The sequence below is a fragment of the Misgurnus anguillicaudatus genome, chromosome 14 (genome assembly GCF_027580225.2).
Source record: "Misgurnus anguillicaudatus chromosome 14, ASM2758022v2, whole genome shotgun sequence".
Lineage (NCBI taxonomy): Eukaryota > Metazoa > Chordata > Actinopteri > Cypriniformes > Cobitidae > Misgurnus > Misgurnus anguillicaudatus.
Genome location: NC_073350.2, coordinates 18,170,287 through 18,382,965, shown reverse-complemented (window position 1 = coordinate 18,382,965; position 212,679 = coordinate 18,170,287). Strand labels below are relative to the sequence as shown.

Genomic DNA, 212,679 nt, shown 5'->3' with positions numbered 1-212,679 from the left:
AAATAGGAAAAATATCAAAACTCTTTAGTTATTTTTAGCGCGATGCTAATGGTCTAATTAGATTCAATGGATTATGCTAAGCTATGCTAAAAGTGCTAGTGCCAGACCCGGAGATCAGCTGAATGGATTTCAAAACGCTAAAAACCAAATGTTTAACTCTGGGGGAGCTGCCAAATTAGCATATTTTCAAAAAAAGTGGAGTGTCCCTTTAATCTAAAATTTAGATTTCAAAAATAAAAAATTATTTAGCTGTGTATCCAGATTTCAATCAAGGGAATTGAACTTAAACACACTAGACTACCATAAAGCACTTGAATCTTTATTAGCCCATTACTTTGTTAGGAATTTTAGTAATGGCATATTGTTAGTAGCCTGGCATGACTTTATTAAAGCTCAGAGATTGAGTTTGGTCCCGAAACACTGTAATCCTCCTAAAGACCATGACTTGATAAAAATGAGCTGTTTAAAAGTGACGGCTTTGATAAAGCTCTTGGGGGGATAGTTCACCCAAAGATGAATGTTTTGTCATCATTGACCTTGTGTTGTTGCAAACCTGTATAAACACAAAGGAAGATTAAGATTTTAAGCAACGTTTGTATCCAAACAGTTTTTGAGCACTACCATAGTAGTTTGTCCTACTATGGAAGTCAGTAGTGCTATTGCTCTCTGCTTGATAACAAATATCTTTCTTTGTGTTCAGTAGAAATTTATCCAGGTTTGCAACTTGATGGTGAATAAATGACATAATTTTCATTTTTGGGTGAACTATCCCTTTAAATGTAATATGTAGGCACAAACTCAGTCTTGGGTATGTTAAGATCTTCATTTAATGAAGCTCTTAGCACATGCAAAAAAATGTCTGCAGAACAAAATGAGGCGACAGGTGACGTTTCACTTCCAATTACTGATTGTAGCACTGATGAAGCTTTTGCTGAATCTTAATGCATGGTGTGTTCAGTTTATGCTCGGAAAGGCTTGTGGCTACGGTTCATGTTGAGCCATAGACCGACATTACAGAGGCACGGACACTTCTATCATCTCAGCAATGGCACTCAATACTGTGAGACACATACAGATAATCATTTAGTATGTGCTGTAGTCTGGCCATCACCACATTAACCACTAACATATACTGGGACTGAACGTTCCCATCATGCATTGCTCCTACACGTTTTGTTTTTCCAAGACCTTAGAGGTCAGTAGCTGGACATTTTGCAAATAATGATATTTTCACTATGGGCCTGTCAGCTTTAAAAGGCAATAGATCCTGTAAGAGTATTGGAGTTGTCAAGTTGGGGCTTCTCTATAAAACTCCTGTAAATCCTGAACTTCACTGATGTCAGTCAGCGCTTACTGCTGAGAGGTAAAGCATGATGAGTTTTTCTCCTTTTTTTGTATTTCTTCAGCTTTTTCGTACACAAAAAAATTGAACTGAATTCAAATATTGAAGTATCCCTATTTCAGAATACATATTTTGTTAAAGAATTGTACATAATGAGATGTATTTTTGCACAGGCATTTTCTTAAACAATTTTGGTACAATTGAAATCCTTATTTATTTAGTCAATGATAGAAGTGGTTCACTGCCAAGCTGATAATGCAATACGCCACTATCACTATCAAACCCCAGCTTCTTGTTAATCACACGACGAGTTATCTAGGCCAGAAGTGGAAAATCATCCGCCATGTACATTTTCAGGTGTTCGAGCTTTTATGTGCCGCCTCCCCATCTCAAACCCCCAGTGGTCAATGTGATCATAGTGGCCTGTTCATGTGTGCTAAAGATGTCTGGTTGTATGATGTATTTTGTAGGACTTTTCTAAATGGGAGAGGGACACTGGATTTTGTTCGAAGGATCGTGCGGTGCACCACTGTTGCCAAACATTGCAATTGGATGCTTTTAATTATTTCATTACTAATTTGCTTATTTCAACACAACAAAAAGTGCCTGAATTAGTTTCTCATCGACTGTTTCTGTTTTTTTTTTTAAGGTGACGCTTTTATTTCACAGTACTTGAATGTTATATAAAGGGTTGCTTTTAAACCTGCCTAGGAATCTCATATCTTGCTCTTTAACCCTTGAGTAGAGCCGTAATTCTGCTACGTAATTATTGTGCTACAGGCCGGTCTATGAAATGCATGGCAGAGGAGGAACTCTTGACAATACGATGAAAGCTTCCTGTCTCCCCCTTGTATTCTTGTATGACTTTGACTACTTTTGATATTAGAGATTTTCAAAGTCAGAGGGATAGATATTTTTGTGAAAAACAGATGGTTTTAGGCAGATAAATGTACTGTTTACCTTGAAATTGTAACTCCACTGTTTTCATACGATGAAAGCTTCATGTTGATGATGTTTGATACAAACACCACAGATTTGGAATGTGAATCGAAGATATATAAACAGTTTGCTTTTTGGGGAAGAAGCCGCTACATTTAAACATGTACAAGTGTGTATATTTTGATTTTTTTTTTTTTTTTTTTTTGGTCTTTTGTAAACATATTCAAAATCATTTGATCAGCTGGACTTTTGTGTGTTGGCTGCTATGTAATTCATGAACAAACAGTAGGGTAGATTTACTTAATATTTAAAGAAAAAGATTGTATAGTATATTTGTTTTGTAACAAGTTTCTGTAAATACGAGAAATAATTTATACAGTTATTTATAAGAAAAACTACGTGTCAGACTGTTCTTTTCAATCTCTCCATTGATGAAGCAAAAAACATGGTTTTCTTCAATTCAGTTTTATTATATACTGTACATAAAACAAAAAGTCAAGTTGCTCTCAAGAAAAGATACTGGGATTGAACAAATGCCAGCACATGCATAGTTCATCACATGTTGATCACTCGAGACAGCTTCTGCACTCTGTTAAGCAGGAGATCTCCCTTCTTTATGGTTTCCTGGTACTGCCAGTTCTTACTATCAGGTCTGAAAGCAAGACGATAGAGGAGGTCAGATTACCACGAATGTAGTGCACGATTAAATAGCTTAGAAGACATGAACATATAAACAGTCACCTGTTGGTCTCCACGATCTCATTGACTTTGTCGATCTTGCAATGTAAACGGCCTGCAGCGATGAATCGTGACAGTTCCCTTCAGAGGAAAAAACACCAAACATGAGCATATAAATACTACGGTATACACATAAGCCAATTCAGACAGTAATAATTTTTCAGTGATAAAACTCTGAATCAGATCAAGATAAATTTACGGCACAAAAATCAAATGATTACATATAGTGGTCGACTGATAAGGCTTTTTTATGGCCAAAGCTGATATTAAAGTGGACATATCTTGAAAATTTGACTTTTTCCATGTTTAAGTGCTATGATTGGGGCCCCAGTGCTATTATCAACCTAGACAATGTGAATAAGATCAACCCAGTAACTTAGTTTTGGTAAACCATTCTCTGCAAGCACTTGAAAAATTAGGTTGTTGAAATTCGTCTCCCCTTATGATGTCATAAGTGGATCTTATTATAATAATACCGCCCCTTAATCTGCACTATCCAACCACGGCACTGCCATTTAGCACAGAGAGAAAGCGAGAAAAAATATCGATAGCATAATTGAGTTTTAGTTTCAACAAACCATCATCATTGTGATCAGTGTTTGCATTTCATCAGCCCATTTGCATTTTGAAGACGACACCCAAAAACGCCACATTTTTGCTCCCACCTACAAAGTGGCAATTTTAACATGCTATAATAATAAATGATCTATATGGTAGTTTGTGCTAAACTCACATACGTACTCTGGGGACACCAAAGATTTATTTGACATCTTTAAAAAATTATTGTGAAATGGCCCCTTTAAGAAAGCTGTATGGCCGATATGATGCCGATATAACACAAATGTTATTACAGTAAATTAGAGACAAACAGAAAAGTAAAAATACATTTGTTATGGATAACATTTATAAAAATGCCCTTTTAAAGTATTTGAAACATATTTACAAGACATAATGTGGATCTGACATCTTACGGTACTGTTTGAATAAGTGTGTTAAACTAGTGTGGTGTTGTGTGTGACACAACATAACGTCATGTTAAAAAAGTCCTTCCAGAAAAACGCATAGTTTTTTTGTTATTGTTATATGTTTTCTTAAAAAATGCGATGGAATATGCGGGATATTTATGCAATAAAATTGCGTGAACTTGCCAAAACTGCTTTTCATCGATGTTCACGTCGCGTAATTACGTCACTTCATAACATTCCCATGACAACAGGGGACATGCCTTTATAAGTAACAGAGATATTTACTGTCCGGCTGAAAAAAAAATTATCGGCCGATAATGAAAAATTCCAAAATATCGGCCGATATATTGGCCTCTGCAATATATTGTCATATCACTAATTGCTAGGCCTGGCAAATTCTATTCCTTTTAGGGATCCGGGTTATTGTGAGTCACTCACTAAAGTGATCCGGGTTGTGTGAGTCAGTATTGCTAAATCGCCAAGGAAACTCAGAACAGACCCACTTGTAACCGGCTGATCTCTTGCATGTTTAATAAATCTGGGAACGTACTGGTCGATGAATTCTGTGCTGACTCCAAACGCCTCTGCCATATATCCCAGTGTGAGGGATCGGTAGGATTCCAGCAGCTGGCTGTAGGCCAGGATTCGCATCTCACGAACATAGTAACGGTAGTGAGGGGCAAACAACCAGTCTTGCTTCATCTCCTGTTCCACTCGAGCTATAAGAGAGAAGCCAAGAATACGATTTTTAACAGTGACAGAAGGACAGACTTTGAAGTTTAAATCCCTTTGGAATAAGATATTGGAGAAATAAGTTAAAGGGACACTTTTTTTGAAAATATGGTCATTTTCCAGCTCCCCTAGAGTTAACATTTGATTTTCACCATTTTGGAATCCATCCATATGCTAGACAATTGCAACTTAATTTTCCGTCAGTCTAAGTACATGATGTAACTACAGGAGAGTCAAGTTTTAAATAGGAAAAATAAAGAAACTCTTTGGGTTTTTTTTAGCGCAATGCTAATGGTCTAATCAGATTCAATGGATTATGCTAATCTATGCTAAAAGTGTTAGCGCCAGACCCGGAGATCAGCGGAATGGATTCCAAAACAGTAAAAATCAGAAGAGCTGGAGAATGAGCACATTTTAAAAAAAAAAGTGGAATGTCCCTTTAAGCAATATAACGCGAATAAATTTGTTAATGTTAATCATAAGTTATAATAAGACATTAGTCTGCTTCCCTATTACTTTACTTACCCAGCGATTGAAAGAATACAGAATAACGGCACTCATACAGAGAGAAGAGATACTGACGGACGGAAGGTAAACTGTGCAGCACCTCCAGGATCTCAGCACCTTTAATCACCTAACAGATCAGATTGCAAATTTTACAAATTAAACAAGGAATTTGAAAACAGCAAATATGTATAACGTATGGTTACTAAACCGCAATATCTATTTCACAACGTACCTTCTCTCTCAGGTCTGGCCTCTTCAGTGCTATCATACACACATACACAGTGTATGTGACAAAAGTCTTGTAGTCCATAAGCTCATAAGAAGTGAATGTGGAGACGGTGTCCAGAAAGAGCTCTGCTGCCTGCTTGAAATCACGAATGGCCACACAGTATAGGCCCTGATACACCTTCAGACGATTCCTCCTGTCCCAGTCACCACCTTCTTCGATCAGACTAAAATCAAAACGAGAAATGATCAATACACCCAGTTAATACGTCAGATCCAACAATTATGTGTGTGCCACACTGGATAATACCTTTTGGCTTTCTCAGTGTTGCGTGTGATAAGGTCATTGTCCATATAAAACAGACCGATCCTTAGCAGATAGAAAACAATATCCAAGCGATGGCCGAGGGCAACAGTCTTATCATAAGTCTTTCTGAAGGCGGTCAGAGCTCCTTCCTAATGGATAGAGAAATACGAACAGTGGAAAACGTGGGTGAAAGTGTCTTTTGTATGCCTAAATACAAATGTAAAAATCCTGATTCATCCATCTAATGTTTTGTCTAATTCTTACCTTATCACCGATGCGTATGAGGTATTCAGCTTTGGCCATCATAGCATCTCTGATCTCGCTTTCTCCCAGGTTCTTCTCAGCATCTTCCAAAACATCATCCAGCCGTTTCAGTTCCTCCTCATTTGCTTTCTTCATCTTACTTAGCAGATCCGTGTCAGCCTGCCATTTCAGCTCTTTACACAGGGCTTCATAATATGGGGCCATATCTACAAAACAGAAAACCATCAGTCTGCGATTCAAAATCTTGCTCGGGGGCATTGCACATTTTAGGTATTTAAACTAGTATGTGAGACAGATTGATCATAAAACACAGTGATGGGGTGAAAAATGACATAGGAGAGATTTCTGATAGGTGATCTGATCCATATGTGTACTGCTACAACAACAAGCAAGACAAATACAACATGGGCAACACAACTCTCACCTTGTATAGTACTAGTAAAAGCAGTAAATACGAGGAAAGTAGTACCACATGATCCCGGATGAAAGATAATGTAGTATAATGTAGCATTTACTATAGTAAAATTAAATTATTATATTATAGTAATCACAACACTTCGTTAATGTGTACTATAGTATTTTATAGTAATAACTATAGTGATCTAAGTAAAACGCTACTAAATTTGAACACAAATAACATCTATCTGCAGCTTAGCAGCTAATAAGCTAACATGCTACTTGGCTTAGCCCATCAGCTAACTAAACCGGCTAATAATAACAGCGAAACTACACGGCCTGCACTTTAAATTAAATATAATATTAATTATAAATTAAATGATAAATAAGCATTATGTGTAACGTGAAGCACTCACTGTTGAGTTTGATGGCATCCATCAGCTCGCTCTTGACTTTAGCATCCTGCCTGTGATCATCCAGAGTCAGTAAAAATTTTAGCTGAGCTATCCTAAGGTTTGGGTTTTTAGGTAAACCCTCTTCCTCCAGGTTCTCCAAAGGCATATCTGCGCAGTTAAAAGAGATCTAGTGATGGACAAGTGTATGCGTTATGGCTGGAAAGGATAATGGTAAACTGAAGGCAACGATGACTAGGGAAATCTAAACAACAAAAAATGTGTACATTCACTTCCTCCACCTCCAGACAACGATACAAGAGAAAGAGCGTTTATGAAGCATGAAAAATACGTGTAGTGCCCCCATCTGGTTATATTTTATATCGCAACACATTCGGGCGCTGCGCAGACCGATCGGATGTGACGTCACGTACCGCGAGAACTGATATTTCGACTCGCTCTCGCGATATTTTGATGTCGTACGATTAACGGTCTACGCCATAGATATCGTCTATGGTCTACGCAGCGGCTTTAAAAACATGAAGAATTTATAACATCTTTCATATGTTCACGTAAAATAATTTGTTTATATTCATTTTAGGAAACCTAATTTTTGTTTGTTTATTTATTATACATTTTAACTTTAATTAGTAAAATAATGGCATTACTTGGCAGGTGGGACAAATGTTTGTACAAATTAGAAGTTTAAGATAACTGTTGTAAATTGTGTTTAAATTATTAAAAAATCATAATAAGATACTTTGGCATTATTTTTTGTTAAAAAAAATTCTATAAACAAATTTTTGGGATTTTGGATAACTAAAAAACCGTTGTTCTCAAATGTCAATGTAATACAAACGCAATCATGGGCCTTTTATTATGAAATTAACCATAAACAGTAAACATGATATCACATCATCCAGTGAGCCTAGGAATCGAACCCATGACCTTTTTTACACTGCTAATGCAATGCTCTACTACAGGAACATTTGACGCCTAAATAAACACCTCAAATGATTAAATTGTGTTTACATTTTTAAATAATTAAAATAAGATACTTTAGCATTATTGTATGTTCGAAACATTTTCTATAAATAAACAAATTGTTGTTGGGATTTTAGAATAACTGAAAAACTGTTGTTTTCAAATGTCAAGGTAATACAAACGCAATAATGGGCCTTTTATTATGAAATTAACCCATGACCTTTTTTACACTGCTAATGCAAAGCTCTACTACAGGAACATCCCTAAAGTTTGACAAACCTCAGTTTGGAAACCCTGGGGTATACAAAACCACCCCATCAAGCACCACATTCAGTTGTCATAAATACAACTGGACAACATAAGTCATGATGACTCATGTTTAAGAACAAAAAAATTAGAAAAATATTTGCCATCTAAAATAAAATGCTTACTCACTTAGAGACAAAGTCTGCATATTCACTGCAATGTCAAAAATTAATCAAAATCCTTTAAATGCTTAACAGACATCACATTGCATTCGCAGAGCAGCACGGGTGCTACATGGACATACACCAAGCAGATAAATATGAAGAGAATGTTAAAAGAATTGGTAGGAACATCTTTATTTATACTTTTGTACATCAGACCTTTCAAAATCTCATTTATTCTCTATGTTTCTTAGTTCTTATTTCCATCTAAATAAGTCATTGCATTGTGTTATATGTTGATGTTATATAGTGAACACATTGGGTATCATTTCAGGTTGGTGGGAAAGCTCTTGTCCTCATCATTGTGCTGGGCTTGGGTGGATCATTTCAGATTGGATATCATCTCACAGTGATCAGCTCTCCGTCTCCAGTGTGCACTCACTTTCCTTTCAGTTCTTTACCTGCTTTATATTCAAATGCCGCAATTTACTCTGTAGGCCATTTTGTATCATCTCTGTTTCCAGTCATTACATTCCAGCCTAAAATCTGCATGTCTTCTTGTCCACAGTACATTCAGACCTTTATCAACAGTACCTGGATATATCGCTATGGGGGAAATCCAGGAGAGGAGACAGTCACCCTTATCTGGTCTGCTGTGGTTTCTCTCTTTGCTGTAGGAGGTCTTGTGGGCTCCATGACTGTCAGATGTGTAACCAGTCACCTAGGAAGGTTAATGTTTCCTCCATTCTGTAATTTTGACTTGTCAACCAATAGCAATATTAAGTATTTTTGATTGTTATCTTATAACCTGACTAGAATGAGCCTATGTAACAACAAATATGGGCTTGCATTTATGTTTTTAGAAAGACAGCCACTCTCTTCAACAGTGTGTTAACAGTTGTGGCCACGGTACTTATGTACATTAGCAAACCCACACATTCATTTGAACTTCTCATGTTATCACGCTTCCTAGTCGGATTTACATCAGGTATATACAGACATCCTATGTATTACGTATATTGTATTGTATTGTTAATATTCATTTAAAAAAAACAGAACAGAATCTGCTTGTTTCATTGTTTAAAACATTTGCTGTTGTTTCTGATGAAGGCTTAGGTGGAAATGTTCATATGCTTTATCTTGGTGAGAGTTCACCCAAAAAAATTCGAGGCATGGTGACACTCACAACTGCTACTTCTTTAGCCATGGGTAAACTATCAGGACAGTTTACTGGTTTAAGGTAATGTTTAACTATGATTTCCAAAAATGTTTGCTCCTGGCAATTTCTCTGAACTTGTGTTGCACATATAAATAATATAAATAATCATAATACAGTTCGAATGGCTCTCATTAAGTTGCATATTTTACTCAGGGAAATTCTTGGCCGTGAGGAATGGTGGAACATTCTGCTTTGTGTCCCAACATGTTTCTCTGTGACTCAGTTGCTAATCCTGCCGTTTTTACCTGACGCACCACGATATATTCTGATAGAGAAAGGCAACATGGAAGAGTGCAAAAAAGGTGATTTAGTTTCATCAAAATGTAATTTAGATCTTATACTGTTGATGTTGAGGCTGCAAGATAGATCCATTTCAAAAGTCTTAGGGGTGCACCTGATATTCTGAATCGCACAGCTGATATTATTCACAGCTATTTCATGTACTACGGCTTTTGATCAGCAAGTCCTTATCGATCTGAAATCACTGTTAGTCTGAGTCGTGCATAACATGCATTTGAAAAAGCAACACTCGTCAAACATAATCATTATACATATTCTTTATTATCATGAAAATACCCGAAAAGGTTTGAAGAACAGCAGTATATCACAAATATTTCCTGGAGCTCCGTGTGTATGGTTCTTCGTCTGCAGCGCATATTGAGTTTCTGCACGAGAGCGCCCTCTGGCTTTTCGGATGTAGCGGCATTCACCGTATTTCATTGAGAAGCATAGCAAGAATCATCTGCCGATATATCTGTGCACCCCTAAAAAGTCTTATTAAGGAGCTGATTTTATGGAGTGGTTTCCCAGGCAGAGCTTAAGTATAGTCTTTCTTTAATAAAGTAAACATGTAAAAAAAAAGTATATTTGAAAAACATTTGTCAGACCTTGGCACACATTTTCTTATTGATGTGTGTTTTTATTGGCAGCACTGCAGTTTCTATGGGGACCGGGTGATTATAAGATGGAGATAGATGAGATGTTAGCAGAACAGGCAGTCATTCGAGGGGAAAACAATAAGACTCTGCTGGATATGCTGCGGGTCAAGCACCTGCGCTGGCAGATTCTTTCTCTTCTGGTCATATGTGTTGGCATCCAGTTTAGCGGCATCCCTGCTGTAAATCTTTAAGCCTACATTTAATCAATAGTGTTCTGGTTCTGAATCAAACACAGATGTATGTGATGCACATTGTTGTGATCATTCTGTCTTCTGGTTTCTCACAGATCAGTGTTTTCTCTTTCAACATCTTTTTGGAAGCTGGCATTCCAGAAGATAAGATCCGGCATGTCACATTGGGCATAGGTGCTTCAGCAGTTCTCACATCCTTAATTTGTGTAAGTTGCAATGTGAAAACAGGTTGAGATTACCTTTTGTATATTCACTTAGGGCTGGCCAAACATGATAATATACTGTATATATTACATGTGTAATGTATATAATCACTATTATCTTATCTCTGTTTGTAGGGTCTGCTCATTGAAAGTATGGGGAGGAGGGTTTTGTTGTGGGGTGGTTTTGCTGGTATGTCGGTCATTATGGCATTAGTCACTGTTAGCCTTTACCTGAAGGTAAGACTTTATCTCATTAACATTTACATTTATGCATTTGCAAACACTTTCATCCAAAGAAACTTGACAAAGTATACATTTAATCAGTATTTATTGTAAACCCATAATCTTTTGTTAACCCAATGCTCTACCAGCTAAGCTACAGGAACACTAACACCACATCTCTTTCTTATTTGCAGGACTATAGCTCTGTATTTCCATACATCACTGTTTTCCTAATTTTCCTCTTTAACGTTTTCTTTTCGGGTGGGCCAGGTAAACCATTAAAAATGTATTTAATTTGCCTTAGTGATTTTACAGCGATTAGTCAATGAATAAATCTTTAACTAATCTGATTCACAGCTGGAGTAATCCAATCCATCACCAATGAGATCTTTATCCAGTCATATCGTCCGGCTGCATGTATGTTTACCGGGATCTTGCGCTGGCTGGGACTCGCCATGCTTGGATTCATATTTCCCTTCCTAATTGTAAGTTCTTAACAATGCCAAGGCCACAAAATATAATTGACCAGGAATCCAATAGATTTAAACCATGTACCCACAGGCCACCATTAAGCCTTAAGTCGACACCAAACCAGAAATATTTGGTTTGTCTGGTTTCTTTATTATGTTATATCATATTATATAGCTGAATGGAAGAGGACAAAAATATGTAAGTCGATTCAATTTGTTATATTAGAGTCATAATCATATTTCTCAATTTTCTTTGGTTTGTAAAAAATGTCTGTAAACCAACCAAAATTGAAATCTTTCCAGGTTCACATAGGTCTAACCTGCCTACATTATGTATTCTACACTTGTTTAAGAAACTACATCAGCACATACAGTCTGTGGACCATAAAAATTTATATTCAGTTATATAGATCACCCAAAAATAAAATTCTGTCATTTTCTCATCCTCATGTTGACCTAAACCTGTATGATTATTTATTTTTTGGATGAACACAAAATATATTTTGATAAATGCAGAGGCGGACACTACTTGAGTATTTTAAGTAAATTTTCCAAGCATCTGTGTTTTATCAGAGTGTTTGAAAAAAATTTACTTTACTAAAAAATGTTCACTACATTCTAAAGGATAGAATCATACTGTGTTTCTCTTTAATATTGCATATTAAAATTTATTTATTACCTAATTACATACAAAAGTACTTTTTACTTAAATAAAAGTAAAAAAAAAATACTAGATGTTTAATGTATTTAAATATAAACCAAAGATTTGAAATTATGAAATGAAGTAAAAATTCTGATAATATGCTTTGGAATGTATGTTTTCCAAAGAAAAACACTGATAAAATACAAATACTTAAAAATGTACTTTTATGTCGAAAGTAAAAATACTTAAGTAGTGTCCGCCTCTGGATAAATGATGGTAAGCACACAGCTGACTGTACCCATTAAATTCCATCATATTTGTTTTTCCTACTATGGAAGTCAATGGTTACAATCAAGCAACATACCAACATATAATTTATCACATTTATCAGAAATATCTTCTTTTGAGGTTGAAAAATGATGACTGAATTTTCATTTTTGGGTGAACTATCACTTTAAATACATAGTAACACTACAATAAGGTTGAATTTGTTACCATTAGTTAGTTACCAATGCATTAGCTAACAATTACTGTAAAATGAACTTCTACAGCATTTATTTGGTCTTAGTTCATGTTAAATTCAGCACATAACACATTTTTAAAATAAAAAAATTGTAACTGTTAACATCAGTTAAAGGGATAGTTCACCCAAAAATGAAAATTCTGTTATCATTTACTCACCTCATGTATTAGACCAGTACAGTATGAATTTCTTTGTTCTGATGATGAGATGATATTTTGATAAATGATGGTAAACACACAGCTGATTTGAACCATTGACTTCCATAGTAGGAAAAACAAATATTATGGAATTCAATGTGTGTACCGTTCAACTGTGCTTATCACTGAAAAAAAATATTCATTGAATTTAATCAATTTTTTTAAGGTAAGTGGTTGCAATCAATTTATTTAAGCTACATTTAAACAAAAAACAATTAGTAAAGTAAAATAAATTATAAAACTTTAGTTTAAATGTAGCTTAAATAAATTGATTGGAACCACTTACCTTAAAAAATAATTAAATTCAATGAATCATTTTTTCAGTGTACCATCATTTATTAAAATATCTTCATCATCATTTATCACAATATTATTTACCAAAATATCTTCTTCATCATTTATCACAATATTTCCAAAATATGTGTTTTCGTACTATGGAAGTCAAAGCTTACAATCAGCTGTGTGCTTACCATCATCTATCAAAATATCTTCTTTTGTGTTCATCAAAAAATAAAAGAAATTCATACAGGTTTAGAACAATATGAGGATGAGAAAATAATGACAGAATTTTCATTTTTGGGTGAACTATCCATGTAATGCATGAACTAATATGAACAACTAACATTAACCCAGATTAATAAATGCTAAAAACTTGTTGCTCATTGTTAGTTTATGTTAGCTAATGCATTTACTAATGGTAACAAATACACCCTTATTGTAAAGTCTTACTAATGTAATATCTGGTAAGGCATGTGTGTGCTTTAGCTCCTCGCAGTGCTTATAACTGAAGCATCAGTAAATGTCATTACCGTATATTATTATGCTTCATTAATGTTTAATGTAATAAGAAGCTTTCACCATCATCTACTGTATAGAGCCGGTGATTATGACTTTATTGTGATGTCAGAGTTTCTTTCTGTTTGAAAGAGCAATGCATTCACTCAAACACAGAAAGATCCTTTTATACGAGTCTTATTATATGGTCTTTTACTGAACAATGTGTAATGTCAGGTTCTCAGCTTTCAGCTGCTCCTATTAATCTGTTGTACAGAATATAAAAAAATCTCTCTGTGTTCTGCAGGGCGCCCTGAAATCCCTCAGCTTTATTTTCTTCTCCTGCATTTGTCTGATAGCTGCTCTCTTCATCTTCTTCATCCTTCCTGAAACAAAAGGCAAAACGCTTCTAGAGATTTCCCAAGAGTTTAAGAACATACGAGTCTGCGGATCTTCCAAAAATAAGACGGTCTTAGAGATAAAGCTGTGAAGCTCAGGATATCTTGGTGTATCTTTGAATTGATGTGATCACCTGAATAAATATTAATTACAGGAAATATACATGGGAAAATGTATACAATAACCTATGTGTGTTATTCTGCATGTTACACATCTGCTTACCCAATAAAATAAATAATAGGAAATATATCAATTTGAGTTAAAATATTTGAATATGTAAGACAACAGAGAGCACTGAGATTAGCACAGCTGTGAAAACTGTCTTGGACATTGACTTCCTACTATGGAAGTTAATGTTTACATCAACTGTTTGCATGTAACATTTACCTTACATTTAGGCATTTAGCAGACGCTTTTGCCCAAAGCGACTTACAAAGATTAGGAAACAATAAAGTAATGTGTCACATGGTGGCATTAATACAAAAGGTGCTTATAACAAGATACAAATTTTTACTATTTCTAAACAATACCTGTTTGAGAGAAAAAGAAAAGGTGTTTTTTACTGAAAAGGGAGAAGCGAAAGAAATGCGGTCAATATCTATGTCGAGTATTTTTGCAAAAGATGTGGCTGACCGGATTGCAATTATCAAAATATCTTCTTTTGTGTACAATAGAATAATGAAACTCATATAGCAATTTACATTTAAATCCTATCAAGCTAAGCACATAAGGATTATAATAGCTGTATTTCTACCCATTCCTTTGAATCTGTGTGCTGATAGTTAAATGGGGTTAAGCCCACCAAATCAGCCCGCCTATTTTATTGTGCACTGACTTTGAGTCTCTTAAACTCCTCTCAGGTTCAGCATAAGAAATTTCTTATCAATGTCTGACAGGCATTATGGGACTTCCCAGCCTCATTAGTATTTTAATAGACAGTGTGTTCACATCATAGAGCGATAATGATTGACATCTTCATGCCAGTAAGTAAGATTTATCACCACCTCAGATGTCTGCTGCTTCACAGGATTAACTTTGGGATTTATTTAACAGATTATATCATTGCTTATTGGCATGCCCAGCACATTATATTATATGAAAACTTCACAAACACATTTTCTAATGGGAATAACCTATTTTAGTTATTGCCCAAGGTTCATTATTTTAAACAGTGTTAACAGACTGGATTTTTGATGGTACATTATGGTACAGTACCAGTAGTGATACAATATGCAGTATTTTCAATCTGCCAAAGGATGGAGCTGTTTATTCATTGCAGAGTTGCAGTAAACCACACACTGCAGTGTGCACAATCTTATATAAGAGTCTAAAAGTGCAGATGTGTGTATACAGTTATAACATGACTGCATACATTATCCTTTATTATCAGCTAGGGTTTTTGGGTTCTTAAAGGTGCAGTGTGTAAATTTTAGGATGATCTATTGACAGAAATGCAATATAATATAAATAACTATGTTTTCAGTGGTATATAAAGACCTTACAAAATGAACCGTTAAGTTTTTATTACCTTAGAATGAGCCATTTTATCTACATACATATTTTTTGCCGCCATGTATCTACAGTAGCCCTAAATGGACAAACACATTTCGTCAGTGTCTCAGACGATGAGATGTTTGTCCTGTGGCAGCTACCATAGCTTCACTGTGTGTTTCGAAAGGGAGGGATGAGCGGTGGATTATGCAATTAGATACCACTAAAATCTACACACTGCACCTTTAAAGAACAACTTTAGTCAGATTCCTGTTTTACATTTCCTTTGGTGTGTGAGTGTGTATTAGTATGTTAACGCAAAAAGTACAAACCCCAAAGTAAACAATGATGCAAGTTATCATTTCCAACGTAAATCTCTTTTTTTGGACTACAACAAACACACAGATTCTAGGCAACAGTTTACTTCCTGGGATTGGTCATGTAGACAAGACCAACATTATCATAATTCCTCCCGCTTTGGACTCACAGCCTGTAAACTATTGTTAGCATTGCATTGTGAGCAAATCTTTCAAACATGGTAAGGAGCATCGCATTTCCGGCTGACGACAGAGGTATTCAAGCCAATCACAACCTACAGATTAGCTGGCCAATCAGGGACACAGAGCTTTTCAAATCAATGAGTTTTGTACAAAATCAACGCGTTTGAGGAAGGCAGGATATTTGGAGCTACAAAAAATGTACGGTATGTGGAAAATAATGTGTTTTTTTAACCATAAACCACGCAAACACATTGTATTATACAAAATACACAAACTAACATTGTTTTAAGCAATGAAATAGGTGCTCTTTAAATCCCCCTTATTAACCATCAACGTAAGTAAATATAGTTGTGATAAATGTTTCCTTTTAAATGTATTTGACTGATACTGGTTACTTTAACATTCAGTTTGTTATATAAATCTATACTGTGAAATAGTGCAACTAACTACAAAAGCAATATGTACACAAAGGTATGGCTAGTTGCCAATTATGAAAAGTAAGACAAATTCTTGTAATAAAAACCGTTTCTGTCATGCTAAAATAAAACTGCAATTCGAATTTGTTCACATTAAGTGGAGAATATACAATAGGTTAAAATTAAGGCCAAATAACAACTAAAAATGTCCCGTTCTTTAAAGCAATAAACACCAAGAAGCAGTGGGTTACCAGTGCATTTTATAACAGCTAAGGGGCGTTGTTAGGCACGACGCGAAGCGGAGTACAAATAAGTTGTAATTATATAAGTACAAATATTACTCTTCCGCCAAACAAAGTAGTTCCTCAGAATCAAGTGTGATTGAAACAGAGCATAGTTCCCAACCAACACAGACGCAGCAAAGACACAATGAAAATATAATTTAAGACTGTGGTGTTTATTTTATAAATCACCATTCATCTAATTTATACATTAAAATTTATATCGTGCAACTGTTGAAGTGATGATCAAATATGCTTGGAAGCATGTTTAACTCTTTCCCCATCAGCAGTTTTTTTTTTTAAAGTTGCCACCCAGTTTTAGTTTAATGCCTTGCAGAAAAATTATCTTCTTTAAATAAACATAAAATATATCAAATGAAAGAACAGACCATCCGCTTTCAAAAAAAAAAAAAAAAAAAAAAAACCGTTTCATCCTACCATCATTTGTTCTCTTATCACCTCTCAAATTTTTTAGCTAAAAGCGGAGATAATTCAATTTTTGTGAAGAACTTTTGTAAGAGATCAGATTCAGAGCCTGATGAAAACACGCTGTTTTCAGTGTTGAGTGAATGCGTCAGTGTTTAAATTGGGTAATAGCGGACGTATAAATTTGAGTTATAAACTCCTCAGACAACGTTTTCTCTTTATCGACGAGATGACTCAACAATATTTATTGACATTTATCTGGATATCGCCATTAATTGTGCAATTGTAGACAAATTAAAAATATGATTAAAGACTCTGGTGTTTATTTTTATAAATCAGTACACAGCAACAGTGGCGCAGTGATACTAATGTAATGTGGTCTGAACCGTGAGGTTACCGGTGTATTTTTTCACGGCTTAGAACGTGTTTCAACCAATCAGAATGAAGAACCAGAACTGCCCATTTTATAATCTGTGTTTTTGAGGCTTTGATTGTGTTTACAGTGTGCAATATAACACGTGTTCATGTTTCAGGTGTAAAAAAACACGGTACTTTTCACACAATTTACTTATCTGTATAGTCACTGTCCTGAAAATGTGCTGATGTCTTCCTTGTTCTATGAAGTCCCTCCTTCAGAAATACGTATTGAGTTCTGAATGTGTAGCTTGTTTAATGTGTTGTGATTCGATAGCAGCTTAGCTTGCTGTTAGCTTAGCTAGCGACTGACGAGCGGAGTTTAGTCAAAAACTGTTCTACTGACGTCATTAAAACAGGAAGTAGAGGGCTGTAGTCCAAATCGTCTGTTCGCTGTAGGCTTTGAAAGGGGAATTCTGTTAAAGAAAATATATCGCCTATCAGTGAACTTTGAGCTTTATCATTTTACAGGTATTATTTATGCTATTATAGCAACATTACACACTAACTAGAGTTAAAAAAAAATGGGATCAGGAAGAATGTGACCTGCTACATATTTGTGTTGGAAATATGGGAATCTGTATTAAACAAATTTGTATGTAAGTGGTATTAACGTACTCAAACTTTGAAATTGTGACTTTTTATCTAAAGACACACTACTTCCAATGACAACTATTTATAATGCTAAACAACACCTATGTCAAGATCTCAAGCAAAACACATTCACTATCGTCATCTACAAATTGGATATTTTGAAAAGATCTGTGTGCATATTGATTTGATTCAGTCTGGATGTCCTTGACTTCTTAAGTGGTGGACAATTCTGCAATGCATTAAGAGCTGAGCAAACTAATAATAGCTGACCAGCATACTGACAGGACATTGAGTACTGAGACGCACGCTGTAATTTCTTCCCTTGTCATATGCAAGTGTATATGCTGCAAATGACACATTGGTATGTATCTGTTAGGGATTGTCAGACAATCAAATTAGCTTCATTAACATTCCTGTAGCTCCATCATGATGTCCAGTTGCTGACCTGACAAGTGCATGACTAAAATTGCTCATTAATCTTGCGTCGGCGTAAATGTGCAAGGAGATCATTTGTCTTTGACATCGCAAGGTCAATGCGCAACATAAGCATCTTTCTTGCCCTGAAGCTCACACTTGCACTTGATATAATAAACCTGAAACGCCCAAACGATGTATAATTTAAACCAAAGAGCATTAGCAACAACCTGGAACAGTAAAACAAAGACAGATTTAGTATAAAAGTAGTATATGTTATGTATCTCTATGTGTAAGTGCACAGATGGGCATGTTTTAATAAGGTTATTAATGTCTACAGAATGATTCGGTCTACAGCTGGAAAGGATGAGCCTTTTGGCACCGTTGGATTATCTCTTATGTGTGAGTGAGAAAGTCTCTATGAATGTTAAGCAGTCCCGAGACCTCATGATCTGAGGATTATGAGCTCTAAAAAGCTCCACATAGCCATGAGTGCATCGCAATTTAGATGCATGTTGATCATTTGTGTGCTGTCATTATGGATAAATAACACAGGTTGTTGCTGAACAGTGGCAGCTCGTGACAGCTCATCCGAGGGGTGCAAATTCAAAATATGTGTTCGGAGTGTCAAGTGTGTTGCTTTGTTTTCAAAATATGTGTTTGTTACGTCATGTGAACCATGTGCATCACGTGTTTTGTAAAAATAAGTGCCTGCTGCACACGCGTCAAAACAGTTTATGATAAAAGAGACGCTCACGTTCACAAAATACATGCAAGACACTCCATTAACAGTAAACTCTGATTACGCATGAGATTATGTGAGTATCTGGCAATCGCGAGCGTCTCTTTTATCATAAACCCTTTAGACGCGTCTGCAGCAGGCACTTATTTTGACAAAACACGTGATGGTTCACTCGACACGCAGAACACATATTTTGAAATAAGGAACACACATGACGGGCTACATACATGTTGTCATGAACTTCGCATCAAGCGCCCTCGAAAAAATAAGTCACCGGCTGCCACTGTTGCTGAATGGAAACAAAATGAGCTCAATGGATTGAATTTATGTTATAAGAAGTGTTGTCATGCGCTACACCCATTATGCTCACGGTCTAATCTATAGGTTTTGGCATAATTGAAGAACATTGACTGACCGCCAACGATTTTGATGTTGAAAAAATTGTCAAAATATGTCCCCCAAACTGTTAATGGAGCAGTACCCTTTAAAAAGGTCTTAATATGCACCATTGGGTACAAGATATGTATACATATGTACCTTTGAGATACTTATATATGTATTTTTGAGGTATTAATGAGCTCTCTGTGGTACCAGTATACTGTAGCTCTTTAGGTGCAATGCTATACTTGTTAATAGGGTACAGCCCAAGTCACAGCTAGGGTAGATATTTTGACAATTTTTGTGTTGATTTTGGCACGTGTGTCATCCAGCAAGTGGGAATAAAATGAAATGTGAAACACCTTTTGTTGATTTACTTACTGTCTACCATAAGATCACCTGAAAGAGCAATCAATTTGGAACCTTGTATAAGATATGCACACTGTTGTGTGACCAGCTGTACCACAAACCAAAACCTAACTATTAAATGAAAAAATCCCTAAAAACTGATCTTAGGTCTTTCATTTTCTGACCATCTAGTAATTGAATACACATGATGAGAATAAGTCTGAGGGATTTAAAGACATTATTATTAAAGAACATTATGTGGATGTGCAACACACTAAAGCACTTGTGAATAACTGAACCTGGCGATTTTAGACTTTAAGTCATAATAAAGAAATTATTTTAGTTATCAATTGTCTACATGCACTGGTACACTGTTCTTGCTTCTTTATATCACATCATGTTGGTTATATAAAGTCATTGATACCACAGGTCTGTTGAATGCTGTATTTTGGTTGGTTGAGAAATGTTCCACGGGTATGCATTATTTTTCGATAACCGCACACCTAACTTTTAAAATGTCTTAAAAGTAGGCAAAAGAGCAATGTTTGTGGTAACCGTGGTATAAGCGGATTACCACTCCGCTTCACGTCGTGCCACATTACCACCTTGGGTGTGCATTATGTTTTTATAATTCAGTGGCCAGTTGTCAATTATTCCTTACAAAGAAAGCTAGCAAACTATATATGAAGAGTTTGGTTCCAAAACGGGCCATTTAAAAAAATACGTTACAGCCAAAATCAGTATTGTATCAGGTCAGTATTAAAAATAAATTCTTCATTTTACGCAAAATCCGATATCTGGCGTGTTATTCTGTCATCTTTTATTGCTTTTTTCCCAAAACGCAATAAACGGCACTCCTTCTCTGCAGAATGCAATAAATCCGCTCAACAAATCGCACCATTCCATGCATTGTAAACAATAATGGCGGCGCTAAGCGCTTTAAACACACACAGAATCTTAGTTTTCCTCATCTACTTTTTACTTCGTGATCAACAAACAAACAAAAACAAAATAATAATTTTGATGGCATTGATAAACCTGTGGTGGTTTTCTGTGACGGGGAAGAAACGTAAGCCATCAAAATCTAATAATTTACGCAAAGCACTCGGGAGCCGGAAAAATGCCGGCTGTTGCTTGTTCTCACCCGACAGCATCAAGCTTCTGTCATGCTAACACATTGACCCCAGAGGATCTTATGAAAAATTTCCTTTATTTTACTCAAAGTCAATGAAAATCGAGCAGGACCAAAACATTTTACAGCTGATCGATGTCAAAAAAGTTAAGCGATGTCCCAAGGATGACAGCAGCAATGACAGTGTTCTTAATATGACAAAGTAAGTGTTTTGATTAATGCCATTAATGTTTTTTTTTTTAATCAGTGTACACCACTAGTCAACTAAATGAATATAACATGGCAAATATTAATGCACATTTATATATTGACTCAATAGATTTATAGCATTTTGAAAAAAATTACTTGTCATGGATTTATTGGATTTTGCAGAAAAAATTATCCGTTTTTATAATAAATCTTTGAAAATCAATTATGGATTTGAATTTTTAATTTTATTATAACCTAAAGATGCTATGTGAAAGTTTGTAACAGAAAATTGTTATTTTTATCTTGTCACTTTCTTGGTATAGAATGCTACAGGAACTAACACAAAAAAATCGAATAGTTTTGAGGCTTTAGCCATTGAATACACTGCTTTGATTCTGAATGGCTTTAGTGAAGTCAAGTCAACAAATAATGAATGCAGTGGTCATGTCACTTATCACTGCAAATGCTTTCTGCATTACTCACCTCTGACATAAATGCCTTAACAGCGTAAAGTAAAACCACAAATTGCTGAACTGTCATGTCATTCCCACAATAGATGGACAGGCTATAAACTCCCATATTACATATATTTTTAATGGCTTTAAGTAAAAAACCTGCTCCCAGCTCTGGCTCATAGATTAATGCAGTCTTGATTCCCACAGATTAATACAGAGATGAACGTAACGAAGTGACTTTCTGGTTTTATGAGGCATTACTTCAGCAGAAGCGAGTAGTTTTAATTCACTTGAGAGGACTCAAAATATAATTCATAATTTAAAAAATAATTTTGGAAATTATTCCTAATATCTTACTAAGATCTTGCCCTGCATGTCCTACACTGTCAAGAAAAAAGGTACAAGAAGGTGTAAAAGTTGTCACTGTGGCAGTACCTATTGGTACCTCAAACTGGTACATTAGAGGTACATACTGGTACCTCAAAGTAACATATCTGTATCAAAATGGTACATATTAGGATCTTTTTAAAAGGTACCGTCCCAGTGCCAACGTTTGTACATTTTCTTTCTAAAAGTGTGCATTTAACACAAACAGCATCAGTTTTTATTGCTTAACTTGAGTAATCATTCAAGCCAACAGGATGGCAGGAACACTGTTCCATTTGCAATGATTTAAAACCATCAGGGAACATTAGCCACTGGTCTAAACAACAGAAAGATTTGATGCATTTCATTATGACTATAAGTCACGCTTGAGCCGGTTTGCTTTGTCTACAGTAACAGACCTCTGTAGTCCTCTGGGTGCTATTGCCACAAAACTGTATTATGCAATCTGATCTATTTTTCTGTACTTTTCAAAATATAAAAACGGCTTTGTTCGCTCTTCCAGTAAAACTCGATAAATGGTGTAATATTATTCAGATCACGGGCACAGCACAATTACATAGTGAACCGTTATTTCACATAACAGCTGTTACTTTATTGTACTGGAAGACTGAATTGACCAATCAACATCTAAATCCCAAACTAGCCATTACATTTTTATTTCGCAAAATCTTTATACAAAAAGATTGAGAAATGAAGAAAATGAAGTAATTTGTCAAACAATAGCTATAATATCCTTGCTATCACACTGCCAAGTTCCAAAACACAATAGTGAAGACGGCAGAGAGAAAGATTCATAGATGAAACAAACTTTTGGGCTTCTAGCCTGTAGAAAGTCTTTCTTGTGCTGGACTAAGCATTTCATTTCTTTTATCAATAACTTACTTGGACTGTTGGGGTAAAAGGAAAAAAGTTAAAGGGACCGAATTACTGAAAGAAACGCTCCTTGTCACCTGGCCAAAAGTCTAATGTAGATCACATGTTTATGCAGCTGGTTCTGTCATAACACCGCCAACTCAACAAACTCTCAACCTCCCGTGCACCACTAAATACATACGAGGACAAACATTCCTGACAGTAGCGCAAAGCCTCTAATGTTTCTGGCTTGTCAGGGTCATTAATACAGGGCCACTTCCAAACAGGTCTACACTTCAGATAGATTTTCAAACTCATGGGAGTGTGATAATGGCTTGGAGATAAAAACCTGAAAACCACATAAGTATTACTTAGCAGTTATAATAGCATTTGGTGTTGGTATGTTATGTGATATCTGAACGTTTTCGCTTCGCTTTTGCCTTTACGGAGCGGAATGCACTAATACATAGGCCAGATGTACAGAAGCCTTTCCTTTGTGCTATGCTTTAAGTGCAAAACTGATAATAACACAAGTGTTAGGTTATACAATAGACAGTTTCAGTCCTGGATGCTGATCGGTCAATACGGATAAATAGGGGACAAGTACACTTAAAAATATAGAATTTTTACAGTTTAATCAACTTGAATTATAATTAGTTAAAACTTTTTCATCATGTCAAAATATGTGCCTGCTACACATGCGTCAAGAGATTATGATAAAAGACACGTTCACAAAATACTCGCAAGACAACTTAACAATATACTCCAGTGTTTCCCACAGGATTTTGAGAGACTGTGGTGGTGATGACGTCACCCGCTAATTAGCATATATTTGACGTCATCATGCCGTGTTTGCGTTTGATCTAGTGTTGGCACCTGAAATATGTTTCACTTCTACTCTTTGATCTGTATCTGTATTTGATCTGTATTATATATCAAATTACATTTTAAGCCGAATTAAGCTGTTTAAAATAGTGAAATAAAAATGTAAATGGGAATCATGAAAATTCTATTTGTGGGGGCCAGTGTTGATTCTGTGGTGGGCCAGCACAAATAAATCAATGTATGGGAAACACTCTGATTACACATGAGATTATGCAAGTATCTGGCATGAGTGTCTCTTTTATCATTAACCCCTTCGAAGCGTGTGCAGCAGGCAGATATGTTGACATGATGTGTGATGCACATAGGTTGACATGACAAGCCACATATAATAATGCCGGGCTAAATACAAAAAAAAGAAGTCACCGGTCGCCACTGGTGGTAATCGTCCATTACGCCTAATAATGCCCTTTTTGAACTGCATCTTAAACCAGCGGTATCATCATATTGTTGAATATATTATATCTTGAGCTTACACACTCTAAAAAATGTTAAGTTGTTTTAACCCACACTTTCAGAAAAGCAGTGGTACCCTCAAAGGTTAATTTTTGTACCTTTATGGCTATACAAAACATTGAAATGTTGTACCTTATAGGGTACTATATTATACCCCAAGGACCTATTGTGTACCTTAAAGCAGTGGTTCTCAAACTTTTTCAGCGTGCAGTCCGCACTTGTGTACGGTTTATCCCTTCGTGCCCCAAAAAATTATGACATAAAACATTCCAAAACTTAAAATTTGAATTAAACAAAACATATTCAATTATACAATGTAGTGCTGTTGGTAAGTAGCATTATTTATTTAATTACACAAAACTTGAATTTATTTTATAAAATGTCAAAAAACCGGGCCCCCCCTGGCACCATCTCAGGGCCCCCAGTTTGAGAACCACTGCCTTAAGGAACATTTTTGTAAATTAACAGTTAACTGTATCTTTAAGGTACACAACAGGTCCTTAAGATACAGCAATGTACACAATAAGGTACATCATCATTGTATTAAGTTTTGTATACCGATAAAGAGTACCACCCCAGCGACAGAAAAGGTACAATTTTTCTGACAGTGCATAGTTGAGTCAAATATGGACAAACCCAACAGTTGGGTTATTTGAACCTATAGTTGAGTAACAACAAGCCATCATAGGAGCATAGGGGCTTGTTAAAGGGGTGGTTCAATTGTATTTCATGCATTCTGACTTATTAACACAGTTTAAGAGTAGTTTCTTCATGCTAAATGTAGGCAAAGTGTCAAAAAATTTTCTGTACCGAATGCACTTCGCCAGGGTTCCTACAAGTTTCGGAAAGTTTTTTTAGAATACGGGTCCAGCTGACGTTTCAGGGGTTTCTATACATATCACTTCTTTTTATGGGCACTTCCCCCAGAAAACCCCGCCCACCCGTCACACTAGAGCCCACAAACATCACATCACGCGACACAGCTTTGTTTAATTTCAAACTCAACAATGGCACGAAAGAAGAAGTGTGTTTTTGGACGTAAGGAGAAGAAAGCCAGCCTCATGAAAACAATGGATATAGTTTATTATACGGGGTAGCAGCGGAGTTGCGTGTGTGTTTGATGCTCTGGATTTTCCCAACCGGTTCATGAGTTGCATGCGGTAAGTAAGACTTCTGTCTTATGTTGGAAATAGGCACGTGCATATTATAAAATTACACGAACATGTAGTGAATCATAAGTTAAACAGTGTTGTATAGTGTTGCATGACTCGTACTCGCTCCTCCCGCGGTATAACTCCTCCTTTTTCATTTTTTCGTACGTTATCAGAAAGATTAAAGCTAATCTTTCTTTTATAAATCTGATTAAACTAAAGACTCTTCGGAGATATAAAGGATGTAATACTACTCTATTGGTTACTTCATATTAACATAAAAAATGCAAAAACAGCATGTGTTACGTGAGCTTTAATAACCCAACAGTTGGGTTTGTCCATATTTGAGCCAACTATGGATTTATACAACCTAGCATTTTTTGTTTTTTAAATTAAAACTTGATGGTAGTTTAAAATAAATCAAAGATTTTTTCATAAGCACTGTCATTAATCAAGTGTATGTGTAACTGAGACCAGACATTTGGATTCTTTATTGCGCCGTGGTCTTCTGCATTTATGCATCGAGCAGATGGCAAGTGCATTTGCATCTTATCTGAGTCAGAGATCACAGAACGGCCCGATAATGAGAAATCAAAGGCTGTCGATCAAATCTCTCACAGAAATACTCTTTAATTTTCAATACAGGACAAAAATCAGCAAATGAATGCGCATGCCTTTACTATTTTCTCTACATAATGCTTAGTACATAAATGATTCTATTGATACAAAATATAAAAATATGTAGTACATCATTTACAGATAATTTACATTACATCCTTAACTTAGTGAATTTCTTCATTCGATTGCGTATATACATCTTATTACTGACTAGAATTGCGTATTCAGCCCGAAAAGGAAAACATAAGAATAATCGGAACCATACAAAATAAAGAAGTCACTGTGCCTGAATGGATTACATAAACAATTGCACGTAAGCTGTAACAAATGCTGCGGTGTGAAATAAAACGTAACATCCAGAATATTTGGGAAATATCACATGCATATGCAAATCTGAGGTGCGAACAAATTAAATTACTGCGTATTATTCACTGATGGCCTCACGACACTGAAAAGCCTCTTAAACATTTGCTATAAGGACGGATTAAATCTTGTTGTGCAAGACCGTGTAGGACGCAGTAGGCGCGACGTTCAGGAGATAATGCAGTTCTTGCTTTTCCTACGTTTGCGGGTGTGCAACTGTCCGCGGCTCTCAAACTGACCGGACGCGCCCAGACCTGAGGAGTTATATTTGCGTAACAGGTCCTCGCTGGTCATGTACCTCAGCTGGACCGGTCTAGGAATAGGCTCACCCAGAAAATACCCCTCATCTTCTGACTCTGAAGACGAGGAACAGGTCGAGCACCAGTCGTCGTCGTAATCGTATTGGTCCCACGAATACGGCCCCTGGTGCCGGTGTACGGCGGGGTTTTGAAGCGTGAGGTCGGAAGTCGTCCGAGGGCAAGGTCTAAACGGTTGCTGCCTCAGTCTGCTAGCACTACCGCTGCTTTGAAGGCCCCGGTACCCACGAGAAGGAGGAAACTGGTCGTAATCTTCATGTAGGTGAAGTTGAGATCGTCTGGGGGGCGGGCAGCGCTCCGCAGCGAGGTTAAGTGCGTTTTCCGAACGTGAGCGGCGGGAGCGGCGAGATCGGTGGTGGTGGTGACGTCGCCGTGGCTCATCCTGGTTGATGGTTCGACGGCGAGTTCGGTCGCTCATGGGCGGCAGACGGGCGTTGTTGGCGCTATTGACCAAACTTATGCGATCCTCCTCCTGATAGGTGAACCCAGAGGGCAAAGCATTAATTCCAAGACGTTCATGGGAATACTGCCTGGGGAATTTCACCTGCACTGGAACTTCGAGCTCCAGGTAGGGCTGTGCCGAGTTCAGGCTGCGTAGAGATTCAGAGCTATGAAACTGCACGGATGAGTTCAGGGTGCCCATGTTGCTCTTCTCAGAAACATTCATGCCTGAATCTTTGCTCAAATCTGGCATTGAAAAGCGAGACAAGTGCTCCTGACGTTTATTCCCGCCTTCTACAGAGGTACCTGCGGACAAAGTACACATCATTAGCAAACTATATCGTGATGATAGTTTTATTACCAAGCAATATCTTGACAAATACCTGTAGCGTTAGACAAAGCCAGCGACTCCATTGAGCCATGTGGAGTTTGGTCCTGTGCCACGAGCTGTTCGCTAAAGCTAAGTGCACTGATAGGGTTCCTGCTACGGCCCATCTGCTGACCCGCCTCCTTCTCCCTCTGGAACACGTGCAAGCTTACGGAGCGCTTATCTACGAAGCTATTATGTGGAACCTCTTGAAAGCTCATCTGTGTCCTCAGATTGGGTGGGTAATAGTCCTCTGGTCCTGGCTGGAACCAGTTTTCATTCAAAGACTTTCCTTTTAGAGCAGATATTGGGGGTCTTTTGGAAGCCGCGGGCTTTGGATCCGTCGGGTGACCGGGAGACGGATTCGGAGAATAGCAAGTCCGGATGTTGCACTGACTGAGCAGATGAAGAGGGTTGGAAAGTTCATTATGGCTCTCGTGCCCATACACGTCTGCCTGCGGGTTCCAGGATGGAGAGTCTCGGGTCAGGCTAGGGCTTTGACTGGAAAGACTAAGCAAATCCATCTGCATGGACAGTGGATCAACCTCACCGGAGTAACGTCCATCTCCTCCCTGGCTCGTCTCTCCTCCGGCACCAGCAGTGTTCCTGTTGGATTTGGAGCTGCTCCGTCTGGCCTCGCGAGAACGGGCGCTCTGAAAAGCAGAATCTGCCGAATCCGATCCATTCTGGTCTTCGCCGATGCTGCACGCCCGAGAGCAGAAGATCTGACCCTGCTTAGGTAGAAAGGGGCGGCCGAGCAAGGACTTCTTACAGCGGGCGCAGCTGAAACAATCTTCGGTGGCATGCCAGTGTTGGCCATCGTATGTCATCTGGCCTTGATCAATACCTGTAATGCAATCAGAAAATGAGGATTACACGCAGGACAACCCAACATCTGTGAAAAGATTTCAATTGTTTTTATAGAAAACTTGAGTGCAGGATATAAAATAAACATAACCGAAAATACCCGTGGCTTCTTCTCATGAGGTGTACACTTGTTTACTATAAACTGATTATACGGCATGCCGCATACCTCGGAAATACATTATATTTAAATCACAGGTCTTTAAGGAGGTCATAATGGAGACCATCTGTTTCCAAAACCTTCACTAATGCTTCCTGTTTATAATCAGTTTCACAAAATTACTTTCTGCGGTCCTGTGTGGAAAGTAAATTCCACATGGATTGAATTTCAATTAAACGGGCGGCCAGATCTTGGCTGTAAGTTTAAGGCAGACTATCTATAAACTTGCGATCTGGGCTGTGTTTTGTGTTTATGGTGACAGAAATCAGGTCAGTCGTCCCCGAAGCAGGATGCAGCAGATGTTTGTGTTCTGCCGGGGCGACAGGTCAGTGTTGCGTGGATGTTGAGTCAGACGTTGATGGACGGGCTCTTACCGATGTGTTCCCCACAGGAGTCGCAGTACTCCGCGTACAGGGACTCGAAGCAGGTGCAGCAGTACGGCCGACCTTCTTTCATGATGTAACGCTGGCCACCCAGAACGGTCTCGCATTCGAAACAGCAGAAATGCTTCATGTGCCAGTGCCTGCCCTCTGCCTCTGTGCACTCATCTGCAAAGATGATCTGAGAGACAGAAAAGGAGAGTAAGACCGTTTTTCTGCAGAGGCTAGAAGTGACAGAAGCAACAGACTCAGTGAGCTGCAGCACAGCAGTAAATCTATTATCACTATAGAGATGAAGTGCTGTAACCATGGTAATTGTGCAGTGCGATTGTGTCAGCATCCTTTATATAAAATGTGAAGCAGAGAAAGCAGGCTCACTGTGTGCCATCTTAACTAAATGTAAAAAAGACTTTTTCAGCATTTGAACATTTAAAAAATATATATATTGCACTATTTGGGAAAGTAAAAATGTTGAATGTAATAAATGTGAAATGCTTCTATCATAGCACACACCTGTCGATATTTATACTGTTTTGGTAGATATTTGCAGATTTTTATCCTGCGTACATACCAAAAGCTAAGCATTGCGTTCCTTGCTCTAGATTACACGCATGATTTATTTTCGTGTCACGTGAATTTGCATCTATTCGCATCTTTGCATGTAATCTACTTGCGCAAATAGTTAAATTCGCTTCTGGTGTGTACGCAGCATTATACTCTACATACAGCGTTGCAAACGGGTGGAAAGTTTCAGAAACTTTCGATGAGAACTTTAAGGAATAGTCTATCCTTTTTCCATATTAAACTATGCTATTACCTTAACTAAGAAGAGTTGATACATATCTCTATCATCTTATGCACTTCATCGCTGTGGTGCGCGGCGACACTTTGATAGCATTTAGCTTAGCCCCATCCATTCAATGGCACCACCCAGAGACAAAGCCAGAAGCGACCAAACACATCAACGTTTTTCCTATTTAAGACGAGTAGTTATACGAGCAAGTATGGTGGCACAAAATAAAACGTAGCGCTTTTCTAAGCGGATTTAAAAGAGTAACTATATTGTATGGTGGAATAGCACTGATAGCTAAATGCTATCAAAGTGTTGCCGCGCGCCACAGCGCTTACGTGCACGCACTAAGATGATAGAGGGATGTATCAACTCTTCTTAGTTAAGGTAATAACATAGTTTAATATGGAAAAAGGATAGACTATTCCTTAAAAGGCGGGGTGCATGATCTTTAAAAGCCAATGTTGATATTTGAAATCACCTAAACAAACACGCCCCTACCCCAATAGAATCTGGACCTTTTCTTGATAGACCCGCCCCACGCATACGCAACCCAGATAACGATGTCGGTTAGTCGGTTAGTTTCCAAATTGGAAACTTAACAGAAATTTATGGGAATTTACGGGAAATATTTGGAAAAAGTTAGAAATTGTAATATATATATATATTTAATTGTAAGGAAAACTTTAATTGATTATTTCAAATGAGTAACAAAAAAGCATAATAAACACTTATGTTTAATTATTTTTCGTTCTTTATGTTATTTTAAGTTCCCTGTTATTGGCAACTCTGCAATTTTTTCAAATTCCCAGTTTCAAACTCCAATTCACATTAATTCCCATATATTCCTGTTAATTCCCATTGAAAGTTTCCAGCCTTGAAAATTCCCGTCATTTTGCAACCCTATCTACGTAGCAAACAATTTTGGGGATTATCTGCTCACTGACCAGTAATAGGGCTGGGATAAACGACTATTTTTTAAACGATTAATCTAGCGATTATTTTTTCGATACATCGATTAATCTAACGATTCATTTTATCAGTCCGATTCGACTTCGATTCGATTCTCGATTATCTCCCCATTAATTAACTAATAGCAATTTAAAAATGTTGATTTACATATTTGAATGTAAATATTTCAATATATGTTCATTGCTCTTAAAATTTCAAAATAAAAAAAGACTATACAAGTGCAAAATACTGCATTCATAGTCAGAGGTAGCATTCAGTAAAGCGTTTGCAGCTCATACTGTGCAGTTTAGTAACAGTATAAAAATCTCAAGTTCAAATTACTTCATATTACATGCATTTATGAGCAAAACCTCTTCAATGTGCCTTTTGATGGTCAGTGTAACTTTTATAACTTGATTTGTTTAATCCACATTGTTTTCGTGCTGTTCTAGTCCATTTAATGACAGATATAAACACAATTATAGACTTAAGAAGCACATATATTATTAAATCTCTTTCTCTTAAGTTTGTTAAGATATATTAGGACTCATTTACTGCTGGACAGAGAGTGAATGAAAGCGCAGTCTTCTGGCAACAGTGACATATTTCTTTGCTTTCTGTTAAATTGCTCAAAGTCATGACTGTTTAAAACACACTTCACATTCGTGATTTTAAGGTAAAATGACACTTTTTCGAGTCAATCCACGAGCATTTAAACCATAAACAAAGCACTTTCACTTTAATTGAGCATGAGCAGCGCAGCAGAACCGACGCAGAAACGATTGCAGCACTGTTGCTACAGAGCCGCGAGCTCGCGCTGCTCATGCGGCGGGGTGCATGCTTGTTAACATGGGCACTGAAAAAAACACGCGCCGCACGTACTGCTCACACTTGCTGTGTGAAACCGGCTTGGACTGAAGCCACTCGCATTGCTACTATTCTACGGCGCCACCTTTTTGGGTCTGACGTATTCTACGGCGCCGCCTTTTTGGGTCTGACGAATCGACGCGTATATTTTGCGTCGACGTATTTTTTGCGTCGACGTTGTCGACGCGTTGTCCCAGCCCTAACCAGTAATAAAGGAAAGTGCTTAGTAAACCTTTTAAAACTTCAATTCAGTTTGGTTTGGTGATGCTAGTGGTACACGAGTGATGATGTTTCCTTGCAACATAACAGGAAACATTTAAGTGCCCTTTAACAGCAGGGTGCGAGTGGCTGACCTCATCACATGCTGAACAGCGGGGTTTGAGTCTCTCTGCGTGATGGCGCCCACAGAAGATCTTTCCATCCTGATAAAAGTAGATAAGATCCACCAGGAGCTCGTCGCACATGCTGCACACAAAGCATTGTGGGTGCCAGCACAACCCGTGTCCAGCCCGTGATGCAAAGACGGCAATGTCACCTCCGTTTATTTGTCCTCCACACTGAACATAAAAGAAATGAAAGGAGGGAGAGAGAGATAGAGAGAGAGATATATAGGTCATTTAGCAGCAGGGTGAAGGATTAAATCACTAACATGGTGTTAATATTTTATGCAATGGTTCTGGTATACATATATGGGTGATTCTCGCGAAATTAGACTTATGAGGTGTCATGAAACATTTAAAAAAAAAGTAAAGCAAAGTAAGAGTATCAAAATAAAAGCATATAGTTACAAACATCTCTTCATGTAGTATTTTGCACATAAAGTCAAATGACATCATACAAACCAATTTTGTTGTTTTTTCCACATTTAAGGGGGAAATTTTCATTACCACAACGTGTCGGTAATGACTGGATTTTGGTTTTTGACATGGAAATATTTATAATTAAAAAAATCTAAAAAATAAAAAGCTTTAGTGCATGTTATACTATAAACATTTACAGTAAAGAAACATGATTTAGTGATCATTGGTAAATTTAGAGACAATAATAAGGAATAGAAATGTATCCAAGAAAAATGTTCTCATCCTCCGCAACAATTTTCAATCATTGTTTAAGCCCTCAAGGAACTAACATTAAAAAAAAAGGGACATAATTGACTGTGACACTCAAGATGGCTATCAGGTAAGCAGTTCTTATTTTTTCTCTCCAGATAAAAGTTGAAATTTAGTTTTTCATAATACCTAGACAACTTTTTAGTTCTCATTACCGAAACATGAGTTTGTAAATGCATATATTTAATGTAATATGTTGCGGTAATTATAATTTTTTATAATGATAATCTAAAAAATGTAAATTATTTTATATGTTTTAAATCCTCTAAAAAGAATGGTTATAGTAAGTTCAGACCTTAATCTTATATGTGCAAAAAAAATTGGCTTTTTTTAAATTCTGATGCTGAACACGGATTTCATAGAAATGGACACTGGATTTCATGAGAATCACCCATATTCATTATAAGTGTATAAGTATGTAGATATACACACACATCAACACACTGGCAAGACCCATCTGACACTTATAATGAATAACTTGCATAAGTATTTACAGTCTGCACACATGGGATCATCTGAATGGATAATAAGTGGCCACTTTATTCCTTCTGAAAACAGAACATAGCTGACCTTAGCAGATCGCAGTGCCGGTTTCTTCATTAAAGGTCTTATTTAGCATTTTCAAAATCTCACCCCATGCAGAAACTCAGCAAATATTTAATGAGACAGACAGATGTGTGTATCTGTCCACAAACACACACACATACACTTTCATGTCAGCTACCTTCATATTTACTCAAAGACTGCATCTTTTAAACGGCACTGGAGGGGGATAAATGGGTGTTTTGTATCTTTAACTGTGGCAAGGCTGTGGATAAATTTAAATCATGCTAAAAAGCCAAACTGTGTCAGTGTGACATCTGTTCCTGAGAAGTAACAGAAGGAGAGAGAAACCAGGCAGGTGGTCACAGACATGGATATCCAGCTTAGACTCAGCTTACTGGCACTAACATGTCGTCCCAGGTGGGCAAACACGCATACACACACACGCCATAACCGAGAAAATCAAAAATCGACAATAAAAATATGTGACTAGGAACAAAACAACCCTTTTGACTGAAGATGGTATCTTCCTGCAGCTAACCCACCCACATCCTCTCTGAGGACATCCAAATGTCAACATAACATCTCTCTCACTTCCATCCACACATACAAACGAACGCTCACACGCACCTGTTCACAGATGGCTCCAGTCATGGTCACAGGAAAGGGCCTGACGTTACCGCGGCCCAGATTCTCTCTCTTCCTCTGGTTACTGAAGAGCTTCAGCTCTCTCTTCTCCTCATCGTCCAAACCATTACAGTATCGCACCTGCGCAAAGAGAGCATGCGTCAGTGAAATCGCACACATTCAAACTCCTGTAAGCGTCTGCTGAATTTGTAGCTTATTAAGCGAGACACGTGATGTTCTTACCTCATTGTCGTGTGGGGGCAGCTGGTGCAGGAGCTGCTTGATACGATGTTTCTCTCCTGGACTGTTGACGTATGGCACTTTCTCCTCTGGTAAAGAGCTGTAATACTGGTGCACCTGAAACCATAAGTCCAAAGATTAAATCTATACAAGTACTATCTTACCAATTTACACATACAGTACTAAATAACTCCAAGTTCAATCAATCAATCAATCTCCATCCATCCGTCCATCCATCTAGTATCTATCAATCTCTTTCTCTCTATCTCTCCATCCATCCGTCCATCTAGTATCTATCCGTCTGTTGAGCCACCTACCCATCCATCCATCCATCTGTCTGTCCATCTGTCCATCCATCTATCTATTCTGTCTCTCTCTCTATCCTTCCGTCCATCCATCTCTCTCTATCCATCCATCCATCCTATATCTCTCTAGTATCTATCAATCTCTCTCTCTATTCTCTATCACTCTCTATCTGTCCATACATCCGTCCATCTAGTATCTATTCATCCATCTATTCATCTAGTATCTATCCATCCGTCCGTCCATCTCTCTCTCTTCATCTATGAGCTTTCTATCTAATATCTATCCATCCGACCATCCAGCCATCATCTATCTCTCTAGTATCTCTCTCTCTCTCTCTATCAATCTATCCATTTAGAATCTATACATCCATCTATTCATCTAGTATGTATTTGTCTGTCGATCTGTCTATCCATCAACCCATCTCTCTCTATCCATCCATCCATCCACCATCCATCCTCTATTTCTCTAGTATGCATCAATCTCTCTCTCTATTATCTCTCCATCTATCTGTCCATCCATCTGTCCATCTAGTATCTATTCAACCATCTATTCATCTAGTATCTATCCATCTGTCGATCTGTCTATCCATCCGTCCGTCCATCTCTCTCTCTACATCTTTGAGCTTTCTATCTATCTATCTATCTATCTATCTATCTATCTATCTATCTATCTCTCTAGTATCTCTCTATCTATCTATCCATTTAGTATCTATTCATCCATCTATTCATCTAGTAAGTCGATCTGTCTATCCATCCATCCAGCCATCCATCCATCCATCCATCTCTCTCTCTCTCTCTCTCTCTCTCTCTATCTGTCTATCTATCCATCCATCAGTCCATCTAGTATCTATTCATCCATCTATTCATCTAGTATCTATCTGTCTGTTAATCCATCCATTTATCCATCTGTCCATCCATCCATCAATCCCTCTCTCTATCCATCCATCCATGTATCTTTATCTATCTATCTATCTATCTATCTATCTATCTATCTATCTATCTATCTATCTATCTATCTATCTATCTATCTATCTATCTATCTATCTATCTATCTGTCTATCTATCCGTCTATCTATCCATTTGTCCATCCATTCATCTCTTTATCTAACCATCTATGTATCTTTAACTATCTATCTATCTGTCTGTCTGTCTGTCTGTCTGTCTGTCTGTCTGTCTGTCTATTCATCCGTCCATCTATCAATCTATCTCTCTTTCTGTCCATTCATCCATCCATCTAGTATCTATTTATCCATCTAGTATCTATACGTCTGTCGATCTGTCTATCCATCCATCTGTCCATCCATCCATCTCTCTCGCTCTCTATCCATCTGTCCATCAATCCATCTTTACTCATTCATTTATCTAGTATCTATCTTTCTGTTTCTCTATCCATCTGTCCATCCAACCATCATCTATCTATCTAGTATCTATCTATCCGTCCATCCAGCCATCATCTTTCTCTCTCTCCCTCTCTCTGTCTCTCTTCTATCTATCTATCCATTTAGTATCTATTCATCTAGTATGTACTTGTCTGTCGATCTGTTCATCTATCTATCCAACCTTCCATCCATCTCTCTAGTATCTATCTATCCATCCTTCTATCCATCTCTCTAGTATCTATCTATCTATCTGTCTATCCATTCATCCATCCATCTATCTATCTATAAATTGAATTGACAAAAATGTTTAATTTTGGATTGAATTCACAAACTTCCAAGCATTATCGTACATCACATTATTTAGCAGTTTAAAGCATAACACATTTTCTTTAATATTGTGCAGCCCTATTATGAATTATAAAATTATAAACACATTTTTGGGTGAACCATTCCTTAAATTGAATCTGGTGTGCTTATAAGGAAGATAATGTGATTATTTTCCAGCGCTCAACTTAACCATATAAGCTTCCCATTTTTAAAGCCAAATGACTCAAACATTATCCCAGTTGTCTCATCTAATTAAAAAATTGAATTTAATTACAACACACCTTTCATTTTAAAGTGGTGAAATCATGAGAATATGAGTCTGCATTCGGTAATCGTACAATAACTGTTGACAATTACAAAATAAACTAGTGGCTAGAGTATTTCCTTAGAAAGCATACAGACCAGTGAGCTTTAGCAAAACCTATAATACGGTTCAGCATCCTCAGCCCACCCATCCAAACCTATTACATGGATTTAGTGGGCTAATGGCTTAATCTGATATAGGACGGGGGCCCATCTGCCTCGGTCTCAATGCCACAGAAACAGCAAGGAACAAATCTCATAAAACAACAGCTGAACAGCTTTTGAGAGATAGATTGTTACAAAAAAATGAAGCTCCACACAAGTGGCATTGTTAACCTTTCAGTTGAAGTGTAGAAAAAATATGAATAGAATACAGATAAAATACATTTCCTCTCAGTCCCATGAAATTCTTATTTTGGTTTTCTTTAAACGGGGACCAGGAAACATTAACGAAATGCTCCATATCAAAATCATCAGCTGCTTTTGTCAGATGTGGGAGTATTTCCAAAACTCTGTCCATGTCCGGTGCTTAATGCACCTCTCCCTAATAAGAAACTGTCTTTTTAAATATGAGCTGATGCTTCTTTCATTGCTTATGTTGGCTGATGCAGCGTCAGCGAGGGGTTTCTGAAGGACCGGTGCAGAGGTTCTTGAGGGATAGCTGAAAATTTCACAAAACACCAACTGCGGTCTGGCTCTAGTAAATTACAGTACAGTCATCCAATAACAACACCCTCCCCTCAATAAGAAGCTCTCTGGGCCAGCAAACGAACTGTTGTGATACAGTGATCAGAGAACATGGACCCTGAGCTTTCACACAGAGGAACAGCTTGTGGAAATAACTATAATCAGCAGGAAGAGATCTGGCAACCCGCCCCAGTGTCAAGGGATCTGGCAACTGCATGTTGTGTTATATGGAGAAGGGGTGAAGAAACGGCTAGAGCTCTTGATGTGAGGGTGAACTAAACCGAGCCCAAACAGCTGGTTTTCATTGAATAAATAAAGGCAACATCCGAGAAAAATGAGAAGTAGTGTATGCTGAATGATACGGTAAGCACCATAATGCATCGATATAAGATCATGAGACAAAAATATGACAAAACACAGAGGACTCTCACATGAGAATGTAAATTCTTTGCATGCATAGGACTCTGCAAAATGAATTAAGCTTATTTCAGTTCTTCCTGCTTTAGGTTTTAATGGACATATTAAGGTCTATAAATGTTTTTCCATTTCCTTTTCCATGGTTCGAAGCCAGCCAAGTTGGGCCAATCGACATTGAGTAAACGCAGACACATCCACAAACACAGCACAGAGAGATCCACCAATACTAAAGGCTCATTAATACTTCTGCATCGGACCTGCTACACATCAATTTTTATTAATACTTCTGCAATAGCGTTTAATTACACATCTAGTGGCACAAGTAGTGTCCACGGGTATGTTAGTGCTGTAACCCACAGTATTAAGGCAAAAGCCAAAGAAGAAGCAGCTTGTTGTGTACACTGTTGGAGAACCATCAGCATTGATGGTGGTAAATAGACAACGACTTTTGTTGCAGCTTAAGTTAAATATCACTTCTTAACTTGGTTGCAGGTGGGCATGCATGAGTAAATGCACAGATTGCTATTCTGTAGTTACTGCTAAGGTCTGAAGTATAAATCAGGCTTAACCTGACTATAGTCTCTTAATATATACAAATATATACCAATAAACAATACCTTTCTTACTTTTCTTAACTGGTTTATTACATTCAGGGTAAGGAGAAAGCTACAGGGATTAGATGACTCAAAATAATGGGCCATCCTAACTGGATTACTTTAATTCTACTCATGTGAGCATTTGGGAGTGTATGTGAGATTTATAGGACTTTTGGGTACAAACATGCATTGTTGATTGCAAAGACCAGCTTGTCTTGGTTTGGTGGATGTCTTCGCCAAATGATTTACACGTTCAAGAGAATCTGGTACAAAACTAGAAATCGGTTTATCAAATATGTTAAAAAATCTATCAATGAAGTTAACATGATAATTTCCGAAAAGCATGCTACCAAAACTTTATAAAATGCTGAAATGCAGAGCAGATCTTGCCGTATTACGAATGCAAATTTCCTACATTTCCACTCCAAGGCAAAAGAAAGCTAATTCGTCATGGTTTGAGGTAATCACTGTCTCTGGGTGAAATTGCAGACACCAGCTTTCAAAGCACAGAGAAAGGCATAATTAATGGCTTGCTAATAACATGCATGGACACCGAGTTCTTGTATCCCAGCAACTTCTTCCTATCCATCTGCTCTAACACTGCGAAACTGTGTTCGTATTGACCTAAACCAAAGTGTCTACAAACAGACAGCTCTTGGAATGTAGCCTTGAGAATCATTCATTGCTATATAAAGAGGAATTATAATTGTAAACTCTATTGGCAACAGTAATGTATCTACAATGTATAGATATAGCATATTAAAGTAGTCAAATATAAGCCATATAGCTAAAAAAATGTGCCATTCCTAAAGTTATAGGCTAATTTCGGCAGTCAAACGTGAAATAATAATAATATGTATCTGATCTGACGCACATTGACCTCCAGAGACCCACAATGGCGGACAGCCATTGCAGAGGGTGGAGGTGCTTTATTGCTTATTGACCCGTTTGCTGTTTTTTAACAAGAGTTTCTTCAGTTCATCAGCAAATGAAACTCGCATCAATAAATGATTTCACTGGCCAATAAAGAGCTCTGTACACACCGTTGCCTTATAAACCTGAACCATCTGAAGCCAAGCATTGCTATAGTAACAAAAAATCAGTACAGCGGGAATGAGGTGTTATAAAGAGACATTCATCTCAAGGGTCTTTGAAACATATAAAACCTCGCCTACATCTCATGCAGCCGGCCTCACTGTTTCTTTAAACATGGCAATAAAAGGAAAAATTGAAATGCTCAGGTTATGTGCTATAAAGAAAGACTTTCAAAAGGTAACAATCTTATTTCTTTATCTATCTACTCCAGTACCCCCAAAAATATGCATCTTTAAGCCATACATAAATGGATATGTCTTGGCATTATGTAACAAAAAACAATGGGTTTTAAATGAAAAAAGATACCATGTTTCACAAAGACATTTCACAAAAAGTAGTTGGCTGGGTTTCAAATGATAAACCAAGAGATTTAGAGGCGGTTTCCCATACAGGGTTTAGATTAAGCCAGGACTAGGCCTATTAGGATATTCAAGTAGCTCCTACAAATATACCTTACAATAAACATTACTGAAACAAAACTATGGCACTGAAATATTTTAAAATATGTCAGTGCAAGTGGTTTTCATTTAAGACACCCTAAATATATATTTTAGTCTGGAACTAGGCTTACCTTATGCTCCATACTGTTTAAAACTAAGAGCATTTAGACAATTTCTGGGCATTAAATGTAACCCTGTCAATAAAATCCAAGATAAAATCTCAATCTAATTATGAGATTTAAAGCATCGGAGTTTGATTTCAGTCATTGATTTAAATCTTTCACATGATCTTACTCAATCAATATTAAAGATATCAAGGTTATATTTTCACAGAATGTTCTTTAAACTACGTAGGATGTTTTTATGTATAAACCAGTAAGCGTACAGTAATCTTGTGTTACCTGTTCAGGTTTTAGTCCAGGTGGAACCCAGGCATATTCCTCCAGCGCACAGCCCGAGTCATCATCAGATGTAGAGTTCCTCTGGAAGTCGTACATCAGCTTGGTCACCGTCTTCTCCATCTCCAGGGGCATGACTGTCACAACATGGTCCTCACGAGAGCACTTACAATGGAGACAGATCTTCCTAAAGCACAAATATAAACTGTCAAAACGAGCTTCTGGAATCAACTTTTGTGCTTGGAAAGTGTCTTTGGCGAATAGATACAAGCATCTTTCAAATAAACATGAACACAATACAAAAAACAAGCCTGAGCACTGAGATCATTTCATCTTGGTTGATCTAAACCTGCTCATTGTCCACAAAATCATTTATTTCAGAGAACACTGTCAGATTTTTTTTAAAATAAAATTGGCTCAAGTTGTCACTGGGTCCACCTAAAGACTTCATAATACAAAAAGTATACATATCTTTATGTATCCTTATGTATTTACTTATTTATCCATTAATTTCCAATCTCTTTCCACCCCTGTACTAGGTGTATTTGTTTTTATTATTTAGATAATGTGTCTGATGTAATTAAAATGTAATTATTGTCAAGGCTGTTGGAATAGGATAAACCGACATGTTAAAAACTAACAGTATACTGTACTGTATGTTGTTTTGTGATTCAAAATTTAAAAAAAGTTCAAAAGTATATCTATACCAAATTGTACATATTAGGATATTAGGAACTTTTTAAAGAGTACTGCCCAAGTCACAGCTAGGGACCATGTATTTTTTGACAGTGTTAGAGTAACACTATATCCCTACATCTTTTTAACCCAGCCAGGACTTGGCGATAAAGATCTGTGAGGGCATAAAAGAGATCCAGGCTTTTTCCTGTCACATAAATATTTGTTGCTAGAAAAGCAATGTATTGTACTTTATGGCAGGGCCAGCGGAAATGGTAGCAGGGCAAGTTCACCTGAACTACAACCTTTAAAAATCTGCTGAGCCCTGTTAACGTTCACTTAAACCAGGCTGAAAACTTCACCCATTAAACCTACACATTTACTAAAAAATACATTGCATAAAGCACACTCAATATTCTTCAACAACTAAATGTCACATTTTTCTACATATTCTTCCATTATGTCCATCAACAAGGCCACATTTGGTTCTAACCCCATAGAGTCCAACAAAAACCCTCAACACGTCCAATGATTCATGCCATGATGAAACACACACTCCACCGGTCAAACATGCTGCGTCTGGTTAGTGTCCAGACAAGTAGACACAGGCGTCACGCTCTGCCAAAACCACACGTACTGAGTAGGCCAGCCAGTTGGTCAGATTAACTAACCTCTTAGACCAGAGAAAGAGAAAACAAGCCGCCCACTTAAGGGCCAATCCCATTAGCTCCTCAGATGCCTGACAGGCTGTAAGGTGTCAAAGACAGAGTCTGGTCACTAACACCATGATTCACTGTTTCACATTGACCAGATGGCCAAACTGTGGGCATGTTTAATCTACAGAGTCATCTACATAAAGAAACTTTAGATACTAAGGTAGTTTGAAAAAAGCAGTTTAGCACAATTCTGTTGGTTAGACTAAGCCTGGGGCTCAAGGATCTGTTTGCCACGAGTCCGGTTGGGGCAGTAGTTCAGGTTTTTACTTGCCTTGCATTTATACTGGCCTCAAAACAAATATAATAAATAACAACAGAAAAAAGGCATTCATAAATTTCACTAGTAAACACATTCAAATGTTTTCTTTACCAAAAAGCTAACTCAATGATAGCTATAGCATATGTTTAATGTTTCAATGACAGAAATAACAATTTTACACAAAAAAGACAAAAACCCCTAAAAAAGTTAGATAATGTTCCTATGGTTATATTTATACTGTGAACAATAATTAAAGAGCTTAAATGCAAAACCCTCTAAGTGCGTCTGATGTTTCCTTTTTATTGTATCAGATTCTTAATGGATTATGCCAACAAAGTGATATTTCTGAATGGCCTGAAGGTGGGATTAAGCGGATTTAAAGCAAAAGTATTTTTGATATATTTGACGTGTAAGTATTTGTTTATATCATTATCTCATTTTTGACAGCTGTGGCATTTAGCAGCTTTTGCACAAGCTCCTTAATTTTAAATGCATAACAAATATGCAAACGTTTAAGTTTGCAAGGCATGAAAACACACGACCAACAAAAAAATTCACTGAAATGCAAAAACATAAGCACTTGGCTGAGAAAGCACCTATACTGACCCAAAATTCATCATTCATGAGATTTATAGTGGCTTTATATTGTTAAGCCCTGAGCCATCAGTAAACCTGCATCAGGGCTCTGCAGGCTAAAGGATGTAGGATATAAAGAGTGACTCATGATATTTCAGCTACAAGTTTGTTATTGTCCTGTAAAACACAATGGTTTACTTATAAATATTTAAGACGTAGAAAACAAAGACTGCCTAGAAAAGGATGAAGTCCTTTAAACCTGCATGAGCTGAACTCTATGTGGTTTAAAAGCAGCACTTTATATCAAAAGGAGCACTCTAAATTCTGCTGGGTTATTTTTAACCCAATGCTGCTAGGTAAATATTGGACTGAACACAAGTTGGGTTATTAAATAAACCTATGCTGGGTTGTCGTTAACTCAACCATGAGTCAAAAACAACCAAGCATTGCGTTGAAAGAACCCAGCATAGGTTTATTTTAGGGATCAACCGATATGGATTTTTTTTTGGATTTTGGTTTCATCAGCCTTAGCCGATGACCGATACAGGCTGCCGATTTTCTTGAGCCGACATTTGGAGCCGATACTGCTTTTGCTCACTCAATTTACATCATAAAAATGACACAATGATGCCAAATGTTACAAGTCTCAATTTAAAAAAGTAACATTTATTGAAAAAAAAAAACTATATTTAACAAATAGTAAAAACAGGTGAGGGTGCTATGGAACCATGAACTGTACTCTCCACAATGACGAGGAACTATCAGCAAAGGATATTGATTTCTAGCACTTTACTACTACAAATATATATAGAGATGAGAAATTAAAACCCGCTTTGTCCAGCTATGATCAACTGTTAGGCCGAGCTTTCGATGTTGTCATGGAAAGGTTGGTTGTTTTTAGTCACATGATCTGCAATCGCTTGAGGCTTCCAGCACTCTGTATGTAAATAATGCAAAAAAATAAAAATAAAACCCGGCGAACACCGATGCCGATACACATAAACCTCGCAAAAACCGGCCCGATATATTTTATATATATAGACATACAGGCCATGCAGTTCGTCTCTGCAGTTTCAACACCATTGAGCAAGGACAATTCACGTGCATTACTTGACAGGGTGGCAACTTCTGAACTTGCATTATTATAAAAACACACACAGCAACATAAAGCTCTTTAAAACCCTATTTGTGAATACAGAATGTTGTTGATCAAGTCTTTCTTGGTGTGTGTTCTTTCTGTACAGCAAATAAAGCACAAAATATAAATGGTGGAAAACCCATTGTAATCCCTACAGAGAATTTTGGTACATTCTTGACAGATATGTAACTTTTTTTTAAATAGACTTATCGAAAGTTGGCCCTGAATGAAAAGCCAGTTTACAAATCCTCTGGATAACTAGGCTGGTTCTGGGGCCACCTGACCCTTAAGGAGGCACTAACATAAAAACTTAAGCAAAATTATAATAGAACAAATCAGGCTATCAATTTATTCAGACCCATAGCATTTGGAAAAGGTGAACCAATTTGGCTGCATTCACGTTGTTGGAAGGTGGTCCACAGAGATGATAGCTGGTCCAGATGAACTGGACAAAAATCAGGTCACTGTGGCTGATCTACATCCCTCTTAACCACACAGGATGGACTGAGTGAAACTCTAAGAGTTTCCATGTTTTATCGTGCTTCGCACATGACTGAAAATTCCAGGCTCAACACCCCTCCACGGTCCATTGATATTGTTCACTCACAATCATCCAAATGTGATCTGAATTAAAAAGGATGCCAGACTGCAGTTAAGCACTCTGATTTCATTACAAATGCCATACTAAGACCCGGCCAATGCGAATTACAAGACTTATGCAGTGAAAAGAAAGAAATTGTCTTACAAATATGGAAGACTGGGAATGTAATCTAGAGATGACACAAAAGGCTGTTATACCCCTAAGGCATCCAAGCAAAACACGGTCCGTGTGATTTATGATCTGATCGGACAATTGCTCATTGTGGGTTAATCATTGCATTTTTAAATTGTTCAGACAACAACAGATGTGGACTTATTGTTAGCTGTAGGGAAACATCTCCTAAACCAGGCCTGTGCCACCACCAGACCCTCTCATCTAATTCTCTTTAACAATAACCCCTGGTTAGAGATAAAGGCATTGTTATTTTCAATATGAATGCCACATTTACCAAAAGGAATAACAGCTTCTATGTGGCTTTTAAAAAAATTAATCTGAGAAATTCCTCTTTCCCTGATGCGGCTCCCAGGCTTTTCCATGGCATCATTCCGAATGAATTAAACCCTTTAAAGGGCAACATACAGTGGAGAAGCTGGTCACAGCTGGATGCTAGTGAGAGCCAGTTCTTCTTCATTTACTTCTATTTATTCACTTATCTTGTGTACTTTGAACTGAATATGCTTCTCCCATGTCAAAATAATGAGAAACAATAACAGAATACAGCAAAAACAGGAGAGAGAGAGAGAGAGAGAGAGAGAGAGAGAGAGAGAGAGAGAGAGAGAGAGAGAGAGAGAATTTAAATCACCTTTCATATAGGCACATGTTATTATAACTTTATTGTGATTATCACATTATTATTTGAGCTTTAGCTTCATGCTGACTAACTTTAAGCTTGAAAAACACAAAATAAAACTGTGCTTTAACCATTACGTCACATTTTCAAGACATGTCTTAAAGGCTGCATGAAAAACAATATAGGCTAACGTAACGTTAAACACAAACCCAGATTAATTGAAACAACGCAACATTCATTCTGTACGGATGATCTGCATCTATATCAACTTTGACGGATGAATAAATCAATGAGTCCAACAGAAAGAAATCAGTTTAATGGAGATGGCTTCAAAGAGATGGGGGTGATGGAAGAAACGATATCGATTTAATCGAAATAATGCAGTAAAATAAGATTGATATGGACGCATCCACAACGCAAAAAAAAAAAAAAAACTAAAAGACGAAACGCTCTCATTATAATGAACCAAGCGCGAGCGCAGACGTGTGAACGAGAAACCTCGCAAAGGCTTTCTGTTCCTTTCCTGCGCATAAATCGTCACTTTGTTCCTTCACATGTTAATCTCAAGTCAAAACAAAACCAAACAAAGACTTAATCAGACTAACCGACAGACCAGCTAGAGTTTGGTGGTTAACATAACTATGGTGAGAAAGTTGCATACAATCCGGAGTTTCGCAGTCATCGGGGCACGACTAACGTTATGTGAAATGAGGTAAAATTTAAAAGCGCCATCAAACATTGCTTTTTTAAAAAACACTGTTTAATTGCAGTTAAAACTGTATGTAGGTTTGAATTATAAGATGAAGTTTGATGAATAGGAAACATGCAAATGCAAACGGCTGACCCATTTTAAGTATCAGAGAACGAGGAAAGACTCGAGCACTCACCTTTCACCGTGAACGACGATGAGAAAGCTTGATGTTGCCCAATGTGAAAAGATTTAAGCAGGATATATTCATTTCCAGTTTTTCCGTTAAAAAGACGAACGCGTGCACTTCCAGTTCTCCGCAAACAAGCTCGACTCAATGCGCGCTACCGTGAACGAATCCTCCGTCCAGCCTGAGCTCGCGCAAAGGTATCGTCCGAGAAAGACATGCCTCAATCTCTCTCTCTTTAATAATTCGTGTAAGATAAACGGATCGCGCTTGATTCTCCGAGATAGATCCGCCAGCAAAATTTAGGACAACATTACACAACGACACGGCGTCAAGCCATTACCAGACTGCGGATCCCGTCAATAAACACACTGTGTGAGAGCTCAGTGAACCGTGGCGTGGACTCGCACTGCCCACTCGAGCTCGTGAATGGTAATGAGCGTCCGTGATGTCAGCAAGTCAACGTAGCTACATTAGTTTAATTAAAGACATGAATAGCTACTGCTGTTGGAATCATTTATATGCAAATCACCCACTTTCTCTCTAACTGACTCCCACTTGAAAAAATACTGTTGTATACTTTAACACTTACTATAGTAAACTTAGCCTTACCATGGTAAACATTAAAGTATAGCTACTACAGTATTTGCTACAGTTTATCTATTTACTATAGTTAGGCTAATATTACATAATATTACACATACATTGTAAAACTTAGTAGGCCTAATTATTACTATAGTATACCACACTTTATTACTGTTTACTATAGTATTATAACAGGGGTCTCCAGCCTTTTTGTGAGCAAGGGCTACCACAATGGATAAAACAATCTGAAGGGCTTCTTTTTGATAGTCTATTCAAAACTTTTTTGTTTTACTTGTTTATTTTATTTTATTTACTTGTTAAAATGTTTTATCATTGTTAAAAATGTTAAAAGAAGCCAAGGTCATATATATATATATATATATATATATATATATATATATATATATATATATATATATTTAATAAATGAAGAGTTTCGTTGCAAAACGAGATAAATCCATTTTTTAACATTTTTGTCAAAACATGTTTATTATTATGTTTTCATTTTATTATTTTTTTTTATGGTGCTAGTTAGCTGTATTTTTTAATTTATGTAGGTTTAAATCAAAACAAACCAACTGCAGTTGAATTGAAATTAATTGGAATGCACAACCAAAAAACAAGATTTCTGAACAATTAAAAAAACGGTGGTTATCTCGTTTTGCAACGAAACTCTTCAAATAAATCTTAAAATTAAGGCTATTAATAGAATGTGTTTTGGCGGGCTACTTACAGACTCCGTGCGGGCAACCTGGTGCACGCGGGCACCACGTTGGAGACCACTGGTATATAGGTTAAATAAATATTATGTTTATTTCAACAATAAGCTGTAGTTTTCCATACAGGGTTTAGATTCAGGACTAGACCTTAGTTATATTAGGACATTTAAGTCGTTTTTACAAACAAACCTTGCAAAAACAATACTGGTGTGCATCTCGAGACAAATCATTGGCATTGATATATGTTCAGATATGTCAGTGTTTTTAAATTAAAGTATTAGTCCATTTTCTTAAAAAAAATCCAGCTAATTTACTCACCACCATGTCATCCAAAATAATGATGTCTTTCTTTGTTCAGTCGAGAAGAAATTATGTTTTTTTGAGGAAAACATTCCAGGATTTTTCTCATTTTAATGGACTTTAATGGACACCAACACGTAACAGTTTTAATGCAGTTCCAACAGAGTTTCAAAGGACTCTAAACAATCCCAAACGAGGCATAAGGGTCTTATCTAGCGAAACTATTGTCATTTTTGGCAAGAAAAATAAAAAAATGCACTTTTAAACCACAACTTCTCATCTATCTCCGGTCATGCGACGCGCCAGCGCGACCTCACGCAATACGTCATCACGTCAAGAGGTCACGGTTGACGTATGTGAAACTACGCCCCAGTGTTTACAAGTGTGGAGAAAGAGGACCGTTCTGATGTTGTTGTATGTGCAATGATACTAATTAATGTCTTTGTGTCAGTTTATTGTTTAAAATCGTCATATGTGTAACATGTGACCTATCCACGGCATTACGCAATTACGTGAGGTCGCGCTGGTGCGTCACAGGACCGGAGATAAACGAGAAGTTGTCGTTTAAAAGTGCATATTTTTTATTTTTCTTGTAAAAACTGACAATCGTTTCGCTAGATCAGTGGTTCTCAAACTTTTTCAGCGTGCGGCCCCCCTTGTATATGGTGCATTCCTTCGCGGCCCCCCAAATTTGTTCTAAAACGTAACATTTTAATAAGACAAAACATATTAAAGTATGCAAAGTAGTGCTGTTGGTTAGTAGCCTTATTTTTTTTTTAGGTTTAATTACACAGAATTCATGATAAATTAATGTATTTTATGAAATGTCATAAAACTGCCCCAGTTTGAGAACCACTGCGCTAGATAAGACCCTTATGCCTCATTTGGGAGTCCCTTGAAACTGCAATTTTAAACTACACTAAAACTGCTAAGTGTTGGGGTCCACCAAAGTCCATTAAAACGAGAAAAATCCTGGAATGCTTTCCTCAAAAAACACAACCTCTTCTCGACCGAACAAAGAAAGACATCAACATCCCGGATGACACGGTGGCGAGCAAATTATCTGGATTTTTTTTTAAATGGACTAATCCTTTAAGGCAGCTCAAACATGCATTATAATCTGAAACTAAGATAATTTGTGTGTTAGTTATTAACGATTTACTATGAGACAAAATTAATAAGCAGCCCTTAATAACCAATTCTTCATGTAGCTTAACTGGCGGAACATTCTGTTAACAACAAAAAGGTCATGGGTTCGAATCCCAGGAAACATGTCACTGAATTAATGCACTGGTGAGTCGAGTGTACCAAATGCATAAATGTAAATGAAATGTAAAAAAGACTAGTCCTTTACAAATTCCTCAACGACAAAGAATCATTCACAGATGATGCAAAGTATGGTTAAAGCCCAGTTCAGTAAATCAATACTTGTGTTTACTCAAATCAAAAGCATTCGCTCAGTTGGTTCTTATAACGTCAATTCAGAACAAAAGAAGGACGACAGAAAGAAAACAACAGTGGTTAAATTACTTAATAAAACCCCCATAAATCTATTTAAATGCAGCCAGCTCTTTCACTTCCAGGTGGCTTAGGTTAAGACACGAAGACGCTCTGTCTCTCTGAAAAGAGGGTATCTCATATTAGACTGTGCTTCCCATTTACAGGCCTGTCTGAGCCAAAGCCCTACACACAGAGTAGTATCAATTACCCCCGTCCTAGTGCTTTAGGCCTACTGAATAACACACACTGACAGCAACTTCATTCCCCCATAGCCACAAGCTCACTGACATGCCTGGCCACAAGCCTACACTGCAAAACCACTGCTCTTCGAATCACGTGACTGACTGCCGTCTTTATCCGATTACACTTATGGATGCGTAATATCACGATACAATACAAAACAGTATTATACAAAGTTGTGTTTATCCAAAAGGGACAAAGTCTAGATGTATTACTTTCAAAGCATGCTAATTTAAGGAATTTTAAACCCTCAAGCAGTCACGGAATCATGCTTGATTTTCATAAATAATGGGAAAGTAATGAGAAATGTGAATGTACACTAAAAATGGATGTGAAATTAATTCCTGCATGCTTTACGAAAATACCACCTCCTAAGAAAAATGCTGATGACTATCGTTGGAAGTCAACACCAGGGCAGCTGTATCTAAGCTCAACAGCTGATTGCTGAGGAATGCATCTCTTTTTCTGGTGCGACCTCAGGATGAGATAACCAAATTCCATCTGGGGAATGGGCTCTAAGCCATCAAGGTAAAGCAAAACTCCTCCTCCCCTTTCCCTTCTTGGTCTATTCAAGTGCAATAATGTACAAACACCTTATTTCCAATTTACGTTACATATACATCAATTTGATTCTCTAAAGAGATGAAATGTACCTGGTAACAGATTTGCTTAAAATTCATTTAGCTTTGGTTAACTATTTACAGTCTGTAAAGGCAAAGAGAGAAAGAAGGCAACCTGCGTAATACATTAAGCTGTCCTGAGCCTCACTGACCTTGTAGCTGTTACCGTCCAAATTCTTTTTACTTTAAAAATGCTTTCCACTGTATGGAAGTGTATGCATCAATGCATCAACTTAAACAGAGACAGCAGTTGTGGAGAAGTACTTTGAAAAGGTACAATCCAGATCATTTTTAATCTACCTAGAAGTGGGGTACACCAGTAAGGAACTGGAGATAACATGTCACATGTATAGCTGTATGATAGATTTAATGTAGCGCTTGGCTCGTTCAGGAAAGAACAATAAAGTGTCTCTAAAAATACACAAAGCATTAGCTTGGACAGCTTTGATGATTCATCTATTCGAAACATTGCACTCTCTCGCGCGCGCATAGCAATCATATGCACCAATATAAACCAGCACTTTCTGTCAGAACAATGTGGGGGCTGGTTCTGTGGCTCTCAAAGGGCATTACATCACATTCCAGAGCCCATTTTACTGACTGAACATCCATTCATTCACTGCTAGAAGAGATCCACTCAAAGATGGCTGTAGGTGTCAAATCCCACAGCACATCATTTCTACAAATACACAGGAGAAGGGCTCGTTGTTGGTTTTGGTGAAAAGCCGAGAACAATATTCACCCAAATTGGCATTTGTGTAACCAGAAAGCTACTGCAATCTTTAAAGGAAAACAACACAGTTTTTCAATATTTTACTATGTACCTCAACTCAGATGAATTAATACATACCTATCTTTTTTCAATGTGTGCACTTAATCCTTGTACAGCGCGTTGTGAATGTGTTAGCATTTTGCCTAGCCCCATTCATTCCTTGGAACAGGAATGAATTTAGAAGCCAACAAACACTTCCATGTTTTCCCTATTTTATTTTATGAGTAGTTACACGAGTAACTGTATTGCATTGCGGAAAAGCACTTAGTTTGAAGCACTTCGACATTGGGCGCAATAATATTGACGAAAGTTTGAGCAAGAGGGGGAGTAGTCAGGAGGAGTGATGATGTTACTGCGCGCCAAGGTCGAAGTGCTGCAAACTAAGTGCTCTTCCGCCATACAATATCGGTCTCATTTTTTACGTTTTATTTTGTGCCACCATACTTAACTCGTGTAACTACTCATGTAACAGTCTTAAAATAGGGAAAACATGGAAGTGTTTGGTGGCTTCTAAATTCATCCCTGTTTGGATCCTAAGGAATGAAAGGGGCTAGGCTAAATGCTAACACGTTCACGACATGCTATACAAAGATTAGTGCATGCATTGAAAAAAGATTGAGGTAAGAACATAGTAAAATATTGAAAACGGTGGTGTTTTCCTTTAAGGTTTTGAGTACATCTATGAATTTATATTGTTTAGATAAACCAACGAAACTGAATGTCAATGTGTTTTGTACCTATTGGGTTCATTTCTATTCACAAAGAACTGACATAAAACTTATTATTAATAAAATGACTTTTTCTTACAGTTACATACTCTAAAGCTAGGAAACTCTCTAGCGCTCTAGCTACACCTTAGCGATTTTCAATGGTTTTAAATCAGCAAGTTAAACTTTAAGTTAAATAAATGGTGCACAAGTATGCCCTGTTTAAATATTTAGTTTGGGGAGACTTCAGCAGTAAGTGAACAGCCACTCATACAGAGCCGAGACTGTGATAGATCTGACTTGTCAGAGACGGAGAAACAGAAATATAAATGTACCTGATATTTAAATCGCATCTCTTCTGACAAAAACAGAAACTACAGCTTCCAGTCATAACCCACTAATGACTCATTACTTTATCACAACTTCAATGTAAATGTAGCACTATACCCATGCATCGTAAGAAATAGTTCACCAAAAACTGAAAATTCTGTCATCATTTACTCACTCTAATGTTGTTTCAAACCTGTATAAATTGATTTGTTCTGATAAACACGAAGAAATATTTTTTAGGGATTTTGCAACCAAACGATCAGAAGCCCCATTGACTTCCACAGTATTCTTTAATCCGACTATCAATAAGATAAGTCAATGGAGCTTCTGACTGGTTCGGTATACCTTTAATGTGTTTAAACTGTGTTTAGTCTTTAGTTTGAATCTTTATCAATCCTTTATTCTTATTGCTTGCAAATTCCACTTTATTTGTTGCTTTATTTGTTACCCAATGCAATGTAATTCATAATTTTATGCATGTCTAAATACTTTTGCAGTCATAGTGCATTGCATGTTTAACAGACAAGACTGCAGTAAATGCACTCAGTATATACTAAACCTCTCTTCCATACCTAAATAAGCAACTTTGTACTTATAGTTATCAACCATCTGGTAAATGTATTACCCGAGAGATGTGACCCGCCAAACCAAAATGCTCTACATACACTAGCTTTTAAGGACAATCAATGTCATAAAACACTTTCAATTTTTCATCTTTGAGACCATATATTCCCTCTCGAGTAGATGGTTAGAAAATAGGGTCAAAAAATAGTTTCTAGCTGTCACCTAAAGAGTTTTTATTAGTACCACAGACGTGCATATATTTGTACCTCATATTGGTACCAAATGTATACTAATTTGTACCTACTGGTACATATTAGGACCCTTTTAAAAGGTTCTGCCCCAGTGACAGCTTGGGACCATTTCTGACCTTCTTTTTCTGCTCATGACACCTTATGACGCTTTTCCATTGCATAGTACCCCACGGTTTGGTTTGGGTCAGGTCGGGTCAGCTCACCCCACTTTGGCTAGTTAGCTTTTCCATCAAGTTTAGTAGGACTTTGGAGTGGGAGGGATTATAGGCGTATCGTTATATTTGTGCTGCCTACTGCTGTGACATCATACAAGTGAGAGCGTCGTTGTACATTCCCATATATTAATTTATTTCTCAGTCTGCCACAAAATTAAAATTGACCACCACAAATAGATGTTTGCACATCACGTTTATCACTACCTCTGTCTTACATGACAGTTTCAGTACAATAACAGTGGTGTTAGTCGACGCGCTCCGCTGAGCCTCATTTAAATAATTTAAGCATATATGATGACGTGCGCACCGCGAATGTGCCGCCACAAACTGCAAGTCTGGAAAAAATCTGGTATGATGTTTCCTGATTCTCAACCTGTGGATGTTTTTCATCGCTAAAAGGGAGTGTGGGAACTTATAGAAGAGCACAGATTACAACATGTTTACTTGCGACAGCGCATGCTATAGCATGAAGGGAAAGCTAATCTTTACATTATAGCGATGATGCTGATAGTGACGATTCTCTCAGACCAATCATACAGTGTTTTCGCTGCATTTTTTGGTATCAGCTCGGGTCACTTGGAACCCCAACCGAGGTGGTATTAAAAAAAGTATTGGGTACTATGTACTGCACCCAGTGGAAAAGCCCCCAAAAGTAAGCTGACCCGACCCAAACCAAACCGTGGGATACTATGCAATGGCAAAGCATCATTACATGATACCTCTATATCACGAACAGTGTAAAATTAAATAAGAATACTAGTATCTGTAATAGTTTGAATTTACCGAGAAAAGGAGACATTGTACTGGACAAGAGGGCTGCTATGGAAACAAGAGAGATAAAATGAAAATCCAAAAGGACATTCCATGAATAACTGCAACAATAAGGAGGGATGTTTTATCTAAACTATTCATTATGGCTATTAAGAGCTTACCAATGGCAGATGGTTAAAGATGGAATGGAATTCATTTGTGTTATTGCTACAAGGCAGAAATTAGTCATTTTTTTCCTAAACCACAAGACAGAAGAACATGCTTTCAACCAGGTAAGACATGTCGGAAAATGAACTAATTAAATTATAGATGCTGAAAGATTAGAAAACGTAGAAAATAGGATATCGAACAGGCGCTCAATCCCGGATCTTAACTTTCTCTACACAAGACTGAAAGCGGTGGAGGCTATAAAGATACACATTTAAACAACAGCATTTTAGTTCAATCTGATATTAACCCATGCCAAACATAAGCCAGAGGCTCAGAGATAAATGAGCGAGAACGGAAGATGGCCTTTTAAGGGCTGCCTTGTCTGATGTCTGTTGTTTATGCATAATGTTCAGTCTTGAGACTCGCATTCTTCCAAGGTAGAAGTTAAAGTACCGAAACACAAGAGATAAAGGAGAGTATGTGTGATAAATCTAGAAATGAGAGACTTCATTTACCACAGTTTCATAAATTCCCTTTGCACAACAGTCCTCATCTCTTTAAATCTCGCCCTGTGGTCTCTGCTTATTTACATTTCCCTCTTATGAATTCAAGAGGGACGTTACACCCTACAAGGCATTAATGGCCCAGGCAGGCATCGAGCAAAAAGGAGGGCACACACACATACACACGCACGCAACTAACATTCTGGTGTGTTTATTTAAACTGCAAATGATGGGGGATGGAGTGTTTGTGTGGGACACTGGATATGGTCAAGGTTTGGTGTTAAACTGTAGGTCTTGGTCCATTTCACACATATCCACACTCTTAGTAGGCTTTTCACAGTATGCTTGTTTCTCACAGACTCTTTTGGCTTCATACACAGATGCTTCTCTGTACGGGACGTCCCGGAGACGGATCAGAGCGCAGGGCTACAGAGAACCACACACATGAACGCACGAAGCGTAAGATGCATTCCTAAATCTAAACGCTTCTTTGTCTTCACTAATTTTCCGTACTCGCTAGGTAGGGAAAAAGACACAATGCCAAACACTGTGGGAATTGTCAGCCTAAATCTGATCCACATATGGAAAACAGCCCTTATGCCACCCAATGGCAACGTCTGGAGCTGCTCCAAATCTCCACAGTCTCTTGAAGCAAGCTGCCAGTGATTAAATATGGAGATTATTCGGGATGTCTGTTAGATCCAGGACAACTATGCTCAGACTTTTGATACGAACTCATTGGCAAATGTAGAGAACACAAACCTACTAAACCCCCAAACACACACACACACACACACACACACACACACACACACACACACACACACGTATCGACGTGGCACACCTGGCTTTCTAAGCTATTTTCTATCTGTTAATTGCTGGGTGAAACTTGTTGAAATCCCAAATAACACATTTTCCTTCAAGGATGCCTGATAGAGAAGGTAGGCTGTAATTCAACATTGCCAAATCAGAGCTGTTTCTTAAACCCCTCAGCGTGTGGGTGTAGAGTGGCCATAAATAGCACTAGAAATGCTTTAACTTGGAAAAAAGACCTGTTTATGACACTGAAATCTAATAGGCAAATTTAAAGGAACATTGTAAGAAACATTTAGATGATATTGAGTGTGATGAAGCGTTTATGTGACTGAGCTTTATTGGTCGTGGTGGTGGAGGGGTTCATCTGAAGAACCATAGCAATTTGATGATATGATGATTCTGTTTCAGATGCAAAAGACGCTAAATGCCACTTCTGTCAAAGATGAGATAATGATATTAACCGAATGCTCTCGGCACGTATTCATAAAAATCATATATTAAGCAAATGAGCAGCAATATAATTTACCATAATAAAATATTCAATCTCATTTGTCTGCCTCCCAACGGCCCTTGACTTGATGTTAATTACAGATTAAAATGTTAAAACCGTTTTGCTTGTGGCTGGAATATGAAATCTACATTATCATTCACATTCACGCCTGGTGGAATGAGACCGATGCGCTGCATCTGTCATCCCTTGCGGTATTTCATCTTCAAAAACGACTGAACCACTTTGCTTCTGGGCATAACAAATCAGAGGATATGACATCATTATCTAATTTAAATATTTTAAAGCGTCTGTTTGATGCACTAGCTACTGTATCATGCCCTGAATGTGAACCCATAAAAATAATGAAAAGATACTAAAAGCGTACACTCACCTAAAGGATTATTAGGAACACCTTTTCAATTTCTCATTAATGCAATGGTGTAATGGTGTGGGGATGTTTTCTTGGCACACTTCAGGTCCCTTAGTGCAAATTGGAGCGTTGTTTAAATGCCACGGCCTACCTGAGCATTGTTTCTGACCATGTCCATCCCTTTATGTCCACCATGTACCCATCCTCTGATGGCTACTTCCAGCAGGATAATGCACCATGTCACAAAGCTCGAATCATTTCAAATTGGTTTCTTGAACATGATAATGATTTCACTGTATTAAAATGACCCCCACAGTCACCAGATCTCAACCCAATAGAGCATCTTTGGGATGTGGTGGAACGGGAGCTTCGTGCCCTGGATGTGTATCCCACAAATCTCCATCAACTGCAAGATGCTATCCTATCAATTGTTCACTTTTAGAAATAAAGGTACAAAAGCTGTCACTGGGATGGTACCCTTTAAAAATGTCCTAATATGCACGCTTTAGGTACAAGGTATAATTTTTGAAAGGGTTTTTGAGAGTGTTGGAGCCAATGGTATAATGGGCAGAGCTCTGACATGTCGCGCAGACACGCTTTCGGCCATCAGAGTTTGATTCCCGGCTCAAGGTCCTTTGCCGGTCTCGTACCCTCTCGCTACCCTGTAGCTACTACTTTCCTGTCATCTCCTCCTAACTAATAAAAATAACTTTAAAAAGAGTACCGGGCAGTCAGGGCTTTAAAGTGATATGTTAAGTGCTTGAGAAAAAGGCCCTGTGTCTGGTTGCTTCATGCTTGCCATGCAAAAACCAGCCTAAGGACAGACACAGAGGTCACTAATTCGGCAACTAGCACTTAGGTGACTTTGTATGTGTTTGTAAGGGGTTGTTCAATGCCTTAAAGAGCCACACAGATCCAAAATCGAAAATGACCTGTATTGCAGTGTGTCATAAGTTTGGTCCAACCAGACTCTCGTACATTAATTTTATTTGTACAAAGAGTCTGGCCACGCTCCATTGCAAAGCGTTACTTCCGTTAAGGAGGGTCCTCTGTTGAAGTTTAAAACTATTGGATCTGCCCAGAGTCACTCTGGATCTGCCATAGGCGATCGCTAACATGTGGTCGTGACGTATATCATGCGCTGAAACCGGCCGGAAACAACAAGTCCGAATAATCAGACCAAAACTAAGCAAACCTGGATCTTATTCCGGCTTTAACTTCTGTATATTCGGCAGTTTTGCAACAACGAACCGAATAGCTTTTCTCACGTCTTTCTCTGCTGCCATTACTGAACTACAACTCAAACTGACGCACAACCTCAACGTCATCGTTCTTAGTCACCCCCCTCTGTTCGCTGATTGGACCTGCAGATTTTTGCAGGAGAAAACGAAACTCTACACAGCAGTCCCAGACGTAGTACTGAAGCACGTAGGAGAGCCGAGCCAGGCTAGTGTGTCATGTAGCTCTCCATCAATGTAAATAATGTGCAAAGTAGTTGAACAAAATAGTGCACGATTGATAAAGTTATTGGCTTTTAAAGTAGGGAGTCGACTCTGAATCGATAAAACGAGACATCATATGGATTGAATCTCCTGCCTGACTTTATTCACGTAATACCAACATTTTGCATAATAATCTCCGCCTACAGCCTTGCCTGTGGAAGAAACGAAAACTATGAACTGCCCACAGCTAGTTAGTGTGTAAACATCATATCACGCTGTGTTTTCAGTTTGTGTTGTTTTCCCTACCAAAGGATGAAGATATAATAAAGAATCTGTGGTTAAAATTACTTTTTCAAGGAGGGATTTACTATACGTTTGGCTGTGAAGAATCAGTGGTTAAAATTACTTTTTCACGGAGGGATTTACTAGACGTTTGGCTGTAAAGAATCAGTGGTTAAATTGCTTTTTCACTGAGGGATTTACTAAACGTTTGGCTATGAAGAATCAGTGGTTAAAATTACTTTTTCATGGAGGGATTTACTAGACGTGTGGCTGTGAAGAATCAGTGGTTAATATTACTTTTTCATGGAGGGATTTACAAGACGTTTGGCAATGAAAGATGGTTCAGTGCCCACTTTATTTGGAACAACATGCGTCTCCTAACCACAACCTGTAAGTATAATTATAGCTACATACTTGCTTAAATGAGTGTAAAAATGTTAATGTCGTTTTTATAACCTGGACTAATGATGAATGATGTGTATTGATGTTGTTAATATATTGTCAGAGAGTCACATTAGCAAGCTGCTAATGCATGCTTACTTACGGTTTTGCTATGACCCGGTTAGCTTACATAAATGCTTAAATGAGTGTAAAAGCGTTGTTTTTATTGCTTGGAGTAGGCTACTGAAAGGTGGGGTTAAGGCAGACTGAGTCATTGAACTGAGAAATGGGGTAATTTTAAATTTATATTTTAAGAAAATTACAGTGTTTTTTGACCTTGCATGCATTTAAACCTATTGTCCGGGACTTATAAACAGTGATATGATGCTTAAAATTGGTGTCTTACTGGCTCTTTAACACAAGCTGTGACCCATTTAGCTCAATTTGCATTACATGCCATTTTATTAGATATGACTCGCTTATACGTACAGTATAACACATTAGTCTAAACATGCTATAGTCATTGCTGTGGAGACATCAACAGACCCACAGCTGTTCTTGATCATATTATTGATCTGTTTATACTATTATTTAGCCGAGTCACTGCTTTTCTAGTAAGTCCCCTGGGACAGTAACCTGACAAATATGTAGTGCTTAATCTAACCACAGATAAAACACACTGACAGACACTAGTATAACAAAGCACATTGTTGTGGAATTAGATATATCTGCATATGCGATGTGTTACAAGTTCTGGTTATGAAACGTAATCAAATAAATTTTGAGCTTGTCAAACAAACCAACCAATCACAAAATCGCATAATGTGAACCAAATGTATGGTCATACGTGCATCTACACAGGCCTCTTAAGTATGCATATGATGCGCGGCACAGAGGCAAGGAAAAGAAATAATAAATATGTAACTCTCACAGATTTCAAATGATGCTAGTAAGCAGTTTCTCTTCCTCACAAGATTATATGTGTGGGAGTGCGAACAATGTATGAACTCCACCATCTGGTCCATTTTACAGCCTCTGTGTGCAAATCCTCGCTAGCATCAAGTTTTTATTTATCCACCTTTATTTTCCCCTCAAGATTCATCTTTTTATCTCTAAGTAGACAAACACGCTGTCTAGAGATAGACCGAGATAAGAACAGAGGGAGTTCATGGGAAGACAGTCGCATGGGAGTCTCCAACCCAGAGATGTCTTTTAGAGGCCACTTGAGGAATTCGACACACCGAAGCCGGTGACCTTGGTAAACTTTGGAGATCCTGTGTCGGCCACAAAAACACACAAACTTGCGCAAATAAAAACAGCTCTTCAACTTGAAAACCCATTAAATGGTCCACACAAATACGCAAACTAGAAGTTGCTCCTCAAGAGAGAAATAGCTAAGATGCCTCTCTATGCTGTTCCTTCATAACAAATATGGAAATTATTTTAACATATGTCTCCGAAAGGAAACTGCACAATTTTTTTAAATTGTAGACTTCAGCCCCCAATGACCATGCAGAGGACATACTGGTTTGGATGACTGATGGAGATATTCAAAAATAAACAAGATTTGAAAATTAAGGTAATTATAAAATTCAGTCAGATCATTTAACTAAAATAGTGGCTTTAGAAGTCCAAAATGTTATGTTTTATACAGCAGGTTTGTAACTTAAGAACACTTCCCGCATGAATGATTGCTTATTTCTGTCTTATTTTATAATTAAAGGCAGGGTGCATGATCTCTGAAAGCCAATGTTGACATTTAAAATCACCTAAACAAACACGCCCCTACCCTAATAGAATCTAAACCTTCTTTTGATAGACACATCCCACACTTACACAACCCAGGCAACGATGTCGGTTAGTAGACACGCCCCTTACTGCTGATTGGCTACAAGTGTGTTTTGGTACTTGGCCGGACTCTGTTTCCAAAGTGTTTTCAGAGATTATGCACCCCACCATTAATTAACTATGATAAATTAACTCTCAATGGTAAATTGAGAGACCTAATAAAGAAAACAAATGTATGAATATTTTTCAGAGCACCGGAAACTGAATTCAGAGTCAGATACACAAAAAAGACAAAATGGAAATCATTTGCATTAGCTTTACACGTGCTTAATGGAGGAAACAATCAAACCATGATTCATTTTATGTCCTTTACATTTTGTCTGCGAGTTTTGTAAATCTGCCTCTAATTGCCTAGAGATGACATTAATACTGACAAAATGACTCACTGTGGGTCTCTCAACCCTCCCTCCCTCCCTCCCGCTGATCTGATACCAGCTTTCCGAAACCGTCTTTGTGGCCATCTACAATGTACGATCTTAAAATTGTTTTAAATGGGAAATTGTGCCAACATCCAATGAATAAGACTCTTGCCGCTTTGTCTAACATTCAATTGCAGAGATGAAAAATGAGAGGAGCCCACTTGATGACAAACATCACTATGATGAGCAGAGCTTCATACGTTCTGTAAGGGGAGGAGAGAATAAGTCAATTTTCTTAAAAAAATTCTGGATAATTTACTCACCACCATGTCATCCAAAATGTTGATGTCTTTCTTTGTTTAGTTGAAAAGAAATTAAGTTTTTTGAGGAAAACATTCCAGGATTTTTCTCATTTTAATTGACTTTAATGGACCCCAACACTTAACAGTTTTAATGCAGTTTAAAATTGCAGTTTTAAAGGACTCTAAACGATCTCAAACGAGGCATAAGGGTCTTATCTAGCGAAACGATCGTCATTTTTGGCGAGATAAATTCTCACCTTCCTCTGGTCCTGTGACGCGCCAGCACGACCTCACGTAATACATCATCACGTCAAGAGGTCACGGATGATGTATCGAAACTACGCCCCAATGTTGTCTTTGTGTCAGTTTATTGTTTAAAATGGTTTGCAAATGTGCGTTTCAAATATGTAACACGTGACCTTTCGACGTCATTACGCAATTACGTGATGTCACGCTAGCGCGTCACAGGACCGGAGGAAGAAGAGAAGTTGTGGTTTAAAAGTGTATATTTTTTATTTATCTTGCCAAAAATGACCATAGTTTCGCTAGTAAAGACCCTTATTCCTCGTTTGGGATCGTTTAGAGTCCTATGAAGCTCTGTTGAAACTGCAATTTTAAACTGCATTAAACGGTTAAGTGTTGGTGTCCATTTAAGTCCATTAAAATGAGAAAATCATGGAATTTTTCTTTAAAAAACATAATTTCTTCTCGACTAAACAAAGAAAGACATCAACATTTTGAATGACATGGTGGTGAGTAGATATCTGGATTTTTTTAAGAAAATTGACTAATCCTTTAAATAAATGATAAAAAATAAAAAGCAGTGCACAAAAATTCCATTGTATTATCATCTTCATGTTGTTGCAAATATGTATGATCTTATTTCATGTTTTAAAGAAATATAGTTGTTACAATAGTTATTACAGATTAAAGCGAGAGATAGTCCTCCAAGTTTCTCCTTATTTCCGTTGTAGAAAAAAATCTAATAGAATTGGGATGACACAACAAGGGAATTAAAAGATGACCAATTTTTTGGATGAACTAACCCTGTAATACTGTATCTGTAATGCAGCCAGTTCAAATTATGTGCCTCTGAGAGGAAAAGATGTATCAGAGTTTAATGAGAATATGTGACAGAATCAGGTTAGGTGTTACAGAGAAGTGTTCATGTGTATAAGATGTGTGTACGAAGAAGAAACGATTACTCAAAATGACGAAAGCAGGGACATCGATTCCAGAAAACTGTCAACGTGGCCTTCGCACGTTCTCTTTCATTACCAAAAAACAACCCCTCATCGAGCCCCAGGGTGTGTGTATGTGTGTGTGTGTGTGTTGCTTGCAATGAGCCCAATAAAAGAGCATAACTGTTTTCAAATGCTTTAGTCAAGCTAAGAAAAAACCTACAAGTCTAAATGCAATCATGGCAGTAAATGTTCAACATACATCATGCTAAGTACAAACCAAACACAGACACACATGGAGAAAATCTTACACATCAGCTGTCTAGTTTATTTACCGAAGCATACTCAATGGATGGAGTTTATTACAATTCTTCTCTTGGTAGGGTTTAGCTGGATCATGTTGTGCCAATCATTTATTTAGCTTTGGATTTAAGGCTTGTAGAAATCTGAGTGGGGTTAATGGTTTCATATCTTGCTTGTCTCTGTGCTGAGGAGATCTTCCATAAAATGCTGCATGTGGTTGAAACTAGATTCAAAAGGTCCACAAAACCCTGAAATTCTGAACTAGGATCAGTTTATGTTGAAGAAACTGCTAATTTTTTTTTTTAATATTTCAACACTATTTTTTTCACCAAATGTTATTTGAACACACTGGGGTAAAACGCCTTTTATGAGGGTCATTGTCCCTCTTCAAAGAGAAGTTGCCAGCATTTCTTTGGCCCAAATATCAGACAACACGGTTGATAGGTTTCTAGCAGTGCTACTTCACTTTTCAATAATAGATGAATAGAGAATGAAAAAAAAAGGAAAAAGCAAAAGAAACGTTTGCCCTCTCACGGCTGCATTGACATAGCAAACACAAGTCTTTCTTTTGCCATTCTCAAGAAAGTAAAAACCTTTTCACAAATGCTTGGGGTCAAAACAAACACTATCGACTGACTCTGGAACAGCTTGCAGTGAAATTGTATTTTTCATTGGTACTTTTGGGCAGAAATTTCATTATTTGGTCATTTTATTTATTTTTTTCATAAATTTGTATTTACTTTTTGTCTGTGGATTCTGCAAAAACCTTGTAACTTCACTGGATCCTTCAATTGTCTTTAAAACTGACTCCACCCCACTTCTATTGTGAATAAAGTGCTGCACACATTTTTGACCATTGCTGCTTGCTTGCAAAGGATAAATAAAGAATTGTTTGAATATGCAAAGTGCTTTCTTTACAAGCGCGGCTGTTGTAATGTTGGCAAAGACGTATGTCGACATTCATGCTTCATTTGAGCATGATTTTGGTAAAAAGCAAATAATATAACGATATATGCAAGTGTCTGACCATATGTAAAGTCACGACACTGTGTTTAATTACTTAAAAAGTAAAACTTTTCCCATTGAGGTTTCTAAATATAACCTATGGTTCAAGTGACAATAGTGTTTATTTATAGGACAGTGTAAAAAAGTATCAATGATTCATTTTTAAATCACTTGATACTAACTCCTAAATAAGATCAACTTAAATAGTCTCAAGTAATATGATTCGTCATACAACTATAAAAGTATACAACTTCAATTAGGGTGGTCCTTATTTTTTTAAATTCATGCTCTCACCCCACCAATATGTTTGAATAAATAATAAAAATTTTCCCCAATATTAATTAATATTTAGAGGTTGCTCAAGACCTTTAAAGTTGAACACATTCGCGTATTAGGTGATACTTTGTGCTAGCATGTATAATTGTTTAATAATATATAGTTATGGCAGCAATGGACTTATTTGACCATGCAATTAAAAATCCTGTTTTAGTTGTGATGTGTCTTTCAAAGCAAGTAAGCTTCAATGTGAATAAAGCACAATAAAGCAATAAGCCCCAAGAAGCAGTGGGTTACAAGTGCATTTTATAACAGCTAAGGGGCGTTATTAGGGACGACGCGAAGTGGAGTGCCTAAAACCCCCTTAGCTGTTATAAAAGCACTCTAACACCACTGCTTCACGGGGCTTATTGCGTTTATAAAACGGTTACTTCATATGCATAACGTTAGCAGAATTTCATAAAATTAAACACACATAAGTTGTAATTATATTAGTACAAATATTACTCTTCCGCCAAAAAAAGTAGTTCCTCAGAATCAAGTGTGGTTGAAACAGAGCGTAGTTCCCAACCAACACAGATGCAGCAAAGACACAATGAAAATGATTTAAGACTGTGGTGTTTATTTTATAAATCATCTAATTTATACATTAACATTTATATCGTGCAACTGTTGAAGTGATGATCAAATATGCTTGGAAGCATGCTTAACTCTTTCCCCGTCAGCGTTTTTTTTAAATTTGCCACCAGTTTTAGTTTAGAACCTTACAGAAAAATTATCTTCTTTATCCTATCACATTTAGGGGTGAGAGTTAAACATTTCAAAAAAAATTTTGACCCATTATAAGGACCACCCTAACCTCGATGCAATATGCAATCTTTTGTTGGATAGTCTTTTATGTGTGCACAAGTGATAAAGACTGTGGAGCAGCCCCTTGTGTTTGTAAGGGAGGAATAAAGCCTAAGGGAGGCTTAATAGGTGGTCTGTGTAATTTTAAAACATAGAGGTTGAAAACCAGAACCTGTGCCAGCAATATACTGAGGGAGGTTTGCCTTCTGGAGTTACACACATAAAAAATATGGCACAAACTATACACCTCAAATGTATTCAAGCATGAAATCTTATGGCCAGTAATGTTAGTAAGACCCACTTTATTAATGCATAGAGGTCCTTAGTACGGAAAGGCTAAAGTGTGTTACATTGTTGACATCAGTACAAGCCTCTTCACACTTAGCACAGCTTTCACCGACTTAATGAGAAAAGCAAGACCCGAAAATGCAATACTTCTGGACCAGATGAGGCCATGAAAAACCGCACACACACATAGATTTCCTTATACGCGGTGCGAAACTGCAACCTCAATGATATTTAACAACTAATACAGTTCTGCTGCGTATGTTCGATACAGACGATACTACATGGGAAGACTGCTATAGGGCTGGGACTTTTGGCAGTTCTGCCATTGTTTCATTTATGCACATTTGTTTGTGTGTGTGGTGCGTGTTTAGCATCTCTGGTTGCAATTATAGCAAAGACCTTTTTGATTTGCTGAATACATAAAATTTGCCATGCCTTCTTTTAAGAGGAAAGTTAAACTCAACTTATCATTAGCAGTGTTGTCGCATGAGTTCACATTTTTTAAACTTTCCCCTAGGCCCAACTTATACGCAATTCTTTTGCACCCCCCTTTCCTATCCACCGCTGCACTATTCTGGTCTCGTCTCCTTTCTACTCCCTGCTGGATTTGGAAAATCAATTTCGAGCAATTGTGCATTTTTACTTATTCAAACTTAAATGATCTTGTGTCCCTGTGGTAAACGAAAGAGGAAATGGAGAAATGGATTTAAAGCAAGATGGAAAAAAGGAGGGGCAAACACACAAAGTGTGATTTTTTTGTCAAGACCGCCAGGTTGGGGGAGTGAATGAGAGCATGCCAGGCATGGACAGATCTGGTATTTGCATATTGCTGTGGATATGGCCAACAATAGCTTGATCGGTAATCAGATGAATTTGCTCAGTGATGTCTTTGCTGGCAAAGCTCTGCCCAGCACTGTGAATTTAATCTCTACTGTATGCTATAAAGACACATGATCAGGACTTGAGCTGGCTGGATCAGTTTTGAAATTGGTTACAAATGAGCAAAAAGAAACATTAAGATTGATTATGTTTGGGATTTGTGTATTATAGCGCTCTATAATTTAGGCTATTAATACTTTTACTAAGTGGATTGAGTTTGATTTCTGTTTACACTACAGATGCAATGCGGTCGCATGCATGTATCTCCGAATGTGGTTTGTGTGATCAGATCACGACATGTTTTGGACTGTTCACTTTGAATCAAATCACCCATGATGGATCCTAAAACCAGATGTAAACAGGGTCATAAATCAGCAAAAATCTGAAGTCTGTTTGGAACAGCTCTCGTTTTGGGAGCACGCCTATGATTTCTAAACATGTTGCGTGGGTTGGCAGGTCTCATGGTGATAGAACAGAACTTAAGAGCTTAAGTATAATCAAACGATTTCCTTGCTTAACAAACCTAAGGTTGTTAACTTAATCGTCCAGACTAGCAAAGCTGGTAAATCTGGTATTTTTTGGGCAAATTTACAGGTAAACAAACTGGAAGACTTATAAGATTAATAAACTATACCAGCTTGGTCAAGCATCCTAAACCAGCTAAGACCAGCAAACCACGTCATGCTGGTTTCAGCTGTTAATTTTCTTAGTTGCATCTCTCTTTCTCTCTTTCTCAGTTTTCCTCTTCATATGTGTTTTTCATTTTCCTCTCAAGGACTCTCAGAGGGCGTTAGCAGTACTTGGAAGCATGTTGCTCACACACACACAAACACATAATTTCTCTCATTCACTTGGACAACAGCCTCCAGTTGTGACAGCAATATGAAGACATCATGCGCAGCAAATTGGTGGAAAAAGTCCCCATTTGTCACTCAGCAGACACAGGGAACGCTGTTGTGGAGATTTCTCCTGTTGTCTGGCAAAACACGCAGTTATCTCAAGCATGTTCAGTATCCTTTTTCACGTGTAGGGAATTTGAAAAGCTTTAGAGGTAAGTACACAAAGATCAATGGCGTCTCCATTACAAAGCCAGAACACACTTCAATATGATTTTCGTTTGATATTGCTTTTTATGCTCCTCAAGTTTTGTTCGTGACCCGCAAACCTGTCACAGTCTGACAAACACGTACGCACCCTTTCAAACAAATCATTGTCCTTTTCATCGAACATTATTTCAAGTTATCGTATCAAGAGCACACTGTAAAGTTCACACCTGTCATAAGCAAGACTTGTTGGAAAAACAACCTCAGGGGCCATTTTGTGCTGCATGTGTGTATAGATGAGGTCCGTTGATTGTGCGTGGCGTGACGTGATGGAGTAGCATGTTAGCTGCCAAGGCTGTGGTTTTCAATAGCTAGCAAAAGAGAAATGGCCAAAGATAGTGTGGGAGAGAAAGAGAGAGAAAAGGAAGAAGAAAGAAGAGGGGGGGGCGGATACTTCATTATAGACTCATTTATCATCTCAGGAACCTTCTTTATTCCCTTGAACTGTTTAGACATTCCCCCTTTTCCTCCTCAGACCTTCTGACTCAAACTCTCCATCTTAATCTTTTTAAACTCCATCCATGTGTCATCTTTACTTTTCCTGTCTCTTGTTTCTTGCGTTTGCTTTACGAACTGCATCCCCAGATATACCCCCAGCCTATTAGCTATCGGTACCTTTTTTAAAAGTTGTAATATGTACTATTTATGTACAGATATGTAAACATTAAGTACCAACATGCACTCTTTGGAACCAATGTGAACCTCTGAGGTACTATTAGGAACTTTTTAGGTACAAGTGTGTACTTTTTGAAAGGGTACCACCCCAGTGACAGCTAGGGAGCATTTTTTGACCTTTTTTCTGATGGTGTAGATATGCATGGATATATTACTTTTCTCCATTATTTGATCAATCAATGCTTTCAAGTTCCACACATATATATATATACAGCACTGTATATTGGGTTGTTTCAACACATGTTTGGTTCAAACATAGGCAAACCCAACTTTTAGGTTTAAATGAACCTATGATGGGTTGTTTCAGCCCAACATACTGAATTGTTTTAGCTTGGGGTCACAGAAATTATGTCTTTCTTTGTGTTACTTTAAAAAATTTGAATTATTTTATTGGTTTGTAGTCCAAATCATATTCATTAAATTAATGAAATTAAAAAGTCTAATATTAATACAATTATACAAAGGGCATCCAAAAATAAAGGCAAACCCAACTTTTAGGTTTAAATGAACCTATGATGGATTATTTCAGCCCAAAATGCTGCATTGTTTTAGCTCGGGGTGTACAGAAATGTTGTTTTTCTATATATTACTTTTCTCCATTATTCGATCAATCAATGCTTTCAAGTCCAACATACATACAGCACTGTATATTGGGTTGTTTCAACACATGTTTGGTTCAAATATAGGCAAACCCAACTTTTATGTTTATATGAACCTATGATGGGTTGTTACAGCCCAAAATGCTGCATTGTTTCAGCTCGGGATGCACAGAAAATTCGTCTTTCTTAAAAAAATGCAATTATTTTATTGGTTTGTAGTTATTGGTTTGTAGTCCAACTCATATTCATTAAAATAATGAAATTAAAAAGTCTAATATTAATACAATTATACAAAGTGCATCTAAAAATATAGACAAACCCAACTTTTAGGTTTAAATGAACCAATGATGGGTCCACTCTAAAAATGGTTGGGTTATTTTTGACCCATAATGGGTAAATATTGGACAGAACACGTGCTGGGTTAAAAATTGACCCAATGCTGGGTTATTTTAACCCAACTGCTGGGTTGTTAAACCCCATGGTTGCATAACAACAACCCAACATTGGGTCATTTTTAAACCAGCACGTGTTTTGTCCAATATTTAGCCATTATGGGTCAAAAATAACCCAGCCATTTTGTGTGTGTTTTAGTTTCAGCCCAAAATGCTGCATTGTTTTAGCTTGGGGTGTACAGAATTTTTTTCTTTCTTTGTGTTACTTTAAAAAATGTAATTATTTTATTGGTTTGTAGTTATTCATTTGTAGTCCAACTCATATTCATTAAATTAATTAAATTAAAAAGTCTAATATTAATACAATTAGACAAAGTGCATCCAAAAATTATCCGTTTTGTAGTTTAATTTTGGTGTTTCATTAGTTTTAACCCATGGTTAGGTCAATATGATGATATGGACATTTTCTAGGTTAATTTAACCCAGTTTCTGGATATTTTACCCAACTTAACATAACATCCAAGCATATAGAGTGACATAGAAAGAAGCCTATGTTTATGTCGACATTATACAAGCACAAACAGCTCCAGGTTAAACTGGAACGTAGGCGGTTAGTGAATATCATGGGTTTTGCACTAAAATATCATCTATAGTTCTTACGTCTTTGGTTTTTATTCCAACTGAGTCATCATAGCCTTGCCTGTTGTATTCTGAGATCAAATCAATCAAATTCATAAACACACAAGAGGGCAACATGACTCACCATATACATACTGTACCATTTATTATTATTATCAGTAACAAAAAGACCCAATTGGTTTTATAAGTCAGCAAACTTTGTTTTTTTTATAAAAATCATTGCAACTAAGCATGTTGCACATAGTCTCTCTCCATTAAATCTGTAGTTTGTCATGCAAGCCAGTCTTTTCAACATCTCATGGTCTGTCTGTCTTAGCGGTACCACGTTCATTCATCACCAGCAGCAATGAGCTTTAACTTCTTTAAAACAAATCCTGCAGACACACATTGTTCCAATGATTTTGATGATCAGGTTCGCCAAGCACCCAAAAGAACCTGAAGCCTACAGATTTGAGAGACAGCTGATCATAGTTGTACCCTTACAAAATTCAGCTGTTGCGAATGCATGCGCATCTGTCCCAGGATAATGCGTAAGAGCGAGCGCATGTATGACAAATCAGCCACCACAAACGCACATGCCTTTGGGGTTAACTCACTTTAACTTGACACATGACATATGACATCAGGCATTATCATGTGACCTTTGGCAGCCTAGCGTTTGACATTAGTGGTCATGTCAGTGTCTGGAAGATGATCTACGATGCCAATTAGTCTGTGTCATCAATAATCACAGACGGCTCCATGCAAAGTGATTACAACCACAATGCTTCCAAGAGCCCCAGTTTTAACCATATATGTCCTGCCTGGAGCAGCCTTTAAAGTTTCCATGAGGCACAATCTCGACATTAAACACTCTGCCAACACATGTGCTTGTGGGTCTATTCCCCAGAATCCTCAACCTTCTGTCCCATTCTGAACATCAAGGAGTGTGGACAAGTAAGAGACTACAGTAAATGCACATTAATCCTATAACTCATTTTGGCATGACACCATTTAATTAAGTCAAGCAGCTCAGATTCATGCTCCTCTAATGTTAAAAAAGAGCTTTTTATGGTTCATGAATCTGTAATACAAGCATCCAGGCCCAAAAGCCCCTTTGTTTGGAGACATGTAGCTTCACTTTGATGACTAATTGCTTCTCATGAAAAAGGTGTAATTGGGCTTGCTTAAATCTAATGGAAATTTAATGTCTATCGTAAAAGAAAAATAAAGCGTGCACCGCCTATTCAAACAATGTTCACTAGAATGGGTGAGATTCATTTTAGTCAATAGTTTGTGTCGTAAGTGCAAATGTGTAAAAGTAAAACATGAAATCATCAACATTGTAGAGACCAGCTAATAGTCCCCTTGAGGAAAACAACTCAATAAACAATATCTTAATAAGCCACAAGGGGTTATGCATTATACTAGTGTTTTTAAAGCGTCCATAACACACGCTGTTTCTACGTATCTGATGTTAATCTGGAGTACCTATAGAGGAGTATTACATCCTTCATATCTCCAAAGAGTCTTTAGTTTCATCAGATTTATAAAAGACAAATTATCTTTACCGGATCTTTCTGATAACGCACAAAAAAAATTGGAAGGAGGAGTTACTAGCTGCGGGAGGAGCGAGTCGGAGTCAGCACTTTACAACATTGACTGGATAACGTATGATTCACTACATGTTCGTGTCGTTTATATAATATGCACTTACCTGCCTATTTCCAACAAAAGACAAAAGTCTTACATACCGCATGCAACTCATGACCCGGTTGGGACTTTTCAATGAAATCCAGCGTTAAACAAACACACACGCAAAAGTCCGCTGCTACCCTGAATAAACAAACTATATCCATTGTTTCCGTAATGCTGGCTTTCTTCCCCTTACATCCAAAAACACGCTTCAGCTTTACAGAACACGTTTTCAACTAAAAAGGTAAAAAACAATAAAAGTTATTATTTTTCATGATGTTCATTTACACAGTGTTTTGGAGAGCTGGAATCTGAAACTTTTGAAAACATGTTTCGAAGTGCAACTTTTAAAAACTATACCGTTTTTATCTTAGTGTAAACTACAACACTGGAAATCTGTGAAAATGGTGACATAATGCACATGTGTATTGTGTTGAGACACCTTGCGACATCTCCAACTACTGGCCTGACATGCATAATACAGCATTTTAAAAAAGAGGCAACCTTCCAGTCTCTCGTAAAGCCAACACGGATGTAACTTAAAGCAATACTCCAGCCAAATATCAAAATCATCCCATAATTTACTCACTCTCAAGCAATCCAAGATACATATGTCCATCATCTTTCACACCAACACATTTGAAGTTATTTTAGTAAATGTCCTTGCTTTTTCAAGCTTATAACAGTAGAAAACAGGGGTCAGGGAACAAATGACTTTGAAGCCCAAAATAAGTGCATCCATCATTCACAGACATAATCCACACGGCTTAAAGAGGTTAATAGTGGTCTTTTTGCTGGGAAGGAATGCAATTTTGTTTGCAAACCTTTTAAACTATAATAACTAGCTTCCGGTAACGACACCATCTTGGACTGCCTGAAAATATTCCCCTTGGTTACTTTCAATAGCAGGGGACTATTTTCAGGCGCTGCGTAATATCATTGTGCCTGTCCTTGATTATTACGCCAAAATGGGAGTATAGTCCTAGCCACATCGGTCTTAGTAGATGATATAACTACAGAAGAGTTGAGTTTTAAATAGGAAAAAATATCGAAACTCTTTGGTTATTTTTTTAGCGCGATGCTAATGGTCTAATCAGATTGAATGAATTATGCTAAGTTATGCTAAAAATGGTATCGCCAGACCCGGAGATCAGCTGAATGGATTCCAAAACGGTAAAAATCAAATGTTTAACTCTAGGGGAGCTGGAAAATTAGCATATTTTCAAAAAAGTGCCATGTCCCTTTACCATCGAGCTAGGCGGACGTGGTTTCAGCAACCAGGCACCTCAGCTACACTCACGTTCCACCTTTTTGCCTATTTTCGGTTATCTATGAGTGATGTGTGGTGATGCGCTGCCTAGATGTTGATGGCAAGCTTTGCCAACTTTGAGATAAAAAAATGCTCTTCAGAAACCTACGGTTGACGTCACGGACACTACGTCCATGTTTTATACAGCCTATGTATGGTTTCAAGTTGTTTTTACATTTCCGTGTGAATGGGGATCATTCAAGAACATTGTCATCTGTACAAGATAAACTCAAAAGGAAAACTTTTTTATTTTTAGTACATCATTGTCGAGTAAATATACCCTAAAACCCCCTTACCTGTGGTAAAAGCACTCTAATGCACAACATTGTGTGGTTTATTGCTTTTTATAACTAGGTGGCAACAGCAAATTTGGGGGTTTTGTGTGAAGGTAACTTATACGGTAGAGCTTTTCGGAAACAAACTATTAATAGCTTAGTATAGTTTAGTATAATAGCAATGAAAGCCATTGGAAAGTCCACACCATGAAACAAATGTGTTAGTGTGTTGCCAGCACAGCGGTATAAAGTTAAATTCAGAATGAAAAAACAGCCGATAACAGACAACCAAATGACTAAATTTAGCCATTACGGTGGGCTGATAAAAGAACAAAGCTTTCACTTCCAAAAGCTCTCTCTCATTGTTTCCTTTTCTTTTTCCATCTTTTCCATTCTTTCCTTTTTCCTTCCTTTCTTGTCATCACCTTTTCCCACTCTACCTCTTAATCTCATCCTCCGTGCCTCTGCCTCCCAATCTCTCCCTGGCATTTGCGCTCTATCTTTTTCCCACTCTCTCGGCAGATGGACAGAAGCACTTGTGTTTGACGGACAGCTCCTTAGAATAGCAGCTCTGAGGCCAGGAGGCGTTAGGAGGCAAGAGTATGGAGTGCTGAGTAGCAGTCTGGTTTGTTTGGCTCCCTGCTTCACTCTTACAGGGCGGGGGAAGGGGGGTGTCACAACGTGTCGCAATCTGATATCGGTGACACCCTAGACAATAGAGGACGACGCGATTCCAATTTGTTCCTTTTAAATAACACCTCGGCGCTGCCTGAGGAAGCATCTTGTGCTTTTGCGTCACTGAACAGAAAACATGATGAGCAATCTTTTTTCACTCGCTATAAATAATTTTGCCACTGCAAACAAAGACATTGATTCATGTTATACAATCAAGAAGAACAATATAGAGGATGCATATGTAGAAGAAAAATACTGCAGCAATGTATACAATTTTTATTCATAGCTGTTGTGAGCAAAACTTTGTACAAATACTATCTCCGTTATCCTTTTAACAATTACTTTTGAAGTCTCTAGCGAATTTTTTTTTTATTTGAAATTACACATGCCCCCTTTAAAAGTGCGATTTTAATACCACATATAAAATGTTGCTACTACCTGACTAACCCGTCTATGTGACAGCGCTAAGCTATTTAAACCCAAAACAATCTCAATTTTAAGAAGTGGCTAATTCGTATGTATTTGTATGATCCCATTCATGAGGCTGTTTACACTTGGCATTAACATGTGTTTTCGTCGATCGGATCACAAGTGGACGACGTTAATGCCAGGTGTAAACGGTGTTCAAAACGTTTTGAGCTTGTCCGCTTTCGACCACTTTCAACCACATCCAGAGGTGGTCGAAACCACTTTCGATCGGATCGCTTTGGAGCTGCGGAACGCACATGTGGTTGAATGCGTTCGAACAGCCACACACGACCGCCTTCTCTCCGCCCATTTATCTAATCTGAGGTATTAAACACAAGTTTTACGTCTTTTTTGACTTCTGGCGTGAACATTCGGTGAACAGCGCTATTTTTAGCCTTTCATTGATAAAACTAAGCGGCTGATCTCCGTAGTTTCGTTTTGAAAGCGTGTGAAAGTTGCGCGATCATATTTCATCAATTGCGCTGAAAATTCAAAGAAAGCTCTTACATACTCATGTACAAAACACTGTGCAGCATGTTTACTTGCTAAACAAGCAATGCACTCCAACATAATATTAGTTTGCTTCCATATAAGCTCATAATTACTCCCGCTCGGGTTTGAATGACAGCAGAGAGACTCGCCCACCGTCTCACAGACCACCCCCTCATAGTATTCAGCACAGAAGCGGTCGAAAGTGGACAAAAGAGACGGATTTAAATACCAGGTGTAAATGTAATGTGTCTTTCTCGTCCACTTGTGATCCGATCGATGAAAACACATCTTAATACCAAGTGTAAACAGCCCCCATAAGTTTATTCACCCCAGTGACAATGGGTTTAGGGGCGGGGCTTCATTATTGCTTTTCTAATATTTTTACGTTTGTGTTTTCACATTTTACAAACTTAGCGTATTTTTCAGTCTATAAGCCGCGTTTTTTTTCATAACTTGGCTGGTGCTGCGTCTTATAGTCAGGTGCGCCTTGTAAGTCAGTATGAATTAATTTTGACATATATGAGGCAGGAGACAACCTTACCGTCTACAGCCGCGAGAGTCCACCATACGCTGCTTCTGTATTTATGTAATTCAATGAATTCAGTGATGTGGAATGACGAGTATGCAAACTTCACGCTAGTTGGCTTGTTTGGTTAATTTAGCCTATTCAACCTTCCAGGTAAGTTCTGTATGCTATGGTTTATCGTTTAAATAACTGATAATATTACTTTAACGTACAGACATCTATTCAGCCTGCTGTTCTGTCTGCTATTGCTTAGTTGAATAACTTGCCTTTCCAGATTAAATGTCTGTTCTTCGGCTTGGATTTTGTGAAATAATTTTCTAAATAAACGCGACGTATAGTCCACTGTGACTTATGTTATTTTGTCTTAATGGTGCATTTTTGAATGATGTGGCTTATACTCCTGAAAGTACGGTATACGAATTAGTCACCTCCTAAAATAATACGAATTCCCTTCAGATCAGTCTGGTACTCCAAAAAAAGCATCCGCTTCCTAATTTTGCGTAGTCGAAAAAGTGAATGAAGTGATCTCTGCCTGTGAATCATCATGATGGCATCACTGCTGACGTTGGTTTCATTGGCGGATGGGGTTTTGTGAAGAGTAACGGCTGAAATCACTTACAGGACCTTTAACATGCATGGATTTCTTATTTTAAGCGAGCCAGGTTCGTGACCCTTTGTTTAACGAGGGTTTAATAAAGTGTGTGTTTATATATGTATGAAGCACTAAAGAGGGCTATTATGAATCATTGGTCCATGTCTAGAATACCGTCTGGGTGACCAACTCGGATCTCCGGGAGCCCTGCACTCTCAGTTTTGATTTGCCGTGACTGTGAAAGCAGGAAACAGAGCTAGCAGCAAGAGAAGGGAAAGACTGTGGATGTGTGATGTTAAGGGGCACCAGCCCCCCCCCAAAAAAAAAAAATCAATGGTGACATTCACAGCTTCCCATGTCCACGAAAGTAGACTAAGGGTTCTGTTCCTATTCCTCCACCTCTCAACATGCCTTTCCTATCTACACGTTCACCCCATAATCACTGTGCCCTGCGTATGGCTGGACACTTAGACTGACAACTGGTGTTAAGAGAATTAGTGAACACAATGTGGACTAAAGATAAACACAGAAGAGAGGAAGAAAGAGATAAAGATAAGAATGTGTGGGAGACACTTAGAGGAAAACTTTATTGGTCTTTCAGATGCCTTAATGATGTTCTTTGTCATGTTTAAGCATTAACAGATGTTTTGAATTAAAATTGCTTAGGGAAAATAAAATGACGAAATAATGCTGAAAATGAATGTGTATAGGACAGCTCAGGCATCTTAGTTTTATAACTCTGACATTACAATATTGGCAAATCTAAACACAGCTTGGGACATTGTTGAGAAACAATATCTAACACGCATATGAGATTAATTGAGTTTTTTTTTTTTTAGGAAAAGCTGGAGACTTAAGCAAATTTGCTTTGCATTTAATTTGATGGCTGGCATTGCAATCTCATTGAGATCTCATTTGTGATTTTTCTATATTATCTGTATGTGTGGGAATATTGTGGGTGGTACAGTCAGAATAAATTATCTGTCTATGATGCTTTGATTCGTGTGTGCGCACATATTACAGGAAAAGCCACATATAGGGCGTGTGCAGGATACCATAGGGCATCACATAAAATCTAAGTGCAGGATGGGCCACAATCCTTTACACACGAGCACCATAAATAAAGACGTCTACAAGTCCTTGTGGAATGCACTGTCACGATTTACAGTCCAATCCAGATGTACAACACAGATAAATAGTTTCAACACGAGACCAAAACAAAATATACTGCATATATCCTGTCTTTGAACACAGAATTACAGCAACAAGGATGGTAACCCTGAACTTTAAAGAAAGAAATATACAGAAACACCACATACTATGCTAACCACTATATGATGGCTTGGCCCACCACTATACTATAGACAACAGCATAGGTTAAAAATAAAGCAGGAGGCATGTCGCACAGCTGTGAGATACTTTGAGATGTGTGTGCTGTCAGTCTGTTTTAATCTTAACAGCTGAGATGACAGGCTGTGGATGCCTTTAGCTCTAACCTTTTGCGTGTCGCTTCCCTCTCTGTATATCATATGGGCTACATACGAGATACATTATAACCACAACAAAAAGATCTCCTAACCAAACTGAAATGTGTCTGGCAATTACAAAGATGAAAAGCAGCTGAAAACTGAGAGAACTTGGAAGGCAAAATTCAACACGTGTATGTTAGGTAGGCTGCGTTGACATGCATATAACACACAAAACCACAATCCAGAGAGAGTATGTTAAAAAGTACTTACTTTACCACTTCTCTTCTGGCGCTAGCTGTCTCGGAAAAGTTTAAGAGTCTCACACCTGCATAAAATAAATGCTTATAGATGACAGGTCTGAGTACAACCTTCCAGATCCTCCTTAAATGAAAATGTGTAGGAAATTTAAGAACAAAAAGAAGCCAAAATGAAAAGTTAAATGTGAGGAGCTGATAGTGACCCCTAAGAGGGATTTTACTTTTTCGCTCCACAGACTGTGGAAGTTTAAATCAAGATTTGATGGAATAAGTAAAGGAGAAAAAGGAAAGAGAGATTAAAACCAATACGTGCAGACCGGTGCTGGAAGTACTGAGAGACAAATCTACTTTCTCAGACTAAAATTGCCTCCCAGCACCCTCCACTCCCATCATGAGTCATCAATCTCTCTGCCAATCACAGCTCAGCAATCCAGCTGATTAAAAATCACCTCTCAGCTGAAATAAAGGGGCACGACTTTTACCAACTAAGTGCATTTTTTAAATGTGAATTGGAAGCATGGGACAATTTCACATGCACTGTGAAATGTTAAACCCAATCCAAAATTTAACTGATGCCCTTATTTTAAGCAAAAAATAATAATAATTTAAGAAATAATCTACAGTACTGTGCAAAAGTCTTAGCCAACCACCACCAGACTTGTTGTTTTAGAAGTTGTAATGTCCATCCATATTTATTTTTCAATCTATTTTATTAAGAAACAGAAAATACAGGAAAAATGTACAAATAAAATTTAAAATTAAAATTTCAGGATTAAATGTCTTCTTTAGGCAAAGTCAGTGTTTAGTGTGACCTCTCTTGGCACTAAACACATCTTGAGTGTTTTAGAGCAGAATAAAGCAAAAAGACTAATTTCTTTAAAATTAGAAATTAGGCTTTAATTTTATTTAGGTTTAAGAGATCATGCAGTTTCCTGCTATTGCTCAAGTGGAAGGGGAGTTTACCCTTAAAAACTTGACCCAACATTTTTATAAAATTTTTAATACTATATACACATTTCCTGTATTTTCTGGATGTATTAAACAGACTGAGAAACATTTATATATGATCACTATAACATTGCAAACACAACAAATCTAATTGTGGCATGGTGGCCTTACCGTGGGTTCACACCAGCCGCGTTTGAGGCGTCAAATTTGTGTCTACCGCGTCTAGTTTGCCGTTTGAACATTTTGAGTTTACTCGCTTCATTCGCACGCGAAAGCCACGCGTGAAATTCTAGACATCGAGACATTCACGTGGAAATTCAAGTCATGGGAGGGGCTTCTGCTACGTCAATGCGTCTTTACATTGACTTAACATTGAAATCACTCGCGCTTGACGCCTCTACCGCGGCTGGTCTGAAAGCAGCATAATGCTACGTACACACCAAACGCGGGGCATTGCGTTACTCGCTCTAGATCAGTGGTTCCCAAACTTTTTCAGCGTGCGGCCCCCCTTGTGTACGGTGCATTCCTTCGCGGCCCCCCAAGGAAAATTTGTGACAAAAAACTGTTCTAAAACTCAACATTTTAATAAAAAAAAAATTATTATACAAAAAAGTAGTGCTTTTGGTTAGTAGCCTTAGGTTTAATTACACAGAATTCATGATAAATGAATGTATTTCATAAAATGTCATAAAACTGTGGCCCCCCTGCCACCATCTCGCGGCCCCCAGTTTGAAAACCACTGCTCTACATTACTCACAGGATTTAACTTCGTGTCATGCAAATTTTTCGCTGGAGTTCAATATTTCAACTTGGGCGAAGACGCGCTTGAGGCGACCTTTCTTGGCACTAGAGAAATCATAACTCGTGTTATCGTGGCAAACGCGCTGCCCATATCGCTTCATTCGCAGTTCCCCACACGAGGACGCGTCTGATCGCGTCTTTGCTTTGACTTCGTATGTAATCTACTCGCGCAAAACTCTGAACTCGCGTCTGGTATGAACCAACAGTAAGACTTTAAATAGCTAAAAATCGTGTAGATTACAAGGTAATGGGTGTAAATAAAGATGCTTACTTTTGCACTAAAGATAAATTCCCTGTATGTCTTACACTTACACTGTGTGAAAAAAAACTTACATTTGTCCTATTTGACAACCCATAATCCCTCATTGCTATTAAAAAGCCTGCCACTGTTACCACAAACCTGTTCTCAACACTAAATCCACAAGCACTCATATATGACCCTGCAGGCAGCATTTAGTTCAACATTGCCTCTAAAAGATAGAGACTATTTCAATGGTAAAAATTCCACAGCTGCTCGCACTACCCTTCAACGTAATTATACGTTAGCTCGGCACCAGGCAACCTGTTATCAAAGCATCCATCAGGACAAGATTTTCATGTGCATTTTAAGCCTGGCTGGTCATGTGATGTGAGATGGAGCACCTCAATAATCAGCTCTTTCTTCTTAATTGTGCATAATGTTTGGGACTTGTTTTATTTAACTGTCTATGGGAAAAGCATTTCAATGCCTTCCTCTACTTTTTGAAAATCATTATATTTAATTATTTAATCATATTACTTTAAAATCAGACTTCATAGGGATGAAATTCACTCTGTAGAACAGTGTGTCCATTTAGGGCTACTGACGAAACATGGCGGCGACTTCCATGTAAGGCGACCCGTGATGTATGTGGATAAAACAGGTCATTCTAAGGTAATAAACAATACAGTTTATTATTTAGGGTATTTATACACCACTGATAATATAGGTATGTATATATACACTCAACTAAAGGACATTATAAAACGGTTAGTTCCAATCCTTGATTCTGATTGGTCAATAGGTGTGCTTTATTCACAATAAAACACTGCTATGACCGCTTCACCCAACGGTTCTATTTAATATCACTGCGCCCTTAGCAACACCCTTAGCAACACAAACATATAATGAGACAAAGTCTGAGAACAGTTTGTTGTTTTTATTTGAGCTTTCATGTTGTTGTTTGCATTCAGGGACTATTTTTTCTAGCGGAAGGAATGCTTTTATTGATTTAACTTCATGAAAGTTGCACTAATATTTTTTTTACTTTAATGTTGTGTGGTAACCGTTTTATAAAAGCAATAAGGTACTCGAGGCAAGTGCTGTATCGTGAATAAGTAACGGCTGAAGGGGTTGCAGGCACTCCGCTTCGCGTCGTGCCTAACAACGCCCTTCAGCCGTTACTTATTCACGATACAGCACAGCCTCTCGTACCTTATTGCTTAAATAAGAAACACCTGTTCAATTTCTCATGAATGCAATTTTCTAATCAACCGATCAAATGGCAGTTGCTTCAATGCATTTAGGGGTGTGGTCCTGGTTAAAACAATCTCCTGAACTCCAAACTGAATGTCAGAATGGGAAAGAAAGGTGATAAGCAATTATGAGCGTGGCATGATTGTTGGTGCCAGATGGGCCAGTCTGAGTATTTCACAATCTGCTCAGTTACTAGGATTTTCACGCACAACCATTTCTAGGGTTTACAAAGAATGGTGTGGAAAGTAAAAATCATCCAGTATGCGGCAGTCCTGTGGGCGAAAATGACTTGTTGATGCTAAAGGTCAGAGGAGAATGGGCCGACTGATTCAAGCTGATAGAAGAGCAACTTATTTGACTGAAATAACCACTCGTTACAACTGAGGTATGCAGCAAAGCATTTGTGAAGCCACAACACGCACAACCTTGAGGCGGATGGGCTACAACATCAGAAGACCCCACCGGGTACCACTTCATCTCCACTACAAATAGGAAAAAGAGGCTACAATTTGCACAAGCTCACCAAAATTGGACAGTTGAAGACTGGAAAAATGTTGCCTGGTCTGATGAGTCTCGATTTCTGTTGAGACATTCAGATGGTAGAGTCAGAATTTGGCGTAAACAGAATGAGAACATGGATCCATCATGCCTTGTTACCACTGTGCAGGCTGCTGGTGGTGGTGTAATGGTGTGGGGGATGTTTTCTTGGCACACTTTAGGCCCCTTAGTGCCAATTGGGCATTGTTTAAATGCCACGGCCTACCTGAGCATTGTTTCTGACCATGTCCATCCCTTTATGACCACTATGTACCCATCCTCTGATGGCTACTTCAAGCAGGATTGCACCATGTCACAAAGTTCAAATCATGTTGATTCAATGCCACATAGAATTTAGGCAGTTCCGAAGGCAAAAGGGGGTCAAAGACAGTATTAGTATTGTGTTCCTAATAATCCTTTAGGTAAGTGTATACAGTAATTGCATTTCTGTCAAGAGATTCAACACATTCCACCTTTAAATGCTCTGATTACTTGACAAAATTTTTTTAGCCATGCATGTAAAATGGCAGCTTTAAGGCCATGCAGAAATCTCTGCCAACTAACTGTGATACTGTAAGCTAGCACCCACTTAACCGTTTTTCATTATCCAAATGAAAACTACTGGTTGCATCATCTATTTAATATATTTCATTAATATATCATTAATATTCATGTATCATGAATAATAATTCATATCACAGAAGTGTAGTTAAGTAGTCTGTGCTTTTGATGATTCAACATTTAGTCTGCTTTAAAAAATAAGAAAATAAGAGAAAGTCTTACTCAAGGCACACCATCACTAGTTGAAGTTATCAATCAAGAAGACTATCCCAAGAGAGGAGAAATCTGAGGATTCAAGAGCCACAGTGAGAAAAAAACAGAGCGAGAACTGTTTTCACACTTAATGAATGAAACAGCTTGACCCAGAAGTTTACAAAGGTACTTTTTGGTATAAGTTGGAAAAAATATGTGACCCACATACAGACATTTCTAACCCCCCCCCCCCACAGTTTCTAAGAAAGAAAGAGTGCTATTAGAAGGCATTAGAAATGGATAGAAATGAGAGAGCAAGACGGTAAAGTAATCAGTGGCTGAACCTTTTTGGATGGTGAAAGGGTACAGGACGCCTAAACACTCATGTATCAAAATCTGTTGGCCTCTTAAATCAATAGACTCACTCTCATTTAGAGGAGAGCGAGAGACGAAAAGAGAAAAACAGGAGAGAAGCGGAATATGATATAAAATGGTTCCATCACGGTATAAAGTCATTTCTTTTACGAATATTTAATGGGCTTTGACATCACATAATAAAACCTCATTTATATTTAACTGATGAATATAAAGGAAATTCTAGTAATACCAGCCTCAATGAGCATAAACAAATAGCCCATATATCAATTCAATTACAACTTAGATAGGTGTTTAATGGTATCATATACAAAACATTTTCCTGTTTATTCTCAAGGTTTTTTTATTGCTTAAAAGGTTTAACAGCTTAAAGTGATTTGATGATCTTAGGTGGACATCAAGCTGGTTTGGTCTGCGGGTTTTAAAGGCTTATCGGACACCTGTAAGTGGATGAGTCTGGGAGACCAGCAAAACCATATGAACACAAGAGACTGTCCTCCAAAAAATGACCCCATATGTCGCATCTGTAAGCAGCTTATTACGACCTATGCTTACGTTTCAAGGTCGTTTGCCTTATGCATCAGATCAAGAAGCATTTATTCTTTCCATTTATAAAACTAGAAATGATTTTATAAACATTTATCTTTATAAAAAGATATTTCTGAGTACCTAACCCTAAACACTTCTCAATCATATAAAACACATTACGCCATTAAAAGTCGCAGTCACGTGTATTTTGCATCTGTTCCTCATATAAATCTTGGAATATATATACTTTTTTTATTTGCATGCTGTGTTTTATATTAATAAATAAGTTACGTTATTAGCTCAAAATGCATAAATCTAATCTAATGTGTCATATAAATACAGTTAATCCTGGTGGTTTAAATTGAAAATCCTTTCCCAATAGATGTCATCATTGCATTTCATCTTTTTATGATTACCATAGGCGAAAGTTTCACCTACTGCCAGTAGAGACGGTAACTTAATGCTTATGTAGGTCATATTTGGGGGAATGGACCTAAACAGTCACATCATGGCTTGGAGAGGATAGGTTGGAACACAGAAATTACCAGCCTAGAAGACCAGCTTAAACCAGCTAAGACCAGCAGGGTTTGCTTCTGTCAGTATTTTCACTCTCTTGTGGGATAATAAGACCACCTCTCACGACATGATGAGCAATACCAGGCGCGTACAGACTGGTGTCGGGGGAGACATCTTTCTGTGATGGGTGAAATGGAGGAATTATAGCGATGGTTTGGTTTCATTTCAGGGTGTTATTAGAGATCACAGTTTCCTCCTATGAACTGAAGAGAAAAACAACCTATAAAGTTGATGTTGAAGAAATGCCATTTCTGTTTTCACAAACACTAAGACATACAAAATATTTACATCTAATAAATGACATTGACCATAATATTGATGATGATAAAAACGTAAGAATTATGTTTTTGTTTGCAAAAAATGACGCCTTCATGACAGCTGTTTCTGATATTTCTCTTCATGGTGACAGCAAAAACCATCACATTCCTGAATAAAACAAGCAAGCAGTGTTCAGCATCACTCATCCATTCCATTGAGCTTCAGCACCTCATCACTGCCTCATCATCCCAGCGTGATCTGCTCTCAGTCCTCAATTCAACAAACTCACTGTGCCATAACCTCACCAACAAAACTTCACCCAAAATCTGCCCCACTACCTCTATTATCTCTTACTTATATAATAAACTCTCCACAGCCTCCATTCTGACATTTAATTCCAGCATTGCGAGTGACTCACAGCAATTGTTTACTGTTGCAGAATAAACCAGCACATTATGTTTATATGTTGACATTTATTTGGAAATATAAAAGCCACATTGTGTAAGACTGCATTAAATCTGGTCCTGGGGAGACATTCTAAAGATTGCTGCTTAAAATTGTCCAAGAAATGTTATTACTGTTCAAGAAAAATGCACACTGTGCATTGTCCCAGATCTGGCCTTAAGTTTAGCTTTGCATTCTGCTAGGGCTGCACGATTATGACAAAAATCATAATTGCAGATTATGCACCTTGATATTGTAATTGCGGTTATTCTTGTCGATTACCAAATTTTCCGGACTATAAGTCACTCCGGAGTTTAAGTCCCATCAGTCAAAAATGTGTTTGAAGAGGAAAAAACAAGTTGCACTGGACTATAAGTCGCGTTTATTTAGAAAATCTAGATTCAAGCACTTTCAATGACCTGTATATTTTCAAAAACTTCCCAGGGCCTTGAATATTTTCCCCTAGATTCACAAACTTTAAGGATTTTAAGAACCCGTGGGAACCCTGCATTTAGGCTTTTGGCGATTATGTAATTGTTTCACCTGTAATTGTAATCCCGATTAGTTCTCCGATTAATTGTGCAGCCCATATATTCTGCTGTTCTTATAAACTGCGCTTTGAAATTCATAGCAATAACTTTATCTTATGCACAGTTAAGCGATGAAATGGTATGAACGTTTTACATCACGGTTATATTGACCAAAATCACCACAGTTATCAATATAATCATGGTTTTGCGAACAATTTCTAGAAACGTAAAAAGTACCGATGCAAACCAAATTTAAAATTGATTTTACATGTAAGTGCTCTTTTGTTCGCATAAGCATCAAATAAATAACATTAATCATGGCACATTTGGGGTCGTGAGATAAATGTTCATCTAGTTCAGATGAAACACAAGTGAGTGAATCAGATTTTCATATAAACAGGACAAATCAGCAAGTCATCTGTCTGTGTATGTGTGTGTACTGTATGTCGGGTGTACTTTATGACCCAGGAGTAAGCTGCACGACGTAAGCTGCTCACAGCAATCGTGGAGAAACAATCAAAGTAGAAAGGAGATTTAAACTCATCAGATCACATCATTAAATGATAAATGAATAGAAAAGATGGATCTGTCTAAAGAAATATCAAGTAAACATGTTAGATTTTCCTAAATGTGAATTTTTTTGGGATTTAAATTCAGTAAGTGAAGCACTGTCATCACAAACACATGGGAGTAGACATGAATAAAGGGTTTTTTGAGCCGTGACACTAGCCTGGTTAAATGGTAATTAAAAAAATTACGTGGTAATACTAACCGTTTATCACGGTGTATCATTAAACCACTAATCATTACATCTCTATACACAGTAGGGTTGCATAACGATAAATCGCGATTAATCCATTGCAGAATAAAGGTTTTTGTTTTATATATTATTCAAATATCATATATTTGTGTGAACTGTGAATAATAATTATGTATATATAAATATGCACACATGCATGTATAATTTTAAGAAAAAAAAATATATTTATATATTAAGTATTTATATTTATATATAATATAAATTATACATAAATATACAAATGTATATACACATGTAAACATTTCGTAAATATATACATGCATGTGTGTGCATTTATTTATACAAAGTTATTATACACAGTACACACACATATATAATGTAAACAAAAACCTTTATTCTGCAATAGATTAATCACGATTAATCGTTATGCAACCCTAATACACAGTAATATACGTTTCCACCATTGATGCTGGGTTAAGGGGTGTGGCTTTAATATTGCATTTTTCTAATAATCCATCCTGATCTACTGTAAGGTGAATTTGTACATATTTTACGAGTTGGCTTAATCGTATGAATTCGTACAAAGTGAATCATACAAAAACGTATGATTATTAGGGAAAAAACAATAATGATACCCCCACATGATAGTGACCTTTAAGAATTCCAATGCAAAGACCGCCATAACACTGTTTAACTCACCCATCAAAGAAACTCCCTCTTGGTCCCAAAGGGAACATTACAAGACACAAACATTGACAAGGTTTATTTAGTTATCTACTTGAGCTGCCAATCAAATGAACTAAGCAGATCATTTAACCACTGAAAACGCAACATGCGCGTTACTGACAGCAGACAGCCTAAGGCAACATATGTACTGGAGAAGATGGGAGCTCCCTTAAGGTTTTGATTAAACTGGGAGAGCAGATGAGACAACGAGAAACAGTTAGAGGTTGTGACCTTTATCCTATCTGTCTCTGAAAAGAGATTGACGAGCTCTTTTCATACTCCATTTCCTATTCCTTCACTTTCTCACACAAGACTGCACATATAAAATTAGGTTTCCAAGTGCGTGCTCTGCCTAAACCACCAGGAGAGATATCGGACAAAGGTCAGTGAAGATGTGACTCAATACCTCTCCCACAAAGCATGCTGTATCAGCATGCTGAGAACACCGCTTTGTCCAGCTGACACTTTTTAGTACAGAAAAATGTACAGCTGGATGAAAACAGTTTCTGGAATGCGGACCAAAAGACAAATCTTCTGCCTTGAAAAATGTAAAAAGTACAAATTGGGTCACATTTTACATTAGGTGTCTTTAATATGTACTAACACACATGTATACAATGTAATGATTGTGTACACAACTTGTTTTATATACTTAAGATTTAAAGCCCGTAGTATAGTCTGTTGTTTACGTGTACACGAACATATGTGCACGGCACGGTTCAATGCACAGCTTTGCAAAGCATACATTTTCTTACTCATACGTGTACACAGACAGTGCATGCGTACTGCGACAAAATGCAATGCATTTCTGTGGCTACATTCTACATTCTCCTGTAGACGCATACTTGCGTCTTTTTTGGGTCTCAAAAATCTGGCAGTGCGCGCACTGAAGGAGGACCATACAGATAAAAAATTTACCATACTTCGTCCTTAACGTATCTTCATGTAAAGACACTTTTGACCTTAACCCTAAACCTACCCTGAACAACATGCATGTACACCAAAAGTACAAAGTATTGAATGTTCTTTTTGTTAACACTTTACTTGAAGGGGTGTTCATAAGACTGACATGACACCTTCATAATCATGACATGACACGTGCCATGACCATAAAGGAGATTTTATGCAGGTTTATGACAACTGTCATTAAGTGTCATAATGTTCAATTATGTCATTTTTAATGCTAAGATGACAACTTGACATAAACTAATACAACATAACTTGTCATAAATCTGTCATACACATGACATAATATAATAATTATCAAACTTAAGAAACTACCTAGCTTATGGGTTAACATTACATTAAACTGGCAATGTAAATGTCATTAAGTGTTAATACTCTGTCAAATAGTTTTATAACAGCATCATGAATATTTTTCTTGACCTCAACTACAGTGGTACAAATTGAACTTATCATTAAAATGTCAATAAGTGTTAATACAGACACGTCCAAATGTAATACCTAAGTTTATGTATGTGTACAATGAAAAAGAATAAAAACTAACAAAACATTTAATTAATTTAAATAATTAATTAAATGTAATTAACTGTTTTTGCAGTGATATGGATCCAACGCTGCATGGCTTAACCCATTATTGTACTGTTTTCATTTAATTTTAGGTTAATCGGTCTCCAAATGCCATAAAATATAATTTTAATAATAATAATTATTGGATGATTGATTTTTTTCTCTAACACCTGGAGTAAACTTAAAAAAAAAAAACATTTTGAACTGAAGAATATTCATGACACTGTTATAAAACTATTTGACAGAGTATTAACACTTAATAACATGCCCGAGTTGAAAAATTTGAACTTTGGTGGAATTTCGCACCGCGTTAACAAATCAGGAGCCTGCTTGCCGCTGTGGTGGCAGCCCCGCCTGGAGTCACTCATTCAACCAACGCACCGGAGCTATATGACACAAGTTTTTATTTCTATAGAGGAGACAGGAATAAAAAGGACCTCGCTTGGAAGAGTGTCAGTGAGGACTTTGGGCAACCTGGTACGTTGTTATACACATTTCACTTTTAAATCACGTGACGTTTATCGACCCGCATTGTTTATTTCCCCCCTATAAGGTTACCAAATACAAACTGGTAACTCTCTCGATAAATGCACAATCAAAATCATTCATCTTGCAAACAGACAACCGCATAGCACTTGCCCCTCCCACAAGAAACGGAGTTTGCCTCTGACGCGCGTCAAATGCTTGCTTTTTCCACGTGTCTACTCCGTTCAACACGCACGAATGCATTCAAAGTGTTCAAGTGGCAAACTAGGCGCGGTAGACGCGATTTTGACGCCCAAAACGTGGTTGGTGTAAACTCAGCATTATTTTTCTTATGCAATGTTTAACTTTTGCCCCTCTATCGCCATCTCTGTTTGAAACCTAATATTGCAGTCTTTTTGTGGATTCATTCACAGTACGTGCATTGTGCTACGCCCCGTTTCTCTGTGCGAATGAATCAGATTGTATGTTTATAATGGCGCAAATACCAGTAAATTGACAAGCGCAAAACCTTAGTAAATCACGTTGCGTGAATCTTTTAAATAATCTCCTCCCATAAATGTTGCGTCTAAAAGGAAAACTCCTATGCATTTGCAATAATGTCACGCATTTTCAGCACTCAATTTTTACTGCGTGTCTTTAGTAAATCCTGACAGGCAAAGCTTTTATTCTGTAATGCATCCTGAAAATTACTTTGCCTAACTGCTACATTAACTTATTACTTATCTCTTTATATCTTTATGGTATTCATGGCATACTCATACTGCTAAAATAACCTCAAATATTAAGAAACACATGTCTAACATGCTGATCATATAAAAGTTTAAGTTACAGCAGGGTTTAGAGACAGACAAATAAACAAAGAGATAAACCCAGACCACATCAGTACCACCATATGTTGAAAGGGGCTCCAATTTTAGAACCTAGGAATATTATGGCTGATATGGAAAGTCTGCCATTCAAGCTTCCTTGTTTTTTTAACTCCATTCTTCGGTTTGTAAACCATTCTTTGGCTAGTAGGTATAAATAAACAGAGCGTGTTTATCTTATCAGCACGGCCATTTGTAGAACAGCCAAACAATAGCCTATTAAACCATCTCCAATGATACAAAACAGGTTTCCTGCTGTAATTAAAGACCTGTCGCCTTGAAAGCAACCCAAACAATAGCCAAGTCAAATAATCCTGACCGCAGAATTGAGTAGGTGTGGTAAATTCTTTTCAGCACCTATTGTGGCTGGCAGGGTTCCCTGCTGCGGACCTCTCGGATGTGACACACGATGCTCCCGCACACAGTATCCGCTCAGAGTTACCTCATCCTGTGAAGCGGCTACAAAATTAATCAGCAAATATTACCTCTATTGACCGGCAGCAGCTGAGGGCACGCTCTGTTGGTCAACACATTAACTTACACTCGCCCGCGCACACACACACACACACACACACACACAGATCAATGATCCAACCAATGTAGCAAAACAGCCTGTACTCCCTCTGGGAAGACATGGTGTGGTGGCCTAATAAATATTTCAGTTAGGTGATATTGCTTCTTATGCATAAAACAGTAAGATAAAAGGGAAAATAATCTAATCATAGAATTTATTGTTTTACATTAAATATTGCTAAGCATACATAAATATGCAAGGAAAACGAGTATATAAATAATAATTATTATTATAAATAGCAAGAACAATGTCACTTCTGAGGGTGTAGATTAAATCTAAAATTGGCTGTGACAGATGCTCTTTGATCGATCTTCTGCTTTTCGTTACCCATCAGGACAGCTTACCGTTTACGCTACATAAGGTCACATGTATTTTTGATAACCTCTGTATGTGGTTTTCAGGATGCAGCCACAATTTTTTATACATATACATATATATATGTCACTATTTACTGTCATGCCAAATCATTCTCATTTTTTAACCACTCCATTCCGTGACAATCCGGCCTAGCCGGTACGGATGTGGTTAAATGTTCCACTTTGGGGATGATAACAGAGCTTTTGGAATGCAACACAAATGATGCAAACGTTTACAGACGCTATGAGATGTAAATAACATTTTTCTAAAATGAACTTGTGTTTACTTCGCTCAAATAGTGCGCTTGTCCAGCTACAAGGAGAAACTGACAAAAGACAAGTTGCAGATCCTGAATGGAGATGCCATTCGTATAAACTAATGCGCATGGATATATATGATGTGAACTTAACGAAAACCCATGATTCCTTGAAAAAAGCAATAATAAAGCCACACCTCCAAACGCAACGTCACCGGGGCAAAAATGTAGCATTCAAATTACTATACGAGTTAGCCAACTCGTAAAATATTTATGTTTTGCAACGAGATTGGTTAGCCAACCATGCTAAGAGTTTTGGACTGAGAACGGGTTTTAATCATCAGACGCACGTGCGGTGATGCGATACCCGTCTGGTCTGGTACTTTCGGTTTCAGATTTTTTTTAATGGTCTGATTAGTTGCTAAAGTGAACTCTTGAACAAATACATCGTCGAAAATAGCAAATGTTTTGGTTTCCTAGGTAATCTTCATGTTGTTTATAATACACTACATTTAAAGTACTTTGTTGTTATTTATTCTTAGCGGAGTTTACCGGAAGGTACGCATTGACCACGACAGCCGCTTGTTTATGTTGTTACTGCTGAAACCGTCGATAGACTAATGCTACATACACATCAAACGCGGGGCATCGCGTTACTGAATATTTTCAACTTAAAACGCGTTTGGGGGGAATTGCGTGTGTTTTCGTGGCAAACGCGTCACCCATATCGCGTCATTCGCATCGCCCCAAGCGAGGACGCGTCTGATCGCGTCTTTCCATTGACTTTGTATGTAATCTACTCACGCAAATTGTTGAACTCGCATCTGGTGTGAACCCACAGTAAGACCAAAATATGCGTTGATGATGTCATTTAGAGCAAGAATCTGCACTGTAGTAATTGTGATGTTGAGTCGTGGTATCAAGGCCCCGCCCATTTTTCCATTTGACTCAATCACAAACAAATCAAGTCGTAACACCCGTTTAATACCTAACTTAAACCAAACTTATTAGAAAAACGAACACTTAAAAGTACATCAACATAAGAAATAGCTAAAATAACAGAAACGTTCGTTGGGAAACAAACATTTAAAAAAAAAAGTTGGGCTCACGGCGCATTCGTTCACATGGAGAGGGCGAGGTTTACGACCTATACTGCTGCCAGCCATCTGGGGGCGATCAAAACTTTTGGCCTAAAAAACGCATTTCATGACATGTGACAGACCTGGTTTTAATGTCATGCTGAACCAAAGTCAAGTGAAAATATAACTGTGACCTCCTCTTACTGTTCTTAGAACAGTTCAGTACGATGGAGGAAAAGTGACTAATACAGAATTATTTATAGTACATTTGATTTTTCAGTATGAATGACCTATTGTCATCACACATATCGCATTGGTTAATTTCCAGAAACATTACATAATAACACACCAACAAAAATTTACATTTAAAGGCGGAGTCCACGATGTTTGAAAGCCAATGTTGATATTTGAAATCAGCTAAACAAACAAGCCCCTACCCCAATAGAATCTGGACCTTCTGTTGATAGACCCGCCCCACACATACGCAACCCGGCAAGGATGTCGGTTAGTAGACACGCCCCTACTTCTGATTGGCTATAAGTGTGTTTTGGTAGTCGGCCCGTCTCCTTTTCCAAAGCGTTTTTCAAACATCGTGGACTCCGCCTTTAATATATAATAAGAAATATGAACAATTTATTTCCCAGCATGCTTTAAGTCATCCCAATTTAAACGTATCATCCTGTGAGGGCAGTTCAGTTCAAACTGTAACTCGTGAATTATAAGGGAACAAATTTGTACGTTTTAAACTGAACTGAAGTCAGTAAGTCTAACTCCCATGTGGAAATACGAGATCCATTTACTGACAGCAAAGTGTGAAGTTCACAGCGCTTGTGTCAGCCCATCTGCTGGTTACGCATCACAGAATTTTCGAAACCATAGAGACCACTTTCTCTAGATCTGCACTGTATTTCTTTCTGTTATTATGTCTTTCAGTCTTAAATTTTTTTGTATCTCTCTTTACTTTGCTGGACATCGCCTGTTTTCTATTTCACTTTCTTACTTCTATACAACAGGAACAAGGCAAAGATAAAATATAGGAGATGTTTGACCGCCTGCCACAAGGGACCCACTGAAATCCAATTTCCCATAAACAGATGTCATATATCAAAGAGATTGAGTGAGAGAGAGAGATCTTGCAATAAGAGCCAACTGGTCTTCTGTCTGCCCAGAGAACAAAGACTCATCATCACCCGGTCTGGAAGACAAACTCTTCCTCTTTTGTTTTCTTTTGTATTCTGAAGTGTGGATCGCATCGCTCACTCCCCCGAGCTGCATGTGTCTGATGTGTGTCCGTGTATCTGTGTCGTAAGCTTGGGAATGATTTAATCATAAGGAACAGCAGGAAGAGCCAGAGAGACGCAGGAACGCTGAAACGCGACTCCTTTTAAACTTCTCCCCACAAACAATGACCGACTGGAAGCCCCTCCTTCTCCAGTGCACTAATGAAAAACAATGGAGAAAGCAATTTGCAATGAATGCAATCATTTCTTCATTGAAAGGCTATTAAAATTGACTCCTTCGCCTCGGAAGAATTTATAGAAATGGTGCACAATGCCAGTCTGTCAAACATGGTGCTATTATTGGCTCCAAATGAGGTACTCGTGCTGATTTCAAAGTGAAACGTATTATTATTTGAAACAATCGCAGAATAAAACTTTACAGCTTTTCTCTCTGTGGAAGTTGCTGTGGGGGGCTGCCATACAAGTTAATGCTAATGAGCTGCATCCTGGCGAGAAGACCAAAAATTCGGAATGACGTAAATCAACAAATGCGATACAAATTTTGGGTTCCGAAAGCGAAAACACTTTCCTATTTGATTCTGTTCCTCTCTGGCCTTTATATCTGTGATGAATGTGTCTAGCTGAACGTGGGTTGCATTTATAAGCCTACATAAATAGACAATGTGGGTGACAATGTGTGTTAGAGTGACAATGTGATAATAATTCACTTCCTCAATGCCACACTCGCTCCATCTCATTTTATCTTTACATTAGCGCTTTGCTAGCGTTACTGATTCCCCCAGTGGCCACATCACTGACAGCTTAAATACAGAACCTGTAGTCTTATTACAAACAATGAGCCACAATATTCAGAGGATCAACATTAAAAATCGAATTGAACGATCTGTGATGAAGACAGCAGTAATATCATATTCTTAGCATTAATGTCCATCGGTTGGCCACGGAGATGCACTTACTAGAATTTTGCACTTACTATTTTTTATTTTTGATATTATCCGAGGGCTGTAATACATTATTGCAATGCAATATAAATTGCAAACAGCACTGAGTTTTGTGAACAAATCACATTTTATTTAGGGCTGGGAAAAGATTAATCGCTATTAATCGCATACAAAATAAAAGTGATTTTTTGCATAAAAATTGCAAACAGCACTGAGTTTTGTGAATAAATCACATTTTATTTAGGGCTGGGAAAAGATTAATTGCGATTAATTGCATACAAAATAAAAGTGATTTTTTTGCCTATAAATTGCAAACATCACTGAGTTTTGTGAATAAATCACGTTTTATTTAGGGCTGGGAAAAGATTAATGCAAAAAATAACTTTTATTTTGTATGCGAATAATCGCGATTAATCTTTTCCCAGCCCTAATTTTATTATTAAAAGAAGCATGTTGGTACTAAAATGAATGACAATGACCCAATGGATTGCTGGACGGTTGGTGAATAAGCTTTTTGTGCCCCAAACTGAGTAAAAACAATCTCTTGACATCACTCCATCATTCTAAAATCTTAATCAGACCTAAACAAAGCACAGACCATACGTAACGTAGTCACAACAAGACAGATGATAGATACCCAAGTGAGATTACGGGATTTTCCCATTTGTACTCCCTCAAAAAGACAAGATAATTTGAAAGCAGAGCAAATAAACACTTAACGTGAATTTGTCCTGAATCACTCCGAATCGCCCAATGTGTGAAACAGATGTGCATTGAGAAAGAGATTTCTGACCGTAATCATTATCAGCTGAGTGTGAGCTCGCACATATTCAATGAATACAAGATGGTTTTGGAGCGCGAGCTGTCAGGCGGATATTTATGAAGAACATGCAGCAAATTCGAACTTTGCAGAGGTCAGAGAACAACAGAGGCGATTGTAGGGTTAGAGCTTTAGGGGTGCTGAGCACCCAATGAGCTCCGCTGCCACCACGCACTCTTTTTTCCTACAGAAACCAATAATGTCTATTGTAAAATAACTATCATTTTAACATTGGTTCAACTAACTCCAAAATCCAGATTTTTTTGGAGACCGTTCAGGCATGAAAACGGGTCAGGGGTGAAAGAGAGGAGAAGGAAATTAACCCCTCTAGGGTCTGGGAGCATGCTCCCCCTTAGAATTTTTTTTAAAATTACATATTTTAAAGCATCAATCTGATGAGTTTTTAGATGCATTTTTTGCCAACCTTTTTATTTCTAATTAGTGGTGAGCTAGCACTTTTTTGCCATTAATGCCATATTAAAGTATCAGGACAAAAGGTGGGCTACAGCAGCAGTATGGGTATGGTTTTATGTGTATATACAGTGTGTCGTTTTAAGCCTTTGTCAAAATGACAAATCTCCTAATTTATAACTTTTATGCCTACAACATATGGTAGGTTTATTAATAGTTTGTTAATTTGCAGCTTTTCTTTTAACAGTCCTTTAATTGAACCATTACCTTTACTATATGTCTAAAACAAAACACTTGTGGCTCCTGCACTAAGGGTTAAAAACGTTATCCCCTTCATATTAATCTACATGTGACAAACTAAAAAAATATTTATTGTCTAGTTTGATAGTCAGACAGTTAGTGATTTCACACATAACTTACCGGTACTGGTGGTATACAGTGATTTGTAGTTTGTTTTCACTCTGTTCCAAACGCCATGTTTTCATAACGACTGACCAGAAAAGACGCACTTGACGTCATGTTTACATGACTCCCGATTGTTAAAATAAGTCTCAAATTAACGATAAATCATGCAATAAACTTTAACAACGGAGACACACGTATGCAACGTTACCCACTGAGACGCACATAACTGCATGCGTCTTGCGGAAGAACATTGTAACCGGCGCTACTTCTCTCCATTTAAGTCTATGGACGAGTCACCCAGGTACTGTACTACTCCGCAGCCCGCGGGTACCCGCCGGACTAAAATAATCCGAAAATAAACACTTTTAATTTGTGTACAATGGTGATTCAGTAATAGACAAAAACAGGCTTGAAAGATTGATTCGTGATGTACTCGCTCATTATAAACATAACGTAAACATTTTGTAAGATTTGAAAAAAAGTTTCATCACAACACTATAACGGATTCTCACTCTGCGTGTGTTTCGCGCTCGGGCTAAGCGATGCAGGTACAGAGAAGTAAAAGAGGATGACACCATTTGCTAAGCAGGGAGGTTTTCTTTTTCATCCTTAACATATACATTTTAAACCACAAACTACGGAGTATGTTTTGTATAATATTTAACCTTGTCAAAGACGAACAAAATTTTAAAATAAAACAAAATTTCTTACTCCAAGTTTTAGGGGTGCTGAGCTCTTTTTTAGGGGTGCTGAAGCACCCCTAAAAAGAGGCTAGCCTCGCCCATGGAGAACAATATCAAAGCAAACTCGAGGGGAACATCGGTAACACTTTATTTTACGACCCGCAAAGTACCGCGTAATTAAACCGAATTTACAGCGTACCTATTTGTAACAACAGAGTACCTCTACAGTACGTACTTTGTAGTTATAAGGGAACAATATTTTAAGTTTGGGGTAATAAGGGGGTAAGAATATATGGAAAAATATTCTCTAAGTATTTCATAACTACAGGGTACCTATTGTAATATTACGTGGTATGTATGACTTACGTCTATGGGTAATATGGTCTATGTGTAATATGTTTTTTTTTTCTTCATATTTGCTACTTACCTGATGAAGTGTTTTGTATAGCCTACAGTTGATGTCTACAAGCCACGTCGGCAAATAAAATATAACACACAATAAAAATAATAGCAACTTGTACCTCTTTGATCTGTATATGTATACATGAGTTACGAGGTAACGCTTATATTTGCGGGCTGTAAATTAAAGTGGGGCTTATTCCCCGCTTGTTCTGTGTATGAACCAAGTAACTCTTATATTTGCGGGCTGTAAACTAAAGTTGGGCTTATTCCCCGCTTGTTCTGTGTATGTACTAGGTAACTCACATATTTGCGGGCTGTAAACTAAAGTGGTGCTTTGTTCACCTCTTGTTATAAATGTTATAGGGTAAATACCATAAACATACAGAATATTGTTATTTTTATTTTAAAACAACTTATTTCAAAACATCTTTAAAACACTATAATTAAGCCAACACTTAATGTTTATTATCACATAACTTTTATTTCAAATAAAAAGTCATGACAATATTTCATTGTTTTTGCGGCTTGGCTTCCTCTATTGGTGTTCTTGTCCACTCGGATGATGAGTTGATGTCGTCTCACAAATGCTGTTCTGCATTACATATAAAAAACATAAATGAAAGCCTTCAGTAAATGTTTCTTCACTGTGCCTTGACAGAAACAGAGTTTTCTGAGCCAGTTACGTTAATAACTTTAACCTAACTTATGTGCTAGCTATCCTGCTGCTACTGTTAGCTGGCAACTGTCTTGAAAAAACATTGTTTGAAATGCATGAGTCATGTAACAAAACCAGTCACCTTATCCAGCATGTGGATCCTGCTAACATCACTCGCAGCCGTACTCCACAGTGTAGAACGTTTTTAAAACCTCTTAAAGAAATTTCACCTCAGGATCGCGTTCCATCAAACCTCCTGCAGACGGCCGCGCGTTCTACACCTGCGCAGTAGCCTACGCATGTAGTCGTCTTTTGCTTTGGGAGCTGATATCTGCTGTTGTTTCATTATGGTTTGCCATTGCATAAATTATATTTGGCTAAAATACTTGTGTTTACAGTAAATAAATTGCAAAGCACCACTTCAAATATGTCCGCAAATGTAGGAGTATCCTGGTAAATAGGGAATAAGTTGCTATTTTTATTGTACTTACCTTAAAAAAAAGATAACCACATTAAATCAGCTGGACTTTTGTTATTAAAAGCAAGTAATATAGGCTACTAAAATAAAAGTGCTGTGCTGTTATATTTATTTGCCGATGTGGCTCGTAGACATCGACTGTATACAACATTCAGTAGTCAATATGAAAAATTCACAATAAAAAAAATAAAACATAATTTCCCTATAGACTTGACTAAGTCATACATACCACGTAATATTACAATAGGTACCCTGTTGTTATAAAATACTTAGAGTATAAATAATTTACAATTCTTCATATTCTTACCCCCTTATTACCCCAAACTTAAAATATTATTACCTTATACCTACAAGTACGTACTGTAGAGGTATCCTGTTATTACAAATAGGTACGCTGTAAATTCGGTTTAATTACGCAGTACTTTGCGGGTCGTAAAATAAAGTGTTACCGGAACATCTGTGATTATAAATGTGAGGATAAGGAGGTGAATATGAGCTCATGCCAACTTAGGGTTGTGTCTGTTGTAAATCACACTGGTAATGTTTTTCATGATTTTTATTCTCTCTCTCTCTCTCTCTATCATCCACAAAATTTTCTCTATATCTCACATCACTACAGCAAAGTTAAATGCGTTTGTAAAATGTGCCACCAACCATGGCAAACTTCTCCTGAGGAGGAATGGTTCACTGACACAAATATTCATGGCACCGGATCAGAGCTCATTAAAGTGAAGTAAAACTTGATTCGTTTTTGCACTACAAAGACTGAAATCATACAGATGCAAATAAATGCAAGTGTGAGATAAAAGAAAGTAGTTACTTCAAAGAAAGATGCATGTATGTGTGTGCGCGTGCAGATAATCATTCCCTCTGGTGCTTAGGCAACAGGTTATCCCAAAATCCTCTCCCTGAGCTCTTGGCCTCATTGTCAGCAATTACACTGCTAATTCACACCACTTGGAAAAAGAACTTGCTGACGCTCACACACACACACACATACACATGTTCCTGTGATTCCTCATACAAAAATAGTTCATGAACATGGTCACAGACCCCCTTTTTGGTGAAACGAACTACCATTAAGGTGAAGACATAAGGACCACCAACCATTAAAACAGACAAACGTGATTTGGTTTGGGTAAAATTAAATCGATTCCACTTTAAAGAGATCATCAGATGAGCATTGTAGAAGAAGGTGAGGACGCCACGGTGGTCTAATAAGATGTGACGTTTATTAAAGTTTGGCTTAAAGCTCGGAGTCTGAGACTATACCATCTGCCTCCAACTTACAGACCAAACATTTATATCTCCTCTCCTGGATAACGTGCCTAAACAAGCTGTCTCCACTTAAAATGTAGAAGTCTACAGAGGGAGTGATCGGAGGGGAGAATTAATGGGTAGCAGATCGAGTAGCCAAAAAAAGGAAAAGCAGAAACATGTTAATCCACAATTTTTTTCAAAAGCATTACATGCATGTCATTCGCAGCAAAAACAGTTTTCGTTGGTGACGCAATAACGTTTCAGGAGAAGAGAAAATATAGAAAAATTCTGGCATCGTCTGCTGTACCATATGGGAGATGTGTCAAGCTCAACACAAATCACAAGTGCTTCAGTAGAAACTGCCAAGCGCTTGGATGATCCTTGTTTCAGGGATCTGTGCTCATGTTTAAGAAAGGAGATTTCCAGTCCTGGTGGGACTGTGATCCACAGTTAGATTTAATTAGATTTTTATAAACATTAAACTGGAATCGAGACATTAGACTGGTAATGACTTTCAATTCATTATTATTTCAGTGCAAATTTGAATGTCAGACATCGGAAAATCAGAGACAAAAAACACAGTTTGGCTTTTATGCTTATGCATTGTGCTAAATTATTTTACAAGGGTCTTGTAAGGACCCCTCATGAAGAAAGGGGGTAAAAGTGGAAGATATTGAATGAGAGAAATGAAATGATAGCATAGGAAACTAGAGAGAGAAATAATAATAATAATAATAAATAAAAATGTAAACAGGCCACACAGTTCGCTTGGGTTCACTTAATGGCCAGGGAAATAAACTAAAACTACCCTCACATTTTTTATTATGGAGACAATATAAAAGCAACTATCAAACTGCCACTGCCAGGGCAGGACATTTTTATTAAAAAGTGAAATTCTTGCAGCTTTTAGTGATTAAACATTCAAAATAGATACAAAAAATAAAATAAAAATAAGAGTTATACATACAGTTTATAATATTCAGAATAAACGTCATACATACAAATACATAGGAAGAGCAATGCAAAACATCTGACATATTTTCTTGAAAGGAGCATTTTTTTTATCAGGCTCTTATGTTTAGGTTCATGTTAGGTTCACTTTAATGGTAATTAATAAATTGTAGTCATTAATTTAAATGCCTTATTTTCACAAATGTAATTTTAGTCATTTCATTGGTATTTAACAAATGTGACTCTCTTTCGCTGCAAAATCCTCTACGTACATGCAAAAAAGTCTAGTCACACTTAAAAGGGTGATTCTCATGAAATTAGACTTATGAGGTGTCATGAAACATTTTGATAAAAAAGTAAATGCAAAGTAAGAGTATCAAAATAAGAAGCATACAAACATCTCTTCATGTACTATTTTTCACATGATTTCAAAACGCATTTTGTTGTTTTTTTCCACATTTAAGGGGAAAATTTTCATTACCGCAATGTGTCCATATCTAGATTTTGGTTCTTTGACATGGAAATATTTATAATAAAAAAATCTAAAAAATAAAAAGTAAATGTTATACTATACACATTTACAGTAAAGAAACATGTGGTATTTGGTGATCATTGGTAAATGTAGAGACAATAATAAGGAATAGAAATGTGTCCAAGAAAAATTTTCTCATCCTCCGCATCAATTCTCAATCATTGTTAAAGCCCTCAAGGAAATAACATTTTAAAAAAAAATAGTTGGAAGGGACATAATTGACTTTGACACTCAAGATGGCTACCAGGTAAGCAGTTCTTATTTTTCTCTCCAGATAAAAGTTTAAGTTTTGTTTGCCATAGTACCTAGACAACTTTTTAGTTCACATTACCGAAACATGAGTTGTAAATGCATATATTTAATGTAATAACATATTGCGGTAATGATAATTTTGATAATGATAATCTAAAAAATGCAAATAATTCTATAGGAAATATTTTTTAAATCCTCTAAAAATAATGGTTATAGTAAGTTCAGACCTTAATCTTATATGTGCAAAAAAAATTGGCTTCAATGGCTTTTAAAAAAAATCTAATACTGGACACCTTTTAAGTCAGGATTTCGTGAGAATCACCCAAATGTGCTTTCTATATAAAGGTGTCTCAAAAATGCAGTCAATATCCTAATATATTCAGTAAACCTCCTTTACCCAGGTAAAAAACTTGAAGCTCAACAATTAAAAAATTTTATCCAATTCATCAAAATTGTTGTAGCATTTAACAAATTCTACCAAAAAAGGTTTTCCCATTGGCCTGATGCCAGGAATGGGAGGATTTGAAGCAAAAGTATTCAATGATGTCATCTCATTTTTGACGAAGGTAGCGTTTAGCGGCTTTTGCATCTGAGCTCATACACACATATATGTATATACACAGGGCAAGGACAAAATACACAGTCATGCTGAGGAAAACGATTTAACCTTTTCTTGTATATAGATAAAAGCTGGACATGACTCATATCTCGTGCTTAAAAAGAGAATATGATTTGATAATGTGATCTGATTGAATAAAGCAAATCAAGTCATCATGCATGAAAGGAATTGAAATGAATAGGTAGAGCAATCAGCGGCCCTTCCTGCAGGTCTATCATAAGGCTGTCAGCTTCACTGAAGTTCAGCATGACCTTCGCTGCTAGCTTACATTCACTGCCATGGTAACACAAGCAAGCAGGTAAAATTACATGCCGCCTTTGACCTATAATAAACCGGTTACATAAAAAACAAAAGACTGTAAGTGTAAATACACTTTCATGCCCTCTTAATAGTCTACATACTAATCTCAGGACATTTGAGATTTATCAACATAAAAAATTGGAGACCCGTCTGTCTCCTTATGTATAATTACGAATACTTAACACACTTATGCATTGCTGTCATCATCACTAGCTTACTAATCAACAGCACAATCAAATAATAATAACTAATGAAGATGTAAATCATGTCTCCTTGTTCAATTAGCAGCTTTCCATGCTGATAAATATACGGTATGAAGATCATATACACGTATATTACTCGGCATCACTTGTGAGACATTGATAGTGAGCAGGTCTTTGAAGATGTTCGATGATGCGCTTCTGTTTCTGAAAATAGCTGAACGCTCTGGCGTCAGAGACAGCGTGATCTGAAGCATTTTTAGGCTGGAGGAGCCATCAAAGCTCAGATTCGCACAAACACAAGCATATACACAAACACACTTAGCTTTGATCACTGAGAACCAGCTCGCTCTGACAAGAGGAGGATATTTCAAAAGATAATCGTAACAACTATTCACATTTACAAACATCCAGCCGAGATTTATCTCGAGTGTAAAATTTTCATTTATGACTGGATGAAATAGCAGCACCATTAGAATTTTATCAGGAGGTTGTTATGGAGCTTGGCATTATCTTTTATAGATACTTTGCGACTATGAACGTCCAAACGGCGCCTGCCAGAGAGCGATATATGGGATTTTTGATGACACGACGATCGAGAGACGTAGCCGGAGGTCTCAGCGTTTTCTTGTAACAGACCCTGGAAAACACATTATATCTTAAAATCTATTTCCGCTTTAGAAATGGAACGATATTCATTTATTTTATGTCCCCAAAGATAGTTTTACCATATGGTATGTCTCTTACTGGTTCTCAAGTGGAACTCTATAAAGATTCACTCTAGTGGACAATCCAGGCCTCTCTGCATATGTGTGTGTGTGTGTGTCTCCACATGGCAACCCTATTGTATTTGCACAGTAAGGCTCATAAGCTCTACAGTCAATTGTCTCCTGCCATTAATCAAGTCAGACAGTTCATTGCCTCTGGCTAATATATGCACTGGATCCCGGTAGCTAACAGTCACCGAATTACAAAGACTTGGGCTTATGGGAGAATCGACAAAAATCCCCCTATGAACTCACCTCCTAATAATTTTAACCTTACACTGAACCTCACTAACTGTAGTAATGTCTGACTGTAAAAAGGAAATTAACTTTGTACAGGGAGTGCAGGGGGACATTTTGTCTCATTTGGTCGGTCAACGCAAGTGTGCCAGCGAAAGATTTTGTAGAGGAAGAATGTGAGCCAGTCTAAAGTCTGTGAAAACCCAACTCAAGTGATTTTCTACATAAAATCATCCTATATAATGTAAAGAACATTGTGTAAATATAACATTGAGATCTTTAATATTGACCGAGTAAGAGGGCGCCAGATCAAAAAAATAACAATAACGCAAATTAATGACGCTCTGAAGCAGCGTGGAATGATGGGATTTGTTGTCTTTAACTCAAACGCTGATGGCCATCAATCAGACGGGAAAGAGAAATCATGTTAACACATGATGTAAAGTAATCAAGTTTTATAAATGTTGTGTTTGATGACATAGTTTTATTTCATTAAGCTTTCATGTAATGTTAAAAACGCAATTGTTAGTCATATGTTGCAGTATTAGTCCCATATAGGGATGCAAGATATATCGGCCGACATATCGTTATCGGCCAATAACGGCTTATTTTTAATATTATCGGTCTGATAGTAAAATTAGACCGATAAATGAAAGCCGATAAATGATGGATTATTTTGGTTTGTTGAACCACTTCACTTGCTCATTGTTGGCCATGTGGAGTTTTGATTGGTGCTTTCTGTGACATAGCACGAAGATGACACATGTTGCGGGCTTAAGAAGAGTATGCTATTCTAGCGCAAAGACAAGATGTCCGCGGTCTGGGAGTTTTTCATTGTGAAATTAATATGAATATTTATCAGCCTATATATATATCGGTTATCGCCCCCCAAATATAAAGAGTTATCGGTTATCGGCCAAAATTTCCATATCGGTGCATCCCTAGTCCCATACGATGGCACAGAATTAAGTGTTCAGATTAACAAACTTACCATAAACAAGCGAGTGGCCCGACAGACGCTATCACTTTCGCATTTGTCCACGACACTGTTGTCATGTGGTTTCTACATCAGTAAAGGTCAAGTAGTTGAAAACATTAGAGATATTGTTAGCAATCAGCTGGACAAAATATATAACATTGGACTAGTGGTTTTTGGATATTTGACTGCAAATATCTTACAAATTGTATCTTTAACGCAAAAGGTTCATACCCTAAAGTAAACAATGACTGAAACAATGAGTTATCGTTTCCAACATAAATCTCTTTTCTTGGACTACAACAAACACACGGATTGTAGGCAACAGTTTACTTCCTGGGATTGGTGATGTAGACAAGACCGACATTATCATAATTCCTCCCGGTTGGACTCACAGCCTGTAAGTTAACTCCTGTTAGCATTGCATTGTGAGCGAATCTTTCACACATGGTAAGGAGCGTCAAATTTTTGTCTGACGTCAGAGGTATTCAGGCTAATCACAACGTATAGATTAGCTGGCCAATCAGGAACACAGCGCCTTTCAGATCGATGAGTTTTGTACAAAATCAATGCATTTGAGGAAGGCAGGATATCTGGGGCTACAAACATTTACAGTATGTAAAAAAAAAATTGTTTTTTAAACCATAAACCACGCAAAAATATTGTATTTTAGCAAATACACAAAACAACATTGTTTTTGCAATCAAATAGGCGCACTTTAATAGCAGGTGTCTCTTTTAAATTGTACTTACCTCTGTTTTAAATGCAGTGGCTATTTACGCTAAGTGCAAATAGCGTTAAATCCGATTTACATTTCTTAGTGATATGCTATTTACAATCGGTGAAAATAGCTATATAGTCTATCTACACCATGTAAAAGTAGCAGTTCTTTGCACTGCTACAAAAAAAGCAACACTTTTTTCCACTTTTCGAACATTTTCTTTATTTTCATCGAAAATAAATGCAATACATGATAGATAAAGGGAGAATGTTGAGGTCGTCAAAAGGCAGATTCAAAACCGAGAAATCATGTTTTTATGAGCCTACTGCCGACGCTAAAAGACATTAGATTGTGTGTCTTTTTTAAACTTTAGCGGTTGGTGGGGGGAGCTAAGTGAGAATAGCATTTGCCAACTGAGTGTAAATTTGCACTTATTGCAAAGTATTTGCACTTAGTGTAAATAGACACGTCATTTAAATAATCACAAAAATCTGTAAAAAACTAAATCTCTTGGGAAAAAGCTTTAGGATTAGAATTAACTTAATATCTATAATTTAGGGATGACGTGTGGTCTGAATTTGATATTCTAAGGATTCAGATTGACTTACACATACACATAAAACATGTGTTCTTGTAAACACAATACACAGGATTGGTCACACTATTGTTGTGTTAACTTTTAGTACATGTACAACACATCAAATATTCTACTTGCTGTGTATATCCATTATTCATAAAGGGCGCACAGCTTGCAAGTGTGCTAGCATTTACAATTCAAACAGGATATTGGGAGGGTCTGTTGTCAAGGTGAAACTGCACTCTATAGTAACCCAACAGTAAAAGAAAGCGAGAGAGATCATTTTTTTTGAAGAAAAGTCTAGTCCTAGGTGTCCTAGGTCACGCCCATATCACAGTTGTTATCTGGATGTTATGAAAACTTAATTTTATGACTTTATTTACTTGGGAAGGATGTATTTTTATTACTTTGTCTGCTAAACGATTAACAACAAAGTACACAACATATAACAGTGCGGTTTTCAACAACTTGCTTTTATTGATAATGAAATAACAATAACATGTTGCCTACCTGACTAAAGGCTATATCAGCCAACAGACTATGTACAACATGACTGGATAATCGTCATGACTGAACTTCTGGTTTACCATTCGGCACACTTTTAAGCGAACACACAAGGGCCACATACAGTACTACTACACACATGCAGACTACACCCAAAATCACCAGCATGACTACACCCGCACACACAAACACAAAACACATGCTTCACACGGTGTATGAGCTACAGTATCACTGAGAGCTGCAAGGCATGATCACCCAGCATCTGTTGAATTTATCCCTTTACGCACATTAGGGACAAGTTATGTGTGATGCGCTCGAATATCACTGTAAAAAGTTGATTCAATGTAAAAAATCACATCAATTGGTAACGCCTAAAAAGTTTTTTCAACAAAATAATTTTTAAAAGTTTTCTCACTTTACATTTTTCACATGAAGTGAAAACATTTAAGTTTGGTGTAACCAATTAAAGTAAGTGTAAGTATAGCATCCTTCACTTTTGTATATTACATTGCATTTCTGTCAAATTACAAGTTTTAGTTACTTCTTATTCACCTAATTTAAAGCCGTGTTAAATAAATTTGGGGGGGGGGCTTGGCGTGAATGGGTGTCCCATTACTTTGCCACACTGAAAGTTGCAACCTTATGTTATGTCTCTCTGACTCCATAACTCATATCTACTCACTGTGTTTTGTGTGTGTGTAAGAGAGCAAGACAGACACGTGCACACAAGGGAAGAGGATTAAGTGGCATAGATCCTCCTTCAAGTGCCAAATGAAGAAAATAAAGCACCTCTCCAAATATCTCAAGGCCGTCTAGAGTCTCGCTCAACATGTTGGAGCATGACAATGACTTATGATTCAACAGTAAACTCAACTTTGGCCAAATGGGTTCATCATTATAAGATGTTGGATGGAATCCATGAGTACAGTAACAGTGATACAGGTTTACTTAATCTGTATTTTTGTCTTAAAAAATATATCCAACCACCCCTTAACTACATAAATTTACTTGAAAAGCAAACATTGTTATCAGACATTAAAGGGTGGGTTCAACGGTATTTCATGCATTCTGACTTATTAACACAGTTTTTAAGAGTTGGTTTCCTCATGCTAAACAAAAGCAAAGTGTCAAAAAAGCAGTTGGACGTGTTACAGAGTATTTCTGTTTCAAATGCACTTCGCCAGGTTTCATAGAAATTTCGGAAAGGTTTTTTCGAATACAGGTCCAGCTGATGTTTCAGGGGTAAGCCATACGTATCAAACACGCCCACACGTCAATCAGCGGCAGAGCGAAATCCGAGGACACCAAGTCACAGGCATCACTTCATGCAAAAGCTTTGTTTGTATATAGTGTATAGGAGTTTTGCGTGTGTGTTTGTTTAACGCTTCATTTCATTGAAAAGTCCCAACCGGATCATAAGTTGCATGCGGTAAGTAAGACTTTTGTGTTATGTTGAATAATAGGCACGTAAGTTCATATTCTATAAACGACACAAACATGTAGTGAATCATAAGTTATCCATTCAGTGTAATCAAAGTGTTGCATGACTCGTGACTTGCTCCTCTAGCAGCTCGTTATCGAAAAGAATCGGTAAAGCTGATCTGTCGTTTATAAATCTGAGAAAAGTAAAGACTCTTCGCAGATATGAAGGATGTAATCGACCCCTTAAAATGACTATCGGGTGCGCGCGCAGCATGGGGTCAAACTGTTCATACCATCCAGGCTTTATAATTTTATCTAACAGGGCTGAAAAATGATGACTTACCTCAAATGTAGTGAGCACTACAAACACAAGCCTTTTTGATATTTGCATTGTCCCAGTCTGCACGTTAATTTCTTGCAGCCGCAGATGTTGTTTTTTTTGTTTTTGAGATTCTGCATGAATCGCGAAAACTTAACGGAAGACCTGGTGCGATTTTCACAGTCCAAGGCATAAGTAGGCATTTTTGACGATACCGAATAATACGCAACTCAATCTGCTGTAATGAGTTTTCTGACCCTGACATGCGCAGTGGGAACCGCCTGTGACGTGAACCGTGAAGGGGTCCATACTACTCTATAGGTACTCAAGATTAACATCAGCAGTAAGAAAACAGCAATAAAAATATGAAGAGCTCAGATGCAGAAGCCACTAAATGCCACCTCCATCAAAAATGAGATAATGATATTAACCTAATGCTCCCATACGTATTACACGTTCATCAAATACCTTTGCTTCAAACCACTTAATCCCGACCTCAGGACAACGAGAAATACTGCTTTGTTGTTGGTAGAATTCACGTTGATTTTTTTTAAGTGCACAGAAAATTTATTTGAAATGACTGTGGATCACATTCAATCTTGTGTCCCTTGTGAGTACTTGGACCTGAATACACCTGAATGTTGCAGTGACATCACAGCGCCCTCTAATGTGCAGTGCAGTTTTTTTAGTTGCATCTTGCAACTTTTTACTATGTTTTGGAGTTTTGCAGGCAAAAAAACTTGCATGCACATAGAGGGTTTTGCAGCGAAAGACAATTAAATGACTTAAAAACTAATAAAATGACTAAAGTAACCTTTGTGAAAATAAGGCATTTCAGATACTGACTAATGACCTTTTTATTGCCATTAAAGTAAAATTACTAAACCTAAACATAAAAGCCTGATAACAAAATGCTTATTTACAAAAAAACATGTCAGACGCACTTAAAGTGTTTTGCACTCCTCATATATTCTTTCGAATCAAGTAAATGCTAGATATTTCATTTTTAGACAAAGCATATGGTCCTGTAGGCAGCCATCTAAATGGGAAGGTACATAGTCATGACATTTTTGGTGAGAACACAAAGTTTTCTCAGGTGAAACAGCTTTGTTGTTTCATTATTAGTATACCCATCTGTCCCCAGAGGGAGGTTCTGCCAGATTTAGCTAACTTCTGGGGACAATTTTATCCCTAAAGTACACCCCCCCAAACACACACACATTTATCCAATAAACACAGCCAAGACTGGATTTTAAAACATGTTATTAGAGAAACAAACACTTTTTAGCCCTGATTAGATACAGATGCACTCATGAAATAAGCGTTATTTTAATCTTTTCCATATAAAAGAGGCAGCGATAAAATCTATACAGGCAAGTGAGAATGATGTCATCATATACCTCCACTCCCACCACCTCTTCCCTATCTCAATGTCTTCTTTCTCTTTTGGACTATCTAAACCTTCTCAGTCTTCCTAAACAATTTCTTTTTGATGGCAGGTAATCATATACATCTGGCGTAATCTACAGACACATTAAGGAAATCAGAGAGGGTCTGATTTGCATCAAAGAGTGTCAGGAAGGTAAATAAATATATAAAATAAAACGTGAGGCCTGCGCTCATTAGACTCAGTTGATGATTAAATTTCAAGTGAAGAGAGCTGAAAAATGAAGGGAGGCTTTAATCTTGGTGCTAAGCGAATATGAGTTACTCAATCACCACACAAAACAGAACCGGTGCAGTGAAGTCTTACAGCACAGCGGAGGGTAACCGTGAATCATCCAGCTTTGCCTTCACAGAGCACAGACGAGCAAAACGCTTTATTAATGTGGGGGTGTGTGTCATATTTGCAAAGATTTCTCACACCAACACTTCAAAGACATGAAACTTTAGGTCTCTAATGTATTTACATAATAGCAAGAGCCATCCATTCTTACAGTGTAATGATTTGAATTACACAATTTAAAATCCAGAACGCTGACTCTTTGCATTGTACTGTGCAGTGCGTAGTTCTGTGATTATATTTAAGTATTTTCTTCAAAGCAAAGGAAACAAGTACCAGTGATCTTGTTATAAATGGGTGGAAAACATGTGGATCTTAAATCTTCTGTATCGAATGCAGTTTTCTGCAGTTGGATGGATAAACCATGCAGTTACGCTTAGTGCAAATTTGACTTATCAAGTTTACACGCTGCTGGTGTCTTCGCCTCTCTCTATGTTGTGATATGTTTTATTATATGTCTTACTGTGCCTGACAACACTTAACCATTTAAAACCTTTACCCTTATTTACTCACCCTCATGTCTTTTGAACCCCCATTGCTTGCGTTGTTCTGCAGAACCCAAATGCAGTGTTGTTTGGGGTTTTCTGGTTACCACCTTGGTCACCATTCACTCCCATAGTAACCAGAAAACCCTAAAAGCTTCAAAATGACCCAAGAGTGTTAAATAAATAACTTCACTCAATACGTGCCATATATTTTAAGTATCCTGAAGACATTTAGTCCTCTAGTTTCTTGTGTTGTTGATATCGTTGGTGTTTCAGTTGTTACACATTATTTACATGTAAACATCCTAAAACTGCATAAACAACATTCAGACACAGAAAATGTGCTTTGAAAGAGAGACAACCCTTTTTGGTAACATTTTACTTGAAGGGGTGTTCATAAGACTGACATGACACCTTCATAATCATGAAGATAAAGGAGATTTTATGCCCATTTATGACAACTGTCATTAAGTGGCATTTGATCAATTATGTAATTTTTAATGCAAAATGACATTGTTTGAGTTGTCTTTGTTATGACAACTTGACATTAAACAATATGTTATAGCTTCAAATAGATCTGTCATAAACATGACATAGCAGAATAATGATCAAACTTATGAAACTACCTAGCTTCATGGGTTAACATTACATTAAAGTGTCATTTAAATATCAATAAGTGTTAATACTATGTCAAATAATATTGAATACCGTAACAAAATCCAAGAGACATGTCAAAAGACTATACTTAACTTTATGTATGTGCAAAATACATAAATCTGACAACTAATAAAACTTGTTCTTCCTCACACAGAGGGTTCTGAAATTTCTGACATAGAAGAAAAAACTAATAAAACATTTCATTGATTTAATACTTTTAATTAAATTTAATTAACTGTTTTTCTAGAGATATTGACCCAAAGGCTGCATGGTTTAACCCATTATTGTACTGTTTTCATTTATTTTTAGATGAATCGGTCTCCAAATGCAATAAAATATAATTTTATCAATTTTAATTAGTATTAATTTTATTATTAAATTATTTTATTTCTCTAACACCTGGAGGAAACTTAAAAAAAACATTATTTCCTAAATAATATTCATGACGTTGTTATAAAACTATTTGACAGAGTATTAACACTTAATGACATTTTAATGACAAATTATATTTGTACCACTGTAGTTGAGGTCAAGAATGACAAATTCAATTTGTTTATGTTGTCTTTGTAATGTCAAGTTGTCATGACGAATTATGATGTATTGGTTTATGTCAAGTTGTCATAATAAAGACATCTTAAACAATGTCATCTTTGCATTAAAAATGACATAATTTAATGAATGACACTTATTGACAGTTGTAATAAACATCCATAAAATCTCCTTCATGATACATGTCATGATTATGAACACCCCTTTAAGTTAAGTGTTACCTACTTTTTTTAAATGTTTCAATTCGGGTTCTGAAGAACAAATAAAGACAATGGGGGTTCAAAAACATGACGATGATCCCTTTAACAGATTAGTTTGTGATTAAATAAAATTCTGACATTTTAATTTCAAAACTGTGTGGTAGCATTTGGTGTCTTCATGGTATGGACAATTTTTATCATACATTTATAATGATTACTTAGTGAGTCTTTTTGGAGGGGCTTGACAACTGTCACTAGTCATTGTGAAAAAAAGAAATGTGAAATTATTCAAAAATTCTCATTTAGTGTTCTACTTAAAAAGCACAACATAGGGGTTTGAAAAACAAACAAACTAGTGAGCAAATAAGTTTGATTCATTTCCGATTTGCGGTAAAGTATTCTTTTAACTTTAAAAATCACAATAACCTATCACTGTAAATAAAGATTTGTTGGTTCAACTACCTGGTTGCCTTAAAATAGTCAACTCATAAAAGTTAAAATATTGTGTCAAACTAATATTTTTAAGTTAAATGTACTTAAATTTTAAGGCAACCAACTTACTTTTTTTAAGCTGAACCAAGATTTTTTTTTGACAGTTTAAGGGTCTCGTGGCGTATTGCTTTAACATTACCTGTAACGTCATTGCCAAGATGGTATTAACATCACAAGACCAGTCAAAATAAATTTAAATGCGTTCGGGTTCAAAGTCAGTGACAGAAATATTCTTTTTACTGGATTTACAAGGTTATTAAACTACAAAAACGAATACCTTTACTCTGGTTTCATATTTTTGGGGCACATGCTCACAAAGCTGCCAAGCCTGAGACTTACCTTGGGTCACCAAGTGTAGGTTATACTTTTCTACTTTTTACTAAAACTCTTTTGAGATTAAGTTCACACACATAATGTTACATTAAAATCAAACACTTCTTGTAAAAATGCCATGTCTGGTATTGATTTTACACTCTTTATGCATATCTGGGTGGGGACCTCAGAGCTCAACAGTTAGGGACAAAGCGAAAACAAGGAAGGAACGACAGATTATTCAGGTTAAACTTTATATTGTCCGATTGTTCTGATGTATAAATAATTATTTTGGATATTTAACAAAAGAACCGTCACATATCGTATGAATGCTATTTTTTCAATCAAAAAACAGCTGCAGAGATCTCTCAAAAACTGACAGATGACATTCAAGGAGAAATCCACACTCCTCCACCAAATGTGCTTGTCTACGCCTGTGAAGTTTTGCGTTCATGCGTGTGTGAGAATGTCTTGTACCAATCAGGGGGTGTTGTGTTTGATTTTTGACCAATCTCACCTCATTCGTCTGCCTTCTTTCGTGGTTGTCACGGCACCAAAGGAGTGTGAACAGTACCATCACCCTGGAAACCAGCGCCTACAAACACATCTCTTTATATGACTCACTGAGCAAAGGCATTTTTAATGAGAGCCTTTTCTTCCATTTGCCTTTATGTTTGTGGCTTTCTTATAAAACCAATGTGAAACAGTGCACCTATATCACTGATTCTGACTATTTTTTATAGCTACTGTGGGACAATTTTATATGCTACATTGACAACTGACTCTGCTTTAAATTTCACAACTGTACACTTGTGTTGTCCATGTAATTTTATTTCATAATTAATCATTTTTCTGTTTTGGCAAATGTGCATGTATATATGTGAGAGCGAGTTAGCCTGCCCTTTGATCACAGGAAATTAGACCTGCTTCAGCTCCCCTATAAAGAGCCATTTCCTGACTTTTACTTTTAGATGAAATGATAGGCAGAATCACAAGAGCATGACTGTTTCCTTTTCACCCGCAAAACACTGAGCATTGCAATTCATGCACATACGCACACCTACAGGTATGCACTCGCATAAGGACACACACACACAAATATGTGCACTTTTTCTTAATAACACATTCTTTACAGTTTTGAAGCTCAGCTGTATCTTTTATCATACACAGGTCCTTGTTCAGATATATCTCAGTACTGCTGCCTTTCTTAGCCCTAGAAACCATATTTGTGTTTTCTAATTTTGAATATCCAAACCAAGAAGCAACCCACTGTTGGAACAACCTGCTAAACACATACAACAGTGCCCTCTGTTGCCAAGAACAGCTATAGCAGCAATCATCTGTTTATGAACTTTATTGTACAAAATAAAAATTGTACATAACACAATATATATATCTACACACAATAAAGAGTTTAAGAGTGTTTCAACGAGTGTTCAATCGCATGCATTTGTTTAAAGGTCATCCTTACAGTTAGCATATAAATAGAGCTGAGTAAATGACAGTCTGTCATTTCCACCACTCCGACTGAATTTAATCCGATTGAAGGTTACGACAACACAGTTTACATGCCCCGTAAACATTGCAATCTGATTAAAATGTTCGCTTACATGTACTATATAATCTATATAATCCAAACATCTGCGCAAGCGCACAGACAGGGTTGCCAGATTTGCGTATCATAACCATCGCAATGGACATTCAAAACTAGCCCAAAAGCATCCCAATGACTACTCACAGTTCAAAAACCAATAACTAATAAACAAAATCATTTCATCTTTAACTACATAGAAAAAAACAACTGGCCTAAACTAAAAAAAAGCAGATGACTTGGCAACATCCACACTGTGCACAGCATCTCTCATTGAGTTCAGGCTTTATTTCTGGATAAAAGTCAAAACTGAGTTTGAGAAAGTTGTTTTAAGAAGTTCTCAGATATAGGCAATGAAAACACAATTTTCTAAAGGCACAACGCTATTTTATTGCTTTATGTAGCTTAATGTTATAAAAGTACATATGAACATGTGATCCCATTACCTTAATAATGCGTGTTGCCATTGCTAGTATTGCATGTTTCTGTGTCGATACTTAAATAAGAGGTAAATATAAGAAGTGAACTTGAACACATTTGTTCTGCGCATGTGCAAAAGGTATTTTTGCAAAATACTACGATTCAGACGTTTACATCAGGGTTCCCACACCTTAGTTAACTTCAAATTCAAGGACCTTTCAAGGACTTTCCAGGTCTAATACCTTCAAATTCAAGGACTTAATGTGTCCCCACATTTCAAGTGAGAGCAAGGTTACATTGTGTTACCTTTTAAGATACATTGTTACAGTTCCCTTTCGAGGGAACTCGCGCTGCGTCACTGCGGTGACACTTTGGGGACGCCTCCAGGGGTAAGTGCGTCTGAATGTGTATATCAAATTCAACCAATGGTGAGGCAAAAAGACAGGGTGACACGGGAGCCAGGAAGTATATCGCTATCTGGAATATTGCCAAAAACGGCGTTATAGGGATGCAGGAAGTATGGCAAGGGAGACGCAGCGTCTCGTTCCCTTCTCAGTGAACAACAGTTACATACGTAACCCGAGACGTTTTCACGTGTCCAACACAACTATGCAAAAAAGTATTTTGGTATGAATCAACATTCGCATACAGAAAATATAAGAATTCAGTTCAGCACGTGTTCTTAAAACGCTAGAAATGTTATGATATTATCCTACACTACACATAGAATAATATGGATTATTTTCCAGAAAACTTCTTGCATAAAGTAGATTCAAGCACTTCCCAGGGCCTTGAATTTTTTCCCCAGATTCACAAACTTTCAAGGATTTCAAGGACCCGTGGGAACCCCGTTACATGCATACTTTTCTCCTATCTGTGGCATCTCCATCTGAGGAGAGCCTAAATAAGCAGCCAAAATCTAAAAGTACACAGTATTATTACTTTATGAATATTAATAAACATACATGTATTTTTTTTCAGTTGAACTTGACAACCAGTGACTGCTTAAATTATATATGATCTTACTTCTATGGCTTTCCACTGCAGAAATCATGCAAATTTGGAGAGATGTGAAGGTGGGTAGGTGACGAACAAACGCATTAGCAAATGCAAAGGATCTGAGAAAGTGTGAATAGATGTCTGATACAGTTTACTGTATATCCATGCGTGTGATTTCAGCCACAGCAAAAACTGTATTTGAAATTGGAACTGAATGCAACAGACCAATAATAACTTAATAATCCAAGATATAAGTCCATAAAGTCAGAGGGAATGGGTCTGAACCTCTTTTTGTTTAGAAAGGTGGACTGCTCATGCTGCAATGGGCGAACTGCTGATTTCGGTTCAGTTCAGGGGCATTAGGGGAAAGTACGTTTAAAGAAAGCTTTCAGGACAAGGGTTTTAGTGCCAGCTGCAAGAGATGAAGTACAAGATATGAACTAAGTGCATTTTTAATGCAGCATTTGATACGCATGTTTTCCACGCATGTATTCTGTCACTTAACCGAGTGTGTGATTCCAGTGGCAGCCTTGTGTTTCACAAGTAATTAGCCGGGGCGATAAAGACACAAACTGGGTGTTTAGCAGCTGCAGTTGATCTGGTGTTTCAATGCGAGCTCAAATTTACACCAGACAACTGACCTTGAGCTTAGGGAGTGAGAGAAAATGTCTATACCTTCACATACACACAACACACACACTCCCTCTGATCTCTTCAACCAACCGCTCTGATGCCCCTGTTTGCACACATCACTAGTTTTTCAGTAGACCGGCTCATGTCATCCATTTCATGCCACACTGGTTACTCATCTCTTCGTTAGGGCTGTCGTCTGCTTGTAAGGACAAGAATAAGCAAAGTAAAATATGGGTAATATGGGTACTGAGTGCCTGAGAGCTGCTTTTGTGCCACCATCCATGGGGCACGGGTACTGATCTAGATGAAAACTAACGCTTAGTTACACGACAATGAAGAATGCGGCAGCTGTGCATATGGGAGGATTTAGCACACTAGTGACGTTGGCAATGGAAATGCCAATGGAGTGCAAACTGAAATGCACATAAAAAAAATAAAATACAACCTCACAATCACGTTTACACACTGCCTCCGAAACTTTCGTCAAGCATAAACATTTTTTTTCCTTTTTCGCATCCGTAGTAAGCATTTTGAGAGGTTTTGACAATTCAGAGCAACCGCACAAGCCAACGACAAAATCTAGAATAGGGTCTGACAAGTTGATCCACTTCGTCTCGCAGCACAAAGCACTGTATGACAAACAAAGTGAGGAATACAAAGAAAAGGAATTTAAAGATAGACTATGGCAGATGATTGCAGAACAGCTTGGAAAACAGGATGCTAGGTACTGATTTCAAAACAAAGGGTGTATGAAAAAGTATTGTGCTCATGTTAGCTAAACAATAGCTTGCAATGTGCAAGGTTTCTGTGCGTGACACATTTTTTGGATGACGAATACACACACAAAAAAAAACCATGTACATAACTTTCAGACTTTAGTGTGCAATGATATCAACTATACAATTTTCTCAAATTTAACGTTTTTAACATTGTCTTACAACTTTGTCAACCTGTCAATCAATCAATCAAAAAATGTGATGCCTTCACTGTAACAATTTCTTGTTGCCCTTACATTTTTAAGTTTAATCAACTTAAATTAATTTAATTAATTAATTTTAACTTTCTTGACTAGTGAGGAGTTGCTGCAATTATAAAAAAATTAAGTTGAAATAACTTAAGCTAATTCAACTACACTCACCTAAAGGATTATTAGGAACACCTGTTCAATTTCTCATTAATGCAATTATCTAATCAACCAATCACCTGGCAGTTGCTTTAATGCATTTAGGGGTGTGGTCCTGGTCAAGACAATCTCCTGAACTCTAAACTGAATGTCAAAATGGGAAAGAAAGGTATTTTAACTCTTTCACCGCCAGCGGTGTTAAAAAAAGTTGCCAGCCAGCGCCAGCGTTTTTCATGATTTTCACCAAAGAGTTTAATGCCTTCCAGAAAATGTTCTTCTTTAAATATATAAACATACAATATACCAAATGAAGGAACAGACCCTCTGCTTTCAAACAAAAAAAAACAGTTTCATCCTACCTTCAGTGGTTCTTTTGTAATCAGCTTTTGAATATGGGTAGGTTTCTGTAAAAACACCACATTTTGAGCAAAAAGCAGAGATAATTAAATTTTTGTGACTGACTTTTCATAGAGATCCCATTCAGAGCGATCTTTAAAACAGACACAGACATGCAGCCACTTGCCATAGGGCAATACTTCCGGGTTTAAAAAGTTGCGGAAGGGATAATAGGATAATAGCGGTATTGCGGAAAGACGGAAAATCTCGTCATTGGCGGGGAAGCTTTTGGCGGTGAAAGAGTTAAGCAATTTTGACCATGGCATGGTTGTTGGTGCGAGACGGGCCGGTCTGAGTATTTCACAATCTGCTAAATTACTGGGATTTTCACACACAACCATTTCTAGGGTTTACAAAGAATGGTGTGAAAAGGGAAAAACATCCAGTATGCTGCAGTCCTGTGGGCAAGAATGCCTTGTTGATGCTAGAGGTCAGAGGAGAATGGGCCGACTGATTCAAGCTGATATAAGAGCAACTTTGACTGAAATAAGCACTCGTTACAACCGAGGTATGCAGCAAAGCATTTGTGAAGCCACAACACGCACAACCTTGAGGCGGATGGGCTACAACAGCAGAAGACAGAATTTGGCATAAACAGAATGAGAACATGGATCCATCATGCCTTGTTACCACTGTGCATGCTGGTGGTGGTGGTGTAACGGTGTATGGGATGTTTTTTTTTTTGCCACACTTAGCCCCTTAGTGCCAATTGGGCATCGTTTAAATGCCACAGCCTACCTGAGCATTGTTTCTGACCATGTCCATCCCTTTATGACTCTGATGGCTACTTCCAGCAGGATAATGCATCATGTCACAAAGCTCAAATCATTTCAAATTGGTTTCTTGAACATGACAATGAGTTCACTGTACTAGAAGGGCCCCCAGTGTCACCAGATCTCAACCCAATAGAGCATCTTTGGGATGTGGTGGAACGGGAGCTTTGTGCCCTGGATGTGTATCCCACAAATCTCCATCAACTGCAAGATGCTATCCTATCAATATGGGCCAACATTTCTAAAGAATGCTTTCAGCACCTTGTTGAATCAATGCCATGTAGAATTAAGGCAGTTCTGAAGGCGAAACATTGAGTATTAGTATGGTGTTCCCAATTATCCTTTAGGTGAGTCAGTGTACATTATTATAGTTTATAGAAACTCCTAACTAGTCAAGAAAGTCGAAATTAATTGTAAATTTAATAATGCATAAATTTAATAAACTTAAAAATTTAAGTGCAACAAGGATTTTTTTTACAGTATACTATGCCACAGATCCGATGGAGATCATGTGATATGCACACATTTAAATTTGAGTGTATACTGTTGATTACCTAAAAAAACATTGAATGTGCATTTGGCTGAAAACAACACATTTGTAGTGAGAATGCTGTCAAATTCTAATATAGTTGGTAGCAAATTTGTGCTTTTGACTTTTTTAGGCATTGGCAGTAAAACACTGACAAAGTAAGTGATGCATGCAGTCATAAAATAAGAGACCCTACTCCCCCAGAAACCCAATTAAACCCAATCACAAGTACCCACAAGAGACACATTTGAGACAAGTTAATAGCAACAGGGTGACAACAATGTACATTGAGGTGACAAAATATGTTGCAGAATCCTGACTACTATTTCATTGGTTCAAAGTAATACTTGAATTATGTCAATGGAAAAAAACAGCAACCAAATAATGATCCAAGACTGAAATGTGGCTTTCAGTGATAAGAGCATATCATATATAACAAGATATCACTGATTCTCCAGATCTGATCAGAGACATGACAGAGAGAGATTAAACTTATAAATCTTCGATTAAGAAGCAAACGCAAGTCAAAAAGTCTTGGAAAAAGTTGGATGACATGAGTCATCATTTTTATTCAGTATGACTCAACACTTTATTCAAGCTTTGTGCCCTTTTGATTTACAATGGCAACAAATAACAGTCATCAGAAATACATCATTCATAAAGTTCAACAGCATTTTGTTGAGTTTGCCAAGGTTTTGCTGGGTGCCATTTGATTCTGAGTCATCTGTCAGAGAATATTTTTTTCCTGTTTTGTTGCGTATGATGTAAAATAAATTCACAGTGCGTAATTTAGCACTGACGTTACATCAGAAGCAGTGGTGTTAATTTAATAAGCCAGCACATTAACATACTTTAATACTTGCCTATATGATGGCATGCCTACAGTAAAATGGAGCTCTCTGTTGATTGGTTAGAAAAGAGCTGATGACATAATGAGGACAAAGTGACACAGTATTAAAACTCAACATTGTTGGCTATCCTGTTTGTTGAGTCTGTTTGTTAATTATTAGCCAGACACAAAAGGATCAAAAACATTCTGCTATTAAATCTGCTCCAGACCCATTTAGTATCTGCTAAGTTTAAGGTGAAAAATATAAAGCTAAGATTAAGAAAACCCTAGAGCAGTGGTTCTCAAACTGAGGTCCGGGCCGCCAGGGGGGCCGCGAGATGGTGCCAGGGGGCCCCCAGTTTTATGACATTTTATAAAATACATTTATTTATCATGAATTCTGTGAAATTAAACCTAAAAAAAATAAGCAGCACTACTTTGTATAATTTAATGTTTTGTTTAATTAAAATGTGAAGTTTTAGAACAGTTTCTTGTCATAAATTGTCTTTGGGGGGGCCGCGAAGGAATGAACCGTACACAAGGGGGCCGCACGCTGAAAAAGTTTGAGAACCACTGCCCTAGAGAGATTATTTTCTTGTTACCTAAATGTATTATTTCACCTAAAGGAGTATTTTCTCCATTCTCATTCCCTACACTGTAAGCCCATACAGGTTGATTGAACCTAAAAAATTTATGGAAACTCGTTGCCCTAAAAAAGTTGATTTTGCCTGGTTGAAATAACAATTAATTTTAAGTTTAATGTACTTAATGTTTTAATTTCTTCCAATGCACTCTTAACCCAGATTAGATGACATTACTAGAAATGTGTGAGGAAACCTGTTGCATATAACTTTAGTTTTTATCACTTTATATTACTTTTGATGTTATAAATGGTATTATAACAAAAATGAATGACTGACTTTAAGTCAATCATTGAATAAACGTGATTCTCCACAGAAACACACAAAAAATGTGTTTTGACATACATTGTAAGTACAGTGGAGAGAAATACAATAAAATGTTTTGAACAGGGTTCATGTACGGAAACACTGATCACCTGAACGGTGACTTCACAAAATTATCATTTACAACAAAACAACATCAATAATATAAGAGCTTGAACCTATATGACATTTTATTAACAAATATTTGAATAGAGAAAGTTCTTATCAGTTTTTAATGTGTGAAAAAGCAAAAAATAATCTACATAGTCAGGCGCAAAGGATTATGGGTATTCCTCACAACATGAACTAATAATTTTAAGTTCATTTTACTTGAATGTTTTAGTTTAATAGATTTTGTAAGGTTAACAGTTAAATCAACTAAACTTTTTAAGCTTTGGCTTCAAAACAGAAAATATTAATGATTTTTCCTTGATTGTTTGAGTAAAGACAATTTTTGGGTTAACAGTGTAGGTTTAAAATCGCCACCCAGTTCACTGGTTCTGCATTGAAACTGAACTTAGCAGTCATGCGTCTGAAACTGACGAATGTAGCATCTATTTACATATATATCTATGGTCCCAGGTGGTGCGAAAGAGTGGACTAATTTACATATTCATAGATCCGCATATACTAATTGAAGGCAAGGGTGTAACATTCAAGCTGTTTTAAAGCATATTGAAAAATACTGTGACAGGTAAAACTACTATTATGAAACCTAAAAATGAGTTTTAACTGATAAAATGCTTAACTACAGGGTGACTTTAACATTTCTAAATTCATAAGTGAGCTGTATATCCTGAGTCTCAGTTGACTACATGCATGTGAAACACCCCTTATTTCCGTGCCCACTATAGATAATAAACAACCCTATCATTACACCCAATCACAGACAACCGCAAACAACTCCTGACAGAAGCACTGTCTGCTTAATGAATCTGAATCATCAACCCATTATTCATCTTTGTACTGTAGCACAGCCCCCCAAAATACAATCCCTGGTCAAAATAACCTCAAATGGGCACATAAACAATCAAACCGCAGCACATTTAGTTGATGAGTGGAATACGCATTAGCAGGCAACAGAAATGTGTCTGGTTACCACTTCAAAAGTCACTTGGAGTAGATACAATGATTCTGTATTATTAGGGGCAAATGCATGAACATGCTAATCTAGAAAGGACCCAGTTGTTATTCTCTCCTGCTCTTTTTATGTGTGTGTAATGACCAGGGTTTCCCTCTATTTTCTCCTCCTCCTAACTTGCTGAAAAGGAGACTCCAGTTAAAGGCCCATTCATGTGCCAGACCGCGCTGATGGATTGGTTTAGCTGGTTAACAGACTGAAAGGCACTGTTATGCAGATGCGAGCAGGTTACTCGGAGGACAGGGGTCAGTGTTTCTTCACCATGCTCAAATTGACTTTACAACAGACTCCATCTTTACAACCCCTGTCATTATTTAAGGCTAAGATACTCAAGAGATCTTTGTGTGATGCTAGATTTTATAATAGGGTATAAGATTATAAAATGGTATGCATTCATCAGTTATCTATATTAAATGGTGCATAAGGTGTCAAAGCAATATGTATAAAAACCAACCCCAGTAATGGTGCTTTCCGTCCTACATTCTTCCAAGCACACACTTTTAGGGTAAAATAACACAGTTTTTATTACTTTTTAAGCAAATTAAAATGTTCCAAATACAAAGAAATCTTTTATTCATTATTAGAATCATAGTATAGAAATAAGGTATTTAGTTAGTGTAAAAAAAACATCTACAACCAGGAACAACATGTCAACCTGAGTAAGTGTGTCATATAAGATGGCTGATCAGATAGCAAATACTTAAAGCCCTGATACTAATAGAGGCAGTAATGAGTCTCATTACCTTAAAGAAAATCAGTCAAGCCAACGGCAACCATAAATTATTCAAATCATCGTGTTACACGTGCTACAATATGCCTTCCAACAAAGCAGGACTAATACCAGCTGATGTTCTGCCTGAAGCCAGGACAAAACTGAATGAATTTTGCAAATTTACTTTCCAAACTAAAACACATAATGCTTGCATTTGAATAATGAGGTAATCTCACATAGTCAGACTTCTGCCCTCCATGTCTGCTGCACATTACAGCTAATTTTGGGATTTAAGATTAGCATCCAACTGTTCACTTATACAGGAACAGACTTTGTAATTTCTTGCAATACAAAAATATGATATTTTTCACAGATATCTCTGAAAATTAAGCATTTTGAACCCGGTATATGTTCTAAATCATACTTTGTTTCCAGAAAGACCGATTTATAAAGATGATAAAGCCAGCCAATCAGATCAGAGTTTGACAGATCAAGAAACTCATTTCCATTTATGTGTGCACTATGCATCAGACGGTTCTTGGGTGGTCAGTGGGCGTGTCGTCTGAGGTTAAGAGAATAAAGCAGTATTCATTTGAGGTCTTAAATAAGGAAAGTCCCAGTATAAATTGCATGTTTACATCTGTAATCTTCTTAATAGAATAAATCAGAAACAAATCACAAAATCAGTCTGGTGATGCAACAAATCTAAGCTGTTTTTATAACAAGTTACCAATATAAAATAATTTATATTTATGTATTTAGCTTTTTCCAAAAGAACTTAGTGCATTCGGGTTTTTAATGTTAAGTTTTTGCATTCTCCACACTGTAATCCATGTTGCACTTAAATTTTTAAGTTTCATCAATATAAAATTACAATTAATTTCAACTTTCTTGACTAGTGAGGAGGTGCTATAAATTATAAAAATAAAGGTGAAATAACCTAAGCTAATTCAACTTTCATTTTATAATTTATAGCAACTCCTTACTTTTCAAGAAAGTTTAAATTAATTGTAAGTTCAAGTTGATTCAACTTAAAATAAAAAGGGGACATTTCACAAGACTTTTTTAAGATGTCCAATAAAAAGTTGGTGTCCCCAGAGTACGTGGGTCAGTGACAGAAACGGTTTGGCAAGATGAGAAATTCAATAAAAAACTTGTTTTAAAAGCATGCATCCAGTTTATTTCAATGCACAGTTTATTTATGTTAATTTTATTCAATAAAAAATTACATTTGCACCATTTTTATGAAAGTTAAGACTGAATGGACTTGAAAATGTCAAATGGTGTAACCGCAAATTGCGCCAAAGAATGAGAAATAGCACATTTTATCCACCTTGATGGCATGTTAGCGTAATCATAAAAAAAATTATTTCATTAGTTATTTCTTCTAAATCTAAATTTTAACGCGTTTTTGTAATATTTGTCCTGAAAACAGCTGTTTTCTACATAATCTGTGACAAATGATTTAAAAATCTGTGAAAAAAATCATATTACACTAAACTAGATAATTATATTTTATTCAAATTTTTTATGAATATATTTATATTTTGATTTTGAAAAAATACTAGTTACACCAATTGACACAGACCGGTTACGGTTACACCACATTGACATTTGTGCAATTACCCCCAAATATTCTTTAAAAATGAAATAAAACCAAAAATTTCACACTTCGTCCACAAAAAAGAGAATGCATGAAAGTAATCTGCAAATTTATTTTGAAATTTTAACCCTTTTATATTTAATTGAACCATACGAACACAAAATAATTAACGTCACGTCATTGACCCAAATATATAGTTTTAGCTCTAAATACCATATAGATAGATGCCACTTTGTATGTGTGAGCAAAAATGTGCCTTAAAGGCAGGGTGCACAATAAAAAAAAAAACCGCTTTGGAAAAGGGAGTCAGGCCGAGTACCAAAACACAATTGTAGCCAATCAGCAGTAAGGGGCATGTGTACTACCCGACATCGTTGCCTGGGTTGCGTATGTGTGGGGCGGGTCTATCAAAACAAGATCCAGATCCTATTGGGGTAGGGGTGTGTTTGTTGAGGTGATTTCAAATGTCAGCATTGGCTTTCAGAGATCATGCACCCCCTTTAAACATGGAAAATGTTAGATTTTCATGATATGTCACCTTTAAGTGAAACAAGGAATTTTTACAGTGCAGGAATCAAACCAATAACCTTGGAGTTGCAAGCGTCATGATCTATCAGTTGAGCTACAAATAAGCCAAAAACACATTTCACTCAAGATAGCCCTGCTGGCTTATACAGTGGTTGAAAAACAGACCAAGCCTCCGATATTTAGACATGCATGTATATTTTAACACATTTTAAGTTTTACAGGTGGTAAAATATGGGTTGTTATCCCCATGCATGACAATTTTATTTGCACCTATGTCCCCTGCTCCATCCCACTGCTTTTATTAGCTGTGCCATGGAGATCATTTAGTGACATTCACCATTGCTTTTAATTTAACCATGCACAAACCTGACACTGTGCACCTAGGTCACGTAAAAGGCTGATTTTAAGTTCACGTAAACCTAAACTCTTTCTTTATTACTCTTACACTCAAAAACAAATAAAGCCAGACAGTCACCCTGAAACAATCTACATTTAAATATGTCTTTTCACAGTCTTCATAAAGTTCTTCAGGTGCTACTGTTGTATAAAAGCTCTTAAGCCGTCTCATCCTATAGGTCTCCAAGTCACACACAAAGAGACAGTACTGTGTTACAAATGTCCGTTTTAAGTTTGTCTGGAAGCCCATTTAGTTTTATTGTAGCACTGCAAAGGACAGGCAATTAAGGGTGCATTCCAGAGCTGACTGTTGCCCCGTAATGGTTTACAGCAATGGGGAACAGGCGGGCGAGGATTTCTTCTTACCCTCCAAGCAAGCAACCCCTCCCGCTATAGTGCCTCCTTATAAGAAGACCAGACTCTGCCTTCTTTGAAAAGCAAACAGAGGAGGACAAAATGCTCTTTGACTTCATCTGATTCACTATCTTGGCTGGCAGACACCACATCTTCTTTAAAGCACAGCGATAATCTTACAAAGTCATTTTTAAACAGAAACTTTGAGGACACAATATCGTAATATATTTTGTAATATCTACAAATCTGACGTAGGCAAATAGTTCAAGTTGTTGCAGTTCAAAACTGGTTTTTATACACTCTAAAAAATTTAATTGGGTCGGAAAAGGATAAACCCAGCTGTTGAGTTAAATTAACCCAGAAAATGTTTATATTTGACCGTAAAACCCGTTTTACCCAATAACCCACCATTTTTTGGAGTGCATGGTCATTAGTCTATTTTTATATGAAATTATCTCATTTTAATCTCCAGCATCCGCCGTTTTTCATAGGTCACCTGAATCCGAAACAAAATGTGGAGAGACCCTTGTACTCAAAATTACATTGTAAGCAAAAATAAAGCTTGCATCTCCTGGAAAGCATAAATGGTTTTGTGGATGCTGCTATTTATTTTTGTGCATACTGTGTACAGGTCCTGCAAAGTGCCCGCGCACGCTCAGCTCTTTTAGGACTCTGAATCCTCCTATTGCGATTTAATCTAGCAAGAACCCCTAATTTTCAACTGAACATGCAAGAGCTAAAAACTGCTGACCTCTATCCTATACTGTCCTGAGCAAAGGCAACATCAAAACTATTTTAAAAGCTTTATCAGCTAGTCATTACACATGTTGATGTGGAGTCTCTTACCAATTGGAGCGTGTGCATGTGTGCATGTGTGCGTGTGTGTGTGTGTGTAAGCACTTTAAGAAATTAACAAGTGGTCTTACCTCCATTTATGCAGAATAAAGCCAGGACACTGCTCTCCACACACATTACAAGGTTGTCCTCTGTCTAGACTATCAAACACAGTGGGCTACAGAGAAAAAAGGGGGAGAGAGCGATCAAATACATTATATAAATCTTAGTATGCTACATGACCATTATATTAGATTAATACCACACTTGTTTTGGTATTTGACAGCATTACCTACTATATGAAAGCATATGACATACAGAACATCAAGGGTTAAAGATGTAAAATCGCCTTAATATGCATTAAACTGTGTAATGTATATAAGTTTCTAGGAGTTCACAATTGAAACGTAATTTACATTACAAAGTAATTCTCCAATACAACACTGCTTCGCTAAAAAATCGTGCATGCGTTTATGACACTTTTAGTAAATACTTTTGTGTTAAAAATGAAACTACATTCAAGCTCCATTGAAATTGATGGCAAACATCAGTAAACTTGATGACTGACTGATCTACTAGTGTTTGTCGTCCCATAACTTCACCACAGGGCAAATGCCTTCACATTTAATCACATCACATTTTCCGGAGAGTCGCTTTTAATACATCACTAAAGCGATGCGATAATAAAACATTGCTTTACTCACCGACCGGCTTGCGTTTATCTTTTTTAGGCTTCGGGGAAACATGACACCTCGAGCACATGAAATGTAAAGAGCACGCGAAATGTGTCAGTGAGTGGATATTTGAGGAGACTTCTCGTGGAGTAAAAGCTCATCGGGTCTTGAGGTGCTCAAGCGCGCGCACTCCGGCTCGTCATCAGTTTTGTTGTGGGCTTGTGAATGAAATGACTGCATTTCCTGTTACGCCAGAGCTTCTGTACCCAACCAAGTGAACTGAAAATTTCAAGTGTTTAAAATTATTGCACGAGATAATGTTTCTCTAAAGTCAAAATGACAACACGTTTAAATGCCCATGTTACACATATTAAATAAAACTATTAATCGGTTAAGTTCGATATTTATTACAAACTAACTTTATGTGGGCTATATATATTGCAAGATTTTCATGATGTGACTATCACTGCATTGTTAAAAAATTTTCTCACATATTCTTTAAAAATATCTACTGTAAATAAACTGGTTATAGTTTATGTTGACATTATCTCTATGGGGAGCCAATTCTGCCATATTCATAAATAAATAAATACATAAATAAATATACAAGGAAATGTAAAAAAACAAAAATACAGAAATAAATAAAGAAATATATATACATGGAAATGTAAAAAAACAAAAATAAATGAGTATTTATACCTGTATTTCTTTATTTATGTATAATTGTATTTTTTCACACTATTATTTATTTATTTATTCATTTATTTATACATTTATTTATTTTTACTTTTATTTATTTTCACATTTATTTATGTATAAATGTATTTATGCCTACACGTATTTATTTATACATTTATATATTTCTATATATATTTATTTCCACATTTATTTATTTATACATTTATTTATTTATTCTTTTCTTCATCTGTATGCTAATGAGGGGGGCGTGTTTTACCTCAGACTTAGCAATCGATCTCTGAGTGCCAGTGCTGAAGCTTTGAGGCCACAGTGACACCTGGTGGTGTGAAAAGCGAACAAAGTTGCACATGGAGTGAATGACTTGGAGATGTGCAATATCCAAAACCTTATTTCAAGTTTTAAATCATTTTGTGTCACCATAACTGTGTATATATAGGGTCACTATACATAGCATACGTACTGTACTCAGGACATGGCCGTAAATCGTCATCCGGTCGTGATTTCTAAAATGTCTTGGCACACATAAATATCAAAATGCACGTTTTCAACATATCTGATGACAGACCCTTTAATATGGACACTTTAATATGGAAACGCGTGAAATTATGCACTATTAATAACATTTAATGTAAATGCCCTGGAGCATACTGTCCACTTACAAGGGTCTGTCATCAGATATGTTGATAACGTGCATTTTGATATTTATGTGTGCCAAGACATTTTAGAAATCACGACCGGATGGCGATTTACGGCCATGTACTGAGTACAGTATGTATGCTATGTATAGTGACCCTATATATACACAGTTATGGTGACACAAAATGATTTAAAACTTGAAATAAGGTTTTGGATATTACACATCTCCAAGTCATTCACTCCATGTGCAACTTTGTTCGCTTTTCACACCACCAGGTGTCACTGTGGCCTCAAAGCTTCAGCACTGGCACTCAGAGATCGATTGCTAAGTCTGAGGTAAATAACGCCCCCCTCATTAGCATACAGACGAAGAAAAGAATAAATAAATAAATGTATAAATAAATAAATGTGGAAATAAATATATATAGAAATATATAAATGTATAAATAAATACGTGTAGACATAAATACATTTATACATAAATAAATGTGAAAATAAATAAAAGTAAAAATAAATAAATGTATAAATAAATGAATAAATAAATAAATAATAGTGTGAAAAAATACAATTATACATAAATAAAGAAATACAGGTATAAATACTCATTTATTTTTGTTTTTTTACATTTCCATGTATATATATTTCTTTATTTATTTCTGTATTTTTGTTTTTTTACATTTCCTTGTATATTTATTTATGTATTTATTTATTTATGAATATGGCAGAATTGGCTCCCCATAATCTCCCTATGCAATACTGTATAGGCTATACAGTAACATGTTATAAAAGAAAGTCTAAACATGATGACACGATGTTTTACATCTTTTTAAAGTTACCTGATTCAATTAAATTTGGCAGATGATTTTATCCAAAGCAATTTATTTTCAATGTATATTTTTATCAGTAGCCTATATGGATTAAAACCTTACAACTTTTTTAGGCGAATGCTTGTCAGTCAACAGGGGCATCTTCTTTAATGAATGTTAATGCTGCCTGTTTTAACGCAGAGTGTGGTTTTAATCATAGATGCTCACCTGTAAAGTTGTTATCATGACACCTTGTATCCAAACAGTTTCAGGAATGTACCAGCAGGAAGTTGTGTGATAGGTCTTTGTGTTGTCATGGTGACAGTAAACATCTATGTCAAATGGGTTTTGGGTGTATCACCTGTAGCACTTAATCTGTCAATGCCTTAACTATATCTGAGAGACCACATTAAAGAATCACAGATGCTATTCAGACTAAACAGCTGTAAAAAGACGCCAGTGATGATGAAGAGCATTGGAAACACTAATAAACAAATTAAGCAAAATAAATCCATGGCTACAAAGATTGGTGAATCTCACGAAACCTTATAGGAATTTTTTATCACATTACTGTAATGCAAAATAAACATAAACATCCTTATAATATACTGCATTGTTGTGAAGTATTTTCACTGTAAAAAATTACAAAAATGTCATTTGTTAGCTCAACTTAAATTTATTTTAAAAAATATTAGTTTAAAAAAATAAAAAAGTTGTATAAAAATGTATATTTATAAAAAATATTTATAAAATTTAAAGGAGCAGTATGTAAGAAATTTATATCAATTAATCATAAAATGGCCCTGATATGTCACTAGACATTAAGAAATCATTTTCATTTCAAATACTTACACTGACAACAGTGGTTCGGCCAGGATATTGTCATTTAAAAAGTGGAGTAGCAGCCCTCAACTGATGTTTATGTTGTCATTTTGTGTACTGGCCATCAGTTGTGTGATTGCAGTACCAGTTTTAGCCACAAGTTTTGTGATTGCAATACCAGTTTTGGCCACAATCCTACATACTGTTCCTTTAAGTTGAATGAACTCAACATTTTAAGGCAACACAGTAACGTACTTTAAAGGCGGAGTCCATGATTTTTGGAAAACACTTTGGAAAAGAGACTCGGGCCGAGTAACAAAAACACACTTGTAGCCAGTCAGCAGTAAGGGGCTTGTCTACTAACCAACATCATTACCTGGGTTGCGTATGTGTGGGGCGGGTCTATCAAAAGAAGGTACGGATTCTATTGGGGTAGGGGCGTGATTGTTTAGGTGATTTTAAAGCAACACCAAAGAGTTTTTTTACCTTAAAATAACGTTTCCAAAAAAGTTTCAGTGGTTCATCCACTCAAAACAGGGTGAATGGCACTTTCACATTCGCTTTGCAGCCCTCTATCGGCCAAATCCGCACTAAAGAAGTTTCCAACCGTCGAGTAGTGGTCCTGTAGTTCGAGTGAAAACTACAAAAACTTGCTTCACGGCAGACCTACAATCCAATCAGAGCCAGCTATGCTGCCGTATTTACGACAGTGGTAATGAACAATTACGTTTCTAACCTGAAGGGGAAGCAAAGAGCAATAAGTCTTTAGTGTTGCTTTAAATGTCAACATTGGCTTTCAGAGATCATGCACCCCACCTGAATCTACGCTGATTTTAATACACATCTGTTTATTATTGGAATGACTTCATTCTATTGATTCCTATGGATCAAGGTCTTCCTAAAAGACAGACCTCTCAGCATGTCAAAATGTTTGGATTTAAGTCTATCAGACAGTATTGTTGTCAATACAGGGGTTCCGTGCTATTACCCATTTTATTTTCCATATATGTATATTACATGACTGAAATTAAGTGTGATGTCAATGGTATGTCACTACTGAAATATGCTGACGACATGGCTTTAGTAGCAGAGTAATATCTGGCTATATATAGACAATACATTGATTCTATGGTTCTCTGGTTTCAAGAAAGCTTTTTGGAGTTGAACATTAGTAAAAACTAAGGAGTTGTGTCGTGGGAGGGTTTGCTTATCTAATTCCTTATATCCTCTATCTGAACCATTTAGGATGAGGGGAAGGTAGTGGAACACGTTGAGACCTTATACATATGGGTGCTGTGATTAATAAGCATTTCTTTTGAAGAAATTGAAGGGTTTTAATGTAAAGCAGGATATTTTGACAACAGTATATCAGTCACTTGTGGAACCGGTCATAACTTTAAATGTGGTATCATCTAACTTCTTGTTAATTGAAAACAAAAAGAAATGAACAAGAATAATTAGGCAGGTTGGAGATTATATCAAGACATGATTTATTGTATTACATCATTTTTGTTATACATAATCCATTCATTGTAAAACTGTCCCATATTTAATCTCAGCTGCAATGGCCAAACACAAACAAATATTGGAAATACAAGAGAAATTATAACACAATAAATGTAAATAAAACCAATAATATAATCAAAATGTATGTACAACTAGGAATATAATAAATATTAATGAAAAAAATTATTTTAAATCTATAAAAAATGTTTAATCTGTATTGAAGAACAACACCCAGGTGCAAGAAGTATAATTAATAATCCTGTACTGAACCAGCTATATGCCATAGATGCTGTATCACACATATGAAGTGCTAGGATTTGCATTTTATAAGTCATACTGTTTATAATAATAATTATAATAATAATAATACATACAAAATTTGTATTAATGATGTATTCAAATCTATTCCATATCAATAAGAATATGAATTGATACACAAGAATTAATAACAAATAGCCTATATGTATTGATGAATGGCTAACTGCTCAACAACTAAAAGTTAGCTCTCTTTCTTTTAAATTTTCCCTTTATATGTGAAAAATATCATGATTCATTTAGGTACATGTTACAAGTCAATACAAATAAATTATTCTAACCTAAAATTTCTAAAACTAGGCCCAATCCAATTAAGAAAAGTATGGCTTTTCAGTGCAAAGATAGGCTATGTGTATATTTCATAAATATTTTAGTACAAATATAAATATCTTCAGTTTTGTGACCCAATCTCCTGATTTTTTATGTTTTACAACAACTGCAATGTGTCTATTGAATAAAAACAATATTGTAATTTTTTTCCCCGATCTACATAGTAAAATGATCATGAATCACACATGAAATCATAAATGATGGCACCTATTGGTACCAGTGATGTACCATTGGATTTCAATGTACCAGAGGATTATTTCCCTGATAATAAAAGCACAGTATAAAATATCCAAATATAATGGCAGTGCAGTTATCAGTTTAAAAATGCTACAACAACAAGCATATATTCAGTTTAAAAACAGATAAAAACTTAAAACCGCCAAAGAACTGAGGTAGGTTTTTTAAAACAAACTTTTCAATAACAAAGAGTGAGACATTTCCTATGAAATAGTCTGATAGACGTTGCTACAGGGTCCATAATAGCCTTGGGCAATAAACAAGTTTTTGCAAGGTTTCAAATATTGCTCGCCTATTGAACCCTCGTCCATACTACATCATAGGTACTACTTTTAGCTGTTAGTGAAACATTTTCTTCTCCCTTGCCATTCATCTGACATCTTCTCTCACACTAACAAGTGTCCTCCAGTCAAACCCACTGACCGGAAAGTGACCACATGTTGATGAAACACATTGAAAATTGTCAGAACACCTGCAGCTGTACTTCTTTCTACACACAAAGTTGTCCTTCTCTAAATATTTTTTTAGATATCACAAATGCTTGCAAAGCTTGTAAGATACATTATTGCACAAAAGCATCATTATTTAGATTGACAGTTCATCCCTTATAAGGGTGCATATTTGTGATTTTAGTACATATATAATCAGAATTAACATACATGTTTCATTGAAAAGACTGGTGAATTTGTCTGAATTAAAGCTTTAGACTAAATGATTGCCAACTGCTCCATTCAGAGCTATAATAATGTTCCTGAGATACTAGCACCATCTCTGTGTGTGTTTTCAAACTGTTCTTGACTTTTTTATTTAGGCTCATTTTGGTTTTCAGGCTACGTTCTAGAATTAAGAAATAGGTAAATATATAAATAACTAGAGTGCACATAAAATACATCTTCTATTATGATAATCATCAATTATTCAAATGATTAATTTTCTGTTAGCATTATGTAATATATCCCAGATGTAAACACGTCACAGTTCTTATGGCTCATATGTAAAGTGTGTGGTACATTTTCAATACTTTTAAAATTGTTATTAATGCATTTTTAAAGGATGAACATTTCATTATATCAAATAATAGTCAAATTGCTTCCTCAGACAGACAAACATTACCCAGTTTTAAAATATGCATACAGCACCCTGCAGATCATAAACAGTCTTAAATCTGTAAAAATACCTGACACAGTCTTTTTGATAAAATTACAAAAGGAGATAAAAAAGTATGTTCTTCACTTTCTTTAGCACCACAGATACAGAAAAGACTCCATTAAGAATCATCAGCAATAAAACAATCAAACAAACAAGAAAATATGTTTGTAGTTTGACATGCTGCCAAAGACCTGAGCTGCTGTCACCTTCTGTCAGACAGGAGTTTTTACAAAAGGTCAAATTCTGCTTCTTCAAACTGAAAACTTTTATATAACTCTACTGATATTCGAACAGCAGACCTGACAATAACCAGGACATCATAAAACTTCAACAAGAAGTCCAGAGCTGGAAGAGGGAGTGCATTTTCCACAATAACCACCACATATACCAGTTACTCTACTGCCATCCTGTGGATACAAACAGAACTACATTGTAAGAAATACTGTATGGCCTACAACTTTGTGAAACTGTTTTGCAAATTACGTTTTAGTAAAATGTTTGCAAAGAACACAGAACTGCTAACATTGACAATATTTATTTATTTTTATTCTATAAATATATAGTTTAATATATTTTATTTTTAAGAGTGACAAGGGCAGTGGCTATGTATAAAATCATCTTCTCCTGTAGGTCTATTTTATCTGTATGGTTATCTTATCAAAAGAATCCTCCATAGCTCTTGATTTACGAAAAAACTGTTTATTGTCCATTAGTCTTTAGAAAGTCACAAACTAAGCAAAAAAAAAGGGGGGCAATATACTACAGTGCATTATTATTTATGCACAGACTGCACACTGCTGGTAAAAGCAGGTTTGGTGGATTTTATTCATACCATCAAGCTGTGCTGTTTACATTTAAGTTTTTTTAAAATATTTTACATTATTATACACTATACACAATTTTTTTTAAATAAAAGTCTTACCCGTCTATGTATGTTTTGGAAATACCTGAGATTTGTGTATGTCAGCAACGGCATAGTTTCCTTGAGAAATCCAGGTGGTCTCCTCCGAAACCTTAAACCCAGTTCCTGACAGGTTGATTCTGAACCGGCCCTGAAAAGAGCACAGATAACATCACGCAGTGCCAACATTTACTTATGCAACGCGATAGGAGGCAGTAGTGAGCAATGTCAAGTACGCAATATCAACCGCAAACCGCTAGGTGGTAGTAATGAGTGATATAAACTACATAACGTCTGTAGATTAGATTTGGATGACAAAATGCATGACATATTTACATGAAATAATTAAATAACGCATAGGGGTACGTAATGACAGAAAAAAATAACAGAAAATTTTGTGATAAACGGAGTACGACTAAATATAGACAGGCATGCATATTTAATCCTGGTGGTTATTTTGATTTAACAAACAATTCCTCTGATAAGACAACACAAAGATAAGCACAATAGTAAAAAATAGATAAAGCCTTGTGTGATTGTAGTTTTTTATCTTAATATCATAAATTACTTAACATTCTCCCAAGTTTTCCCACTTTCCCAAGCTTTTTTAAGAAGTTTTCCTTTTCTTACACATTTACCAAAAATACATTATTATTTTATACAATACATATGATTTTTAAAATACAAAAAAGTGCAGAAAATGTCTTGTTTTAACAAGTTTTTATTTGTAAGAGACGGATTAAGTATTTTTAACCAGTGCTAGTTACCTGTGGACAGCGTGCAGCACTGTAGCAGTCTCCTGCTGTGGCAAAAGGAACTTTTTGCCCTTCGTGGATGATGGCATACTTCCAGTCTGTAGCTAAGCAAATACAATTTTTTTAATTTTAATAATATTTTAAGTAAAGGTCTCTGCAAAGGGAAAGTTTGCCTCACTGCCCCTATACAGGACATGAAGTTTTGACATGTTGAGTCGTACCAGTTAATCAGTTAATGCACAAAGGAATCGGTTCGAGCATGAGTTAGTGGGCTTACTTATAATGGTCATTTTATTAAGATCCACTCTGACTCTTGTGAACGCAGTGAGACCTGCTGCTGTGTAGTCACGCCTACACGGGCAATCTTCTCTCTTGTTTAAGTTGGATGGACACTGTGTGGGATCCATCAGCCTGGATAACAACACCATATATGTTCTGAATTAGATACACATTCTGGCTATCAGTTTAGTAACCAAAGAAAATATTTAGTTTGTTAGTAAACACTTATTATTTCCCATATATCGCCCAGCTCTATGATTAAGACATGTACACAATCTTACAAATCTAGAGACACTGTTACCTGTATCCAAAGACTTCAGAGAAGTTTTCTTCTTCCCCAGTGAGCAATGAAATATATTCCTTGGGACTGTCTGTGTTCATACCTGAACAATAAATCTGAACAAAGGAGATTTTTGTATTTTATAAAGACAGTAATCGTTTCAAATAAAACATAGGTTCTTTCCTGCTATTAGGGAATGTAACAATAAAGCTACCTTCCCTTAAATGAGTTTGCACTGAATTATTAATGCAGAAAGCTTGAAGGATTAGTCCATTTTCTTCCAGCTAATTTACTCACCAATCTAATCTAATCTAATCTAATAAAATGATATATACTTTATGATAAATATGATAAATAACAGATGTCATATTATACTAGACATGCCTTTCCATCTTACATGCAATTGGCCCTTAAAGGGTTAGTCCATTTTCTTTAAAAAATCCAGATTTTACTCACCACCATGTCATCCAAAATGTGTATGTCTTTCTTTGTTCAGTCGAGAAGAAATTATGTTTTTTGAGGAAAACATTCCAGGATTTTTCTCATTTTAATGGACTTTAATGGACCCCAATACTTACAGTTTTAATGCAGTTTAAAACTGCAGTTTCAAAGAACTCTAAATGATCCCAAACGAGGCATAAGGGTCATATAGCAAAACAATTGTAATTTTTGGCAAGAAAAATTGAAAAAATGCACTTTTAAACCACAACTTCACGTCTTCCTCCGGCTGTGTGACGAGCCAGCACGACCTCACGTAATTGAATAATGACGTCGCAAGGTCACGTGTTACATATATGAAACGCACATTTGCGGACCATTTTAAACAATAAACTGACACAAAGACATTAATTAGTATCATTCGACATACAACAAGGTCCTCTATTTTCCACACTTGTAAACACAAGGCAGTCCCTCCAGAAAAACGCGATTGTGCGATCGCGCGATATATTGCATAATCAGCCAAAGTCTGCATATTTATGCGGGGCTGCATTTTTTCCAAATACGACGCACTTTCACCGCATTAATTACATATTTCCGCGCACAAAATATACGGGGCTTGCATGATTTCATAATCTCTGCATTTTCGTAGCAAAAAGTCACATATATATTAGCAGAAAGTTGAAAAATTTTGCATTTACTTCCCAAAAGCGCCGTGTCCTCTATTGCCATGGGAACGTTATGAAGTGACGTGATTATGTGACGTGAACATCATTGCAGCTTTTGCAAGTTTCCCTAGTTTTTGCAAGTTCCGCATTTTTTAAGAAAACGTGCCGCAAAATTGAGGATTTTTGCCTGCAACAATCACAAAAAAACTCCGCGTTTTTCTGGAAGGACTGACTAGGGCGTAGTTTCGCATACATCATCTGTAACCTCTTGAAGTGATTACGTATTATTGAGGTAGCGCTGGCGCATCACAGGACCGGAGATAGACGAGAAGTTAATAATAAAAATAATAAATTTTATTTGTATTGCACTTTATATTTAACAATCTCAAAGTGCTACAGAATAGCAGAAGTTGTGGTTTAAAAGTGCTTTTTTTTTTCTTGCCAAAAATGACAATCGTTTCGCTAGATAAGACCCTTATGCCTCATTTGGGATCGTTTAGAGTCCTTTGAAACTGCAATTTTATACTGCATTAAAACTGTTAATTATTGGGGTCCATTAAAGTCCATTAAAATTAGAAAAATCCTGAAATGTTTTCCTCAAAAAACATTATTTCTTCTTGACTGAACAAAGAAAGACATTAACTTTTTGGATGACATGGTGGTGAGTAAATTATCTGGATTTTTTTTTAAGAAAATGGACTAATCCTTTAAAATTGTTACACTGAAGTGTTGTATTATTTCCTTGAATATTATATTATTTTCTGGTGCTAACAGGTGAACATTAAGATACATTAACAAAATAAACAGCTGAGCTGGAAGTCATTTAGGCAAGGCATTAATATGTGTCTTACTTTTAACTCTTTCCCGTTTATGTTCAAACTCTGTTCTCCATCAGTAAAGAAACTGTTCTGGAGCTGCACATCTCTGCAGTTATTGGGTAATTGGCCTAAGTATGATCAAGAAAAGAGATGGAAAAACTTTATCACAGTTATAAGTGTCAAACAGATTTAAGGCCTTTGCAGAACGGTCCTCTTGCTGCTAAAGAGTGTCAGCAATCCTAAAAATAACTACTTTGTTTCCGCCCGGTCTCGAACCGGGGACCTTTCGCGTGTTAGGCGAACGTGATAACCACTACACTACGGAAACTCCTGACAGGGTCTGATGACCCCCATGGGCCTGTTTCTAAAATTGTCTGCTGTGGCCCATGCAAGATGACAGTGACCCATATTGACTTTCTCCATATGCCTGTTATATATATAGTATGTCATCTATTTTTTCTAGCCTAAAAACAGTTTTGCAGAGGGGGTTATCATTGCACAAAACTTTTTCATTGCACAAAACTTTGTTTCCGCCCGGTCTCGAACCGGGGACCTTTCGCGTGTTAGGCGAACGTGATAACCACTACACTACGGAAACTCTTGACAGGCCCTGATGACCCCTATGGGCCTGTTTCTAAAATTGTCTGCTGTGGCCCATGCAAGATGACAGTGACCCATATTGACTTTCTCCATATGCCTGTTAAATATACAGCATGTCACCTATTTTCTCTATGCCCTGGCCTAGCCTAAAAAATACAGTTTTGCAGACTGGGAAATCGCCCATAAGAGGTACAGCAGTTTAAACACCATAACATTGTTTCCGCCCGGTCTCGAACCGGGGACCTTTCGCGTGTTAGGCGAACGTGATAACCACTACACTACGGAAACCACACATACACTATTGTCACCTAAACCTTTGTAAGCTTCTCAAATGCTAGTTAACAGACAGAGTGTAAACTTATTGTGCTTTTTAAAGCCTTTATTTTCTTAAACATCTTTCGCGTGTGCGAACATGATAACCATTACACTACAAAAACCCTGTAGGGGGGGTAGCACCCACCCCTTTCTGTAAGCCTTGTCACATGATCTGCAGTTCATGATCTTCATTCACACATTTGCAGCTAAAACTTTCCACAATGTTTGTCACCGACTTCACACTTCTGGAGAGTTATGCACTTACAGCACATTCCCGTCAGTTTAATTTAAGACTACGGCTTAAACCAAAACATTGTTTCCGCCCGGTTTCGAACCGGGGACCTTTCGCGTGTGAGGCGAACGTGATAACCACTACACTACGGAAACTCACATGCTGAGCAAGTCAGTGATATGGGCTTACATTACAACTACAAGATCAATTGTACTCACAGGAAGGATTGATACAATCTTTTCGTTGCTCGGGTTTAGAGGAGGCGGGGCATTTGTCAGTGACGTCACCCTCTTCTGATATACACTCCACTCTTCTCTCCTGCCAGCCACTTCCACAGCTTGCAGAACACTAGTACACAACAACAGACAGACAAACACACAATTATGCAAACTGACATTGTGAGCTTGACTGAACCATGATGATTTATTTCCATCTATTAATATTTTATATTAAATTTAGGGCTGTCAAAAGATGATTAGCGATTAATCACATACAAAATAAAAGTTTTTGCATAATATATATGTGTGCAGGGCTCTTAAGTTATACGAAAAGTTTGGAGTGAGATTGCATCATCTGTTAAGGAGGGGCCAATCAACTATTTGCAGCAGCGGCCCCCCTGGCCCCACCCTCAAGTTTTTGCTACCTGTTTAATTTTACCTATTGTTTATAATTGACCAGTACAAATAGAAATGATAACAATTGGCAAGTCTGATAAAAGACAGACAAATTATCTAAATAAAATAAATTGTTTTATTTTTTGTTTGTTTTATATTGTTTTATAAAATTTATTAAAAGCGTTTATCATAACAAAGAAATGTATACAGGTTTGTAACAACATGAGAGTAAGAAATTGATGAGAGAACCTATTCCTTTAAAATAGCACTGATAAGTACACTAAGTTGTTGTTAAGATTATCTCAAGATTACTAAAGAATAATTTTGTACTATATTACTAGTATATTAATGCCGCGTTCCAGGCAACCTGTAAATTACGACTTCAAAACCCCGACTCACGACTCGGAACTGGGAGTACATCGATCTACCACGAGTTCACGGGTAGGAAGTCACTTCCCATTCCTGAACTCGTACTACATCAATGTACTCCCAGTTCCAAATCGTAGTTTTGTAGTCGTGATTTACGGGCTCAAAAACCTGCCTGGAACGCAAGAAGTGTATTTTTACCTGGGCAAACTGTACACACAGTATTGCAGAACTTGCTCAGAGCGTGAGAGAAATGTAGTAGGCTATACATTTTAGCTTATAACTTGTTTTTTTTTTGTGTTTGATGCGCATTTGATGATGATGACAGGGCAAACATAATGAAATTATTTGCATCCGTGTCCAGGATATAAAATATGACATGATGATTTTAATAGTGACCAATAACATCGACGATGCAATACACTTTAATTTATTTAGTGCTAATAAAATTATTAAGCCTATTTGGGGAAAGAGATGTTTAATGTGACAAAATGTCAGTCAGTCATCGTGTGATAACAGGCCTAGACTACTTGTTCTGAGCATGTGTTGTCAGCGAACAGGCTGTAAACTGTTGGCTAAGTTACAGACATGAAAAACTGGTGCTGATTATCTGGGATTAACATTCTCTGACAGCAGTCAAGTTGACATTGTTTGTGTGAATTTGTTGTAACATTAAAACAGGAGATCGTGACTTACTCAAAGTGATGCTCGGAGCTCCAGTGGTTTCCTCTGGTGAACGAGGACGATGGGGAACAATTCCAGGATATGCTTTTTTTCATTGGTTATTGCGTTAAATCTTACCCAGATACAATAGTGCTATTTTCTGATTGGCTATTGTGTAGCCTCTTTCTTTTTTGATTGGCCGATAAGTGGCAGGCTCGATTTAGAACTCCAGAGGAGACGTGCTTGATTCTTAACCGGTTCCATAAGAGATATTAAATATATGATAAATATTGTTTCTGCGTGAGAAATATAATGTGTTGCGGGAATGCGTGTCAAAAGACCTAAATGAGTGACTGTCACGCTCAATGCGTGACACTTGAGAGCCCAACAGTGTGCACTGTGTGTAATTATTTTATATATATGAATACACATACATACTGTACATGCATGTATGTTAGAAAAATGTACAAGTATATATATTTATTTACATTTTTATATATTTTATATAAATAAAAATATATACACATAAATATATTTTTATATGTGTGTGTATATATACATAATAATTACACACAAATATATTATGCAAACCCAAACCTTTATCCTGATTAATCTTTGGACAGCCCTAATTAAGTTAGGTAATTATTTAGGAGTACCCTTTAATTATTAGTACAGATCTGCACTAAAACAATAAACCGCTGTTGTTGTATATAGAAAATTGTACACTTTCACTTCACGTTTCTTAGGAAAGCTACATATTAAAAATCAAGTACAGAATGCTTTTTTAAATGTTACCAAGTCTGTGTAAACAGCTTAACCTTGATATCTTTAATATTAACCAAGTTAAGCCATTGAAATCAATGATTAAGATCAAACGTTGATGCTTCCAATCTCATCATTTGATTATGAGACTTTAGCCTGGATTTCACAGACAGGGTCACATATAATAAAAATTCTTATTGTAGTTAACAGAAATAAACTCTTTTTTTATAAACAAATTTAAATCTAGAACTTCAATAACTAATTTCAATAACTCACAGGTCCCCATATACCCACTCTCCAAGTGTGTGGGGCAGGACAAGGTAACCGAAAGCAGGGCATGCCGGCCTCAGGAGGGGTGCCGGGGCAGTTGATGGAAGAGTTAAAATCATACTCATAATTATCAATCCCAGCATGAACCTCACTGCAGGACACCAGCCTCCTCTGATACCCCTCACCACAGGTGACTGAGCACTAAAATACAAAGCAACCATAATATAAACAAAGCATTGAGCCAGATATGATAGGACCCACCGTCTTTTAATTCAATGTAAATACTTAAAAAGTAAAAGCCCCCCTTACACATACTGTAAACTGATGTTATACATGATATTCACTGTTAGCTTTCAATAAACAAACAAATACATATTCAGTTGTGTCTCACTCACCTCAGACCACTCTCCTGTAATCCAGATGAACTCACAGGGCTGTGTGTTACAGGTTTCAATATCAGTTGGTTTCATTTGGTTATCGCAGTACATTTCCTGTACCTCAGTTCCCTCCTCATCCAAACACACCACTGCTCGATACTTGTGGCCGATACCACAAGTTTTGTTGCACTGAAAAAAGGGAAATCTTGAAAAATGACTGCGACAAAGTCTAGCAAGCAGGACTAATTTATGAACGTCTGAAGACGTTTATGTGTAACATTACGACTTCAGCAATTGTGATATTATACTCCAGGGCCAGTCAACTGGCTGCCCACGAGCCAAAAGCGGCCCTCCAATCACCTTTATTGGGCCCGTTGGTCATACAAGAAGTGTGCATGTTTATTAATATCACATAGCAAAAAGTAACCAAAACAACAAAGTTATAACATAAGTTAACAACAACTTATCGTCTTGTACTAGCCATGTGACACACAAGCGCAACCTTTTGTATAACGCAATCACGTCGAAAGGTCACTCGTATGTGACGTATGCAAAACTATCGCTCCAGTGTTTACAAGTGTGGAAAAGAGGACAGTTAGGTGTTGTTGTGTGTGGAATGATACTAATTAATGGATTTGTGTCAGTTTGCTGTTTAAAATGACCCGCAAGTGTGCATTTCACAAATGCGCGTGACCTTTCGATGTGATTGTGTAATACGTAAGGTCGCGCTGGTGCATCACATGGCTAGTGCAAAACGAGAAGTTGTGGTTTAAAAGTATTTTTTTCTGTGTAAAATGACGATAATTTCTCTAGATATGACCCTTATGCCTCGGTTGAGATCGTTTAAAGCCCTTTGAAGCTGCATTAAAACAGTTGAGGTCCACTAAAGTTCACTATATGGAGAAAAATCCTTGAATGGTTCCCCGAAAAAACTGAATTTCTTTTCAAATGATCAAAAAAAGACGTAAACATCTTGGGTGACATGGGGGTGAGTAAATTATCAGGATTTTTTATGAAAGTGGAGTAATCTTACATATTGCACGATCCTGACCTGCATTGGTATCCCGCATATAGGGTTAATTTCAAAAATGAGAAGAGGGGAAGAAAGTTAAGGGGGTGGTTAGGAGGTACCTGTTTCTGGGAATCTTGTCACATGGTGTAAATTTTTGACAGTGAGCAGCACCAAGCTTTGTACGCTGCAACTTTGGGCCCCTTAAGCATCTGACAGACAAAGTGAGCTAGTCTAATAGACTCCAGCTGCTGTCTGCTGTGGAGGGGGAGATGTGGAGGTGTTCTCTAGAACAGTGCTCTAAACTAATTACACTTCTTGTAAGTGCTTCGATTTCATGCCGCTAGATGACCCAGATTTATGGGAACATTTTTGTCTCTCTTTGTTGTCTTTCATTTTTTCTCTAAGCTCTACTGTGAAGTACCAAAGAAAAGAAAGGCGTGCAATTTTTGTCTTTGCTGTCATAAGCAACAGCAGAGGCCTAATTTTTAACCTTAATTGATTTGTGAAAACATTGATTGTAACAACATTAGGCATAAACGCTGGATAAATGTACAGTAATCGTTAACTTGTTTTAAATTTCACACTGTTCACACCTTTTCTTGGCTTAGCAATTAATCCATTGTAGATAAGCTTTGGGATTTTTTCACCGGACATTTGTAAACACTGGTTAATGTTCTTATTTGCACTCGGGTACACACAGATACTAATGTAGTCTTGTCAATCATTAAAATTAGTTAATTCTCAAAACCATGGCAATTCCAATAGTGTTGCTTTGTTATCAGTGTTGCCAGATTGGGCGACACACACACAAAAACAGGCATTTTTGCTCACACGTAGCCTCTTATGGAACGGCTGAAATTCCAAAAGGGGGCGTATTTGTTCCTCAGACGTTCGCAATAAACGTGACATCCGAATATATTCATTTAAAATCGTGAATGAAAAGTGAGATTTGAACGAATGTCCGTTAGTGAACTAATTGTATACAGTATTTATATCGTAATTCTGTCAGAAACGTCAAGATTGTGAGATGAACAAATCGTTTTGGATTAAAAGGCTTGGATATTTCATTTCCTTGGACTTTTGGGGATTTATGAACTATTTGTTTTGGACAATTTCACCAAAGCGGATAAAGGGAAGATTTTGAAGGTAAGTAAATATCCTAAATCGGCACCGCCCGGTTCGGGTAACTAACAACTAGATTACAATTTTATGACTGCTAAAAATCATATTATGCTTTGTGTGTGCACTTAATGGAATCCCGAAAGTCTAAGCTTTACAACGATGTGTCGCATGACAGTATATTTTGAAGATTTAATGCTTCAAAGTTACAATGACGTAATGCAGCCTCACGTGCAAGGGAGGGGGTGTACCGTGTACGGCACAGTGTTCCTTATCAGGTTAAAGGAAAACACCACCGTTTTTCAACATTTTACTATGTTTTTACCTCAACTTAGACAAATTAATACATGCCTATCTTTTTTTGAATGCGCGTACTTAATCTTTGAACATAGTGTTGTGACTGTGTTAGCATTTAGCCTAGCCCCATTCATTTCTTAGGATCCAAACAGGGATGAATTTAGAATAAACACTTCCATGTTTTCCCTATTTAAAGACCGTTACATGAGTAGTTACACTAGTAAGTATGGTGGCACAAAATAAAACGTGGTAATTTTTTAAGCGGATAAAAATAAGAACTATATTGCATGGCGGAAGAGCACTTAGTTTGCAGCACTTCCACCTCAGAATGCAATAACATCATCCCTCCTGACTACTCCCCCTCTTGCGTTCTTGCGTTTGGATATTTTTTAATAAAACAACGGCCTCTCCCGGGGGCTCACGGGATGGTAAAGTGTCTATCGAATGAACACTTCAGAATCTTGGAGGAAGTAGTAGGTCATCTGGGTACTTTTCGTCTACTGTTTTTGGAATACTTTGAATTCATACATACTACTCGCCTTCACCTACTGCTTTTCACCTACTATGGAAGTAGGCAGTTTCGCAGCCACTGGCCCTCCAGAAGCAGGATTGCACACCGCTGGCCTTAAAGGTCCTTAAACTCCACTTCTTTTTTTTTTTTAAAAAATGCTCATTTTCCAGCTCCCCAAGAGTTAAACATTTGATTTTTGGAATCCATTCAGCTAATCTCCGGGTCTGGCGGTACCACTTTTAGCATAGCTTAGCATATCAATAATTTTCCTTTTCAAAACTTGACTCTTCTGTAGTTACATCGTGTACTAAGACCGACAGATAATTAAAAGTTGCGATTTTCCATGTACACGATGTAACTACAGAAGGCTAATGGTCTAATCAGATTCAATGGACTATGCTAAGCTATGCTAAAAGTGGTACCGCTAGACCTGGAGATCAGCTGAATCTATTCCAAAACAGTAAAAATCAAATGTTTAACTCTAGGGGAGCTGAAATATGAGCATATTTTCAAAAAAGTGGAGTGTCCCTTTAATCTAAAACATTGTTTCCGCCCGGTTTCGAACCGGGGACCTTTCGCGTGTGAGGCGAACGTGATAACCACTACACTACGGAAACTCCTGGGGTCATTTGCCTGCCCCTGTGCTCCACCTTCTGAAACTCTTAGCATTATCTGGCTGTCCCTCTGTACCACCTTCTGTAAATCTTCAGTATTGACATATGTAAAAACACAGTGACCATGTTAACTTCAAGTTTTTTTGCTAAACAACATTTGTCAACTATTTTCTCTATGCCACAGCCCAGAGACTGGAGTGTATAGTTTTTGCCCATAAGAGGTATGGCGGTTTAAAAAGCATTACTTTGTTTCCGCCCGGTCTCGAACCGGGGACCTTTCGCGTGTTAGGCGAACGTGATAACCACTACACTACGGAAACTCCTGGTGTTGCTAGACTACCCCTGTGCTACACCTTCTCCCCAGTTTTGACCTATATGCAACAACACAGTGACCCTTACCAACTTTGCATGTTTTAGCTACACAGCTCATGTCACATATTTTCTCTATGCCCTAGCCTAGAGACTGAAGTGAACAGTTTTAAGTGTATAGTGCTTGCTTTCTGTTTCTACCTTGGGATGCTCATCCCATGAGAGATATGGCAGGTCCAGAAGCATTCTTTTGCCAACAGGGCAAGGTTGTTAGCTTGTGCTAAACCAATGTGTGTTTGAATAGGGTTGAAGATAAACTCTGCAGGACTGTGGCCCTCCAGGACCAGGAATGCTCACCCCTGTTCTAGGTGGAGGTACATGGGATACTACTTTATTCACCCATTTGCAGCTACAATTTACCACAATGTCTGTCAATTACTTTTGCGCCTATGTGAGATGTCATACCAGTAGGTGGCAGTAGTTGGTGTTCATTAATGAAAAAAGGAAACCGGAAGGTTAAACCGGGAGAGCTAGTGAATGCAATGATACAAAGCAGTGTTCGCTTACCAGTTGCACTCAAATCTTACTCGTAATATTAGCGAATAGGCATTAACAGCCCCCACGACACAACTCACCTATGTGTTAATAGCTCTGCTGACCCTCTGACAACATCTAGCTTTTAACAGTATCTCTAACATTAGCAAGGAGCCAATTTTCACCTGGAATTAAGATGCGTTTTGGTCGATCAGATCACAAGTGGACGAGAGAGACACATGTCCGTTCACACCTGGTGTTTATATTCGCCTCTTTTGTCGACTTTCGACTGCTGCTGTCCTGATTACTTCGAGGAGTGGTCTGTGGGCGAGTCGTTAAAACACGATCGGGAGAAATTATGGGTTTAAGTTGAGGCGCGCTAATATTATGTGAAAGTAGCACTACTTGCGTTAGTAAACACGCTGCACAACATTTTGAACATGTATATGTAAGGGCTTTCTCGGATATTTCAGCGCAGTTGATGAAATAAGCTTGCACAACTTTTGCAAAATGAAACACAAATAAAGAGGCGGAGAGCAGACGCTTTCGTTTTATCAATCATAGCCTAAAGGTTGCGCCGAACACTGTGGATTTGTGCTAGAAGTCCGGAGCGATGGAAAAACATTTTGCTTGATACTTTACATATTAGGTCAAAAGGTGGAGAGTAAGCGACCTTTTGTGGCTGTTCAAACAATTTCAACCACATGACCGTGTACACCACAAAAGGAATCTAGTCAAATGCGTTTTCGACTACCTATGAATCTGGTCGAAAGTGGAAGAGCCAAAAGTTTCACACCCTGCTTACATTTAGATCGACCAATACGCATCTTAATACCAGGTGTAAATAGGGCCTAGGATAGGTTCCTGTGGTCTTGGCATTGACTTGTGACCTTTATCATGCTAAAAAAAACTGAGAATCCCTTACCCTGCCTAAAACTGGTCCAAACTTTTTCCTCAACAAATACAAATCAACAGATGTTTATCCATTGTGATTCTGTAGCCAAATATTTTTCAATAGTTCTTCTACAATTAAGTGACTAATTTGCAAATGGACAGAAGGTTATATTTACACGATTTCCTAAATGTTTACAGGATTTAAATACTTAAAGAATTGTAACCTAATTCAGTCTAACATAAATATTATTGTTGCATGGTTTGTCACAGGGAAAAGAGAGATACGGCAGTTTTCTAAATTCTAAGCCGCTGAGCATGACAAACCTTTCGCCAAAAGAGGGCAAGTTTTTTGCAAAAGTAGTCAACCCTAAAGTTGTTTTGTGTTGGCTAGTGGGACACCACCCTGCATTGTATTGTTGATTACATGCTTTATGTTTTATACATTTACAATTTGCCACCTGGTAAAATCCAGACATTAAAAATCTAAAAACTATGCTTAAACTTTATTATTTGGATTTTAATCAAAAGAGATGTGATTGTCAAGTAGGTAGCCCATACTCAAAGTGTGAGTAGTGAACATACTGTAAGTCATGAACACACCCAAAAAAGGCAGCCATTCGCTGAAATGTGGTTCTGGCTAGAGGGTATACAGCTACTGCCAAATCTAGCAATATGTTGGATTTAGGGTTAAGTTTTAGGGTAGGATTAGGATGAAAAACAGCAGTTCTGGCTAGATAGGATACAGTTACAGCCTAAATCCCATACAATGTTGGGTTTAGGGTTAGGTTTGGGGGTATGATTAGAATGAAAACAGCAAGATTTCGTCCGAAACTGTATTCCTTCTAGCCACAATAATGCAACACCCGGGGCACAAATTAGGAATAAGGTGCCTTGCCTAAGAATCAAACCATCAACCTTTGGCTTTTTGGATATAACAACCTTATATACTCTGTATTAAAATTGTCATATGAGATTATGCAGAGGTGGACACTACTTGAGTATTTTAGTTAAATTTTCCAAGCATCTGTGCTTTATCAGAGTGTTTGTCTAGGGAAAAAATTTACTTTACTAAAAAATGTTCACTACATTCTAAAGCATAGAATCATACAGTGTATTCCTTTTGTATTGCATATTAAAATTGATTTAATACCTAATTACATAAAAATTGTGTACTTTTACTTTTCTTGAGTAAAATACTAGATGTTTAATGTACTTTAATATTAAATATAAACCAAAAACTTGAAATTATGAAATGTAGTGGGGAAAAAATTATGATAATATGCTTTGAAATGTATTTTTCCAAAGAAAAACACTGATAAAATACGAATACTAGAAAATGTACTTTTATGTAAAAATGTAAAAATACTCAAGTAGTGTTCGCCTCTGAGATTATGTCATACTGCATTAAAAATCATTCTTATGATCAAACACGCTTGCTTTATTAATTCTCTCTCTTTCTCACCTCTTGCCAGTCCCCCTTGCTCCATCTGTAGTTTGAGACACAGTCAGCGATTCGACAGGGTTGGGTAGAGGGTGGACGGGGGAGTCGAGAACATTTAGACTCCTGTGTTCTGTGTTCATCATCAATTACACAAGAGATCTCTCGATGCTGCAGACCATTCCCACACAATGACGAACACTACAGACAATAACACAGGTAGGTAAACATAACTCTGCTTTTAGACTTTTATTTTAGTCTATTTTTGGGTCATTCTTTAATAAAAATATGTTTTCAGCTCTGAATATGTTTTGTTCAAACAGTCATCGTTTATAGAAGTGATTATTACAGTTTATAGTTATAAAAGGGTAAATAAAAAAAGAGTAAATCCCTTTTATTTTTTATATATATAAAATGTTAATATTAGGAAAATTTTACTTTGTACTTAACTAAAAACTAAATTAATTTGGTATTTATGTGTATAAGTTGAAAGTAAATGTTGCAATAAATGTTCACAAAGAGTGCATTTCTACAGTCAAAGAGTGCATTTTGTATCCTGCATATATATTAAAACAGTAAGTGGACTCTTTATTTCTGTATATTCTCCACAATAATTGTACTGAGATGTAACTTAAAATGACATTACGCATTTAGTAAAATATTTTCTTTTGGTTTTGGGCAGTACGCAGTCTTGCGGTGGAAAAAGCATATGAGTAAGTATGAATACATGAATAAGGTAAAAATTAAAAGCTGCTGAATTAAGTTATACATTTCAGCATAATTTGTCAAAGATAAGGATTAATACTGCCTACACACTGCAAAAAAATGACTTTCGAACGTAGTATTCTTATCTTGTTTTTAGAACAAATATTTAAAATTTCTTAATTCAAGATGTACTTTCTTAATAAGCAAAATGACCTAAGAAAATACATCTAGTTTTTAGACAAAAAATATACAATTGAAGTGAATTTGTTCTTAAAACAAGCAAAGAAATCGGCCAATGGGGTGATAAATTTTTTCTTGAATTAAATGTTTAAAAAAAAGTAAACTTATTTCAAGTTTTTTTTCCTCACCCCATTGACAGATATTTTTGCTTGTTTCGAGCACAAACTCACTTATATTGTATATTTTTCTGTCTAAAAACTAGATTAATTTTCTTAGGCCATTTTGCTCATCAAGAAAATACATCTTAACTTTAGAATGTTTAGATATTTGTACTGAAAACAAGACAAAAATACTAAGTAAGAAAGTAATTTTTTGCAGTGCAGTTACTATCAACAAACATGCACAACAAGGTATGTAATGCGCAGTTTTAAATTGTTTAAAATTGTTAAAAACAATTATTTTGTAGATAAGACTAAGCTTTCTTTTTGCACTACCTTTCACTCATATACATTGCACTGAAAGGAGTCTTAGGGCTCCATGGGGCTGGTATTTTTCTTTTTTGATGTCAGATTTCTAGATCAGATTAAATTACTGTGAAGGTGTAACATTGAATGATACAAAGTAGTATTCACTGACATAACTACAATGTTTCTGCAGCGTAAATCTTGTTTAAATGCAGTGTTCGTGTATGTGTGCTCGTTTATCTGTTTGTACATTACTCAGTATACTCAGAAGCATTCTGCAAACATCATTTAGTATCTAACACATACACAGTTATCAGTTTTACCTCTCCCCAGCTTGCTGTCTTCCACTTGGGGCACCTCCCACCTCTGCACCTCTTTTGTTTTTGTGGGAGGGGCAGGTGCATGCAGTTCTCCTCTGTGATTGGCTGGCCGGACTGACTGGCGCACGTCACATTACGATACCTGAATCCTTTCCCACAGGAAGCAGAGCACTGCAAGAAGAGGAGAAACAAAGTTTAATGCTTGTTAATCATAACCCACAACTAGCATTAGCAAATGTGGGCTTTTAAGTTTGTGTGCTAGTTTAGGTAAATATTTTGGGCAATTTATGGAAAATTCAGTGTAATATTTTTTATATTTATTACAGTTTAAATCAAATTTTAATTAATGATCTAGGTCAGAAGTTTCTGGACTTTTATAATGCATTGTTAAAAAAAAAAACAATGAATGCTAAATAGTAGCAGGTAACTATTTATACTATTTAAGTATTATATAGATTTATCCTGTCATAAATTGTATTTATTGTATACGTAAAAAAGAAAATATTGAATCATAAAGAATGGCTATCACAAAATAATTGTCAAGCTTTTCCGGTTCTGGGTTTATGGAGCACACAAGGATTTAAACCTTTGACTATAATGCTCAGCACTTCAGGGGAGCTGAAGGGAGGGGAGCGGTTTGGGCCCCAGGATGGGAGAGGAACGAATAATCAAAGGGCCTGATCGAGAGAGGATGAATGTGAGGCGACATGTCTGAGGTTAAACGAGTGCATTACCCAGCATGCTTACATAGAATACAGGAACTACGAGAGCACAGCTCCCTAACTGGATAATGCGCTCCTGTGAATAACTTTTGAAAGTGTGTCATGGGTGTATTTAAGTTTGAAAGCAGAACAAAAACCACTGAACAATCATTTAAGTTTGAACTTTTAAATCAATATATATTTGTTATAAATAATTACAGCACCAATATATACAATTGGTTCAAATGAATACAAATTGTACAAAATTAAAAAAGTATAAACAAATATACATTCCTTTTCAAAACAAAACCACCATTTAACACTGTTTTAATGATCCACTTTGTGAGAATATAAGTGTAAGCCTAAATAAGCTTCAGTCTTGTAAGATTTTTATCAGCCAAGATTTACAGATGCATTGCATATGAACTGTGCAGATTGCAGATGTGTACTTGTTTATGTGCTTGTGAGTGGACAGGCTGTCTGTTTAGTTTACTGTCAGCAAGATACTGCTGGGGGTTCGATTTTACACAAGACCCTCTCATATACAGCACAATTTAAATTGCATTAAGTCGCTCTTATCAAAATATTGGCACTTTCTAAATCAATTATGCAGAAACAAAGTTGTGAACCACCAATAACATATGAGCTTTTTAGTTTGTGCATTAGTTGAGGGAAATGTTAAGTATGTTAAAACAAAATGTACAGAAAATTCAACAAATATATAAAATAATTGTATATTTATTTTAATTAATCAGTTTTAATTGCAATGCATCTGTAAGTCTTGGCTAACCGGTAGAATTCATAAATTAAACTTGATTATACTGCTTATTTAATTACTGCATAAATACAGTAAACACATACAGTATGTGCATATGTAAGGGGTGTATCAATCTGCTAGTTTGTTTTGTATGGCAAGAGGTTTATTTCTGTCATGGTTAAATGAGTACCGTTGCTGCATTATAAATGTAAGGCCATTTCTCAGAGTTGTTTAATGAATCCTCGAGTGAATTAATGTCCTGAACTTATCAACTACAATATCAGCTGTTACACTTTAAATTATTTCAATAGAGGGTAATTTAGTCTTCAGCCAAAAACCACCCACCAACTTTAAAAATGCATGAACTGTTGAGCGAACTATTTAACAATTCCATCAAACTGACAGTAGAAAAATAAAATACAAATGTTAAACATATGTTGGATATACATTTTTCTTGTCAATAAACAACAAAACAGAGCTGCATATTTCATTCAGGATGCCAATGATGAAAACATTTCCAAAAGAAACACACAAATTTATGACATATGGTGTGATTGTACAAACTGGTGTCTCTGTTGCTTATTGATCACTCCAAAGCAAAGAAGTTTTTGCCATTTTGGATCATTAACCTTGTTTTCTTCAGTCTAGGCACAGCAATGCACTTGGCTACATTCCAATGCAAGTACCCTCAAAGTATCAGTACGGATATCCAGGCCACAGTAGCCACTATAATCTGGGAGGCCTTAGCTTTTAGCGTTCATTTTTCCCATAGGAATAAAGCTCTTTCTGAGAAGCACGTCCATTCTGATTAGATGAGCTGGAAAGGCCCTCCCACAGATCAAAGGCCATCCCTGACCCCTGTGGCCTTGCTTTTGTTATCGTGATGTATGCTCACTCGATTGAATGTCACCGTGGCACCATCATCAGGGCTGTGCTGACCCAAAGACAGTACAGCTTGATACAAGACTTCTGCGGGTCCTGATGTGAGTGGGCATTAACATTGACCTTCATCCATAGATCATTAAACAGTAATACAGATGTCTCATTCAGACACATAAAACACAATATCACATAAAAGCAGCTGGATAACGTCAAAAACATGTGTGATAAGGTCTGAGACCATTGAATTGGATATTAAGCTTAGTGATACTGTACCTTTTTCATTTATTACATACAGATTCAAAACAAAATGTTATGTGTTAATGCCATTATATGCCTATTTAGTTTTATAATAAACACATTCACAATCATGCAAGACATTCAATGTCTTTCTTTTCTCTGAATAACTTATTTACAAAGTTTGCCTACTTCCATATACAAATAACGACAAAAAAAATAACAAATTAACATATAAAAACGTGCAACTGTTTAATTGTGATCAGTTACAAACAAATAAAAATAACGTAGGCTTGCAGAAATAAATATACAATCTTACAATATACAGAAATGGTCATACACACCTTCATTATTACTGCAATTGTAATGAAATCACTTAGTTTCAGCCTGTTAAAGTTAACAGACCATGTCATAAAAGGGAACTATACTATAGACATAACTACAGCACCATGACACTAACTGGTATTGATAACTCTCAAGTTATAAAATGCAACTTGGTAATCACACAATTTTCAAAAATGTATTATTGTTAGACAACATTTAAGTCATGAGCGTTTTTTCCCTAATATGCCAAATTTTACTTTAGGTTTAGGTTTTCTGACCCCTGCTCTATTATAATATCCATTAAAATTAAGCAAGAGCATTTTTATCACTATCAGTGGCGGCCAGTGACTTCTTTTTTGTGGGTGCACGATGCGAAGCTCGTCAAAACATGTATTTAGCCCATCATGTGTGTGGCTCGTCATGTCAAAACGTGTTCGGAGCAGAAGTGGTTTATGATAAAATAGACGCTCACGTTTGCCAGATACTTGCTTAATCTGTAATCAGAGTTAAGTGTTAAAGCAACACTAAAAAGTTTTTGCTCTTTGCTCCGCCTACAGGTTAGAACTGTCCATTACCACTGTCATAAATACTGCAGCATAGCTGGCTCTGATTGGGTTGTAGGTCTGCCGTAAAGCAAGTTTTTGTAGTTTTCACTCGAACTACAGGACCGCGGTTGGAAACTTCTTTAGTGCGATTTTGGTGAAAGTGCCGTTCACCCTGTTTCGAGTGGATGAACGACTGAAACTTTTTGGAAACGTTATTTTAAGGTAAAAAAAACTCTTTGGTGTTGCTTTAAGTTAGTGTCGTGCAAGTATTTTGTGAACGTGAGCGTCCCCTTTATCGAACCCAGTCTCACGGAGTTGCCCACAAATAGCACGAAGTGTAAAAATCGCGCAACACATACGCCAAATTCCACCCTGGCGTGCATATGATACACCAGTCCTTCCCATTCACTTAAACGGCGCATCTTTTTTGTCGTTTTATTTATTGGTTTCTAAATTTTTTGCAATTTTGTAAAATTTTTTGCTTGGGTTTAGGGTTAGAACAACTTTTTGTTATATAAAAATGACATCCTAACCCAACCCCTAACCTAACCCCGACCATGGTATAAATATAGACAAAAACAGGGAGAAACCTGTATATTAAAAGGGCCAAGACTTTTTTAAGATGTCAAATAAATCTTTGGTGTCCCCAGAACACATATGTGAAGTTTTAGCTCAAAATACCCCACAGATAATTTATTATAACATGTTAAAATTGACACTTTGTAGGTGTGTGCAAAAATGTGCCGTTTTGGGTGTGTCCTTTAAAATGCAAATGAGCGGTTTGTTGCAATTGAAACTCAATTGTGCTGTGAATTATTTTCTCTCTCTCCTTTTCTCTGCACTAAATGGCAGTGCTGTGATTGGATAGTGCAGATTAAGGGGCGGTATTATTATAATAAGAGCTCCTTATGACATCATAAGTAGAGCCAAATTTCAACATGTGCTTGTAGAGAATGGTTTACCAAAACTAAGTTACTGGGTTGATCTTTTTCACATTTTCTAGGTTGATAGAAGCACTGGGGACCCAATCATAGCACTTAAACATGGAAATAGTCTGATTTTCATGCCATGGCCCCTTTAAATAACCTACTTCAGCTAATCTCAAATCTAACCCTAAACCCAAGCGAAAATGGTTTAAAAAACAGAAAAAAACAATAAATAAAATGACAAAAAAAGATGCGTCGTCTAAGTGAATGGGAAGGACTGGCGCATCACATGCACTCCAAAGTGGAATCCGGCGCATGAACTAGACGATCCTTACACTTCGTGCTATTCACACGCATCTACATGAGACTGGGTAGGAAATATCATAAACCCTTTCGACGTGTGTGCAGCAGGCACGTATTTTGCCATGATGCATGATGCACATAGGTTCACATGACGCACTAAACACATATTTTGACATGACGAGCCACACACATGACACTCCCAACACATATTTTGAAGTCGAATCCCTCGGAAAAGAAGTCACCGGCCATCACTGATCACTATTCAAAAGTGGATGTAGGAACAATGTGGGGCTTTTAATTTGACATGAGGTAGATACAAAAACTGGCCAACAGTTAAGACCCCTTCCCTGGGTATTGTAATGCAATGAGGATTTTATACACTTGACTTTTTGTTGTTGGACATTTGTTTACACAATACTACAATAATACTGATTGTAAATAAAGTAAAAAAATACTCAAACTGCAGCACAATCAACAGACAACTACATTTGATTTCATATCATGTCATAATTTTGGAATTTACTTTAAAATTACCTTTGTAAGCTACCTTAAATATACAAAAATATAGCAACTCTAGACAGATTTTCACATAAGGTCTCCCTTGTACTGAGAAAGCACCATAATGAATTTAAAGGTCAATGGCTAGCTGAGTTGAGGTTTCTTGAGGTATGGTTAAAAAGGCATTTTTCATAAAAGTTGAGTTATTGAGACTGAAACAAAACACGGAGAGATTTAAAATAATAAGGTAAACTGCCCTCAGCAGTTTCAGATCTGTAATACTGCCTATGTATGATACAGTATGTTTTAAACAAGAAACCTAACATAAAACACAAAAAAAACTCAACAGCATTTAAATATGAACACATCGACCGCAGAGATGCTCACTTTTTCGGTGAGCAACCGTAAAACAATATTTAACTGCATGTTTTGGAGGTCTTTAAGTGCAACAAATACAGAACTGTGAACATCGAAGACAGCTATTTGCTTACTTAAAGCTCAAACCGTCTGAGTTTCAGTTTGTTTCCTCGTATCTCGAGAGTAAAGAAACTTCGGTGTGTTGTGAGAATGAGATCGTATGAAGGGAAGAAAGTTAAAATAGTTACGAGCGTACCGAGCTCCATTGGTCTGTGCTCCAGTGAGGGTTAACAGAGCAGGACTGAGTATTGCACTGCTCTCGGTCCGGTGGTTTGTCAAGAATTTCACAGCTCAGATCGTTAAATCGCTCCCCGTTGGGCCGCTGACAAGCAACCAAGCGAGTTTTTATCCCTCCTCCACAGGACTTGGAACACTAGGGAGACACAAACAGTGTTAGGAAGAAGAACGGTCTTGTTATCTCAAAGATGTCTTGTTACAGATATAGGACGCATTTCATCCAACTTTCTTGAAAAAGTGCTAAATGTACAGTACGTGCAATTTTTATGACAGGGTAAACTGTGGGTATGTTCATAAAAAGAGAGGTTCAATCATTCGAAATAATTTTTTGCAAAAAAATAAAAAGGTTTTGCATGCACTTTGTTAACTCTTTCACTGCCAATTAAGAGAAAACGCTTCTCTGCCAATGACAAGTTTTTACGACAATCCATTTTTTAGCTATTATCCACCAGGTGGCGCTCTTACCCAACTTATAAAACTCGAAAGCAACCACTAAGGCCAAACTGTAAAAACTCTGTGTATGTTTAAATATATTTAAACGCTGGTGGGGAAAGAGTTAATCAATGAAATAACTAAAGTTACATATGTAAAAGTAAGGCATTTCAATCACTGACTAATAACATTTTCATTGCCGTTAAAGTAAAATGACTGAACCTAAACATAAGAGCCTAGTAAAAAAATAAGATGCACTTAGAGGGTTTTGCATCTGAACTCTTCATAAATTTCCATTCATCTTACCTCACTCCAACTGCCATAAAACCACTGAGGGCAGGGGCCGGATTCACAGGAGCGCTGCTCTATGGGCTGTGTGCTTCCATCGCAGTTGCTGGCAGGATAGCCATTTTCATCCTGGCACACTACCACACGCCTCTGAAATCCTCCGGCACAGGTACTCGAGCACTGAGAGGTGCGAAAGAGAAAAACAAGGCAGACTGTGAGCGAAAGACCACACGCAAGTTCACAAATGCAAGCAAACACGAATTCAGCGCACAAGGGCACATTCTCGTTGAACCAATTTCACACCCAATTAACTTTAAATATGTCAATGCCAAGTTAAAACAGATTCGGTGAAGAAAGGTACAAATTAAATATAGCTTAAAACCAACACACATTTTCTCAATGTCTATAAAAAGCCACTTTAAGACAAACAGGAAGCACGTTCACAATGCCACATAGTATATTTTAGCTGTTCTTTGAATACTATGAGTATTTAAAGCACAGATATCGTTGAGAAAAAAATAGCGTTTATCAGATACAGGAAATGCAAGTGCCTGGGTAATCTCAGCCTTAGGCCCACAAACCTCCTGTTCATTAACTGTCTGATCCAAACTGCTGTGAGATTACTTAATGTACTGTACTTAAGAGTTTCACGGCAAGTCGGCCTGTTCGAGGTTTATTACACAGCTCGTTGGAATGCTTGCTTCTGATTGGCCAGTTGCGACATTTGCAGGTTTATTATAACAATCATTTTCCCCTACATAAAATATCTCCAATAACCACTGCTTATTCCAGTACTGTACATGTCAATCAAAGGCTCATCCTTTGTAAGTGGGCATTCTTGGGCAGTTTATAATGTAATAGTGACATCACATGTATAACTCAGTAGCAGAGCACTGTGTTAACCAGTGTTAGGGAAAGTTACTTTTAAAAGTAATGCATTACAATATTAAGGTACTCCCAAAAAAGTAAATAATTGCGTAACTTAGTTACTTTTCAAGGAAAGTAATGCTTACGTTACTTTTTAGTTGCTTTTGCGTTACTTTATCTTGGCTGAGGCTTGATGTCTTTCAGGCCTTGCAAGTGTTTTTTATGACTGAAAAGTTCTGCATTCAGAAATTGCATATTTCATCACAAAAATGTCGAGCTCTGGCCTGCCATCTCAGTTTCTGACTCAAACGGTTCCCACATAGGCGTGTACGCATAGAGTGCATAATGTGACTACATTCAGTTTAATTCAGTACATATTTTTTTAAAAATCAAATTAATTAAACTAAAAAGTAACTTGCATTACTTTTTTAAAAAAGTAACTCAAATTTTAATGTGTACATTTATAAAGTAATGCGTTACTTTACTCGTAACTTCAGAAAAGTAATATTATTGCATAATGCATGTTATTTGTAATGTGTTACCCCCAACACTGGTGTTAACTATGCAAAAAGCTATGCAAATTTGTTTGATACCAGGGAACACAGATGTATACCTTGTAATGTCACTTTGATTAAAATGTCTGCCAAAGGCATAAATATAAAATATGTAAATCCAAAAGCATGCTAAGAAGTTTTAAGAAACTTACTGCCCCCCATGGTCCAATCCTCCACTGATGTCTGCCAGCTCTGTTACGATCAGCTCGGCCGGTGGGAACAACCTTTTTCCGGGAATCGGTGTTAGGTGAAAAGTCCTCGCGATCGCTGGAGCGAGATGGACACTGGGGCATGGCACACTCCTGCTCTGTGGCTGGGCGATCGTCAGCATCACACTCACTCATCTCCACAACTTGATCATTGAAGTTTACACATACGACCTGCCGAGTAGTTTTACCTTGACCACAGGATACGGAGCACTAAAAATACACAAACAAACACTCATTGAGAATACAGAAAATACTGCATAAGGATTCTTCAGGGTTCCCACACCTTAGTTAACTTCAAATTCAAGGACCTTTCAAGGACTTTCCAGGTCCAATACCCTCAAATTCAAGGACTAAATGTGGGGACACATTTCAAGTGAGAGCAAGGTTACATTGTGTTACCTTTAAAGATACATTTTTACAGTTCCCTTTCGAGGGAACTCGCGCTGCGTTGCTGCGGTGACACTTTGGGGACGCCTACAAGGGTAAGTGCGTCTGAATGTGTATATCAAATTTAACCAATGGTTAGGCTTAACGACAAAGACAGGGTGAAGCGGGAGCCAGGAAGTATATCGCTATCTGAAATATTTTCAAAAACGGCATTACAGGGACGCCGGAAGTATGGCAAGGGAGAAGCAGCGTCTCGTTCCCTTCTCAGGGAACAACAGTTACATACGTAACCCGAGGCGTTTTTATGTGTCAAACATAACTATGCAAAAAAGCATTTTGGTATGAATCAACATTCGCATACAGAAGATATAAGCATTTAAAGCGAACAGTTTAAAAGTCTAGAATTTTATGATATTATCCTACACTACACAGGGAATAATAGTTTTTTTTTCCAGAAAACTTCTTGCATAAAATAGATTCAAGCACTTTCAATGGCCAGTATCTATGTATGTATATTTTCAAAAACTTCCCAGGGCCTTGAATTTTCCCCAGATTCACAAAGTTTCAAGGATTTCAAGGACCCGTGGGAACCCTGATTCTTCTGATAAGGAAGCTCACTGTACAGTAGTTCATTCATTTGTAGTTTTTTAAACTTTTAGAAATCAAGTTTATAACAACAAAGTAAAAGCAAATGTTTATTTTATGTACCGCAGTCCATTCGTGAACCTTCCACTGTCCACACGCCACTATAGAGCAAACCTCCGTAGCTGGAGGTTTCGGCAGATGGGAGCAGGCCGATTCCTCCGCCACTCCTCCCTGCTGGTCACGGCAACTCACGTAGCGCATACGATTTCCTTTTCCACAAGTGGCGCTACACTGTTACAAATCAAAACATTATAGAGTTTATATCACCAACATTAATACAACATTTTAAATCTATTACATGAATTATTTATATAAATGAATATACTATAGTAATTACTTGTGTCCATGATCCAAAGCGCCACTGTGTTTTATGACCGGGATGTGACATCACTTTAGTCTCTCGGGCAACAGGATGTGTGACAGGGCACTGAGAAAGTTCACAGTCCTGTGGAAGGAAGGAAGGAAGGAAGTGAAGAAAGACAATCAATTTTAAGTAATGAAGATCCGTGACTCTAGGGGTGATGCCGGTAAAGCTTCATGACCGGTGCCAGTGGGCTTGCTTTATGCTCGACTGGCTGGGATCACGTGGAGGTAAAGTGACTTGTTCTGGGTCACTGCGTCTTACAGCACACAGAGGATTTAAAACCAGAGGGCCTCCCGTTTATTTGCTCTCTATTATTTCCCTCCTTTAGATTCTTGGTTCTCTTAAACTCCACCCTTCTCCACTTACTGCCCTCCGTGCCTGGTGTACACTAATCATGCCTACTATCACCGTTGAGAAACAGCACTGAATCTGTACCAATGCTGCAATTAGATATAGATTGTATAATAATGTATATCTGATTATTAGGCTGTAATGAACCATCGTTCAAGACATAAGTGCTATCAATATGGGTCCTCTTTGTGCTCACATAATAAAATACTTTAAACTCGAATCAATATTTCATGTCTAATCATTTATTAATTTGGTGAGCAGCCATGTAATAAGTGGGATAATGTACAGACAGCCATTCATTAAAGATAAAGCCCTTCAGGGTGATACAAGACCCTTCACAATTTACGGTAATGACCGGCTAACTGTACATTATCCCTTACTTATTAAATTCCTTTCTCTCAGTCTCTCCCTCCTTCATTATATACATGCTCCCGGTCTTATATCATCCCTGATGGTGAGAAAAAGGCTCATTCTTGCATTTCTTAAAAGCCATGTGAAAATGAAGCTCTATAAAACCAGTGCCCCAGGAAAGTTCATAAAAAACTTTGTGAAATTGTTCAGATATTCTGGCTGTGCAGAACAATTACACTGTGGGAAGAGGAGCGCAAGTGTACAGGTATGAGTATATTGTGAGTCAAGATACAAATAAGTTAAACTATACAAATAAGCATGAAATATACATTTATAATATAACTATGTAGACATGGTAAGAACCATAATAACTAACTACACATAGAAACCTTTAAAGCTATGTAGCTCAGATGCAAAAGCCACTCAACACCACCTCCGTTAAAAATAATATACATTCTAAAAGCAAACGGTACTAAATAGCACCAAAAGTAGTTCTTGGCTCGCAACCATAGAGGAACCATTTTAAGTGCCATACAGCATCGATGAAGTACCTGTGTAGCACTTGTGTAGAACCATATTGTGCTATGTAAAACCATATGTGGTGCTACAGTAGTGCTATATGACCCCTGTATGGTTCTTCATAGGTGCTATATAGCACTAAAAATGGTTCCTTTATGATTACGAGCCAAGAACCACTTTTAGTGCTATTTAACGCCGTTTGTTTTTAAAGTGTAATGATATTAAACAAATGCTCTTGGCACATTATAAGTTCATCAAATACGTACGATTTTAATTTGCTTAATCCCAGTCTCAGGACATTCACAAATACCGCTTTGTTGGCAGAATCCACTTAACGTCAATTTTTTCTACTCCGTTAAGTCCAAAAATGTGGATCCTTCCCTTACAAAATAAATCCAAACAGCCACAAGATGATAAAAAGGGCCTTCTGAGGGTAATCCGTGCTGTTTTGTTGTAGAAATATCCATATTTAAAACTTTATAAAAGAAAATAACTAGCTTCTGGTAACGCCGCCATCTTAGACTCCTCTGTATTCAGGAGAGAGTATAAGCATAGTGTACGCAGTTTTCTAAATCGGAGGGCGGGGGCACAGTAGCATGGCTCCGCCCTCCTACGTGCTTCCGCTTAATTTTCATTTCGCTTCAGTACAACGTCTGGGACTTCTGTGTAGAGTTTTGTTATCTCCGGCAAAAATCTGCAGATCCAATCAGCGAACAGAGGGGGGTGGCTAAGAATGATGACGTTGAGGTCGTGCGTCAGTTTGAGTTGTAGTTCAGTAAAGACGTGAGAAAAGCTATTCTGTCCGTTGTTGCAAAACTGCAGAATATACAGAAGTTAAATCCGGAGCAAGAACAATGTTTGCTAAGTTTTGTTGGTCTGATCATTCGGACTTGTTGTTTCCGGCCGGTTTCGGCGCATGATATACGTCACGACCACACGTTCTGCCTATGGCAGATCCTGAGTGACTCTGGGCAGATCCAATAGTTTTAAACTTCAACAGAGGACCCTCCTTAACGGAAGTAACGCTTTGCAATGGAGCGTGGCCAGACTCTCTGTACAAATGAAATTAATGTATGAGAGTCTGGTTGGACCAGGCTAGGGGCACAGAGCAGCAGCACAGAACCCTCTGTAAACTGCGTACTCTCTCATCTTCAATGAGGATGCAACCAAGATGGCGGCGTTGCCAGAAGCTAGTTATTTTGTTTATAAAGTTTTAAATATGGATATTTCTACACCAACACCACACGGATTACCCTCAAAAAGCCTTTGTTTATTATCGTGGAGCCGTTTGGATTTTTTGTGAAGGGTGGATGCACATTTTCTAAAATAACTGATAAAGTGTTTGTTTAAAAAATGATGGACATATGCTACTCAGACGGCTTGGGGGTGAGTAAATCATGGGTTTAATATAATTTTTGGCGGAACTATCCCTATAATGTGGCAACGTCATGCATCACAGCGCCCCCTAATGTGTGGTTCAGTTTCTTCATTTTTACATTCTGACATTCATCATTTGCAATGTTTCTAGTTGCATCTTTACTGATTTTGCAACTGTTTACTGTCTTGTCCAAAAAAGTGTATTTTTTAGAAGTTGAGGTTTTTGCCAAAAAAGCTTGCATGCACTTAGAGGGTTTTGCAGCGAAAGACAGCAAAATTCCAATAAATGGCTAAAGTGACATTTGTGAAAATAAGGCATTTCAATTACTGAATAATAACCTTTTAATTACCATTAAAGTAAAATGACTGAACATTTAGTAGGCACTTAGTGGGTTTTGCATCTGAACAAAAAAGGTTTTATTAATGGTGTATTGCAGCATGTATGTGTGTGTGTGTGTGTGTGTGTGTGTGTGTGTGTGTGTGTGTGTGGACCCATGCTTTTGCTTTAAACAAGTCCTTATTGAATGCAGGTGCTAAATATGTTGGGTGGGAAACTTCCTTCCTCCCTCTCAGGCTGTACCTGAGCCTGCTTTTGTTGTTCTCTCTTTTCCTTTCTCAGTATGAAAGAATTCCTTTCCAAAACTACTTTGTCCACACCTAAAACATAACCACCCTTTTCAAATGACACTTCATTGAAGTTATTCATTCAACATATAAGAGAGAGGGATATAAAGACTATGGATGGGACGGTTAGAAAATTTCATATCATGATTATAGTGACCAAAGTTATCACGGTTATCAATATTATCATGGTTTTCTTAAATTAAGATGGAAATGTTCAAAAAGAACTAATACACACACTGAAAACATTTTAACAAGTTTTATTTTTGAAAAGCGGCAAAAAACAAATAGCAGCTATATGCACTTTTAAAGCATAAACATTAAATTAGGGGTGTCCAGACTTTTTTGTGTGGCAATCTACTTTTAAAATGATAAAGCCGACAAGACCTACCTGCTAAAAAACATTTTTTAACAAAACACTGTTACATTTTTTAATAACACTTTAAATGTGTGTTAGGAGGACTATTTCTACGTTGAATTTAGGGCTGTCACCATTACTCCATTCTTTTTGAGGAGTTAAAAAGAATCCTTGAGTACATGCCGAGTCCTTATAGCGGAGATGCGGTTTTGATGAAATAAACTAGAAAATGCCAACATTATCAGAAGCATCTCTCTCTCTCTCGTTCGGTCGATCTATCGCGCGCAAATACACCGTACGTGTGGATTAACTCCAGCATTTATGTGCATCCAAATTTCGGAAGTTAGACGACTCCGCTGCAGCGGGTAGGCATAAGATTTATAAAAACACACTTGAGAAGAAATGCGCAACAACTCAAAAAGACTTCTAAGACCATAATGCCAATTTGGCGCTTTGTTTTCCGAAGCTCGTGGAGGCGTGGAGCAGCATACACAGTTATTAACTTATGTGCGATCTACTGCCATTGTATTTGCGATCGACTGGTCGTATTGGACACCCCTGCATTAAATGAACATTAACATGGAGCCCTGAGATGTATGAACATGTTTTAATGAACAGTAGCTTAAATAAGAACACCAAATGCACACATAAGCAACGCATTAAAACACAGTGCACCTGTTACTGCCTTCCGCCACGCCTTTTCTTGTAAAAACTAATGTTGCATGCGCGCGCCTGCGTCAAGCTGATTCTGGCTGGACAGGATTTACCGCAAGTTTTCAAAATCACGGTAATCAAACACGGTTGTAATGATAATTACATTTTAAACGATAATACTAACCGTCAGGACTTTTTATCATGGTTAATCGTGAAACCGGTAATCGTCCCATCCCTAATAAAGACTAAGGCAGAGAGATAGATTGCATATCTCAATATCTTTCCAAAGTTTGATAGGAATCGAGTGAGAATGTTTGTGTTTCCACCCTTTGTCAAGATTTTCTTTTTGTACACCTTGCAAACGACTTTATTTTGTTTAGTATCTGTTTTCTGAAAACCTTTTAAGGTACTAATTTATCATCCACACCTGTGTCTCTTCCCACACCTGTTTTGGGATGTTGTCGCCATTTTATTAATAAATAAAGACTTAATAAAGACAATTTTCTCTATTTTTTTACAAGTGAAAAGGCAGTATGGACGCTAAAGTACACTGCTCGTACCTGAGTGTCTGTTGGACGTGTTGCTGCATTACAATCCGAGTCATCCACGACCGATCCATATTCACCAACCACACACTTCACAGCTCTCATCTGGTAACCCGGACCGCACGTGGTGGTGCACTGCAGTTACACATAAGGAAGGTCAGTTAAAAACTGTGATCACTTATCTCATTTACTGTCACATGGAAAAGATTTATCCTGTTGGACAACTTGACATTTAATGCTGTCCACCATTGGCCAGTTGCCATCAGCCCAGCACTGATTTGATAATCGCTCACATGGGCATCCTGGGATCCGGGCCAGGATCTCCTGTTTTTTATCTCTTTCCTCATTGCTATAGCTTTACTGTAACAAGATCAAGCTTGTGTGACGTGCTTGCGCACATGCTTCAGTAAAGCCCTTCAAACATACATTAAACTTGACTGCTTAATCTATGCAGCAGTGATGTTTAATCTCTGTCACACTTTAAGACTTAAAATTTGCCCAAAGGAATCGTCAAACCGTTATTCCCTTCTGGGAGATCTCTGAGGAAACTATTTGCTTTTTTTGAAGACAGTCATAAATTGTTCAAGTGGACAGAAAGCACATTATATACAGATGGATGAAGATATACAGCGCAGTTTGGATGTGCTCTACATCAACGCAAAGTGCAAAATATTTGTTTTCCAGCCAATAACCTTGATGTATTTGTGGTCATATATATATCAAGGATTGTCTGTCTATTCATGCACAATTTCCTATATAGTAAAAGCAACACAGGCCACTATTTAGGAAATGGAAAGATTTTGGACACCTTGGCTGGTGGCCCTGAATTAAATCATCACAATAAGCTTTCATTTCAAATATATGATGCAAAACAATTACAGCAATAAATTCTTGTACTTACATGTCCCCAGGGTCCCACCTGCCAGGACGCGCATTCTTGCTGCTGGCAGGCCTGTACCGACTCTGGTTTGGAGGAATCGCAAAAGCGGTCGTCCAGGCGCTCCTCTCCAAACTGACACCACGTCTGGCGGTGCTTGTAGCCCTTGCCACAAGTCACCAAACACTATGGAATGAATTCAAAACAAACATTAGGATAAACATAAAGCCTTGTGTCTGTCAAATATTTGCTTGTATGATGTATTCAAAGGTCTTCACCTCTGACCACTCTGCAGTTTTCCACTGAGGACACGGGAAGTCATTACACTGCTGGACAGAGATCTTTTCTTCTGGGTTGCACCTGCTTTCATCGCCATTCTCTGTTGACTTTCGGCATTTTGCATTCCTCTGGCGCGTTCCACCTCCACAGCTTTTGGAGCACTAAATAACCAAATATCCCCCCATTGTCAAGTAAATATAGATACTAATTATTACCAAAAAATAAACTAGATTGAGACCAGTGTGTCAAGATAAAAAAAATGCATTGGTCTATATTCCCACATTATCAAGACATCATATCCAAGTTCTTTACAAACTTACATTTACACTGCAAAAAATTACTTTCTTACTTAGTATTTTTGTCTTGTTTTGCCCAGAAAGTCATTTTTGCAGTGTAGGTTACAGTCTCTTCATAAGTTTATGTGCTCTTTAGGACACCAGCTACGCTACAGTACAGAACCACATTTGGGTTATGCTTTGTATAACTGATTTAAGATCAGCAATGTTTTTCATACCTCTCCCCATTGAGAGTACTCCCATCGACCAGGGTTGCAGTCTCCATGGCACTTCTCCTTATCATCAGGCTTGCGTTGGCTACTGCAGTAACGGTCATCAACCTTCTGGGTCTTTCCATCCTGTCTGCTCTGTTTGGTGCATTGAATGTCTAACGTGCGATAGCCTGGTCCACATGTGGCTGTGCACTCGCTTTTGCGAGCAACATGCCACCTGTAAAAAAAGATTTGTGAACATCTAACGCAAGGACCAGATGTAGTTTGGTGAAATAAGCAATAGCAAATGAAGGGCTCAGATGAGAAAGCCACTTAAGCCACTTTTCTCAGATGAGAAAGCCACGGCCATCAAAATGACACTGATATTAACCGAATGCTCTATGCATGTATTATACACTCACCTAAAGGATTATTAGGAACACCATACTAATACTGTGTTTGACCTCGTTTCATCTTCAGAACTGCCTGTGGCATTGATTCAACAAGGTTATCTATTTATTATTTAGAAATGTTGGCCCATATTGATAGGATAGCATCTTGCAGTTGATGGAGATTTATGGGATGCACATCCAGGGCACGAAGCTCCCGTTCCACCACATCCCATATATGCTCTATTGGGTTGAGTTCTGGTGACTCTGGGGGCCATTTTAGTACAGTGAACCCATTGCCATGTTCAAGGAACCAATTTGAAATGATTCAAGCTTTGTGACATGGTGCATTATCCTGCTGGAAGTAGCCATCAGGGGATGGGTTTATGCTGGTCATAAAGAGATGGAAATGTTCAGAAACAATACTCAGGTAGGCTGTGGCATTTAAACGATGCCCAATTGGCACTAAGGGGCCTAAAGTGTGCCAAGAAAACATCCCCCACACCATTAAACCACCACCACCAGCCTGCACAGTGGTAACAAGGCATGATGGATCCATGTTCTCATTCTGTTTACGCCAAATTCTAACTCTACCATCTAAATGTCTCAACAGAAATCGAGACTCATCAGACCAGGCAACATTTTTCCAGTCTTCAACTGTCCAATTTTGGTGAGCTCGTGCAAATTGTAGCATCTTTTTCCTATTTGTAGTGGAGATGAGTGGTACCCGGTGGGGTCTTCTGCTATTGTAGCCCATCCGCCACAAGGTTGTGCTTGTTGTGGCTTCACAAATGCTTTGCTGCATACCTCGGTTGTAATGAGTGGTTATTTCAGTCAAAGTTGCTCTTCTATCAGCTTGAATCAGTTGGCCCATTCTCCACCGACCTCTAGCATCAACAAGGATTGCCGCATACTGGATGTTTTTCCCTTTTTACTGCATTCTTTGTAAACCCTAGAAATGGCTGTGCGTGAAAATCCCAGTAACTGAGCAGACTGTAAAATACTCAGACTGGCCTGTCTGGCACCAATAACCATGCCACGCTCAAAATTGCCTAAATCACCTTTCTTTCCAATTCTGACATTCAGTTTGGAGTTCAGGAGATTGTCTTGACCAGGACCACACCCCTAAATGCATTGAAGCAACTGCCATGTGATTGGTTGATAAGATAATTGCATTAATGAGAAATTGAACAGGTGTTCCTAATAAGCCTTTAGGTGAGTGTACGTTCATCAGGTTAAATGCCAATGAAATGAAGCGACATTTGCGAAAATAATAATAATTTTAATAACTAATAACCTTTTCATAGACAAGTGAAATTACTGAACCTAAATATAAGAGCCTGATGAAAAAGTGCTTATTTACAAGAAAACATGTCAGATGCACTTAGAGGGTTTTGCATCTGAGGTCTTACATTTTTTATGACATTAATAAATGTGCATTCGTACCTGAGTTCACAGTCTGTGTTGCAGGGCTCAGTGATCACAGATGGTTTAGGAGAGCCATGGCACCGCTGATCAGACACCATCACACGATCTGACTCACGAGTACACAAGACTTTCCTCTTACGCTCTCCTGATCCAATACAATGACATACAATATAAGAAATAAATTACAATGAAAATGAAATAAATTATAAAGTTCAAATAAACATGAAGAAAGAGAGAGTGAAAGAGAGACAGAATTGCATTTTTATATTTATTACAAATACAATCACCTATTCACAATACAAATATATACACTTTTGTACATTATAGTATATTCCAAGAAAGAAAGGAAGAAAGAAAGAAAGAAAGAAAGAATAAAAACTGGAGTACAGTTGTTTATACAAAACTGTCCTCAATAACCCCGACAGCATCATACGTCTGGTTCAAGTTTACCAAACTCTAAACAAACTTCTGGCAAGCGTTTTACAACAGAATTTTTTGCTTGTCACACCCACCTTGGCACAGAAGACTGCACTCCTGCCAAGGGCCGTACGCATCCCAGAAAAACTGCTGAGGTTTGTCTTCTATGGGAATGTTGTAGGAATACCTGACATCTGGGTTATACAGGTTACCTACAGATAGCACCTAGTTTAAAAGAATACAGTTAGATAAAAAAAATCATGCTGCAAAACAACAAACAGTATCACTGACGCAATCATTTCAATGTGAAGTGAGACACTACAAGAGTGGATAAACCAGATTTACCTGGACAACAATCTCCTCATCTATGCGGTCAGTGCAGTTGATTCTCTCGATCACATTGCCGGATCCACTGTACTCTATGACAGCATTTCCAACTTTGACTTCCCTTTTAAACATGCTGACCACAAAATCTCCATTGAGTAAATATTCTCCGCGGCTGTTGGACAAAGCTGCGGAAACAACATACATACTTTAGATCTCTGCGTTGAGCTGAAACCTATTACCAAAACATTTTTAATCAAACATATAATGATTTCATTAAATATGCATTACTAAGCATGCCACGGGATAGGCATCTATTTGTTCTATACTCAAAACTATGTCTCACTACAATATTTTTTTATTTTACAAAGATTTAGGGAAGATAAAACTAATGAGGGTTAAGTAATTCAATATTCCCAAAAGAGGCAGCGTCATTCCTGTACTGAAGTCAATCTGCTTCAAAAGTTCAAGCTAATGCAATTATGTAGCAAATTTCCCAAGTTCCTTTTTTGCCGCTATACATGTTACATTGCTCAGCCGCTGTCCCCCCACCCAAATGTCTACTGTACATACAAAAAAGCCCTTTTTACAACTTATACATTCCTGCCTTGACTTAAAACACACATACATAGTAGATAAACATATAAATACATATGCACAAAATACAAAAAGGCTTGCAAAACCAGCCCCTTAGGTTTTCAGAGTTGAGGGCCATAAACTTAAGAAAACACTTCGTAAACCCTATGACAACATCTTGATTTTAATTCTCATAGTAAATCTTGACACTACTCCCACTTTGGTCTACTTTCACAGTGGGAAAGCCATTCGAAATGTTAAATCTTAAAACTAGGAATTATAATACATACACACAAGACAAATATCTTGTATTATACATCAGAATGGCACAATGAAGGAAGCTCTCACCGAGGTAGTTATCATCCTCTGGTTTCCCTGAGTAGCTGTGTTGTCTTATATCTATGTTAGTAGCACCACTGGGGATCTGCACCACAACATTATAACCTGCACAAAAGAGAAATTTAATATTAAAAAAACCATCCTATCCGTGAAATTTAATGAGAGAAATCTTATCAACGGAAACTTTTTTTATTGCATTATATTTAGGGCAAACTGAACTCAAATTGGAATTGAACCAAATATGAAGCAAGCAGAACAGATCTTGAACAGACCTCATCTGAACTGTTCTGACTAGGGGTGGGAATATTAAGGAATGTATACTGCATATGCTTTCCAATAACCATATTTATTTATAATAATTAAAACATTGCACATTGCACGAAAACTGTTTGAGAAATAATCACAATGCATTACTGAATTGACATGGACTCCCACCCCTGATAGGTCTAAGTTCAGCCTGGATCACCTACCATAACGCACTGTGTTGAATGTTCCTGCAACAGTTTTGCATGATGAGTTATCCCCACCACACACCCCACATTTATCTCTCCTGGCCTTGGAGTTCAACACGTGGTCACATCCTGCTTGCTACAAAAACAGAACAAAAAAGGTCTTTCTAAAAGAAGACTTAAATGTTCATGCTGCAATATATGCACTAGGATATTAATTGAAAAGCATGCACACAAAAGCACTCACCCTACACAGACCCTGTACACAGATGTCGTTGGTGTCAGGCCCACATTGCGTTCCATCAATGACTCGGTCCCTGAGCTGATAGTAAGCTGTGCTGCCTGTCACCCGACAGAAGAGCTTACAACGATCCTTCATTAAAACTACAGAAAACACAGCAGAAAGACAGTTAATACAGTGCTGTCCATCACAGCTTTTCATTTTTGTAGGCTACTTCTCAATTAACATTTTGATTAAAATGTAATTGTGTAAGGTAATTTGATTTTTGAAAACATAAGGGCATTGAAAAGACTGGCATTACCATTTCTATAATCATAAGGGAATTTCTATTATTTCCTTTTTATGAGTTCTACACATAATAAAAGGAATTATGAATAACAAGATGAGGGAAATCAAAAGATTTTACAGGGAATGGTTGTACACTATTTCAGTATTAAAGAATTTAGTATTGTATAGCTCAGTGGTAGAGTATTGCATTAGCAGCACAAAAGGTCAAGTATTCAAATTAATAAATAGTGCTGGGCAAAGATTAATTGTGATTAATCGCATACAAAATAAATGTGATTTTTGCATAAGATATGAGTGTGTGCTGTGTGTTATTATTATGTATATATAAATACACACACATTCATGTATGTATTTAAGAAACATTTACATGTGTATATATAATTATTGATTTGTATTTTTATATATTCTATATTATATTAAAAAAAAATGGATATAAATAAAAATGTTCTGAAATGTATGTGTGTGTGTTTAAATATACATAATTATTACACACAGCACAGACACATATATTATGCAAAAATGCACTTTTATTTTGTATGTGATTATCCGTGATTAATCTTTGCCCAGAACTAAAAAAATGTATACCACCTTGTAATGCACTGTAAGTCTTTTTGGATAAAAACGTCTGCCAAATGCATAAATGTAAATGCAAAAAATCCAATTCTAATTACAGACAATGATTAATTCAGAATTATTGAAATCAATAGTTTTATTTTATTTGTTGCCTAAAGCCCGAAGTATAGCCTGTAAAGTATAGTTTATACTCGTACATGTACACAGACATTTAATGCATGCACATTGCGACAAAATGCAATGCATCTCCTGGGCTACATACTACATTCTCCTATAGGTGCATGCGCGACCTACACCTACATTCAAGGTACATGGCGTTTCAAAAACCTGGCGGTGTGCGTGCAGTACACCCCACATTTACGTAAAAATGGACTATAGTAGCGATATTAGCGATATTAGCGAGGGACCCCTTTCCTAAAACATATATCAACATTTTTAAACTGTGTTAGTTAAATTGTAATTGTGATATTATAAATACTGCAAATTGTTTAAAAACCTTAAATAATTGGCTACACATACAGTAGATATTTCACAAATTTTGTCTTTTTTTTTCTTGAAACGTTCTGGGGGACCCCAATTTGAAACCCCCTGGCCTAAGGTATCAATGAAATACTAGTAAGATGGCACCAGATGTTGAATTGTATCTACTGTAAGCTAAAACTTTGGGATCAGTCCAACGCTACTACAAGGACTATTGGAATAACAGATATCGAAGGCACAACATATTAGTAAAATTATACATTTATTTATTTATAATGCAGCTCATTATGTGGTCTTGGCCACACTGGAGGTATAAGTCTCAATTGCTATGGAGTAAATCACTTACTTCCGCTGTACTTTGGCACCCAGCGAACATTTGGAGGTAGACCATTGATGTTGAAGTGGCGGCCATCAAAGCTGGCACACTGCTCCTCCCTGAAGTCTCGTTTCTGCTTGGAGCACGGCTCAGAGTTGCAGGAACGGAATTTCGTCCTGCGTCCAACGCAGTACTTTCCCCCATTTTTGGGCCTAAATATAGCATAAAAACACACTTATACACTTAACCATTACAACTTACACCAAGTAATTTATCCACACTGAAAGCAGAAATGCTGCACGATGTGACACGATCACAACTAGCCAGAAAATATTTGATGTTATGTGAAGCAGAATTTTAGGCCAATTTAGCTTTCACGGTGGGCGAGCTTGTTGGGCACGACTACACAAAAATAATAACCAAGCAAAGTGGGCTGTTAAGACAAAAAGAGACTTTATTGCCTGTTCATCGGGCCTACAAAGTAAAGCCTAAAACAGACTATAAATTTACAAACAACTCAGGGGCATTTAAACCTTATAAGAAAGACATAATTTCTAGTTTTGTGGTTTTTAAAAATGCATCAATAATAGCTGAAATTTACATGAACTAAGATTAATAAATGTTTTGATCATTATTAGTTCATGTGATCCATAATACTAATGCATTAACAACCATAATCTTTTAGTAAAGTGTTACCGAACCAATTCAATCATGGCTCCTGTCATCTGTCAAGGTACATTAAGAAACCTGTTGCTAATTTACAGTCCAGTGAGGATGCTGTACTACAAAGCGCTTACACGGGTCGGTTGCAGTCACGCACACCAATCTTGATTCCTCCTCCACAGGTCCTGGAGCATGTGCCAAAGGGACTCCACGCTCCCCAGGCTCCGTCCACTAGAACCGATTCAGGCTCTTTAGCGACACACTGGCCATGTTTACAATGCTGATGAGAAAGCAAACAGAGAATCGATGAGATCACAGCAGATTCAGTTCAAATTCATTAAATGCAATTAACTCTATTCTGTAGCTTAGACCAAAGCATTCTCAGAAAATAAAGAGACACATGGCAGCAAGTCTCTATCAGTTGTTTTGTGAGACTATCTGCCACGTGTGCCGAAAGATGCATTAAAGCCCTGGCACAAGTTTTGAAAAAGACTTTGGTCTTAACATAACAGTGTATGACATGAACAACACAGTCACTGAGATGTTTACAATCACCACCAATGTTCGAGGCTGAATCTGGCAAAAACAAAGCAATAGATCAATGAGGACGAGTCTCATTGTGATTTGGTTGCTATTTGAGAGAAATATGTGTTTGAAGTTTCACTGACGGATATGTTTATCATCTATGTTGCAACTGCATATTAGTGTTCAGCAAAAATCACCATTAGATAAGGTGCAGATATCTATGTAAACTCCCTGGAGTTATTTTAAGAGCCACAATGTAAGAGCTTTGGTAAAATATGTAGCACATATGCTCATGACACACAATGCGATGTTGGCTCACATGGACACAGGTTTAAGTCAAGGGTCATGTTTCTCAACTACTATATAAAATAAGGTCTAAAAAGCTGAAAAATGTCATTAACATACAGCAAAATCTTTACAAGCATATTCTTTTAAAATAGAAAAGGTTTTAGAGCTTCACTAATCTACCCATTAAAGGGCACCTATTATGCAAAATCCACTTTTACAAGGTGTTTGGACAGTGTGGGAACACAACCACCCTACGATGAAACAAATCCACCGCTCCTTGTTTTTTAATCCCCATTAAACCAAAGCAATCTCATTAGACATGCCGTTTTGAATCTCTTATCAATGTGAGGTCACAATGATAAAGCCCCGCCCACTTACAGTCCTGCATACTTTCCATCTAGGGCTGCACGATTCATGCTAAAATGTGGATCGCGATTTTTCTCCATAGGAATTCTCTCACCCGATTCTCTTTTTTTTTTACAAAAACATTTATTATGCACTTAACTTCAGTTATAATAATGTATCTTACAAGTCTCTTTTCCTTCTTTTAGACCCCTTAAAATTTTATTTAATTTAAAATTTGTTAGCTGTTAAATGGCACCTGTGCTTTTTGTACTATCAAACTGGCCAACCTTAAAACTTTAAAAACACTAAACCTTTAAAAGACTAAACGATCAATATTTTGAGGCATCAGAGAGAAACGCAGACATGTTACAATGTTCCCCTCGTGCTAAAAAACCCTTTCTAATGGGGAACTTGTGTCGGTGACACAGAGGCCGTTTCTCATCTGAAGGCTGCAGCCTTTGGAGGTCACATTTCTAAACTGCGCATCAAAAAGACTGTCTAATTTCAGAATATTAACAATTAACGTTATAAAGTTGACTAATATTTTAAGTTGATCATACATTGTTGTAGTATGTTTATGACTTGCGAATGTAATGCTCCGTTAACTCGAATTAACCAGGCTTGATGACGTATGCAACCTGGCTGCATATGCGACCTCCGGAGGCTGGAGCCTTCCGATTTACAAACGTCCGGAGGTAAATAATTTCCTTGCCCTCTTTCGGAACCAATGTTGTTGCATCGTCACTTTCTCTATCGTCACCAGGATTTTCCACAATGACGCTCGTTTATCCTCTCTTTTTTGTGAAAATTGCCCCTCAAAATTAACTTTGTTTAGGTCTGTCACCTTGTTATACGTTACGCGAGTGACAGCGGAATCCCACAAATGAGAAACGAGAGGAGAGAAACGATCGGGTCTGATTGGTGAATGAATAGGGTTTGTTTTTACACTGTATGAGTGTGTGTTAGCAAGTTTGACTGATATTATAGCATCTTGAATTGTAATGTAAATACGTGAACACGTGAATGCAGCATCTGAATACAGGGAAATACTGTATAAATGACTCGCCGTCATTTAAAATGAAGATCGCATTTATGTATGAATCAAGATCGTGATTCTTTTTCGATTAATCGTGCAGCCCTATTTCCATCCTTAGCGAGTTCTCTGTCAACTAGATACTATTGTCTCAGACTGTTATAATCAGATCTATTGTCAGTGAAAGCATTCACTGTCTGTTTGTAAGGAAGGAAGTGAGGAGCTGTAGCTCATTTGCATTTATAGGTACAGACATTAAAACGGCACATTTTTACTCCCACCCAATAGGGGCATTTTGGACATTCTGTGGGGTATTTTGAGCTGAAACTTCACAGACACATTTTGGGGCACATCTGAGACTTATTGCAAAAAAGCCATAATATGTACCCTTTAAATAATACCAAATTTCTCCAAATAAATGATGGGATTTGTTTTTAATGCTGCACTATATTATCTCAAAGAAACATTTTTAAATACAGATTGTTAAATAACTACACCTTTTTCATAGCTGCAGTAATTCGATATTTTGGCAAATGTTTACATTTCATTTTTTAAAGAACTTGCCATTCCTGTAGAGCATTCTGTCCCATCAGCCCAGGGCATGTGTTGGGTCCGGCAGCCTCGCTGGACTCCATCTGGACTGGTGCACCAAAGTCTCCGACACTGCGTCTAGATATCATCCAAACAGTTACTGTTAGCTTTGACAACTATTAAGACCCTCCTCATCTCATCTCTGTTCTTTATATCCATAAGTAATGTAAACCTGGGTGCACACTGTACAATTTTGGTCATTTTTTGCAATCTGAAACTAGTTTCTTGATCTCTTGACTGACATGCGAGCTGATGAATTACCATTGTGAGGAATCTTAGCCAGTGTCAGAAATTTGTATTGCTCTAGTGTAGTGTGACTGCTTGTACGACAGACTCCTATATTTACAGTGTTGCACTGTGCAGTCAAACATAAAACACTGTTGAAGTTGATTTAAGTGTGCAATGGCTTTTACCTAAGATCCAAAAGGGATTATGTTGTACAACCTGACAAGCAACAATCCATACGGCCATAAAATTAGTACAGTGCGCTCCCAACTTCAAACTGCAGATGATACACAGTAAAAGTTTAATGGACAGTATGTTGTGTAACATCCTAAGGGTTTTTCTCACCATATATGGGCACACCTGGGTCCCAGGCCCAAATATCAGTTCACATTGTTTATTGACGCTGTATATCTGTCCAGGCAGCTGCTGGGACAAACCGTACGGCCTAGAAACAGGCTCATCGAGCAGGCACTCACCATACCCTGTGCTAATAACACATGATAAACAAATAGCTTCAAAGAAAACCAAAACAAACAACGGACAAACAAAAGAAATGTTCTCGATAGGTGACAAAAGACTTTCTGTCTGCTAAGGATGAAGTCACTTCCATCTCAATTGATTGTTTAGAGCATAAAGCAAATGCAGCCAAACAGCGATCAATCATTATGTAGGGCTAAAGTTCAGATTTATCTGACCATGATGGTCATGGACTGTTTGAGGCAACATTACGAGCATTGAATAATATCATGTCACAGCAATGAAGTGTAGTATAATTTACATACTCGAGGAACTCTGTGATGTATTTCCGACTACATTTGGACCACATCCAGGGATTGGTGTTATAGTTGAGCGTAGGTGCCATCACATGTGGCTGGTTTTTAACTCCATCCTCCTTGCATTTGTTACTATCATCATGAGGCATGTTAAATCTGAGGGCAAAAATAAAAACATGCACACACACACACACACACAAAGAAATTATTCATACAGTATCAATATTTGTAAAGTAAGCAACAAACCATATTGGATTCTAGGAGAGAGAGGTGGTACGCACAGCATTGCACTGTACAGCACCAGGACTAAATCCTCATGCAAGTGCACAGCACTGATGTCACCAAGTGCCACCGAATAAGAATGGAATTCAGAAATTCCATCTTTTGTATGTACAAACTAAAACAAGGCCACTTAGAGGTCATCTGAAGTCATGACTGTACATGCAAATCTTCTAGGTCTTTCTTAACTTTTTTAACTAGATGAGAACGTTAGCTTTAACTGCACTTAAAGCAACATTTCACTTTAAAAATATATATATACTCATTTTTCAGCTTCCCAAGAGTTAAACATTTGATTTTTACCGTTTTGGAATCCATTCAGCTGGCCTCCGAGTCTAGCGCTACCACTTTTAGCATAGCTTAGCACAATCCATTGAATCTGATTAGACCATTAGCATTGCGCTAAAAAATAACCAAAGAGTTTCAATATTTTTCCTATTTAAATGGGATTTGATTTTCTAGGCAGATATTACTAGGTATATACTCTCATTCTGGCGTAATAATCAAGGACTTTGCTGCTGTAACATGGCTGCAGGAGGCACAAATATATTATGCAGCAGCCGAAAATACCGTAGTCCCCTTAGTAACTTTCAATGGCAGGGGACTATTTTCGGGCAGTGCGTAATATCATTTCGTCTGCTACAGCCATGGTTCAACAGCAAGGTCCTTGATTATTATGCCGGAGTGAGAGTATAGTTCCTATAGCCATATCTGCCTAGAAACTCTCAACTTTTCAGTTTCTGTCGGTCTTGGTGCACGGTGTAGCTACAGAGGAGTCAAGTTTTAAATAGAAAAAATATCGAAACTCTTTGGTTATTTTTGAGCGGGATGCTAATGGTGTAATCAGATTCAATGGATCGTGCCAAGCCATGCCAAAAGTGGCAGCGCCAGACCCGGAGACCAGCTGAATGGACTCCAAAACGGCAAAAACCAAATGTTTAACTCTAGGGGAGCTGGAAAATTAGCATATTTAAAAAAAGTGGAATGTCCCTTTAAAGGAAGAGTTTACCAAAATTTTATATTTCTCTCATAATTTGCAAATTTTTGAATTACCCTTTCTTCAGCTAAACACAAACAAATAAGTGAAGTGAAACAATACATTTTTAAAAGAAATTGGGAATTTTCTTTTTCTGGAGAACTTTCCCTAACCGTTTCAAGACAGAAAAATATAACAACTATTTTATTTCTATTCTACCCCTCATAAACCGCTTGTTCAAAATACTATACTGGGACTGCTGTCAGAACTGACACCATTTACATAGATAATTTACCTCCAAAACAAGACTTATTCCACACTAAACACAGAGCACAACACACAGCTTCTGCAATTTTCTGCTGGGATCAGACAGAAAACCTTGAGAAGCTGCATATCAAGCACAGACACAGTTATCGAGCTGCACAAAAGTCAGTAACCTTGGAGAGAGAAGCTTGAACACTACATTGTGTGCAGCCAAACGTGTAAACCAAAACACAGTAAAAAAATCCTGTTATTTTAACCGTTATGGGAGCTTTTGGGTTAAAGAGATTCACACAGACAACACCATATCCTGTAACAACAACCTATTTGAAATCGATTCAGTTTTGGATAATAATATAGGCTCATCCAACGGGAAGTCCATTACAACCTGCATTAATTATCCAAGAGACACGACAACACAATACATCTATATCTTCATCTATACTCACACGTGGCCGAGCTCATGAGCGACGGTGAAAGCCGTACTAAGTCCGTTATCCTCATTAATACTGCAACTCCTATACGGATCACAAACTGTTCCCAGCTCAGCAAGACCTGAAAGTTCATAAAGGCACAGTGTGGTTATGGTTTAAACTGAAGGATAAACTAACTGACAACAAGACCTTCTTTAATTGGATTGTAGGCAAAATTTGCATGCTGGACTGGTTCAATCTTGAGCTTGATAAAGATGACGTACCTAAAGTGTCGCATTTGTCCTGCGTTCGACAAATGTCCTGCCTGCAAAAAACAAAAAAAACAATAGGACAGGCTTACGATTTTAAGCCTTACATGTATACCATGCTTGCATACATACTTATGAAGTTTTTAAATGCCTAGTGTGTTAAAAGTTTTTATTTACCTTGTGATTAAGATGGCGGTGTCATGGTGTGAGTGGTGGTTGTCATCCGGGTTGTTTTGACTCTGCTGCCATATGCAGAAGTTTTTCAAAGTGGACTGTGCATTGAAAGAAATATTGGGTCCATCCTGCACAAACACATATGTATGCATAAATTCTGCTCCCATCAATAAATGACGCTTCAAATCACACAAAAATGTACGTACCTGCTCGTTCTTTATAATGACCAATTTCACAATTACAATGTTAATCAGGTTTCCAATGCTGTGATCCTTATAGATAGAGGAAACCTGAATGAGAAAATACAATACAAACTTGGTATAAGTAATTTATTTAAAAAAAATAGAGTTAATTTTCTGGTGTTAGCTTTAGATGTTGAAAAAATCCAGCTTGGACATGTACAGCCAGATCCTGCAAAAAATACAGTTTTGCCAAGATCAAAATATAGGTCATTCAACCTCCTGGTGAGATCCAAAGCATGCCGTCTATGCGACATACCTGATTTCATTTGTTTAGTATTCACATTCATCAAATCCGTCAGACAAATTCACTCCCGCATGAGCGAAATATCTGCTAGTTGGGAGCCCCCTCAATTCAGATCTACAGAACATGGGCCTATCAAAGCAGTGCAGTATTGTTAACTGAGCGAAACTTACAATGGACATCAGGGTAAGGATGTAGTGCTGGAGGTTGCTTCCATGATGTTCCACCATTTTGCTGTCTGCCACAACCATGACTTCAACAAAACGGGGGTAGGAAAGGAAACGCTTTGATCTCCGGTGTGGCTTGGAGTTACTGCTTTCATTAGCAGAGTTGTGCTTGTTTTCCATGGAGGGGAGTCTGGAATTAAGAGTCTCCAGGTCGGACAGCATGCTTGAGGACGTTTTTCTCCTCAGTCTGTCCCTGTGTCTGCTGTGTGGCTCTTTATGTCCTGCAATGAAGATGAGAACAATGTGTGTTAAAAATTATAGTGAAGCTATTTTATTTTGTCCTCTACACTGTATAAGGCATGTAGCAGCCACAACAGAGGATCCTCCTTCATCTGTATCATAGAGGCCTGGTGGTTATGAATCCAAGCAACCAGCGCCAAGGTTTATTATTGTCTATATACGACAATAAAATCTATATAAGACCTCAAAATTTGTTGCTGTCTGTAATAAAACCAACAGCAAGAAACAAAAAAAGAGAAAGATCGAGGCACTGTTGGGTGCTATTGAAAAGCAGCAGCGTACAGAGAGAATCTTGCATTACATCTAAATTTATTTTTGTAGGCACAAATTTTCAAACAAATGGAGCTGGCATTACTCTATCACAATGCAGTTCACCACGTGGCTTTCATGGTATTGGGACTCTTGAGTATCCTTATCTTCAGGCCACAGGAAGTTCAAGAGTCAACAGGATTTTGTGGCAGTAAACTAAGATTGGAATGATAGCAAAATTATTTTTCCTGTTCCACTGACTTCTACTTAGTGCCAATCATTTGAAAATAGAAAAGCAAAGGATGTAAAGAATAGCACAACTGTATGAATGGAAATGATAGCATGCCTGTTTTATTCTCAGGGGGGTGGACAAGCTAAAAGACATGTCTTATTTAGTCATGTTTAAATGTGCATTTAATACAGTTGAGGTATGTTCTATACAACATATAATGCCAAATGCATACACCAACATGTAATATTAAATGGACTACTACTATTATTGGCTTTCATTGATTTATAAATGAAACTTCTAGTAGAATCTTAAAATCTCTCCAAAAGATATTTGGGTGCTCTCAAACACCTGCTTACCTGAAGTTTCACATGAGTTCGAATCTTCTACAGTCGACTTTGAGGCATTTTTTCTGTATACAATATGAGGTTTGATGTGTTCTTCTTCATAGTCTTCACCATTGTAGCTATGAAGGGGCTCCACAAAATACTCCCCTTCAGGTGACCTGAAAGTGCCAAGCTAAATAAAAAGGTTAAAATTGCGTTGATGCATAGCCATCGAAGTCTACAGAAACATTCCAAGTGTGATTTTAAATTGCCTGTACAACATCCGCCTGTGGTTTCATTCATGTACAAATCCTAAGTGGCTGATGAGGTGATAAGATAAACATATGTTGCATGCATGTTGGTGCACTTGCCCATAGGGGGTAATAAATGGATAATAACCATGATAACTATCGGATCATTCTGGTACACTTACAAACCAAAACGTTTTGACACGTGAATTTTGTAACAGCATGAAACTTAGGAGCAGGAGCACACGTCCCAATTTCTATTTTAAAAGCAACATATTGAAGCGTTTTGAGGCCGGTTATTACATTACAAAAAAAAATCTGCACCAATTGTTTGTAACGTTAATCAGCATGATAGGCTCCCTTACGAAAAATAACCATGGTTTTACTACAGTTAAAAAAACATGGTTACTGTAGTAAAACCATGGTCATCACAAAATAACCATGGTTTTGACAACTATGGGTTTTAAAAACCATAATTAAACCATGGTTAGTGTAGTAAAGCCATAGTTTTGCTGATAGTAATCAATACACCAAAAAAACATGGTTACTACACATTTACCCCAATAAAACCATGGTTAATTTTTGTAAGGGCTATACTGGAGTAAGCATAACATTAGAAATTAGTAGAAATTCTGGTGTTTGTTTATTTCAAACTAATATAAAATTTGTTAAAAGCAGTGTAAGTTAGTGAGTTGGTGGTGTAGTAAACGTATATTGTTGGATCAAACACTGATAGAATTACATTTTCTCGGTGACAAGCATTAGCAAAAGATGCTTTGTATTAACGAGACGTTTTAGGTCGGACTCAGATGTGTGTATAATGTGCAAACTGGACTGAAAACAAGTAAAAAAGCTAAACACAACTTCCTATTTCAAATAGGATATGTTTATAAAAGACTACCGTTAGAGCTCTCGTGAAAAAGCTAGCATATAACGTGGGCTAATTCTAGTGAAGTCTAGCAGCCATAACTGAGGTAAGATAAACCTGTGGGGTTGAATAAAGACCGTGGGATTTTTTTAAGGGGAAATATACTGTACCACGTGTGATTTTACGTGCACGATTCCATCAGTCGACTTCTTTATCTGTGAAAAGCGGTGTTTTAGAAATGCCGCCGCGCGTAGACTTGAGTTCCCATCGGCAGATGACATCTTACTGCCATATATGGAATACCGTTGACGTCGGCATAAGACCGATGACGAGTGTGCGTCAAGTTCATTCACTGAGCGCTATTTTTTATGATTACTGATATACTACCGCATTTAAGAACAGCTGTTTTCTGAAAAATAATGTGCATGCGCCCAAAATCAACGTTACATAACTTGTTAAAGTGTTTCAAAGTTTAAATTAATATTTAATAAATACACAAAAACACTAAAAACCTGAGATGGAAGAAAAATATTTAAATATCACATAAACTCTCAAAGTATACTTAAAAGTACTTCAAAATTATTATTTAGCATAGTTGTTTTTATTAAGATTTTAGTCAACAGTTAACTACTATAAACATAATATTAAGCATATTAAAATATTATTATGCATATATAACCTAAATAGAAACTCACCAAACCGGAGCAGAGGCTGATAACTGCAGTATGCCGTCCACCGTTCACATGTCCTTTGTAAAAACAATGCTGATACTCCGTGTCCTCCTCCCCCTCTGAATTATGACTTTGACTGGATGCTCCAAGTATCGTGACAGTGTAAACTGGTGCAATAAATCCCGACTCGAGCGTAAGGTTAAGAATATAGTCCTGCCCAAAAGCTGATATTTGATAATAGACGTGCGGCGAGGCCCAATGATGGGAGATGTTGCTGGTTATTGGGTCGGTACTCCGCTTTCTCCTTTTGAAGTGCACGCCCGTTGGCAATTTGTCACCGGCTTCATTCACTCTTACTGGAGTTACAACATCATACGCGCCGAACTCTGGTAATTTCGCTGTGGACGAGAACAGAGAGTGCATGGTAAAACACAGTGACATATGTTGAAAGACCCAAGCAACAGTGAACTAACTCTAGCTTTTTGGTAAAACACTTTACAATTGCATTCATTTATCAAGCATGTGCATTACATTTCATCATTACGCGTGATCCTGGTTGGAATTGAACTCATCACTGCTTTACGCACGCAATGCTTAACCAGTTGAGCTATAGGAACACAAAAATTCTATGCATATCAAATTGTCAGCTTGCAGATCAGTTGTCACGATGAAATATTAAAATTATTCGCTGAGGGATCTTCGGATAGTGCGCTTTTATTGGCTTCTCCTCACCAAGCAAGAAAACTCATTCATTCTCAGCGCCTCCAAAAAAAAGATGTCAAAGTGCTCGTACCTTTTTCCAAACTTCGCGGTCTGTCTGCGGTCGATATTGCATTCATAAAATCAGTGAGAAAAACTAAAACGCTTAGACCCAAAAGCAATAAAACCATGATTGTCCACGTTAAAAAGAATGAATGCAAGTAAGCCCGAATCCAATATTCCACCGTCCGTCCCGTGAAGCCGCGGGGCTTTCTGCTGTACGAAAAGCGTTTTCTTCTTTACTTTATACAAGTGGCATCCATGCCGCTATTGCGCGCTCATCAGGGCGGGCTGTCGACGCTGTCCGTTTGCGTGCATAATGCTTGAAAAAGGGGTCGATACAACTGTGGTGGTCTTCAGTATTCTGATTAGGCTACTTTAGCCGAGACTTGGGCGTACTCTTAAGAGACACCCCTCTCTCAGAAAGCCACTCCTGCCATATGTGTCGCCAAGTAGAGTACAAACTTAAAATCAATGAATAGGTTACACATAAAAGTATTTAATTTACATTCAGTTACATTATTGTTGCTCTTTACTGAATTGATTTTAATCTAAACTGTTTGATTAATTCAAAAAGTTTACAGAGACCAACTTTAAAAGCTTGAATTATTCTTATATGAATATGGAAAGGAATTAAACATAAAGAGTCCAGAGAAGTAGTAAGGTTTTGTTAGTTTAAGTCTATGAGAATTTAAGCCGTACCGAACAATAATAACTCTTATGCATTTGTCTGCAACAAACAGATCTTTGTTTTATAGCTTGCATCAAAATGTTTGGCTTTTTGAAGAGCGAATGTGATCACACAGGTGCACACCAAACCATCACCTCATTGCAAATGCCATAAGAGCAACTACAAATCCTTGACCACCAAATGAACCAATATACACTCCATTGCTCCCTAGCAATACAGTACAAATGCTGTGCAAATATTTAAAGTTTGCAAAATACATATTACTTTCTATATTGCTGATTTTCTACACTTCAAAATTCTCAGACATCATTATTTTCAATAATTCCCAATCATTTGTAATAATTACTGTTATGCACTTTATTGTTTTGCACTGCTTGCTTTGACTATCACAGTGTGTCATGCAGTACTTGCATGTTTAAGCAAAGACAGACACTGATAAGCTGGATTTAAGCACTTTGTGTACAGTTAAAACATTATGGGGTGATACACCGTGATCCTCACATTTAAGAACACTTCCAGAATGTATTTTAAGGACAAATTATTTTCTTACTCACAGCTTGGGCGGCAGTGGTTCAGTGGTTCATGTAGGTTGTCTACAAATTGGAAGGTTGTTGGTTCAATCCCCGGCTCCACCTGACCAAGTGTTGAGGTGTCAATGAACAAGACACCTAAACCCCAGCTGCTTCCGACGAGCTGGATGGCGCCTTGCATGGCTGACACCACCGTCGGTGTGAATGGGTGAATGTGAGGCAATATGTAAAGCGCTTTGGATGGCCATTGGTCTATGGAAGTGCTATAAATGCAGTCAATTTACTGTAAGTGACAGTAAACCTTAATAAAAACCACTGGGTCAATGATTTGAGTAAACTTTTTTCACTTAGGGAATTTACAGCCAAGTTTAGGATTAAATAGTAGGAGTAACAGATTCTTAAATTTTCTTGGATGATGAATAGATTTGATTGTGAATTCGACTGCAAGAGTTTTAAGATTCTTGTAGGTAAAGTATAAATGAGGAAGAGAGAAAAGCTAATTGTGTATCAAGGCTGACCTCAAGTCAAAGTAAACTTTGCTTGCTCTTGCCTTTGATGGAATGATAAGAAATAGAAAGCTTCAATGAATGCTGAATGTTGGCCTTAATTTTCAAAGCAGGCTCAGGATGAGTTATTCTCTACTGAGAACCAGACATAGACTGTCTAGGTTCTAGGTCGTTTTTTTTCATTTATCAAGCTAGTTTATCAAACTTTTGCCCTATTTTTAAAAATAGGGCAAAATCTTCAAAGACAGATTGCCTTCATTGACACTGATGTTTATACAGATGTTATAACTTCACCGACACTTATTTGTATGCATTCCCATGAGATAAGAGTGTAGACAGAAATATTTGTTGATATAATATTGAATATATGGTGTTCCAATGTAGTGTCTGAGGTATGGATTTTCCATTTTATTTTCTGGGATTCTAACCCATTTTTCTATTTTAAAATAAAAAAATAGATAGATGTAAATGCTCTCTCCTTGGAATTGGATCTTGCATTATCTTGGGGGGAAAAGGGATGTGTGGTTTATTTTAATATTAAGCTTTAAAATATCAAATGCCAGGTTAAAGTGCTGATGGAGCTAAACTGAACATTAGATAGAGGTCTGGATACTCTCCAAGATCCAGAACAGCTGCCTGGAGTTTTTTCCCAATCTGAGCACTTTCCCAATTTTGTACTGATCCATGGAATGGCAACACTACAGCTAAAGCCAAGCAGGAATCCATCATGATGTGCAAACATAGATTGGACAAGAGACATAGACCGATGAAACGTGTTAAGGGTGACCCTCAAATTTTAAACCAACCTCTGCCACATTGTTGAAGGACATATAACAAAGCCCATCTGTGTTCCTGAAACTTCCCTGCTTTTCCACGAAGCCTCTTGTGTTTAGATGTGATGTTGACCAAGAATGGCTGGACTGAATCACTCTCCCCGTGTGGAGTTAGAGAGATGGTCTGTTAGGGTATTGTTTCTGCTACAAAGACCATGATGAGCACGTGGAAAAAACGTTTGGGGCCGGGCATCCAGATGAAGTCCGACAAATCACTTTAACTTGAATGCATACGCAAGGGAGTTTAGGAAAAATTATTATATTGTTGATCTGCGCCTTTATGGGACTGGATTACGTCCGCCCTTCTCGTCTCCTCACATATCTTCCCATGTCAAATATAAGGACAACATAGTGACCTAATCACTCTCAGCTGTGAGTGAAATTGTAAGATAACTCAATGCCCAAACTGCTTAAGCATGTATACTGATATGAAGCAGCTGTACAGACCACAGTGTGTGTGTGTGTGTGTGGGGGGGGGGGTAAATGAATAAGACCCACAGTATTATCATATGTCATGTCATGCACAGAAACAGTACTATTTTTTCAGATACACCTTTTGTTTTATATTCTCTGTTAATAGTCATTGATAAAAAGCGGTATAGAATGACATCATGCTTATTATTATAACATACTGAATGTAGTGTTCCTTATTACATATCAGTACATCAGTGCTGTTCTTTATTTCATTTCCTTCTTCTGCTGGCCAGGTCATATCTTATTATTGTTAACAGTCATGCAAACAAACTGAAACCATTTCTTAATTATGGTTTTTGAAAAGCCAATCAAATTATTCATCCCCAGACGGTGAAACTATATATTTATTTAAAGGAACAGTTCATCCTAATGTTGTTCCAAACCTGTGTTTTAAACCTAAATTCAAAAGGTTAAATCTAAAGTATATCTTGGCTTTTCTTTACTCCGTTTCACTACACAGATAAAATTGTTTCTAATGATCAAGTCAAGTAGCTTTATTATCATTTCAACCATATAGCAGTGCAGTAATAAAACAAAATTTCTCCAGGACCATGGTGCTAACACTGAACTACCTAGAACAACACAAGAGCTAAGGACTAAAACTTTTTTTAACCTAACCATAAAAAGTGCATGTGTGCATCCTATTGCTAACAGTGCCAGACAGAAGAAAGGTAATTTTTAACCCAGCATGTGTTTTGTCCAATATTTACCCAACATGGGTCAAAACTAACCCAGTGAATGCAATACCTTACAGTATGCATTAAAAAAAAAATCATAAAAATAGTGCCGACCAGAACAGTTTATGATTGGGAGTATTTGGGCGGGGCTAAAATGATGGCTCGATGATGCACAGTCGCAGACGTCATCGAGCGTCTGGGCGCGCTCACGAGCTCTCTAACCTGTTGCTGAGCATGCTGCTGCATTCTGGCTATCTGCAGGAATTTGCAAAACGTGTTAGAAACGCTCACAACATTTCCAAACCTCCAGTACGGTAATGTGCAGTTAACCTCCTCAGAGTGCACACTTTGTTGACACTGTGCCCCCTTAAAAAAAATTGGTGCATGACGCCCCTGGGTGCAATGGAGTCGTATTTTGGGACAGACTCAAGCGTCACGCCGGAGAGAAGTTGCCCATCAGTGTGAACTCCTCCTTTCTGTCGTCTGATTGGTCTGATTGCTCTTTCGCAAGGACTTCTGGGTTGTTAAAGTGTGCGAAGCCTGCTGCAGTGCGGGTTTTGCTAAAGACCGCATCAAGGGGGCAAAGGAGGTGCTGATGAGCACACTTCAAAGCGTAAAAATTACAGATGGGACACCCTACAGACTTGTAGACTAGGCGAGCACGCGCAATTTAAGGCCACAAGACCGAAAGTCCAAATAAAGTGCACCATTTGGGACAGGGCCTTAAAAGAGATGTCAGCTTTCTCGCGAATGGGTGTGGTTTCAGCGATGACAGTAGACACGCCCCCAGTGCGTGAGAGTAGAGAATTCTGCCTGTTAGTCCAAGATTTTGATAACTTATTTTATTTACTTAACGTTTTTTAATCATTCAAATTTAAGAACACATTTAATATCGGACTTTACACAGACTTTAATGGTGTCTTCTTTTACTTTTAAAGAATGTTGTTGTTTTTTCCACAGAAGAAAGTCATGACAATTATGAGTGTATAAGTGTAAAATTTGGTGAACTATTCCTTAAAATCTGATCATTTTTACAGAAACTATGCCTAAGATTTTTTTTCCATATATTTGTATAAACTGTACATCAAAGCCATGTCCCTGAGGTACCCTTCCATTGGAAATATGCTTTCCCTCTCCATATGCAGTGGCCTGGTCTTTTGTCATATCACATATAGCTTAGCATTCTGGGTCACAAACTCTATTCTCTGGTTGTCACTGGGATGAGAATGGCCAGGCCAGAGTCCCGCTGACAGGAGCTTGAAGAGCCGATGCTTACTGTGACTTCAGCTCCTTGGTGCCTGACAGGATCACAGCGGTGCGTGCTGGGGTCCCCACAGGAGAGAAACGGCGGCCCAATTTACCTCTGCACTCCATTGCGGCCATAGGCATTCACTGCAAGAGAAGAGAGGGGGGTTGGTAGGGGAAAAAAATCTGAAAGACATGCTGAACGAAATTCTCAACATTTATTACAAAACTCTCAGACATTAGATGGCAATCACGTGGAACAACTTGGCTGAGTTACAAGACATCTGTGAGGGAATTCCTTATAGTGGAGTGAAAGCAGGTCACTGAATGAAGACCATTGGCTTTCATTCATTACACACAGCAGAAACTGTGACTTGTTCTGTCTGAGAATAAGCAGATTAGTCACCTTTGTGTAATGGTGCAGAAGCAGTGGTTTCAATGACTGCCTGTATACCTTTCAGTCTAAAACTACTGAAGCAATGTGATCAATTCATAATTCCAATGCGGTAAAAGACTAAATACACCTGAATGTGCCTCATGTTTCAATCACTTAACTGAAATTAATGTCACTGTACACTCACCTAAAGGATTATTAGGAACACCTGTTCAATTTCTCATTAATGCAATTATCTTAGCAAATAATTACATGGCAGTTGCTTCAATGCATTTAGGGGTGTGGTCCTGGTCAAGACAATCTTGTAAACTCCTGAATGTCAGAATGGGAAAGAAAGGTGATTATAACCACTCGTTACAACCGAGGTATGCAGCAAAGCATTTGTGAAGCCACGACACGCACAACCTTGAGGCGGATGGGCTACAACAGCAGAAGACCCCACCGGCTATCACTCATCTCCACTACAAATAGGAAAAAGAGGCACAAGCTCAGTTGAAGACTGGAAAAATGTTGCCTGGTCTGATGAGTCTCGATTTCTGTTAAAACATTCAGATGGTAGAGTCAGAATTTGGCATAAGTGGAATGAGAACATGGATCCATCATGCCTTGTTATCACTGTGCAGGCTGCTGGTGGTGGTGTAATGGTGTGGGGGATGTTTTCTTGGCACCCTTTATGCCCCTTAGTGCCAATTGGGCATCATTTAAATGCCACGGCCTACCTGAGCATTGTTTCTGACCATGTCCATCCCTTTATGACCACCATGTACCCATCCTCTGATGGCTACTTCCAGCAGGATAATGCACCATGTCACAAAGCTCGAATCATTTCAAATTGGTTTATTGAACATGACAATGAGTTCACAGTACTAAAATGGCCCCCACAGTCACAAGATCTCAACCCAAAAGAGCATCTTTGGGATGTGGTGAAATGGGAGCTTCGTGCCCTGGATGTGCATCCCACAATTCTCCATCAACTGTAAGATGCTATCCTATCAATATGGGCCAACATTTCTAAAAAATGCTTTCAGCACCTTGTTGAATCAATGCCACGTAGAATTAAGGCAGTTCTGAAGGCGAAGCGGGTCAAACAGTATTAGTATGGTGTTCCTAATAATACTTAAGGTGAGTGTATTGTCACAGTCACAACACAATCTACTGATGCTGTATAACACCTTATAAGTACAAACCAAAAATTATTCAAGAGCAATAAACAAGCAATAAACTGAGGGACATAACAGACATGTGATAAGCTCAGATTCAAAAGCCACTAATCACCACCCTTGTCAAAAATGAGATAATAATATTAACCAAATGGTCTCGGCACGTATTATAAATATCGCAACCTCACAGAAAATCCATTTTGTTGGCACAATCCATAAAACATGTCGATTTTTCAGTCCTCCAAGTGCACGTAAAAAATAAAACTTGGGTCTCTTGTGCGTACTTGGACCTGAATACAACCAGCCTGATCTCACTAGAATTCGTACATATTTTATGAGTTGCTAAAACGTACAATTCTCATGAAAAAACAACAATGAAACCTAACCCCAACGTCATGGGGTCAATGCAAATCATACAAAAACTTATGAATGAAGTCGTATGAATTAATACGAATTTGCCAACTCATAAAATATGTACAAATTCTCGTGAGATCAGGCTGGTTGTATTCAAGTCCAAGTTCTTACAGGAGACCCACGTTTTTATTTAACCTGAATATGGCAGTCACATGCATCCCAGCGCCCCCTTATGTGTGGTTCAGTTTCTTCATTTTTTACTTCGTTTTAAATTCTAACTTTCAACATTTGTATAGTTTTTAGTTGCATTTTTCGTAAATTTTTCTTAAAAAAATGTATTTCAATTGCTGACTAAAAATGCTCATTTACAAAAAAAAATGTCAGATGCACAGATTTTGCATCTGCGCTATTCATGTGTTTTTGTAACACAGTTGGTAGAGCATTGGCAACACACATACATGAAAATGTATAGCTTGAATGCACTGTAAAAGCTACTGCCAAATGCATGTAAATGTAAATGTGAAACATAAGTATAGACTGGGTGCTGAAAAACTAAAACTATTTTGTGGTCACAAACCAACAATGCCCTTTCTAGAGCACTTCCTTATGTAAAACATCACCCAAAATAATACTGATGTTGGGAAATCTAGGACATTTTCAAGACCCGAGCTTTGGTATGTCTTTTTTTCAGATTTCTTGAAGCTATTTTAGGGTTAGGAAGAACCAATAAATATAATAACCAAATATTTGTCCACGTTTGTGTACAACAGGTTCCAAGTATTATGGTGCAAACAGCAAAAAATATGTGTGGACATCAAGGTCTTAGGTTTAGACACATTTTCAGCTTTTTTAAGACTAGTGGAGTTTCTAAGCATCTGCTTAAATGATCGACAGTTTCATAATAAAAAGTTTATACTCTCATTTTGGAAGATAAAGCAAGAAAGTTGAAGTAATTGGAGATGAAAGTATTACTGTTGACACAGAGGCAGAGATTCAGCATAGAGACACAAGTACACTCAAAAAAACAAATGATTCATTGGAATAACTCAATAAAATTGTGGGCAGGATTTCCATCCAATATGAATGTGTACCCCTAACTCATAAAATTGCTTTACACAACAAAAATATATTGAGTTAGTCCAACTCAATTTAAAGTAAATGGCAATACTCAATTAGTTCCCTCAACTCCATTTAGTGTAGTCTGAAAAACTCGATTTAGCGTAGTTTGAATAACTCAATGTAGTGTAGTCTGACTAATTCAATTCTGTTATTTTATATAAAACGTTTTTATATCATACTAATTAGCATAAGCACATGTTAGCATGCTAATAATAACAACATATCATATGATACTTTGGACAAGCATGTGAGAAGAGACTGATCTCCAAACAGGCATTAACACAGTTAGAGCTCATTAAGAGAAATATGTCACATCCACAACCTAACCACAAGCGCCACTCTTCTGCACGATGGTAACCAAACAATTTGAAAAAATATAACACAAATGCTTCTAAATCAATAAGATAAACGGACATTAAACACTATTAAGTCTTTCTCTTTACCTAAAAATGCATAAAATAACACTTGTGACAAAAAAATTACTCTCCAAAAGAAGTTGCATGCAAAGCATGCTGGGAAATTCTTTTTCCAGAACCCAAACTCAAACTTATTGTGTTAACGCAATTAAAATTAAATCAATACATTTTAGTACATATTCATTTTGTGTTAGACTAATTAAATATATATACTTATTGCTCTTAATGAGGTATTTTAAATAAACTGAACACAATTTTAATGTGTCATTTTTTTATGTGTATTATCTTTTCCTCATTCTCTTTCACTCTCCCTTTTCTAGTGTCAATAACATTCTGCCTACTCTCTTTTGTGTCTCAGCTTTTAACTAAATGGCCTGAGAGGTACAAGCTGAAATTCCTATACTTGTATACCCTTAAACACTCATTCCTCAGTAAAAAGCAAGTGGGGCACAACATCAGGAACATCATTTTATTAAACAGCAGATCCCTTTTTGGGTCCAAAAATCTGAACAATATGAAATTCAAACTGACCTGTTTCTCTAATGTAAGTATCGCCAGATACAAAAGAACAATGCTGCTTTGATTAAACATACACACTGAGATGAACACATCTGAAATTACAATTATACAAATGTAGGAAACAGAGTGATCAGAGTAAAGATCATATGCCAAAGGTCTGCATGCTGTGTGAGTCAACAGTGGGCCGAGGTTTAGCAAGAGGCAAGTTACAAAAACTGTTACAATATTGTCTATTGTTTTATCTGAGACAAGTAAAAGCCTATGAGTTAAAGGCCAGCTCTGCTCAAATCTGTTTCTTACATTTTCAATCTTAACAATCCTCCTCATACTAAATCACTGCGCTACAGAATCACATTGAAATCTAAGACCATCCTGCTGCTGAGCTGCAACATTTTTATGTACAGTACGTCAATGAAGTCACACTTACAAAGCATTTATAATAGCGAGTGTTGATTCAGATCCAGGGATTGCATGGACAGAATAAGAAAAGTCTTTTTATTTGAAAAACACATCATTAGCCTTGGACAACCACTGTCTTGCAGAGTATATTGAACGCAGCTAAATGCTTGTGCTTAATTATGCATGTATACTTTACTATTTACGTATAGGAATTAATGCAGGAGTTAAATACAGTATTTATATTCATCTTTAAACAGATGTGTTTAAAATAATGTTTTTACAGTATCTGCTATGAAGATATACTGCATGTGCTATTTTAATGCTCCAAGTGTAAAGGGTGTTTCACACAGTACGCAGCAACCGCAAGTGTTTAGTTCTTTTTCAATAGGAGATGTGCGGAAAGCGGCAAAACGGTGGCGGTTACAGAGGTGAAGCGGAGTTGGTCCACAGGCCTTGCTCGTGCACCCAAAATCTTGTCCCTTCTCCGTACATGGCACTTCATGGCAGGCGCCGTTGAAGATAAACATAATTGCACTAAATGCTGCACAAAACGCTTCCAATACAAGAGAAAAGCTGAAGCCGCACGTGAAACGGCCTTTACAATTACTAATTTAGCAGAAAATGTGTTGTGGGGGTGACGAGTTTTAGGAGAAAGTCCACATAGGACTGGTTTTCCATAAAAACAACATTTATGCGTTTTGGCAGACACGTTTATTCAAAACATAACAAGAATGCTTTCATTTGAAGACAAAGGGATTTTGGCCCTCCTAATTTCTGTTACAGTCATTGCTTGGTACAGAACGAGGTCAGTATATGGTGCATGTGCAATTTTGCATCAGGGTCTCATTTATAAAACTTAAACTTAAAATTAAAAAAATAGGATCTTAACTAAAAGTCTACGTACACACAAAAGCCAAAAATGACTTATAAAACAAAGCAATGTTCCCTTTATAAATCACAGATCACCTGCAAGTGTGCGTACATGAATCATCCTCAGATCCCACCCTTCAAGCCCATTCTCCCGTCAAGATTGTTTTTTGATAGATCACAACCTTTCCGAGGGAACTGCCGTACGCACGTTTCCAGCCCTGTTTTGTGGGTATGCACAAATGAGGCCCCTGGTCTGTAAAATTTGATTAGGTTTTTGCCAAAAAACTTGAATAGAGGGTTTTGCAGGCAAATTTGTAATAATTCCGATGAAATGCCTAAAGTGAAAATAAGGCCTTTTAACTGACTAAAAATGCAAATTTATAAGAAAACATGTCAGATGCACTTAGAGGGTTTTGCATCTGCGCTCCTCGTGTGTTTCTGTAGCTCAGTTGGTGGATCATTGCGTTAGCAGTGCAGTAAAGGTTCAATTCCCAGGGAACATGAAAATTTAGCTTGAGCCGCTTTAGGTAAAAGTCACTGCCAAATGCAAAAGGATTTTGGCCCTCCTATAATTTCTGTTACAGTTATTGCTCAATGCAGAGCGGGGTAAGAATGCATGTGCATATTTATTATTGAACCCTGCATCTGGTCCATAAAATTGGTTTAGGACAGAGAATTATCAATGAACAGACAAACGAAAAAGCCACAAGCAGTGTTGTTCTAATGAGGCTTTAAACTTGGCAGGAAATTCAAAAACAAATAGTTGCTTAGCCCATGTATAATTCAGATGACCCGCCATTAACACAAAAGTTTACATACCCCTTGCTGAAACGGCAAAATGTTGGTATTTAAGAAAAATAAAAGGGATCATACAAATTGTAGCCTGTTTTTTTTTAGATTTAGTGCTCTGAACAAGCTATTTTACTAAACAGATGAAAAAACAGTTCAAAGGTTTACATACCTTTGCATTTTAATACTATGCTATTTCACCAGGATAATCAATGACTGTTTTTAATGTTTTGGGATTGTTGTTCACAAATCTCTTGTTTTGTCCTGAGGGGGGAAACATCCAACTGTTCTTCAAAAATATCCCCCATGTCCTGTAAATGATTTGCTTTTCAAGCATCTTCTGCATTTTGACCCCTTTCCACCAGTGACTGTATGATGTTGAGATTCACACTGAGGACATCTGAAAGACTCATACATGGCTATTACAAAAAATACAAACATTCAAAATAATAACAATTAACACCAAACACCCTCTTTTAGAAGTTTACACAAACCCAATATATGTACATTAATGTACAACTTTTACAAAGGCAATATAATATTGCTTTTGTAATAGTTGCATGAGTCTGTCTCTCTCTGACAGGGTCAAATATGCAGAAGATGAAGTATTTAAAGTTACTATAAATACAGCAGAGGTGTATTTCTATCATAAAAAGCCTTCTGGTGATGCTGTGCAGAAAATTGCAACTGGAAGAAAATCAAACTCAAACTGAGGCAAACTCTCTGTCTGCCCATTTCTTTTCCGAATTTAGCAACACACCATATTTAGTCAGTCTGCGAGACATCCTATAAGCTATATATTTTGTTTTAACTCTATTTTAACGTCTTTTACAAGGGTACACTGGCGTTTCGTCTTTGTAGTTTGTCCACTAAACGCTATGCCGAATCCCTTTTGGGCTTGTGGTTTCCTTCGTCCATCCATCTGTACAAGCTTTGCAAAGGACTCCAGAAGAAAACAATGATGAATTGATGTAAATTTGAGATTCAATGTTTTATCTTCAAGGAAGTTTTAATTGATTACATTATACATCAAAGTTGATTAAATATTTCATTTCACAAAATCAAGTTACAGAAAAACTTTGAGAGCTCTGTTTTTAAAGGGTTGTATTTGAAAGTGAAAAGGTTGCATAAGAAAAAATCTCCTTTTCACTATACCCTAATGACCTACTTATCTCTTTTAGAAGGAGGGGTCGGAAAGCGAGAGGAGCGGCAACCTCAGCGGAAGCTACTGTAACTGATAAAGAAACATGGCGAAAGGAAATGTTCTGTTTTATTATGTACTGCTATCAAAGCTAGAGGAAGTTATAGGAGCTCATGATAGTAGTCACTGTTCAAGAAGAGCTACTGGACACTGGAAATGGAAACGGGCCTACTACAAAACTCAAATATTTGCATGCCAAAGAATATAAGTCATGTCCATTGATTTATGTCTGTATCTTTTTATTTTAGCACGTCAAGGATCCAACGTTGATCCGATGTCAGGATCCAACGTTGATTCGCCAATGTTGATCCAACGTCAAAATCCAACGTTGATCTGATGTTTATCTGACGTCAAAATCCATTGTTGATCCGATGTCAGGATACAACGTTGATCCGATGTTGATCCAATGTCAAAACGTTGATCTGATGTTAAATCCAGCGTTGATCTGACATCAGGATCCAAAGTTGATCCGACGTCAAGATCCAACGTTGATCTGACGTTAAAATCCAACATTGATCCGACGTCAAAATCCAACGTTGATCTGGCCTCAAACTCCAACGTCAAAATTCAATGTTTATCTGATGTCAAGAGCCAACGTTGATCCGACGTCAAAATCCAACGTTGATCCGACGTTGATCCGACTTCAAAATCCAACGTTGATCCGACGTTGATCCAACGTCAAAATCCAACGTTGATTCGAAGTTAAATCCAGCGTTGATCCGACGTCAGAATCCACCATTGACCCGAAGTCAGGATCCAACATTTATCCGACATCAGGATCCAACGTTGATCCGACGTCAAAATCTTTTTATATTTTATTAAAACCATATTAGTACCACTCCCCTTAGTGCCCCTTTTTTTGGTTTGGGCCATTGCCCCTCAAAATGTCTGCATTGATTTATGTCTGTATCTTTTTATTTTAGCACGTCAAGGATCCAACGTTGATCCAATGTCAGGATCCAACGTTGATTCGTCAACGTATATTCAACGTCAAAATCCAACGTTGATTCGACGTTAAATCCAGCGTTGATCCGACGTCAAGATCCAACGTTGATCTGATGTCAAAATCCAACGTGGGCCCAACGTCAAAATCAAATGTTGATCCGATGTCAAGACCCAACGTTGGCCTGACATCAAGACCGAACTTTGGGCTGACGTCAAAATCCAATGTTGATCTGATGTCAAGACCCAACATTGACCTGACGTCAAAATTCAACAATCAGGCGACGTCCAAATCCAAGTGTGATCCGATGTCAGGATCCAAGGTTGATCCGACGTCAGGATCCACCATTGGTCCGACGTCAGGATCCAACATTTATCCGACATCAGGATCCAACGTTGATCCGACGTCAAAATCTTTTAGGGGCGGTTTCCCGGACAGGGATTAGCTTAATCCAGGACTAGGCCTTAGTTTAATTAAGAAATATAACTAGTTTTAACAAACATGCCTTACTAAAAACATTACCTGTGTGCATTTTGAGGCAAAACAAAGGGCACTGGTGTATTTTAAGATATGTCAGTTCAAGTTGTTTTCAGTTTGGACAGCTCTTAAAAATGTTTTAATCTAGGACTAGTCTAATCCCTGTCCGGGAAACCACCCCTTAATATTTTATTAAAACCATATCAGTACCACTCCCTTTAGTGCCCCTTTTTTTGATTTGGGCCACTGCCCCTCAAAATGTCTGTGAACGGCCCTGCTAATAGAGGAATTGCTTGTAGAAAAAATAACAAAAAAAAAAAGAATTTGGCTCCACATGCAGTAACTGACAGACACATAAACAGCACTTTTTATACAATAAATCTGACTGATTATTTATAGTTTTTTGTAGCCATAGTTTGTGGTTCGGGTTTAACAGTTGGATGTGGTTCTCCTCCTGATGTAAATTTTATGGCAATTAGGTTTGTCATAATTCTCTACAGCTATCTTCAATAACTTATGACCGTAATTAAAGTCAACAGGCATGAGACATTTAATAATATATGTACTCAAGTCAGGATGTGTGTAGTGTAGGTTTAGTGTATTAGGAAGTTAAGCTTATGTCAAAGCACTAATATTTGAGGTTATTTTTGAAAAAAGTCAATGTTAACTGGTTAACATGGTAAAAGCATTTAAAAGGGGTTGTCTAATGGTATTTCATGTATTCTGGCTAATTACACTGTCAAGAGTTGGATTCCTCGTGCTAAACATGGTCAACGGTTCAAAAAACCATTGGATGACAGAGTATTTCTGCGCCTAATGCACTTCGTCTGGGTTTATACATTTTTTTTTTCGGAAAGTAGCGGTACAGCTGATCGTCTTTTATAAATCTGATAAAACTAAAGACTCTGGCCTTTAATGGATGCACCTGCTTTGCCGTTTTTGCACGATAAAAGAGTCAATAATGATTGTCAGTTTGGAACTAAGCTTCACCATTTGGCCATCAAGAGCACTGCACATAAAATGTTGGGTTTTGGTTACAAAATAACAAACCCCATCATTTTGTTATTCTAAGTTGAGAATTCATTAGAAAACCACAGCAAAACAATCCCAGCTGAATAAAAGTGGCCTGAAATGTCCATACCACATTATTCCTACTTCATTCTTCAAATGATGAGAGAAAATTACTCTCTCATGATTACTCTCTCATTATATTAGGGAAATACAAATATATATATATATATATATATATATATATATATATATATATATATATATATATATATATATTTGTGGCTATTTATTAGGTAGACACAAAGTTTTCAATTTTATTTTTATTTTATTAGCCACATTTCAAACATTTTTAGCTTGTAGGAGAATGAGTGTCTTTGTATCTGCACAGTGATTAAAGATTTTAGTGGATAAAAAAGAAAAGATGTAGCTATTAAAAATGTCAAAACTCATTTTATTTTCAAATCAGATCTGTTTAACACCACCCTGTTCTGCCTTGATGACATTTCATGTCTTTATTTTTCACCCTAATTCATTCATATAAGCTCATTTCCTTGAACATTCACTGTGAGAAATACAATTGCAGTTCTACTCGTCATGTCCACAAACTCAGAAAACTCTTGTTTTATCATTCAGAATCAAGACTCATCCTTATCATTCATGTTTATAGAACAGATAGGTGTAGCTCAGATATGGATGGGATGTGAAAGCCATTTGGGACTGTGACTGCCACCCTCCCATCCTGCCAAATGAATGAGAACCTAATGAGAGATTACATCTAACAATACAACTCTTCAACCAAGACCAAGCTTTTCCTTCTTTAGCTGATGTCTTTCTTTTGGCTTCATCTTTTGTCTGTTCTTTCATATCTTTAAAGATCTGCTTTGATGCACAAAGAGCAGGCCATAAAGTGAATGTTTAATTTTGAGAGATTTTCACATATGCAACTCTGGAAGATGCGACTTCGCTTGTAGGTTTCCTTCGAATCTCAAGCCCTAGCCTTAAACTTTTAGACTGACATTTATATAAATATCCCAACTTTAAATTGTTTCTGTAACTCAGTGGTAGAATATCGCAATAGCAGAACAAAAGGTTGTGGGCTTAATCTAACACTGTCAGACATAAATGATCAAAAATGGTCCCAATATGTAGCATTTCGATATAGATTTATGTACCTTTGATGTTATGCACTCTTTAGGTGCAAAAGTGTACTTTTTGACAGGGTTATTGCCCCAGTGACAGCTAGGGACCATTTTGACCATTTTTTGACATCGATGCAACACACATAGTACTAAATATTTACCTTGTACGCACTGTAAGTCACTTTGGAATAAGCATTTGGCAAAAAGATGACAAACGTGGTATATATTATAAATGAAAACATAAAAAAAAAAAAACGTTGTTGTCCCTTATAGTTTGGGCCAGGATAAAAATGTCATGTTAAAATTCAATATGCCACAGGCAAAATTTAAATAGATACAATTTTGATGAGTTTTTTATGACCACTACCATGCTTGCAATTTCCAGTGCAAAGATGCTGATACAAGCTTTTCAATAAGTTGGTCAAAGACTGGCTTTTTATAAGTTGGCTGCATGAACATTATAGATAAAAGCAAAGTGCATCATAAATAAAACAAAACTGCTGCATTTACTGGATTGTGGCCCATTTAACCTCTTTGTTTCTTCCCAACCTTTAAAAAAAGAGAAAAAAAATCCACAATCTCTTCGTGGTCTCCTGGGATGGAGTTATGTTAACATTTGGGTTCATGTCTTGCTGAGCAATTGCTTACTTGCAGAAACTATAGCTTTCTTATACTCCACATAACCCCACAAACAAACACATGTAAGAGCCTAATGCTGATAAAGAGCGCTTGGAGGAATCAGAGCTCAGCAAATAATCAGTAGATTAATTATAAAAGTCTATGGCATCTTTACAGAGATGCCATAGAAGAACCATTCGGTCAAAGAGAATAACCATTTCTTTCATATAGTTTTACAATTTAAATGACCTTTTGTCATTATAATGAAACTTTTGTGAAACAGAAATAAGGTTCTCCAGATGTTAAAGGTTCTTTATGGAACCATTCAGTCAAAAATTGGCATCATGAAGCACCTTAATTCATTTTTAAAGTGCACAAATATGACCCTTTAGGTGCAAAGGTTTACTTTAAAGGGTGGTACGACAGTGACAGCTAGGGACCATATTTTGACCATTTTTTTCTGACTGTGTCCAGTATGTTGTTCTCATTTTACTTGATACTGTGTTAAAGTACTCTGACATCACACATATTTTCAGCCAGATTTTATAAAAGGGGAAACATTACCCGCAAAAAAGGGGGTCTCAGTGAACCACACAAAAAGCCTGGTGCACCTAATTTTGAACTTTAGATCAGACACTTCAAACAAAAACAATTCACAATGACAGAAATGGTGAAACGAGAATGGAGACAGGTTAAAGGCAGATATTTTGTCTCACTAATGCATACCTCATGTAGCTCCCTTTAAAATAACTTCTATATGTGAGTTCAAAGTATTGTTTTTTATATTTTTGGTGACTGGGACTCATAACACATGTTAACATCCTTGTCGAGATGCTTTTATTAAAGAGATAACAGACAAAGAGATTAAAATGCAGATTCCTAGAGAGCAGAGATCCACCAGCAAACACTATGCTTGAGTTAAAGTATAAAAGGGATAGATCACCCAAATGTTGCTACAAACCTATATAAATTTCTTTGTTCACAGAGGAAGATATTTTGAGGAATGTTTGTACCTACTATGTTTTTCCTACCATGAAAGTGAATGGGGAGTAAATGATGACAGAATATTCATTTTTGGGTGAACTATCCATTTCAATATCAAACTAAGTTAAAATCGAGTATGTGCTTTATTTATGTCAACATCTCATTCAGCATGTCAATCTAAGCACTCAGTTTATTTCATTGAAAATGCCATCAAATGAACAGCAAACTTTCCACATTGAGTATTGAAGAGGTACATTTCATGCCTTTAAAACTGCTTCAGGGCTATTTCACATTCTTCTTATCCTTGTTTTCCAATTAAGACTTTTAATTAGAAACTGCTCTTAATCCTTAATCTCATAGTGTGTGACCACAGCCCTCAAACACTCAAGCAAACTGGAAAATACAAAGAGGATCATCAGTTCCTGTCAAAACCCAAATTATTCTCTATTTTGGTATATCTGAAAACAGACGACAGGAGGTCAAATTTTCGGTAGGGCTGGTTTTCAGTGCATAAAATTTAGCCAAGTACTACAGGAATTGAGTTTAGTGCAACAAAGAGTGTGAGAGTAATGCCACCTAATACAGCCTGATGAATAAAGAAAGGCATGTTTGAATAAACGGATATCTTTGCATATACAGATTTGTTCCTCGCTGTGTTCTTGATAGCGGATGCATTATTAATTCTTCCTTCCTGCTGTTTTAACGTTCATTGCTTGCAATGTGTGAATTTCTCCCGATAAAAGGGCTCACGGGGATGGAGTAAGGTGGAGCGAGTTTTCGACCGGTTGGCTCAAGTTCAAGGCACGCTGCCTGCGTGTATGGGACAGCTGCTTAACTACTTTAGAAAGAGCTGATGTGCACAAGGTTCAAAACTCTCATGGTCTGACGTGCTGACTCATGAGATAAAGATTTTTATATAAAAACACGTTTCCAGGTTGTCTTTCCTGTGTCGGTATATGGCATGATCTCAGTGAGAAATCTGCCAGCTAAATTATGTTTTTTGAGGAAAACATTCCAGGATTTTTCTCATTTTAATGGACTTTAATGGACCCCAACACTTAACAGTTTTAATGCAGTTTAAAATTGCAGTTTCAAAGGACTCTAAATGATCCCAAATCAGGCATAAGGGTCTTATCTAGCGAAACGATTGTCATTTTTGGCTAGAAAAATTAAAAATATGCACTTTTAAACCACAACTTCTGTTCTTACTCCGGTCGTGTGACGCGGCAGCGTGACCTTACGCAATTACGTCATCACGTCAAGAGGTCACGGATGACGTATGCGAAACTACGCCCCAGTGTTTACAAGTGTGGAGAAAGAGGACCAATCCGACGTTGTTGTATGTGGAATGATACTAATTAATTTTGTCTTTGTGTCAGTTTATTGTTGAAAATGGCCCGCAAATGTGTGTTTTATATATGTAACACATGACCTTTCCACGACATTACGCAATTACGTGAGGTCACGCTGGCTCGTTGTGGTTTCAAAGTGCATATTTTTTACTTTTCTAGCCAAAAATGACAATCATTTCTCTAGATAAGACCCTTATACCTTGTTTGGGATTGTTTGTCCTTTGAAACTGCAATTTTAAACTGCATTGCTTTGGGGTCCATTAAAGTCAATTAAAATTAGAAAAATCCTGGAATGTTTTCCTCAAAAAACATAATTTCTTCTCGACTAAACAAAGAAAGACATCAACAATTTGGATGACATGGTGGTGAGTAAATTATCTGGATTTTTTTTTTTTAAGAAAATGGACTAATCCTTTAAGTAAACTTTTGTTCAGAACTATTGATGTACTGAATACAAAGAATAGATAACCAAGTCGTCACAATCAAACCTAATAGCAAACAAATGCATGACTGTTTCTGTATTTGTCATACTGAGTGAGAAACTATGGCCAAGCAATGCGTGTAAGTGAAGTATGACACAATATGTAGGGAAAATGTCAATCTGTGTTGAATGCGCATTCAAAATCTCAAGGAAACGCCTTAACAGTCACTTTCAACTTGCTTTCTGTTGACTACATCTATTGTGCATCTAAGCTTTCATCTAAACCAAAACTAAATGCTTCTTAAGAGAAGGTGCATGAACCATTGAACCATACATCCTCTAACCCGTGTAGTATTCGGCTCACTGTAACAAAAAGAGCAGGTGTTGTATTATTATCCATTAATCAGGTAAAAGCACTTTATAAGTACTTGTAAGCAGAATTTAAAAAGTGCATCATGCAGTTAGCCTACTGAAAAATTCAGCTAAGACCAGCATAAGCTGGTAGCTGGTTTTAGCTGGCAGTAGCTGGTTTAAGCTGGTCAAGCTGTTGCGCCAGCTGGTCTTCAAGCCTGACCAGCTAAGTCCAGCTAGACCAGCTTAAAAAGTGACCAAAACACAGCTAAACCAGCTTCCTACGCCAGTAAAACCAGCTAAAACCAAGCTGGAAGACCAGCTAAAACCAGCTCACCAGCTTATGCTGGATTTTTCAAAAGGGTAGCCAGCGAATATTAACCAGATTTCTACTGGTTAGTACATTAGTGTGCATGTTTCAGCTGCAAATAGCTGAATCGTGTTAAGAGGCGGCCAATCAAAAGGAAGAACAAAGTATACTGCACTTAGCACAGAGGAAGTTGAACTTAAACAAATTGGCAAGAGGACCATTTCACTGTATTTACAAAAAGACCAAAACAGTACACACACAGTGGACCATCTATCCAATTTAAAGCTGCAAGAGTTTACATTCAAAGGGAAAATGGTTCGGAATTAAAAAAGAGGAACGATAGGCAATGGACTAGCCGTTCGAACTATGAATTCTTAAAATATACAGAAACATGATTATTATAAGCAAAAATGAATTCAATTAATGCCACAGGCATGAAAGCAACCCGTACCAAATGATAAGATCCTACAAATTCATACAGTATGAATTAGACACCTCGTAAAATACTGTAGATACGAATTGCTATGTGGAATGAATGATTAAAGAAAGAATGAGTCAAAGACGACAGGAGGAAATGCGATGTCACAGCACAAGTGATTTAGCATGGATCACACATGCTGACAAACAAACAGGAAGTGCACTCACAGATGTGTACTTTTTGATGGGGGAGGTACACCTTTGGACGAAAGCCCTGTTGAAAATCGAAATGGTCCCAGTCACTTACATGCACACCCTTTCTGAGGTACACAAAAACACCAGTGAACACAGAGAAAGTCATATTTAAAAATCATTCTCTCAGATCTGCTGTATGTCACTCAGCACTCAACCATTGGGTCAAACAATTGACAAACTCAGTTGTTGGGTTAAATTAACCTTAAAATGTTTAGATTTGATCCAACAATAGGTTAAAACAACAGCATTTTGGATTGAAATAACGCAACATATGCCAAACTTCAACCCAAGGAGTTGGTTTCTGCCCTTTTTGACCCAACACAATTTTTATAGAGTATTAATACCACAATAATGTTTCTCTGTGAGTGCATCTATGTGATATAAATAGGGTAATCTCCAAAATGAGGAGAAAATAGAGGACAAAGAAAAACATGAAAAGTCAAGTGAAACTGATAAGAGTAGAAAGATGCCTCACAAGCAATTTATGAGGAACAACAAACCGTATTGTTTCCTGTTTATGAGACTGTATATCACAGTTTGTTATATGTTAATGTGCACAAAAAAGCAAGCAAGGAAATGAAGCACAAAGGAAAGGAAGAAAGATAAAAGTAAAGAAAGATGTAGCCTGTGTTTTTATTAAGCAGCACCTGTAATGTTAAGGGTTTCTCTGTAACACAAACCAGAGATGTTTGGATGTCCTGTCTCTTTAAGGTTCAGCTACAGCTGGGCAGGATTTATCTGTCTCCTCTCACCTCTTCCCTAACACATACATAGCCTACAAAAACACTCTTGTGTCTGTGATATTCACTTCGTCGTACAGGCTGATAGTATTAGCATTCAGGGAATGCGCTTTTACAACAACAAAAGTCTCCCACTTACTTCATGGCAAAGTATTAACAGCTAAGAGAGAGGCGTTGTGCAACAAGCCATGATAAAGCAGAATATGCAGGTGTTTGAAGTGAATAACATTAACTTGTGTAGATGATGGAGGTGCTACTTATATATACTATTAAAGATAAAAGTTTTTAAAAGGTTCTTTGTCCGGCTATAAAGAACCTTTAACATGCACCCTTATGCACCAAAACGTTTTCGTAGTTCCCGCGTGTGCTCGGTCTAATTTCCAATAAGCCTTTAAATGAATGTTTTAGAAATCATAATTTTTTTTAATGTGACTTAAGTGAACATCAAAACTTATTTGCATTCTTCCCAAAGTTATGAGTATAGAAGGCTGTTTTGCCTTCTTTATATCAGCAATCTCTATTATTAAAGTCATCAGTGTCCTCAGAATCAGGCTGTTAATTGAAAGAAATTGAAAAACAGGCCAATTCAAATCTTTATGGGTTACTATCTTATCATCGTCTCTTTGGTAATGGTTTACAACAGTCTGGAAAACAATCCTTCAGGCTATACACACACACACACACACACACACACACACACACACACACACACACACACACACGAGTTTTAAATAACTTACCGTGACACCTACGTACACTCATATATTACCACTCCAAAAACAAGCTCACGTGCAGACAGCTATGTAAACCACATCTATCTTGCCTTTGACTCGAGATAGACATTCCAGCCAATTACCTGCTAAAAGCCACTATCTCTTGTCTTCTTAAATGCAGCAGCAATGATACTAAAATGTTTTTATTGTGAACTGTAAATTTTTTAGACTCTAATTTTGGAATAGGTCTTTATAATAAAGAAGTTAATTATGTTGTTGACTGTACACAAGATCAGCACAGACTAAAATAACTGCGATACTAGATCAAACCTTTTGTGTATTATAATCTCTTTGAATATTTCATTCTTGAAAATTGGCTATTAGATCGATTATATTTTGGGGGAAGGATGACTGAAATATAGCGGGTAAAATAAGTATTGAACACGTCACCATTTTTGAAGTAAATATATTTCTAAAGGTGCTATTAACATGAAATTTTGAGATGTTGGTAACAACCCATGCAATCAACACATGCAAAGAAATTAACTCCTGTTAGCAACCAAATCTTTTAAAAATAGTAAGTGGCATCACATTTCCGCCTGACGTCAGAGCTATTCAGGTCAATCACAACGTACAGATTAGCTGGCCAAGCAGGGACACAGAGCTTTTCAAATATGTGCATTTCAGAAAGAGAGTGAAATCTGGAGCTACAAAAATGTACGGTATGTGGAAAATAATGTGTTTTTTACCATAAACCACGCGAACACATTGCATTATACCAAATACACAAAATAACATTGTTTTTAGCAATGAAATTAAGTTATGTTTCATCATTTAAAATGACACAGGCCAAAGTATTGGACCCCTAAAGAAAAGGAGGGGCAAAATGTCTTCAATATAGGCATAAAAAAGCCATCCTGGCCCTTAACAATGCAAATAATAACCGCTGGTTCAGTCCCATCTGATGGCCTACAAAAAAATGCAAGGTGTCATGCAAGAAACATCTCATGATGGGTAAACTCTAACCCAAATGCACAGCCAGGGAAACTCTCAATTGGTTTCAAAAAAGAAAACGGAGCTGCTAGAATGGCCAATCACCTGACTTGAATCCAATAAAAAATCTATGGAAAGCAGTCAAAGAATTAAAGATCAGAGTTCATACGAGAGGCACACAGAACTTTTAAGATTTGAAGAATGGGACAAAATCACACCTGGGTGATTCTCACGAAATTAGACTTATGAGGTCATGAAACATTTTGATAAAAAAAGCAAATGCTAGTAAAATAAGAAGCATACAGTTACAAACATCTCTTCATGTACTATTTTGCACCTGATTTCAAATGACATCATACAAACCAATTTTGTTGTTTTTCCACATTTAAGGGGAAAATTTTCATTACCGCAACATGTCCATTAAATATTTATAATTAAAAAATCTAAAAAATGAAAAGCTTCAGTGCATGTTATACTATAAACATTTAAAGTAAAGAAACGTGGTATTTGGTGATCATTGGTAAATGTAGAGACAATATTAAGGAATAATTTTCTCATCCTCCGCAACAATTTTCAATCATCGTTTAAGCCCTCAAGGAACTAGGAACTATTTTCAAAAAAAATAATAATTGGAAGGGACATAATTGACTGTGACACTCAAGATGGCTACCAGGTAAGCAGTTCTTATTTTTTCTCTTCAGATAAAAGTTTAAATTTTGTTGGTCATAGTACCCAGACAACTTTTTAGTTCTTATTACCGAAACATGATCTTGTAAATGCATATATTTAATGTAATATCATGTTGCGGTAATGATAATTTTTGATAATGATAATCTAAAAAATGTAAATAATTCTATAGGGAATATTTTTAAATCCTCTAAAAATAATTGTTATAGTAAGTTCAGACCTTAATCTTATATGTGCAAAATAAAATGGCTTCAAGGGCTTTTTAAAAATTCTGATGCTGGACACCTTCTAAAACTGAGCAATGCATGCAACTAGATTCTCCATACAGGAGGCGTCTTGAAGCTTTCAGTACTAACAAAGGCTTTTGTACAAAGTATTAAATACATTTGAGTAAGCGTGTTCAGTACTTTTTTACATTATTACACATAACTTGATTTATGAACATCTATGGTTTGATGTCTTTGAATGTGTGGATTGCATGGGTTGTAACCAACATCTGGTGAATATTTAATGCCAATAACCCTCCTGGGAAATTGACTTGTGTTACTATCCCCCCCCAAAAAATTTTTTTAATACTTGACCTTTTGTGTAAAAACCCAAACCTTTATTACAGTAATACTCTTCTAACTTTTTTCAACAGTACTTGGAAAATCTCTTCCCAGAACTCGATTCACACCCGTTCACTTGCCATCTTCATCTGCTGTTCTCATTGGTTCAAACGCACTTAGCAGCTGCTGACGTTACTGTTCTCATAAGCATGCACAGAGTACAAGACGTCTACGTCACCGAGTACCTCAGCATCTGGGAAAAGACGGCTATCTCCCTGAAGAAAAACTATGATTTTACGATATCCTGTGTAGTGTCTGCCTAACACAACATGTTTGTATACTAGATCTGCGTAATGAAAAAAACCAATGAACAGCTAAAGCAAATAAAGTAATGCTGATATGAAGTGATTAAGAAGAACAGTCACAGATATGTTCTGCATGCAAATTAATTGCATCATACAAAATTCCCAAAACACGGACTGTCTGCTCAGAAACCCATTGTGTATTTTGGCCAGGATTTGTATGTGTGAGCAAGTGTGTAATGGTTATATTTATTCCTCTCACAGCAGGCACGCCGAACGAAATCTGTTGCACGTCCCAAGAGGCGCAACCAGTGGCCTTTCTTCTACAAGGCAGCTGAGCTGGTTGCTTATTTTTCCCACAGAACCGGGTCACTACTGCGCATATAACATTCACAGCGGTTCCCCTCCCTCACACACTACGTAAGAAGTATGCAGCTTGTTACTTCCTCCTCCCAACCCGACCTATTCTGTTCAGGACATCCTGTGAACACCTTCATACCCAACGCCTATTCCTCACTCGTATAAGATTTGAGTAACGTGCCCAAATGCCATGGATGGGAAGCGACAGTCACCGTCCTGGCGCAAATGACCGCACCCTGGTTTTATTGTGCAGGACTTACCACATATCCCCCTTAGAAGACCATCCTGCATCCTCCCGGATGATTACACCTCAAAGATGACAATCTCCTCCCTACTGGTGGACAACTCCTTACTGTAATAGCTGAAACATAAACCAGATTCATTAGCTAAGACATGCCTTGAGATGAATTTGTGGAAGGAAGCAGACAAGGAGAAGAGAACGATTCCAAAAAGAGACACGTTGACTTGCCAAAAGTCCTGAAGCAGGAAAGGAGAGATGCTGACCAAGTTTGATAGCGCTTATGGGTAATTTTAGAACACATAAAAAGATAAAGTGCATAAATAATCTGCATTCTGGAAGATACAATATGTCCTTTTCACAATTGCCATCTTTACCCCTTACAAACTTGCCTTTGGTCCCCCACCTGTGTGACGTTTATAACTATAGCTAAGAACAGTACAGCATATTCAGCTGTAAATAAAAATAAATGGTCATTAGCTGTCACTGGAGCAGTACCTTTTAAAAAGTTCCTATACCATTAGGTACATCTATACATTTGGTGGTACCAATATGTACTTCTGAGGTACTAATATGACAACCTAGTATCACAAAATTACGTACCTATAGTCACGTAAATTTGTGAGTCTTTTCCGTGACACTGACACGTTTTTCCGCCTTTTTGCGTGAACATGTCACGTATTTCTGTTTACGTGTCATTGTCACGTATTTGTTACTCAACTGTTTTGTCCTATTTTCGAACCATTGACGCTTCGGTTTAGGGTTAGATTTACATAAAATGACATCCGTACCCAAACCCAACTCTAACCGTAATGCCAGGCGACAATGATTTAAAAACTATAAAATATAAAAAATAAATGATGGAAAAAGATATAAACCAACACTTAAAGTGACATCCTAACGCAAACACCAAATCTAACCCTATAAACCAATGGTTTGAAAATAGGACAAAACAGTTGAGTAACAAATATGTGACAATGACATGTAAACAGAAATACGTGACATGCAAAAAGGTGGAAAAACAGTGTCACGGAAAAGACTCACAAATTTACATGACTATAGGTACATATTTTCGTGATACAGGGTTGCATATGAACTCTTTACCGGGGTACCGCCCCAGTGACAGCTATATGGACCATTTTAAACCATTTTCTTTTTCTTCTAGTCATTTTTTATCTAAAAAGTGAGACAATTGAAAAGCAGGGATTTTTGCAGAAAAAAACAAAGTTTTTATTTACATTATTTGAAACTATTTTTACATCATACTAGGAGGACATGGGCCATCAGGCCTTTCTAAAATCCTATGGGCTTAAAGCCAGCTAGAGCGCATGCTGCTAATAAAGCAAAAGTGAGAAGTTTTTTTATTTTTATTAATTGTGTACATTTTAAAATTTACTTTCGCACAAGTTACTATACAGATGATAAAATTTGTGTCGCTGGGCAACCCTGTATCACGAAATTATGTACCTATAGTCATGTAAATTTGTGAGTCTTTTCCTTGACACTGACACGCTTTTCCGCCTTTTTGCGTGAACATGTCACGCATTTCTGCTTAGGTTTCACTGTCACGTATTTGTTACTCAACTGTTTTGTCCTATTTTCAAAACATTGACGCTTCGGTTTAGGGTTAGATTTGGTGTTTGCGTTAGGATGTCACTTTAACTCTTTCCCCACCAGCGTTTTTTTTTTTTAAAAGTTGCCAGCCAGCACCAGCATTTTTCATGATTTTCACAAAAGTTTAATGCCTTCCAGAAAATGTATTTCTTTAACTATATAAACAAACAATATATCAAATTAAAGAACAGACCCTACCTTCATTAGTTTTCTTTCTATCACCTCTCAAATATGGGTAGACTTCTTAAAAAACGCCCAGTTTTGAGCAAAAAGCTGAGATAATTCCATTTTTGTGACGGATTTTTGAAAGAGATCAGATGCAGAGCGATCTTTAAAATATACACGGAGTTCTTTCTCTTTCACGTGAGGCGCTACTTCCGGGTTGTATAATTTGCGGAAGTGCGCCCCCTGGTGGATAATAGCGGTATTGCGGAAAGCTGGAAATTCTCGTCATTGGCAGGAAAGCGTTTAGTTTTCTTAATTGACGAGTTATCTCGTCAATGGCGGCAAAAAGAGTTAAGTATTGGTTTATACCTTTTTTTCATAATTTATTTTTTTGTATTTTATGATTTTTAAACCATTGTCACCTGGCATTAGGGTTAGAGTTGGGTTTGGGTAAGGATGTAATTTTATGTAAATCTAACCCTAAACGAAGCGACAATGGTAAGAAAATAGGACAAAACAGATGAGTAACAAATACTTGACAGGGACTCGTAAACAGAAATGCGTGACATGTTCACACAAAAGGCGGAAAAACGTGTCAGTGTCACGGAAAAGACTCACAAATTTATGACTATAGGTGCGTAATTTGTGATACTGGGTTGCTCTGGGACATAACTGTGTAATGGTACATTTCAGCACCTTTTTGAAAGGTATCACGGTACCATGACAAAAATATACAACTTTTGTACCTTTTTCTGAGAGTGCATGATAGATTATTTGAATAAATACTTTATTTACACTATTACACAATAATGTTATCCATAACGTCAAGATCTGAGCAACGCATCTTACACAGCATAGTGATAGTGGATTTACAATAAAGAATATTAAAGAACCACACATCAGTCAGAGCTGATAAACAACATAAACAAGGATAAGCTGTAACTGATAACAAATAATATCCCCAGAAGTGAGGATTCAGATTCAGAGACCAGCGTCTTTTATGATCATCTTATCTAAGTTATCTAATGACAGTCTCCAGATATCTTCTGTTCATGACTGCCATGAAAATAGACATTTTGGTTTGTTCTGCTCAGATTTCACTCGCTTATCATTTGTTCGACTGCTGTAAGTACAAACAGTGTCACATTTTCTTTGCAACAGATTCATCAACATTAGGGAGATAAGTTCAAATGAACCCTATACAGCCAGACCAGGGTTACAAATGAACTGTAAAGAGAGAATGATCTTTATGATGGATACAGTGGAGAAGTGAGCATGGGACAGCCGACGCCAGCATTACTTCTTCAACCAAAATCCAAAGTGCCAAAAATCTAACATTAAGATTAAACAGACACGAGTCAGAAAGATTTTTCTGCTAATGGATTGGTTAAAGGTTAAGAAATGTTTGCAAGCATGATAAGTACAGAAAAACTACAGAAATACTCAAAATACACATGGGATTTTTGCCCATGAAAACATTAGGATTAAACTAACATGATCTCACGGAAAGTCGTGTTATAGTAAAAAAAAATTATTAATTTATTTGTATCCAGCTTTTTTCGTGCCTTAAGCACAAATGTCTTTTTCATGTCACTCGCACAAATTTCTAGAAATAGTTTTTGATTTTCTTTTTCGTGTCATTTTATGTATTGTTTTCTCTTTTTTTCTATTTTTAAATCATTGTCGTTTGGAGTTGGGGTTAGATTTGGAGTTTGGGCTAGGATGTACTTTTATGTTTTGGTTTCTACATGTTTTTCTTCCGCTTTTAAAACTATTCTCGCCTGGAGTTGGGGTTAGAGTTGGGGTTTGGATGTCTAAAAATAGTGATTCTAACCCCAAAACAGAAAGTGATTGTAACCCCAAGCGACAATGGTAAGAAAATAGGAAAAAGGACAATGAGAAAACAATACATAAAATGCCACGAAAAACTATTTATAGAAATTTGTGTGAGTTAAGACATTTGTGCCCAAGGCACGAAAAAGCTGAATTTCATGCCATGTACACAAATAAATTAATAAATTTTTTTGTGACTACAACACGACTTTCAGTGAGATCAGTCTGGATTAAAAAGATACGATATAGATTATTCTGCTAATGGATTGGTTTAAGAAGGTTAACAACTTACCACCAGGCCCATATTATGTTTGCAAACCTCAGAAGCACAAATAACACCTCAGACTCAAACCCAGACAGCAGACAACTCCATGCCAGATCTGTACCGGATACATGCCGAAGTCAGCAGCTCCAGTGTGGATCCAGCCCGGAGTCGTCTGCTGTCTTGGAAACCACACATATTAAACTTTCTTGCATGGTAAACAGTTTTCTCCTGACAAATGGGTACAGATTTTGATTGCCCTACTGTTTTTGTAACATTTATGATGACAAATGTAATTAAGCTGTAAAACAAAATTGTCTGTTTATTATTCGGCTTGGTTATTATGTTAAATTAAAACATATTGAAATTTTTGCTCAGATGTTCAGAATGTCTATAGAATAGTTTTTAAAAACCCTAAAAATCAAGCAGATCTATTGAACTAATACAAAGTTGGAAATAAAATGTTGGAAAAAACCTGGAAGATGTGCCGAGAAGCACTGTGAATTCCATTGTGAAATAATGGGAAAAGCATGGCTTTATCCAGACACTAAAACCTAAGCATCCTACCAAACTGAGCACATGATGAGTCAATACAGTAGCAGCATTTATAAAGCTGCAGCATTCTTCGGATAAAAGTAAAGGGATTTATGCAGACTTCATAATTTTACTTCACAGATTCATCACCGCTCCTCAGAAACACTATCATTACCATCACACCTGCGGTTTTCTGAAAGTGATCTGACAAAACCTTTAAGAAGGAATTTGTGTAGTCTGATGAGGCCGGAAAGTCAAATGTTATGTCTGGCACTGATCTGAATGCAGAGCAACACCAAACTTCCACCTCCATCAATGGTAGCATGAATGATCAAACACAGGCAAGACAATGTTAAGTTAATATACTGTAGCTTCATTAAGAGCAAAGATTACATTTTTAAATTTTAGCATGACAACAATATAAATTCATGGTTTAGTTAAAGGTGAGGATTCCGGAATGACCCAATCCCAAAGACGTTGCCTATCAAAGACAACTATTAAAGCTGAAAATACAAGTTACAGCTACACTTTATATTAGATGTCAAACAACTGTGTATTTACATAAGAAAAGGCCTTTAATACATTATATTTTTGTGTACTTAAAGGTACAATATGGGACTTTAAGAAGGATCTCTTGACAGAAACACAATATAATATACATAACTGTATTGTTGTAAAAACCTTACAAATTTAACCGTATTGTTTTTATTACCTTAAAATGAGATGGTTTTTTATCTACATACACCGTGGGTCCCCTTACATGTAAGTTGCCATTTTGCGCCATCATGTTTCTACAGTAGCCCTAAACGGATGAACTGTTTTATAGATCGTGTTTTGCTTTTTACGTTGTCTTAGACGATGACACGGTTGTCTTGTGGCGCCTTCCGTAGCTATTAGGGTGACCAGATGAGATTGGCTGAAATTCGGGACGGGGGTCTGACGTTACGGGGGGGGGGGGGGGGGGGTTCATCCAATAATAGTTTAATTAATTTATTTTATTTAATAATAAAAGATAATGAATTTCAAACAGAACCAATCATATTATTATAAGTACCTATGCTTCATAGTTTTCTTTATTTTACTTAATAATAAAAGATAATGAATTTTAAACTGAAGTTACTGAACCAATCATATTTTTATTAATATAAGTACATGCATTTATATAATACGTATAGAAGTCTTTTTTTAACACAGTGAGTGCCTCGCCACAAACCTGACTCCTTCACGCGACTGACTGTCACTGCCAGCACTTTCAACTGTCCTCTGCTGCAACTTTCGATCTACTCTATAAAACAAAAAGGCGACAAAAAGGTCATATTGTCTTTATGATTAAGAGGGGCTGGACACACCAAAACTTTTAAACGCGGCTGAAAAAGCCTTAAGGACGCCGAATGCCAGCTGTTTTTCAACCGAGCGCTTTGGTAGCTGTGATACTTCAGCTGTGAGCCGGTTGGTTGCTGTGGTAATGTCCCGCCCCTCCTCCACTGTAATTGGACGGCCCCGTGAAAACTGACATTGACGAGCGGACGGAGCGTTTCACTCAAAGTTTAATATTTTTGAACCCCGAGCGCCGGATTTCAGCGCGGAAAAACCCCGCTAGCTGCTTGCTTATTTGAAAAACGCAGAGTTTCCATTGGAATCAATTGAAAACATGCGCCGGCTGCAGGCATAAAAGCTTTGGTGTGTCCAGCCCCAGCTTCAGGATAATTTTCGGGACAATTAGAGCAGGATTCGGGATTCGGGACAGCAGCTTAGATTTCGGGACTGTCCCGAATTTTTCGGGACTTCTGGTCACCCTAGTAGCTATGCGTTTTGAAACGGAGGGATGAGCTGTGGACTGAGCTGTTGGTTGCAATTCACAGTCTCACCACTAGATGCTGCTAAAAGTCACAAATTGTAACTTTAAACGTTGTTCTGGGAAGGTTAAAGGTTAGGGATAGGGTCAAGAGTGTATGCATATACCTTAAATGTAGATACAATGTCATAACACACGTTCACAATAGCTACACTGTATACATTGTTTCTTATCTAAGTTCATAGTAGAAATCTAATATAAAGTAAGACCCAAGTTAGAAACTAATATGGGCTGAATAATACTCAAAAACTTCCTTCCTTGCTAGAGGCAACACAGAATCTGTCAAAGAAACAAATTGTTACCATCAGATAGCACAAAAAGCTTTTGATCCGGATTAATAACAGAATAATATATTGCAGGAGGTTTTATGCAGAGAACCAAAGACTCGGGAGATAAGAGAGCTGTTTAAGAGTCAAGGGGGTGTGTGAGAAGAAACTTTGTTTGGTCTTTCTGTGTTACAGGCATTGAGATAATTGAACACACCACTGAAATAAAACAAGACAACTCCCTCCCTGGGCCCGCTCTCTTGTCAAAGTCACGAAGCAGGAGATATCAAACAGCTACACTGTA

General features: G+C 37.2%; 4 protein-coding genes, 1 long non-coding RNA gene and 6 other non-coding genes across 15 annotated transcripts; 2 read left to right on the top strand and 9 right to left on the bottom strand.

Moving 5' to 3' along the window:
- Nucleotides 1-2,730: 2,730 nt before the first annotated feature.
- psmd6 (proteasome 26S subunit, non-ATPase 6) lies at nucleotides 2,731-7,151 on the bottom strand. The gene is made up of 8 exons (XM_055184352.2): nucleotides 6,832-7,151; nucleotides 6,020-6,225; nucleotides 5,759-5,904; nucleotides 5,456-5,675; nucleotides 5,242-5,350; nucleotides 4,535-4,703; nucleotides 3,023-3,100; nucleotides 2,731-2,933 (listed from the first exon to the last, which is right to left on the bottom strand). The coding sequence occupies exons 1-8, from the start codon at nucleotides 6,974-6,976 to the stop codon at nucleotides 2,837-2,839; spliced, it is 1,170 nt and encodes a 389-aa protein (XP_055040327.1). The 5' UTR covers nucleotides 6,977-7,151; the 3' UTR covers nucleotides 2,731-2,836.
- Nucleotides 7,152-8,091: 940 nt separating this feature from the next.
- Nucleotides 8,092-14,176, top strand: slc2a9l1 (solute carrier family 2 member 9, like 1). The gene is made up of 12 exons (XM_055184353.2): nucleotides 8,092-8,380; nucleotides 8,533-8,628; nucleotides 8,767-8,927; nucleotides 9,062-9,186; nucleotides 9,309-9,438; nucleotides 9,571-9,719; nucleotides 10,347-10,534; nucleotides 10,642-10,752; nucleotides 10,885-10,986; nucleotides 11,166-11,241; nucleotides 11,329-11,456; nucleotides 13,886-14,176. The coding sequence occupies exons 1-12, from the start codon at nucleotides 8,357-8,359 to the stop codon at nucleotides 14,066-14,068; spliced, it is 1,473 nt and encodes a 490-aa protein (XP_055040328.2). The 5' UTR covers nucleotides 8,092-8,356; the 3' UTR covers nucleotides 14,069-14,176.
- An 11,921-nt stretch (nucleotides 14,177-26,097) lies between these two features.
- Nucleotides 26,098-127,053, bottom strand: prickle2b (prickle homolog 2b). 4 transcript variants are annotated; one of them, XM_055184203.2, is made up of 9 exons: nucleotides 127,021-127,053; nucleotides 124,070-124,155; nucleotides 40,073-40,256; nucleotides 34,126-34,239; nucleotides 33,886-34,023; nucleotides 31,957-32,160; nucleotides 28,990-29,176; nucleotides 27,608-28,438; nucleotides 26,098-27,530 (listed from the first exon to the last, which is right to left on the bottom strand). In XM_055184203.2, exons 1-9 carry the CDS (start codon nucleotides 127,036-127,038, stop codon nucleotides 26,635-26,637), a joined length of 2,658 nt encoding a protein of 885 aa, XP_055040178.1. In that variant the 5' UTR covers nucleotides 127,039-127,053; the 3' UTR covers nucleotides 26,098-26,634. The 4 variants fall into 4 exon arrangements, with proteins under 4 accessions (XP_055040178.1, XP_055040177.1, XP_055040180.1 ...); XM_055184202.2 differs by lacking the exon at nucleotides 127,021-127,053 and adding an exon at nucleotides 124,682-124,874; XM_055184205.2 differs by lacking the exons at nucleotides 124,070-124,155; nucleotides 127,021-127,053 and adding an exon at nucleotides 76,156-76,466.
- Nucleotides 127,054-130,234: 3,181 nt separating this feature from the next.
- adamts9 (ADAM metallopeptidase with thrombospondin type 1 motif, 9) lies at nucleotides 130,235-181,197 on the bottom strand. Of its 2 annotated transcripts, XM_055183953.2 has the most exons (39): nucleotides 180,845-181,197; nucleotides 180,076-180,449; nucleotides 178,298-178,457; nucleotides 177,167-177,441; nucleotides 176,717-176,800; nucleotides 176,514-176,638; nucleotides 176,352-176,392; nucleotides 176,104-176,209; nucleotides 174,148-174,294; nucleotides 173,711-173,852; nucleotides 173,114-173,218; nucleotides 170,493-170,638; nucleotides 169,726-169,907; nucleotides 168,045-168,181; nucleotides 167,819-167,936; nucleotides 167,358-167,453; nucleotides 166,455-166,621; nucleotides 166,205-166,334; nucleotides 165,711-165,837; nucleotides 163,903-164,113; nucleotides 163,388-163,549; nucleotides 163,134-163,295; nucleotides 162,248-162,367; nucleotides 157,430-157,537; nucleotides 157,156-157,323; nucleotides 156,004-156,270; nucleotides 154,449-154,610; nucleotides 153,670-153,846; nucleotides 147,890-148,057; nucleotides 146,242-146,418; nucleotides 139,508-139,678; nucleotides 139,119-139,313; nucleotides 136,656-136,785; nucleotides 135,324-135,418; nucleotides 133,388-133,482; nucleotides 133,085-133,218; nucleotides 132,820-132,911; nucleotides 132,099-132,203; nucleotides 130,235-131,558 (listed from the first exon to the last, which is right to left on the bottom strand). In XM_055183953.2, the coding sequence occupies exons 1-39, from the start codon at nucleotides 180,939-180,941 to the stop codon at nucleotides 131,469-131,471; spliced, it is 5,748 nt and encodes a 1,915-aa protein (XP_055039928.2). In that variant the 5' UTR covers nucleotides 180,942-181,197; the 3' UTR covers nucleotides 130,235-131,468. The 2 variants fall into 2 exon arrangements, with proteins under 2 accessions (XP_055039928.2, XP_055039929.2); XM_055183954.2 differs by lacking the exons at nucleotides 180,076-180,449; nucleotides 180,845-181,197 and adding an exon at nucleotides 179,551-179,677.
- trnav-aac (transfer RNA valine (anticodon AAC)) lies at nucleotides 135,546-135,618 on the bottom strand. Its single transcript has one exon. It is a non-coding gene; the product is annotated as a tRNA-Val (tRNA).
- Nucleotides 135,816-135,888, bottom strand: trnav-aac (transfer RNA valine (anticodon AAC)). The gene has a single exon. It is a non-coding gene; the product is annotated as a tRNA-Val (tRNA).
- On the bottom strand, nucleotides 136,106-136,178 carry trnav-aac (transfer RNA valine (anticodon AAC)). The gene has a single exon. It is a non-coding gene; the product is annotated as a tRNA-Val (tRNA).
- trnav-cac (transfer RNA valine (anticodon CAC)) lies at nucleotides 136,520-136,592 on the bottom strand. Its single transcript has one exon. It is a non-coding gene; the product is annotated as a tRNA-Val (tRNA).
- On the bottom strand, nucleotides 142,973-143,045 carry trnav-cac (transfer RNA valine (anticodon CAC)). Its single transcript has one exon. It is a non-coding gene; the product is annotated as a tRNA-Val (tRNA).
- trnav-aac (transfer RNA valine (anticodon AAC)) lies at nucleotides 143,290-143,362 on the bottom strand. Its single transcript has one exon. It is a non-coding gene; the product is annotated as a tRNA-Val (tRNA).
- Nucleotides 146,297-148,040, top strand: LOC129427463 (uncharacterized). The gene is made up of 4 exons (XR_008638636.2): nucleotides 146,297-146,436; nucleotides 146,753-146,792; nucleotides 146,900-146,930; nucleotides 147,900-148,040. It is a non-coding gene; the product is annotated as an uncharacterized lncRNA (long non-coding RNA).
- Nucleotides 181,198-212,679: the final 31,482 nt, after the last annotated feature.

Excerpts from the sequence above, each read along its gene's own strand:
- psmd6 (XM_055184352.2), bottom strand. The coding sequence starts at position 6,976 with ATGCCTTTGGAGAACCTGGAGGAAGAGGGTTTACCTAAAAACCCAAAC. Across the intron at positions 5,676-5,758 it reads AACACTGAGAAAGCCAAAAG|TCTGATCGAAGAAGGTGGTG; the intron begins GTATTATCCAGT and ends TTTTGATTTTAG. Across the intron at positions 2,934-3,022 it reads GAGATCGTGGAGACCAACAG|ACCTGATAGTAAGAACTGGC; the intron begins GTGACTGTTTAT and ends TCTTGCTTTCAG.
- slc2a9l1 (XM_055184353.2), top strand. The coding sequence starts at position 8,357 with ATGAAGAGAATGTTAAAAGAATTG. Across the intron at positions 11,242-11,328 it reads TTTCTTTTCGGGTGGGCCAG|CTGGAGTAATCCAATCCATC; the intron begins GTAAACCATTAA and ends TCTGATTCACAG. Across the intron at positions 11,457-13,885 it reads TCATATTTCCCTTCCTAATT|GGCGCCCTGAAATCCCTCAG; the intron begins GTAAGTTCTTAA and ends TGTGTTCTGCAG.
- prickle2b (XM_055184202.2), bottom strand. The coding sequence starts at position 124,723 with ATGTTTCCCCGAAGCCTAAAAAAGATAAACGCAAGCCGGTCG. Across the intron at positions 40,257-124,069 it reads TTTATTCTGCATAAATGGAG|GAAGATCTGTCTCCATTGTA; the intron begins GTAAGACCACTT and ends TTTGTGCTTTAG. Across the intron at positions 34,024-34,125 it reads TGCCCCCACACGACAATGAG|GTGCGATACTGTAATGGTTT; the intron begins GTAAGAACATCA and ends CTCTTTGCGCAG.
- adamts9 (XM_055183953.2), bottom strand. The coding sequence starts at position 180,941 with ATGGTTTTATTGCTTTTGGGTCTAAGCGTTTTAGTTTTTCTCACTGAT. Across the intron at positions 177,442-178,297 it reads GAACTCATGTGAAACTTCAG|GACATAAAGAGCCACACAGC; the intron begins GTAAGCAGGTGT and ends TCTTCATTGCAG. Across the intron at positions 135,419-136,655 it reads AGATTGTATCAATCCTTCCT|GCCAATTACCCAATAACTGC; the intron begins GTGAGTACAATT and ends GATCATACTTAG.